The sequence below is a fragment of the Narcine bancroftii genome, chromosome 2 (genome assembly GCF_036971445.1).
Source record: "Narcine bancroftii isolate sNarBan1 chromosome 2, sNarBan1.hap1, whole genome shotgun sequence".
Taxonomy (NCBI): Eukaryota; Metazoa; Chordata; class Chondrichthyes; order Torpediniformes; family Narcinidae; genus Narcine; species Narcine bancroftii.
The window spans coordinates 195,166,884-195,455,241 of NC_091470.1; the positions used below are offsets into that span (position 1 = coordinate 195,166,884).

Below are 288,358 nucleotides of genomic sequence, written 5' to 3' on the forward strand. Positions count from 1 at the left end.
GAAGGATAGATAGATGGATAGATCAATGGATGGATAGATGAATGAATGGATGGATAGAGATAGATAGGTGAATAGATAGATACATACATGGATGGATAGATAGATGGATGGATAGATAGATGGATACTTGGATGGATGGATAGTATAGATATGTATCTCTTTGGCTTGGCTTCGCGGATGAAGATTTATGGAGGGGTAATGTCCACGTCAGCTGCAGGCTCGTTTGTGGCTGACAAGTCCGATGCGGGACAGGCAGACATGGTTGCAGTGGTTGCAAGGGAAAATTGGTTGGTTGGGGTTGGGTTTTTCCTCCTTTGTCTTTTGACAGTGAGGTAGGCTCTGCAGTCTTCTTCAAAGGAGGTTGCTGCCCACCGAACTGTGAGGTGCCAAGATGCATGGTTTGAGGCGATATCAGCCCACTAGCGATGGTCAATGTGGCAAGTACCAAGAGCTTTCTTTAGGCAGTCCTTGTACCTCTTCTTTGGTGCACATCTGTCTCGGTGGCCAGTGGAGAGCTCGCCATATAACACAATCTTGGGAAGGCGATGGTCCTCCATTCTGGAGACGTGACCTACCCAGCGCAGTTGGATCTTCAGCAGCGTGGATTCGATGCTGTCGGCCTCTGCCATCTCGAGTACTTCGATGTTAGGGATGAAGGCGCTCCAATGAATGTTGAGGATGGAGCGGAGACAACGCTGGTGGAAGCGTTCTAGGAGCCGTAGGTGATGCCGGTAAAGGACCCATGATTCGGAGCCGAACAGGAGTGTGGGTATGACAACGGCTCTGTATACGCTAATCTTTGTGAGGTTTTTCAGTTGGTTGTTTTTCCAGACTCTTTTGTGTAGTCTTCCAAAGGCGCTATTTGCCTTGGCGAGTCTGTTGTCTATCTCGTTGTCGATCCTTGCATCCGATGAAATGGTGCAGCCGAGATAGGTAAACTGGTTGACCGTTTTGAGTTTTGTGTGCCCGATGGAGATGTGTGGGGGGCTGGTAGTCATGGTGGGGAGCTGGCTGATGGAGGACCTCAGTTTTCTTCAGGCTGACTTCCAGGCCAAACATTTTGGCAGTTTCCGCAAAACAGGACGTCAAGCGCTGAAGAGCTGGCTCTGAATGGGCAACTAAAGCGGCATCGTCTGCAAAGAGTAGTTCACGGACAAGTTGCTCTTGTGTCTTGGTGTGAGCTTGCAGGTGCCTCAGATATGTGTATATAGATGTATATTAAACACAATATGGAGCCGTACGGCTCCTAGAACGCTTCCACCAGCGTTGTCTCCGCTCCATCCTCAACATCCATTGGAGCGCTCACACCCCTAACGTCGAGGTACTCGAGATGGCAGAGGTCGACAGCATCGAGTCCACGCTGCTGAAGATCCAGCTGCGCTGGATGGGTCACGTCTCCAGAATGGAGGACCATCGCCTTCCCAAGATCGTATTATATGGCGAGCTCTCCACTGGCCACCGTGACAGAGGTGCACCAAAGAAAAGGTACAAGGACTGCCTAAAGAAATCTCTTGGGGCCTGCCACATTGACCACCGCCAGTGGGCTGATAACGCCTCAAACCGTGCATCTTGGCGCCTCACAGTTTGGCAGGCAGCAGCCTCCTTTGAAGAAGACCGCAGAGCCCACCTCACTGACAAAAGGCAAAGGAGGAAAAACCCAACACCCAACCCCAACCAACCAATTTTCCCTTGCAACCGCTGCAATCGTGTCTGCCTGTCCCGCATCGGACTGGTCAGCCACAAACGAGCCTGCAGCTGACGTGGACTTTTTTACCCCCTCCATAAATCTTCGTCCGCGAAGCCAAGCCAAAGAAAGAAAAGAAAAAAAAAAGAAGAAACACAATATAAACATAGACACACTAACTTGGAGACCTTCGCCTGAAATTAAAATTCACCAATAAGCAAGTTACATCCCTCCCTCCTGCGGGCGGCGCTGCTGGCAGGCAGGACGTGCAAGGCTTCCCTCTTGCCTCCTGCCACTCGTTGGTTTGTGTGGCGTGCCCCCTGCCGCCATGTTGATGAGGTCCCAGCGCCTGCGCGGTGGTGGAAACAGGAAGCGCAGGGTAGGCTTCGCTGAGTGAACTCTCTACGCTGGACTCCGGTGAGCGACGGCTTGTCCCACTGTGGGGAGGGGAGGGGGAACGCAGGGAGCCCTCGGGGCACGCTGGAAGCTCCAATGCAGCGGGGGCTCCCGGTTTAAGGATGGGGGGGCGGGGGGTTATTAGGGAGACGAGGTTCCAGGTCCCCTTTAATCAAGCGATGCAGACCAGCGCAGCCATGCAGACCAGTGCAGACATACAGACCAGCGCAGCCATGCAGACCAGGGCAGCCATGCAGGCCAGCGCAGACCAGCACAGCCATGCAGGCCATCACAGACCAGCGCAGCTTTGCAGACCAGTGCAGCCCTGCAATGCAGCCCAGTCCAGCCATGCAGGGTCTCACTCCTTCAAAGCAACACAGAACTGCTCCCACCTCCTCCACACCATGGAACACAGGGCAGCATCAGGCAGTGCAAGAGAAGAGGATCATTCAGGGATCTGATGGTGGAGGGGAAGGAGCTGTCCTTGTGCTGCTTGGGGCTTGTCATCAGGCTCCTGCACCTCCTCCCTGATGGTAGCAGAGAGAAGTGGGTGCTGGGGGGTCTTTCAGGATAGAGGCTGCTTTCTTAAGCCACCCAGTGGCAGATGAACAACCGGGCCCCTAAGCTGAGGTTTGGTCAGGTTCCCCTGGACCCACCCTTCCTTGACATTATGTTAAATGACTTATACTAGTTATTACGCCGGGAGCCTGTGGTTCCTGTTCCTTTCTCTGCCCTCCCCCACCCCCAGGCCCCTAGGCTTAAGCCTACTCACTCTAATGGTTAATCCACCACTGAAGACACTGCCTCACGTAGACGTCCTCGACGGGGTGAAGGCTGGTGCCCGTGATGTAGCTGGCCATTACGGACCTGAGCGTTGGCACCTCCGTACCAGGCAGTGGTGCCACCGGTCAAAATGCTCTCTGCGGTCGACCTGTAGAATTTTAAAGATTCTTTGGTGACCTACCAAAGCTCCTTGCTCTGAGATTGTGTGAGGTCCAGCAGCACAAGGACAGCTTCTTCCCCTCTGCTGAATTGGACCTCGGGGTCGAAATCCATACACCCCCTCAAAGCCACCATGCAGGTTGATAGGATAGTTACGAAGGCCTGTAGAAGCTGGGAGGTCATGTTGTAACTCTACAAATCAAGTGAGGCTGCACTTAGAGTATTGTGTTCAGTTCTGGTCACCTCATTACAGGAAGGATGTGGAAGCTCTGGAGAGGGGGCAGAGGAGATTCACCAGGATGTTGCTTGGATTGGAAAATAAATCTTATGAGGCAAGGTTAGCGGAGCTGGGACTATTCTCTGGAGCGAAGAAGGATGAGAGGAGACTTGATAGAGGTCGACAAGATCATGTGAGACATAGAAAGGGTGGACGGCCAGCCCCTGTTTCCCAGGGCAGGATCAGCAAACACCAGAGGACGTCTGTACAAAGTGAAGGGAGGAAAGTTTAGGGGAGACATCAGGCATAAGTTTGTTTTATGCAGAGATCTGTGGGGGCATGGAATACCTCGCCAGGGGTGGTGGTGGAGGCTGGAACATTAGGGGCATTTAAGAATCTCTTAGACACGTTGATAGAAGAAAAATCGAGGGTTACGGGGTAGGGAGGGTTTAGTATATTTTTTGGTGGGAATAAATAGGTCGGCACAACGTCGATGACCGAAGGGCCTGAATTGTAGATTAAGAATCCTCTCCAATAGTTTGCACAACACTGACACTATAATTCCCAGGATTCTGCCTATTACCTTTTTTAAACAAAATTTTAAATTTAGACATACAGCATGGTAACAGGTCCTTCTGGTCCACGCTGCCCAACTTACACCTATGATCCCCAGTACGTTTTGGCAGGAGGGAGAAATTCAGAGCCCCTGGGGAAACCCTGCAGACACAGGGAGAATGTGCAAACACCTTATAGACAGTGCGAGATTTGAACCCGGGTCGCACTGCTGTAATGGCGTTGCGCTGACCGTGCTGCCCAAAAGGGCGGCTGTTGGTCAGTGTGCGGTGTCAATATGCAGTGACTCTACAACTCTGCTGTGACCTCTCGCTCCATCTCCTTCCTGCAGCCATGGCCGATCGTGCGACGGTGGCTCCGCAACTGGGCTCTCAGCCTGCGTTGGAGGGCGCAGCGGACATGGACCCGGTGGAGTACACCCTCCGCAAGCGGCTGCCCCGCAAGCTGCCCCGCCGCAAGAACGACGTCTACGTCAACATGAAGACCGACTTCAGGGCGCAGCTCGGTCGCTGCCAGAAAATGCTGGAGAGTGGCGGCTTCCGTGAGATCTGCATCCACGGCCTGGGGCTGGCCATCAACCGTGCCATCAACATTGCTCTGCAGCTGCAGGCTGCCGGCTTTGGGGCGCTCCAGCTGGCCGCCAACACGTCCACCGTCGAGCTGGTGGACGATTTAGAACCCGAGCTGGAGGAGGGTGAGTCAGCAACGCGCACAAGGAACAACTCCGCCATTCACATCAGGGTCTTTCTGGTACTCCCCCAAGGTGAAAAAGCAGAGGCAGTGAATCCCTGCAACTGAGGCAAGGGAGGGGTGCGGTCCTTTCTCACCCTCAGTCATCCATTGGATCCGGTTAGACATGGCGCGTGCTAGATGTGACAAGGCTGACTCATGCTTGGCTTTAGTGATGTTTTAGCTTCACGTTATTTTCTGTTTCCAAAATACTGTGCATTGGTGTTGACTGTAAGTCAGTAATTTATATCTCAAGTTTATTGTCATCCAATTGTTCAGATACAACCCAACGAAACAGTGTTCTCCGGTCCTCAGTACAAAACACGCAGACACACTACCAGACATAACACACACACACAGACAAACAGGACAAGTGTTTCACCTATACAAATAAATATTTGTATATGTGAATATGAGAGTCTTGGACAGTCAGTGAGAGCAGATCCTTTGGTCATTCAGCATTCTCGCTGACATGGGAAGAAGCTGTTCCTCAACCTGGTGGTGCTGGCTCTGATCCTCCTGGATCTCTTCCCCAACAGGAGCAGCTGAAAGATGCTGTTTGCAGGGTAGAAGGGGTCCTCAATGATTTTGCGCACCTTCTTCAGACAACGATCTCGGTAGATCACATCAGTGGGGGGAGAGGGAAGGAGGGAGACCCCAGTGATCCTCTCTGCTGCTCTTGTGGTCCTGTGGATTTACCTCTAATCCATTTCTCTGCAGCAACCATACCCCATACTATGATGCAGCCGGCCAGGACACTCTCAATAGAGCCCCTATAGAAGGCTGTCAGGATGGTCGTCCGATTCAGTCTTTTCGGGAAGTGCAGTCACCGTCCTGACAAGGGAGGAGATGTTGAGTGTCTACGATAGGTCACTCGTTCAGTGAACTCCAAAGAACTTGGTGTCTCCCCTCTCTCCTCTTCAGAGTTGTGGAGGGTGGTCATTCGTCATCCTCTTGAAATCTGGAGCCATGCAACTTCATCAGAGCAGCCGGCCAAATGCTGCGCCTGAACAAATCCGTCGGCCATTCTTCCCATGACAGCACTGCCTGGCCCCCATATCCCCCTAAACCTGTCCTATCCATGGATCCATCCACATGTCCCACCCACACTAGTCCCACCTGCCTGTGTTTGGCCCCACACCCCTCAACCCGTTCTATCCAGGGATCCATCCACATGTCCCACCCACACTGGTCCCACCTGCCTGCATTTGGCCCCACACCCCTCTAAACCCATCCTGTCCCTGGATCCATTTAAACATTGTGATAGTCCTTCCCTCATCCAACCTCTCCAGCAGGCTGTTCAACACCCACACCCACCACACTCTGGGTAGAAATGTTACTCATCAGGTTCCTGTTAAATCACCTCCCCCCCCCCCCCCCCCACTGTAAACCTGGGTCCCCTGGTTACTGATTCCCTGACTCTGGATTATAGACCGAGTTCAGTGAAACACAAAAGTCTGCAGATGCTGTGATTGTAGTAAAAACACAGAAATGCCAGAGGAACTTAAATTTTGTTTACAGTCGAGGCCAATTGGAAATCAAGCAGCTTGATTACACCAGATTGACCTGCACCCTCTGTACGTTTCAAATGGTGGGAGGAAACCGGAGGCCACCCCCCACCCCAGGGAAGCCCACGCAGACACAACGAGAACATACAAACTCCTGACACCGTGCCACCAGCAAAGAAATAAGAGCAAATTCGAGACTCTTGTTCGAACCCATTTGTATTGCCCTGTTATTGTTTTACGGCTGTTTTGTTCAGATATTTTGCCCAGTGCATGGTGGAAGGTGTTGGTTAACATCCTCTAATCTCCAGCTTCCACTTCCACGCTGATGCCCTGCTGTGTGGGCAGCTATTAGCCAAAAAGGATGTATCTGGAATTAATTTATTATCATCTGACTGTACAAATAAATTATTGAGTCCAGGAGTTGGGATGTTATGGTAAAATTATACAAGACATTGGTGAGGCCAAATTTGGGGCATTGTGTGCATTTTTGGTCACCGAACTACAGGAAAAATATCAATCAGATAAAAAGAGTGCAGAGATTTACTAGGATGTTGCCCAGAAGTCAGGGATTGAGTTAGAGGGAAAGGTTAAACAGGTTTGGCACTTTATAACCCCTGAAGATTTACTAGAACGTTGCCCGGACGTCAGGGACTGAGTTACAGAGAAAGGTTCGGACTTTATTCCCTGGAGCATAGAAGAATGAGGGGAGATTTGATAGAGGTATTTAAAATTATGAGGGGGACAGGCAGAGTAAATGTAGGCCGGCTTTTCCCACTGAGAGTCGGTGAGATACAAACCAGAGGACATGGGTTAAGGGTGAAAGGGGAAAAGTTTAGGGGGAACTTCTTCACGCAGAGGGGTGGGGAACGAGCTGAAGTGGTGAATTGAACAGGTACGTGGAGGGCTACAGGTTAATGGGATTAGGCATGGATTAGAAGGGCGGAAGAGACCTGCTTCGGTGCTGATACAGAGTTTCTCCGGATCATGGTACACACACATAATGCACACGATCACATTAAGTAATGCAGAATAATTATATAAATATTTTAGGATGATTTCCTCAGATAGTGTTATAAGACGGCGCTGCCGATACGGACCCTCAGAGAGCGGTGAGCGGAGACACAGTGGTTCTCCGCAGGGTCCAATCGCCCTGTTATACTGCAGACCGCCCCGGACGGGCTTTAAACGTCCCGTTAAAGGAGCCGACGGTGTTTATATTGTAAAATTCTTGCGACCGCGGGGTCTGGGCGATCGGGAGCAGGGGATGCAGACACCGGGGGGAGCGGAGGGCCGGGGAGACCCCTCCTCCCCGCCCCAGTTAAAGGAGGAGACGAACCACGGCGGTGGATCAGCGAGGGGCTGCCTGGAGACTACGGCCACCCCCCTCCCGCCATTTACGTGCTGTGGAAGGAGCGTTGCGGCGGGAAATCTGGCCAGGGGCAAACTTACATCCACCTTGGGATCAAGCCCAGTGAGGGGGAGGGGGCGTCTCCCCCCACCTCCCGGGTTGCTTCCGCCAACACGGACACAGACCCTGCCCCTCCGGCTCTCAGAGAAATGTCCCATCTCCCCCAGCAGTGAACCAGTCCGGGCGGGGGGTGGGGGGTGTTAACCTGAGGCCACATCTACCCGTACATTGGGGAAGTGGGGGTGGGGGCGTACAGAGGTGGACACGGGGACACACCGTCACCCCGCCGGGAGGAGGGGAGCAGACGGTACCTGCGGAGGGGTGTCGCGCTCTGCGGGGCCGTCGGGAAACCCATCTCCCAGGCCCGCGACGGTTTTAACAGCGGCCGCGCCTGAACGGATTCGGTGGGGAGGGTCAATATTTTAAAGGGACCGTCCCTTTTACAAGGGCAAGTTCGCGTTCGGAGTCGCACAGACGTGGTTGAGGCAGCTAAATGAGAACCAGTCGCCGTCCCCACTCCTGAAGAGGGAAGGGAGGAAGAAGGTGGAAACACCAAGATACCGTCCAGGCCCTACGCCGTGAGGGCGTCATTGGACCGCCAGCCTCTTCCTTCAACAGTCCCGTCTGAGAAAAGAATGGGACGTGGTGCCTATCTGTAGACCTCAGGCACCTGAACGAGTCTACCCCCCAGCCCCCTGCCCGACAGAGCCACCCGTGTGGAGGACATTGCGCGGGACGCCCAGATAAGCCTTGGTCTGCAGCAGGGGATTCATCTCCATCCCGTCTCCCAGGACCAATTTCCATTTACTCGGGGCAGGAGCCTATCTCAAGGCCACATTCAGCCCCCACTATCTGCATGGTTTAATCTCCCGCGATTTACAAAGTATCTAACTTCTTCTAAAGGTGCCAATTGCTCATTATATCGATGATATCCTCCGACAGGGCCCGTTTAAGACCATTCTCTCAGGGGTCCTTTTAAATTTAGACCTACAGCCCACGAGCCTCCTCCTTTACACCCAATTAACCTACAACCCAGTTACATTTTGAACGGTGGGGAGGAAACTGGAGCCTCCCCCGCCCCAAAAAATACCTACAAACTCCATACAGACAGCGCAGGATTCGAACCCTAGTCCCGATCGTTGACGCTGTAAAGGCGTTGCACTAACCACTACGTCAACCATACGGCCTCATATGTTAATCTCCTTTATTCTCCTGTCAATATGTCTGTCTATGTCCCTGTCTATCAGTGTCCGTCTATGTGTGTCTGTCTGCGTGCGCGCCTTTATCCCTGTAGCCTTCCGTCAGACTGTGTTCCACAATCTTTGCTTGAGACCCTTCGAATCTGTTCCCTCACTCACGACACACACACGCATGCACGAACGATATATGTGCACAGCACTTTGTCTACAAATATAAAAATAAATAGCTATTATTGTTAAATAAATAATTAAGTCACAGATGGTTTGTACGAGTTCATCAGTCTCGCTGTCCACGGCGGACCTGGCTCTGACACTCCTGTATCTTTCCTCACAGTCGTAGCTGAAAGATGCTGCGTGCGGGATGGGAGAGGTCCAAAAATCTGGTTGGACAGCGATCCCGGTAAATCTCTTTGGGGGGTGGGGTGGGGAGGAAATCCCTTTACCGAGCCCCCAATGTCTTCTAAGGCACCACCACCTTGTCTATAAAAAAAATTCAAGCCGAAAAAATTTTACCACTCACACTATGACGTTACTTTATTCGATACTCTCCAATTCAAATGCCTTCTTCAAATCGGTGTCATCCACAGGATATGCTACTTCAAAAAGAATCCCAATTGGTCAGCTTGTCTTGTTATAATCAGAATTTATTGTCATGAACATGTCACAACATTCGTTGTTTTGCGGCAGCGTCACTAGGACGTTGCCTGGACGTCAGGGACTCTGTTACAGGGAAAGGTTCAACACGTTCGGGACTTTATCCCCTGAACATTTACGAGGATGTTGCCCGGACACAGGGACTGAGTTACAGGGAAAGGTTCAACACGTTCGGGACTTTATCCCCTAAAGATTTACTAGGATATTGCCCGGACCCCAGGGACTGAGTTCCAGGGAAAAGTTAAACAGGTTAGGACTTTATTCCCTGGAGTGGAGATGAATGTAGGGAGATTTGAAAGAAGTATTTAAAATTATGAGAGGGGTAGAGAGTCGGCTATTTCCACTGAGGGTAGGTGAGATACAAACGAGAGGACATGGGCTAAGGGTGAAAGGGGAAATGTTTAGGGGGAACTTCTTCACGCAGAGGGGTGGGGAACGAGCTGAAGTGGTGAATGTGGGCTCAATTTTAACATTTAAGAAGAATTTGGACAGGTACATGGCTTGGAGGGGTATGGAGGGCTATGATCGGGTGTAGGTCAATGAGACTAAGTAAAAAAAACTTCAGCAGAGACTAGAAGGGCCAAAGGGAATGTTCCATGGCGAAGAAGCTGCTTTTGTACCATTGGGTGTTCGTCTTCAGACTCCTGTTCCTCCTTCCTGATGATAGCAGTGAGAGGGCATGGCCTGGGTGGCAGGGTCCCTTGATGATAGAGGCTGCCTTCTTAAGACACTGCAGGCTGAGTTCAAGACTCTGGAACCTTTACCGGTCGTGTGCATTGGCACCTCCGCACCAGATTACCTTGTTTTTGTTCGCACTATAATGTCTTCAATTGGAAAGATGCTTTGAACGTGATTAGGTCTCCGTGTAGCACAAGACATCAAAGCCATGATATAAATTATGATTTTGCTGAATTGTACGAATTCAAGTTGCTTTGTCATGTAATACAACAGAAAATTGCACAAAATTCCTTTTTTATCATGCATCCCTTGCAGTAAAGGAAGCAGCAAGAGTCCTTTCCGAGTGTCTGTGGATTCACCTCCAGCGCTCCTCCCACCATACAGATTCCTGTTCCATCCATCGGTAACCAGAGCTCCAGATACAATATGTCTAGGGAGGCCCTTCGTGTCCTCAGCACCCTCTCGAATCCCTGTTCTGAAACCTAGTTCCCACGAACCAGTCTCCAACAGCCTGTGAGGGTCAATGAGCTGCTGAGCCCCTCGCTAGACTGCTGCTGTGCTCATGGTCCTGTTGGGTGGCCTGTGCTGCTTTTTCTCAATAGCCCCCCCCCCCCCATCCAAGGGGATTCAAGTATATGAGCATGATGTCTTGAGTGCTCACTCCTGTTCACATGACTGACCCACGAGCACATCGCCAGGTCCAACTCTGACAGTGCCATCAAATTTTCAGTCGTTGGCCTCATCAGCAATAATGATGAGTCGCACTACAAAGAGGTAGAAACATTTTGTGAAATGGTGAGAGTAACCCCCCTGAGATGAAGATGATGATGGTGGACGTCAGGAGGACCAGGAATGACCACCCTCCACTACACAACGACAACTCTGTAGTGGAGAGAACCAAGTTCCTTGGGGTTCACTGAAGTAGTGAACTCCACATCTCCTCACTTATCAGGAAGGCGCAACAGTGACTGCATTTCCTGAAAAGACTGACACGGGCAAGGTCACCAGCCACCATCACATCGACCTTCTACAGCTCTTTCCAGAGCATCCTGGCCGGCTGTATCAGTTGGGGGTATGGTTGCTGCAGAGAAATGGATCGAGGGTCAATCCACAGGACCGTAAGAGTGGCAGAGGTTCACCTGGATCTTCCACCCTCTCCCCGACCCATCGACATGATCCAGGTGGATTGTTGTCTGAAGAGGGCCCCTTCCACCTGCTCCCATCGAGGAAGAGATCCAGGAGGACCAGAGCCAGCATCACCAGGCTGAGGAACAGCTTCTTCCCACGGGCAGTGAGAATACTGAACGACTAAAGGAACTGGTCGCGCTGACCCTCTGAGACTCTCCTATTCATGAAACAATATTTATTTAATTGTATAAAAAAAATTAAATTTAGACATACAGCACAGTAACAGGTCCTTTTGGCCCACGAGCCCAATTAATCTACAACCCCCATACGTTCTAAAGGGTGGGAGGAAACCGGAAAACCCACAGGCATGGGGAGAACGTACAAACTCCTTACAGACAGGATTCCAACCCAGGTCGCTGGAATATATGAACTACATACATATTTTTTCCCCACTGTAAGGATATTGTCTGGTTGTGTGTCTGCGTGCTTTGTACCAAGGTTCCAGAAAATTCTGTTTCATCGGGTTGACTTACCGTGATTATATAAGACCTTGGAATATGATCTCAAGAGAAGCCACTCCTGCTGTACTGAAAGGGTAGAGATGCTTCTTCATAAACACAGAACGTTGGAGAAACTCAGCAGGGTAATCTTTATGTAACCAAGATATATAACCAACGTTGGTACATAACCAACGATTCAAATACCTCATGACATACAACCCTGTTTAAATCACCTTCTGTAATGTTGAAAGATTAAAAAATGAGAAATATCAACCCAAGTCTATTATAGCTTAACGTCTCCTCTGCGTACCCTCTTCAGATAAGGACCCTCATTGATCATGTGAATGGGGGGAGGGGAAGGAGACCCAGTGATCCTCTTTGCCGTTGGAATGTTCTTGTGGATTGACCTCTGTAGCTGGACTACTTGCTGACCAAACTCCATCTGGGCGCACGTGACAACACATTTCAACTGAACTGAATGTGGCTGCCAAGAATTTTATGAAGAACAGATAATCATTTTTCCCATGACATTGACTGTGGGATACAGCCATGAGTATTAGGTAAATCTCACACGACTTCCTTCAACATGGTTATCTGTGTCAATCCAAGAACATCTCACCCGCAAAGCTGAGAGCTCAAGGATTCCACCCCCCCCCCCCCCCCACCAACAAGTTGGCAAGACCAGTGAAAATAGAGTCCCATTTCATTCCCATGGGCTGCCGGGGTGTCAGCCAGTGGAGTACAATGACTCGTCCAGATTTTCAAGGGGATAATTCATCCTCCTTAATGACTGGGCTATAGACAAAGCTGGAGAAACTCAGCAGTTCAACCAGTGTACTTTATACAGCAAAGATAGATACATAACCAATGTTTCAGATATTGTCAGAGTACATGAGATTACTTATTTCTGCCGACACGGCAGAATTACCACTAGTTGGTCGTGCAAAACAAAACCGTAAACAGAAAACAAATGTAAACAAACTTGACTGTGCAACAGAGAACAAAAACAGCCATCAAGAGTGCACAAGGACCTTAAAACGCGCCCCCATTGTTATTGGGGAATCTGACGATGGAAGGGGAACAGCGGTTCCTGAACCTGGTGTGAGAGTCTTGTGGCCCCCCAACACCTCTTACTTGACGGCAGCAGAGAGAACAGAGCGTGTGCTACGTCCTTGATGATTGCTGCTACTCTCTGATGGCAGCGTTTCCCGTAGATGTTCTCGACTGTGTGTGCGTCGGGGGGGGGGGGGGGGTTGTCTGTGATGTCCTGGTCTACGTCCACTACCTTTTACAGGGCTTTAGGCTCATTGGGATTGGCGTCCCCGCACCAGACCGTGATGCATCTGGGCTTGAGCCCTTCATCCTGGTCAAATCCAATACGTTGCTTATGTATGCTACATTAAGGTCACCCTTTGACCTGAGTTTCTCCAGCAATGTGCTTTTACGTCAACCAGAGTCTGCAGACTTTCGTGTTTTACTGTGAGAGAAGCTGGTCACAAGTAAAAACTGGGCGGAAAAAGTGAGTTAGCACGTGACAATCTCCATGTGAAGCGACCACAAATAAAAAGGCTTTTCAGTTTCAGAAACCCAGTACGAATTTATTCTGTTGTTTTTACATCTCAAACTATTTACATTTGTTTGCTTTTTTCACCTCCTCCTACCCCTCCCCTTATTACATCCACAAAAAGAATGCAAAGCCTGAAAGACTTGTGAAAAGGCAGTATTCACAGGGCTCCCCAACCTAGAAAATAATATCTTGTGTTTAGCAGAGGGAGGTTTAAACTTTAGTCTGCAGTCAGGTTTCCAACCAACAAAAAGTACAAGTTATTTATACAGTAAGCAAAGTATCTACAAAGCTCCGGAGACTATGGACAACAATTTAAAAAAAAAAGTACATTACACCCATACCCCCCCAACAACCCCCTCCCTCCAACAACAAATTTGTAAAATCAAATGAAAGTTGTGCAAACAAGTCAACCCCACTTGCATCAACTCCCCAATGTTGTCCCAAGCCAAAAGAACTTCCTTCATCCACCAACATTCCTGGATGTATTCCAGAAAGCAAAATGTGGCATTGCGCAAAAAGAGAAAAACCCTCGACATGGTTTAAAATATACACACCTGCACTGAGAAGAGTGCAGAATTAATTTAGCTTATGCAATAAGTGGTACTTCAAATCTGGACCAGTCCAGCCTTGGCTGGATAAGCTAGCTCATGGCTTTGTAGTCTTACAATCGTCATTCCTTTCCATAGCAGCCGAACACAGACACAAAATGAGTGAGTCTTGCAGTGAAGCTGACCCCAGATGACTGCCTTGGCCTGGGGGAGTGGGTGGTGGAGAGGGGGCTGGAGTGCAAAACTGGCAGGAGCCGACTCATGTGTCCTATGCTTATCTTTCCTTCGCCCCTCAGCGGGTCTTCCATCCCGCTGATCCCAGTTCCGCCATCAGGATCGCATTGGACCACACGAGATGGCAAAACATTTACAAAGGGGCTGCACTGGCAGAACAAACACATGCGTTTGAAGGGCACCCATACATGTTGCCCTTTCAACTTTGGAATGCAGGTCAAGCAAGGGTGCTGAGCTGCATTCCAGGAGAGTGGTGGTAGATGAAGACCCTGCACGATCAGTGGGAGTGATTTGATTTGAAGGGACCAACTCAGATCACAATTACACGTAAACAAACGTTGGTGGCAGCAGTGAACTCTTCTGTACTTTGGAGAGTGCAAAGAATACCTTCAGTTCACTGAAGGTCACACAGTGATTCTTACTCTCTCTACACCTGGCCCACTTGGAAATAATAAAAAAACAATTGTGCGTTTAATCCCAAATTTGGAAGCACTGGCCTCCTCATAAAACTCAGCTGGATGCAAACCTCAGTAGTGAGTGGGTGTTGGAGGGTGAATAAGCAGAAGGTTACTTGACCAGGTCAACACCACTTACAGGCTTTAAGAGTAGGGAGAGTGTGGGGAGGTGAGTCACAGGGAAAATGCAAATACAGGGTATACTGGTGGTGATGTTCCTGCTGTGTACACATCTCCCCAGCGCAAGTGATCACAGAAGTGCTGACCTTTGAACAAGCACCGAATTAAAAACACAATTATATTTTCACACGAGCAACTCGGATTTAATACACCACATTTCATTCAATTAACCACTGCTAGATTTACCATTAAGGCAAACTGTCTTCACCTATTACTCAGGATAATTTACCTGGTAGGGGTGTCTGAATTAACTTAATATTTTTTCAATGCTTAAATGTTTAAAAACATAAGAGAAGCAGCAATCTCAAACCAGGAACAATGCACTTTTATAAGCTTTTGATCAGAAAAGGGAAGATGCAGCCAGTTTAAAGAAAAACCTGCAATATTCTCCTTGCATCCACTGCAGGAATGAATCAGATGGACTGCAGGTGGATTGGGAGTAGGTACAAAGTCGATGTTAACAGGGGGAATAACAACTGCTGCTCCTTGTGGGGAGAGGAAACACATGCGCAGGGGGACGTTGCACAGTAATACCTTCCTCAAGCCCAATTCCTATTTTCACCAGGCCCTCTGGAGTGCACATATAATGAATCAGCTTGGTGGGGGGGGAGGGGAAGGAGACAGCTTTCAGAGAGTTAAGTTAGCCTTTTCACATCCATAAATTCTGAGATGCATTCACTTAAGTTGGGAAAGTACACTTGAGGTTAGATAATACTGAAATGGTCTTAACATTTACACTCAATTACATTATAACCATCGTTACCACAATGAGTGAATGACATGCAATCACTGCACCTAACCCAGGTTCCCTTGTATAGCAAGCAGACTCTCAACAGGAACAGCCTCACTCCTCCCTCCAGTCCTCCTCATCCCTTCTGCAAGATTAAGATGCCTGACTCAAGGTTTGTGCTCAAGACAACACATGCAATCCTGAAAAGAAATGTGCAGTCCACCCAACAGACAAAAATCACATCCCAGCCTGATTCCAGATCCACTTGGGAGCTATCTACCAGGAGCCCCTTAAGCTAGGATAATGCTAGCAGAACCTGCTGATCTTGGCCTGGGGCGATCTGAAGACCTCCTACCGCCGCATTGGCCAAGAGACACCAGAGTTTGCAAACCAGGGATAATGCTGCAATGCAAGGCTTTGGGCCCAGCTGTCGCATCTTCGAACTTGACCACTGTTCCTCCTCCTGTCGCTCCTCAAATGGTTTCACCACCATTACGGTTAGAAAACTAGTTACTGACTTAGTCCAGACCAGTCACGTTAATTGGACTTAGGTTCCAGTCTTCCAAAAGATCCAGCCCTGTGGTTCACGTTGTGGTCGCTAACCTGTGAGTCATCTCATTTTTTTTTAAAGCTTTAAGACAAGTTGTGGTTTGATCAATAAAGAAAAATAAAACATGTATAATTGGTGGGAGTCATTCCGCCAGAGTCCAAATACAAAGCAGCCAATTTTCAAAGAGATTCAGTTCAGTCCTATCATTCTGGATTTATTCCAAAAGGGAACAGATTTAAATTTGGGGAAAAAATACACACACAAACTTAGACCAGTACAACTATCCTCTTAAAAAAAATAACACACACAAGACTGAAATGGTCCCACGTGAACAGTGGTAATTAGCGTATAGTTCCTGCAGTGCTGTGGAGTCCCCTCTCTTCAGTGGAGCAAGGCAGGGGTTGGAAGAGCGAAACAAGGGCTCCGAGGGGCTTTTCCTCCATCTTGCATCCTTTTGAAGAACAAAAGCAAAATGGCAGGGTCGGGCTCTCTCTCCTTCCCCCTTCTATCCCTTTTCCGATTCTTCTGCCGCCATTTATGGTTCCGTGGCGCTGCCGGTGAGCTTCAACTTCCAGGTTAAGATGACTTAACCGAGGAAGGGGTTGGGGGGGGGGGGAGCGGGTAGGTTTTTTAAAAAAAAAACAAAACCAACAAAAAGCTGTCAACACAGTAGTCCACTTGAACTACTCTGTCCAAGTATGTATTTATTGTCTTTTTTTATACATTCCTTGTATTAAGCACCACGTAAACGCTGAAAATCCACTCTCGCGCAGTGCTGTTCGGGTTAGTCCAATGGAGTTTGGCGCTTCATGTGCAACCAAAGCAAAACTGAGTAAGTGGCCTCCTGATCCTCTCTCTCTCTCTCTCTCTCTCTCTCTCTCTCTCTCTGTGCCTCTTTTTAAATATAAAAAAGGGACCTAAACACTTAAATCACATTGTCCAAACTATAGCACACTGTGAGTTCCAGTTCTGGATTCAGTCCTTAAGTGCATTTCTTCAGGTTCCACGTCCTTTCAAAAAAACTTTTTTTTTTTTAAAAACGGTAACAGTGTTTTGCAGATATATTTCCAAAAAAAAAGGAACTTTATATTCAAGAAAACCTCCAGTTTCAGTCTATGTACAATGTCTGATAAAGTGCATGGTTATTAAGGTGCTTCATCCAATGAAGAGCAGAAGTACCCAGAGGGTTCACAAAAAAAAATTAAGTGAGTTTCACACTTCTTGCTAGCACAGGGAGTGGACATCCTGGATTCATCACCACGGACACCTACCATGAAGCATTTTTCAGGTACGGTCAATCAGGAGTCAAAGGCAGCTTTTGGGGACTTAAAAAAAAAGTTTAAAAGTCATCCATTGTCTCTATTTCTCCCATATTCAGCCGCTCCGATGATGCATTCACAGAGAAGCCTGTTGCGTTTAAAAGAAAGCATACAAATTAAAAGGGACATTTTACAAATCAAAATTCAAGAGCCCCCGAGTTCACAATGATACAGAAAGTTTTGGCCCAGGAGCCCTGTGCTGCCCCAATTACACCCAATTAACCTACAACCCCCGATTTGTTTTTTTGAACGGTGCGAAGAAACCAGAGCCCCTAGAGTAAACCCACACAAGACACAAGAAGAACGTACAAACTCCTTACAGACAGTGCAAGTTGTGAACCCCGGTCCCAATGCTAGCGCCATAACAGCGCAGCGCTAACTGCTACGTCAACCGTGCTGCCCTAATGGTTCATCCCCAGTTTAAAAGCAAAGTAGGATACAGTGGTTATGGTACAATTTAGATGCTGAGATGATAAATTAATATTTTCTTACAACAAATGATCACAAAGGATCTTGTAGGAAACTACTTAACATGCAACTCAAGAACTAGAATGTTGTAAATTCAAAATCAACTATTCTGGGTAGAAAATTTCTTTTTGAAAAGATTTGGAATGCTCTCAAACCAATTCTACATGTAGCATGAAGTCAATGGTCAATGAACAGGGTTATGACAAAACTATGGGTATATTAACATCTATGAGTGGCATAGATAAGGTGGACAGCCACTGCCTGTTTCCCTCAGGCAGAAATGGCAAACACCACCGAGGACATATGCACAAAGTTAGGGGAGTTAAGTTTAGGGGAGATATCAGGGGTGTTTTAAAAAAATATACACGGAGTTGTGGGTGGCTGGAATGCCTTGCCTGGGATGATGGCGGAGGCTGAAACATCAGGGGCATTTAAGAGACACGTGAATGGAGGGAAAACAGAGGGTTATGGGTAGGGTGGGTTTAATACTTTTTTTTAAAAAAAGAGATAGATGGGACGACACAACATCAAGGGCTGATGGGCCAGTAGAGTGCTGTGGTGTTCTATCATTCATCCTCCAACCATCCACCAATCTATCACTATTGCCCTTTCAAAAAGTCAACACGGGAAACATTCAAACATGGTCTTTTGGGAATCTAAATTCAGATTAATAACTGTGCAACTGTTATTAAATCAAGCAGGTAGATGCCAAATTGTTATGAAAACACAATGGGCTCAAAGGCACAATGGGAGAGGGAACATACGGAGTGGCTTATTTAACAAGTCCCCAGGCTAATGAGATTGACTCTCAAAGGACCTTTGATCAAATCGGTTGCAACAAATCTCCAAAGTAATTAACGACATTGCATCTCAGTCTGCAGTTCATGATCACCATCTCTCAGGGAAATTGGAGACTGGCAATCTGTAGAAGGACACACATCCCGAGAATTATGGAAGGGTCGCAGGGTAGAGGAGATGGAGAAGTGGGACAGTTTGTCACAAAGAAAGGAAAGCCTATTAATAACACTGGACATCAATTCCACCCCCCCCCCCCCCCCCAAAAGGTTTGCTTCCTGAAAAATTATTGGGGATTATGATCGACAACTTCAAGCTGAAGATAAAAGATCATTTTAGATTTGCCTCATCACGTCGGAAGTTGGAGAAACATTAAATTAACTTTAATTGCATAATGATGCTGACACATTACGTTCGTTCAACTGACCTAAAAATGTTTTGCCGCTGATTTTCGTTTGTACTCAGCATCTGATGCCTCTCGTGTCAATGTCCAACAATAGTCGGCCAGCAATGATGGGTTCCAGTTGCCCTGATCCCGCTTTTCCACGGACGCAATCTCCTGGTGAAACCTTTCACCATGTTCGTCGCTGACTGCACCAGGATCGGCCGGGAGGACGTCCAAGTGCGAAAGCAGAGAATGAATTTTCAATGACACGCTGCACTTCATGGTTTTGTCTGCTCGAAGCAGGTTAAAATATGACAGGAAATCACAAAGATAGGTTATATCTAAACAACACAGTATGCGATAGGAACCTTCTAATGATAATTCTGGTGATCAGCTGCCCCAAATCCATAAAATACACCAAAAATTGTTCATGGAGCACAATCTTCGTAGTCCAGTGAAATAGGTTTGGGAACTGGAGCCATTTTCTGGTCAAGGGGTCACTTTCCATAAAGCCTAACTTTCCAACTTAATTTTCAACATTGATCAAGCTGTAAATTTGCAGGTGGGGGAAGGAGTGTTCTACGGAATAACAATTCTCGGTTAGCGCAACGCTGTCACAGCGCCAGTGACCCTGGTTCGAATCCGGCACTGTCGATAAGGAGTTTGTATGTTCTACCCCATGTCTGCATGGGTTTCCTACCACCCTTGAAAACGTACTGGGATGTTGTAGGTTAATTGGGCAGCACGAGCTCCTGGGCCCTTGCCGCGTGCTTGTCTAAATTGAATAATTGTCTGAATAAGTCAGTAGAAACTGACAGCAAATGGAATGAGACCAAGGAAACCTCTTGCAGGTTCCAATAATTACACAAGGTAGTGAAGTGAGGAGAATGAAATGCCACTCACCCAGGATACTAGGATCAGCCCTCACCATCTTTTGCTTCTTTTTCTTTTTCCCAGCTTGGGAGCTCTCATAAGATGACTGCTGTACACTGTTGTGATTAGCCTGGAACAGCGACTGCAGGCTGTTTGAATTGATCCCCCAGATGGAGTCCTGACACAAAAGAAGCCATCACACAATTGATTCTCCACAGGGCCTCGACAAGTAATTGGACTCAGATTGGCAAAAGTTGTGTTAGAACTGGCTTCAGCATCCCTGGGCTATGCGCAGCCCAGAAAAGGAAAACGTGTTACGGTCTCAGCCGCCGGCATTTGGAGGGGTGTCATGTCTCCCAATCACAAGCTAATGACCAGATTGCACTGCCTCAGCTTCACGGCACTCCCTTACACTGCGACATCAGAGCATCACTAGCACGAGATTAGCCAGGGCATCAATCAAAGGTAATGGGGAGAAGGCCGGGCAGTGGGAAAATGGATCAACTCATCATTGAATGGCAGGGCAGACTCAGTAGGCTGAATGGCCTTTCTGCTCCTATGCCTTACGGTCTTGTGTATGCAGCTACAATCCAGCAGGTGGGGGAAGGTGTGGGTGTAGGATGAGGGATAAGCAAAACTTCCAATCGAATCCCAGGAGCATTGCTCGCTCATCTTTGCATTGATTTTAACTGTTCTCATCCAATTTCAGCTACTGAAAGAAACTATCACAATGTAACAAAGAGGTAACATCTCCACGAGGCCACTCTCAGGCTTCAAAACCAACTATAAACCCACTTAAACACCTTTGCCCTCACATTCCAATCCACTGAGCAGCTGTCTTTGGAGGAACGGTTTTATCTTCTTGCTTCCAGGAATCAGCCCTGCATTAGTTCTTTCAGAATCCTCCAAGAAGACACTGGTACCCGGAGCCAATATAATGTGAATCCCTCACAACAACAACTTTGGGCGCCAAGGGTGATGGGAAGAGAAAGTGGGAGGAGACAGGAAGGTAGAAAATACTTGGGTTGAGGAAGGAAGGAAAGGTCAAAAGGTGGTAATAGTGTGGTTATGGGACATGCAGTTGCTGCCCTAATAAATTCAGTTCCACCAGTGCCGCAGGAAAAAGAAGCACTTTCCATCCCTTGGTCTTTTTTGACTGTGTGGCACTTTGAATTGCACAATCTTCGTGAAACACCCTAGAAGTGTTAAATAGAGTTTTGGTTTCCTTGACAGTGTATATTTGTTGGATCGGCTCCAGGGATAGTGGGTTGGCTACAAGGAAAGTTTGTAACAGGCTGGGCCTGCACCCGTTGAGAGCAGCCATTCTCCACAGCACATTCAAGATTGCCCACAGACCAAAATCCTCAAATCCTCAATATTTTTTTAATGTAATTGGTAGGAGAAAGACTGCTTCACAGGGAAGGGGACCTATAAACTGAACCTATAAACTGAGCAGAGTCCTTGGGGAGGGGGATTGGGGGAAATGATGACATAGCCCAAAAAAAAGTTGAGAATGTCTTGTCTGGAGCAGCACTTCTCAGTGGGGGTCCTGTATACCCCTTATCCCGGGAGTCAAAGCACACTTAAGTAAAAGCCTGGCTTTCTTTTCACCTCGTGCAACATTTTTTTCTGCAGTCGGAAGAAGTACAGAAGAAACCAACTAAGGTGAAGGTGTCCCAGAAACTTTGAGCAGAGTCCCAAGGGGATCATGGCCAAAAAAAGAGGTTGAAGAGGCTTCCAAGAGTGAAGGGCAATCTCATTAAAATTTAAAAATCCTCAGATGAAAAAGCATGGAGGGGGTTTCTGCTTACAGTCTAGAACCAGGGGTCACAGGTTTAGAATAAGAGACAAGCCATTTAAGAGAGAAACCAAGAAATTTCTTCCATTGGAGGATGGCGAATCTGCAGAATTCTCTACTCGGGGGTAGAGCAGGGAAATGGCATTAAAGTAGGAAATGGACCAATGGGGCTTCTGTTGTTGCAATTTTATTTCTTGAAGGACAAGCAATTCCCACCAATAGAGCAGTAATGAAAGAAACCATAACAGATCTATACTAACCTGTAATCTGTCAGGCTGCAGAGAGAGGTTCCCAGTGAGGCCCAAAAGCTCCTTTGTTAACTAGGAAGGAAAAGGAGAACATCAGATATCTGCAAAAACTGGACCCAAATACAAAATGCAGTGAGATTGAGGTGTACTTTTTGTGGATTAGTCAAGGTGTGGTTCAAAGATTTCCCTTTCCTCATTCCACTGTAGCATTCATCCAAATGGTCATAGGGAAAGGGGATATTTATGACCAATTTCACTGCTCTGTATTGTCATTTAAAGCCTTCAGAGAGCCCTTCAGTATTGCCAGTTAATTACCGAGGTGGAGCAGTAGTGACTTGATCAGGCCGCACATTCTGGCCTTCTCTTCACGGAGGTCATTAGCAATGTTCAACCTGATGGGTCAGGCTATTTTCCTCAGGTCCCTATGCCATCCCACACCAAAGAAGGCAAGCAGATATTTCGGTATTTTAGTGCAGTGTGTTCAACTTGCAGATTGCAGTTCTTGACCTCTGGCGCTGTTGGAACATTCACTCCGGGACCTTGTGGGTTTGCCCTGGGTTATTCTGGTTTTCTGCCATGTCCGGAAGATGTGCCATTTGGTAGTTTAACGGGCCACTGCAAACTACCTTGCTGTGTAGAGAGCTGATAGAACCTGGGGCAATGAGAGGCAAATGCAGTGGTTCTCTCAACCCTTTACCCCTCCCCGACCAATCACATAGTACCTTAAGTAATCCCTTACTAAACACAGAGCATTTGTGGCATAGGAATGGAAAAAATGGTTGCGAATCACTGGTCTAATGGGAACATGGGGAGATTATAGTGGGCTAGGACAGGATGAGTGTAAGAATATATGCTCTTTTGTCTGCTGGGAGTAACTGCTGTATCTCTCTGACACAGTGGTTTTTGACTATAATTTCCAGTAACATCTGTGGGGAAAATCCTTGCAAGGGCACTACACAAGTCAGGAGAAAACATCAAACCATTTAGGACAACACCTTAAATGTAGACTATCTACCATGTTAGATCTTTATTCTTCAGAGCCTTGGAGCACAGAATGAGAAGGAAACTTTTTTTTTAAAAGACATACCACACGGTTATAGGCCTATCTGGCCCATGAGCCTGTGCCACCCAATTAACCAACAACCCTCAATGTTTTTGATGGGTGGGGAGGAAATGGGACACCCAAGGAAACCCACGTAGACAGCAGCGGATTCAAACCCAAGTCGCTGGTGCCGAATAGCATGGCACTAACCGTCACGCTAATTGTGCCACCATTATTTGGCTAATATGTCCAGAATGTTTTGGAGGGTGGGAGGAAACCAGAGGGAACCAAACACAGGGAGAACATACAAACTCCTGACACAGCGCTGGATTTGGGTCGCTGGTGCTAATAAAAGCGTTGTACTAACTGGTTTGTAAACTGTGTTGATCAGTCAGTGCCTTGACCATGGAAATAACAAGACTCCACTCCATTTTAGTTGAAGGTTTAAAAAACAGCAGCCAATATTAAAAAAAACTGACAACCAGGAAAATAAGCAGCAAAATAAAAATATAATTTAAATGTTAAATTTAGACATACAGCATGGTAACAGGCCAATTCGGCCCTACAGGTCCATGCCACCCAATTTACACCCCATTAACTACACGGCACGTTTTTGAAGGGTGGGAGGAAGCCTGAGCACCCGGAGAAAACCCACGTAGACATGGGGAGAGCGTACAATCGCCTTACATACAGCATGGGATTCGAACCCAGGTCTGGTCCCAATCGCTGGTGCTGTAAAGGCGTTGCACTAACCGCTACGCCAACTGTTCCACTAAGAAAGAAAAGCAACAGTCACATCTGTTGGGAGAGAGTAAATGTTACTGGTTGAAGGAAGACCAGAGTAATTCTGCTTGAAAGTGCTCAACCTGAGATATTAACTCTCTTCCTCACTCCAGAGACAGGATGTACACCTGATCGGCTGTACATCTCCAGTATTTTATTTTGCACAGGTTTTATTCAGGCCTGACCGATACAACTAATCTGCAGCCACCCTCAGGCACAAATTTGAACTGTTCTGAGCAAGAAATTGAAAAGTCTTTTGACGAATGCAGATAAAGTGGAAAAGGCTTGTTAATCCCTCATTATCGCCGAAGCAGGATTTTTGAAAGGAAGAGGTCCCAAATAATGCAGACAGGTACTGCACTGAAAACAAATGTGGAATATATATTCAAAAACAATGAGTCTCTCAGCACCAAGAAGCCAGGAGTCAAGGATACATCAAAAATGGGCCATGCTCTTACAATATGCATTAAGGATCCATAGAATGAGGTAATTTCAACAAGGAGCGGGTAGTCAATCAGTGTATTGCATCTATAGTCGAGGCATAGAAGGGGAAGGTAGCTTAATTATGACGAAAGGAATGTTAAACACAATTCTCGTGCCTTGGGATTTTGGAGCCAGTGATTCAGAAGGGAAACAAAGCCCTCGGTACCATTTAGTCTGCACTAATTATCAAACACTAAGAAAAACTAAACCTACTCTTACCCATTTAATTCACCCTGCATTCCCATCACATCTATACACTAGTGGACAACTTACAGCAGCCAGTCAAATTTATTGTCATCTGACTGTACAAATACAACCTGATAAAACCATATTCTCCAGTCCTCTACAAAACACGCAGGCACACAACCAGACATAACACAAAGAGACAGACGATACATATGCAGGACCAATATTTTATCTATTCAAATAAATAAATAGTTTCGTGAATATGAGTCTTCAGAGGGTTAGTGTGAGCAGGTCGTTCAGCTTTCTCACTGCCCGTGGGACCTATTCAGCCTGTGTCTCTTCCCCAATGGGAACAGCTGAAAGATGATGTGAGCAGGGTGGAAAGGGTCCTCAATGATATTGTGCACCCTCTTCACAAAACAATCCTGGGGAAGGGGGGGGGGGTGGAGGGAAAGGGAGACTTCAGTGATCCTCTGCCGTTCTTATGGTCCTGACCTCTGATCCATTTCTCACCTGGTTAAAATATTGACCCGCACATCTTTGGGATGTGGGGGGGAAATTGGATCACCTGGGGAGTGGGGTAACCTGCAGTCACGGGAGAATACACAAACTCCACATGGACATCATTGGATGTCAGGATTAACTGAGTCAAGCAGCTCTTCTAGTTGTATCACTCTGCTGCGCCAAGTCTCTTATTAACGCCAACATCTCTGAGGATCTGTCATGGGACCTCCATATCAATGGAATCATGAAGAAGACTCGCCAGCTGCTATACTTTGTGAGGAGTTTGACGAGATTTGGTGTTTCATCAAACATTCTTGCAAACTTCTACAGGCGTACTGTGGAGATCATTCTGACTGGTTGCATCATTCTCTGGTACGGAGGTGTCAATGCAGAGGACAGGAAAAGGCTACAGAGAGTTGTTAACTCGGCCAGTGCCATCACGGGCACCAGTCCAATCTTCACTCCATCGAGGACATCTACATGAGAAAGCAGCCTCTATCCTCAAGGACCCCGCCCCCATCACCCAGGCCGTGCCCTCTTCACTCTGCTCCCACTAGGAACAGAGGTCCAGGAGCCTGAAGACGAGTACCCAACAGCCCAAAAACAGCTTCTTCCCCACCACCATCAGATTCCTGATTGGACAATGAACCACAGACATTCCCTCACTTTCTCTTCTTTTTGCACCAATTCATTCATTTTTAAATGCAATTTGTAGCACTTGTAACATTGCCACAAAACAATTTTTGTGACATGCTCATGACAGTAAATTTGGATTCTGATATTGCATTGTATATCTAAATATGCACAAAATTCTTGCTTGCTGCAGCTGAACGGGTACTTGGTTTAAAAAAGGTATACATTAAATAAAGATAACAAATACAACAATAATTTACAGGCATGCGTGAAGTGTTTAATAAAGCACCTTACACTACCTGCTGCTGCTGCTGCTGCCTTTGCTGGTTGGCCTTTTGTTTGGCACGGCGTTCCAGGAACTGCTTGGCAAACTCTTTGGCCTCGGGGGTATCACCCAGGTATGCACGAATGTAATCATGCACCTCATATGGCGACTCCACTTCTTTAAGGAAGGACACAAACGTAGGAACTACAACGAGAAAGATGCCCGTGAAAAGCCAGGCAAGAAGGCCGCAACATTCTGGCTTGATGAATTGAAGAAATGCTAAACTAAGGTGTTCCTCCCCCCCACCTCCCCCCAAAGCTGTGAGCCTCTGATACAAGATCACCTTTTAACAGTCTCAGGAATGGCTCAACAGCTCAAGAATGATCAGGACGTTCCCTGGTTTAGGGAGGACGGGAAACAATCGGACAAAATAGGATAATTTTTCTCGGAAGCGCAGGAGGTGGAGGGGACACCTGATAAAAGATGCATAAAATCATGAGAGGGATTTATAGTCAAATCTTTTCACGGACAAAAGCATCACTCACTGGAGGACAAACATTCAAGGCGAGGGAGACGTGTGGGGAAAATGTTTTATTCTGGGATTGGTAGGTGCCTGGAATGGGCTGCCAAGAGTGGTGGTGGAAGCAGATAAGACGGTAACACATGAGGCTTCTGAATAGGTCATTCTTTTGGCTAATGGTCCCCTTGGGACTCTGCTGAATGTTTATGGGCCCCCTTCCTTCCCTGTAGAGCAGTCAAGTTTAGTCCTATACAGCTATCCATTACAAAAAAAACATTTCATGATTTCAGTTTGGAGCCTCCCCTTAAATGTGATGAGGCGCCCAAGGAACCCCCCCTCCCCCACTGCTCCCGAGAATGGCTGTTCTCGATAGATGTGCACAGGATCGTGGGCTGTTCTGGTGCTCTATTGTTCCAAGGCTTCATTGGACATTGAAAATAGTAGAGCTAACTTGGACCAAAGATGACAAAAATCTTGTGTTCTCAATTTTAATGTACACATACAGCACGGTTAACAGCCCACGAGTCCACTCCACCCAATTCACCTACAACCCCCAGTACATTTCGAAAGGCGGGAGAAAACCCACTTAAGTCACAGGGGAGAACAAACAAACTCTTTAGAGTCAGTGTGGGATCGAACCCTGGTCCCTGTAAAAAGGTTGCGCTAACCATACCACCCTCAAGGGATGGGGAACCTACAACTGAAAGGTTAAAATGACAGAGCATCAGTGTCAACATCTTTCAAGGGATATAAAGGAGGATAAAATTAGAGAAATATATTCAAATATCACACCATCCAGGTTGTTGGCTGTATTCAGGACGTGCAGCATTTGTTCACACCACTGTGTGAAGCCATCCGGAGTTTTGTTCATTCCCTGGAATAGCTTCAGTAACTTTTCCTCATCTTCGGTCTTCTTCTTGCTCGGTCTGGTGGGAATTCCGTACGAATCACTGCTCCAAAGGTTAAACAGAAATCTTTGAGGTTGAACATACAGTGTTACAACTGGATTAAGTTCAAAAATGAGGCTTTTCTTGAATAAACTTTTCAATGAATCATGATAACGTGGTAAATTGGATCAGCAAATTTGTTGATGACACAAAGATAGGAGGAGTTGTGGACAGCGAGGAAGATTTTCAAAGCTTGCAGAGGAATCTGAACCAGCTAGGAGAATAGGCCAAAAAAAAAAGGCAGATGGGACTTTAATGGAGATAAGTGTAAGGTGATGCACTTTGGAAGAGCAAACCAAGGTAGGACATACACAGTAAATGATAGGGCACTGATGAGTGCAGAGGAACAGATAGATCTGGGAATTACATTGTTCCCTGAAGATGGCGTCGCAGGTGGACAGGGTTGTAAAGAAAGCTTTTGGCATCTTCGTCTTTATAAATCAAAGTATTGAGTGGAGTTGGGACGTTATGCTGAAGTTGTTCAAGGCATGGGCGAGGCCAAATTTGGAATATTCTGAGGTCTGGTTGCCTAACTACAGGAAGGATATCAGTAAGATTAGAGAGGGCAGAGATTTACTAGGATGTTGCTGGGTCTTCAGGAATTGAGTTACTGGGAAAGGTTAAAGAGGTTAGGACGTTATTCCTGGAATGAAGAAGAATGAGGTGAGGTTTGATAGAGGTTTACCAGATTATGAGAGGTATAGAGAGAGTGAATGCAAGTAGGCTTTTTCCACTTAGATTGGTCATAGTTTTAAGTTGAAAGGTTTGGGGGAGCATTAAGGGAAAGTTTTTCTCCCGAGTGTGGTGGGAGTGTGAACGAGCTGATGTGGTGAATGCAGGCTCGATCTTGTGTTTTAATAATAAATTGGATAGATACATGGATGGAAGAGGTCTGGAGGGGTATGGAATGGGAGCAGAGCAGGTCAGTGGGACTTGGGACAGACTAGATGGGCCAAATGGCCTGTTTCCTGTGCCGTAGGATCCTGTGGTTAACTGAAATTCTGAAAATCTTTTGTAAAATGCAAGATATACGAGGCACACATGAAGAGTTGAAAATTGATAAGTCTGGGAGATTAGAGGCACCAACCTGAGCGAAGGACTGCTTCTGTTGTTCTTCAATCCTGCATTCCTGATCACGGGGCCCGTGCTCTTCACTGCCTCATCTCCCCACAGGCTTATGCTGGAGTTCTTAGTGTCATGCACACTCCACATGTTGCTCATATCAGATCCCCACTGGCCAGGCAATCCCCACACTGAAGAGTTGTTGATAGGTATACTGGAATGCTAATGGGGATAAGGAGGGGAAGAATGGGAGAAAAAATTTCAGAGACAGATTAAAAGAATGCAATATAGGCCAGCTAACCATTAGAACGTATTAACCATCTGGTCAACCCTGTAGATCAGAGCAAGTTAATCTCACAAAGGGGTGAAAATAACAGGGCCCTGGCAAGTGTTGTAGAAGCTATGGAAGCGGGCACAACAACATTTGGATAGATTTACGGTTAAGAAGTGCTTGGAGGATACAGACCAAATAATATTAGCCCAGGATATCATACCGGTCAGATTAACCTAATGGGCTGAAGGGCTCATTTTATGCTGCACAATTCTATGACTCTGCACTGTACCCCAAAGTCTCAGTTAGAGGGTTCCATGAAAATGGCAATGCTGTCAGGGTGGTGAAGTACTTGGCACGCTGCCCTCCAATGATCAGGGCATGAGTTCAGAAGCTGCTACAGTTAACTCAACGCTGTTCCAGTGTCAGCAACTGGGGTTCGAATCTGGCACCGCCTGTCAGGACTCTGTATGTTCTCGCTGCGTCTGCAGGATTTCCTCCAACTCTTCAAAATGTACCAGGGGTGTAGGGGTGTGGGCAGCACAGGCTCGTGGGCCGAAAGGGCCTGTTACTGTGCTGCATTGTCTAAATTTAAAATTAAAGACGTTGGCAAGAAAAGACCAGCAGTGTGTGCAGTTCTGGTCATCCAACTGCCAGAAAGATTTAATTAAGTTGGAAAGAGTGCAGAAAACATTCACAAGAATGTTACCATGATTGGCAGGCTTGAATTAAAAGGAGAGGCTCAATAGGCTAAAACATTTCTCCCTGGAGCACAGAAAGCCGATAGTAGGGGAACAGAGGGGCACAGATAGCAAATAAAGGTATTCCCCAACTGCAACCTATGCTATTTACATCCATCCACACATTTGACCGAAAATTTGTTTAAAAAAATTAAAATATAAAATTTACGCAGTTTATGTTGTATTTGACAAACTATAACAGGGATACAGGGAATGTAAGAGCCAAAATATGCATGCTTACCTTGTTAGTCAGTGTCCTGGGTTCTGTAGGCTGTGCTCAGCCATCTTGATTCCTGAATCCATCTGCAAGTCTTTGGTTGGTGCATGAGTGGTTCGCATATTGGAGTTTGGTTGGCGCATTGCGAGAGTTAAAGGTGCAAATTAAATATTGTTAGGGCACTTAATTCCCGCACATACACCAACCGAACTCCAATATATGAACCCATTATGCCCAGCCTACAGACCCCAGAATGCCAACTAACAAGGTAAGTATGCAATTCTGAATACATCCATTCCGATATAGGACTGATCCTTTGGTCCAAATTATGGTTGTAAGACTGGGAGTACCTGTATAGTCTTTTCCTAGGGTAAGATATTCTAGAACTAGAGAGCAAAAATAAAGGCAGGTACAATTGTAACATTTAGACAGGTACATGGATAGGAAAGGTATAGAGGGACAGGGATGGGACTAGCTTGGGTAGACAACTTGGTCAGTGAGGACAGCTTGGGCCAAAGGTTGTTTCCATACTGTAAAACTGACTCGAGTGAAGATCTGATGGCAAACACCAACCACGAGGCATGAAAACAGAAGTTACTAAAACTCATGGAAAGAAAGAGAAAGACTCAGAAGTCGAATCCTTATCATCCATTCATATCTATTAGTTATTGAAGAATGTTTAGTACAATACTGTAGCATGGTGGTTAGATAACTGGACTGGTAACAGCTTGAACCATTGACCCAAAGAGTTCAAATCCCACCTGGACATGAGGAGAGAGCAAACTGCACAACAGCACAGTATAAGCCCTTCAGTCCATGACGATGTGGCAACCCATGCAAAACTACTGGACATCAATCTGAACCTTCCCTCCCTACAGCCCATAATCCTTCATTTTTCTGATATCTATGTGCCCATTTAATAGTCCTTTAAATTTTCCCATTTCACTATCCACTACCACCAGCTCCAGCAATGTATTCAAGGCATTCATTAAACTAATGTTCTTTGGTATTGGCATGGTTTGAAATTTCTGACCCGCAGTTTTAAATGTGCAAGGTTTAAGTTTTATTGTTGCTATTTAAACCACCCCATAATACTTTGCAAGACTCTAGTTTAAAATATCTGAATTATAGGCGCTGAGCTGTGGAATAGAGAGAGTTAAGTGGCTCCGTTGAAAGTTATTGCTGTCCCCGCTGTGATCAGGCTCCCTGCACTATCCCGTGGTGGTACCAATCTAACTTTGGTGAAAGTCTCATGTGAGTGATTTGACACAAATCTACATTAGACAAATATTTTCTTAAATAAGCGATGTTCACTTATTGTCAATAAAGATCAGTTTTATACATCAATTTTAAAGGATTGGAACGTATTGCATTAAAGTACATTGTAATAATGCTTTGAATAATGCAGAACACTAAACTTGCTTCAAGCGTATTAACCGGGTAAGCCTGTACACCTCTATTAAGTCACTTCGATTTTAATAAGATTTTAAGAAATAAAATAAATTTAACAAAAGTAAATTCTTGGATTTAGAGTGGTAACGGATTGTTGTTAAAACGCATCTGATTTACCAACGTTCTTTACAGAAGAAGAATTGTCACCCTTATTCAGTCAACAAAGCCAACTTGGGACAAGGCAGAAGAAATAGTTTGGCACAGAGTAGCAGGGATTAAGGGCCTGTTTCTCCATTGAAATGTTCTATGGTTCTGTATCTGCCGGTTCAGCTACCAAACATTAATGACGTTCATGTCCCACAACAGAAAAAAAATAGCCAGTGCTGGGGCAGACGTAATTAATCTCAGCCACTTGGGTCAAGATGACATAACTGGGATGGCAGTAGTTTCAAATAAAGAGTGTTTTTGATCGCACATCATTCAGGGATTTGGCTGGATGCAGTTTACAAAGGAAAACTTCTACTAATCACTAACCAGCATCTCAGACCAGGAAACTGTGGGTCCAAGTGTGAACAGTATGGGTTCAACTGCAAAGGTGCTACGAACCTCTCTGCCAAAGTCTCCTGGTAATAGTGCCCCAGCCAGAGTCGATCAGGCAGGAGAAATGATGGGATTGAACTTGGGCAAGCCAAAGAATACTCACCGCTCGTGCCTGTGCCCTCTGTTGTTGTTGTTTCTGCAGTTCCTGCTGCACCTCCAGTAGTGATTTTACAGACATGGATTGCTTGGGAATGCTGTTCCAGCCAGGGCACTTCTGCTGGTGTTGCTGGAGTGCCTTCATTATCTCTTGCTGCTGACGACACTGCTGGATGGAACACATGTAAGCTTTTGTTTTAAATTTACTTTGCCAACCAATCTTACAAGTACATCCATCAAGATACAATGATCATTGGGGGATATCAGAGGTGAGGAGGGTGAGCAGATTTCAATTCTGAGGTGGGGGGGGAGGGGTCACCATCTTTGATGACCTTTCCTGGACCAACCCATAATCGTCGTCTTGAAGAAAGCACACCTGCGCCTCCACTTCCTCAGGAGTTTGCGAGGGTTTGGTATGACATCAGAAACCCTGGCAATCTTCTGCAGATGTGTAGTGGAAAGTGCTGCATCATGGTCTGGGGGCATTAATGTGGGGGCACTAATGCCTCTGAATGGAAAGCCCTGCAAAAAAAGTAGTGGGCCCAGCCCAGGACACCACATGCATTAACTCCCCCTCCCCCCACCCCATTGAGAACCTTGCAGGGAAGGCTGCCGTTGGACAGCAGCAGGAATAACCAAGGATTCACACGACTTAGGACATGCTATGTTCTTGCTGTTGTCATCAGGAAAGCGGACGGAACAAGTGGCACAAGACTCACACCACCAGGTTCAGAAATAGCTGGCATCTTTCATCAGCCTTCTAAACAATAAAGTCCAATTTAAAGATTCTTGTCTTGCACGTTATTTATTATTGAATATTTATTTTCTGTACTGAAGTTTGTTTACATTTCCTTCTTGTCTACATTTTTCTCTTTTGCATACATATCTTTTCTTGAGTACAGTTTACTATTACTATTAAGTAGAAATTATGCCTGGCCTGCAGGAGAAAGAATCTCAGGGGTGTATGCGATGTCATGCATGTAATCTGACTATAAAGCTGAACTTTGAAGACCTCCATCAATGCTCAACACTGATTTCCAAATTTAAAAAAGCAGACCAAAATAGTGCTAGCTTTTGTCCGCAGCTGAGTGCTTGAAGTTCCATTCATCTTCTTCACAGTGCAGCCATTCTGCTGAACAACTTTTTATGCAAGGGGAAACCCATTGATCTATTTTACACCACTCAGCCCAAGGCTGAACCAGGCTTCACCCAGCCTTGGAAGCTGATAAAAGTGGCTCTAGGATCCTGAACCCTTCGAGCTGTGGCTGAATTTGGCTACTCTCGTTTTCGAATCCTCCCCAGCACGATTCCCACCCTTAGCACTTTGTCGCTGCCCTCCTTCAATTCTATTCCCCATGAATTGGATTTTTGTCTATTTCAATGTCAGGTAGCTCTAAACTTTAGAACACTTTGCCTTTACCCCTCCACAAATCAAATGTTTTGTGGCTCAGTATCAGGTTGTCTTGATATGCTCTCAAAAGGCCTCGGACACTGAAAATTTCTTGATCGTATCTGGGGTTTGGATCTGGAGCTCGGATTTATCATGGATTGAACGGGTGTCTTTGTGGCTGCTGAAGCTGCCGGAAAGCTGGAGGTGATTGCACAGATACTCAGTGTCTCTAAAGGGATTCTCATTTGCTTCTCTGATTATTTGGGGGGCTCTGGGCCGTGACGGTTTGCCTTATGGTAGATTTAAAAAAAAATAAAAAATTAAAAAAAAAAAAAATCGGAAGTATACCGTAAATTTTAATTTTTTATTTTACTACATGGCAATAAATAGAACCTTTGGAACCTTTAAATGGACTTGAATTCATTTAAAATTGCACATTAACATTTGTGGAGGCCTTTACAGCAAAACGTAGTGAGGCATTCCACTGAATGGCATGGGTGGTCTATTTTTATTAGGAGTAAGAGCATCCATGTTTTGAAGCTCCAATTTCACATAGCGCAACGCAAATATCTTCTCTGAGACCACAAGGGTATTTGTCCTGTGTTACAGAGAGGACTCAGTAAAGGGGAGGCGGAATTACTCTCCAGTGTAGGGTGAGAATTAAAATCAACAGTGTTCTGAGCGCACGAGACGTTCAGGAAGGAAAAGAACCGATGACATGCCGCAGAATTTATTTGCCAGCATTTCTCAGCTCACAAGAGGCAAACTCAGACAAAGTATCAAGGTGGAATTGTACTGGCAAAGCAACAACCTTATTCTTAACCAATAAACATGTTCTTATCCCACTTGCCTCCTCCCTGCGCTGTCGCTCACGTTCCTCCTCCAGCTTCTGAAGAGGTGGCACTGAGTTGGATTGTTGCCCCCATGTCGTGGAAGAAGGGATCTAATGAAAAAGCAGGAAGTTACTTTTGCTTCGTAACTTCCAGAAATTATCTCAGCTTTTGACACTCCACTTAAAGTCTTTCCTCCTGATCTCCTCCTGTCACCCTCTTCCCTCTCAATTCAACCTTTTAACTCTCAAAGATATTTACAGTATATGCTGACTTACAATGGAGGTGTGGAGCTTTACGAGACGACCCCAAGTCTGGCACTTACCACTGACTAGAGGAGTGAAGCAGTCACAATATTTTAAAAGCAAATTACTCAATCAAGGTTTAAATTTCATTCGCATACTTTTAGCATACTGTACAGGGCTGACGGGGAGTGTTGAGACTTTGCTGTTCATCAAATGGCGGCTCAGGTAGGCTGACAGCTTCGCTTGCTGTGCTGTTATTGTAAGACATGTTGGACAGGTATACAGTACAACTCCAATTATCTGAAACCGGATTCTCCAAAATCCTCAGTTATCCAAAATTTTTTTCAGAGCCGAAATGACTGCGGACCTCAGGCTCCCACCAGCAGCGGACCTCGGTGGGGAGGTGTGGGTGATCGGAGGTGGCCAGCATTTTTTGGGTGAGAATTAAACATTAAAAAAGCCTTCCCTTGCCGTTACAAGTGATTTTCTGTTGATACTGGGCTGATTTTAAAAAAAAACGACCAGTACTTCGAAAATATCATTTATCCGAAATGGGCCCCGGTCCCGACCATTTCAGATAATCTGAGTTGTACTGTATTTTATTGTTTTAATATAACATTCCTATTAATCCAGCTTCCCAAATGCAAGTTTCAATTGAAAATTATTTCGTGGTAGGACCATAGGAGTTATGCGAGTGTTTTATATGGTGCTCTATTGCCATGGAGGACACACTAAACCACAGGGTATTATGGTTTGGATTTTATACTTGGTGTGCAAGACGACCCTGGTTTTGAGGTAACTTTTTTTTTTAAAAGGTTCAAATACCACCTTAGACAGCAATACATATCGTGTAACAGTTCAGAGATTTGAGTTGAATAAATGAGGGTAAGGATGGATTCTGAACAATCTCTTAATCTTAATTAAGGCAGTCCAGGAACCTATGCTTCTGCACCCAAAAGTCAACAGGGAAACAAATGTCAGACAAAGTAAATACTGACACAAGCTCCTTTCAGAATCCAAAGTGGGAACACCCCAGCCTTACCTTTATGTGTGCTGCCAACTGCTGCTGCTGTTGCAAGCGCCTCAGTGCCTCCTGCTGCTGCCTGTGCCTCAGCAATTCCTGCTGCCGCTGAAGCTGCAGGTCCATCTCCTTGCGTTTCCTCTCTTCCTCCTCAGCAAGCCTGCGCCTGGCCTCTTCCTCCAGCTGGCGCCTGCTCTCCTCTTCCTCCATCCACCGCCGATCCTTCTCCTGCAACAAAGTCACGGGATGGATGCAGTCAAGTAGAACACACACAGATCAGTGCCGTTCAGGTACAAAGCTGCTTGTGACAAGCATAAAGAACCGCACAATTCAACAGGACTGATTGTGTGCTGCAGTTAGCGTAAAGATATCCCGGGTCTGAATCAAACACTGTCTGCAAGAAGTTTGTACATTGACCCTGTGTCTGCGTGGGCTTCCTCCAGGTGCTCCAGTTTCCTCCCACTCTTCAAAACGTACCGGAGTTGTAGGTCAATTGGGCAGCACGAGCTCATGGGTTGGAAGGGTCTGTGATTGAGCTGTTAAGTCCAAATTTAAAACTGAAATTTAAAAATTTTAAATTTAATAAATTTATGTGAGAAAATGTTGATCCCCAAGATCTCTGCTCATGTGGTGAAACTAGCAACACACTCTCAACCTCTCACCACCAAACCGTAAAGTAAATTAAAGCAAACTCTACAAAGTCTGCAGATGCTGCGATTGTAGTAAAAACACACAAATGCTGGAGGATCTACGGTCTTGCAGAGCCCAAAATGTCAGTAATATATCTTTTTACAGAAATCATTTTGTGTTGAGTGACATTTACAATGCCGAGGAAGTTGTTCCAACCTCTTGTATTTTATGCCCACGATTCAATGTCTTGGGCATACAAGATAAATATTTATGAGCACAAGAAGACCTTCACAATAAATACCATGTAGTTATTTGTAAAGTTTAGTTAAACTATTGAATCAAAAACAGTAGTTCATTTAGCAGTAAATAAATGAATGTCTCCACTCCATCCTCAACATCCATTGGAGCGCTTTCATCCCTAACGTCGAAGTACTCGAGATGGCAGAGGTCGACAGCATCGAGTCCACGCTGCTGAAGATCCAGCTGCGCTGGGTGGGTCACGTCTCCAGAATGGAGGACCATCGCCTTCCCAAGATCGTGTTCTATGGCGAGCTCTCCACTGGCCACCGTGACAGAGGTGCACCAAAGAAGAGGTACAAGGACTGCCTAAAGAAATCTCTTGGTGCCTGCCACATTGACCACCGCCAGTGGGCTGATATCGCCTCAAACCGTGCATCTTGGCGCCTCACAGTTTGGCGGGCAGCAACCTCCTTTGAAGAAGACCGCAGAGCCCACCTCACTGACAAAAGGCAAAGGAGGAAAAACCCAACACCCAACCCCAACCAACCAATTTTCCCCTGTAGCCGCTGCAACCGTGTCTGCCTGTCCCGCATCGGACTTGTCAGCCACAAACGAGCCTGCAGCTGACGTGGACCTTTACCCCCTCCATAAATCTTCGTCCGCGAAGCCAAGCCAAAGAAGAAGAAATGAATGTTGAACTTTACAGTACAGGATCAGACCCTTAAGCCGACAATGACTGCTTTAGGGGTGAACTAGCAGAGGTTTTGAAAAAAGTGTCCAAATTTTAACGAAGGAACAATTATTTTAATTTTAAATTCACTTTTCAAGACTGATCATCAGTGGTAAGATCAGCACACATGTCCCACCCTTAACCACCAAGAGCCGAGTGACCTACAAAGCCATTTCCGAGGGAATTTAAGAAGGATGGTCTGGAGTCAAATAGGCTAGACTAGGAAAGAAGAGTTACTTGCTGAATGACAATCCAGCTATTTAATACCATATTCCGGATTATTCACTTCTTTGACGCAAAAATCAGAATTATTGTCATGAACATGTTACGAACTCGTTGTTTTGTGGCAGCGCTACAGTGCAAATAACACCATAAATTACATCTTAAAATAAATAAATCAATGCCCAAAGAGCATGCGAGGGAGTGTCTGTAGTTCATTGTCCATTCAGAGGGGAAGAAACTGTCCTTGTGCTCCTCTTCAGGCTCCTGTTCCTTTTTTCCCCAATGGTAGCAGAGGGTGGTGGGGGTCTTTGAGGATAGAGGCTGTTTTCTTAAGACACCACCTCTTGTAAATGTCCTCGATGGAGTGATGACTAAGGACGCAAGGAGTACAACTAGCAGATAGCCGAAACTTTAACATAATGAGACATGGTTGGAAGTTGGGAATGTCATGTAACTCAATATCCCAGGTAGACTTTGCAGGCAAGAGAAAATGGGAGCAGGAATTACACAATTAATCCGAGATGGGCAGCACAGTTGGCGTAGTGGTTAGTGCAATGCCTTTACAGGGCCAGTGATCAGGATTGGACTGGGGTTTGGATCCCGGGCTGTCTGCAAGGAGTTTGCATGTTCTCCCTGTGTCTGCATGGGTTTTCCCTGGGGGCTCCTGTTTCCTCCCACCCTTCAACATGTACCAGGGGTATAAATTGGGCGGCATGGACTTGTGGGCCAAAATGGCCTGTATGTCTAAAATATAAAATAAATAAAATTGATTATATCAATAGGCCACATGTGTTGAGATCAGAAACAAAAAGGATGTCATCAATTTGTTGGTGGTCTATTACACTCCTCAAAAATCAACAGGAGATAAAGCAGCAGGTATCAAGGAGATGCAATAAAAATAGGGGTTGTACCAGGGAATCGGGAACTGCTCTGGAATATTACCCCAATGTGAACAGCTATCAAATTGCTTGCAATAACATATGCAATTTAGTTCAGACTCGTGTCACCTGTGGATAGGTTACCTGTTTTCGAAGGATGTCCTCCATCTGTCGTCTTTCCTCCTCATCCCGTCGCCTCAGGACCTCCTCTTGTCTCCGATCTTCTTCCTCTCTTTGGCGCCGAGCAGCTTCCTCTTGCTGCTCCCTTTGAAATCGGACCACCTCCTCCTGGAAGAAAGCAGGGAGGTTATTTCAGACAAGAGAACACTGCATGAAACAACTTATGGTGGATAAATTAAACAGCAAGATATGGATATATGCCTGTACAGAACTAACCTGCTGCACACTAAAGCTTTGGTACATGAGACCCAAATGTGAGGTAACGTGTTCAGTTCTGGTCACCTCATTATCGGAAGGATGTGGAAACTATGGAGAGGGTGCAGAGGAGATTTACCAGGATGCTGCACGGACTAGAAAATCTAATGAGGCAAGGTTAGCAGAGCTGGGAGATTTCTTTCTAGAGTGAAGAATGATGAGAGATGACTCTATAGAGGTTGACAAGATTCTGAGAGACATTAGATAGGGTGGACAACCAGCACCTTTTTCCACAGGGTGGAAGTAGCAAACACCAGAAGACATCTGTACAAAATGAAGGAGGAAAGTTTACGGGAGATATTGGGTTAAGTTTTTTTAAAATACAGAGTTGTGGGTGCCTGGAATGCCTTGCCAGGGATGGTGCTGGAGGCTGAATAATTAGGGGCATTTAAGACTCTTAGTCAGGCACAGGATGAAAGAAAATAATAGTTATGAGGTAGGAAAGTTTAGTTTTTATTTGGTAGGAATATATAGGTTGGCACAACATTGAGAGCCGAAGGGCCTGTACCATGTTCTATGAGACCCCAATCAGTGGTGACAGACTCAACAAGAAAATGGCAAGTGAGGATGGAGAGTGGTAAAAGTAACTCAAGCGAGCTGTAACAAAGTCAGTAGCAATGCCAATCACAAATGAAAGAAAATGTATTGATTAGATTTTGGGGCTAACATGACTTACATGATGCATCATGGAAACCTTGCATGCTCCCTTCAGCACTGTTTAAACTACATATTCTCTCCTGATGCATAGTGCCAGACTGCCTCAACCAATACAATGGGAACAGTGCCAGGAAGCTTCCCTCCCACTCACAGCAGCCAGACTTGGAACTCCACCGGCAGTCTTCCATCCTGGGCAGTCTTCCATCCTGAACAGTCAGTTGCTTCAAGCCACTGCTCAAGTCTAATAAAGAGGCCATGCAGACTCGTGTCTCCAACACTTTCTTTCAATAATATTTCCGGTCACCATCAGCTTCCAATTTCTCACTCTCACTGCAGACACAGCTCATGGAGGCAAAGCTTCACAGTTCTTTGTAAGGCACTGCAGTTTGTCCTCATGGAATAGGTCGAAACAATGTCCGTGGATCGTATGGTAATTGAAGATGTAGCGGATCCGATCCAACCAGGCACATTCAAGTAAACATCAACGATTAGCACAGACAAGCTCAAGCCCAATCTGAGTGCGCATTTCACCATTGGTCTCAACTACCACAAAATATGGTGACGACACTGCACACAAAACATCAAGGGGGGAGGGGCAGTGAGAAAGTTGCCCTTCAGTTCAGTTGAGTAATTCCTCAATTTACTTAGACCCTTCTCTTATCCTAACCTTAGAATGAAATGGTCTGCAAGACCACACTGCGTAATATGTTGAAGAGTGACTCTACTGACAATTTGTCAGGCAATGAATTGGAAAGGGGACTTGCAGAAGACAGTAGATTGTATAGGGAATAAAACCAGTTTAGTTAGAGGGAAAAAAGCTTCAACAGAATGCTCAACTTTTCTCAATATTTTGCCAACAGAACTTTACATCTCCGTACAAATTTGTTCTTCAATTTGTTCTCACTAATCTGCAGAAATCCAGTCGCTAGTGGAATTACAATTATTTCCATTCCTCAAAATAGTTTTTAATCATTTTCTTGGAAGAACCTGCCAGCAATTGTCCACTTTTAATCACACACACACACGGATCATTGCATTGGCTTTTTTGATGGGTCAGGATCCATGTGAGACAGATTAGGCAAGGATGGCAGGTTTCCTTCCCTGAATCACATTAGCACATCAGATGTGTTTTTACTAACTCTTTATTCCAGATTTACTTCATTGTTTCAACATAAATTTGCAAATGTTAACTTGGTCTTGTATGTAGGGAATACAGGGAATGGATCAGCTCATGAACAGCCTGCTTCTGCTCAGATTGTCTTTCTGTCTAAAGCAGCTATTCTCAACCATTTTTTTGGCTATGGCCCCCTTAGGACTCTGCTCAAAGTTTAGGGGCCCCCTTCCCTGTGAAGTCATGCTTCTGTACTTTTCTCTTACCGTCCACAGGATTTCTACAAAAAAAAAGAATTTGGTCTGTGTCGCTCCCCCCCCCACCCCCAAATCTGCTGGCCCCCGTTGAGAATGGCTGATCTAAACTGTCATGGTGGATTCAAGCCATCTCTTTAACATATTGTGCAGTGTGGTTTTAAAGTCTTGCAGACCAAACTCCACTGATGTGGCCTAATTTTGCGAGCCTTTGAGAAACTCTGCTCTCAGTATTGAAGTAATCAATCTTTGACTAATTATGTAATACCTCCTCCCATTCTTTCTCAATAGCGCAGGCTTCTGGTTTCCAGCCTAGTAGCCTTATGTGATGCCACTGCACATGTACTACACCGTGGAAACTTCCAAATAATGCAATATTACAGATTGAAATTTCTTCACCTTTCCAGGTATCGAAGTAATTTGTAGAAGCTTGGGTAAAACTCACAGACCCGGATATGGGTGATGGTGAGCAATGGACACCTTACCTGTTTCCTCCTCGTCAGCTCATCTTCGTCCCTACGTTTGCGCTCTTCTTCCTGCCACCGGATCTCATCCTGCCGCTTTCGGTCATCCTCTTCCCTTTTGTTCCTCAGCTCCACGTCTCTTCGTTCCTGCTTTAGCTAAACAAACATAGTGTTACCCGAGACTGCTTGGAGAGCAGCTGCATTCATTATATTTGATAGAGGTATTTAAAATTTTGAGGGGATAGACAGAGTGAATGTCAATATGCTTTTCCCACTGAGGGCAAGAAGAATTCAGGGGGAACTTCTTCACCGAGAGAGTGGTGGGAGTGTGGAATGAGCTGGCAGCTAAAGTGATGAATGTGGGCTCAATTTTAATATTTAAGAAGAATTTGGACATGTATATAGATGAGAGGTGAATGGAGGACTATGGACTAAGTAGAAATATGGTTTGGCACAGACTAGAAAGGCCAAAAGGGCCTGTTTCTGTGCTGTAATGTTTTATGGTTCCTGCTTCACCTGGAAGGGACCATGGAAGTATTGCCGTAGGGGTCACCAGACCTAATGCATCCTCTAAACTGAATTTTCCGCTGTACTTGCAATTTTCCACCTCCTGCCTGCATTTAAAAACTTCCAGGTATCAAAAGAAAATGAGGTAGGCAAAGTTACTTTGCTCTATATGGTCTTCTTTGCGTGACATGGAACCACAACTAGATTCACACTACGGGGTGGAGGGAAAGCAAATACTGCAGACACGGGATCTTGAGCAAACAAGGAATTGCTGGAAAAGAAATCCATGCATCAGACAGCATTCATGGAGAGAAATGGTTAGACAACTTTTGAGGACTGGACCTGGTAAAGACCAAAGTGAAAAGGGGCGATATTATGTCATAAAAAGGGAAAGAACCCAGCGAGGGGCTGAGGATAGAGGACAGAAGGACCAAGATTACCACTTATTTAACAATATTGACTTATTTTTATTTATGTATATACGTGCTGCATTGGTATTGTTTGCCTGTAAGTGTTATATAACCATATAACCATTTACGGAGTGGAAACAGGCCATGTCGGCCTTTCGAGTCCGCACCAGTTCATTAGAACAACTCCCTTCTGTGTGTTTGAATAAAGAATCAGTTCTCTGGTATTTGGTACAGCAAAAAATCCATGGCTTCATGTACTGCCAAATTGAGGTCACCTGCAAATTGGAGGAACACCCTACATCAGGGGTGGCTAAACTATGGTCTCCAGGGCAACTAAATGGCACCCCTTAGTTTCAACACTAGATGCCATTGCCATTTTGATGTTTTGTATGTCTACGTGTTTTGCACCGAGGACCGGAGAATACTGTTTCCTCAGGTTGTACGTGTACCGTCAGAGGACAATAAACTTGAATGTTGAGAGACAGACAGGGGGAGAGATCACTAGGAAGATGAAGGTGGGAGTAAAGAAAAATTAAAGATGGGGGGGGGCGCGGGGAGGAAAGCACAGCAAGGTAACAGGCCATTCTGGCCCACAAGACAGTGCCACCCAATTACAACTCATGAACCTACACCCCGGTACGTTTTGAAGAGTGGGAGGAAACCAGAGCCCCTGGGGAAACCCCACACAGACACAGGGAGAACGTACAAACTCATTACAGACAGCACGGGATTCAAATCCCGGTCGCTGATGTTGTAATAGCGTGGCGTTAACCGTTAGACCAACCATGTGGTCTTCCTCAAGTTTACATTTGGCTTCACCCTGAAATCCATGAAGCAGAGGACAGATATATTGCTGCAGCAATGATTGGGGGGGGGGAAAGATGAAATAGTTGACCATAGGAAACTCGAGCTTTGACCCATAAACTGAGCATGCATGTTCAGCAAAGCAATTACCCAATCTGCATTTGGTTTCTGGCGTCGAAGAGTATAAGTTAACAGAAAACATTTACACAGGTTTAGTTCTGATAAACTAAATCGACTGGAAAATGTTTAATGGAGGACTTCTGTGGAGAGGTTAACTGTTAAAGTAGCAATTACCAGACACAACCTCCAAGATCCTAAATACCACCCCACTATTTGATAGCTCTTGGACTGCATTCCTTGGAGTTCAGAAGAATGAGGGAGGAATTCATGGAAGCATTTTGAAAGTTAAAAGACCTGGACAGAGTAGATGTGGCAATTTTGTTTCCCATTGTAAGGGAGTTTAGGACAAGAGGGTATAACTTGGGGATTGAAGGGCCCCCATTTAAAACAGAGATGCAGAGGAATTTCTTATCCAAAGAGTGGTGAACCTCTGGAATTTGCTGCCATGGGCAGCTGTCGAGAATAGGTGTGTTAAAGGCAGACGTTGATAGCTGTATAAATAGTCAGGGTATCAAAGGATATGGAGAAAAGGCAGGGGAGTGGGAGAATGGATCAGCTCATGATGGAATGGCTGAGTGGATTCAACAGGCCAAATGGCCTACTTCTGTTCTTATATTTTGTGGTCTCCAAGCTCAGGCTGTAGTTGTTGATCTCCCAACTTGTTACCACATGGTTAGCTGATCATCACCCAGCGAGTCTTGGCTGTGTTGCCTCTCGAGCACATATGACAACAACCAGAGGTGACAGATTTAAAATCATGAGCGAAAGATCCAAGGGAGATCAGCATTTTTTTTCCACTGGAGCTCATCGAGGTCTGGAACATGCATCCTTTAAAAGGCAATAGAATTTGATTCCTTAAATAATTTATAAGGGTCAGGGACATGTTTGAAGAACTGAAAAGGGTAGGAAAGGCCATCTTTTATGAAACAGAGATACTTGCATATTCCTGGCAGTCCAGGAAAACTCACTCAGAAAATATACCAATTAGTACAAATTATTGTTGCAAAATAATACAAAAAGTGGGTGTATCACATTGTAAGATGGTCAATAAAACAGGATCTTACTTTTGTAGCTTTCTCTCGCTCTAGTTTTTGAATTTGTTCCAGTAGTGTACCCTGAGATGCTGAATCCCACAAACTACCTGCTTCGCAGCCTGTAACATGAAACGCACAAAGGTTAGTGGAGGAAAATAATCAACGGAATTATTTCAAAACTACCATTGTTACATACACAGCACCCATAACTCGAGCATTTAGGGTGATTCATGCAGTGGCAAAGCATTTCTCTTGTTCCATCACTGGGCATGCATTGGGAAGCGGCCGCTGTTATCAGCAGGGTGGGACCTGCAGACCATGTAGAAGTGGCTGACAGCTCTAAAGAGGCAGTGAGTGAGTGGCTGCTTCTCTCATTTAGAGGCAATGATCTTGAAATGAAACAAATAGAGCTACTTCAGATGATAGAAGTTACAAACGAAAAGAAATAAAACAAGGGACACGCAGTCATTATTAGCCCATTTAATGGAGGGGTTGCTTATGCTGGAAGACTGTATCCCAGATGCAGGCATAGCATGAGAGAAAGGTTGGGGAAATGCAAGAGTGTATGAACTTTACAAAGCATCACTACACAATGAATATTAACCTGACAACATGTATCTAATATACACAATAGTCACACTGGCACTCATCCAAACCAGATTATCATCTCACTATCACATCACTCCTTTTCAGTTTAGGTTGCCAAAACCTGGAGCGATGGCTACCTGAAGCACTAAGAATTAAGAGTGGGTCCTCACCTGAGGGTTGTGAAGCAGAGGTTGGAAGGTCCCAGAGGGACCCAGTTTCGGGAACTGACATAGATCTGTTGATAGGAGGAATCAAATTTTGTTCTGCGCACCTGGGGGGACAAAAGTTGGGGGGGGGGGGGGGGGAAAGATTTTTCAGTGATTTCTACTTATCTTTTGAGGGAGGGTTGGTGTCAGAGGAGGGGGAGTCACTGTATAAAGGTAACAAAAAGCAACCAAGTAGAAATAATGTTTATTCTAAACAGTTCTGAAGCTGAAAGCTAAATAATCTGGGCTAATCTAATGCTATGAGGTGCCTGAAAATAACATTAAAAAAAAATCATTTAACAACATCTGAGATCCCATCCCACCATTCCTAAGGCAATCCCCAAATCAGCAACTGAGCAAACCTGCTGGAGAATGTGTACAGAGGCTCCCAGAAAAATACTTTTGGACCCACACATGCCCAATGTCTGAAGTCAAACAAGCAAATCGATTTTAATGTTTTCGCCAACATCATTAACCCCTTGGACTCCAGCCATTTTTAACTTTTCATCGCTGGTTCTATGGGGAAACCTTCACAGTATTGAAGTACAGAACATGGCTGGGATTAAAACCAGTCCTGGAAAACCAAACACGGAATTTCATATTGTTGGTAAAACATTAACCAAGCAAATATCTCCCCCCCTCCCCGTTGCAAAATGCAGCTGGTAGCTAACAATTTGTTTCCCATGTCCCCTTTTACAACTGCTCCCTTTCTCAGTGATTCTTGCCATCTATCACTAGATGCTGCACTAGATGCTCCACGTCTCACAGTGCTGGTGCTCACACATCCAGCCACCCAGGTTCAATCCTGATGTCCAGTGCCTCCTGCGTGGAGTTTGTATGTTTTCTGTGACCATGTGAGTTTCTCCTGGATGCTCTGGCTTAACTTCACGTGTCAGCTGATAGGCATATTGCGCCTGGTGTGTGTCAGTGGTAGAATCCAGGGATACTTTATGGGAATGTGGGAAGAATAAGTCACAGGGGAAAATAAGTTGGGAATAGGATTGCTCTGTGCACTCACTGGGCCAAAATGGGCTCTGATTTCCAATGAAAAAATGGAAGCCAATTATTGGGCCAGCCTTGGCAGAATATTTAAAATTCATTCCTCCTTGGTTTCAAAAGGAAGCATTAATCAAGCTACAAGTACTGTAATAATGATCAATGAAAATCTGGAAGGCGGCACGGTTGACCTAGCAGCTAGCGCAATGCCTTTACAGTGCCAGCTATCGGGACCGGGGTTGAAATCCCGCGCTGTCTGTGTGTATGTTCTCCCTGCATCTTTATGGGTTTTCCCCGGGGGCTCCGGTTTCCTCTCACTGTTCAAAACTTACCGAGGGTTGTAGGTCAATTGGGTGTAAATTGGGAGGCACGGACTTGTGGATCGAAATGGCTTGTCACCGTGCTGGATGTCTATATTTAAAAATCTATATAACTAAAGCTTACCCAATGAATGTACACAAAATTGGTACCTGAAGACAATTTAGTGTTTTTTTTTAAATTGAGACTTTCATTGTTTGCTTTTTTTTTTAAAAAAAAAATCCTAATTTATAAAGGGCTGTGTTACTTGAGTTGGGGAAATTGAATTGGGAATATGGTGGCATAAGAAGCCAACGACACAGGCAGGTCATGATCAAAATGCAATCTTTACCCATTAGACCCTTTCGTACAATGACACAACAGACATGAGGAGAAGAGTGGGCCATTTAGCCCAAGCCCTGTGAACCAATTAGATACATCATGTTTCCACATACTTATGGATGGATATCTTTGGTTGAAAATGTTCAAAAGTTCAGTCAGCATTAATAACAAACATGTCTCTCATAAAATAATAGTGGTGAAAGTGTGTTCCATATTTCTATTCTCCTCCACACTGAAAAATGTTTCAGAGCTTCATTCCTGAAACCCTGTCTAAATGTAGGCCATAGCCCAGTGTCAGCCTCAAAATTTTAGGAGTTTCTCTCCTTATCAAATCCCCTTTGATCAAAATGTGTCCAACTTTATAAATCCCAGGGAGTTTTTAAAAAAAACATAAATAATTCAATAGACCGAAGCAGCAATTTTTTGGCCTCTCCTCAAAAGCATAATCCTATGAAATGATGTTCTGGAAAATGAACATCCTACTTGATTTACTTGGGCGCCACAGTTCGCGCAGAGGTCAGAGCAACGCTACCTGGGTGGGTTTCCTTCTGGTGCTCCAGTTTCCTCCCACCCTTCAAAATGTATAGGGGTTGTAGGTTAATTGAGGTATTTGGGCGGTGTGGGCTCATGGGCCAGAAGGGCCTGTTACTGGGCTGTATGTCTAAATTAACAAAAAATAAAAATTCTTGCCTACAAACCTATTTTCAGCAATACCTGTAGATGAGAAAAGGTATATGATCTTTCAGATTATCAACTTCCACGTCATCTAAAATCAAGTGCTGCCCAATTTACAGATTTGTTAAAGCATTTTTATTCTTTTAATCAGACTTTCAGTTCCAAACAGTGCAAGGTTGACTATTTTCACAAGAAAACTTGGAGAAAATATTAATTGTCCTATTTTCCTGTTTTTTTGAGAGCCTGATGTCTGAACGAGACATGTGCATCAGCGTGAATCACCACACCGTCAACAGCTTCCAGTAAAGTTTCACTAGAATGGTTTCCTCCAGTCAATGATGTGTCAAAACACCTGTTCCATTACTAATTGGTGAATTAAACTACAATACATAACTGAACAGAAACCAAAATGCTGGAAGTACTGGATCAAGCCATATCTGAAGCATTGTCCATAGAAGTTCATCGATCTGAAATGCCATTTGCACAGATGTTGTCTAACCTAATGAGCATGTCCAGCATTTTCTAATTTTAAACATATTCAGGACATCAAGTCTGCCCCCGCCATTCAATCATGAGCCGATCCATTTCCCCACTACTCAGTCTTCTCCCCTTAACTTTCAATGCCCCAGTTAATCAAGAACTTATCAACCTCTCCCTTAAATACACCCAATGACTTGGCTTCCACAATTACCTGTGGCAACAAATTCCAGATTCACCACCCTCTGTTCAAAGCAGACACCCTTTAATCCCAAAGTTTTGCCCTCTTGTCCTAAACCAGTGTTTCTCAACATTTTTTTCTCCCCACTTGCACACCACCTTAAGTCATCCCATACTAATCACAGAGCACCAATGGCATAAGATGCTCTGTGGTTGGTAAGGTGCTATGTGAGTGGGGAAAAAAGGTTGAGAACCACTTTCTTAGACTCTCCCGATGTGGAAAACAACCTTTCCACATCTTCTCTGTCCACGCTTTCAACATTCAAAATGCTTCAATGAGATTCCCCCCCCCACCCCCCCCCTCACCCGCTATTCTCCTAAATTCCAAAGAGTACAGACCATTTTGATTAATTATAGGTACGACACAAGGAATTTTAAATTTAGACATCCAGTATGGTAACAGGCCATTTTGGCCCATGAGTCTGTGCCACCCAATTTACACCCCATTAACTTCCACCCTGGTATGTTTTGAATGGTGGGAGGAAACTGGAGCACCTGGAGGAAACCCATGCGGGCACAAGGAGGGGGGGAGAATTCAAACACCGGTCCGGTTCCAATCACTGGAGCTGTAAAAGCGTTGCGCTAATCGCTACACCAACTGTGCCACTCTTGATTTAAAGTATGACACAAGTTCAAGTTCCTGACACAATCATTCGTCTTCACTGTAATTAACAATTGTCTAAGTGGCAGCAGTTACCACTGGTAGTTATTTCTCAGCAAAGAATAAAGAAAGTAAATTCATCACCTGGATTTGAGGTTCTGGATCTGCTGAAGGAACAGCACGAGTTGCTGCTGCTGCTGGGGGGTCATGTTCGACTTCTGCTGCAGTGCGCACTGCAAAAGCTGCTGCCGACTAAAAACAAACCGGAGAGGCATTACACAATTTTGTCTTCGATTGTTAGTTACTTTTTTTTGTAGAAGAGGGTATTTTTGAATTCCCCGAAGCTGGCTTCCAGTTTTGGATCATCAAATATTATATGGCCTTTTGGTTGACAAGTAGAGCTTCCTGTGCAAGGGGAATTAACCCCAAATTCTGAAGAACATAATTCGTCTCAAATCAAGGGTACAAAATTACTAGGTACAGGATGCAGTTGCAAATAGATGGCCAACAGATGAAACATTATTAAAACCCTGACCTAATAAAGACGGATATCAAATGAGATCAAAGTTGAAAATGTAGGGAATGTGCATCCACTTCAAGCAAAAGCAATAAAATACAAGAGTAGAGATGTGGTGTTGAGGCTTGAAAGGCACTGGGGAGACCTCACCTGGAGTACAGGGTAGTTTTGGACTCCTCACTTAAGAAAGGATGGAGAGGGTTCAGAGGAGGTTCACAAAGAGGATTCGGTGAATGAAAGGGTTATCATATGAGGAGAGTTTGTCTGTTCTTGGCTTGCACTCGCTGGAATTTAGGAGAATGTGGGCAGGATCTCATTGAAACTTTTTGAACGTTGAAAAGGCATGGACAGAGTAGGTGTTGAAAGGTTGCTTCCTCATGGTGAGAGAGTCCAGGACAAGAGGGCACAACTTCAGGATTGAAGCTTAGAACAGAGATGTAGAGGGATTTCTTTGGCCAGAGGGTGGGGAATCTGTGGTCACAGGCAGTTGTGGAGGGCAGGTCACTAGGTGTATTTAAGGCAGAGCCTGATAGGTTCTTGATTAGTCAGGGCATCAAAGTCTATGGGGAGAAGGCCAGACAATGGGGCTGAGTGGGGAAATGATTGAATTGTGGGGAATCTATGGGCTGAATAGCCTATTTCTGCTCCTACATCTTAAGGTCTTAAAGAACCAAAAGTTAAAAGGGTCACTCATCATCTCAAAATAGAAGTGGACAGACCAATCAGCATTGTGTCTTTATTCTTGACAAATAAATCTGGTGTAAACATTGACAAGGAATCACTACAATTTGATGGATAATAATCCAATGATTTTGTTAACCGCTGTTGGAGCCAGGCTGAATTTCTGAGCTTCAAAACACTGATTTAAGTATTCATCTTAGGGAAGACTTGCCCGTTATCGCCATGCAAAATTCTGCCCCTGACATGGACACATCGAAATTTATATAGCCCTTTGACCACACCAATAAACAAGAGACTAGATAGGAAAACAGTGGTGAGAGGTGAGGCAGCGCAGTGGGGCCTTATCGAAGGGTGGGTAGTGTGGGGGGGGGGGGTGGAAAAATCAACGTTTCCTTAATGTTATCACGTTCATAATCAACGAGCATAAAAGAGAAAGTGAGTGAAACACCAAGGTCTGCAGACGGTGTGATTGTCATAAAAACACACTGAAATGTTGGAACAGCAGCTGGTCTTGCAGTGTCCATAGGAATAGATAGATATAGGGGTCGGAATAGATAGATATAGGGGTCATGGGGGGGAAATTAGAGAGAAATGAACAAGAAGAGGTGGAACTAGATAAATGTGGGGTTTTTCTAAAATTAGTGTGGGGGGGAGAGAAGAAAAAAGTATTGATGTTTATGTTACATCTAAAACTGCTGAGAAAATAGTAACGACTCATTATTTTGATATGATTTGTCAGAGATTCGGCTGAAATGAAGAATCCGAAAGCAAGTGAGTAGGTAGAGTTGGCAGGGAAGGAGAAAGAAAGGCAGAGAGATCGAGGGTAATGTCCAAATGTCCGAGTTCAGCACAATTTGGGCCAATTAACACAAACATCTGGTTTACAAAGCTCAAGCATTTGTGCACCCATTGAACATCAGACAGTCACTGCTTTAAATGAGATGGTGTCACAGGTGGACGGGGTTGTAAAGAGAGCTTTTGGCACATTGGCCTTCATAAATCAAAGTATTGAGTACAGGAGTTGGGATGTGATGGTAAAGATGTACAAGACAGTGGTGAGGTCAAATTTGGAGCATTGTTTGCAGTTTTGGTCATCGAACTACAGGAAAGATATCAATAAAATATAAAGAGTACAGAGAAGATTTACTCAGATGCTGCCCGGACTTCAGGAACTGATTTACAGGTTCAGAAGCACAGAAGAATGAGGGGAGATTTGATAGAGGTATTTAAAATTGTGAGGGAGATAGAGTAAATACAGGTTGGCTTTTTCTAGAGGGTAGCTGAGATACACACCAGAGGACATGGGTTGAGGGTGACAGGGGAAAAGTTTAGGGGGATCATGAGGGGGAACAACTTCACACAGAGAGTGTTGGAGTGTGAAACGAGCTGCCAGCTGAAGTGGTGAATGCGGGCTCAATTTTAACATTTAAGAAGAGTTTGGATAGGAGGAATATGGAGGGCAAGGGACTGCATGTAGGACAGTGCAACTATGTTGTACAGGTACACAATCCTTTATCCAGAACCCTTGGGGGACAGTGTGTTCCGAATTTCAGATTTTTCCAGATTTCAGAACAAAAGCCAGTTGCCCCAGATTTAAGCCCACCCGAATTGTGCTGCCGAATCCACCCCCTTCCAGTTGCGCTGGCGTCTCTCCCACCCCCCCACCCCCAGAATCGCGCTGCCATCTCTCTCCCCCGTCTCTCCCCCACCCCCCCACCCAACCTAGTTGCGCTGCTCTCTCTCTCTCTCTCTCTCTCTCTGCTGTATCAGCATCAGGAAAAAAATGCCGGTGTTTGGAGCTTTTTGGATTTTAGATGTCCAGATAAAGGACTGTGTACCTGTATAGTTTGACACAGACTAGAAGGTTCGAAGGGCCTGTTTCTGCACTGTGATGTTCTATGAGTGGAATTTGAAGGAACCATGTTTGTGTGACTGTTTGACATTGCATGCTGATTGAAAGGTCTCTGTGTCCCCTGCAGCTATGGAGTGGGAGGTCTTTACCTGTTAATCAGTTGTAGAAACTGCTGGTACTGAAGCTGATGATACAGGGCGGCTGCCAACTCTCGCTGCTTTTTCAGTCTCCCTTGGTCCATGTCACCCTATCAAGACCAAACAAACTCCACTTGAAAAAAAATAAATCTGAACCCTCTTACTCTCAAATAAACATGTGCAATTCTGCAAATAGACTGCTTGGACACCCCGATGTATATGTTTAACTGCAGGCAAATACTAATACTGGTTAATTTTGTGAGATACCTGTGAAATGCAGATAGGGAAAAAAATAAAATAAAAAACCAAATGATAATACATTTTAAAAAGTCCCTGTTATAAATTATCATCAATTTAACTTTGAGGGAGTAATTAGGTTTCACATTGACCTTATGGAGTGACGTTCTAATGTGGGAGGGAAAGAAAGTGCATTTCTTTTGACTACTAAGTTTGAAAGTGAACTTGGTATAACCCACTGATGCACACACCTCATCCAAGTCAGCAATTATGCAATCAATTCTTTGACTAAAAACAGAGGAGTGTGTCAAATTTTTAATTCTAGTCTCAGGTAATATGGGTAGTCACAAGCTGACCATTTAGTTTACAGCCAGCATGCACCTCCTACCTGCTGACAAGGATGCAGTTTCAGTAGGGGTATGAGAAAATTACAATTCCACTTGTCCACTCCCTCGGCTGCTTGATTACAGAATAAGGAACAAACTGCTCAGTAAGGGTAGATATGGATCCTAAAACAACCAATCCTTCAGCTCCTAGTGGGAAAAATGCATTTGTCAAGCAACAACCTGGAATGACAAATGACTGAAAGCCAATGGTTAAGGAATTAACTATAATTTTGCAGGAATCAAAAACGGGCATTCTTTTCAAGAGGAATAGAATTGAAGAGCAGGTATGTGTTGAGGCTTTATAAGGCTCTCGTGAGACCTCATATGGAGGAATGTGAGCAGTTTTGGGCTCCTCGTTTAAGAAAAGATGTACTGATGTTGGAGAGTGTTCAGAGGAGGTTCACATGGATGATTCTAGGAATGAAGGGGTCATCATACGACGAGCGTTTGTCAGCTCTTGACCTGTACTCGTTGGAATTTAGGAGAACGAGGGGGTATCTCACTGAAACATTTTGAATGTCGAAAGGTGTGTACAGAGTAGATGTAGAAAGGTTGCTTCCCCGCGGTGGGAGAGTCCAGGACAAGAGGGCACAACTTCAGGATCGAAGGGCATCCTCTTAGAACAGAGATGTGGAGGGATTTCTTTAGCCAGAGGGTGGTGAATCTGTTGAATTTGTTGCCACTAGTAGATGTGGAGGCCAGATCATTGGATGTATTTAAGGAAGAGAATGATAGATTCTTGATTAGCCAGGGCATTGAAGGTTATGGGGAGAAGCCAGTGCAGTGGGGGAGAATGGGAAAATGGATAGGTTCATGATTGAATGGCATGGCAGACTCGATGAGCTGAATAGGAGTTAAACATGAAAGTCTGCAGACACCATGAGTGAAGTAAAAACACAATGCTGGAGAAACTCAGCAGGTAAAACAGAGCATTTTATATAGGAAAGATAAAGATACAAACAAACATTTCGGGCCTGAGCCCTTCATCGCGGTTGGCTGAAATTGCCTATTTCTGCCTCGTTTAGTTTTGAGTACACGACAGAAAAAGAGAATGACTATACAATCCTCTGTAGAAGGGGTTGACCACGCTAATCACTCTCTCATTGCAAGGGTACAATGGGAGGACAGCTTGCTTTGCAAGTGCTACCAAGAGCATCAGTGAACAGGTCAAGAAACCGCAGATGATCTGAACTTTCAATAAACTAGGGAAATGTGCATAAAACAAGGAATTAAAAATAGGAACTTTCAAAACATTGATCACACCAACTGTCAACCCTGGAAAGGTCGCAGAAGAGTCTATAAAAATTATCAAAGAGAATATTTGTAACTCTGCGTTCCATTTTATTACTATCTTTTTTTTCTGTATTGCAGAGTTAATATTTCTTTCTTTGTTTGTATATCTCTCTCTTCTCTGGGCATCTTTTTCTTGATTCCAGTTTGCACTACCGGTAAGTAGAAATTCTGCCTGGAGAGCAGGAAAAATAAAGAGCCCCACAGTAAGCAATGAAGGAACTTAGCTGGTCTCGCAGCGGCTATAGGAGGCAAAGATATAGAACCGACAATTTGGGCCTCCTTTGGTACAAGCAAAAAGCAGACAGGCGCCTCAATAAGGTAGAGAAAGGAGGAAGAATGAGAGGCAGAGGAAAGGTGAGAATGATTTTAGTTCTGTGAAAAGAGGAAAAGAGAGGGGGATACTAGTAGCCCCTTTTATATAGCCTCTTCAAGGCAGGAATATTGCGCCTTTATTGTGCCACGTCATTCTGTATAAAAGGTATGAATGCGGAATGGGAGGGGGGGGGGTGTAATTGTGGACCTGCCTTTAAACCGGCATGGAGGTAGCCTCTTTTGCTTCCAGAATGCCAGCATCCTTTGTAATATAACATACTGGGTCAGCATTATGCTGGTGTTGTTTGGTTCAGCGTGAAAAAGCAAAGCCGGCTTAATGATGGGTCTTCTTTCCACCAATCTGGAGAGCAGGAAAAAAAATTTCAGGGTTGTATGTGAGGTCATGTATGTACCTGAAATCTGAAATTTCTAATGCAGTCTGCTTTGTCAGAAAGGCTGGCTGAGACTTGATGTGGTTTGAAGGCCAGTGAGCCAAAGCTCTACAATCAGTAGATACTGTAGTTCATCACAACTTCATAGTAAGGAACTGCTTACTTTGTTTTCATTAAAACTCTGCTGAAAGAGCAATCTTCATCCCAACCTACCCAAGCAAAAGCATCCTTAGATTGACAGCAACTTCTCTACAGCACACCATTGCCTGCTCAAACAGTGCAGGCATCGTAGGCATGTTGGAATCCACCACAGCCAGAAAGTTCATTTAAAAAATCCTCGAATTTCAGGGCACACTGACATCAATCAAGCTAGAGAATATTTAATTTTGCACTCATGTTTCCTTATTTAAGAATTCGAGAGCAGAGCAGCAGAGGAAAAGCAAATGCCTGGTTAATTCCCTACATCTGTCAGGTTTGGGTAGGGTACATATAAAACTCCACATAGTAAAACACAAAAGTCTGCAGACAGTGTGGTTGAGGTAAAACATAAGGCTGGAGAAAATTCAGCAGGTCAAACAGTGTCCTTTATGTAACAAAGGTAAAGATACAGAACCAATGTTTCTGGCTTGAGTCCTTCATCAAGGTATGTCTCAATGAAAGGTTCAAACTAGAAATGTTGGTTATGTATATTTACTATAGAAAGCACACTGTTTGATGTGCTGAGTTTCTCCAACATGGTTTTTATATATAACCCCAAACGTTCAGGTGTGGGGTGGGTTGCGTCGTGCAACAACAGCAACAAACGGGACCAAAACAAATCATGGCAAAGTGTCAGAGTAAGATTTTGCATCCCAGAGACGCACGAAAATGATGAAGCCCAGAGAAAGGTGACAGGGTCACTTACCAGCAATGGTGGTGGGGACGGTCCCGGAGCAAAAGGCACCCGTCCCCACATTTTTATCACGTCTCCCAGAGGCTGGAAACCTTCATCACAACCCCGTTTAACCAGCAGGGACATGGGGAAGTATCCAGCCTGGAACCAGTCAGCCATTTCCTGCGTCGTGAATGGGCCTTGAAAAACAATTAGTATTGAGAAATAATTTTCAGCCTCTGGATCCCTGGTAAAATGCAACTAACTGGAAAAGAAACAAGCAATCCTTCCTCAGCCCTACCCCAAGACTCAGCGTTTAGCTTGTAGACTTTAAGAGCAGGAAACCAGTCCTCATCAAAGGGGTCAGCAATGGAGGGGTTGGAACCAGAATTTATGGACATAAACCCATCGTGAAATTCGTTGTTTTGTGACAGCAACTATAGATGCAAATATTGCTTTAAATTACACATTGTAAAAGTAAGTTAGTGACAGAGAAGAAGAAGTGAGGCCGTTTCTGGGGTTCATTGTCCGTTCAGAAATCTGATGGCGGAGGGGGAAGAAGTCGTTTTTGCGTATCCTTCACAAGAACTTGAAATTCCTGGATGTCAACATCTCCGAAGGTCTGTCCTGGGGCTCCCATGTCGATGCAATCACAAAGGCGGCTTGCTAGCGGCTATACTTCATGAGGAGTTTGAGGAGATTTGATAGGTCACCAAATACTCTTGCAAATTTCTACAAGTGTACCGTGGAGAACGTTCTGACTTGTTACACCACTTGTCTGGTACAGAGATGCCAATGCACAGGACAGGAAAAGGCTACAGAGAGTTGTGAACCCAGCCAATGCCATCGCGGGCACCAGACCACTTCATCGAGGACATCTACAAGAGGCAGTGTCTTTTAAAAAAAAGCAGCCTCGATCCTCAAGAATCCCCAACACCCAGGCCATGTCCTCTTCCCTCTGCTACTATCTGGAAGGAGGTATAGGAGCTTGAAGATAAACTCCCAACTGTAATTAAACAGCTTGTTCCCCTCCACCATCAGATTTCTGAATGGACAATGAACCCCAGACATGGTCATGCTTTCTCTTCATTTGCACTAATTTAATTTGTTTTTTTTTAAAAAATGTAATTTCTAGTAATATTTACATCTGTAATGCTGCTGCTAAAAACAAATTTTGTGACAATAAATTCTGAAATCATTCTGGGATTATTGTTATCCTATGTGTCATGAATGCAAACAAATCCAGAACTTGGGAATGGGGTGGAATGAAAATTGCAGATTTCCATTCCCCAATCTCAAAGGACGAAACTCAAACTTGTTTCATATACTCATCTGCCTTTCTGAGACTGGATAGCAAACAAGTGCATGGATCACACTTGACCTCCTTTATATTTTGTCCCATATACTGATGAATAAGGCTGCGTATCTTGAGCAAGATCATTTCACTCAGCATGAACAAAATTGCATGAGACTTCCTGCATGTCACATGCTACAGTAAGAGGTGGTCAATGGAAATCAGAGGAAGGGGTCTAAACTGAACTGCAGCCGATCCGCAAGCAACAGGCTGATGAATAGGACATCCAGTCTCCTTAAATACCACACTTCAGGTATTCTGTCTAAACTCGTGGTGTGATGTGGATATTTGGAGTTTCGGTTGTTCCTGTGTGAATGGCCACTCAAGGAATGTAGGGAGACACTTCAGAATGAAAAAAATTACACAAGTCCCATCACGCTTTTTTGTTTTCACTAATTAAAGGTCTGGCTCAATTCTCAGACCACATCAATAGTTTCCTATTATCTACCATACTGAACATCAAATAGATTTGTCCTTAATCTCTTAAGTTTTTGGAAATTCAACCTTTATTTCTAGAACTCCCTTTGCTTCCACTTAATTGTAATGTTTGCAATCAGACACCTGACTGCTGGGGGCTCAGCTTACCCTGAATCTCTCCTTGTGGATCTTTGTAGAACCACTTCATGGCTGCCTCGTGTGAGAGTGGCAAGGCAGCAGCAGCAGCTCGACTCCTCTGGTCCTGCATCATTTCTACAAACCGCTCATCGTCTAGCGAGTTGTCATGCAGAGATGCAACCATTTTTTCAGCTTCCTGCAACACAGAAGAAAAATGTGATACTTATGTCGATTTTGGCATAGCATTAACTGGAAGTCTAGAAACCAAAAGCTTGAAAATGGGTATAATCTGAATAACTTTTCATAACCCACAGATTTAAATGAATTTAGGAATGTGGATCGCATTATTTGTGAACTGTCCATTTTAAAATTCAGTCCAAATCTTCATATTTTGGCAAATACACTTCATCCACAAGCAAATGAACTGAACAGAAATGTTAGAAATCTTGTAGTGTCATCTATAATAAAGCTGACAGCAAATGCAACACAAGTTAAACCGCAGAAAGCCACTTTAAAATAAAGTTGGGGGCAAAATAAATTGCAACCATAGCCAGAAGAAGAGGTTGAGATTAAAGTTCAAATTCAAGTGTATTGTCCAAGTACAGATACAAGCACGTGATTCTTTTTCCTGCGGGACAGGTAGATTTTTATGGTTTAGTTAGAATGATCAAAGCCAAGAATTATTCCCACAGAATACACGCCCCCCAACGCTACCTGCTCAAAACGTTTCATTCCTTCGTCGTCATCGTTATCTGCTGGGATGAATTCAGCAGCGGTGCCAGGATATGGAGGAGAAGAGGAAGGGGAAGAGGATGATAAAGTCGAGACCGTGGCTGGACTCAGCTGAGCAGGCTGGCCCAAATTCACAGCTTCTGCATGGAAGCAAACGGAACAGAGAGTTAAGAGTAGCGATAATCACCTTATAAAACAACTATTGAAGTCCTTTATACCAGCCATATCCGCCCCCCACCCCCACACACCCAACCCGCCCTTGGAGTCTGCTCAAAATTTACAGGCACCCTTCCCCGTGAAGCAGCCATGTTTTGGCTTTTACTTAAATGTAGTGAAACAAAAGTCTACAGACGCTGTGACTGGTAAAAACACCAAAGTGCTGGAGGAGCTCAGGGACAAAACGTCGGTTAATAGAACTTTACCCCCTGTAGATGCTGCGAGTCCGGCTGCATTTCCCCAGTATTTGTGTGTGCCTTTACTGAAATGTGCTGTGTCCACCCTCCTCCCCTCAACAAAAACCTCCCTCACTGTTGAGAATGGCTGCTTTATACAAACAATTTCAAGTTTGCTTCAAAGCAGGATCACCTGGACCATATTCTGGGTAGGAACCACACTCCAGTACCCAAGTACAGTAGAATCTCCGTTATCAAGAAATCAATCAAATGGAAACACAAACAACTGGCAAAAAAATGTGAGGAAATAAATTTAAAGTATATAAGAATAAATAAAATTTTAAATAAAAATTTAAAATTGTAAAAGTAAATGTTCTCCAAAGTAACACACAACCCCTTGGTGAAGAAGGGAGCAAATATTCAGCAGTGCAGTGGCCTGGTCGTGCCCCATCTGCAGCAGCTGCTTGAATAAAATGGAAGCGCCCACTGGGGCAACTTTCCCAAAATGTCTCCCTGCCTCATAAGAGTCTTTATTAGTATTAGGTATATTAAAAAGGCTTTATCTGCAAACTTGTGAGAAGCGCAGGTTAATTATGATGGTGACATGGTTAGTGCAATGCTGTCACAGTGCAGAAACCAGGATTCAAATTTAAATTTTGTAAGTTACAGGAAAAGTGAACTTTACAAAATTAAATACTACAACACTGATTTTTTAAAAAATCAAATTACTTTATATTTTGCAGTCTTTTAAACTGTTTATTCTTCATGCAGGTATATTAGCTAGGCATTGTAAGGGTGTGCCTCAGTCAACCAGAAAATTCACACATGTGGTATCGCAATCCCCATAGGAGCTGGATAATGGGGATTCTACTGTATTCTGTAAGAGTGACTGTTCTGCTAAAGTATTTAATTGGATGTAAAGTTCTTTGGGTCATTTTGTTCTGATTGTGTAGTTCTGGCAAGCCTTGCCTTGTTATCAGGACTAGAAGCAGTGGAAAAGTCTGACATTTATAACATTCAATCTGATTGCTTCAAAGCATTTTTCACTCCAAGTACTTCAAGAATTGTTGCGACTGCAACATCGGCAAAATGGGTCAATTTTCTGACACTGCAGTGGAAAGTGGGCCAAGTGAAAATGCAGACTAGTCACACCACACTCCAGGGCAGAACCCCAAATATCTAGATCAATTAAACGTAATGAGTTTCTCAAGAGGAATGAAGTATTACACCACACATTACTTTATATAAACATTCTGTGGGACATTAGAGATTGTTGTGAATAATGTCTGGATTAGTCAAGCAGAAGAATATTGTAGCCCCGCGGGAGGTAAAGGTTTAACACCGATACCAATTTTAAAATCTGCAAGAACACAAACATTTGTTTCCAACGTTATGCCTTTTGTAGTTCTTTCTCCGAATTGGTTAGCAATATTTTTATTAGATGGTTTTATCTATCATAATCAATTAACATACAGGTCCATTCAAAGCATGGGATGACAAATCTAACTGAACTAAATCCTATAGATGAGATAACAAGGGGCGGCACTGTTATTGAAATGTTTTTACAGGGACAGTGACTCAGGTTCGAATCCAGCGCTGTGTGAGAGGAGTTTGTATGTTCTCCCCGTGTCTGCATGGATCTCCTCTGAGTGCTTCGGATTCCTCCCACCTTTCAAAATGTACAGGAGTTAGGTTAATTGGGATATTTGGGTGGCAGAGACTCATAGGTTAAAAGGGTCTGCTGCCATGCTGCATGTCAAAATTAAATAATTTTAAGTGAACTTGGACAGTGCGTACGTATGACTAATGATGAGATTTCCGTACCATCAGCAGGCTTGCTGTGAGCTTGGGTGTCTGACACAGACTCAGTCAGCTCTGTCTCGGCCCGATGTACAACAGCCTCACATTCTTCAGATACCGGAAGGAACACCTCCTGGGGCTGCGAATCTGACGGGGAGGAAGATGAGCATGATGGAGAGATCTTACCGTTGTACGCTTCCGTCGGCAGATCTGTTCTCTCTGCATTGGATAAAAAGGTTACTCAGGTTAAAACAATCAAGAAATGACGTGTTATATTTACATAATGAATGTGCAAAAGCTAATATGGGGAGTTACAGATTATTAAACAATTTAGTATCGCCTATATTCATTTGCATGCTCAAGGACAATGAGGATGCCCCAAATGTTTTGCTAGCTCAAAGTAAAGAATGGGCTCTGGATCACAAATGATTCCTGTGGGAAGAAGCAGGAGTGAGCCAGTACCTCAGGGCTGTGCTCAGCCCACTCCTGTTCGTGTGACTGACCCCCAACTGCATCAACAGATCCAGCTCCAATAGTGTTATCAAGTTTGCAGATGACGCAACAGCAACAACAAAGACCAGGAATGACCACACTTCATTCCACATTCATAGCTCGTAGCTCGGGAGTGGAGAGTAGAGAGCACCAAGTTCCTTGGAGTCCACTTAAGAAGTGACCTATCATGGACACACATCATCTCCTCCCTTGTCGGGAAGACGCAGCACTGACTGTACTTCCTGAAAGACTGAAGTGGGCAAGGCTACCGGCCACCAACTTCCATATGAGTTCTATCAAGAGCGTCTTGGCCGGTTGCATCACAGTGTGGGTACAGTGGCTGTACAGAACTGGATCAGAGGTCAATCCACAGGACCATAAGAGTGGCAGACCAGATCACTGAGGTCTCCCTCCCACCCATCAAAGTGATATCCAGGATCGTTGAGGGTCCCTTCCACCCCAGCTGCTTCAGTTGGGGAAGAGATACAAGAGTATGCATATTGGTCCTGCGCATGTATTATTTGGATTGAGGGTTATGTCAGGTTGTGCATCTGTAGAGTTTGCATCGAGGACCAGAAAACGTTTCTTTGGGTTGTACTTGTGCAAGTAGAGGATAATAAACCTGAACAACATTGTACTGAGTGGCCAAATGGAAAAATAAATGGCCTTCTGGACAAGGAACCTCCCTACCAACTTGCTCTCCAATGGGGCAAAAACACAGAAATGCTGGAGGAACTTTGGTTTTGCAGCATCTATCACAGTGTCTGTAGACTTTCATGCTTCACTCCAATTCATTTTTATTTATTTAGACATACAGCACGGTAACGGGCTTTTTTGGCCCACAGGCCTGTGCCGCCCAATTGACATACAACTCCTGGCATGTTTCGAACAGTGGGAGGAAACCAGAGTCGGGGAGAATGAACAAAATCCTTACAGACAGCATGGAATTTGAACCACTACGCCAGCCGTGCCATCCATAATATGGTAGTCAAAGTGGGCTCAGGAACAAAATTAAAAATGCACAAGTAATGGAGATTTAAAACAAGGCAGCACTGCTAGGAGCAGGAAACCATGCACTGACAATACGTGACATGACGATCCAGCAGATTATCAGAGTGCATGACAAATTGCTCATGTACGCCAAGCAGTCGCTGCTATATATCACTTCAATTCCAGGGAGCCCTATTTTCTATTCCTCATCTTTCTTTCACTTGGAGGCACAAGATCACCCTTAACTGGATGAGCATGATGCCCACAGAAGTACCCCCTTCCCAAAATGTATTTTTGTGTACTCATGCAAAGGTATGGAATTCACCAAGTGCAAAAACTTTTTCTCTTAATAAATCAGATGAACTTTTGGCCACGAGCTGCCCAAACACCCCAATTAATCCACAGCTGCACCATACGTTTTGAAACGTGGGAGGAAATAGCAGGACCTGGAGAAAATCCATGCGCACACTTGGAGAATGTACAAACTCCTCACAGCCAGCGCCAGATTTGAACCCGATTCACTGGCGCTGTAACACCATTGTGCTCACTGCTACGCTAACTGCGCAGTCCCAGTGTTGGAAAATGTTGGAAACACTTCAGCAGTAATTGCAGATGTTTGAAATTCTGGGTCCACAGTCTGATCCAAGTATATTAGCATTTTATGATATATCAAATTTTCAGCATCTCTGCCTTTTTGATGTTCAAAACATTTTTGGTGTTTGCTATACAACCGCTTGGCAATAGCATGGAGGTCAGTTACCTGCATCACCATTTTCCGTCCGATCAGATTCCTTGTAGAATTCCATATCATATTCGTTTTCTGGACGCTCGTCCAATTCATCCACTCCTCTGAACTCCAGCTCCTGCTCTTCAGGAATTGGCTCCTTGGAACCTTTCTGTTTAAAACATCAATTTATGAAACATTAAAGTTTAAAATCTTATTCATAGCACAGTAGGAGCCGATTCTTGCCATTTAAATCTGTACCGCCCAATTACTCCCAATTTAACTTATTTTGAAGGGTGGGAGGATCCCCATGCAGACACAGGGAGTACTTGCAGACAGCGTGGATTCGAACTCCGGTCACCATGACGCTAACCGTTTTGGGAACCAAAAACTACGGAACTGAAGAGGATCACAAAAAGGAGTTTCTTCACATTGAGCATGCAGAGTACTCAACCCAATGAGTCTATGCATCTTCAGAGAAGACCATAAGACATAGGAGCCGAACCCATCGAGTCTTCACCATTAAATCATGAGCTGATACATTTGTCCATTCATCCCCAATGCCTGGCCTTCACCCTATAACCTTTGATGCCCTGGCTAATCAAGAACCCATCAACCTCTGCCTTAAATATACTTAGTGACCCGGCCTCCACATCAACCTGTGGCAACAAATTCCACAGATTTACCACCCTATGGCTGAATAAATTCTTATGCATCTGTTCTAAGTGGATGCCTTTCAATATTGAAGTTGGGCCCTCTTGTCCTAGACCAGGGGTGTCAAACTCAAATTCACGGAGGGCCAAAATTAAAAACTTGGACTAAGTCGAGGGCCGAACTAAATATTTATTGAAAATTTTCAACAACATCTGCATGTTTTCTCTTCTTTCAACATATGTAATGTTAAACTTTAGGATATAACTTTAGGAGGATAATGTTACAGGTCAGGAGTTGGTAGCTCAAGTTCATCCTTTCCTTGACCTGAGGGAAACATATTTGGTCCCTGTGGAGATGTAGTCAGCATTCACAGGCTGTGTCCATTTTGGCCTGCATCAGGACTCAGCATTTCCTGCTCACTCCTCAGGCTCTAGGCCTCTATTCACCCTCGACCCACCATCCCTCTACCTGACCAGTCCTTTACCCAACCTCTACTCACCCCTCACTCCACTCGCTCTGCCTCTACCCACCCCATCCTATACACGCCCCTCTACTGCCTCTCCCCTCAACCTGTTCCTCCCTCTACCCGTCTCTCACCCTCTAATCACCCCTCCCCTACTCGCCCTGCCCCTCCCCTTTTACCTCTTCCCTATCCACCCCTCCTTCTACTCATCCCTCCCTCTAACTGCCCCTCGCACCACCATAACTTCCCCTGCCCATTACTCCTCACCTACACCCTCTGCCCAACCCCCCACTCAGGCCCAGCGCGCTGCCGATCAGCCTTTGCGGACAGCCACCATCTCTCTCTTCACGTGCAGGGCCGAACCAGCCGTCCCTGGGGTCCGCGCGGGTGCAAGCGCTGAAGGCCATGGCGACCGGGAGAAGTGCGCTCGCGCTGTGGAAGGGCCGTCCGGTGCCAGTTGCACGGGGCTTGCGCTGCCCGGGGGTCGTGCGCAGCCTGCCATGCCCATCGTGCCGACAGGAAATCACAGGCGCTCGCCAATCCATCGCACCGCTCGACAGGTGGGAGAAGTGACTGGTTGTGCGGGGAGCCTTCCAACTGGCTTGCCGGCTGATGACATCGACAGACTTCTCGTGTTACAATGGGGAAGGATGTGCAATGAAGGGGGAGGATGGTGGGGGTGACATTACCAAAAAACAGCATCGGCGGGCCACCTCTAATACATTTTTGAAATGATCTTGCGGGCCAAATATAATTATATCGCGGGCCAAATTTGTCCCGCGGGCCAGAGTTTGACTATCCCACCGTGGGAAACAACCTTTCTACATTTACTCTGTCCATGCCTTTCAATATTCAAAATGTTTCAATGAGATTCCGCCCCCCCCACCCCATTCTCCTAAATTCCAACAAGTACAGGTTAAAAGCCGTCAAATGCTCCTCATATCATTACTCTTTCAATCCCCAAATCATCCTTGTGAACCTCCTCTGAATCGGCTCTAACGTCAACATGAGGAGGTCAAAATTAGTCACAATACTCCACGTGAGGTCTCCCATCATAAAGCCTCAACATCACATCCCTGCTCTTATATTCTGTTTCTCATGAAATGAACATCAGCATCGCATTTGCCTTCTTCACTGCTGATTCAACCAGCACGTTTATCTTCAGGTTATCCAGCATGAAAACCCCCAGGCATGAAAGGAAGTAATAATTGGGGAAAAAAAAACAGAATTGCAAAAAAAAGTTCTATTTTCTTGCCCATCTTGCTCTTACCTTTAGTGGCATGAAAGCCCCAGATGAATCAAATGTTCCCATTTCTTCTTCTGCATCCTCCAGGCACCATTCGGGCAAATTATCCTTCTCATCTTCATAGCTGCCACTGCCCGTCCTGCCCCTTCTGTACGAGCGCTCCTCATCTCGCTCCCGGAAGTCAAAGTCAAATCTCCGCCGCCGTTGTTGATCAGTGTGGTCCCTCCAGCCTGCGGAGCGAGGACCATCTGGAATAACAGACTGGAGTTACAACTATCGGGACACACAAAAGAAGCAAGACTTGAACAAAATAAAGTGTTCTTTTCCTCCCTGCTGTCATTGACAAAAATTAGATGCACAAGTATCTTTCTCTTCATAAATGCAGAGACAAGTCGCTCAATATGACAAATATTTCTTTATTAAGAAAAGGCATGCTTAGTCACCTTCCCAGTAGACCCAGAACTTTGTCTTCTGGGGAACTTTACCACGGTTGGTAGATCACTAATTCTCAAATTAAATTTACAAATGTGTGGCTAGGAAGTGCAGAGCAGTAACATGGAAGTCAGACTCCCATCTAGTCATTGGAGACGAATAGTTGTATCCCACTTCAAAAGGTCACATACAATCTCAGGAAGGGACATAACACCTTCCCAAAAATCTGGCAGTTTTATTTAGGTACCTCACTAGTGCCAATATCGGGTTATGATTGTTACTGGCGAGCCAGTAGACCCCTGTAAAGATTTTAACACGGTGGTATTATCGTGTCTCCATGTTTTACTACTACTCACTGACAATTTTGTTTCTCTTTCTTTGTTCTTTCCCTGTTTAATTGGACATATTAAGGAGAGGGGGGGGGGGGTGGAGGAAGGGGGTTCTCTATATGTTTTATATTTGGTATGTTTGTTGATTGATAAATAATTACAAAGAAAACACATGCTTGACTCTGATAAACTGAGCGCCTCCCCATTTGTCAGCATGCAGCTTTAGAGATACCACACATCAACTAAACCACCTGAGCTGCCTCACGAAACACATCCAAGGGTAGCAGAGACATGAGGTTTATGTTTGTAATCAGACCATCCACCATCCAGCTATTTTCAACCTTTTTTTTTGGCTGTGGCACCCTGCTCCAATATTGTGGATCCCTTTCCCTGTGAAGCAGTCAAGTTTTCTGCACTTCTTTCCTAACAACTATATATAAAAAACTTTAGGAACTCAGTCCATACACAACCCTGCCCCCCCCCCCCACCTTAAATGTGCTGTAACGCCCAGGGATGGGGAAAGCACATGGCTCACATTGAGAATGGCTGATTCAGGAAGTGAAATGCCCCAAGTCTCGTTATAGCTTTAATAAACAGTAACAATTACTAAAAGAAAAAAAAAGAAAATCAAAGAGATGGGTCTTGAAAGGAACGGTAAAGGAGACTAGGGAGAAAAATTCCAAGTTTATAGCAGCAGGAGCTTATCAACTGAAAACACAGCACTGAAAACTAAACAACTCTTCGCACAGACTCTCTTGCCATTGTGCCACCAAACAGTTGGACAGATACGGAATGAATTCGAAAGGTTAAACCTTTGGACTCCATGCCTGTTTTCAGGGACTTCCAAAAGCATGTATACTCTGTTTCCCTGTTTTGCAGGACTGTTTTTTTTACCCAACCACCAGCTGGTTTGATACTGGTTTTTAATCTTTCATATTGTAGTTTACCCGTGGACCCAATCCAGTATATTATAAAAAGTTTAAAATGGCCGAAGTCATATGGTTGTTCAAATGTTGAGCATCTTCAAGCCTGAGACACCAGGGGATTAGGGATTCAGTCAGGAAATCATCTTACTGAATGACCGATCAGGCTCAGGAGACCACAAGCTTACTTTGGTTTCTATGTGCCGTGCACAAATGTGCTGGAGTAACCACACATTAGAGGAAATCAGCTGGCTTGCAGTGTCCATGGGAGGTAAAGATACATTACTGGCATATTGTGCCTGAGCCTGTCTTCAAAGTACGAACAAAAAGCAAGCAGGCGTCTCAATAAAGACCGAGAGAAAGGGGGAAGAATGGGAGGGGGAGGAGTCCAGATATGAGTTCATTGGATATGATAAGAGGAAAGGTGAGAATTGATCTTGGCTATGTGAAAAGGAGACAGAGGGAAAAGGGATGAGAGAGAGGACTAGAGGAAAGGAGACAGGGTCAAAGATGGTGGTGGGTTTAACAGAAACTGAAGAGGTCAGTGTAAATGCCATCCAGTTGGAGGGAGTCCAGGCAGAAGATAAGGTGTTACTCCTCCAATTTGCAGCTGGTTTCATTCCATGGACAGACATGTTGGCAAGGGAATGGATGGAGAAACGAAACAGTACAGGGACTCCTTGTCTGGACAAGGTAGGCACAGTAAGAGTGAGGGGAAGTGGGAAGGGAAAACAAGCCACTAAGATCTGGCTCAATGAGTCCAATTTTGGCTAACAAATATGTCAATTACTCATGCTTTGATGTTCAAATCATTCATCTTTCAACATTCCCTTGCATTCTGTTACCATTTCCTGTTGCCTGCTCCCTTCTGTTCACTCCCACTTTCTTTGTATCTCAAACTATTTCAATAGGATAATAAACTCTCCCTAGGTGCATTGAGAACTTATTCCAGATTTCCATGATTCCCATTGCCTTACCTTCAAAGTTATGACCCTTAGAAAATTAACCCAGCCCATCACATCAAATGCTCCTTCAATGGCCCCATGATTGCCTCACAGCCTTGCAATATTTTTTTGCCAAGATACCTGGGCTAGGAGGCCGCCACCGGTCACCTTCTCTTCTTGCTCCAGCTGTTCTCCAGCCCCCCTCCTCATCTTCGCCATTTTGCTCCTCGCGGATGGCTCGCCAATTTTCGCTGTCGGAACGAGCAAAGTCCTGCTTGCGCGAGGTTGGAGTCACTTCCTCAAACCCTACCCGTGCTTAATGGAAAGAGGAGCGAAGGAAGAAGGACGAAGGAGAGAGAAGCAGGGAAACAAGGAAAAGAATGTCAGCTTTTGGACTCGTCCCACCCCCCACCCCCCCAACCACATCCCTTGGGAATTAGCAGCCTAATGTTAGAGCAAGCTACGACCCAATTACTAATTCACTCTCAAAACAGATGAGGAAAAGTTTGCATAAACTTCTAAACACTGTTCTTTTACTACAACAGAATTTGAAAATTTGGATACAAGGTTTTCCTAAAACTTCCAAGTCTTACCTCCATCTCTCCGACCCGGCTTCTCAAACCTTCTGTCACCCCTGAAAGGAGAAAGTATCCACAGGTTAGAGAACTCAAAAGGAGAGGAAGTAGAGGGGGGGGGAGGGTGGGGGGGAGGAAGTAAAGCCTCAAGCTGGTAAACTACATCTCTTGTGCATCTTTTTCTATGTGTCTGCACAAAAAAAAATCTAAATTTATACCATCTCCCAAAATAAAACTGAGCATTATTTTGCCACAATGGTGGCTGACTGTAGTAGGAAATCAGAACACGATCCCATCCTCATCAAGAGTCAGCAGAGAAGAGGGTCAAGAATTTAAAATTTCTGGGTGTCAACATCTCTGGACCTGTCCTGGGTCTCCATGTCGATGCAATCACAAATAAAGCTTGCTAGCGGCTATACTTCATGAGGAGTTTGAGGAAATTTATTGGGTCACAAAATATTCTTGAAAATTTCTGTAGATGTAGCGTGGAGAGCATTCTGCATCACTGGTATGGAGGTGCCAATGAACAAGACAGGAAAATACTTGGCCAGTGTCATTATGGGCACCAGTCTTCACCTCACTGAGGACATCTTGAGTCTTAATGAAGCAGCCTTGATCCTCAAGGACCCTCACCACCCAGGCCATGCCCTCTTCACTCTGCTACCATCTGGAAGGAGGTACAGGAGCCTGAAGGCGAACACCCAACAGTAATAAAACAGCTTCTTCCCCTCCGCCATCAGATTTCTGAATGGTCAATGAAATGAACCCCAGACACTGCCTCCCTTTCTCTTATCTTGCACTAATTTTAGTTTTCTACAAAATGTAATTTCTAGTAATATTTGCATCTGTAATGTTGCCACTGAACAAGAAATGTTCACGACAATAAATTCTATTACAACAGTCACCACTTTCCTTGTGTGAGACATCTGGGGTTGCAAGAACAATTTTGATTAATCGGGGTCCTCATCAAACGGGCTGCAGCAGGTTTTGGGGATCCACCACCTGCTGAAGGGTGCAGAGGGATTGATAATAAATGCTGAACTTGATTGTAATGCTCAGATGACAGAAACTAACAAAAGAGCTTTAACTTCAGAGGCGAATTTTAAACAATTTTTCTAAACAGCTTCAAGACAGTCAAGAATGTGCAAAGCAACAATGTGCCCCAAAGTTATAGATGTGCTAATACAGGTGGTCCCCCATGCAATTTACGATCATGCATACACACGACAGGGGAAAAAATACAGTACAACTCCAATTATCCATAATTCTCAGTTATCTGAAATTTTTTTTGACCCGGACCAAAAAATTTTTTTGGATAATTGAAGATTTCACAAAATTCAGAAATCCTCATTTTGTAGTGACTGCTGACAGCAGTGCAATCAAAATGAGAGGTGTCCACACAGCACGAGGTGAACCAGGAACTAAACTTTATTTTGAATTACTTGTGCTGTTTGAGGAGACTGCCCACTTACTCCGAGGGGTGCACTGGCCTTAGGAAATGACGTCAGCGTGTCACGGCGTCACTCCCTGTCCAGTGGCGCGCAACATGGAAGCGGCGACCTATGTCGCCAACTGAGAGTTTCTATCCGGAAGGGGGGACCCGCACCATCTTGTGTCAGATGAATGAGGTGGCAATTTGGCTTATCTAAATGCATGGTTGCTCAGCCCACTACAGTTTATCCAAAAAATATTGAAGCTGAAATTACATAATGTTGCCTCAAAAAAATTTTGGACAAATGAGGATATCCGAAACGATCAGAACTCCTCAGTTATCTGAAATTTTTTTCAGAGCCGAACTGACGTTACAGGTTGAAAAAAATTTGGAATTTTGAGTTTTTGGTGTTGGATTTATCATTTTGTTCAGGTTGCTTTTTGGTGAGAATTAAACATGATCTAATGCTTAAAAAGCCTTCCCTTGTTGTTTATGTTTAAACACTTAATTTTTTTTTAAAATGACCAGTTCTCCAAAAATATTGTTTATCCAAAATAGGCCCGGTCCCAGTCGATTTGGATAATCGGAGTTGTACTGTAATGTATTATAAATTTAAAAAATAAGAAAAAAGGTAAATATAAAAATTGCGCATCAGGTCCCAGGGACAGTTTATTTTGATGGACCAACATGGTGGCTGCCAGAGGCTAGGAGGGCGCTGAGACACTATTGCTGCTGAATGTATTCTATCTTAGGGACACGAAGGCAGTGTTTGAGGTTGGCGAGGTGAGCAACATGCGTCCATTTCGAGATCTGACCAAACGGTCAGAACTCTGAAGCACATCAAGAACCACCTGTATTCAAACTGTATACATTACTCGCTGAAACTTACCTTTCCTCCCAGCTCTGACTTCTTAACATTTCACGTGCTCCACGGCCAAACCCCCCTTCCCCATCTTCAAAACTTCTTTGGTAATAACCGCTTTCTCCTCTCCCTCGTCCTGAAGAAAAAGCATAAGCAAGGGCAGGTCAAATACCGTGTCCAAACTCATTCACAGATGAAAAACAGATTCAGTGTGGGTCTTAAAATGTTGAGTTTTGCTCCTACACATTTTCTGCATTTAAAACTCTGCTGCCAGTAAAGCAACAACCAGAACATGACACTTCTCAAATTCTGTGGACTAATGAATCAAATGGAAATGTAAGCCCCAGGTTTAAGTGGCAATTAAAACAAAACAGAAAATAATCCAAATTTGACATACCCACATTTGGCACCTCAGAGGTCAATCTCTTTGGTCAACAATAATCTGAGTATCTGATTTAAAGTTAATTGCCACTTGAATTAATTTCTGGTTTTGGAAATGTAACAAGTAATTTGTGCAAATCAGGCCACCCCACTCAATCCCTCAAGCCTGCTTTGCCATTCAACAAGATCGTGACTGCAAGTTCAATGCTCCACTAGGCAGCCTTTCACCCCCCACTTAAAATTTTTGCCTTAAAAACATTTAAACATTCTGTATTCAATGCCCCTTTGAAGAAAGTTCCAAACACTAAATCACCAGCAAATATTCTGCCTAGCTTTAAACAGGTGATCATTTATTTCTAACCAACGATCCCCATTTCTATATTCTCCCATAGTGGAAACATATCAAACCTGTCAAATCCCTTGTATGACTCTCAACTCTAGTGGATTCAAGCCTCACCTGTCCATTCCAGGTATCAGCCAAACAAGCCTTCAGGCCTCCCTTGCCCAAAACGTTGATTATGTATCTTTATCTTTGCTATATAAAGGAACAAGCCATTAAAGATCTCAACAATGAAGACGCTGTTTACATCCGGTACCGCACGGATGGCAGTCTCTTCAATCTGAGGCGCCTGCAAGCTCACACCAAGACACAAGAGAAACTTGTCCGTGAACTACTCTTTGCAGACGATGCCGCTTTAGTTGCCCATTCAGAGCCAGCTCTTCAGCGCTTGACGTCCTGTTTTGCGGAAACTGCCAAAATGTTTGGCCTGGAAGTCAGCCTGAAGAAAACTGAGGTCCTCCATCAGCCAGCTCCCCACCATGACTACCAGCCCCCCCACATCTCCATCGGGCACACAAAACTCAAAACGGTCAACCAGTTTACCTATCTCGGCTGCACCATTTCATCAGATGCAAGGATCGACAACGAGATAGACAACAGACTCGCCAAGGCAAATAGCGCCTTTGGAAGACTACACAAAAGAATCTGGAAAAACAACCAACTGAAAAACCTCACAAAGACAAGCGTATACAGAACCGTTGTCATACCCACACTCCTGTTCGGCTCCGAATCATGGGTCCTCTACCGGCATCACCTACGGCTCCAAGAACGCTTCCACCAGCGTTGTCTCCGCTCCATCCTCAACATTCACTGGAGCGCTTTCATCCCTAACGTCGAAGTACTCGAGATGGCAGAGGTCGACAGCATCGAGTCCACACTGCTGAAGATCCAGTTGCGCTGGGTGGGTCACGTCTCCAGAATGGAGGACCATCGCCTTCCCAAGATCGTGTTATATGGCGAGCTCTCCACTGGCCACCGTGACAGAGGTGCACCAAAGAAAAGGTACAAGGACTGCCTAAAGAAATCTCTTGGTGCCTGCCACATTGACCACCGCCAGTGGGCTGATATCGCCTCAAACTGTGCATCTTAGCGCCTCACAGTTCGGCGGGCAGCAACCTCCTTTGAAGAAGACCGCAGAGCCCACCTCACTGACAAAAGGCAAAGGAGGAAAAACCCAACACCCAACCCCAACCAACCAATTTTCCCCTGCAACCGCTGCAACCGTGTCTGCCTGTCCCGCATCGGACTTGTCAGCCACAAACGAGCCTGCAGCTGACGTGGACTTTTTACCCCCTCCATAAATCTTTGTCCGCGAAGCCAAGCCAAAGATATAAATGCACTGCAAGCAGGTCAGAGAAGGCTTGAAGTAAAGTCTACAGATACTGGTTGAAGTAAAAAGACAATACTGGAGAAACTCAGCAGGTTAAAGAGTGTCCTTTATCAACAGACTCGCCAAGGCAAATAGCGCCTTTGGAAGACTACACAAAAGAGTCTGGAAAAACAACCAACTGAAAAACCTCACAAAGATAAGCGTATACAGAGCCGTTGTCATACCCACACTCCTGTTCGGCTCCGAATCATGGGTCCTCTACCGGGACCACCTACGGCTCCTAGTGCATTTATATATTTGTTAAATAAAGAGACCAATGATGTACACAGTTCTACCTATGTCCTGAGTAACCAAGGAGAATCTCATTTTTGTAGACAGTTCCTTGACTCAATCTTGGCTGCTCTCCTAATCACACGTTATATCTGCACAAGCCTTTTGTAAATTCTGCACCGGAGCATCCAGATTTCACCATTGCAGAGCTCGCCAATCTCTTACATTTTGCCACAGACACACTTAACTGAATGATGGGTCTCGTGGACCATTTCTGAACTTGGGTTCTAAGCAATTTTCCCATTTGCTACATGAGTTGGGAATTAACAATTTGAACAAACTGTGTTTGCTTACTTACCCCGGCCCCTGGCACCACCTCGGCCTCTGACCACCCCTGCTGGTGGGGCTCCTCCTCCCCTCCCCATCAACCTCATCACTGCTGAGCTGTTCACAGACATTGAAAAGTTTCTCTGCATGAGAGTAATAAAAAAGATGGGAAACTCAGTTAAAACGAAATTCACAACTTCATTCAAATGCTTGCAAATGTCACGCTGTGGTGGGATATGGAAATTCTTCGTGTAGATGGCACTAAGATATTTTGTCCAAATACAATAAAATTCCTGCTATCCAGAATTCAAGCAACTGCAGCCTCAAGCAACTGGCAAAAAATAAAATTGCATAAAATAAATCGGTAAAAAGTATGGAAGTTTAAAATTGGCATGCCTCACCATTAGTTCGCCAATCATGCAACATGTAATTTCCAGCGACCAGAAAATTCACTCATCCAGCATTTATCAATCCCCATAGGTGCCAGATAACAGGGGTTTCATCATATTTATCTTTTACTCGTGCATAACACAAACGTGATCCAGCCTGTATTGAAGCATGGACTGCAAAGTGAGAAGTAACATTCACACCATAAAATACCAAACACATCACACTAGAAAGAGGCAAATTGAACCCTGCTCTCCTCGATACTCAACAGCCATTCTGCTGCTGAAGAGAATTACAAAGATGTTGGCTGGATTAAAGGATATGAGCTACAAGGAGAGGTTGGAGAAACTTTTCTCTGGAGTACGGGAGGCTGAGGGGAAACCTAATGGAATTTTGCATAGATCAGCAGAATCTTTTAACCAGGGTAAAAATGTCACATGGGGGTGGAGGGACTATTTTTTTTTCTATTAAGAGTGGTAGATACCTGGACTAGTGATGGGAGCAAATACAATAGAAGCATTTAAGGAAGTTTCTAGGTATGAATATGTAGGGAATAGAGGACTAAATATTATGTGCAGAGATTTAGTATAATTTGGGCTTCATGTTCAGTGTGGTCTATTCCTGTACTGTTTTCTTCCATGTTCCTGTCAAGTGCACCAGTATCCAATTATTCTGCAATGAAATGAATTTCTAGATACTGTATATACTCATGTAAAAATCAAATTTCGTAGCCCATATTTTAATGTTAAATTTATGAGAGCGACCATGACGCGGATACTACTTTTGAGGGGCTGAAATTCACACTAGAATCCAAAATACCGTAACAGAAGCAGAAATCTAAATGATCTCCAAATGAATAAAGAACAAAAACACCATGAATTAAAGTAATATGACTCTGTGCATCAAAATACACATCCTATCACGGGGTGGGGGTTGTGACCGCGGTCAGTATCTGTGTCGAAGGCATTAGGAGTTCAAATTAGCTGGCGGCTGAGGCCACATTGGAGGAGACAGGAGATCTGATGGGTGGGCGGCTGGGGACAAGCAGTTTTGCGCTTACGACCAAGGTGTGTGGAACTCTAGCCTGCGGGCAGCTGGGGCAAAAGCAAGAGACTCGAGTCGACTTTTACACAAGATCTGTGGGAAAACTCCAGATCATATGGCCAAAAATAGGGGGTCAATTTTTTACATGGTAACACCTTTTACACGAGTATATATGGTATCAGACACAGCAATTAAATGCAAATACTATAGCAACTGAAGAGGCTTTGAGCTAGATAGACGAATATCCTAGGAACAGAGGGAGATGTATCATATGCAAGCAGTTTAATTTGGGCACCATATATGGTGCAGACATTTTGGCTAAAGGGCTTGTTCCTGTGCTATAATGTTGCATGTTCCAAATATCAAGGTGGTCTATCCTCCCAACCAACAGTGGGTGGGTGAGGGCAAGTAACTGCAGTGCCTGAACAAGCGTCTCTATTCCATTTTTAAAAAGCTGGAGTTTATCAGCAAATGTACACAAAGGACCTTCAGTAAGACTAGCTGGCACATAATCGTCAGCACCACTCTGGAAATGTAACGTAGTATTTAAGCACGCTCTCCAACAACACTTGCGGTCTTTTACTATATAAAAAAAAAGTGGTATTTCCACCCACCTGCTCTTCCTCTGTAAGAGGTACAAGTGCCAAGGGCAGAAGTGGTTCATCCTGTAAAATAGCTAAGAATTCTTTATCCGCCAACTCTTCAGGAACCTGGCAAGATTAAACAAGAATGTTAGCACGGGGCAACTTCTACTTTTGGTTTCATTTGGAGTAGCCTAATCCACCAATATCGGATACTGCAACTGAAGTGTTTTGCAGAACCTTGGAGGCAACAGGAATGTGCCAGAGGTGACCTGTTAATTGCGTTCCTACGAGACAAGCTGTGCAAGAGCAGTGGTCTTCAAGCTTTTCCTTCCCACTCACATCCCATTTTAAGTAATCCCTATGCCATAGGCACTCTGGGATTATTTAAGGTGGGATGTGAGTGGGAAGGGAAGGTTGAGCACCACTGCTCTAGAACCAATTGCTTGAGAAAAATTGTCATTGGCACATTTCCTTTGGAGTTCTGAAACCGTGCACATAACAAGTCAATGGGGGCCGATTAAAACAGTGATTTTCAAACTTTTCCTTTCCACTCACATATCACCTTGAATAATCACTAATCACAGATTTCCGATGGCATAGGGATGACTTAAAGTGGGATGTGAGTGGAAAGAAAAAGGTTGAGAACCACCGAGCTAGAGGGAGAAGCAGTAGGTGAGAAAAAAAAGAACAGCAGAGTGAATAGTCCAGCATGTGTGCTGCTTCGCTGCAGTCAATCATTTAAAAATCATAAAATATATTCGATAATCTTCAACCTTTTCTCTGGCCTGGAGGTTCAGAACTTGCTGCAGCACTGTAGGACAAAGACATCTGCACTCGTGCTTTATACAGATCACATCCTATGAATGAATTAAATTATTTTTCTCAGATCGATCATAACACCACATAAAGGAGAAAACAACCATGATTCATCTTTAATACAGGGAGTCCCTAGGTTACAAGCGAGTTCTGTTCCCGTTCCTACATCTGCCTTTAAGTTGAATTTGTAGGCAAGTCGAAACAGTTTTTATTTAGCATCAGTTAGTCAAATGTTTATCTTAGTACTATAAAAAAACATTAAACAGTTCTTAAAGCAGTTTAGATAGAGGGAAAAAATCACGATTAAAAGTTAACATTTACTCTTGTTGCATTGATGTCCTGCATACCAGAAGGGGCATTCGTGAGGTAACATTATGCGCCTGCGCGATTTGGGGGCACAATTTGTAAGTATGAGCTGTCTGTAAGTCAGACGTTTATAACATGGGGACTCCCTGTATTTTCCTAGCCGTGTAAACATTTGTACAACCAGTACTGGGAGGGGAATCTATTTAGCCCGTTACTGGCAAATGGATGCAGTCTCTTCTTTCTCATACAGGCATATTCAATAGTGCAGGCCAACCATACTCTTGTGGCTTAATTAGAGTCTTTGAGTTTCCTCTAAACCCGAGCTGCAAATCCTTTAAGATGCAATGGAATGTGCCATCTCATGATGGGGGTCAAACAAGTTGAAAATCACTAACTCTGCCAAGTTCCAATCTAAACCAATCTGCTTTCTTTTCTGACATTCACCTCATCCTGGATTATTGTTGATATACAAGGGCAGAAGTGCTGGTGCAGGTGACAATGAAAGACCCCAATATCACAAGCTTGAAGTATGGGTCCCCATGTTATAAACGTCCGACTTACAGACAGCTTATACTTACAAACAAATTGTGCCCCCAAATCGTGCAGGCACATAATGTTACCTCACGAATGCCCCTTCGGGTATGCAGGACATCAATGCAACAAGAGTAAGTGTTAACTTTTAATCGTGATTTTTTTTTCTCTATCTAAACTGCTTTAAGAACTGTTTAATGTTTTTTTTATAGTACTAAGATAAACATTTGACTAACTGATGCTAAATAAAAACTGTTTCAACTTGCCTACAAATTCAACTTAAAGGCAGATATAGGAACGGGAACAGAACTCACTTGTAACCTAGGGACTCCCTGTATTAAAGATGAATTGAGGTTGCATTCTCCTTTATGTGGTGTGATGATCGATCTGGGAAAAATAATTTAATTCATTCATAGGATGTTATCTGTATAAACCATAAGTGCAGATGTCTTTGTCGTACAGTGCCGCAGCAAGCTCTGAACCTCCAGGCCAGAGAAAAGGTTGAAGATTATCGAATATATTTTATGATTTTTAAATGATTGACTGCGGCGAAGCAGCACACGTGCTGGACCATTCATTGGCTCACAATTGAAAACAGTAGAGGACAGACTGACTTCAATTTCAGTTAATCAGGTGAATGAAGATCATGCCAAAATAAACAGAAGCGCACTAAAGTGAAGCAAATCAAATGATGTCTGGGGCCCTGATAGTCCACAGATCATCATAAACCATTTCCAACCACTTCCTGGATGTCCTCATTCTCACTCAACCTACTAAAAAGTGCAGAGATGAAAACTTGACAACACAGCCATTTAGTTACCTTTATACAAAGAAATAATGCTGGATCCACAAATGACAGAGTTAGTGACACATTACAAATACAAACTTCAGACCTCAAGGATAGAATAATATTTGACATACCTTGTTATCTTTCATATAAAGTGCTAGCATTTCTTCTCTTCCATATCGATAATCTGCTAATTTGTATTTTGGCAATGCAGGTGAAGGTGGTGGGGACGCGACACTTCCACCGCTGGACAATGCACGAAGCCTACAGTAAGAAGTGATCAGATTAGATTTAACTTTAGTGTCATTGTGCCAAGTACATATACAAAGCCAATGAAATGCAATTAGCATACAACCAGAAGTGCAAAGGAACAGCGAATAAAAGCTCGCACTCTAGCAAACAAATAAGTATAAAAATATTGACAGTACATTATAGGTGTGATTTAGCAGGGTCACAGCCTCAGGAAAGAAGCTCTTCCTGAGCCTGCTGGTTCAGGAGTGGAGGCTCCCGTAGCGCCTACCAGATGGAAGGAGAGTAAACAGTCCATAGTTAGGGTGAGATGGATCCTTGATAATGCTCTTCACCCTGCCCAGGCAGCATTTCTGATAGTTGTCCACAATGATGGACAATTGGGTGTCGATAATCCACTGGGCAGTTTTCATGGTCCAATACGGTACAGTTGCCAGACCACATTGAGATGCCATAGGTGAGAATGCTCTCAATGGTACAGCAGTAAAAATCCATCAGTATCCTGGGACAGAGGTGAGCTTTCTTAAAGAAAATAAAGTAGCTGATGCACCTTTTTGGTCAGGATGGAGGAATTCAGGGGCTAGGTGAGATCATTGGAAATGTGTACACAAAGAAATTTGAAGTTGGGAAAATGGCGCTGGCATATGCAGGCCCCGATCCAGCAATTCGACCTGGTGGTGCAGAGATTTCAGCACATCCACGTTGACATCTTAGGCCCCCTGCCGGTGTCCAGAGAAGCGCGCTACCTTCTCACAATAGTTGATCAGACCACGAGATGGCCGGAGACCGTTCCCATCAAAGAGGCTTCCAAAGAGACGTGCGCCAGGAACCTAGTCAGCCATTGGATCGCTAGGTTCGGAGTCCCAGCACACATCACCAGTGGCAGGGCACCTAGTTCACCTCCGCACTCTGGGCTCAGCTGGCAGAACCTCCTGGGGGTTAAACTCCACCACACCACAGCCTACCAACTGCAAGCAAGTGGTTTGGTGGAGAGGTTTTACCATCATATGAAATCTGCCCTCATGGCTCGCCTCACCAACCCAGGCTTGGCAGACGAACTGGGCAGAGGACCTACAGGCGTCTTCTGTGGAACTGGTCTACGGCGCGCCACTCTCGCTGCTCGGTGAGTTCTTTGGCCCAGAGCCCAATGTCATGTCCGAGCACGCGAACCTTTTGGCAGATCTCCGTAAGAAACTATCCTTGTTAGCCCCCCCCCCCCCCTCGCCTCCATTGCATCATGGCGTCCAGCCGACACATCGTTCCAAAGAGCTGGACTCGGCGGAATTCATATTTGTTCAGTGTGGCCAACATACGGCACCTTTACAATGCCTGTACAAAGGTCCATACAAGGTCCTCCAGAACTTTCACTTTGGACATGGGGGTAAAGACGAAATTTTCACCGAGAACCGTTTGAAGACAGCGCACTAAGATAGGTGGAATAGTGGATAATGAAGAAGGTTTTCAAGGATTGCAGAGGGATTTGGGCTGCTTAGAAAAGTGGGCTGAAAAATGGCAGATGGAATTTAATGCTGATAAGTGTGAGGTGCTTCATTTTGGTAAGAAGAATCAGAATAGGACATACGTGGTAAATGGGAGATCATTGATGAATACAGAAGAGCAGAAAGATTTAGGAGTAACGGTACATCGTTCCCTGAAGGTTGAAACTCACGTGAATAGGGTGGTGAAGAAGGCTTTTAGTATGCTGGCCTTTATCAATCATTGCATGGAATATAGGAGTTGGGAGGTGATGTTGAGATTGTATAAGACGTTGGTGCGGCCTAATTTGGAGTTCTGTGTGCAGTTCTGGTCGCCTAATTATAGGAAGGATATAAACAGAGTGGAGAGAGTGCAGAGAAGGTTTACCAGAATGTTACCTGGGTTTAAGCATCTAGAGTATAGGGAGAGATTGGACAGATTAGGTCTTTATTCTTTGGAGCGTAGAAGGTTGAGAGGGGATTTGATAGAAGTATTTAAGATTATGAAAGGGATAGACAGAGTGGATGTGGATAGACTATTTCCGTTAAGAGGAGGAAAGATTAAAACAAGAGGACATGAGTTAAGAATTAAGGGGCAGAGGTTTAGAGATAACATGAGGGGGAACTTCTTTACTCAGAGAGTGGTAGCCGTGTGGAATGAGCTTCCAGGAGAAATAGTGGCGGCGGAGTCAATTGTATTATTTAAGAAAAGGTTGGACAGGTATATGGATGAGAAGAAGATGGAGGGTTATGGGCATTGTGCAGGGAGGTGGGACTAGAAAGGGGTGTTTGGTTCGGTGCGGACTAGAAGGGCCTAATGGCCTGATTCCATGCTGTAATTGTTATGTTATGTTATATTTACTTAGACCTATCACAGCCGGTGCAGACAGCCATGCCCAAACGCTGGAGTCGCCTGCCCAAGAGGCAGGACGTGTAGCCAGTTCTGGGGGTGTTGTGTTGCGGTGCCCTCTCTCATGGCGAACCGGCCCCGCGTGTAACGCCACGTGGAGGGGCAGCCATGGGAAGATGGCGCTGTCAGGGTTTCTCCCTGCCTTTAAGTCTTCTGCCCAGCGTGCGCCAGGGGCAGTGATTATGATGTCACAATGCACGAGGTGACTGTGCTCATGCTGCCCTTAAAGGGGCGCGCGCTGAATTTGAATAAAAACAGTAATTAACGACTTTCAATGTGATGGCTGAGTCTTTCTTAGCCGTGTCCAGCACTACAGAGGCAATTTTTAAATTTACATTTTTCAATTAAATATTTAATTTTTAAGTTTAAACTTAGACATACAGGTCCTTTCGGCCCACGAGCCTGTGCCGCCCAGTTGACCTACAACCCTCTGTACATTTTGAACGGTGGAGGAAACCCATGCAGACACGGGGAGAATGTACAAACTCTTTACAGACCGTGCCAGATTCGAACACCTGTCCTGATCGCTGACGCTGTACCAGCATCGTGCTAACCACTACAATAAACTTGCCACCCACAATGAGGGATACAACTCAGAATTAACATTCATAATTCAGTCCATGTTATTTTCTCTCATTCTTTGCTCACTTTATTTAAAATGAGAAACTGGCAGAACACTTTATCCCCCAAAAATATATTGTTAAAAAATTGCCCATACTTTTATTTTCTACACCAATCCCAATAGCCTCCAGCTTTCTTATTCCAAGGAAAACATCTGGACCCACAAAATATCAATTAAAAAAAAATGAAAAGATTTGCAGTTCGATCAAGAAAGAGCATTGGAATGAGATCAAGTTGGATGGTGTTGGCAAAGGCATAATCAACTGATCAGTCTATTCCGCTTCAAGCACAGCGGTTAGCGTAACACTATTACAGTGCCAGCGTTCCAGGATCGAATCCGGACCTTTCTGTAAGGAGTTTGTACGTTCTTCCCATGTCTGTGTGGGTTTCCTCCCACCCTTCAAAACGTACAGGGTTGCAGATCAATTGGGTTGCACAGGCTTGTGGGCTGGACATGCCAGTTATGTCCAAATTTTAAATTCAAGATTCATAGGTGTGTCAGCATTTGATGAAAGGGCTGCCTGCTGAAACCTGATTCTTAAAACTTTCACAGCTTTTGTTCTTGATTTTAAGTTTGCTTAATTTCTTAAATACCATCGTCTCAAGATAGGGTGAAATTCCTTAGGAGTCAATATCCAACCACCTTCTCCATCAGCAAGTTTTTTTTTTTTATTGAGGGAAGATATTTTAGCATCAAAAAGTAGATTTTTAGTTTTTTTCCCCCTCAATACACACAGTTCATCCCTGTGCCATGATTCACACAAGCTACTTCTTGCCTTACTCCATCTCATTTTATTCACCCACACCTTCAGAAATGGCACAAAATATAATGGAAATGGACAGCGACAGTCAGGAAATTGGAGACCCGTATAGAACAGGCCCTTCAGCCCACACGTCTCCACCAAACGAGATGCCCAATTTAAACTCATTCCAGTATTTATTCATAGAAAGGATTTGGGGGAAAAAAGGAAGAGGGAATTAAAAAAAAATCAAATGTAAACATTTTTAAAAAATATATTCCAAAGTTTGGTTACAATTCTAAAATTGAAAATACATTTAACTCCACGTTAGATTGCATAAAGATAACGAGATGAAAATGTAATTCATTAAGATACCCCACTGACGTTGAAGAAAAGCATATTCAATCCTATATTTCTACTTAATGAAATTATTAATTTTCATCCAAATTAAGCCAAAGTCCATTGCAACTAATGTGCACAAGACATGTCAGACAAGCAAATGGTTACAAAGTCCGAATTACCCTTTTGTTCATGAGTACTCCCAGCTCTAAAAAGACTCCCTCTTACCATTCTGGTCCAAAGTTGAGTGTCTGAGTCTCTGCTGCCATTTCCTTGCCTTTGACGACAGCTCTAGAAAATGAAAAACAAAAATTCCATTCCATTAAGAAATGAAGCAACCTGACAACTTCTAATTACGACATCAGTACCTATTCTACCTGTTGGGATATCAGCATTACTTACATAGCCAGTTTGCACACTGGTCTAAACACCAGCTTATACAAATTGCTCAGGCCTTTGTCCACATCATTTCTGCAGTACCCTTCCTCTGCCTGTATTGTAACTTTTGAGTCAAGAATTTAAGCAATTCCACATGGCACTATCACCATCGGGTTGAAGGGAGCACCCTCTGGTGAGCTGGAAATTGTGGGCTCAAAAACCTCTTGAATTATGCACCAGATGCCAATTACCACCCGCAAAAAATCTCAACTTGAAATAAGTGCCTCTGATAAGGGATGTCTAGGAAATGGGAATATTGGCTTGTTAAAACTCAAGGAATGGTATCATATGCTGCAAAACGGCCAACAGTGCAAATCATGATTTAAAAGATAACAGTGTGCAAATGAGTCCGTCTGTCTGTCTGTCTATCTCTCTCTATCTATCAAGAGCATCCTGGCCAGCTGCATCACAGTGTGGCATGATTGCTGCTGAGAAATGGATCGGAGATCAATCTACTGGACCTAAGAGTGGCAGAGAGGATCACTGGGGTCTCCCTCCTATTCCATCAATGTGATTTTCTGGGATCGCTGCCTGAAGAGGGCACGCAAAATCATTGAGCAGCCCTTCCACCTTGCACACAGCCTCTTTCAGCTCTCATTGGGAAGGAGCTCCAGGAGCATCAGAGCCAGCACCACAAGGCTGTGGAACAGCTACTTATCACAGGCAGTGAGAATACTGAACAACCAAAGTAACTGCTCACACTAGCCCTCCCAAACACTCATATTCACGAAACAATATTTATTTTATAGATATAACACCTGTCCTGCACATGTATTATTTGTCTGTGTGTTACGTCTGGTTGTGTGTCTGCACGTTTTGCGCCAAGAACTAGAGAATGCTGTTTCATCAGGCTGTTCTTGCGCAAACAGAGGACAATAAATGATAAATTATGCAGAAATACTAAGAATGCTTATCAAGGGACAAAGGGAAACTTTGGGCATTTACAAACTGGGGCTACTCAGGACCCATGTATCCTACCTGTGCAGCCCCTTACACACTGGACCCTCAATTGCCCAGTTAAATGGTGACCAGGCAATTTAAGGCTCCTCCTTCCCCTTCGGTGGCATGGTGAGTAATGTGTAATGCACTCATTGCGTTGTCAGAGGCCTTGCAGGAAATCCCCTGGTCCGTGTTGGCCTCCAAAGTTAAGTGGCCAGAGTTGGGAACGGAATTGAGGTGGGGGCGGAAGGGGTGCTGTTGGGGCCTGGGCGAGTGTGGAATCGGAATGCTGTCAGGGCGGGGGGGTGGGGGGGACACAGATGAACACTGTTGGGTCAGCAGGGAGCAGAATTGGGGCAAGAGCAATGGCAGTCCTTCTTACCCATAATCCCCCATGCTGCTGGAACCACTCTGGTGTTCCAGCAGTGTGGGGGCTATGGGTAAGGAAGATAGCCAATGTGTGCAAGCGCTGATGTCATTTTCTCCTAGGCAGCCATTGATCACTTACAAATTGACCACCAGCAGCTACATGATGCATGTACATGGGCTTGCAATCCATCTACAAGGTGGTTTTCCAACATGTGCAGCTTTAAAAAAAAAATTCTACCCACCAATTGGCCTGTACACGGGTAGATAACCTGCCAATTTGGCAGGTTAAACTCTTGTTACAATCCAATTTGTAAACCCCTTTTGGTTCCTATTCATCATGTGGCTTTTTAAAGTATCATACACAAGGATGCCTGATAGCAAAGTATAATCACAGGCTATGATTAAATGCCACACAATGCTCTCCAAAACCACATATTACAACCAACTTGTTAGAATTTGTCTTAGTGGCAAACAAAAAATGCAACATTTCACTTGTGAATCTCCGGGGGTTGGCCTACTGCTTCGGTGATCCCATTGTGATCTCCTCTATGACAGAGAGGCTGGGCGCAGACTGGGAGATTGCTTCATTGAGCACCTCGGCTCTGTCTGCCGCAATCACGGGGATCTCCCAGTGGTCACCCATTCAATTACATCGTTGACAGGTCTGTTCATGGTCTCATGCACTGCCAGACTGAGACCACCCACAAATTGGAGGAACAACACCTCATCTTCTGACTGGGCCCCCTCCAACCAGATGGCATTAACCTTGACTTCTCTTTTTTCCATTAAACACTTCTTCCTCCAGATCTCTCTCTCTCTTTTCCCCATCTTCTTTCACACAAATGAATTCTCACTTCTCCCGTTATCAATCTGCTTATTCCTCAAATAGAGCTCAGGCTTGAAACATCAGCAATATATCTTTGTCTCCTATGGATGCTGCAAGACCGGCTGAGTTCCTTCCTCCAGCACTTCAGTGTGTTTTTAATGGCAAAAGAAATACACCAGCCAATTAAATAATGAACTAGTTGTGGAATTAGGCCTTGGAGTTGAACAAAAAGCACAAAACCACCTCTAAACCACAGCACTTTTGTAAAACTACAATGATCATCAAAACAGCATTTTACCAAAAACAAATTACAATTTTGAGAATTTTGGGGGGGGGGGGGGGGGGGGTGGTGGGGAAGAAGATGAGGTTAAAGGCGTAATTAGATTGAATTACTCAAAACAGATTGAAAGTTGAAGCTGAAAAATTGTGTTTTCCCTCCAGTAATTTAAACCACTCTCCCAACTACAAACTTCTCTACATCACAAATCAATGTTTTAAACTTACAAAACTTGCTTCCAATGTTGACACAGATTTTCTTTCCCACAAAACAAAACAGTGAATTATAAGCCTCAAAATAAACAAGTGTCAGATTATATTTCTTATTCTTTTGAAATTACCAGCAGTGATCTCAAAGCTTCACTTTTGGAGAAGTGCAGGAACTTACAACTGTTCAAAATTAAATAAGCCAGTGATATTTCCCATTTATAAACTCAGGACAACAAAGCATCACCACAGAAAACAGGAGACACGAGTGTAGATGCTGGAATTTGGAGCGGCAAAAAATTTGGAGGAATTCGGAGGTATCAGAAGTTAAATTAACAGCATCGGAGGTAGAAATCAGTGGGAGTTGGATGAAGGGTTTCAAACCAAAATGTCAACTATTCTTTTTCTCACATTGTTGAAGTTCTTCCAAAGTTCTTCCAGCATTGTTTCTTGCCCCTCACAGACACACCAAATGATTCAGCACAGTACCAAAATGAAATTTAAACCTCAGTAACAAGGAATCTGTCCCTTGAGCTAATATCATTTCACTTTGATGACATGTAGCCAAATTGTGATAAATTTGTTACCACCTTTTTGGCAATGAATTTTTTCAATCAATTTTGATTTAGAGCAGATATGATGGAAACAATTCCTCTGATATATTCTAAAATGATTTCTGGTGTGGGACAACATGAGAAATGGGCAACAGCTCTGAAAATTTTAACCCTGTCCACGTGTTAAAAATCAGCAGCCATTTCAACTAATTATAGCTCATTCAATTTGAAGTAACATGTTTAAAAACATTAGGCTTTTTCAGGTGCATTCTGCGCTAAGAATCCGCCTGAAGAAGCAGAAGCAGCCTTTTAAATTGCTGTTCAAGTGGCAGTGTTTAAAGCGCAACGCTGGCCACCTGAAAGGACCGGGATTCCGGCTCCTGTCCCTTGGGCTGTCAATTCAGCCAGCACGGGCTATCAGCGCGGGGACGCCCCCACACTGATCCCTCTGTCAAGCTCTCTCCCCACTCACGGGGCTGGAGCGGCCGGCGGGAGAGAAGGGGGCTGGAGCGGCCGGCGGGAGAGAAGGGGGCTGGAGCGGCCGGCGGGAGAGAAGGGGGCTGGAGCGGCCGGCGGGAGAGAAGGGGGCTGGAGCGGCCGGCGGGAGAGAAGGGGGCTGGAGCGGCCGGCGGGAGAGAAGGGGGCTGGAGCGGCCGGCGGGAGAGAAGGGGGCTGGAGCGGCCGGCGGGAGAGAAGGGGGCTGGAGCGGCCGGCGGGAGAGAAGGGGGCTGGAGCGGCCGGCGGGAGAGAAGGGGGCTGGAGCGGCCGGCGGGAGAGAAGGGGGCTGGAGCGGCCGGCGGGAGAGAAGGGGGCTGGAGCGGCCGGCGGGAGAGAAGGGGGCTGGAGCGGCCGGCGGGAGAGAAGGGGGCTGGAGCGGCCGGCGGGAGAGAAGGGGGCTGGAGCGGCCGGCGGGAGAGAAGGGGGCTGGAGCGGCCGGCGGGAGAGAAGGGGGCTGGAGCGGCCGGCGGGAGAGAAGGGGGCTGGAGCGGCCGGCGGGAGAGAAGGGGGCTGGAGCGGCCGGCGGGAGAGAAGGGGGCTGGAGCGGCCGGCGGGAGAGAAGGGGGCTGGAGCGGCCGGCGGGAGAGAAGGGGGCTGGAGCGGCCGGCGGGAGAGAAGGGGGCTGGAGCGGCCGGCGGGAGAGAAGGGGGCTGGAGCGGCCGGCGGGAGAGAAGGGGGCTGGAGCGGCCGGCGGGAGAGAAGGGGGCTGGAGCGGCCGGCGGGAGAGAAGGGGGCTGGAGCGGCCGGCGGGAGAGAAGGGGGCTGGAGCGGCCGGCGGGAGCGAAGGGGGCTGGAGCGGCCGGCGGGAGCGAAGGGGGCTGGAGCGGCCGGCGGGAGAGAAGGGGGCTGGAGCGGCCGGCGGGAGAGAAGGGGGCTGGAGCGGCTGGCGGGAGAGAAGGGGGCTGGAGCGGCCGGCGGGAGAGAAGGGGGCTGGAGCGGCCGGCGGGAGAGAAGGGGGCTGGAGCGGCCGGCGGGAGAGAAGGGGGCTGGAGCGGCCGGCGGGAGAGAAGGGGGCTGGAGCGGCCGGCGGGAGAGAAGGGGGCTGGAGCGGCCGGTGGGAGAGAAGGGGGCTGGAGCGGCCGGTGGGAGAGAAGGGGGCTGGAGCGGCCGGTGGGAGAGAAGGGGGCTGGAGCGGCCGGTGGGAGAGAAGGGGGCTGGAGCGGCCGGTGGGAGAGAAGGGGGCTGGAGCGGCCGGTGGGAGAGAAGGGGGCTGGAGCGGCCGGTGGGAGAGAAGGGGGCTGGAGCGGCCGGTGGGAGAGAAGGGGGCTGGAGCGGCCGGTGGTAGAGAAGGGGGCTGGAGCGGCCGGTGGGAGAGAAGGGGGCTGGAGCGGCCGGTGGGAGAGAAGGGGGCTGGAGCGGCCGGTGGGAGAGAAGGGGGCTGGAGCGGCCGGTGGGAGAGAAGGGGGCTGGAGCGGCCGGTGGGAGAGAAGGAGGCTGGAGCGGCCGGTGGGAGAGAAGGAAGCTGGAGCGGCCGGCAGGCGAGTACGGCCCTCAAGTTGGGTACTGGTATTGTTTCGGCCAGCCCCCTTCTCCCCCGCCGGCCGCTCTCGCCCCTGCAGACCCCATGCTGACAGCCCTGCCCCTTCTCCCCCGCCGTCCGCTCTAGCCTTGCAGTCCCTACGCTGACAGCCCTGCCCCCATTCTCCCCCACTCCTGCCCCTGTTCTCCCCCACTGGCCGCTCCAGCCCCTGCAGTCCCCACGCTGACAGCCCTGCCCCCATTCTCCCCAGCCCCCCTTCTCCGCCCGCCGGCCGCCCCAGTCCCCTTCTCTCCTGCTCCAGCCCCCCTTCTCCCCCACCGGCCGCTCTAGCCTTGCAGCCCCCACACTGACAGCCCTGCCCCCATTCTCCCCAGCCCCCCTTCTCCGCCAGCCGGCCGCCCCAGTCCCCTTCTCCCCTGCCGGCCGCTCTAGCCCTACATTTCCCGCGCTGACAGCAGCCGGCGATTGGCCACCTGAAAGTGCCTATTATAATAGCACTTTTCACAATCATGACACCCTAACATTTTGCAAAATGCTTTTCAAGTTACAATTATTGTTGTAGAAAAAGACAGTAATCAATTTTTCAATGCAACAATGACTATTTAACGTGCTTTAATTATACAGATTTGGAGATAAATTTATTGTTTGGCCTCGTCCCACTGACCTGCACTCAGCCCATATCCATGTACCTGTCCAAAATTTTCTTTTAATGTCAAAACTGAGCCTGCATTTACCACTTCAGCTGGCAGCTCATTCAAATCTCACCAATCTTTTTGTGAAGAAGTATCCCCAAAATTTTTCCCTTTTCACCCTTAACACTACCTCATGTAGGTGTCCTTGATGGAGTGAAGTCTGGTGCCTGTGATGTCGCAGGCAGAGTTAACAACCCTCTGGAGTTTATTCTTGTCCAGAGACTTGGTGCCTCCATACCAGGTACTAATGCAACTAGCCAGAATGCTCTCCACAGTACACCTGTAGAAGTTTATGAGAGTTTTTGGTAACATACCGAATCTGCTCAGACACATCACAAAATATAGCTGCTAGCGAGCTTTCTTTGTGATTGTATCAACATGGAGGCTCCGGGACAGATCTTCTGAGACGTTGACATCCAGGAATTTGAAGTTCTTCAGCTTTCAATGAAGACTTCCTCCTGAAGTCCACAATCACATCCTTGGTTTTGCTGACGCTGAGTGCAAGGTTGTTGTCACCATTCAACTAGCTTTTTTTTCTTCGAAACTTTATTTAGGGGGGGCGTGGCAAGATGGCGTAAGGATCAGACGTGCCTTCCAGTCCTCTCCTGACTCTATCTTATTGTTTTGTCTAGAAATGTCCGTTAAAATTATTTAAAAGTTTAGATAACTTCAGTGCTGTTAATTTAACTTCTGATGGTACAATTGGTGAAAAAGAGCAAAAAAAAACGACAACAGATCATCAAAAAACTACATTTTCCAAAAGTTCAAGTTTTGGAGCCTACCTGTAGAAAAGACACCGGGACTCAGCGTGAAATGGATCCCAGGAGAGAGGTACAGTGTTCGGATGCAGAGCTCTATGTTACATCGGTAGAGCCCCCTAAAGAGGGCGCCAAACAGCCTTTAGAACAAAGAGTTACTCAGGTTCGCACATGCGCAGTAGCATCTGACGGCAATGTTATGAATGAACCGCTTGTAGTATCATCAGCTGAAGTATTACCAGCTTAAACACTGGCTGGGGAAAGGCATCTGTCAACTGTAGCGGTGGCGCTGCAAACTGCACCTCTTGAGATAGAAGAACCTATACAACTTGATGCACTGGGAGAACTTAATACATTATGGACTGGGGAAAACCCCGGCCAGCGTCCTCCAGTCACTGCTGGAGAGGCTGTGGCTGGGGTTTCCACACACAGTCATACTACAAGGAAGGCAACCAGAATGAAGGAAGGAACAGAAGATCCTTTGGTTATGCAGAAGAAGCAGGAATCTGTTGAGCCAGAATCTCTTCCAACTGAAAAGATTCTTGTGAATCTTGAATCTAAATTATCTTATACAATGCAGGGATTATCCAAGATTATGACTGAACTTGGTACTAGGTTTAATACCCTGGTGAAAATACATTCTCAACAGATGGCTGAGTTTGGAGCTTTTAAGCTTGAAGTGAGAGATAAATTTAATTCGTGTGAAGAAGATATAGACGAAATATGGGATCAAGTTCTTGATGTGACTAAAATGGTTGAAGACTTACAAATTCAAAATAAAAATTTGGTGAAAAAGATTGATTATTTGGAAAACCAATCCAGACGGAACAATATAAAGATTATTGGTTTGCCGGAAGGTATGGAGGAACCAGACCCAAGAAAATTTTTTACTGAATGGATTCCGCAGGTGCTGGGTCAAGAAAATTTCCCGGAAGGTATAATACTGGAACGTGCTCACAGAGCTTTGCGTAGAAGACCTATTTCAGGTCAAAGTCCAAGACCTGTTTTGGTTCGTTGCTTGAATTATTATGACAGAGAAATAATTTTACAAGTGGCTATTAGAAATGCACAACAGAGAAAATCACCCTTGATGATTCAAAATAATCGAGTTTTCTTCTATGCGGATTTGAGTCAAGAGGTTATGTTCCAACGACGGGAATTCAACCCTGCTAAAGAGTTGTTGTGGAAGAAAGATTATAAGGCAACCTTTAGATATCCAGCTGTTTTGAAGGTTTTTCAAGATGGTTACCAACCAAAGTTCTTTGATTCTCCAAAGAAAGCTATAGCATTTGCTCAAGAGCTGCCGATCACTCAGTTTCAACAGAGATATAGTCCGCCGCAATCTCCAAGGAGACAAGAGATGGAAGAAAAGAGCCGTGCTCCAAGAAGGAATGGTCGTAATGGTGACTCGGCAGTTGGAGCTGATTAAAAGAAGAGTTGTCTTTTTTTTCCTAATGCTTTTTTTTAAAAAAAGGGATATTAAATAATGATGATGTTAGTTTAAGATAAAGTGAGAGTTGGGGGAGAGAACTGGATAGGCACTATTTTCTGAAAGTCATCTGCTACATGTGAGTTATCTCACACCCATTTTTTTTTTTTCGGGAGTTACTGCATTGCGCGGTTTAGACGGGAGGGGGTATTTTTAACCTCCTACCCATTTTTTTCTTTTTTTATTATTATTAGATTAAAGAGTGAAGGGTTTTTTTTTGTTTAAATAATAATTTTTTTTTCCCTTTTTTCTCTTTCTTTTTTTTGATCGTATTAAGAGAGCGCAAGGGGGTAAGAGTTGGGTTTTTTTTCTAACTGTTGTAAGACATGTCGAAATTTAAATTTGCTTCTCTTAATGTTCAGGGTTTGAATAATCCTATAAAGCGTAAGAAAGTACTTGCTTATTAAAAATTTTTAAAGTAGATGTGGCCTTTTTACAGGAAACTCATTTGACAGATAAAGAACATTTGAAACTTAAGCGGGACTGGGTTGGACAAGTCTTCTATTCTTCATTTAATTCAAAGGCAAAAGGAGTTGCGGTTTTGGTACATAAGAATTTACCGTTTCAATTGCAAGATGAGGAGAAAAATGGAGGAAGACTACTTAAGTTGAATTGTATGATCTCTAATGAAGCCTGGACTTTGATTGATGTTTATGCTCAAAATGTTGAAGACACTGCTTTTTTTTACAGAAATATCTTTATTATTGGGACAAGCTAATTCCAATGTGATGATTGGGGGGATTTAAATATGGTATTAGAAACGTTATTGGATAAGTATCCAAAGGTAATTAAGAAATCTAAGATGGCGATACATATGGCTAATATGATGAAAGATTTGAATTTAGTTGATATTTGGCGTAGATTTAATCCTACACAGAAAGACTTTTCTTTTTATTCTTCTCGACATAATTCTTTTTCAAGACTTGATTATTTTTTAATTTCGGCACATTTACAGGATAAGGTTATATCTGTGGATTATAAGGCAAGGTTAGTCTCGGACCATTCATTGTTATTACTGGAATATCAAAGTTCTCAAGTTACACAACATACTTTAAGATGGAGATTTAATACTATGTTACTACAAAAGCCAGAATTTATTGTTTATTTGAGAAAACAAATTGAGGATTTCATTGCTAATAATGTTCACTCTGTTTCTGATCAGTTTGTTTTGTGGGACGCAATGAAAGCTTTTTTACGAGGTCAAATTATCAGTTATGCATCCAAACTGAAGAAAGAGAGAGTTAGAGAAACTGAGGATTTGGAGAAGAAAATAAAAATCTGTGAAAAAGAATTTCAAAAGAAAGCTACTGAATTCCAAAAGATCCAATTAACTAATTTAAAGTTGAAATATAATAAGTTACAGTCATATCGATTTGAATGTCTGTTGAATCGTTCAAAAAATAAATTTTATGAATGGGGTGAGAAAGCTCAAAGTATTAGCTTGGCAATTAAAAAAAGAACAGTTATCTAGGATTATACCAGCTATTAGAAATAGATCGGGTATTACTTTTAGTCAAAAAGAAATTAACGATGAATTTTGTAATTTTTACAAAAAACTTTATTTGACTGAATGTAAAGAGATAAAAGAAGATGAAATAGACTCTTTTTTGAAAAATATTAATTTACCACAGTTATCTCAAGAAGACAGACAAGAGTTAGATAAACCTTTTATGGATAGTGAAATTGAAATGGCTATAAAAGATATGCCAAATGGAAAAGCGCCTGGTGGAGATGGTTTTTCTATTGAGTTTTACAAGACTTTTTATGTTGATATATTTTCCTTATTTAAGAATGTAATACAACAACTTTATGATACTTTTCAATTACCTGAGTCCTGTTCTAATGCTATAATTACAGTTATACCAAAAAAAGATAAAGATCCTTTACTGGTAGCTTCTTACCGTCCTATATCTTTGTTAAATGTAGACTATAAAATAGTGGCTAAAGTTATGGCTAATAGGTTGGCTCAGTATTTACCAAAGATAATACATCGTGATCAAACAGGTTTTATAAAAAATAGGTATGCTTCGGATAATATTTTACGATTAATTACTTTGATAAATAGATCTAAATCTCAGAAGAATTATCCAATGGTGGTTTCATTGGATGCTGAAAATGCATTCGATAGAGTAGAATGGAAGTTTTTATTTAAAGTACTTGAAAAGTTTTCGTTTGGTCTCTCATTTATTGGTATGATTAGGGCTCTGTATAATGGTCCGAAAGCTAGAGTTGTTACTAATGGTTTGCTTTCAGAATCCTTTAATTTAACAAGATCTACTAGACAAGGATGTCCATTATTACCCGCCTTGTTTGCTTTAGTTATTGAACCTCTAGCACAATTAATACGTCAGAATGATAGTATCAAAGGTATGAGAGTCTTGAATGAAGATTATAAAAATTTATTTACCATTCAACTAGCTGATTGGTCTCCCTCCTGCACACTTTGTGATTCTGCCAACAATTATGGGGTCATCAGCAAGCTTGTAGATAAGATTGGAATCATGCCTGGCCACACAGTAATGGGTGTATAATGAATAAAGCAGTGGGCTAAGCATGCATCATTGGGGTGTGGTTATGTTGATCAGTGAAGAGGAGACATTGTTTCCAATTCATACTGACTTTGATCTTCTGGTGAGAAAGCCAAGGATCCAGTTGCAGAGGGGAGTAGAGGCCTAGAGTTTGCTCAAAAAGGCAACCAACTTTTTGGTCCTCACCAACACTTTCTGCCAGTCTCTGTGTAAGCTTGTGTCTATAGCATGGAAATTCCAGTATTCCTGTGGGAAAACAACTCTCAAACTCTGACTTACCTTACACCTTAGTCTGACAATTCTATATTGCATTGATTCTGTCAGTCATTTTCCTGGGCTTTAACATGTTTCACAATCAAACTGTGTGAGGTGGACTACACTTCTGTCTCAGGCTTGAATATTGGCTGCTTGAAAATGTGGTCAGAGCATGAATTACTTAAATATTGGTTTATATTTGCTGTTTTATAACATTATTAAAAGTTTAATTAAAATAGGCATTTTTAATGCTCATGTACCACCTGGTTTCATTCCCACCACCATCTCAATTCTTTTCAATTAGAATATTTTTACAATTCTGCCACAACCAATATTTAAAATATCAAATAATTTGCATGGGCCTTCTAAATAGTTTCAGCTGCAATATCTTCTGGTCCTTTGTTGAAAATTCATAATTATTCAGAGAAAACCATGTTGAACCACCAGAATCAACTGGAAACCCAATTGGCAAAAAAAGTTTGAGGAAATCAATAAAATTTACTATACAAAAGAATTAATAAAATATAAATAAAAGTTTAAAAGTGGAAAAGATAATGTTCTCTGAAGCAACAAACACACAAGCCCTTGGTGAAGCTGGGAGCAAACATTCAGCCATGCCCCATCCACAGCAGGTGTTTGAATAAAGTGGCGTTTGAATAAAATGGCGGTGCCCAGGATGAAGAGCCGGCTGATGCAGCTCGCTGCTGGGGCGACTCTTCTCAAGTGTCTCTCTATTCCTGCCCGGTCAGAGTCTTTATTAGTATTAGGTATATTAGAAAGGCTTTATCTATAAACTTGGGGGTTAATTATGACACCGGAATGGTTATCGTTAGCGCAATGCAGGGGTTCGGATTTAAATTTTGTACATTACAGGAATTGCCTTATTAAAGTGAATTTTACATAATACTATTCTGATTTTTTTTCAAGTTGCTTTACATTTTGCACTGTCTTTTGTCTTTTAAACTGTGCATACTTAATGCAGGTGTGTTAGGTGGGCATTGTAACAGTGTCTCAGTTAACCAGAAAATTTGCAAATCCAGCATCTGCAATCCCTTTAGGTGTCAGATAATGGGGATTCTACTGTATTAGGGGCCCATTGGGTAATAAAATAAACATCTCCAAAATGGAAAAGAGCAGATTGCAGTTTCCTTGGAAGTCACTGCTGAATTTAGTCAACAAATACGTAATAGTTAATGTATGAGCTAAGGAACAGCTGCAATGACCTGTATGGTCAAATGGAATTCAGTTTAAAGCGTGTATGCAAATAACTACTACGCTGGCTGTTAATATCAGTGGAACTCAAAACACACTAGGCAAAACCCAGAGGATGGAGGCAAAGTATGAACAAAACGTAGATGTTTTCCCTCCAGAATAGGAGGTGCAATTGCAGTATGCACTTCCATTGCAACAGGTAATTCTAATGGGATTATGGAGACCCAATTTAAATCCTGTGGGAAGTGGCATTTTTCACACCCCAAGGGAAACGTGCAGTGAATTAATTCTGAAATGCAATCAGTGCTGTGTGTGAAAATGCAAAGTCAAATTAATCTGGAGCCACATAAGCAAAGGCAAACAATCACTTCAGACTTTCAGTGATATTTTTGAACAGTTAAGGATTTGTTCTGTTGCTTCAAGTCCTGCCGAGGATCTTTTCCCATCATCAGAATCAGAATTTATTGCCATGAACAAGTCATGAAAGTCGGAGGTTTTGCAGCAGCGTCATAGAGCAAACCTTCATATTATAAATCAGCTTTACAGCATTACTATAAAAATAACAGAGCATAAACAGTAAGACTGTCTTTGGTTATTTGAGGAATCTGATGGCAGAGGGGAAGAAGCTGTCCTTGTGCCACTGAGTATTCGTCTTTAGGCTCCTGAACCTTTTCCCCGATGTTAGCAGAATGAAGAGGGCCTGGCCTGGGTGAAGGGGGTCTTTGAGGATAGAGGGTGCTTTTTTAAGACATCACCTCAATGGAGTGAAGTCTGGTGCCTGTGATGGTGCAGTCGAGTTAACAACCCTCTGGAATTTATTCATACATCAACAACAAGAACCCTTAGACTTCAGCCAAATTTCTACTTTAAACATTAGTTTTGCAGATGTTGTGCTGGTACTAAGCTCCTGCATCAACACACGTTGAAATAAATTTGAATTCAACTGAAGCAATTTTAACCACTCAAGACCCCAGCTCAATTCCACACTCCCCAGCTATTATTATGGATGAGATTTGTCCATAACAATAGAACTATAAAACATTAAAGAACAAAAAAAATAGGCCCTTCAAGTTTGTGACGAACTATTATTGTCTCGTCCCACTGACCTGCACCCAGTCCATATCCCTCCATACCTCTCCCATCCATATACCTGTCCAAATTCTTCTTAAATGTTAAAATTGAGCCCCGATTCGCCACCTCAGCAGGTAGCTCATTACACACTCCCACCACTCTGTGTCAAAAAGTCCCCCTCTTCCTCCCCCTAAACTTTCGCCTTTCCACCTTAACCCATGACCTTTGATTTGTATCTCACTTACCCTCAGTGGAAAAAGCCGACCTACATTTACTCTGTCTATCCCCCTTACAGTTTTAAATACCTCTATCAAATCTTCCCTCATTCTTCTACACTCCAGGGAGTAAAATCCGAACCTGTTTAACCCTGTTACTCAGCTCCTGAAGTCCGGGCAACATCCTAATAAATCTTCTCTGCACCTTTTCTCTCTTACTGATATCTTTCCTGTTAGGTAGCTAAAACTGCACACAATTCTCCAATTTTGGCCTCTTGTGTAATTTTACCATAACATCCTTTTCTCAATACTTTTGATTTATGAAGGCCAATGCGACAAAAGCTCTCTTTGCAACCCTATCTACCCGTGACGCCACTTTCTGGGAATTATGTATCTGTTCCCAGATCCTCAGTTCCCTATCATTTACCATGCATGTCTTACCTTGGTTTGTCCTTCCAAAATGCAACACCTCTCATTTGACTGCATTAAATTTCATCTGCCATTTTTCAACCCATTTTTCCAGCTGGTCCAGATCCCTCTGCAAGCCTTCCTTGCTGTCCACGTCTCCAATCTTTGTGTCATCTGCAAACTTGCTGATCCAATTGATCACATTATCATCCAGATCATTGATATAGATGGAAAATAATGGTGTAATGGAGCATAGAATTAGCTCCACTCTGTTGATAAGAGAAAGGTTCTAGCGCCCCGTTTTAATTGCTGTACATCTACATCCTTAGTTAACAACTTAATGTCATCATTCTCCACATCAATTCAAACCAGCTAAATTCAAGAAGATGAATATGACCCAACAGGACTAACCGGTCAATATCAACAGTTGGGCAAGGCACATCAAAATCTGCAGCCAAAATCATTTTCCCGAGCTCTCCCTTCTAGATCATTGATGTTTAACCGGCTGTTTTAAACTGTTGTGCATTTGGGAGCAGGAAATTTAGTTTTCAATTGGTAATTCTTCAGGAATATACCAAGGCCAACTGTGGTCGCTTGGAATCTGGAGAGGTGATACTGAGTGACCAATTTCTGAGCTGTAAATTTCTTCATCTAATGAGTACACATCACAACTCCTATCAAGTTTCACACATTGGTCTAGGACAGGGGCCCTCCCAAACATTTTAGACCATCAACCCCTTCATGGAATCCTTGATCCCTCATCAAACCCCAGGCATAATCGAAACTTTGTTTGTCTGGAGCAGGGGGTGGGGGGTTTGGCAGCTCTGTCTGGTGGGATGCGGGGGGTAAGAGGGGTGGCGGCAGCACTGTCCGTCCACCCTTCTTCATTCTCCTGGTCGAACCCAAATACAACATGGCAGCCGCTAATGCCACCTCTCACGAGAAGTTGGCGGGCCCTACCATAGGCGCACTTTTCTGTAGATATGCCCCTGCTTTCGACCCTAAAAGTTCAATTGGTACTTATCGCCTTTATCAACCCCCAGGTAGTTATCGACCCACGGGGTTGATGTCAACCTCTTTGGAAACCCCTGGTCTATGACCACAGCTGCAATCAAAGGTGGGCATCTCGTTATTGGCCTTTATGTACATAACACTCATATTGACGTAACATGAGGTACTGTTATGTCACGTTTGAGTGGGGTCAGATGCTACAAATGCACTCTAAGCTACATCTCATCTGCCCCTCAGTATCAATCTGTTTGAAGATTTCCCCTATGAAAATATTTCTAAACAAATTGAGCTGGGAATTTTGAATCGCAGGCAAAGCATTTGATAATTTCAAACTTTCTTGATGAGCAACTTAAAGGAAATCTCATCAGACAAAATTTGCTGAGCAGTGATAGAAAATTACCTTTTGCAACATAGGACAGAGTCTCCAGGGAGGAGGGTCAGAGGCTATTCAAACCTCCAGGAACCCGCAAGAACCACTAGGCCCGCATAAAAGACCAGCTAGAAATCAAGGTTCCAAATCCAACTAGAATACCTACATAGCGTAGGCATTGGAAGGTGAGTAACAAATGAAATAAATCTTCCTCAACATAATTATGTCAAGCCAAGCCATACCAAGTTCTACAGACAAGTGTACCTTTATCTAAAAAGACCCCGACTGAAATGTTGGAGGAACTCAGCTGGTCTTGCAGCATTCATCGGGGGCAGATATATTACCGACGTTTCGGGCCTGAGCCCTTCTTCAAGGAATAAGCAAAAAACCCAGGAAATCTCAGAATAGAGACACCACTGGCTGGGGGAGGAGACCAGACCAACAAACAGTGTTAATTGAATATGATAAGAGGAGAGGTGAGAATTGCTATTTGCTTTGTGAAAGGAGAAAGAGGCAAGAGAGAGCTGGTTGGGGGGGGGAAAGAGAGAAGAATTGGGGGCTTTAATGAAAGTAAGATGTCTATGTTGGAGGGTGCCCATACGGAAGAAGATGAGGTGTTGTTCCTCCAATTTGTGGGTGGTCTCAGTCTGGCAGTGCATGAGACCATAGACATATATCAGCAAGGGTATGGGATGGGAAATTGAAAAAGGTGGCCACTGGGAGATTCATGCTATTGCAGAGGTGCTCAACAATGCAATCTCATAGTCTGCATCCAGTCTCTCCAATGTAAGAGACCACAACGCGAGCATGGAATGCAGTAGTCAACCTCTGCAGATTCACAAAGGAAGTGCTGCTTCATTTGGTAGAACTGTTTGGAGCCCCAAATGGTGGACAGGGAGGTGGTGTGAGTGCATGTGACCACCTCCTGCGGTCACAGGGGTAGGTACCAGGGGGACGATTGGTGGGGAGAGAGGAGTAGTCAAGGGAATTACAGAGGGAGTGGTCCTCTGTAGGAGATGGGAATGTGTTTAGTGGTGGGATCACCTAGCATGTGGTGGAAGGAGATGTGTTGGATATGGAAGGTGGTTGGTGAGGTCAAGAGGAACACTCCTTGCAGCGCATTGGGCGGGGGGGGGGGGGGGGGGGGGGTGAGGAGGGGGGGGAGGCGGGACGGAGGGCCAGGGAAGATGCGTCAATAATGGATGGTATGTGGGTGAGGACAAGTTGATGGTGGTAGAGGAAAAGCCTTGTTGTTTGAAGGAGAAGGACATATCTGATGATCTGGCATGGAAGTCCTCATCTTGGGTGCAGATGTGACGGAGACAGAGGAATTGTTAGAATGGAATGGAATCCATTCTCTCAATGGAATGAGAATCCTTCCAGTATATCTATCTACCTTGATTTCCTGTGGATTTAATTACATCCTGCACTTCAAACAATAAATGTTAAGACTATCCTTCAGTTTATATTAACTGTTACAAGATTTATCAATTGTAAAAAAAAAATTGTTTTGTGGTGGGGGAGAGATTGGGAAGAAACAAAGTGGAAGCTGTCATGAATGAACACAAGCGAATCACAGAGAAACTTGTGCAATCTGGCAAAAATCATCTGACCTTTTCTCTTTTTAACACCAACCACAAATGCACACGCAAACACAACTTTCTGACAGTACCTTGTGCTGCGTCATTCTGTGTTAAATCCTACACGGACGTCAGTGACCAGGCAGAGGGCCCTGCCCTTACACCGGTATCATAACCAGTTAAAACAAGTGTAAACAACCTATTTAACTTGGACAGCAGCTAGAGGAAACAAGTACAAACATCACAAGGTTAAAGATACGAAATAACCTCTCAGCCGTGCATCAGACAGATGGTAGAGCAAACTGGAAAACACGAGGAAACAATGAGAAGCTGGAGGATCTTAATGTGTCAGGCAGGACCCATGGGCAGATATGATCAAAGTTTCAGGTCAGGACCATTTATTGACTGTGGAGTAAAAAGCAGTGATATTACATATATGAAAGGAGAAGATACTGGGGATGGGATATTGGACAGAAGGTGGGAAAGGTAGATAGACCATGTTCAGGTGTTAAGCAAGGAAATTGGGGAGGGGATGATGTGGTTAAAATATGAAAGCCAACTGAAAATTTTTGATAAGGTATCAACACTGAGAATTATCCTCTTTGATTTCTACCCTTCACCCACAAGGAATGGCTTTATCCAAGTTGTTGCTGGGGAAATGAACTATGGAAGAGTGTGTTTATTTTGAAAGAACAAACAAGGTGAGATCTATACAGCACATAGTGCATTAATTATCCACTGATATTACTGTCTTGATGATGGATCAGTGATATCATTCTAATACACTGGCACTCCCCATTTTATCCTTCAGAATTCCACTTCCAAGTACTTACTACAGGTCTCCACTTCTCCACAGCTGCTCTTTGTACCGAGTGAAACACTGAAGTCTGCAGACACTGTAGTTAAAATAAAAATGCAATGCTGGAGAAACTCAGCCAGTTCCTTGATGGGATCAAGCCCAAAATGTTGGTGAGGTACCTTTATCTTTGCTGTATAACCTGCTGAGTTTCTCCAGCTTTGTGTTTTTGCTCTTTGTACCAACTCCCATGTCCGTCCTAATCCAACAGACTGGAAAAGGACACCACCCACCCTCAAATGCTTTTTACTTTCACTGCTCCTCCCTCCAACTTGGAGCTCACCTTCCATATCCAATGCCAAGTATTGGGCGACTGTGGCAACCTGCTGGGTTTACAGTCAACCTACTCACACATATGCAATACAAATCACTCACTGGTCTCTTTCTGCTGAACAGTCCCCCAACAGCACAGGGCATACTGGTGAAAATTTTAAATGTCCATTTCAGCCCATGAACCCAGCCACCCAATTCACCTACAACCCCCAGTACGTATTGAAGGGTGGGAAGAGGAACCCCTGGAGGAAACGCACGCAGACACAGGAAGAATAGACAAACTCCTTATATCCAGCATGGGATTTGAACCAGGATCCTGATTGCTGGCATTGCAACGGCATCACACTAACTGCTATACTAACCATGTGCACAAATGTCTTTGCTTCAAACTTAACCAGGTATAAAATAATTATGCAGTATAGTTTCTTATAGCAGTGCCAAAAGATAAACCAGGTCTCTTGTAATAAAAATATCATCTGTCCAAGTCTGTGCCCACAGCTGTTTGCTCCTCTGCAAATTCAGCACAAAAAGTGCAGCCAACAATTAGGTCGGTCCTAGTACAGGAATGTTCCTCAGAGAGGAAAACCTGCCAATCTTACTCACACTACAAGATGCAACTTCATGCCCGTCAAATGCGGCTAGTTCTAAAATACTCTGAAAGGATTTACTTCCGTGAGCACGGAAATGACAAAATAAATGACAAAATATTCAAATCCCAGGAACAAATAAAGAAAGCCAGCACAGTTAGCACAATGCTGTTACAGCACCAGCAATTGGAACTGGGGCTTGAATCCCATGCTCTCTGTAAGGAGTCTGCATGGGTTTTCCCCAGGGGCACATTTTCTCCTATGATTCAAAATGCACTGGGGGTTGCAGGTAATTTGGGTGCAATTGGAAAGTTTGTGGGCCAAAAGGGGCTGTTACCGTGTTGTGTGTCGAAATTTAAAAAAAATGCCACAAGCATCAACTGGAATATGGGAAAATTCTGAACCTATCAAATCCAGGATGATTTAAAAAAAAATATTTGTAGCATCTGAGAATTTGTGTTAAAAATCCCTTGATTTTAAACACAAATTATGCATGTGAACCAATGTGCTTCTCCCAGAATATCTTTAACATCCAACTGGATAAGAATTCAGAATATGAAGCAACACTTTTGAATGAAATATTTGCAACTCATGTTTTTGCCATATGAATTTCATTTTTAAGCACAGATGGAAGGAAGAAAAAAAAACTAACCGACACACACCACAAATACTTAAAACAGCCATTTTCACCAGAGGCCCAACTCCACCCCCCCCCCCTTCCCAGGGGACACAGCACATTCAAGAAAAAGCCTGTTTTTTTTTCACCTTGCATAAACATAATTTTTTTTAATGCAGTTGGTAGGAGAGAAGGAAGGAAGGAACCAAAAATTGACTGCTTCACAGGGAAGGGGGTCCATAAACTCTAACCAGAGTCCCAAGGGGGCCACAGCTGAAAATAAGATTGAGACATACTGATTGATAGAAGTTGATCAGGAATAAAACATTCCACAAGTGCTCCTGAGCAGCAAAATAGGTTGCCTTAAATACACACAAGTGCTGAAGAAACTCAGCAGGTCCCACAATGTCCAGAGGAGGCAATGTTCCAGGCCACGTTTCAGGCCTGAGCCTTTTGTCAAGGTAATGTACCTTTGCCTCCTCTGGACACTGCTGGCCCTTTCTGTGTATTTATTTCCATCACAGCACCTGTCGACTTTCTTGTCTCACAACACAAGTCACCTGGTTGCATTCTACAATCAAATTGAAATGCTGATCTCAACTCAAGTCCATTATTACCACTTCTGCTGATATTTAATTCAGCATTGTCAAGAAAAGCAACACTTCCAGGATTGGCTTTGGCAGTTCTCAGAAAAATTAGTGGGAGAATGGAAATTGGCCTGGGCATCACAAAATCTGAAATAGCACTCAATTCACAAGGAAATAGAAAGTAAATGAAGTATTCCTCTATCATCACTGCCAGAAATCAGGATTCTTTGTCAAACACAACGAAGTACCAAAAGCAAAGCACCATGGATAGTGGAAATCTGAAATTAAAAAAGATGCTAGATATAATACAATCAGAGTGAACCTCTGAAGAGAAATATTTCAAGTCCACGAACCTTCAGAGATCATCACCCCAAAATAATTTTTTGAATATTTTATTTACAAAAATCCATAATAATCTATAATAATAAAACACACTACATTTTCCAATTATATACAAGCTTAACCGTCGAGTCTAATTCCCCCCCCCCCCACCTTATCCCAATTAATATAACCAGAGACAAAATTAAATAGACAATTACCCTGAAAAGAGAGACAGCAACAATAAGTTAGTCCTCGTCCCCTATTCCTTTTAGCATTTCTAGACACATTAGGGACACAAGGACCAAAAAAAACAAGAACAAACTCAACAAAAAGACAGAAATTGTAGGATTTGTTGGGATTCCACCAACCCCTCCCCCCCAGCCTCCAAGTCTTCAAATTTTTGTGACTCAACCTAATTAAGATGGATGGACCCCCACACAAGGAGGGGGTAGACAGGAACGGACAGAGTGATGAAGCACAAGGAACCACACTATATCTTTGCACCTATATAGCGCAGGTACAGTTGGCAAATTTTAAGGAAGGTGAGGTATTTCCTCCTTAAGTTGTAGGCAATTTTCTCCAGGGGAACACAGCTTTGCATTTCCGCATTCCAGCGTGCAATGTCTAGATGAGAGTCTGACTTCCAAGTAACCGCTATGTACTTCCTGGCCACCACCAAAGCAATCAACAAAAATTGGATTGAAATTTGGACAGCTTCATCATAAGCCTCATGTCCATGATATTTTCCAACAGGAAAAACTCTGGGTCCTGTGGAAATTCTTTACCTATGATTTTTTTTCCTAGACTTGGCCTAGCTCTACCCAAAAGGGCCTCACCTTGGAGCATGACCAGTTGAGTGCACAAAGGTTCCCCTCTCTATGCTGCACCTAAAACATCGATCTGAAATTTCTGATTTAGCCTTGTTCAATTTCTGCAGCGTATAGTACAACTAGTGTAGAAAATTACACTGCACCAGCCTGTATCGAGTGTTAATAATTGTGATCATGCTGTCATGACATTGGTCTGACCATCACCTTTCAATTGTTACACGCAAATCCGACTCCCACCGAGATTTATGATGACCCAGCTTCAGACTTTCCGCTTGGAGTAAGAAATACATTGACACAATAAACATGCGTATTCTCTTTTCAAATCAAGGCATCTATGCCACTGGACTCCAGCAGGACCATAGATGGACTTAATTGGTCCCTTAAAAAAGACCTTACTGAAGATAGCAAAAGAATGTCCTATTTGACAAATCATATTTATTTTTTTTAGCTGTTCAAATGACCAAAGCTGCCCCTGCTCTTAACAGTCCTTGATACACCTGATCCCTTTCTGGCACCAGGTATCCAGGACTTCGTTATTTATTGTCCATGGTATTAAGTCATTCTGAGTCAGGGTGCTTTTGAAGACAGCCCCACTTTGTCCAAAGCACTGATTAATCTTGTTCCTTACATAAAGAATATGTTTTAATATGGGGGTGCCTTTGTCGCCAGATAATAATTTAGAGTCACATTTATTAATAAAGTCTTCTGCTATCTTTTCACCTATCATGTGCAGACAAATTGTGCCCAAGCCCAAAAGATTAATGCTATTTTTTCTTTACCAGAGGTGCTTGATTTGGTGGCTGTTTTCAGTATTCAAAATGTATTCCAAGGAGGTTCGGTGCATTCAGATGAAGAGGGCCCTTATCAGACAACACAGTAAACCCAGGGCCAATGTTTTTCTCCAAAAAACACAAGATCAATACAAAGTTCTGGACTGCATATAACAAACCAGTAAAAAATTCAGTTCACCAAAGATAACACAGGCGATCAGTACTAGGGAATACTGTCTTGAAATCAGTCATGTATGGAGGATATCATGTACAAGGTAAAAGTGAGGTGGGTCATGAAAAGTGATATTGTCAAATACAACTTAAACCTTGACATAATCTACAAGAGTAGATGAAATGAGTGCTATCTAAAAGGACATTAATCAACAATTTATTCGTTTTATGTTATCATTAAGTTATGGTCATCATTAACCATTATGTTTTCATCCTAGATTAAATAAATTAACTTAAATTCCCCAGATGTGTGGAGTCCTAAAGGTTTCATTGTCAAAAATACATGCCTCTGGTTTCTAGTCAGTAAGATAACCACCACGTTATTCTGGCCCATGCTTAAATTTTAATCATACATGATAGATATTCTGCCTAAAAATTACAAATAACACATATTTGCAGGGGAATGGAGAAATAAGAAAAAATAAAATCATTTATGGGAGTGGGTTTTCTCTGCAAGTGAGCTGGGCAAGGTGGGCACATCTGCACAAAATACATTTATACAATGCAATGTAGAGTCACATACCTTGACCCAAGGTCAGGTCCCCAACCTACGAGCAGTGTTGGAGACTCCCACGATGTGTTGTTTGGAGTAGCCAACAATAGATTAATTGGTCTGGTGATTATCCCTCTCACACCTCAAAAACACTCTTACTTCACTGAAAAATGGATAAAGTTCCCAATTAGAATCATGACCCATTTCATTTTACATTTCAAAAAGAATCAAAATTAATTGCATTGAACGAGTCATGAAATTCAGTGTTTTGTGGCAGCATCACAGTGCAAACATTCATATTATAACCATCTTACAACACTATAAAAAAAAATTAAAAAGTAATCATGTTCGAAAAGTAAGACAGTGTCTTTGGTTCATTAATCATTCAGGAATCTGATAGCGGAAGGGAAGAAGCTGTCCTTGTGCTGTTGAGTGCTCGTCTTTAGGCTCCTGGACCTTTTCCCAGATGGTAGCAGAGTGAAGAGGGCCTGGCCTGGGTGGTGGGGGTTTTTGAGGATAGAGGCTGATTTTTTAAGACACTGCCTCCTGGATGTCCTCAATGGAGTGTAGTCTGGTGCCAGTGATGTCTCAGGCCACGTTAACAACCCTCTGGAGTTTTTACTCGTCCTGAGAGTTGGCACCTCTGTACCAGGCAGTGATGCAACCAGCCAGAACGCTCTCCATGGTACACCTATAGAAGTTTTTGAGAATCTTCAATGACACACCAAATTTCCTCAAGCACTTCACAACGTATAGCCGTTGTCAGGCCATCTTTGTGATTGCATCAACATGGAAGCTCCAGGACATATCCTCTGAAATGCTGACACCCAACAATTTGAAGTTCTTGACCTACTGAGCCCTCAATGAGGACTGTGTCATGTTCCCCTGACTCCATCCTGAAGTCCCCAATCATCTCCTTGGTTTTGCAGATGTTGAGTGCAAAGTTGTTGTCATTACACCATTCAATGAGGTAATCTATCTCCCTCCTGCACACTTTGCAATTCTACTGACAACTGTGGTGTCATTGGCATACTTCAAGGAATATTTTCAACATTACACTTCATTTCAAGTAACCTTCTACTGCACATCAACAACTGTAGTAGCAACAATGGAAATCACCAAGTTCCTTGGAGTTCACTTAACTGATGATCTATCTTGGACACTGAATACCGCCTCATTTGTCAGGAAGGTCCAACAGCGACTGCACTTCCTGAGAAGACTGAAACGGGCAAGGCGACTGGCCACCGTCATGTCAACCTTCTACAGGAGCTCTATCAAGAGTGTCCTGGCCAGCTGTATCACAGTGTGATATGGTTGCTGCAGAGAAATGGATCGGAGGTCAATCCACAAGTCAGTAAGAGTGGCAGAGAGGATCATTGGACCCTTCCATACTGTACACAGCATCTTTCAGCTGCTCCCGACAGGGAAGAGACACAGGAGGATCAATGCCAGCAGCACCAGGCTGAGAAACAGCTTCTTCCTACAGGCAGTGGGAACGCTGAACGACCAAACAATATTAATTTATTGATAAAATACTTATCCTGTATATATGTAATATTTGTCTGCATGTATGTTATGTCTAGTTGTGTGTATGCATGTTTTGCACCAAGGACTGGAGAACTCTGTTTCGTCAGGTTGCACCTGTACAATCAGATGACAATAAACTGGACTTTTGGACTGTGGAAATAAGAAAACTACCACTTAAAAAAAAAATCAATTTTAATCACCACTCTGCCCTGATGGGATGGAAAGCATTCATATGTAAAAAATAATAATATTCAAACTGCAATAATTGTTCAACACCACTGGAAAGAACAGAATCTATGGGAGATGAAATGGGAAACCTAATCAGAGGTATGGTGCAGGTAGATATATGTCCATTTAAAACCAATAAGTATGAATTCTTACTCAACCCACCAAATAGCAGGATAAAATGCATGAGGAAAGAATGAACTAGTTCGGTTGCAATTATGCAGAATTGCCAAAGGCTGTTTATGGTGCAACAGTTAGGAGTCCAGGAAGGAAAAAAAAACAGGAATTAAAGTGAATTACACTGTAAAAGCTTTATTCAAAATCAGCACAATGAGTGGCACTTAATGCTACTTAAAAAGGCCTGCCATTTTACCCCAGAATCTGATCTACTTCTACATTATAATCAATACAAAACGGTTCTATATAAACAATGCAACTTTTTTTTGCAAACTATATTTTTTTAAAGCCTTGGCTACTGTAGAAAAGTAATGCTCTAGGCTGAAGCTCCACTCCAGCACAATGCGCTAAGCAGGAAGGCTGGGACAAGCCTAATTTGGAAATATTGTTCATTTACTTGACTTGCTTGGGAGCAAATGTGCATTCATGTGCCTATGTGGAAAAGAGGCGAAGGGAAGGACTGGAGAGTAAGGGACAAGGCATGCTTAAATGATCAAAAGTAGAGTCAAGCACTAATGAGCATTTCACACATGGGAGTGGCATGTCTAAAGCAAAATTATGCAAAATTGCATAACAGTTTAGAAACAGCCCCAAAAGCCCTGACTAAAATAGCAGTATTAGATTTTGAGATGACATCAGCAGATTGGGCAATCTGCAGCAGTGTGAAATTATTCAAGTCTGGCAGAAAGCCACAGTTTCTTCATTTAGTAAGAGCGTTAGCAAAGGGCACAACTGGCTAAGTAACAGCACAGTTCATATAACCACTTACAGCACAGAACAGGCCAGTTCGGCCCTACTAGTCCATGCTGTAACAAATTCCCACCCTTCTAGTCCCACTGACCAGCACCCAGTCCATACCCCTCCAGTCTTCTCCTCTCCATGTAACTATCCCGTCTATCCTTAAATGTAACCAATGATCCCGCCTCAACCACGTCTGTCAGAAGCTCATTCCACATCCCCACCACCCTTTGCGTAAAGAAATTTCCCCTCATGTTCCCCTTATAATTTTCCCCCTTCTTAAACCATGCCCTCTAGTTTGAATCTCCCCCACTCTTAATTGAAAAAGCCTATCCACGTTTACTCTGTCTGTCCCTTTTAAAATCTTAAACACCTCTATCAAGTCCCCACTCAATCTTCTACGCTCCAGAGAAAAAAGCCCTAGTCTGCACAACCTTTCACTGTAACTCAAACCTTGAAATCCTGTCAACATTCTCGTGAACCTTCTCTGCACTCTCTCTATTTTGTTTATATCTTTCCTATAATTTGGTGACCAAAACTGTACACAGTACTTCAAATTTGGCCTCACCAATGCCTTGTACAATTTCATCATAACCTCCCTACTCTTGAATTCAATACTCCGATTGATAAAGGCCAACATTCCAAATGCCTTCTTCACCACACCATCTACCTGAGTATCAGCCTTGAGGGTACTATTTACCACAACTCTTAAATCCCTTTGTTGCTCAGCACATCTCAATAGCCTACCATTTAATGCATATGACCCATTTAGATTTGCCTTTCCAAAATGTAACACCTCACACTTATCTGTATTAAATTCCATCAGCCATTTTTCAGCCCACACCTCCAGACTTCCTAAATCACCTTTTAATCTACGGTAATCTTCCTCACTGTCCACAACACCACCAATCTTTGTATCATCCGCAAACTTACTTATCCAATTCTCCACCGCTACTTCCAGATAGTTAATATATATAACAAACAATAGTGGACCCAGGACCGATCCCATGCAACTTTCTACGATAGAGAAATTACTGCATACAGCCCGCCGAACTTCTTCACAAAGGATTGAAATTTGGCCACTCAAACAGATCTACAGCACACGCACATTAATTATATCACCATTCTCAGCCCTACAAGGTAGTCGCAGAGTGAAACAGGGAAGTCTGATTGTATTAAAAACACACCGAAATGCTAGGGAAACTCAGCCAGTGAGCCCTTCAAGGAAAATTTTGTCTCCTAAGGACGATGAAAGACCGACTGAGTTCCTCCAGCATTTCTGTGTGTTTTTCAACGCAGATGCAGAGAGGAAGTTGTATTTAAACCGATTCCACCTCTTATGTCCCCTCATCAAGTGCTTAACAGACAGGTAGCAAATCTATGGCAACGTAAACATGAATGTCCATTTCCTGCTGGATCAGTGGGACTCAATGGGCCACTGTTGAGAGGAGAGGGACAGAAAAATTAAAGAAAAAAAAATCACTGTAATTTGTTGAGTGATAATGGATGAAGTAGGTAAGGACTTTGTGGGGTAGAAAACTGTCAGGTATCTTACTCTGACTTTAAAAATGCAAAATGTCACATCTCTCGAACAGAAGGCCCTTATCATGCAGTGAAAAAGCCTGACAGTAAAGGCAGAGATTCTCTGTCCTTACATCGGGAAACTTACCTCTATGAATGTGCCAAAGTTGGCTCCAAGGAGCCGACTGCAATCCCTCTCGGGGAGGGATCATCAGTGGAGCACTGCACTCAGCTGCCTCTCATGAATGTACTGCCGCCACAAGCAGCTGGCCAGGGCAGGCTGATGACATCACGATGATGCCATCCATCTCCCCCTCCCTCTATGATCCCCTCAGGACAGGGGGGCCAGTGGAGCGGTCAGGTCGGAGTGGGAGCAGTCGGGGCAGAGGGCTGCTCGTCAGCGGTTCAAAACATGGCAGAGCAATGGTCACCTTCCCTATCCATAATTCCTGCACGCACCTGAAACTGCTGTTTTCCAAAACAGATCCAGCTGCATGGGGGAATTATGGGTAGGGAAGACAGCCATTGCTCTGGCGTGTATTTATTACGGGCGGCGCCATGGTCCCAGTCATCCCACCTCTATCAGCTCTGGAGGGCGATACTCAACATAAATGTGACACAAGAGCAGCCTTTTAGGCCTGTTCCACAAAAAGCAAATTTATATTTTTCCCTCCGCACATATAATTGGCCTCCAGGCAGAGGTTGGCATGAAAGGGCCGAGTGATAGCCTTTGAACATGCTGAAGTTTCACACTTAGAATTGGTAACAAGCCATGATAAACAGCAATCAAATCCTTCAGGTAGAGGGCAAATGTTGTATGAGCAGCGCACAAGTTAGCGCATCACTATTACAGCACCAGTGACCTGGGTTTGAATCCAGAACTGTCTGTAAAGAATTTGTACGTTTTCCCCTGTCTGCATGGGTTTTTCACTGGGTGCTCTAGTTTCCCCCGCAGGTTAATTAGGTGACGTTGGCTTGAGGGGTGAATCTATGTCTCAACTTAAAATTTAAATTTAAATACACTGTATCCCCGCTCACCAATTTTATCAAGGTGCGCAAGGTAAAAGGTTTGTGTGAAGTAAATTGCATTCTTTCTTCTTTGGCTTGGCTTCGCGGACAAAGATTTATGGAGGGGGTAAATGTCCACGTCAGCTGCAGGCTCGTTTGTGGCTGACAAGTCCGATGCGGGACAGGCAGACATGGTTGCAGTGGAAAATTGGTTGGTTGGGGTTGGGTTTTTCCTCCTTTGTCTTTTGTCAGCGAGGTGGGCTCTGCAGTCTTCTTCAAAGGAGGTTGCTGCCCGCCGAACTGAGAGGCGCCAAGATGCACGGTTTGAGGCAATGTCAGCCCACTGGCGGTGGTCAATGTGGCAGGCACCAAGAGATTTCTTTAGGCAGTCCTTGTACCTCTTTGGTGCACCTCTGTCACGGTGGCCAGTGGAGAGCTCGCCATATAACACGATCTTGGGAAGGCGATGGTCCTCCATTCTGGAGACGTGACCCACCCAGCGCAGCTGGATCTTCAGCAGCGTGTACTCGATGCTGTCGGCCTCTGCTATCTCGAGTACTTCGATGTTAGGGATGAAGTCGCTCCAATGAATGTTGAGGATGGAGCGGAGACAACGCTGGTGGAAGCATTCTAGGAGCCGTAGGTGATGCCGGTAGAGGACCCATGATTCGGAGCCGAACAGGAGTGTGGGTATAACAACGGCTCTGTATACGCTTATCTTTGTGAGGTTTTTCAGTTGGTTGTTTTTCCAGACTCTTTTGTGTAGTCTTCCAAAGGCGCTATTTGCCTTGGCGAGTCTGTTGTCTATCTCGTTGTCGATCCTTGCATCTGATGAAATGGTGCAGCCGAGATAGGTAATCTGGTTGACCGTTTTGAGTTTTGTGTGCCCGATGGAGATGTGTGGGGGGCTGGTAATCATGGTGGGGAGCTGGCTGATGGAGGACCTCAGTTTTCTTCAGGCTGACTTCCAGGCCAAACATTTTGGCAGTTTCCGCAAAGCAGGACGTCAAGCGCTGAAGAGCTGGCTCTGAATGGGCAACTAAAGCGGCATCGTCTGCAAAGAGTAGTTCACGGACAAGTTTCTCTTGTGTCTTGGTGTGAGCTTGCAGGCGCCTCAGATTGAAGAGACTGCCATCCGTGCGGTACCGGATGTAAACAGCGTCTTCATTGTTTAGGTCTTTCATGGCTTGGTTCAGCATCATGCTGAAGAAGATTGCCATTAGTTTTGGCTAAATCAACAGAATCCCATTACAATTGTAATTATATTTTCACTAAAACATGATGAACGGTGAGAGGTCAAGAATACATTTTGATATTCTCTTTTAAAACCCGAAATTTGGAGGGGGGCATGGCAAGATGGCGTAGAGTCTGGACGTGCAATCTCGACCTCTCTGGCCAGACTTTTAAATACCTGTTTTTTAACCCTTTGTTTTCAAGTTTAAACTTTTTAAATTTTAGTTTAAAGTATTAAGGAATTATTATGGCCACTAATGGTAAAAAGACTAAACCTCAAGTTCATAAGAAGTTACATGTTCGAAGTGCTGAAGATTTGGGGCCTAGACGACTTGATTCCGCCCCAGGCTTAATCTCTTCATTGTCTAAACCACAAAGATTGCCTGTGGGAGCTGAAAAAAAAGCCCTATTACTCACCAAATGAAGGATGGCACTGGAATTACCCGTTCTCTGGAAGAAGGTGCTTGTTCCCAAGAAGTGGACCCCAATTTGGAAAGCCTTTCTATTTCAATGGAGGGAGCACATAGGAATCAGGTAGCATTTCAATCTAAAGAAATTGTTTTTCTTTGTGAATTGATGAAAAAACAATGAGACACGGGGGGGGGGGAGACCAGCGGCGACCCCCTGAGGAAGTCAGGCTGCCGTCACTGGGAGTCCAGACCCGCAGTAAAACTTTTAAAATGCCTTCTGTTGAGTTGCAGCAGGAGCTGCAGTTACCTTGTTCTGCCACTATGTCAGAGAGAGCAGAGCTGAGCTTTACTGAATCACAGTGTATGCAATTAAATGAAGTTATTCAAGCTGTTATAAAACCTTTGTTGACATCTCAAATGAATGAAATGGCTCAAATGAATGCTGGTACAAGTTCAGAATTAAATATGGTTAAGACACCTGTGGATGCATCTTATGAAGAATTTAAAAAATTTCAGACTGATTTTTTGGACTGTAAACAACAAGTGACTTCTAACACAAAAAAAGTGTTGAAGGTGGAAAAATCAGTCATAGAATTAGGAGAACGTGAGAAGGAGTGAGAAAGAAAAATAGATTATTTGGAGAATCAAAGCAGAAGGAATAATGTGAAAATTGTTGGTTTGCCAGAAGGTATAGAAGGACAAGATCCTCTTTGTTTCTTTAAAGACTGGATTCTGCAAATATTAGGGCAAGAATTTTTCTCTGAGGGATTGGCACCAGAAAGAGCCCATAGAGCTTTAAGAAGAATACCCTCAGCCAGTCAACCATCGAGACCGGTAATAATTCGATGTTTGAGTTATTTGGATAGAGAAGCAATACTTCGACTTCCAGTACAAAATGCGAGATGACAAACCCCATTATTGATTCAGAATAGCAGAGTCTTTTTTTAATCCTGATCTGAGTCAAGAGGTCATTCAACATCAACGTCGATTCAATCCAGTTAAAGAAGTTTTGTGGCATAAAGGTTATAAGTCTACTTTTCGTTATCCTGCAGTTTGAAGGTGTTTTATGGAGACTATCAATTTTGGTTTTTGAAACTGATTGTGAAGCAATGGTTTTTGCTGATTCATTGCCAGATATAAGAGGACAAAGACGTGGTCCACCATTATCTCCTAAAGAAAAATCTGGTTGCTCTGGAAATGGAAGAAATGGGAAAAATGGGAATGGAAAGAGTCTACCTCCTTCTGAAATGGGATCTTCGAGATTGGAATCTTCTGGATGAAAAGAAGAACATTCTTATTCTATTTTTTTCTTTTGTTATTATGATTTTTTTGATGTTATTGACTGTCTGGGGAGGGAGAGATTTGCACTAAGTTCTTTACTAGTCATCAGCCACTGGTGGGTGACCCACACCCAATTTTTGTTTAGGGGATTACTACCTTTTGGTAGTTTTTTTTTGGGGGGGGGGGCAATTTTCTTTTTTTTTTCTTTAATTTTTTTTAAGTTTTGAATTTGTGATTTTTTTATTGGAGGGCCTATATACATTGATTTGAGTTTCTATATAAAGATATTATTGGTATTTAGTAATAACAGTAGATATGTTAAAATTGAGGTTTGCTACTTTTAATGTTTGAGGATTAAATAGTTGGTTAAACGTAAGCGAGTCTTGGCATATATTAAGAAAATGAAAATTTATATTGCCTTTTTGCAAGAAACACATTTGAATGTGAAGGAAAGCGTGAAATTAAAAAGGGACTGGGTTGGGCATGTATATTCTTCTTCATTTAATTCTGGAGCTAAAGGTGAGGTAATATTGATACATAAAAAATTTATCTTTTGAATTATAATCATTGGAGGAAAAGGCAGGATGTATTCTTAAATTGAATTGTAAGATTTTTAGTGAATTTTGGACTTTACTTAATATTTATGCTCCAAATGCACAGATGATGAAATATTTATTTCGGATCCATTTTTATGTTTGGGTCAGGCTAATGATAATATTTTAGTTGGTGGTGATTTTAATTGTGTTTTGGAACCTTTATTAGATAAATCTCCGAAGAAAGTTAAGAAATCTAAGATGGCAGTTCAGGATCAAGCGTTGATGAAAGATCTTAATTTAGTAGATATTTGGAGACGTCTTAATCCGAAAGAGAAAGATTTTTCCTTTTATTCATCTAGACATGAATCGTTTTCAAGGATTGACTTCTTTTTAGTATCGGCACATCTACAAGGGAAAATACAACAAGCATTATAAAAGTAGGGTGATTTCAGATCATTCTCTGTTATATTTTACATATGAAACTTCTGAGAAAATTCAAATAGCTTATCGTTGGAGATTTAATACAATGTTGTTAAAAAATATGGTATTTATTGATTTTTTGAAAAAACAAATTAATTTTTTTTTGAAAGAAAATTCTAATTCTAATTCTGTTCAAAGTAAGTTTGTATTATGGGATGCTATGAAAGCCTATTTGAGAGGACATATATACTTCTAAAATAAAAAAGAATCGATTAAATCAGAGTCTTGAATTAGAGAAACAGATCGATGAGTTAGAAAAGGAATTTCAGAAAGATGCTACAGAAGATCAGAAAATAGAATTATCTAGGCTGAAATTGAAATATAATACTTGCAATCTTATCAATTTGAATGTGTGATTAATAGGTCTAAACAACGGTATTACGAATGGGGAGAGAAAGCACATAAGGTATTGGCGTGGCAATTGAAGAAAGAACAGATATCGAGGACTATTAATGCTGTTAGATGGAATACATAAACCTCGTGAGATTAATGATGAATTCTATAAAAAGTTATATACATCTGAAGGAAAACAGGAAACTGGATCGATTGATCTTTTTTTAAAATCACAGTTGAATTTACCAATATTCTTTCTTTGGCTTGGTTTTGCGGACCAAGATTTATGGAGGGGTATGTCCAAGTCTGCTGCAGGCTCGTTGGTGACTGACAAGTCCGATACAGGACAGGCAGGCACGGTTGCAGCGGTTGCAAGGGAAAATTGGCTGGTTGGGGTAGGGTGTTGGGTTTTTTCTCCTTTGTCTTTTGTCAGTGAGGTGGGCTCTGCGGTCTTCTTCAAAGGACGTTGCTGCCCACCGAACTGTGAGGCGCCAAGATGCACGGTTGGTGGCGATATCAGCCCACTGGCGGTGGTCAATGTGGCAGGCACCAAAAGATTTCTTTAAGCAGTCGTTGTACCTCTTCTTTGGTGCACCTCTGTCTCGGTGGCCAGTGGAGAGTTTGCCATAGAACATGATCTTGGGAAGGCGATGGTCCTCCATTCTGGAGACGTGACCCACCCAGCGCAGTTGGGTCTTCAGCAGCGTGGATTCGATGCTTGCGGACTCTTCCAGCTCGAGTACTTCAATGTTGGTGATGAAGTCATCCAATGAATGTTGAGGATGGAGCGGAGACAGTGCTGATGGAAGCGTTCTAGGAGCCGTAGGTTCGGAGCCCATGATTCGGAGCCGAACAGGAGCGTGGGTATGACATAGCTGATCTTTGTGTGTTTCTTCAGGTGGTTGTTTTTCCAGACTCTTTTGTGTAGCCTTCCAAACGCGCTATTTGCCTTGGCGAGTCTGTTGTCTATCTCTGTCGATCCTTGCATCAGATGAAATGGTGCAGCCCAAGAAAAGGAGAATGAGGAAACAAATGGTAAAACTAAACAAAAATGGGAACAAGATTTAAATATAAAGATAAAAAAGGAAACATGGGAGAAATTATGTTCTGGAACGATGAGAAATACAATAAATACGAGGCTGCGTATGATACAATATAATTGGTTACACAGGCTATACATTACACCGCAAAAGTTAAATAAATGGGACCCAACAGTATCTGATAGATGTTTTCGATGTAAAAAAGAAAGGGGAACAACAATTCATGCAATCTGGACATGTTAGAGAGTAGAAAAATTTTGGGATGATCTCAATCAGATATTAAATAAAATAACAGAAAACAATATACCAAAGAATCCAGAGATCTTTCTCCTAAGTAACATAAAAAATAAAGAATTTGGAATTGACTTGGAAGATGCACAAAAAAGATTTGTTAAGATAGCCCTAGCCGTAGCAAAAAAATGTATTATGTCAACCTGGAAATTGGAAGATAATTTGAAAATACAGCAATGGTATATAGAAATGAATAAATGTATTCCATTAGAAAAAATAACATATAGTTTAAGAAATAATATTGAAATATTCGAACAAGTATGGGAGCCTTACATTAAATACAATAGCGAAAACCTACCGGGGACAAACATTACCTAAGTTGATGGAAGGAGAAGGAAAGAAAAGAATGGACTCTGTAGAATTTCTGGTGTATTTTTGTTGAATGACAACATTGTCTGACTGAATTAATGCAACCTAGATTGTATACCTAAAATGGATGAGAGGGGGGGGGGTGGCTTGGGAGGAGGGAGGGGGGGGGAAGAAAAAGTCACTGTAAATGTGTGAAAAAGAAAAAGTGTATATCATGGCTATTGTGATTTATGGTTTGAAAAATAAAAAAAAAAATGAAATGGTGCAGCCGAGGTAGGTAAACTGGTTGACCGTTTTGAGTTCAGTGTGCCCAATGGAGATGTGGGGGGGCTGGCAGTCATGGTGGGGAGCTGGCTGATGGAGAACCTCAGTTTTCTTCAGGCTGACTTCCAGGCCAAACATTTTGGCAGTTTCCGCAAAACAGGACATCATGCGCTGGAGAGCTAGCTCTGAATGGGCAACTAAAGCGGCATCGCTTTAGTTCACGGACAAGTTGCTCTTGTGTCTTGGTGTGAGCTTGCAGGCGCCTCAGATTGAAGAGACTGCCATCCGTGCGGATATTATAGGATGGAGATATACAGGAGTTAGAAGAACCATTTACTGATTCGGAAATTAAAATGGCTATGCTGGAAATGCCGAACGGTAAATCATCTGGTGATGATGGATTTTGGGTTGAATTTTATAAAATTTTTTATGATGATTTATCTACAGTGTTTGGGGATGTATCACGTCAAGTTGGAGAACATTATGAATTACCTGAGTCTTGTACTAGTGCTTTAATTACAGTAATTTCTAAAAAAGATAGAGATCCTTTGAAAGTATCTTCATATAGACCAATTTCATTGTTAAACGTAGATTATAAAATAATAGCTAAAATATTAGCGAATAGATTGGCTAAATTTTTACCAAAGTTGATTCATATTGACCAACCAGCTTTTATAAAGAATAGATATGCTTCAGATAACATTTTGCGCGTGATTAGTTTGATTAATAGATTTCGACAATCTTTAGATCACCCGATGGTGATATCCTTAGATGCAGAAAAAACATTTGATAAAGTTGAATGGAAATTTTTGTTTAAAGCTTTGGAGAAATTTAAGTTTGGTCCTTTTATTGGTTGGATTAGGGCTCTATATAGTAAACCGGTAGCTAGAGTATTAACGAATGGTTTGATTTCAGAATCTTTTAAGTTAACTAGATCAACTCGTCAAGGTTGTCCTTTATCACCAGCTTTGTTTGCGTTAGTGATTGAACCTTTAGCACAGTTGTTAAGACAAAACACACAGATACAAGATAGGAAAGTTTTAGATGAGGAGTGTAAAATTAATTTATTTGCTGATGATGTATTGGTGTATTTAATAAACCCAGCTCAGTCACTTTTGCATTTGATGGAATGTTTAATACAATATGGATGTCTTTCTGGATATAAAGTTAATTGTGATAAAAGTGAATTATAGATTATTCAGTTTATAAGAATATTATTAATTTGAAGTGGACTGATCGAATTAAATATCTGGGTATAATTTTGAATGTTAATTATCAATCTTTATATAAATTAAATTATGCTCCATTAATGAAAAAAATTAAAGCTGATTTGATTAAATGGAAAGATCTACGTATTAATTTAATGGGAAGGATAAATACAATTAAGATGAATATCTTTCCACGTATACAATTTTTGTTTTAATCTATTCCGTATTTATTTGATAAATTTTTTTTTCGAGATTTAAATAAAATGGTTAGGGAGTTTTTATGGAGAGGTAAATTTTCGAGAGTAGCTTTGAATAAATTAACTTGGAAATATGAGTTAGGGGGACTACGTTTATCACATTTTCAAAATTATGAGGCAGCCCAACTTAAATTTATTAGTTTATTGATGGATTTGGTACAGTCTCCTTGTTGGGCTAAAATTGAGATGGCAAGTATTTCTGAATTTGAAATACATCAATTTTTGTTTAGATGGAATATAAATTTGTTACAACAATATAATGTGCCTAAATTAAAACATTTAATGAAGTTATGGATAAAGAAAAATAAAATGATAGGCTCTAGGGGTAAATTATCGGCTTTGACTCCGTTGTATAATAATCAACTTATTTCTTTTTCAATACATATTCAAAGTTTATTGCATTGGAGATTTAAAGGTGTGAAAAATTTGGGAGATTGTTTTAAAGAGGGTAAGTTTTTATCTTTTAATCAGATGAGGGAAGATTTTGGCATTGATAAGAATTCTTTAGTTCTTTATTATTAAATTCGATCTTTGGTAAAATGTATGTTTGGTAGAGATATGATTTTACCTAAAATGACTAAATTTGAGACTTTTCTCATGAAGGTACCAGAGAAGGGTTATATTTCATTTATGTATCAAATATTTCAGGATGGTATGGATAAAAAGGGTTGGGATAAATCTAAAATTAAATGGGAAGCAGATATTGGTTTTATTTTTTCTGAAGATGATTGGTTAGATATCTGTTATGATAGTGTAACTAGATTGATAAATGCACATTATGCAATGATTAATTACAATTTTTTTTACATCAATTATATTTGACACCTAAAAAAATATGGTTTTAATGAATCAGATTTGTGTTTTAGATGTGGTGATACATGTTGTTTGGTTATGTATACATATACAATCTTTTTGGAAGAAAATTCAATCGTTTTTAGAATACCTGTATAAGATTAAAATAGTTTTAGATCCAACAGTATTTTTATTGGGTAGTTTGCAACCTCTGAAAGGTTTAGGATTAGATAAATTCCAGCTTGCTTTTGTATATTTAGTTTTATCCGTAGTGAAAAAATATATTGCTAGTACGTGGAAACATGTACAAATATGAATGATATTAATAGATGGCATAATGAGATGAAATATTGTTTAATAATGGAAAGAAATACGCATGTTTTGCATGATAATTATAATTTTTTAATTAATAAGTGGCTGTTATACTCAGAATATTTACATTTCAATTTATATTGATTAGATTTTAATATGTATATTTAACTTTTTTAATATTCTTTCTTTTTTTATGGCTCTCCTTATGAGAGTTGGCTGAAAGGAGGGGGGTTCTTTTCTTTATATATATATATATATATATAAACATTCATGTTCATGCTTAATTGCTTAATAATATGTCATATTATTTGTTTTTTGAACGAATAAATAAAGTTTAAAAAAAACCCAAAATTTGTACCAAACACACCACTTTAAAGATGAAGACTGTGTTCAGTCTCAGGAAAGTCTAACCAGATTTATCTCTACCACAGTTACAACTTCCAAATCAATAATAATTGGCTGCTGATAACAGGTAGCCTCCATTGAATCTCACTGGATTACCAATGGATTTGAGAGACAAAATAATGCACCAACAAAGTTGAGTAACTGCCACCTCCACCTTTTTAACTGGTAAATAAACATTGAAACTTTAAAAAAATTACTCTATCTACAGATGACCCCTACATAACAGGGGACTCTCTGTATTGTGATTTTCAATAATGCCAAGTCATGATGCTTGTGCATCTAAAAACTATTTACCATCCCACCTGTTCCAAGTCCTCAGTTGGAGATATGGCACTTCACGTACACATCCAGGTACTTTTTAAAACATCATTACCCATTGGGAGAAAGCAAATACTCAACGTCCCTGGAGTCATGACATTGGTGCAATCTTCAGAAAACTAAACTGACCCATTTCCTTCTTTGCTGCAGAAACATAAACCTTCAGCTTGAAGAATGCCTGCAGCTTGAAGAACACAAGAACTAGGAGCAGGAGTAGGCCAACCAGTCTATCGAATCTGCTCTGCCTTTCAATCAGATCTGATCTGATGATAGACTCAACTCCACCTACCTGTCTTTTCAACTAAAAGGGAGAACTGAAAACTGAAGGGCATCATGACAGCAAACTCCCTCAGTATTGTCTCTGTATATCTGATTACTAAATCAACTTACCAATAACACTGGACAACAAAGATTTGGCTTCCTGAACACTTTTGTGTGTATTTTATGCATTTTGAGCTGCTGCTCACTAAAAAACACGTACCTTTTTTAAAAAAGCAACCTGAATGCATCAACGCTCGCTGACTATTGTTGGACACCGACATGAGAGGCATCAGATGCCGAGTATAAACGAAAATCAACAGCAAAACATTTTTATGTCAGCTGAAATGATGCATTGTGCCAGCATGCTAAATTCAATAGAAGTTCATTTAATGTTCCTCCAACTTCCTATGTGAAACAGCAAATCTGAAATTATCTTTGTGTTCAGTTTGAAGTTGTCTATCATAATCTACAATTGTTGTACAGGAAGCAAACCTTTTGGGAAAATAATTGTTGTCCAGTGTAATTTAATGAAAAAGAATGGGGACGGCGGGGGGGTGCAGTGGTTAAGAGACAAAAAATAATCACAATAATTTAAAAAAGAAAACAGAGACAGTCTCGCTATCCAGCAGGTTTTTTGTGTCACCTGGGATGGAAATGGGGATATTATAACTGGTCTCACTATCACTGGGTACAAAAAATTTAGCAAATCCGAGCAAGTACAGTAGACTGGACATGAAACGTGGCATGGAGAAGTCCGGCAATAAATGGGAACAGAAGGCTAACTCAATTATATTTTGGGTAAATCAATAAAGTGAGGAAACATGTGAATACTTGAATAATCTGATGGACATACTCACCAGGACCTTCAAAGTTGAAAACATAATAGGACCATAAAAAATGTTTGCTTTGGAATGAGTGAAGAATTTTTTTAGTTGAAAATCTATTGAAATCATTATTAGGAATGTTGCAACACTTCCATTACTTTATATAGTATCTTGAGAACATGGGCTAAAGAAATTTACTCAACCAATAACAATGCAACAAAGTGTATAAAAATTAATAGACAAAGGTAGACTGCCTTATGATGGGTGTTGGGGCTTGCATCGCAAGTTAAAATTATTGAACGTCAAAACAATACCGCGCTCTACCGTTTATCAATTTAAATTTTATTTAAATACAGAAAAGCTTTATTGCAACACAATTTAAATGGAGAAAAAAATACATTATTGTAATGCACACAACTGAAAACACTGTGCCCAAAGAATGAAGCATTACACTGAAGTTCCCTATTGCTCAATATAAATGTCTGCGTACAGGTAGGATCATCAGCGCATTCCTTAAGCAAATCAAAATACGTCCGGCCTTAGATTGTAGGCTAAACAGTATCTGCTTTTGTATTTGATGCTCCATCCACGTGACGAGTAATCTTTATATATCAATTGGCCCAGCTCTTTTCTTCATGATGACGGTGGATTTCACCACTTCACTGATTCTACTCTTTTAAGATGGTTGAGATGGTCCATCTCGAGAGCCCAAAATCACATGCTATAACCATTACCTGCATGCCATCTTCATACTCAACAAGTATCTTGAGTTTAGTCTCAAGAGTAATTGCTTTCCTCTTTTTTTCCCTACAGGAGCAGGAGAGTCACATTGACGTTGAGCGGACATGTTAAGGTTTGTTTAAGCATCGGACGCAGGAGAGTTGCATGGTCGTTTTGCAGACATGATGGCTTATTTAATGTAAAGTACAGTGCACTCGTGCTAACGTATGCTGAACACTACTCTCACACTATGCTGTGATCGCCCAGCATCTCTAGAGAGTAGCACCATTGTCTCAGTGTGCCACATATCGCAATTGGGGGGAAACATCGTAACTTGAAAACATAAGTACAGGATCCTGACCATCGTTAACTTCAAAATATTGTAGGTCGAACATCGTACGTTGGGGTCTATCGGACCATCTCTGCTAGAGAATTCATAGTGGGCATTTTGGAAACTAAAAGGAACAAATTGAATCATTAGAAAATGCTTGTCTAACCCTCCCCCACAGATAAGCAAGACAGAACAATGTGGAAAAGGTAGCAAACTGCTTAAAGTGGACAGTTCTTCCAGAAATACAGCATGGATGAGAAATGCTGAATTAAAAATTATGGACAAGCCCTCAGCTAGCCAACAATGTGCCAATTTCAGGATCAAAACAAGGGATCTGGTAACATGCACATTTGGTGAGCAGTCAATCACACAATGCAATTCACACTTGTGGAATTGCAAAGATAAAAGAAGTTGTTGACTGGTTAGGAAAAAGCAGTAAAAACGATAGCATGTTGCCACCTGTCTGAAACAGACTCTGCTAGAGGTCATACAATTTCACTGCTGGCACGAGCACCAACCCTAATAGTTGGTCTGATGATAAAAATACACATGTACCATGTCATTTCCTGATCTGATGACCGTTAGTCTCGAGAAAGAATCTCCCAGCCCTTTGGTTGATGAATTTGCGACAAACCTCCTGCTCATTTCCTAATTTAGCAACAAGAGCAAAAACTAAGTGGCAGTTCCAATTCCCACCTCATCTCCACCATTCAACAGTAGCTGATCCTGTGCAACAACAACCCTGCTGCTCCTCTTATGGAGCATCTGCAATGACAACTTTTAAAATACCATCTTCGTGATCACTTGGCCACCCTAATGTCTATAGGTCAAATTGACTTAATTCCTTCATGTAGCTCAACATGCTCAGACCATATATACCTGCAATTAAGTGATTTCTACCTTTGTTTAGTGGCTGCACATTAAAATCTGTCAGAAGAATCTGCATGATGTTTTTGCTATTACAGCATTTCCAAGAATCTACTGTTCATGAGCACCACTGTGTAGCTAGCAACAAAACCTTGGAGCACTTAAGTGAATCCAGCAGCAACTGTCCTGAGCCTTACAACTACAACATAGACACCCATCACCGTACAATCAATGTTCAAGCACAAGGATGGACTTAATGGCTATAACACATAGCTTGAGTGATGTTAGGTCATCTATACAGATACTCGCTTCATTCCCTCTACACTGAAAATTGTAAAAGCCTCTTTTAAACAGCCGCTCTAAGACAGGAATTAACTGCTTTTTAACCGCTTCAGCTACGTGCATAAACACAAAGGTGGAATGGGAAGGGGGGGGGCGGGGGGGCATTTTCATCCCATTTCTGATACTACCAACTAGGTACTACCTACTTACTATCAAGTAGGTACTATCTACTATCTACAAAATGTGTTTCACAACGGCTTCTATCTAAAAGGGTTAGGGCTTGCCGGGTCCAGGATAGTCAAAGGCTGTGACACATTGATACGTTAAAGCTTCAGGTCCTGCCTCCTTTTGCTCTGGGATGTGGGCTGGCTTATGTCAGTCGTACTGACTGGTATTTCTTGATTCAGTGTGAACGACTGCTCACCTACATGCCAATTAAGTGGGATATCTGCATAAAAAGACCTTATACAGTCAAATTCAGCTTCAACATAATCTATAAATTTGCTGACAGCACCACCATTGTTGGCCAAATCACAGGTAAATGATGAGTCTAAATTTAGGATAGAGATCAAGGATCTGGTTGTGTGGTGCCAGAAGACCAAGGAAGGAAAGGTAGAAGCGCCAACCACTGTCTTCATTGTCAAAATGGCAGGAGAGGGGATCAGTTCCTGTGAGTCCACATAATCAGAGTACTCTCCGAAAGCCACAAAGAGGCATCCACGAAGGCGGCATGCCCAACACATCTACTTTCTAGGAAGTCTGAGATTTGGTGTGGACCTGGCTTGGAAACTAGAGTGTTCAGGAACAATGGAAGTACAAAAGGTGATAAATGCAGCAAAGTCCATTACAGGAATTAACCTCTGCACCACGATGCAAAACGCTGCTTCAAGAAGGCAGCTGAGAAGCAGGCCGAGGTTACCAGAAGGACACAATGATAATTAAAAGATTATAACAAACATGTACATCAAACTGCAAAAGAAAGAGAATGAGGAAATAAGCTGTAAACCCAAACAAAAGTGGGAACAAGATCGAAACATAAAGATAAAGAATGAAACATGGAAAAAGCTATGCTCCAGAACTATGAGAAATACAATAAACACGAGGTTACGTATGATACAATATAATTGGTTACACAGGCTATACACCATGCCCCAAAAGTTAAATAAATGGGACCCAACAGAATCAGATAGATGTTTTCACTGTAAGGAGGAAACGGGAACAACAGTACATGCAATTTGGGCATGTGAGAAAGTGGAAAAGTTTTGGGAAGATCTAAATCAGGTATTAAATAAAATCACAAAAAGCAACATACCAAAAAATCCAGAGATCTTTCTTCTAAGTAATATAAGTAAAGAACTCGGCCTCGATTTGGATGGAGCACAAAAAATATTTATTATGATAGCCTTAGCTGTAGCAAAAAAATGTATTATGTCAACCTGGAAATCAGAAGATAGCCTGAGAATTCAGCAATGGTACATAGAAATTAATAAACGTATTCCATTGGAAAAAAAATAACATAATTTAAGAAATAACACAGTATTTGAACAAATTTTGGAACCGTACATGGAACACAACAGAGAAGTCCTACCGCGGACCTCCACCACCTAAAATGACAGAATGAAGTAGATGACACAATTTTCTTGTTTATTTTCATTGTGTGATGACATTGTTTAATGGGTTTAATGTATCATACATGTTAAACGTTGAGTGGGTGGGGAGGGTGGGGACACTATATATTCAAGAGGGAAAGGTTTATGTGTATTTTGGTCAATATGGTTCAGGGCAACTTGAATGCATCAACGCTAGCTGACTATTGAAAAATCAAAAAAATTTTTTATAAAAAGAAGGCAGCGGAGGATCCCCCATCACCTTGGTCAGTCTCCTCTCACTTCTACCTTCAGGCAGAAGATACAGAAGCCTGAAGTCCAGAACCTCTTGTTTCAAAAAGACTCTTGAATGTTCCTGCAATCCAGGACCACCAAATGATACATCCAGCCTATTGAAATATCATTTTTTCTTGCAATAACTGAAACCGTGAATATTCATCATCTTATATTATCTTGACCTCACCAAAGCCTTCGACACCGTGAGCAGGAAAGGGCTTTGGCAAATACTAGAGCGCATCGGATGCCCCCCAAAGTTCCTCAACATGATTATCCAACTGCACGAAAACCAACAAGGTCGGGTCAGATACAGCAATGAGCTCTCTGAACCCTTCTCCATTAACAATGGCGTGAAGCAAGGCTGTGTTCTTGCACCAACCCTCTTTTCAATCTTCTTCAGCATGATGCTGAACCAAGCCATGAAAGACCTCAACAATGAAGACGCTGTTTACATCCGGTACCGCATGGATGGCAGTCTCTTCAATCTGAGGCGCCTGCAAGCTCACACCAAGACACAAGAGAAACTTGTCCGTGAACTACTCTTTGCAGACGATGCCGCTTTAGTTGCCCATTCAGAGCCAGCTCTTCTGCGCTTGACGTTATGTTTTGCGGAAACTGCCAAAATGTTTGGCCTGGAAGTCAGCCTGAAGAAAACTGAGGTCCTCCATCAGCCAGCTCCCCACCATGACTACCAGCCCCCCCACATCTCCATCGGGCACACAAAACTCAAAACGGTCAACCAGTTTACCTATCTCGGCTGCACCATTTCATCAGATGCAAGGATCGACAACGAGATAGACAACAGACTCGCCAAGGCAAATAGCGCCTTTGGAAGACTACACAAAAGAGTCTGGAAAAACAACCAACTGAAAAACCTCACAAAGATAAGCGTATTCAGAGCCGTTGTCATACCCACACTCCTGTTCGGCTCCGAATCATGGGTCCTCTACCGGCATCACCGACGGCTCCTAGAATGCTTCCACCAGCATTGTCTCCGCTCCATCCTCAACATTCATTGGAGCGCTTTCATCCCTAACGTCGAAGTACTCGAGATGGCAGAGGTCGACAGCATCGAGTCCACGCTGCTGAAGATCCAGTTGCGCTGGGTGGGTCACGTCTCCAGAATGGAGGACCATCGCCTTCCCAAGATCGTGTTATATGGCGAGCTCTCCACTGGCCACCGTGACAGAGGTGCACCAAAGAAAAGGTACAAGGACTGCCTAAAGAAATCTCTTGGTGCCTGCCACATTGACCACCACCAGTGGGCTGATATCGCCTCAAACTGTGCATCTTGGCGCCTCAGTTTGGCGGGTAGCAACCTCCTTTGAAGAAGACCGCAGAGCCCACCTCATTGACAAAAGGCAAAGGAGGAAAAACCCAACACCCAACCCCAACCAACCAATTTTCCCCTGCAACCGTGTCTGCCTGTCCCGCATCGGTCTTGTCAGCCACAAACGAGCCTGCAGCTGACGTGGACATTTACCCCCTCCATAAATCTTCGTCCGCGAAGCCAAGCCAAAGAAGATATTATCTCTTTCCATCTTAGAATATTGATTTAATTTATACTGTTGTAATTGGTGCTTCTTATGTAGCTGTTTAGATGCTGCAAGAAACTTTGATGTATCTGTGTTGATATAATACAAGTTCTCATCATTGTGTACATCATGTACCTATTCATATTTGCTTTTTTTATTCTGCAAGATGGAAACTGATATGTTCCTTAAAACATCTTCATTTTCCTGCATTAACCCTGTGGCCCTCAATTACTCTAATATCTCAAACTCTATCTCCATAGCTTTCGTTAGCCCTCATCTAAGGAATCACTCCTGACTGGATGGAGAAAATAAAACATGCTTTCTCATCTCTCCCCTGAATGGAGAACCCTTATTTTGAGACTGTTATCCTCTGATTGTATATAATAGTTAAGGAAAGCATCAACTCTACATTTCTCATGCTAAACCTTGCAAGAATTTTGCAAATGTCAATTAGAAAACCACTCACACTTCTAACACTGCTCACACAAACCATCCGAAACACTGATATTTACAAAACTATATATATATATAAATAAATAAATATGCATACCTGTCCTGCATGTGTTATGTTTGTCTGTATGTCTGCGTGTTTTGCACAGAGGACTGGAGAACGCGGTTTCATTGGGGCTGCTCTTATGCAATCAGGTGACAGCAAAAGCTTGACTCAAGAGTCATACATTTTCTCACATGGCAAAAGGAATCTGGTGAACTCAGCTGCATCCCCTCTATTACGTTAGGAAGTAGGAAGAACAAGTAGGAAGAACAGACATGTACCCAACATCCCAGAGCTTGTTATGCAGCAAGACATCACCACATTTATACCCAAATCCATTCACCTCTTCTCTTCACAGGATCCAACTAGCTACACTGTTAGTAAGTTGTTCAACAAGTTTCAAGTGAATAACTGTGGGAGCACATTGCAACCTGAATAACTACTTGGTGGGCCTGGCTGATTGACTTTAAATGTTTAAATTTAAAAATACAGTAGCACAGTAGCAGGCCCTTTCGGCCTAGGAGCCAGAGCCACCCATTACCCACGCAGACATGGGGAGAATGTACAACCTCTTTACAGATAGCGTGGGATTCGAACATCAGTCCTGATCACTGACTCTGCAACAGTGTTGCGCAAACAACTATGTCAACTGTGCTACCCTAATGACTAAAAATCCTAATTTTTTCGGCCAGGGTGGATAACAGGAAACTTTGGATGCCGTGAATTTCAAGACGTATACCCAAAAGGCTGCCGCACACTAGAAGTGCACTATAAGGTAATACATCAGCAAGAACAAATTATTAACATTGAATAGAATTGAAATGAATGGGTACTGAAAATAGCACCTTTGGCAGTGGTGGCAAACCTCTCGCGAGAGCGGACCTTGATGGCCGCCATGTTGTATTTGGCTTCGGACTTTGAATAAGTTCAGGGTGAATGGGAGGATGGACTGAGTGTAGAAGAAAGATGTATGTGTTCTTTGTACCTTTGGTAAGGCACACCCCCCCCCCCCCCCCAACGTAGTCCAGCGCCTCCACTGCCACCCCAACCTCGTCTAGCACCCCCACCACCACTACCCTACCCTGTCCTGCACCCCAACCCTTTCATGGTGTGGTGGGGGGGGCATCGATGGTCTAAAAGGTTTGAGAACCCAGGGCCAAATTTACTAATCGTGCAAAATACAGATGTGAAATCAAATTGTGTGAACAAATGTAGTAACAAAAAAATGTGGCAGATCAAATCCAAATCCAAATCTAATACAGGGAATTGCAGCTCTGTTCATTTTCATAGGATGAAAAAGCAAAATGTTATTTAAATGCACACACTCCAGAATGCTGGAGTGTAGATCCTTGGATAGGAAACAAATTTTAGGAAACAGATATAACATATAATTAGAAAGGCAAATTAGAATGCTAAGAAACAAGAGAACTGCAGATGATGGAACCTTAACAAAACGATAGAAATCAGCATGTTAAAAACTATTAATGGAAAGAAATTGTCAAAGTTTCAGGTCAAAACACTTCTGAGACATTTTTAAAAAAATGTTGGCCTTTATTGCAAAATGAATGGAATGTGGAAATGAGGAAATCTTCCAGTTACAAGTTGTTAGCAAGGCTACATGTAAAGAACTGTGTAATTGTTAAAGAACAATTTAAAAAAAGGATATGTTTGCATTGAAGGTGGATCAGAACAGATTCACCTTGTTCATTACTGGGATGATGGGCCTGTCTGAGGAGAAACTTCAAGTCTACTTACATCAGACTTCAGTAAAATGAGGTGATCTTACTGCAACACAAAGCTCTGAGAGAGAATGACCATTCAGGATGAAGGATTTTTTTTTCTTGCTCAGAATCGTGCATTTCTGGACATTGCAAAACAATGCTCACTTCAACAAGGCTGCCACTCAGCCTCATGCTAAAGAGTCAAAGTGGCCCAATAAAAAGTATCAGTAAATCAAATGTATTAACAATTAGGATATTTTTCAAGTTCCTCTTTTCTACAGGTTATTTCAATTTTAGGGCTCTGATGTAATGTCACAAACCTCTCTAGGGGTACTGATTCACATGCTGGCCCATGTTTTCTGAGCTTAGATCTCCAGCAACTGTAATTTTTTCCTCCCTTTTATTTTGTTAAAAAAGTCAACTAAATCCTGCAGTTTAGGAATGCTACATTTTGGGTTGAGTCATCACAATATTTAGCTACACAACAGTACACAGGCTCAATGCCCTCCATGTTTGGGATAAAGACATTTTTTCCTCCATTTATTTGACCCTGTGCTCTACAGTTTTAAATTTGTAATCAAGCAATTAACGTGTAATTAAAGTGCACATTGAAGATTTTATTCATTTGTATACATTTTGGTTTGACCATGCTTTTTTTAAAAAAAAATGCATAGTTCCCTCATTTCAGGGCACCATAACATTTGGGACATAGCAATGGTATATATGTAAATATATTAAAACAGTCAAGTTTAGTACTTTGTTGTACATCCCTTGCATGCAATGATTGCTTGGAATCTGTAATTCAAAAACATCACCAGTTGCTGAGCACCTTCTCTGGTGATGTCCTGCCAGGCCTCAACTGCAGCCATCTTCAGCTCCTGCTTGTTATTGGGGCTTGTCCCCTTAAGGTTTATTTATCTTCAGCATATGGAAGGCACGCTCAATTGGATTTAGATCCAGTTTTTAGCTTTGAAAAACTCCTTTGCTGCTTTAGTAGCATGCTTGAGATCATTATCTTGCTGTAGGATGAAATGCCATCCAATGAGTTGAGGCATTTGCTCAAACTTGAGCAGATGTTTGTATATACCTCAGAATTCATTTTGCTACTGTTATTAACATGATCAGTGCGCCAGTATCTGTGGCAGCCATATATCTTTCTTTGGCTTGGCTTCGCGGACGAAGATTTATGGAGGGGGTAAAAAGTCCACGTCAGCTGCAGGCTCGTTTGTGGCTGACCAGTCCGATGCGGGACAGGCAGACACGATTGCAGCGGTTGCAAGGGAAAATTGGTTGGTTGGGGTTGGGTGTTGGGTTTTTCCTCCTTTGCCTTTTGTCAGTGAGGTGGGCTCTGCGGTCTTCTTCAAAGGAGGCTGCTGCCCGCCAAACTGTGAGGCGCCAAGATGCACGGTTTGAGGCGTTATCAGCCCACTGGCAGTGGTCAATGTGGCAGGCACCAAGAGATTTCTTTAGGCAGTCCTTGTACCTTTTCTTTGGTGCACCTCTGTCACGGTGGCCAGTGGAGAGCTCGCCATATAATACGATCTTGGGAAGGCGATGGTCCTCCATTCTGGAGACGTGACCCATCCAGCGCAGCTGGATCTTCAGCAGCGTGGACTCGATGCTGTCGACCTCTGCCATCTCGAGTACCTCGACGTTAGGGGTGTGAGCGCTCCAATGGATGTTGAGGATGGAGCGGAGACAACGCTGGTGGAAGCGTTCTAGGAGCCGTAGGTGGTGCCGGTAGAGGACCCATGATTCGGAGCCGAACAGGAGTGTGGGTATGACAACGGCTCTGTATACGCTTATCTTTGTGAGGTTTTTCAGTTGGTTGTTTTTCCAGACTCTTTTGTGTAGTCTTCCAAAGGCGCTATTTGCCTTGGCGAGTCTGTTGTCTATCTCATTGTCGATCCTTGCATCTGATGAAATGGTGCAGCCGAGATAGGTAAACTGGTTGACCGTTTTGAGTTTTGTGTGCCCGATGGAGATGTGGGGGGGCTGGTATATACCCAGGCCATAACACCCCCACCACCATGTTTCAGATGAGGTGGCATAGTTTGGATGTTGGGCAGTTCATTTACGTCTCGACACATTACTCTTGTCATCACTCTGTTCCACAAGACCTTTTTCCAGAATTCTGCAGGCTCTTAAATGCATCTTGGCAAACTGATCTGACCACCCTGTTTCTGTGGCTAACTAATAGTTTGCATCTTGCAGTGTAGCCTCTGTATTTCTGTTCATGAAGTCTTCTGCAGAGTAGTCACAGACGGTCGTCACAGACGGTCGTCACAGACGGTCGTCACAGACGGTCGTCACAGACGGTCGTCACAGACGGTCGTCACAGACGGTCGTCACAGACGGTCGTCACAGACGGTCGTCACAGACGGTCGTCACAGACGGTCGTCACAGACGGTCGTCACAGACGGTCGTCACAGACGGTCGTCACAGACGGTCGTCACAGACGGTCGTCACAGACGGTCGTCACAGACGGTCGTCACAGACGGTCGTCACAGACGGTCGTCACAGACGGTCGTCACAGACGGTCGTCACAGACGGTCGTCACAGACGGTCGTCACAGACGGTCGTCACAGACGGTCGTCACAGACGGTCGTCACAGACGGTCGTCACAGACGGTCGTCACAGACGGTCGTCACAGACGGTCGTCACAGACGGTCGTCACAGACGGTCGTCACAGACGGTCGTCACAGACGGTCGTCACAGACGGTCGTCACAGACGGTCGTCACAGACGGTCGTCACAGACGGTCGTCACAGACGGTCGTCACAGACGGTCGTCACAGACGGTCGTCACAGACGGTCGTCACAGACGGTCGTCACAGACGGTCGTCACAGACGGTCGTCACAGACGGTCGTCACAGACGGTCGTCACAGACGGTCGTCACAGACGGTCGTCACAGACGGTCGTCACAGACGGTCGTCACAGACGGTCGTCACAGACGGTCGTCACAGACGGTCGTCACAGACGGTCGTCACAGACGGTCGTCACAGACGGTCGTCACAGACGGTCGTCACAGACGGTCGTCACAGACGGTCGTCACAGACGGTCGTCACAGACGGTCGTCATTTGCCTCCGAAAGAGTGTTTCTGATCTGTCAAAGATGTTTGGGGATTTTTCTTCATTATGATGAGAATTCTTCTGTCACCAGCAGAGGTGGGGGATCTTCCTCCATCTACCAGTCCCCTCATGATTACTGAACTCACCTGCTCACTCTTCCTTCTTAATGATGTACCAAACTGTTGATTTTGGTCATCCTAAGGTTTGGGCGATGACTCTTACTGTTTTATTCTTGCTCTTCAGCCTCATAGTGACTTTCAATGGTGAAACTCTGGTCATCGTTTTGAAAAATGACACCCACAGATGCCAAAGGTGATCAAAAGCTAAGAAGCAAGCTGAGCTCTCTTACACTTGCACCAATGAAGCAATTAAACATACCTGAGTACTCACAAACACTTCTGAAGCCAAATGTTCCAAGCATTATGGTGTCCCTGAAACCGGGGTGGGGGAAACTATGTATACAAAGCTACATGGTCAAACTAAAATCTGGAATGTGCACTTTAATTACACGTGAATTGTTTCATTACAAATTTAAAACTGTGGATCACAGGGGCAAATGAAAGGAAAAAAATGTTTGTTCCAAACATGACTCTTGGACAGTTTTTTCTTTAAAACATCAGTTTTAGTGTCAGACTTCAGAGGTCAAATTACAATAAAAACAAATGAAGAGTCCTAAAAATGGGCTAACTGGGCTTTGATGCAATCTTCTGATGAGGTCACATTTTGTGGCAAAAATCATTCTCAGCTCCCAATCAGCAAAATGTACAATACTCAGATACTCTATTTCCTGTTAATTTGGTTTAGGAATGCACAAGGTTAATATCCCAGTTGCTTTTCACACGTCACTAAGCAGATCTGCCAACAATGTGACTACATCCTTCCAATAGTTTCTCCAGGCACTAGATATTGCACCCCTACAAATAGAAGTGGCCTCAGCTCAATGGTAGGAATATTGCTTAGTCTCATGAATGAGGCAAAAGAAAATGGCAAACCTTTGGTAACTCTGGTTAATAGCTGTGAGAGTCGATCATAGAGACATTATGGGCATTCAGAGAATGCTTTCAGCTGAAGAGAAAATAAAAATTAAAGGCCACAGAAAATTAAAAAGTTTAGAACTTTCCTCCGGGTGAGTCAAAAATTTGGATGCTTGCATCATGCCAGAGAGCAGTTGAACACAATTGTGCATTTAAGAAGGATCTGGGTAAACAAAAGAGAAAAGGAATATGCTGAAGAGGAAAGCTCAGCAGGAGAAATTGACCTGTATGGAGCAAACCAGACATCCCTATAATAGCCGTTTTCAGGTGGGCAGAATACACGAATGTAAAGCCACCTAAAGTACCCCAATGTGGCTGTAGGGAGGCCACCTGAAAGTGGAAAACTTGTCACCTCGGAGCACTTACTCAACCCACCTTGGGGAGGTATATTCTCCACTTCCGAGCGTTCCCCCAGGCACCTAAAAGCAGCAAGGCAAAGCAGCTAGCAGCTTTCAGGTGCCGAGAAGGGGGCAGGCTGATGACAGTCAGCCAGCGACCCAACTCCACGCTGCCGACAGCCCCCTTCCCTGCTATGGAGCTGTCGGCAGTGGGGGGGGGGGGGTTTGGGGTGCACTGCCCTGCCCTGACTCAGGAGCTGGTGTTTGCTCTGCGGCACCTCTCCCTGCTGCGGACCTTTCAGGTGGTAGACACCCGCAGCCGGCTCTGGAGCCGCATTCACCCGGCGATTCTACCCAAAAGCAGCTAATGATTTACCTGGCCTAACATTTTGATGGACATAATCTTTGGTCTTTAATTTTAACCCTCACTTTGAATTACTCTGATTTGACAATGTAATTCAATTGGAAAATGGTTTTTACATGGACTGAAAATAAAATCCAAAAACATAGCTGAAAAGAATTTGAGTAATAACAAATCTTAAATGAATCATATATGCAGCAACTGTAGCACGGCTACAGACCCTTTCGGCCCATAAGCCCGAGCCACCCAATTGACCTATAACATTTTGAACAGTGGGAAGAAATCCAAGAAGACATGGGGAGAACAGACAAACTCCTTATATACAGCGTAGGATTTGAACCCCAGACAAAAATCGCTGGAGCTATTACAACGTTGCGCTAACTGCTATGCTAATCATGCCACCCATTCAAGCCCAATTTCATGCAAGTCACCTAACTTGTTCAGTCAATTAAACTTTTCAATTTCTAACAATAATCCTACATTCAACAGAAGCCAGTAATCAGTTCTAGTCCATCAAGGATCATAGATAACACTACAAAAACTTAATGGAAAATACAATAATTTTCTGGCCCCATTTCTACTGTACTCCCCAGTTCACTCATTTCTCACTGTCAGAATAATTTTGTACCTTTCTTAAATCAATAAAATAACCCCTCCCAACCGCCCGCCCCCCCTCCAACAACTCTCCAAACTCCAATACAAAGTTGCCAATTTTTATACAAGTTCTGAATGATATTGCACCCATACCAGTGCAACATGTATATTCAAAGAAATTGGGAAGACAATGGGGCAGAATTCTAGGCAGCTTTCACATACTGATCTGGCTTTGGACCACTCAAACAGATGGTTCTTTCAATTTCCTCATTTTCTACCACTCCTTAGACATTCCTGTAATACCAAGGTTGCTTCCACTCTGGATCAGGAGTGAAGGAATTTTAAACGATTGGGGCTGGAGGCTAGGAGCTTGTGATACCACATGCTGGGGGCTTCTACGTGCCTCCAATTCATGCCCTCATGGTTCACGATACAATCCCAAATGTTCCTGCTCCATAGCTCAGAGGTTTCCAAAGCTTACTGGGTTTATGGCATTTCCTCAAGGGTTTTGCGCATATTCTTGAATCTTTTCTCTGACAGGTAACTTAATTATATGAGTCTGCGATTCATTGAGGTTATAGCTAATGTTTAGTTTAACTCCATATACTCATGCTTTCTTTAGACCTCTCAATGACAAATCTTTGATAACAACCTATAATCTTAAATTTTAATTTAGTAACTGACCCAACATTAATTCAGATAAACCAGGCAACTACAGGCTAGAGAGCCTTACCATCAGGAGGATACTAGGGGGGGGGGGGGAAGAGAGAAATCAATTAGCTTGACTTTTGAGCATGGAAAATCTAATTTAACTGAGTTTTTTTTTGAAGAGGTGATCAAGGGGATTTGCGAGACCAGGGTGCCATGTACATAGATAGTGTTGACATGGACTTTAGCAAGGCTTTAGATAAGGACTGAAGACTGGTAGACTGAAGGTTAGATCACATAGGATCCAGGGCGAGGTGGTCATATGGAGAACTGGCTTGTGAAGGGAATCACAGAATGGCAAGTGGAATAGTTGTTTGCTGCAGGCATCGCTGTGGATCCCATTGTCTGTCATGACTATTAATGATTTAGATGAGAATGTAGGTGGCATAACTACAGGTTTGCAGATGAGACTAAAATTGGTAGTACAGTGAAGGTTACCAAAAGTCTGTCTCAACTGAGAAAGTGGGCAAAGGAACAATAAGTAGAATTTAACTCAGACACGAAGTGACATATTATACAAAGTTAAATCAGGGTAGGCCAAACACAGTGCATGTCAGCACCCGAGAATATTGTAAAGCAGATAGACCCAGGAGAAGTACTTAATTCCCAAGAAGTGGCCAAACAGGTAGACGAGGTGGCGAAGAGACATACAGCACAGCTGGGCCATGGAGTCATTTTATAGCTGTAGATGGACTACAACTGGAACCCTGTGTGCCGTGTTGCAGGTGAAGGTGCAGAAAGAAAATTGATAAGGATGTTGCAGGGACAGGGGGTGGGGGGAAACCAGAGTTATAGAGACTGGATAGGCTGGGACTGCTTTCCCTTGTGGGGGGCGGGGGGGGGGGGGGAGGGAGAGAATTAAAGGGTGACCTCAGTGATCAATAAAATCAGGACATAGATAGGGTGAATAATCAGTCATTTTTAAGCAGGGTATTAGAGTCAAAAACTAGAGAAAACAGTTTAACGAGGGAAAGGAATTTTAAAGTTCCTTTTATTGTCATGTGAATGACAGGATATACTTCATATTTTTACTGCCATAAAGCAAAGAGTCACCATGAGCATTGCACAACAGGAGAATGAGAAGCAAAAGAGAGTCCCTTCGGAGTGTACCATGATAATGGGCTGTATAAAAGGGGGCAATGAGTCAATATACAGGAAAGATTGAAAACCTGACTGAATGGTGCCCTAACAACTTCAATCTCAATGTCACCAACACCAAGGAAGGGAAAACCAGGTATGTATGATCCAGTGATCATTGGGAGAAACCAGAGGTGGAGAGGGTGAGCAAATTTAAGTTCTTGGAAGTCACCATCTCAGAGCATCTTATCTGAACCCAACACACCAATGGCATTGTTAAGAAAGCACATCAGCACCTCTACTTTCTCAGGAGTTTGGGGAGGTTTGGTATATCAGAAACTCTAGCAAACTTCGATCCAGGATGAAGGGCTCAAGCCCAGCTACATCACCATCTGGTATGGGGACACCAATACCTTGAAGTGTAAAGCCCTGCAAAAGGTAGTGGACACAGCCCAGGACATCACAAGCAAAACCCTCCCCACCATTGAGAACATTTACAGGAAACACCACTTCTGGAGAACAGCAGTAGTTATCAAGGATCCACATCACCCAGGACATGCTCTGTTCTCACTACTGCCATCAGGAAAGAGGTATAAGTGCCACAAGATTTGCACCACCAGGTTCAGGAACAGCTGCTACCCCTACACCATCAGACTCCTCAACAACACTCATTCAGGGAATCATTTAAGAACTCATTTTTTTTGCACTACCATTAAGTGGTAAATTCTGCCTTGTCCACAGGAAAAAGGATCTCATGGTTGTACGTGATGCCATGTATGTACTCTGGCAATAAATCTGAATTCTGAGGATTCGTCGCCAGTACTCCTGCAGACTCTAATCAGAGGAGGTTGTGGACAAGGATTTAATTACATTTAAAGGACATATAGACAGGTACACGAATAAAGCCTCGTTTTGTGCTGTATAATTATGACAATTGCCATTTTCACAAGTTTTACTGGAGTTACACACAGAAACATGGTCTAACTTCATCTCTGAAAGGCCTGGTTCTTAATTTCTCAACTCTGCCTCCAGTTTCAGACTCCAAACCAGAGGAAATTCAGGAACTTTCATTTAATCTTCTGTAGTTTCTGTGATTGCTCCTTGTATTTTAAGAGTTTAAGTATTATTCTGATAAATACATGTTGTATCAAATGACCAACAGATATGGTATCCAAAAATTACTTGTCATATTCACAGTCTGGTCACACAACTCAAATATTAACTGTATTGATTTTGATTTTGGGAAAGAAGAACATTAAAAAAATAAAACAAGGGAAACAGAATAGGCTTGAATGAAGACTGCCATTTCTTTGTTTGACAACGTTATTCTGCACTTTACGTACTTTTCTTACAACCCAACTAAAAGATTGACTGGCATAATCTTTGCAAAGCAGGTCAGCCACTGATTGAAGTTTCATAAAATGAAAGACAAGGCATGACAAATCTCTCATGCTCAACAGCAATTTTAATACGTTAAGGAGAGGTCTCAAAATCAGAAACAAGTTATTTGATAATGGACATCAATGAAGTTGCTGCCAATCCAGAACTTGGTTCTGTGACTATTACAGGAAAATGTAGCCATCATGTCTACTTACGTGTTTTTGAAGTTTATATTTTAGTTCAGATATTGGTGGGGACAGCGTCTGACACGAAGTCTAGCGCTGGCAGCCATAGAGACTAGTGCATCAGAAGGTTTTGTGGATATCAACTCTGCAACCCCTTTTGTGTTATGCTTGGAGTGTATTCCAAGTGTTAATGAAACCTTAAAAAGAAAGGCATACACTGCATGAGAGGTGCTTATAACATGTTAAAGTACATGAACATTATGCATTGTACCTATGTAGTTTATCTGCATGGGGAGGAAGAATTGTATCCCTTAACCTGCCTCATGCAACTAACCATCATAGTGTTGAAAAGCATTTCCTGCTGCAACACAAACTTGGAAAGACTATAACTTGCATATTCAATTCATGTGGATGAATATTCCACAAAATTCCATTGTACCTCACTGTATTCCATTGATCACATACAATGTAAAAGGTTTTGCTGCCATAACACAAACAGAATTGAAAACTGCTACTTACTGCACTACAGCCAGGAATAGGTTTGCAGAGTATTATTCTGATGACTTGATGTCTCACCACCACCTAAAAGAAATAAATCTGTAAAGGATAAAAAAAAATTAGAATTACTCCTATTGATAAACCAAAATAATTGAATTAGGGAATGCAAGCCTCAATAGAAGTTTTATCAACAGGATACCACCTTGATTAAATTTGTGCTCTGCTGAAAGGACTCAAATCACCTCAGGGAACCACTGAAATGTCTGCCCATTCTTCAACTGCAAGCTGAAGCACTGAATTTCAATTCAATCACAGCAGGGTACTAAAGCCAAACTGATGGTTGGTCAGTTTGCAAGGGGGAGCTGTCACTAGATGACAGTCAAGAAGGGCAAAATAAATTGAGGTTGACCTCAGGCCTGCTAATACAGTACAGATTGGGAATCGGTCTCAAGATTATCCTAATTTGAATGGACGAGCCAACTACTCTGGGACCTTCCAGCTCACATTCATAAGAAATTTAGATAAAGCACGGCATTTGTGCAACTGTATCCCACAAGGAATAAGCACTCACATCACAAAAAAAAAATGCTAGAATGGGAAAATAGAAGGGATTGTTGCTGATGGGTTTCATGTTAGTAAACCCTATTGGTTCAATTATTCCAAATGAGAGTGCACTTAATAGAGCTCTCCTAACAACTGTAAAACTCTGCTGCCAGTGTCCCAAAACCAATCAAATCACATTCACCATCATATCCCTTTGCTTGCTGAAGAGTTATTTTGCAGGAAAATAATTATCCTAATTCCAAAATTACCATCAGCCCATTCCTCACCATCTCTGTCCAAGGCTTTATCTAAACTTCCAACCACATTACCCTTCAAGATAGTCCAGATCAGGTTCTGGTCACCTAAATGTTGTGCAACATACCTCCTGGCACAAAGGCCCTCAATGAAGGAAATTGTCCTGTTCTTTTCATTTAGTTGCTCATTAAATCCGACTATTATATCCAGGCTTTTTGTCATCTATCTTAATAACTCTCTATTTAACAGTGTTCTGGGAAAGTTTACTTTATTAGGTGCCCTGTAAATACTAATATCTGATGGTAAAGCAAATGGAAAAGATCAATGGCTATCTTGACTGCTAGTAAAGAGTCTATAACAACCATTACCAGGATTCCCACAAGAGAGCAACAGCTTTTCTCTTTAGAGCAACAGAGAGTGAGAGGCGACTTAACAGAGATGTACAAGGCTATGAGGGGGAGAGAGAAGACACCACCCTTTTCTCAGAACCGCAATGGCCAATACTGGAGGACATCTGTTTGAGGTGATTGGAACAAAGTTTAGGGAGAGGAAGGTTTTTCTTTGCACAAAGCGTGGTGGATGCTGACAGAGGCAGCGATTGAGACTGATACAATAGGAACATTTAAGAGACTTGGATGGGCACATGGAAGCAAGAAAAACGGGGGGGGGGGGGGGGAGGAGGTGGGGGTTATAGACTGAGAAAGGAAAGAGTTAGATTGATTGTGAAGTAGGTTTATATAGGTCAGTACAGCATAAAGGGCCTGTTCTGATCTTACAGCATCATCTTTCAGTGACACTGGCGAGGTAGTTGTGGGATGTTTCAAGCCTCTCCCAGTCACATAGGATCATAAGGAAATATGACATTTTGTATCTACACCTCATTCTAAAATACAAGGTTTAATTTTGGAATATTGTTTCAAATTTAAAACTGCAAAATGCAATGACTGTCAGAAAATTAAACTATAGTATCTAAACATAGAAACCTTACAGCACAATACAGGCCCACAAAGTTGTGTCAAATATGTCCCTACCATAGAAATTACTAGGCTTTCCCATAACCCTCTTTTGCTAAACTCCATGCACCCATCCAAAATCCTCTTAAAGGACCCTCACATATCCACCTCAACTACCGTTGCCAGCAGTCATTCTACACACCCACCACTTTCTGTGTAAAGAAACTTGCCCCTGACATCTCCTCTGTACCTACTCCCCAGCACCTTAAACCCGTGTCTTCTTGTGGCAACCATTTCATCCCTGGGAAAAAGCACTGGACTATCCACAAGATCAGTGCCTCACATCATCTTAAACACCTCCATCAGGTCACCTCTCTTCTCCTTGGAGTGGAGGAAGACAAGACCGAGATCACTCAATTTTTTTTCATAAGCCATGCTCCCTAATCCAGGCAACATCCTTGTAAATTTCCTCTCTACCTTTTCTATGGCTTCCTCCACATCCTTCGAATAGTGAAGTGACCAGAACTGCACACATCTGACCAAGGTCCTATATAACTACAACCTCTCAGCTCCTAAATACAATTCCACGATTAAAGTCAATATATCATAAGCCTTCTTAACCACTGCATCAACCTGCGCAGGTGTTATAGACTCGAACCCCAAGATCCCTCTGATCCTCCACTCTGCCAATAATCTTACCATTAATACTATATTCTGCCATCATAATTGACCTACCGAAATGAACCACTTACCTACTAAGGAAGAAAATACAGAGATGGGGTTGGGACAGGAGAAAGAAGAGAAAAAGAATGGGAGGGCTGGAAAAGGAAAGGCACACCAGAAAGTGGAAGTTAAAAGTCGAGAAGTGAGGGGAGAGAACACCATAAAAGGAGATAGGGAGAAAGCTGGTTAAAGGGACATAGTAAGGAATGGGATCAAGGATTTCTAATCATCTCCACTGATACCAACACACGCACACTTTAATTTAGTTGCTTCTCTAAATCAACTTGGTGTGTGCATGCACACACAAAAAGAAAATTAGAGATTCAAATAAATGATAGGATAATTTGACTTCTCATTTCGGATAAAAGTCATTTTGAGAAAAAAAATCAACAGTTCATAAAACTGCAACTACAATCAAGGCACTAAAAACTGGAATTTACCAAAACTTCTCACTCAAACAGGCAGCATCTTTGAAGGAGAACCACAGCAAGTATTTTACATCAATGATACTGCATCAGAACTAGTTCTGCAAAGCATTTCCAACATGTGTTTAATTTAGACAACTAGTCCATTTGAATAGCAAATTCACCGGTTCAACTGGAATTAGAGCCACAATTTCTAAACTCTAGTATAGTACATTACAAATGTACTCACACAGAAAAATATTACTGATCCATCACTTATCAAACAAGCAAAGAAACCATTTAGCTTGGATAGCTATTTTGCTACCTCACAACCACAAAATCATTGCACGCCCACATAAACACTAAGTTCACACAGCAACAGAACATTTCCAGAGTTCACAACAATTATATTACAAAAACAAAACACTTAAATATACAAGCATTCCCTGGCATTGGAAATTGAAAAATTAAAATTTTATACTAACATCTCCAGTTTTACTTGTTAAAATGCATTACAATTAAGCTAACATTCTTATTTTTAAGTTTACCGTGACCCGCAAGACAGTAATGCAAGACATGAGTAAAACACGAAAGTCAGTAGACACCAATGCTGGAGAAACTCAGCTGGTCAATAGTGCACTTAATACAGCGAAGATAAAGCTACAAAACGCCTGAAACGTTGGTTATGTATCTTTGCTGCATGCAAGGTTACACCCTTTGACCTGCTGAGTTTCTCCAGCAGTGCTTTTACAGATGCAAGACATTTTTGATTGCAAATCTTCAAAAAGGCCTTGTGAACAGCCACAATCCTTCAAAACATTGGACAAGACTGAAATTGGAAAAACGTTTAAATTCCATAAAGGTTAAATTCCCCCCTCCCCACCCCCAAAAGCAGTCTTCCCCAATGTTATGGGGGGGGGGGGAATGCAAAGATCCCTAGCCATCGTTTGAAGTCACCACTTGAACATGGCTTAAATAGGAAAGGAATAGGTTGGGAACAACTTCAAGTTACAGGGGAAGTTAAACACCGCGGCTGAAGTAAAAACACAACGCTGGAGAGGCTCAGCAGGTCAAACAAGCAACTTTTCGGGCTTGAGAGACCTTCATCAAAGCATGAGCAAAAAAACAATTATAGATAGGTGTCTTGATGAAGGGCTCTCAAGCCCAGAACATTGCAGCTTGATCTCTGCTGTCCAAAGTACACCGTCTGACCTGCTGAGTTCCTCCAGCCTTGCGTCCTTCCAAGTCCGGGGGTGGGGTGGGGGGGAAAAGAAAAGGTCACAAATTCACAATGCAAATGGTCCTTTCAAAAACAGGACCGTCTTATATTAAATGCCCACTAAAAACTTGCAAGAGCAAAACAAACCGCCATCTGCTTGGATTGGGGGGGCGTTTTCTGGGAGTATTGTTGATTAATTATGAATGAAATATTAATACAAAAGGGCTGACATTTAACACTACAAGCCTCTGGGATAATAAAGAGTCCGGCCACAGAGCTGCCACGTCTGTTTTCCATTCAGCCCTCTCCGAGTTTATGATCCTTTTTTTAAATATAAAAATATAATTTAATAAGGAAGGAAAATGGAGGTCGGCTGCAGGAGAAGGGGGAGTTGTTTTACCTGCCTCCCCCGCCACCAACCCCCCCCCCCCCCCACTTCTCTCCTGACAGCCTCGTCCCTCCCCTTCAGTCAGGAGGCCCCAGGCTCTCCCGCGGACCACTCGAGGCCGGGGAGGAGAGATGCGTCGGGGCCTACACAACCCTGAGGGCAGGGGGACGCGGGGCCTAGGGGAAACGTCGCTCTCTCCCCCCCCCACCGGAGGGTGAGAGGGGGTGGGGTGAAGCCCCGCACGATGCCGGCTTACCCTGGAAAGGGGGGGATGGGGATGGGGAAGGTGTGTGCGTGTGTGTGTGTGTGTGTGTCTGATCCGCCCGCCCGCGCCTCTCTCTCCCCCTCTCTCTCTCTCTCTCACTCTCTCTCGCGTCTTCGCCTCTCGCTCCGTCGTCGCCGCCGCGGCTTCTCCGCAGAGTTCTCCGATTCTAAGATGGCCGCCGCGCACCCGCTCACGTGACCACCGCCGCCGCCGCCGGCCGCCAGGACCCGGATGTCGCTCGTGCCCGCGCGGGAGGCGCGCTACTATCGCCGCCGCCGAGCTGACGGGAGGAGGGAAGGCGGCAAGATGGCCGTCCTCTGCTCGACGCCTGCTCCCTCACCACAGCAAAGGCAGGGCAAGCTCCCGCACATACACTAACGTGAAGGCCATCGTTAACATGAAGATCTAGGTCAGTGGTTCTCATCCTTTTATTTTTATTCAGATTTATTGTCAGACCACATTCTGGGATAAGCTTATCCCTGGGATAAGCTGGCACCCCATTTAATTGGCCGTGCAGTGCCCTGCTGTTCCCACTGGGCCCCTCTTAACCAGGACACTAACTGCAGGCCTTTTCAAATTGCCTTGTAAAATGTTGCTAGTTACTAAGTTGAAGACCCATGTACAGGGTTATTACCCGGGGGAAGCCAGTCAAAACTACCCCAGAGAGCTCAGGCCCGGTCAAAATCTATCCCGGGTCCCAGACCTACCTTGAAGGTGGTCAGGCCTGGTCAAAATCTACCCTGAGTCCTAGACCTACCTTGGAGGTGGTCAGGCCCAGTCAAAATCAACCCTGAGTCCTAGATCTACCTCGGAGGTGGTCAGGCGGGTCAAAATCTACTCTGGGTCCCAGACCTACATCACAGGTGGTCAGGCCCAGTCAAAATCTACCCAAAGTCCTAGACCTACCTTGAAGGCCGTCAGGCCTGGTCAAAATCTACCCTGGGTCCCAGACCTACCTCGGAGGTGATCAATAAAATCTACCCAGGCATCCTCTTCCACTGATTATGAAAGGAGAAATGGCTCACCAGCTTACTCTGGAACTTAAACACTCACTCACCACGTTATTGAGGGATTCCCTCTTAAGGGGGAGACACACAGATGGATTAAGGAGGAGACACACAGGACCCAGTAATCTCACACAGGTCCCACGAGAGCCACCCAGGGGGCTGCAATTTGAAAGTGCCCACTGACCACGTCATCCCTAGTGATAGGAGAATCTACCTTCAACCAGGAACATTACGTGTGACGTCCTTTTCACACTGGGTTAATCGGCGTGCCGGCGTCAGCTGATGCCAGGGATTGATGGCCTCCATACCTACCCACATCCCCACTGCCAGCTTGGTGAAGGATTCGCTTTCCCACTGGACCCTTAACCAGTAAATTGCCCATCAATTCCTGGGACAAGGTGCCGGTGAAAAAGGGGCCTCTTTTTTCCTGCCAGTAAGGCAGGTAATGCAAAAAAAACCCCACAAAAACAAATAAAGAAAAGTAAACAAACTGATTGTGCATTAGAGAGCGAAAAAAAAAATCAAAATTGGTACTTCTGTTAAATTTGAAGAGACTTGGCGACCTTCATAAGTTATTTCCACGTGACTTAGTTAGTATAATTTATTTTCCCTTCCAGACTGATGAAGACCAGATGATTAATTTTTATTAATAAATTCTCAGAATCGGCTGCCCAATCTTTCTTTTTTAGATTAGGTGGAGTTTTATATAATAAAATATTTATTTTTTGAAAATTTCAGTTTGAGGAGATGAGAACATATTCGTCAATTGTGGTGTCATGCTCTAGGTTATATGATGTCATTTAGTGAAATTTTCTCCCTTTTTAATTATGTACTCCTCCTCATGTATTGTTTACCTATAATATGATTAATAAAAAGATTGTAAAAGAAAGATTCAATTTATTATCGTAGTAATAAAACAGGGTCATACTACATGAAATTTCTTTTTGCATGCTGCGAGGCAGACAGATTCGCCAACGGCAGGAATTGCCTAAGTGCCTCTACAGTCAGACTTACAGTCAGAAAGAAGCAAAGAGGATCCTCCAGAGTCACTGAATGTCCATGGATTCACCTCCAGTGCTTCCGCAGCCATCCAGAGTCCATTGGCAACCCGAGCTCCAGATCTGAACATCCAACACGGTCAGGAACCCTTCAGCGCCCCCGGCACCTCCTCGTACCCTGGTTCCAATACCTGGTACCCTTCCAGCCAGTTACGAGCCAGTCTCCTGCATTCTGCAGTGAGTCTCCTGACAGCAATCTCCAGTAGCCCACAGCATCCACAGGTTCCTCACCTTGAGTCAGCAGTAGCCCGCCGCATGCACTGGTCCCTCAACTGCAGAACACCCACCCCCTCCACTGATCCGCCGCTATGATGACCGTCCCTGGGGGGGGGGGGGTCAATCAATAATGTCAATATCAAATCAATAATGTACAAAATAAGTCCTTAAATGGGCCCTGTTTGAGTTTGTTGTTGAGGAGTCTGATGGTGGAGGGGTAGCAGCTTTTCTTGAACCTAGTGGGGCAAGTCCTGATGGGAACAGCGAGTGTGTGCTGGGTGGTGTGGGTTCTCGATGATTGCTGCTGTTCTCCAACAGCAGCGCTCCCCGTAGATGTTCTCAGTGGTGGGGAGGGTTGCCTGTGATGTCCCAGGCCGTGTCCACTACCTTTTGCAGGACTTTATGCTCAGGGGGGTATTGGTGTCCCCATATCAGACTGTGAAGCTGCTGGTCAGCACAATTTCCACCATGCCTCTGTAGAAATTTGCTAGGGTGTCTGATGTTGTACCAAACCTCCACTAACTCCTGAGAAAGAAGAGGCACAATGCCATTAGAGCGTTGGGTCCATGAATGATTCTCTGAGATAGTGTGGGACAGCTCTCACACATTAAAAAGTTAAGGCTATAAGATGTGGGACAGTGATTCTCAACCTTTTTCTTTCCCTGCACCTAACACTTAAGTAATCCTTTACTAACCCCAAAGTATCTATGCACTTATGGCATAGGATGGTCAGCAAGCATAGGCTGATGGACAGCAAGTGTCGGCTGATGGATGGCATAGGTGCTCTATGGTTGGTAAGGGATTACTTAAGGTGTATGTGAGTGGAAAGAAAAAGGTTGAGAACGATTGATGTAGGAGCAGAAATAGGCTATTCAGCCCACTGAGTCTCCCCCATCATTTAATCATGAGCTGATCCATTTTCCCACTGCCCCGCCTTCTCCCCATAACCTTTGATGCCCTGGATAACCAAGAACCTATCAATCTCTGCCTTAAATTAACCCAATGATCTGGCCTCCACAGCCACCACCACTCTATGGCTAAAGAAATTCCTCTGCATCTAAATGGATGAACGCCCTTCACTCCTGAAGTTGTGCCCTCTTGTCCGAGACCAGTGGTTCGTAACATATTTTCCACTCACAAACCACCTTAAGTAATCCTTTACTAACCATACAGCATCTATGACATCCTGTACCATGGATACTCTTGTGGTTAGTAAGGAATTACTTAAGGTGGTATGTAAATAGGAAAAAAAAGTTAAGAACCACTGTCCTAGACTCTCCTAGCATTGAAAACAACATTGCCACATCTAGGGCTTTCAACATCACTCCGCATTCTTCTGAACTCCAAGGAGTACAGTCCAAGAGCTATCAAATGTTCCTTATATGCTAATCCCTTTATTCCTGGAATAATTCTTGGGAATCTTCCCTGAACTCTCTCCAATGCCAGCACATCCTTTCTTAAAAAAGCAACACATAACTAACTGTACCCTGTATTCCAAATGTGGCCTCACTGGTGCCTTATAAAGCCTCAATATCACATCCCTATTCCTCTTGAAATGAATGCCAACATTGCATTCGTCTTCTTCACCACCAACTCATTTTGGAGTGGCCAAACTTAAAATTTTTAATTTAGACATATAGCACAATAACAGGCCATTTCAGCCCACGAGTGTAGGTTAATTGGGCAGCATGGATTCATGGGCCGAAATGGCCTGTTAGTGTGCTGTATGTCTAAATTAAAAAGTTGCCCACTCCTGCTTTAGTGTATCCTCCACGAGGAATTCCAAGTCCCCTTGCATCTCAGAATTTTGAATTTTCTCTATCCAATAGTCTGCCTTTGCATTCCTTCTACCAGAGTGCATGACATTATGTTTCATTTGCCATTTCTTTGCTCATTCTGCTAATCTATCTAAGTTTCTCTTCATCCTTTCCATTTCCACATCATTACCTGCGCCTTCAACTACCTTTGTATCATCTGCAAATTCAACCTCAAAGGCATTTTTTTCTGCAATCGGGAAACACACCAGCAAGGAAGTGGTGGTAGTGGTGAAGGAAAGTCAACAAGCCCACTGCTCCCTGCCACAATTCAACACCATAACAAGGGAGAGCTCCCATATGTTAAAATTAAGATAGCCACCATCATCCCAGTACCCAAGAGGGCAACAATAACAGACCTCAATTACTACCGCCCTGTTGCACTGACCTCCACCATTATTATATGCTTCGAGTGTCTGGTGAAAGTACACTCCCAGAGACACTGGACCCATTTCAATTTGCCTGTCAAAGAAACCATCCCACAGAGAATGATTCACTCTGTGCTGGCTCACCTGGAGAATGACACATCATACGCCAGGCTGCTGTTCTTTGACTTCAGCTCAATGTTTAATATGATCATTACCCAGATGGAGAACTGTCCTCACTGGGTCTCAACACCCCCTCTCTGTAACTGGATCCTGGACTTTCTAACAGAGAGACCATGGTCCATCCAGGTCAGTAGCAGAATGTGCTCAGTCCACTCCTGTTCACGTTACTGACCCATGACTGCATTGCTAGATCTAGTTCCAACAGTATCATCAAGTTTGCAGGTGAAATATTTTAAATTTTAAAAAAACACAGACATACAGCATAGTAACAGGCCATCGAGTTTGTGCCGCCCAATTAGCCAACATCCCTGGTACATTTTGAATGGTGGAAGGAATTTGGAGCCCCTAGGGAAACCCACACAGACACAGGGAGAATGTACAAACTCCTTACAGACTGTAAAGATTCAACTTTAAAATCTTCCTACCATGTATCGTTGTTTAGATATGACCTATTTTTGTGAAAATGCGGAACCATGAAGCGCAACGTGTCGTTGAAAATTCATTCTCTGCATTCGCACTTGGACGACTTCTCTGCTGATCTCAGTGCCGTCAGTGACAAACACGGTGAAAGATATCACCAGGACATTGCGACCATGGAAAAGCAATATCAGGGCAACTGCAATCCATCAATGCTGGCCGACTATTGTTAGATGCCGACATGAGAGGCATCAGATGCTGAGTGCAAATGAAAATCAGCGGCAAAACATTTTTACGTCAGTTGAACTAACACAGTGTCAGCATCATTATGTGATTAAACATGCTGAATTCAATAAAAGTTAATTTAATGTTTCTCCCACTTCCTACATGTTCAGCTTGAAGTTGTCTATCATAATCTCAAAATGTTTTTCAGGAAGCAAACCTTTTGAAAATATTAGTTCTCCAGTGTTATCGTGCTGTATATCTAAATTAAGAATTAAATTTTAAAAATAATGGACGGTAGGAGTAGAGGAATCAGGATGACAGTGGTAGAAATGGCAGAATGGAATGGAACGCAAGTTGGCAGGGTGTGATTGTAGTAAAAAACACAGAGATGCTGGAGTTTGCGACAGAGACAAGGGATTGAGGGAAAAGAATGGAATTCTTACAGGGGACAGGGCATGAGGAGGCATAGTCGAGGCGGCTGTGGGAGTTGGTGGGTTTGCAGAAGATGTGTGTCAAGTCTTACGAGGGTGTCAGAGGGACTGAGAAAAGAATGAAATCCTTATCGGAGACAGGATGTTTCTTGCGATGGAGATGGAAGAATTGAGAGAAAGGTTCTTCTGATGGAGACAGAGGAATTGAGAGAAAGGTTGTTGGGTACAACTAGCAGGTCATCAAATAGAAAGCTAAGATCATAAGGGGAGACCACAAGGGCTGGAGGAGAACTACCACAATGCATTAGCAACTTCCGGATGATAAACTAATTGGCACCACAGCACCATCTGCTGTGCTGACAGATCACAAAAGAACAGAAAATTCATCCACACTGTATGCTTCCACAAATCAATCTGCGCACTCTCCACAATGAGTGCCTCCAGTGAGGGTTTAGTTTGTGTAATAAATGTTTATCTGTTCACTGAGTGTACCAGTGTTGAGTTAGACCCTGCAATATTTGCCTCTCAAGTTCAAGGTTCATTTCATTGTCATGTACTCAAGCAAAAAAATGTAATAACCACGAGATATACAGACTGGCAGGTTAGCGGTTAGCGCAAAGCTGTTACAGCGCCAGTGATCAGGACAGGGGTTCGAATCCTGTGTTGTCTGTAAGGAGTTTGTATGCTCTCCCATACTAAATCACAAAATTCTGTAGACACCATGGTTGAAATAAAAAAGCTCATAATGCTGGAGAAGTTCAGGTCAAACAGTGTCCTTTATGTAGCAAAGGTAAAAATACATAATTGACGTTTTTTGTATGATCTCCCAGTGTCTGCGTGGGTTTTCCCCGGGGACTGCAGTTTCCTCCCACTTCAAAATGTTCTGGAGGGTGTAAGCTAATAGGGTGTAATTGGGCACACGGGTTCATTACCGTGCTGTATGTTCAGTACTTTTACATTATGACAAAGGTCAACTTTTGCCTGCCGTAATTTAGACAGATACATGAATGGGAGAGGTATGGAGGGCTATGGACTGGGTGCAGGGGAGTGGGACTAGGCAAAAAAAATGCTTTGGCACAGACTAGAAGGGCCAAGGGGCCTGTTTCTGTGCTGTAGTATTCTATGGTTCTAAATTCAAGATTTAAAATATAAATAGCTTATGCAAAAAAAAAAGAGAATAAGTGAAGTAGTGTCTGTGGTTCGACATCTGTTCAGAAATCTGATCAGGGGAAGAAGCATTTTTGTACCATTGGATGTTCGTCTTCAGGCTCCTGCACCTCTTTCCTGATGGGAGCAGTGAGAAGAGGGCATGGCCTAGGTGGCAGGGTCCCTTGAGGATAGAGGCTGGTTTCTTGAGGCTCCCTCTCTTGTCTTAAATGGAGTGATGCCTGTGATCGTGCTGGCCAAGTTCACAACTCTCTCTGTAGCCTGTTCCTGTCTCTTGACACCTCCATACCAGATAGTGATGCAATCGGTCAGAATGTTCTCCACAAAACCAGTTTGTGGTTTCAAACTTCCCTTCCCCCACCTCTCATCCTGTCTTCCTAAAGATTGGTCAATTTTAAGATTTGTCCCTCATTCAATATTTAGCTGTGACTACAATGGAGGGGGAAGGGATTTTTCAATCAGAAGCAGCCCATTGGAAGCCACCTCCCTGAGACAATGAGACCATTAGCACCTCATTTGGCTCCTGTTCCTTGCTCCAGTTGCTCAGCTGGTTTTGCAAAAGGAAGCCTCTGATTGTGTGATCTGGGCCAATCCCTGGCTTTCAACCTGATTGCAAACTAGACTAGAGGCCAGACAGGAGTGATCTCTGTGGTCAGTCTTCAACAAGGCATTGCCAGTTACTAACCAACAGCAAGCAGGATGCCCAAAGTGTAAGTTCAAGTCCAGCAAAACCACATTAACGTGGAGACAGTTGCTTCAATGCCCGGGGATTCAGGTAAGGGTAAATTCTATCAATTGTAAACTACGTTAGTTATTGAAAGATCTCAAGGGCCTTTCAGACTGTTGTTCTTTGAATGAGTCATAGGCAGAACCTCTTAGTGATTGAAAGAGAAAATAGGGAGCATTTGTTTAGGAGTTCTGCGACTCCCTTACAATGTCTGAGCACTTCATAAGCAGGGAATTTCTGAGCTTTTGGGTAGCTTATTACAAAGAAAAGTTGGGCATTTATGGGATGATTCTAAATCACTTTTAGGATGCTATTGAGTGCTTTACAGCCACCTCTTTTGGCTGAGGTATAACTGAAAGAGCTGGTGCTCATCTTGAGTGTCTCAAGATTCAGAAAATGTAATATTACCTACAATAGCCTACCATAAGGCAGACAAAGATGCCATCAGCACAAATTGCCTGGCACCCCTTGAAGTCAGAGAAAGAGAAGCCAAAGCCACCCCCACCCCCCCGCCCCCTCACCGAGTCACTGAGTGTTCGTGGATTCATTTCTAGCGCTCCCACAGCCACACAGTCTTCGGCCCAAACCATTGGCAAACCGAGCTCCAGATCTGAACCTCTGCCACGATCACGAAGCCTTCAGTGCCTGAGGCATCTTCGGGAGCCCTTCTTGCCCTTGACACCCTCTCGAATTCAGTCTCCCACAGCCTGGCATGAGTCCCTTGGCCATAAAGCATCAGCAGCCTGCAGCCTGTGTGTCTCTTTGCTGATCCACTTTCATCATGCTATGAGCAAAAGACCTTGAATATCTTGCCAAAGGGCTCAGGCCAAAAATGTTGGTTACCCTTTACTTCCTATGGAGGACCTGCTGAGTTTCTCCAGCGCATTTGTGTACTGCACTCAACCTCAGTGTCTGCAGACTTTCTTAATTTGATTTAATATTTGGGGTTAGTTGTTGGAAGTATAATTTCAAGATTCAAGATATTGTCATGTGATAAAACAGGTGTAGTATTACATGAAATTGCATTTCAGATTTACTGTCAGAGTACATAAAGTACATATATGACATCACATTCAACCCTGAGATTCTTTTTCCTGCAGGCAGGGCAGAATGACCACTTATTGGTAGTGCAGAGAAACTACACAGTGCAAGCGTCAACTGTAAACAGATAACGAATGTAAACAAACTGCAATACAGAGAGAACAAAAGGAAACTCAATAAAGTGCACAAGTAAGAGTCCTTAAATGAGTCTCTGATTGAGTTTGTTGTTGAGGGGGAGCAGCTGTCCCTGAACCTGGTGGTGTGAGTGTGACATCTCTTTCCTTATGGCAGCAGCGAGAACAGAGCGTGTGCTGGGTGGTGTGGATCCTTGATGAGCATTGCAGTGTCCCCTGTAGATGTTCTTGATGTGATGTCCTGGGCTGTGTCCATTACCTTTTGGAGGGCTTTGCATTCAGGGTCATTGGGGTCCCAATACCAGACCATGATGCAGGTGGTCAGCCCACTTTCCACCACACCTCTGTAAAAGTTTGCCAGGGTTTCTGATATCATAACAAACTTCTGCAAACTCCTAAGGAAGTAGAGGCATTAAGTCTGCCATGAGATCAGCAGAAATTGTCTGGGACTCCTTACGATAAAGAGAAGCAAAGGTAGTCCCTTCAGAGTCGCTGCATGTCTGGATTCGCCTCCAGTGCTCCCGTGACCGCATAGACATCTGTCCAAACCATTGGCAACCTGGGCTCTAGATCCAAACTTTCAACATGACGAGGAAGCCTTCAGTGCCTGAGGTCCCTCGGAAACCCTTCCCGCATCCCAGTTCTGATGCCTGATCCTTGTCGGTGGTTCAGGTCACAAATGAACCGTATGGTTGGCAGTTAAGAATGAGATTAGTGTTTGTTTGTATTTGGAGTTTGTGGTTAAGATTAGAGGTTATTATGAAATAGAAGATATAATTTTTCAATTATGTATAGTTTTCTCTCCATAGTATAATTCTGGTGCCTGCGAGTTTATTAGTGTGAGAAGTTAATGGTTAACAGAAGAAAAATTATGCTCTGGAAGGGTTTGTCGCAAGGACTTATAGCTTTCAAAACCTCAAAGGGATAGAATTCCTTTCAAATATCTCTGTTCATCGTTTCTCTTTTTTAAACCATACTCCTATCTACCTAAACAAGCTTTTGATGACCTGGCTTGATGTAGGTTTTTGTTTGAGATATTTTGTTGTTGAAGGCACCATGTATTTAAATTTAGACTCACAGCACTGTAACAGGTACAACCGGTCCATGACCCTGTGCTGCCCAAATACAGTAAAACCCCAAGTATCCGGCACTTACTGGGATTGGTGGGTACTGGATAAGTGTACTCTTTGCGGTTGCTTGATATTGCATGTGATGTGATTGGAGAACTAATGACGAGACACGCCAATTTAAAACTTAATATATTTTACCCATTTATTTTCCTTGATTTTTTTTTGCCGGTAGATTGAGGGTGCTGGTTGCCAAAATTCCAGAAAATAGGGGTTTCTGCCCCCAATGAACCTACAAATATGTAAGACCAATACAGGAATTGATGCAAAATCATTTATTTGACTGCGAGTTTTCTGTGGTAAAACAAATGTCTATGGGGCTTTATACATTGATAAGCGTAGGAGCTTGCATGGGTAGACCCACGTTGTTTATCTTGCAGCAGACTTCTATATCACGTATATTACATTTTTTTGTATTTTATTGCATGACAAGGAAATGAACTATTGAACATTACCGCAAAGAAAGCAGGCCCTTTGGCATTTCTAATCTGTGTCGAGATATTTTTCTGCCTAGTTCCACTGACTTGCACCCAGCCCTCCATCCCTCTCCCATCCACATACCTGTCCAAATTCTTCTTAAATGGTAAAATTGAGTACATTCACCACTTTTAACTCATTCCACATTAGCACCACTCTCTGCATGAAGAACTTCCCTGTAAACTTTTCACCCTTAACCCTGGTTTGTATCTCACCTAATCTCAGTAGAAAAAGCCTATACCCACCACAATTTTAAATACTACTATCAAATCTCCCCTCATTCTTCTACACTCCAGGGAATAAATCCAATGGTTCTCAACCTTTTTCTTTTCACTTCCATACCACATTAGAATAATCCTTGATTAACCATAGAACACCTGTGGCATGCTCCATGGTTAGTAAGGGATTACAAAATGTGGTATGCGAGTGAAAAGAAAAAGGTTGAGAACATCTCTGGAAACTTGCTTTTCATAAACATGTTGTGACAAATTGGCACCAGAGGGAACTTCCCATGGGCAAAACTTTTTTGTGGGATCTTGCCGCCCATCAGACTCTGCTGCCTGGCTCAAATTGGAACATTTCCCACTGACAAAATGTTTTATTTCATGGGATCATCTTGTGCACTCCCATCACACTGGTGGGATCATGCTGTGCACAAATCCTGCACTGGTGGGGTATTGCTGTGCACATACCCTGCACTTATGGGATCTTGCTGTGCACCACACGCCAGTTGTATCTTGCTGTGCACCCCCTGAGAAGGCTAGGGGATCTTGCTGTGTTCTCCCACTGGTGGGATCTTGCTGTGCAAACCACACACACACACACACACACACACACACACACACACACACACACACACACACACACACACACACACAACCTGCAGGTTAGATCTTGCTGTGTCCCCCTCCCATGTGAATGCGATCTTGCTGTGCACCCTGCATGGGTAGGGTCTTGCAGAGGGAACAATGTGCTTGTGCCCTAGCGTTATTTTTTCAACCGGACCATCCACTGCAAGAGCTGCGCACCCACAGTGTATGGTCTGCATTCTTCCTCTCTATAAGGGGTGTGCTGCTCACTATGCACATGCGCTGCCTCGCATCCAGCACCGTGTGAAGGGGTCTAGACATGCCACTGGTTGGGTGTGCATGGCAGTCCCAACCAACCACTCTCCCCCCCCCCCCCCCCACCCTTCCTTCCCTACATCTCCCTCCATTTTTCCACCCTCTATCCATTTTGTCTCTGTCCCTTCCCTTTCCTTCTCTCCCAGTCTCATCATGGCTCAGCTCTTCCCCAAATAGCCCTACCCAACCACATGGCCTTGTCCCAGGGTCATTGGCTTTGTCCCCCTCTTCTCAATCTAAAATGGTTTGTTTTCTACAATAGATTATTCTGAAACATTTAGAAATGTTTAGAAATATACCTCATTCAAACCCTGTTGTATAGTAAGATGCAACGTGAATATTTAAAAGATGTTCTGTAGTCAGTGGGAGAGAAATATGGTAGAAGTTGACCTTCACAATGAGGGGGCCTGTAGACTTTGAACAGAGTCCTCGGGGTGGGGTTGGGGTTATCTTGTGGTCTTAGGAGCAGAAATAGGCTATTCAGCCCATTGAATATGCCCTGCCATTCAATCATGAGCTGATCCATTCTTCCACTCAGCCTTCTCCCCATAATCTTTGATCCCCTGGCTAATCAAGAATCTATCCATCTCTGCCTTAAATGGCCTGGCCTCCATAACTGCCTGTGACAACAAATTCCACAGATTCACCACCCTCTAGATGCATTTAGAATCAACTGTGTGATAATCTGGGTTTGTGCCAAACTGAGTAGCCATTCAAATAATATCAGATCTCTTTAACATGAAGGAAAATGGGCTAGCATAGAAAGAATCTTGAGAGTTGATCCAGTGCCAGTGTCAATTCAGCTGCTCCCTACCTCCAACTCACTGTACCATGCATTTCTTGGCAAAGGGATTGAGGATGTGGGTGGAGATTGGTAACCTGCCATTAGACTCCTGCTTCTGGGTCCTCCTTTCATGATGCAACTTTTCAATTTGTTAGCATTTTGAAGGAGGGATGGAAGTCGGCGATTACGAACCATCAACCCCAGGAGTGAGACGAGGGCCAGCGGCCATGAGCTCCACGAACCGAGGCAGTGAGCCCACTTCCGGTCAGGAAATCAGCTGGGGTGGATGCAAGTATTTCCATCCTCTGACACCCCAAGAAGCCTGGTGCAGCTCGCTCCAACATTCAACGGCCAGAAAGATGCGCATTTTAATTTCACCATGTTTTCCTTTTCTCTGAGTTAGAACCATAGAACATTACAGCACAAAAACAGGCCCTTCTAGTCTGTGCTGAGCTATTTTTTTTCTGCCTAGTCCCACTGCCCTGCACCCAGTCCATAGCCATCCACACCCATTTCATCCATGTACCTGTCCAAATTCTTCTTAAATGTCAAAATTGAACCTGCATTTACCACTTAAGCTGGCAGCTTGTTCCACATTCCCACCACTCTCAGTATGAAGAAGTTTCCCCTAAACCTATACACTTTCAACCTTAACCCATGTCTTCTCATGTGAATCTTCAGCGGAAAAAGCCTACCTACATTTACTCTGTCTGCACCCCTCATAATTTTAAATACCTCAATCAAATCTCCACTCATTCTTCTACTCTCTAGGCCTAGAGGAATAAAGTCCTGACCTGTTTAGCCAATCCCAGTTCCTGAAGTCCAGCCAACATCCTAGTAAATCTTTTTTATATCTTTCCTGCAGTTAGGTGACCAAAACTGCACACAATACTCCAAATTTGGCAGTGCCAATGTCTCTCAACTTGACCATAACATCCCAACTCTTACACTCAATACTTTGGTTTATGAAGGCCATTTGATTTATAAAAGTTGTTAATCTTCTCCATAATAGCCATGTAGTAAAAACACACTAAGTGCTGGAGAAACTCATAGGAGATAAAGATATATTGCTGACATTTTGGACCTGCGCTCTTCTTCAAGGAATAAGTTTTAAAAAAAACCCCAGAAAATCTCAGAAGACAGAGAGTACTCTGTGCTCTGGGCCAGGATTCAAAACAACGAAAGATGTTAATTGGATAATAATGAGGGGAGAGGTGAGATTTTGTTTGTATGAAAGGAGAGAGAGAGAGACAGCTAGGGGAAGGCGACTGGGGGGAGAAGTGGAGGGGGTGGGGCAGCTAAGAAACTGGAGAAGTCGACGTTAATGCCATCTGGTTGGAGGGTTCCAGACAGAAGACGAGGTGCTGTTCCTCCAATTTGTGGATGGTCTTAGGCTGGCAGGAATAAGACCATGGACAGGCATGTCAGCAAGGGAATGAAATGGGTGGCCATGGGAGATCTACCCTATTGCGTTGGACAGAGCTGATGTGCTCAGCAAAGCAGAGTGTTTCACACAACGATGTTTCAACAAAAAATGAGTGTTTCACATTTCCATGCACACCGGTCGCTGTCCACCCTTCAAGAAAGAGTTTAAAAGAGTGTTGCCAACTATTCTGCCTGGGAAGACACGATACCTGCTATTCCACTGGATAGCGAATGGATGTAAACTCTCATTTCAAACCTCCAACAGCACAAGAAGTGAAACAAGAAAGTCTGCAGACAACGTGGTTGAAGATGCATAACCAACATTTTGGGCCTGAGCCTTTGTCATAATGTGGTCTGGCACCCGAACAAAATGGTGAGGGAGGGGGAGGAGCACAGTCCCACAGGCAGGAGGTAATAGGTGGATAAGGGAGGGAGGGCACACCAGCAAACAACAGAAGGAGGGATGGCTCAGGATGGAGAGAGAAGGTGGTGGAGGGCTGGAGGAAAGAAGATAGAGGGAGAACGGTCAGCAGAAACTGTCAGTTAATGCCATCCTTTTGGAGAGTGCTCAGTGGAAAATCAAGTGTTGTTCCTCCAATTTACAGGTGGTCTTGGTGGGATAGAACATGAAGCCATGGGCAGATATGTCAGCATGGGAGTGGGGCACAGAATTGAAACGGTTGGAAACTGGGAGATACCTATCACTGACGTGGACAGAGAGAAGGTAGCTCAGCAAAGCGATCTTCCAGTCTCCGATGTAGGAAATGCCACAAATGGGAGCACTGGATGCAGGAGATCAATCCCGCAGAAACATGTGAAGTGTTGGTTCACTTGGAAGGACTATTTGGGGCCCCGAATGGTGGTGGACGAGGTGTGGGTGCAAGCACGGCACTTCCTGCTGACACGAGAAGGTGGGGGGGGGGCGTTTGGTGGGAAGGGATGAATGGACGAGGGAATCACAGAGGAAGCAGTCCAAATGGAAGGCAGAGAGTGAAAGATGTGTTGGATCATGTCGTAGGTGGCGGAAATTATGGAGGATAATGTGTTGGATGTGGAGGCTGGTAGGTCAGGACAAGAGGAATCCTGTGTTTGTTGCATCTGGGGGTAAAGGGAGTCAGGGTAGATAAGCGAGAAATGGATCTAAAAGCACCACCTGGTGCACTTAATCCAGGAAACTACTGGTTCTGAAGTTCATAAGCTCCACAATGGGTGTTCTGCCCCATAGTGTTGTAGTATAAACTAACGCACAATCTTTTGTATATCGTGTTACAGGACATAGTTAAATGTTTGTTATTTTGCTTGTATGAGTGGTCCACCTCTTTCAAATTATTTTAAATCCAAGGGCATAGAATTAAAATAATTGCAGGGGAGCGGAAACGAGAACTTTTTGTCATAAAATGTAAAATATCTGACAGAATTGGGTTCATTGTAACAATAAATTAAGAACACAACTTTCGAAGACCAGTTTTCAATTTTATGGGGTGTACAATGCTATCATTGAGTCGGCACACATATGAAAGGCTGAACAGCCTCAGCTGATTTGTGAGATTCAATCCCTCTACAGAACCTGGGAAATAGCCAATATATTAATTTTGTGCAGAGATTTTAATGACCAGAAGTTATGAAATTCATCATTTCTAATTAAACATTCGTGGTACAGGTACAAAATGTCCCTGCCACTGCCCTTGCCTTACAATGAATGGGAGCTAATTAAACTTTATTTCACTTGCTGAGTGATGACAGCTGAGAGCTCACTGCCTGAAAGCAATTGGGTGTACAGCCTCCTCCAAGAATTGTGAAATACCATTAACCCAACGCCCGGATCAGATGCCATTTATGGTCAAGTTGTGTGGGAAGGGAAGGGTTCGGTGGGTTCAAAGAGCAACGAGTTACTTCATTACCTAATTCTCTCACGCCATGTAAAACTTTGACAGAGTTCTGATTCTCAGAGACTTCTCAGTATTCATGTTTGTTGCCCATCTAAAACCTTGGTAGGTGAGTTTATGCACTTACTGGAATCCTTCGACTTAGATCTGCTGCCTGCTGGACCCACCCACAACCTAGGCCACACACTTGATCTAGTCCTTCAGCTGACCTAACCATCATCAACCCAACATTAATTGACACAGGTGTATTGGACCACACTGCCGCCACTTTTGATCTTTCTCTGCCCCCTAACAAATCCCCCGCCCCCCATCACCACTCCCGATGTCAGAAGAGCCCTCATTGCTGCTCTAGGTACTCCCACCACTGAAGCGCCTCCTCCCCATCTCAACACTGAGGAGCTCACTTCCCTATTCAATGCAACCTGCTCTTCAATCCTGGACACTGTGGCTCAACTCAAATTAGAAAAAATCCAAGCCCAAGATGGTCCCTTGGCTTAACAATGTGACCAGAGCCCTAAGGAGAGAATGCAGGAAGGCCAAACAGTGATGGAAGTGAGATAAACCTTGAGATCCTAAAACGCATATCAGGATGCGGTGGAGGCTGAGAGAACAAGATACCTTGGCAACCTAATTGCCAATAACTCCCATAACTCCAAAATTCTCTTTACCACCATTAACTTGGTTGTAGGCCCTCCACATCTCCTGCCAAATGTGAAGAATTTAAAAAATTCTTCATCAACAAAGTTGAGGACATTAGGAAAAGCATCTTTCCCCCACCACCATCCTTAACATAACTGGATCACAGCTCTGTCCACATAACCTGGATGGCTTTGGTCCCATTACACTACCCACCCTCAGAAAGATCGTGTTTACCATGAAACCTACACCCTGCCCCCTTGACGCTATCCCTCCTGAAGGATGGTCCGAGCGTCCTCTCCATCACCAACAGCTCCCGAGCCACTGGCTCTGTCCCAACCTGCTCCAAACGTGCAGTGGTTCAGCCCCTCCTGAAAAAACCTAAACTTGACCCCCAACTAATCCCCAAAATTACAGCCCCCTGTTTCAAAACTTCCTCTCCAAAGTCCTTTCAAAAATAATACAACCAACTATCTCTCCACCTTCACCAAAATAAAATAACAGAGTCAGCTTTTTTGAGGGTATACAAAGACCTACACCTTACCATGGACTCTAGCAGCACTGCTGTTTTAATGCTCCTAGACCCCAGCGATCACACTATTCTAATAGACTGGGATCAATGGCATGGCAATGAGCTGGTTCAAATCTTACCTCAATGACTGGGTTTTCACAGTCAACTTGGGCAACTACACATCTGCCTCAGTCACCCTTTCCTGCAAGGATCCATCCTTGGCCCCATTCTTTTCTCACTGTACATGCTCCCCCTCGGCCATATCGTGCAGAAACATGGCATCTCCTTCCAATGACACCCAGCTCTACCTCTATCTAAAACCAGATCTCCAGTCAAAAATCACCAACCTCACCAACTGTCTGGAAGACATAAAATGCTGGGGATGGCCTGCAACTTTCTCCAACTTAATGAGACAAAATCTGAGATCATCCTTCCCACCCCCCCCTAATTTCACCAAAAAGTTATATGACTCCCAAGGTAATCTATCCACTCTTATTAAACCCCACATTAAATCCCTTGGGGTCCTATTCGACCCTGCCTTCAAATTTGACAAAATGGTCAATGTTGTGGTGAAGCCTTTTTTTTTGCAGCTCCGCTCCATTGTTAAAACTGTACCTCTCACTCAAGGACTTCAAAAAGGTTATTCATGCCCTTAACATCTCGCGTCTGGACGACACTAACTCTCTATACACTGGGATTAGCCAGTCTTTCCTAACCCACCTCCAATTGGTTCAGAATGATGCCGCTAGGGTCCTGTCAGGTGCCAAGGAGGGACCATATCACTCCAGTGACGACCTTGCCCACCACCACCACCACACCCCCATATCTCCGATCTGCTTTTGCCCTACTCTGGTCCCAATCAGGTCAGGTCAGCTAACAGGACACCTGGCTGTTCCATGATCTAAGTGCACACAAAGGAGAGACTGGGCCTTCATCATTGCGGCCCCAAAACTGGACATTAAACAACCCGCCTCCCTCAACTGCCTTAAATCCAGGTTAAAAACGTAGCTTCTGTCGATTGTCTTGGTTTGTACACAGCACATTGGTCAATGCAAGTTGAAAAAAAATGTGCTATATCAATAAAAAACTTGAACAGGCTGAACACGGGATGAGAAGAAAGTTAATAGAAGTCTACAAGATTCTGAAAGACATAGATAAGATGGACGGCTAGCACCTGTTTCCGAGGGTGGGAAACACCAGAGGAGGGAAGTTTAGAGGAGACATCAGGGGTAAGTTCCCGTTTTTTTTTTTTTTTTTAAATAAACGCAGAGAGTTGTGGGTGCCTGGAATGCCTTGCCGGGGTTGGTGGTGGAGGCTGGAACATTAGGGGCATTTAATACACTTTTAGACAAGCACATGATGGATGAAAAATAGAGGCTTCGAGGTAGGGAGGGCTTAATGCTTTGTAAAGGAATATATGGGTTGGCACAATATCGAGGGCTGAAAGGCCTATACTGTGCTGTAATGTTCGATGTTAGAACTATAGAACATTACAGCAGCAGAAAACAGGCCATTTGGCCCATCATACCACTAGTCACACTGACATGCACCCAGTCCATAACCCTCCAGACTTCTCCTATCCATGTATCTATCCAGTTTATTTTTAAAATTTAAGAGTGAGCCCGCATTTGGATGGCAACTCGTTCCACACTCCCACCACTCTCGGAGTGAAAAAGTTCCCCCTAAACCTTTCCCTTTTCACTCTAAGTTCATGTCCTCTTGTATTGAAAACACACATAAGGAGATTGCAACAGGGATAACATACTAGTACTCTCAATCACACATCGTGTATTGCACAGTCAGTTTGTTTGCATTTGTTATCTGTTTATATTTCTTTGTTTGTTTACGCTGTGTAGTTTATTTTTTGCATTACTAATAAGTGGTAATTCTGCTGTGCCAACAGGACAAAGGAATCTCGGTTGCATGTACTCTGATTATGAATCTGAACACAGTATAATCAGTCACATTGGACTTAACACTACTGATACTAGCAACTGCTAATGCTCTTACAAACACAGTACCACTCAGTCACATCGTCGAACATAACACTACTGATACCAGCAACTGTGTGCAGACTTGTAACAACCAAGGATTACAATGCGCGACCTGCTGTTCCTTGTCCAGCGTGGGCACGGCTCCAATGCTATCAAACAGCCCTGATCCCTGTGTAGTGCACACCTTACCAACGACTCCTCCAGCGATGTTCGCAGTTCGTGACCTGGAATGGAGCAGGGTTTGTCTCTGGGCCAAGAGCAAAAGAGGAAGAGCTGCTAAACGTGGTGGACTTTATGGTGCAGTGAGCTGGAGGATCTGGCCCAGGTAATCATGAGGTGATTAAAGGGGCCAGTGGTCAGGTGTGCACCAATGGGTGGGTGGAGTCCAACCATGATTGGCAGGTGTTGTGACTTCTGACTGGGTTCCAGACATAGAGGTCACGTGACCCTCCACAGTCCACACTACACGTGAACATTTTTTAACCAAAAATAGACTTTATTTGTAAAAAATTATTTACTAAAGGAAAACTGTTCAAAATCTAGATCCATACATTTGCATCACTGTACATGGTTATATTCACATACCATTGCCACCACTTTGGCACTTTGTTGCTTCTCTCCCCTCTGTTATTTGAGGGGCTTTCCCCTCTGGTCTCAGCCCCTCAATGCCCGGTAATGGGAGGACTCCAGACCGAGGTCCATCCACACATAAGACAGAAATGTAATATTACATGAAAGTGTCTTTGATCTACCATACGGTAGGCAAAGACTCAATGTCAGCATTGCCTGGCACCCCTTGCAGTTGGAGAAAGACAATTCCCCCCACCCAGATTCACTGAGTCTGGATTCGCCTGGATTCACTGGATTCGCCTCCAGCGCTCCCACAGCCACCCGTTCAGTTCACACGCCAGCAAGTTGAGGAAGTGAATTTCCACAATTCAGTGTAACTGAGTCAGACTTTCCACTTGCTTTACAGTATTCAGGGCAACTTGACTTAGCCACGGTTTCTTTTGACAGAGAAGGAATATTCCTGGAATTGTGAGTCACCGATGGAAGAGGAACGTCGGAATCGTGCAGGAATTTGGGAGAATCAAAGCTGGGATTGGTCTTCTGAGTCGGAGGCCTATACTTCTGACTTGGACAGCACTGTGTCTGATGCAGGAGAGGAGGGGCTTACTGAAGAATGTGACTATCTCAGGTATTCCCCACAATTTGCTGCTGGGTTTTATGAACCTTCCTGAACTCCATCTACAATCTTTTTCTTCCTCATTGAAACATTTCAAATGTTGAAAGCCAATGGCAGAGTAGATGGTAGAAAGTTTGTTTCCCGTGGTAGGAGAGTCTAGGACAGTGATTCTTAACCACATTTTTTCCACTCACATACCACTTTAAATAATCCCTTACTAACCACAGAGCATCTATGGCATAGTAAGGGATTACTTAAGGTGGTATGTGAGTTGGGGGGCGGGGGGGGTTGAAAAAAGATCCACTGGTCTAAATTGTTAAAAAAATAGATTTATTAAAAATTAAGACATATAGCACGGTAACAGGCCCTTCAGGCCCATGAGTCCATGTTGCCTAATTACACCTAATTAACCTGCAACCCTTGGTACGTCTTGAACAGTGGGAGGAAACTGGAGGTCTCGGACATGCAAGCACGAGGGGAACGTACAAATTCCTTACAGACAGCGCGGAATTCAAACCCTGGACCCGAATGCTGATGCAGTAACAGTGTTGCGCTAATCACTACACTGACTGTGCTGTCTAGAACAAGTGGGCACAGCTTCAGGGTTGAAGGGTGTCGCTTAGAACAGAGATGTGGAGGAATTCCTTCAGCCAGAGGGTGGTGAATCAGTGGAATTTGTTACCACAGGCGGTTGTAGAGGCTGGGTCATTGCGTGTATTTAAAGTAGAGATTGATAGGTTCTTGATTAGCCAGGTTATGGGAAGAAGGGCGGGCAGTGGGGCTGAATGGGAGAATGGATCAGCTCATGATTAAATAGCGGACAGACTTGATGGGCTGAATGACTTTTCTGCTCTTATATCTCTGATGTACTTTAAACGGGTAAAAGTGGCAATTACCTATGCGGATTAGAGGCTCTACTATTTATTTAACAATATTTATTTATTTTTATATATCTTTGGCTTGGCTTCGCGGACGAAGATTTATGGAGGGGGTAAATGTCCACGTCAGCTGCAGGCTCGTTTGTGGCTGACAAGTCCGATGCGGGACAGGCAGACACGGTTGCAGCGGTTGCAGGGGAAAATTGGTGGGTTGGGGTTGGGTGTTGTGTTTTTCCTCCTTTGCCTTTTGTCAGTGAGGTGGGCTCTGCGGTCTTAACATCATAACATAACAATTACAGCATGGAAACAGGCCATTAGGCCCTTCTAGTCCGCACCGAACCAAACACCCCTTTCTAGTCCCACCTCCCTGCACAATGCCCATAACCCTCCATCTTCTTCTCATCCATATACCTGTCCAACCTTTTCTTCAAAGGAGGTTGCTGCCCGCCAAACTGTGAGGCGCCAAGATGCATGGTTTGAGGCGATATCAGCCCACTGGTGGCAGGCACCAAGAGATTTCTTTAGGCAGTCCTTGTACCTTTTATATATATACTACATACAAATCACTAGTAAATATGTGTGCCCTGTCTGTATATGTGTTTGCATGTTTGACTCCGAGGACTGAAGAATGCCGTTTCATCCAGTTGTACTTGTGCAATTGGATGATAACAATAAACTTGAACTTGATTCGCCCCAGAATGCACTTGTGGTTGAACATCAGATGGGTAAAATGCATCTTGAGCCCAGTTTGAACTGGATTAGGAACAAGAATCGGCAGTCAGGCAGTGTCCATGAGGAGAGAAATGCTGTGAAGTTCTGAGTAGGTGACCTTTCATGACATTAGGGGAAAGGTAAGAAAATTGTAAGGGGATGACAACGAGGTGAATGGTACCGGTCTGGTGGGTTACTGAGGGTTGTAAAATCTCAAGGGGCAGAGATGGGGTGAATAGTCATCTTTTCATTCTTCTCCCTCCAAGGTAGGAGAGTCTAAAATGAGGGAAGGAAAAGTGAACAATCCAGTTGTGCAGACAGATCTTTTAGTGGAGTTAAACCAGAAAGCCTGGGGTCAAGTGCAATGAGAAACTCAGCAGGCCACACAGTATCTACAGGAAGCAAAGGGTCACCAATATTTTGGACTCGGCCTCCCCTCAAATTCTCTGGCAACACTCTCCCCTTTCTCGCTCTGCCTCCATCTTGTGGGACAAATTCTCTATAGACCCACTAACTTCCACAATTTCCTTGATGGCACCTCTTCCCGCCCTGTCTATTCCTTCCTTTGACGTCCTCCATCTCTGTCGCATCTGCTCCCTGGTGTCCCGAGGTAGATTAGCGTGGTGGGGAGGGGGTAGTGTTTAAGAGCTAGATAGCTTTGGTTAAGAACTGCCCTTGAACTTAAGGCTTCTGTACCTTCTACCTGAAGGAAGCAGTTGTTATGTGGGAGTTGTTGAAGTATTTTATGTTTTAAATATGTTGTCATACATTGAGTTTAAAAAGGGAAAACTGAGAGATGAAAAGGGGGATGGTGGTGGTGAGGAAGCAGAAATGAGGTGTAAATAATTTCTTTATTAGTGGCTGATAATTTAATTTGTACAAGTGGCTTAAATTATTATCTAACCTAATACCTAGATATCAGATTGCTTGTGTTTGCCATTTACATGGTGATTCTTTTTAAAATTCTGTATAATCCGCATTACTCATTGGCATCACTTCACTTTTATTTGTGTTGATCTTGTACCTTGATATTTCTCCATATTCCTTCAATTTCTTATGTAGTTCTTTTATTGATATTTCTAGTTCTTTTACGTATACTATGATGTCATCTGCAGGTGTAAATGAGATGGCCATGTTGAATTATATGACTATAAATATGACTATAAATATTAATGGAATACATAACCAAATTAAACGAAAGAGGCTAATTAAATTTCCTGAAAAAAGAAAAAATAGACATAGCATTTTGTGCAGGAAACGCATCTAACTGAAGTGGAACATAATAAGTTAAAGAGAGACTGGGTAGGGCTTGTAGCGGCAGCATCATATAATTGAAAAGTTGGAGGTGTAGCTATATTAATTAATAAAAATGTACCAATCAAAATAGAGGAGGAAATAATAGATCCAGCAGGGAGGTATGTAATGATAAAGTGTCATATATTCAGAATTTTGGCAGGGATGTCCATTATTTCCCTCACTGTTCGCTTTAGTAATAGAACCATTGGCAGAACTGATAAGAACAGAAAATAAAATAAAAGGGATAAAAATAAAGGAGAAGGAGTATAAAATCAGTTTATTTGCAGATGACATCATAGTATACTTAACAGAACTAGAAATATCAATAAAAGAACTACATAAGAAATTGAAGGAATATGGAGAAATACTGGGGTACAAGATCAACGCAAATAAAAGTGAAGTGATGCCAATGAGTAATGCGGATTATACAGAATTTAAAAAAGAATCACCATTTAAATGGCAAACACAAGCAATCTGATACCTAGGTATTAGGTTAGATAATAATTTACGCCACTTGTACAAATTAAATTATCAGCCACTAATAAAGAAATTGCAGGAAGACTTAGAACATTGGAAAGAATTACTGCTAACGTTGATAGGGAGGGTAAGTTGCATTAAAATGAATCTTCCCAAGGATACAATACTTATTTCAATCGTTACCAATTCCCTTAACAGAGAAATTCTTTAATGAACTAAAGAGAATAATAAGGAAATTTTTATGGAAAGGGGGGAAACCGAGGATAGTGTTAGATAAATTAACAGAGAGGTACAACCAAGGTGGTTTGCAGTTACCAAACTTTAAAAATTATTATAGAGCAGCACAATTAAGGTATTTATCAGATTTTTATCAGACAAGGGAAAAACCAGATTGGACTAAAATAGAGCTAGATAAAATAGGGGAGAAGGTACCGGAACATATACTTTATAAGTGGGATGAAAAGCTGGAACGATATAAAAGCTCATGATATAAAAGCTCATTATTTACTTAATAATATGGAAGAAGATTCACTTAGAAAGGAAAAAAACAAATTACCAACTACCAAAATTATTATTGATGCAAAATCAGATAATTCCTTTTACAACAGATAACCTTTCCTTTAGAGAATGGGAGAGAAAAGGAATTAAAAGAATAGAAAATTGTTTTTTGGGAATTAATTTATAAACATTTTAACAAATGAAGTACAAATATGGAATAACTCATGGTACAATGTTTGCATATCATCAACTGAAAGCCTGCTTAAAGGATAAATTGGGAAACAGACTGAGATTACCAGAAGGAAGCAGCTTTGAATATGTGATTACAGACACAATGATAATTAAAAGATTTATAACAAACATGTACAGCAAGCTGCAAGAGAAGGAAAATGATGAAATAAACTATAAACCCAAACAAAAGTGGGAAAAAGATTTAAACATAAAGATAAAAAAATGAAACATGGGGAAAGTTATGTTCTGGAACTATGAAGAATATAATAAACACGAGGTTACGCATGATACAGTATAATTGGTTACACAGGTTATATATCACACCCCAAAAGTAAAAAAAAAAGTGGGATCCAACATTATCAGATAGATGTTTTCGCTGTAAGAAGGAAACAGGAACAACAGTACATGCAATTTGGGCATGTGAGAAAATGGAAAAGTTTTGAGATGATTAAATCAGGTATTAAATAAAATCACAAAAAACAACATACCAAAAAATCTAGAGATCTTTCCTCTAAGTAATATAATACCTCAAACTGGATGAAGCTCAAAAAAGATTTATTATGATAGCCTTAGCTGTAGCAAAAAAATGTATAATGTATAATGTCAGAAGAGAGCCTGATAATACAGCAATGGTACATGGAAATGAATAAATGTATTCCATTGGAAAAAAATAACATTTAATTTAAAAAAATAAAGTCACATTATTTGAACAAGTTTGGGAGCCGTACATGGAACATAACAGAGAGGGCTTGCCTCAGATCTCCACCCCCAAAAATGGTAAGAAGACAAAATGACTTGACCCAGTGTGTAAAAGTAGATGATAAATTTTTCTTGTTTATTTTCATTGTGTGATGACATTGTTTAATGGGTTTATTGTATCGTATATGTTGAATGTTTATTGGTTTTGGAGGGGGGTGGGAAGGGAGGTAGGGGGAAAAAAGGGGAGAAAATGCCACTGTGTATATTTAAGAGGGAAATGTTTATATATTTTGGTTGATATGGTTCACAATGTGAAAAATAAAAAATTATAAAAAAAGGAAGCAGTTGTTTGCTAAATGGCTGGTGTGACCTGAAGACAGGATTTTCATGAGATTCAAGGAATTTGTTTGATTAATTAAATCAGATTGATTCAGTAATGGTAACCATGAAACTACTGAACTTATCTGTTAGAACTTTGAACATTACAGGCCCTTCAGTTGACTTCCATAAACATACTTAAAAAAAAGCCTTCCCTATCCCATAACCATTTCATCCATGTGCCTATCTAAGAGTCTCTTAAATGCCCCTATAGTTCCAGCCTCCTACCACCACCTTTGCCAATACATTCCAGGTACCCACAACTCTGGGGGTGGGGGGGGGTGGTGAGAAGAACGTATCCTGTTGTCTGTCCTAAACTTTCCTCCTTTCACTTTGTACAGATGTCCCTCTGTTGTTTGGTACTCCTGCGCCGAGCTCGGGGACAAAAAAAAGCTGCTAGCTGTCCACCCTCGTAATAAATCATCTCTCATCCTTCTTCACTCCAAGAAGAAAAGCCCTAGTTCTGCTAACCTTGCCTCATAAGACAAGTCTTGTGGCACCGAGACCTCTTTCCTGATGGCAGCGCTGGGTGGTGTGGGTCCTTGATGATCGCTGCTGCTGCTGCTCTCCGACGGCAGTGTTCCCTGCAGGTGCTCTCGACACTGGGGAGGGTTTAGCCTGGGCTGTGTCCACTACCTTTTTCAGAGGCTTTCCCCTCAGGGGCATTGGTGCCCCCGTACCAGACCGTGAAGCAGCACCCTTTCCATTATGCCTCCGTAGAAATTTGCCAAGGTTTCAGATGTCAATCCGAACTGTTGCAAATCCCCGAGGAAGTCAAGACTCTGATGTACTTTCTTCAGAATGACTGATTAAACAACAAATACACTTGCTGGATCTGAAAGGGTTGCAATGGTGTGCGGGAGGCTTGAGATTAAATAAGCCTCATGAGCATATGATTGGTCTCTATCCCTTCTCATTGCAGGCCCCTGCTGCAAATCATTGGAAAACCTCCCCCGTTTCAGTATTACACCGAGTTTGAGAATGCTTTGAACAACCCAAGAACAGAGAGTTCTTTCTCTTTTCTTCATGCTGGAGGTAAGATAATGGGCCCGATTATAGGGAAAGTGTTTTCAGAGACGTACCTGGTGACATCAGGAGGAAATGGATTTAACTCTGATCTCTTTCATCCCTGCCTTGCCCTCAACCCTCACTTGGTTTGAGAGACTGGGAAGGCCCATCTCTTGTTGCCCTGACAATAATGGCAAATATCACATTCCAGCCCTGTCAAATTAATTAATTTGCCTCCTGCATGTTATCAGAAACACAATTTAAATACTCCATATTGTAGTAACTAATAGGAGGCATTGGATGGCGGTAATCACACAATTTATGTATCGTAGCCATACTGGTTCAAGATTCCTTTATTGTCATGTAATAGGACAGAGATTGCCTTCTGCCGTGAGGCAGACAGACCCGCCATTAGTGTCGCCCGGCGCTCCTTACAGATCGAGGGAAAGAGCAAATAAGAGTACCTTCAGAGACAGTGAGTGTCCGTAGATTTGCTCCCAGTGCTCCCGCTGCCTCTGCAGCTGCACAGACTCGTGTGCAATCCATCAGCAGCCCGAGCGACAGATCTGACATGATCAGGAAGCTGTCGGCGCCCTTTGGGAGGCCTTCTTGCCCTCCGTGCCTTCTTGAATCCCGGCTCTGGTACCTGGTTCCCATGCGGCTCCTGATCGCATGTTGCCCGCAGCCTGTGCGGCTCCCTCAGCCGTAGAGCCCCTCACTGGTAATGCCCGTACCGTAAGGATCAGGCGGTTGAACCCTTCAGGGTGGCACCGTGTCTCTGCTCTCCAGTCTCATGGGTCCGCACCAGTGGCAGTGTTTCGGCAGCACTGCCATTTTTATTCTGGCTCTTCTCATGTTCATCTAGAGTTGCTGAGTGTGGGGATGACATCAATCTACAATACTCTTTCGGATCCTGAGTTTTGCTGTGAGTTAGGTGTATTTTCTGTACACAGTAAAACCCCTGGTATCCGGAATTCAAGCAACCAGCAGCCTGAAGCAACAGGCAAAAGAGAATGAGGGGGGGAAAAAAATCAAAATAAATAAGAATAAAATGTAGGTAAAGAATATATAAGTTTAAAATTGTAAAAGTACATGTTTTCTGAAGTAACACGTAAACCTTTGGTGAAGATGGGAGCAAATATTCAGCCAATACCTTGGTCGGGCTTTGCTTGTAGCAACTGTTTGAATAATGTGTAAAACAGCAATGGTGTTGCCCAGGATGAAGAGCTGGTTGATGCCGCTCGCCGTTGGGGTGACCCTCTTAAAGTGTCTCCTTATCCCTGCTGAGTAAGAGTCGCCCCGGTCAGAGGCTTATCTGTAAACTTGGGTGGGGGGGTGGGGTTAATTATCTATAATGTGATTGTTCATCTTTCGACGGCTCTGTGGAGGGGGAGGAACCTGCAGATGCAGCGACAGTTAGATGTCTTCAAAGAGCGTGACTGAAAATAAAGCAAAATGGTTTAAGGTTTATATATTCATGCAAGTGAAGTTTGATCAGTGGAAGTACAGTGTAGTATTTTTGTGTTTTAAGCTATTTCTTCTTAATGCAGGTGTATTAGTTAAGCTTTATAAGAGTAAGTCTCAAGCAACCAGAAAATACACTTATCCAGTATCTACTAATCCTCATAGGTGCCAGATACCAGAGGTTTTACTGTAGTATAGGTCATATTTATACCAACTAGACAAGAGCATACAGAACCTATACACTTTGTGTCAGAAAGCATGTGTTGAGAGACCGACTTGTTTCTTTTGTGAGTTCGGTGCATAGAGATTCCGGCTTTTTTGGGATGTGAGGGTTGACGGAACTTTTCACCCAGTCTGTTCCATCAAAGATCACGAAAGAGGAAGCAGGTCCCCAAATGGTCTGGATGTTGGATGGTCATTGGACAGAGATGTATCCTCACCGGTCAGCAGTGCTGATGAAGGAGAGTCACCCAGCTTGGAAAGTGCTTCCCAGTGCAAAAAGGTCCGTTCATACTTTATTATCTGTTACCTCTTACTCAGCTTGACCTTTCTTTGTTTGTGTTGGGTTTTTAATTTTTTTCCAGTTAAGCCTACTTTAGATTTAATAGTCTTTTATTACCATGTGATAAAACAGATGTAGTATTACATGAAATTCCATTTAGTCTGGCATAAGGCAGACAAAGGCAAAGCAAAAGAGAGTCCCTGCAGAGACTCTGAGTGACTGTGGATTCGCCTCCAGCGCTTCCGCAGTCTCTGCAGCTGCACAGACTCGTGATCGATCCATCGGAAACCCAAGCACCCCTCGCAATACATTCCAGGCACCCACAACTCTGCGGAGGGAGAAGAACGTATCCCTGTTGTCTGCTAAACCTCCGATGCAATCAGGAAGCCTTCAGCACCTGAGGCACCTTGGAAGCTCCTCATGCCTTCTCCACCCTCTCTCATCCCGTTTCCTCTGATAACTGATACCCCTTCAGACAGTTTCCTGCAGTCCACAGCCTAGTGCGAGTCCCTTGACCTCAGGTGCCTGGAGGCTGCGTGGGTTCCTCGCCTATGGGTTCTTCAGCCACAGGGCCCCTCGCTAGTCTGCTGCTATGGTTGGCTACTCTGCTTCTCCTTCTCACATCAGTTGATGTGAGACTGATGCCCTGCACCAGTCTTCTGCTTCCTCTCAAGGCCGCTGTCAGCACCTGCCTGCAGAGGTAGGATGTGCACGCTGGATGTGTGCCCTCCTGCCCTGCTGGTGCCAAACTCTCACCCCCAACACAGTGATTTACCAGACCTGTCCAAACACCGGTGATGCAGGCCCTGTGCTGTGTTTTGGAGAAGCTTGTTCAGGTAACAATTCCCAAATTGTGTTGGTCGACGCCAGGACGGAGGATGGTCTGACACATCAACTTTGCGGCAGGCATTTGACCCACTGTATTTCCCTTCCGGCGTTCACTGAACTTTTGCATCCAATTGCGTTCCATTTTGGCTTGCTCCGGACTCACCTCAACTCCCCACCATCAATCATGTTTTTTTTAATCCCCACCCTGCTCTCCAAGTCCATAGATTCTTGAATTTATTTCTAAATTTTGAATGTAGACGTACAGCGTGGTAACAGGCCCTTCCAGCCCATGCTTCCCAATTCACCTACAACTCCTGGAATGTTTTGAAGGATGGGAGGAAACTGGAGCACCCCCCCCCCCCAGGGAAAATCCACGCAGACACGGGGAGAACGTACAAATTCCTTGCAGACCGCAGGATTTGAATCCCAGTCCCAATCACTGGCAATGTTACAGCGCTGTGCTAACTATGCCGGGATTCCCCCCCCAACCCCTCCCCTGACCTGACACCTTTTGATAAGAGACCAGACTGCGGGTGGGGCTGCCCGTCCCTCCTTTAAAATCTGTGTGGCTTTGTAGTAGTTTTTTTTTAAAAAAGCACGAGAATTGCTTTAAATATTTAAAAATAATAAATTGAAAATTTTAAAATAATAAATTTTATTTGTTAAAAAGCAATAAAATCAATACATAATAAAAACAGGAGAACACATCTGTAAGGAGTTTGTACATTCTCCCCGTGTCTGCGTGGGTTTTCCCTGGGTGCTCTGGTTTCCACCCTTCAAAACGAACCAGGGATTGTAGGTCAATTGGGTGTAATTGGCCGACATGGGTTCATGTGCTGGAAAGGTGTTTTACCATGCTCTATGTCTAAATTTAAAATTTAAATATACTGCATTAAGTGAAATGTAAAAAGAACAAAATTAAGTGGAGACATGAGGGACTGCTGGTTATGGCCCAACTCTGAGGTGCAAGGCCTTGACCCGAAACATCAATAATTCCTTCCCTCTCCACCCCACCTGTTGCTGTTTGACCTGCTGACTTCCTCCAGAGTTTGCTAGTTGCTTTGAAACCAACACTTGCCTCTTTCTTCCTCATCCCCAGGGTGTAAATTCCTGGTCAAGTAAATGCTGCCTGCGATCCTGCACCAGGTCTGCCTGGCATAGCTTTCCAGAGGCAGATTCTCGAGCAGAATTGAGAGCAACATCAGGCAATGCCACACAGATGAGTGCGTTGATAGATGTGCAGAGAGCCATGACTGTGCATTCTGGATTTACCCCTTCCTCCCACCTCTCCACCTTTTATTCAAGTGCCTGCTTGCTCTTTGCTTCTACCTCGACGAAGGGCTCAGCCCCGAACGCTTGTTTCTCTACTTCCCACAGATGCTGCGCAACCTGCTGGGTTTCTCCGGCCATTTTGCGCTTGGGATTACAATCAGCAGTGTCTGCAGACTTTCCTCTTAGTTCTTTTGCAAATTATCCCGAGAAATGAATGGTAGAATTTGGGAGGGGTTGAAGGAAATCTGGGAAAAATAAAATGGGGGAGTAATCCAAGTTTGTCTTGCTTGTTTGCAGCTTCCGGTTATTACAGCACAGTAGAGGCTGTTCGGCCCACAATGTTATGCCGACCTATAGAAACATCAACAAAAAACTCAAACCCCTCCCTACTTCGTTATCCTCTATTTTTCTATTATCCTGCCTAAGAGTCTTTTAAATTCCCCCAATATTCTAGCCTCTTTCACCACCATCCCTGGCAAGCCATTTCAGGCCCCGACAACTCTATTTTAAAAAAAACTTACCTCTGATATCTCGTCTAAACTTTCCTCTCTTCACTGGTGTTTGCTACTCCTGCCCCAAGAAAAACAACTGGCTGTCCACGCTCTAATCTTGTCGACCTCTCATCCAAGGAGACAAGCTGCTATCCTCACCTCAATAAGGCTTATTTCCCAATCTAGGCAAGAGCCTGGTGAATCTCCCCTGCACCCCTTTCCGTGGCTTCCACGTCCTTCCTGCAATGAGATGACCAGAACTGAACACAATACTGAACGTGTGGTCTCACTGGAGATTTGTAGAGTTGGAACATGACCTCCCGACTCATGAACTCAATCCCACCATTAATGAAGGCCAGCGTCCCATAGGCCTTCTTAACTATCCTATCAACCTGCACGGCAGCCTTGAGAGATGTATGGATTTGGACCCCAAGTTCCTCTACACTGTTAAGTATCTGCCCATTAACCCTGTACTTAGCCTTTAAGTTTGACGTACCAAAATGCATCACCTCACACTTACCTGATTGAATTCCACTTTTCTGCCTAACTCTGCCTCCTGTTGTTACCTACAACAGCCTTCAACCCTGCACACAAAGCACCTCCAACCATTGTATCAGCTGTAAACTTACTGAACCATCCCTCTTCTTCATCCAGGAAATCATACAAGCACAAAATAATTATAATTGAGATGCTATGAAGAGAAGACAAAGATAATAAATACAAAAAGAAGAGAAAATAAATAAATTTTCCCAGTTGCCTGAGAATGCAAAAATTGGATTCTATCAGCAGTATAGAGAGACCTTTGGTGGAAAGACTGTCCTATGTTTAATATTGGTCATGGCAGCTATAAATTGATTCCTCATTTTAGAAACCTCGATCTCACCGGGCTCTTGGTCGCAAAAAAAATAAAATAATTTGGACTGAGAAATTGACTCGAGACAAAAGTAAACCACTAAGTTCCAGCACACATCTCTTTCTCTCTTCTTCCGTCCAGGTGAAGTATTCGGGTGTCATTTCCCCGTTTTCCATGCGAACGCTGGCGCATCCATCCTTCCAGTCCTTCTACACCGCTGTCGCGTCTCAGCAGAGGCGAGCTGCAGAACTTGACAGGGGCACCTTCGAGAACCACGGCTCCGTCGCTTCGTGCTCATCCGCCGACCCTGGGCCAAGATCTCAAGCCACAGCCCTCTGTTCTCAGGAAATTAACAGTAAGAGGAACATTTTAAGGTGTTGCCATAGCGATGAAAGCAGGCCCACTCAGTCCATCCAACCCAAACCAATTTTATTTCTCCCCTGACCTCCCCATATTCCCTTCAACCCCCCCAATTTACCAAGAAAGTACAAACGAAAGGGAATTTACATTATCAATTAAATCTGACCACTCTGCCTGCAGTTTCTTTGGGAACTGGGAGGAAACCAGAGGTCTGGACGAGTTGTACACCAGGATTGGTCCCATGCCGTTGGAGGCAGCGGCAGAAGCAGCTACCCTTCATTTACACTCCATTGTAATTTTACAGGAGCTGTCAATTGCTCATCTTGTATTAGGTTGTCATGGAGAGGGGATTAAATAAAGGCTGTCTAACTCATCTCCTGACCTTTCCGTTTCAGTGCCAGCTCTCCATCAGTGTGATTTTTTCTACACCGACCCAATGCTGCCGTCTGGTTATCGAGTTTACAACCATCTTTCGCTTCCCACACACCAGGTAATTAATTATAAACAGTGGGACTGGGCGTGGCCTTCAGCCACCCTCCATTTGCATGACTGTGTCATTGACAACCACGACCACAGTCCCACAGCTCTGGACCCCTGTCCCCTAACCCACTGCACCACTCTTTACTCCTTCCTTTGAACCTCCCTCACTGACCGGGTTCCAAGCACAATCTGCCAGGGGAACTTGGTGGCTCAAGTAGCATCAGTGGGAGAAAAAGAACGATTCATCACGACTGAGGCAAGTTAGTAAGTTCAAGTTTATTTTCATCTGATTGTACATATACAACCTGACGAAACAGCATATCTCCGGACCCCTACACATAAATGACATGTCTGCAGAGCGATCCAAAATAAATATATACAAAAATAATTTATGGGTGCCAGGTGTTCAACAGTCTCACCGCCAGTGGGAAGAAGGTGGTTTCCAGTCAGCTAGTCCTGGTTTTTATGCTCCTGCACCTCTTCCCTTAAGGTAGCATCAAAGATGCTGCGGGCTGGATGCTAAGGGTCCTTGATGCTTCTCTGACCCCTCTTTAAGCACTGCTCCCTGTTGATGTCATTGATAGAGGGAGGGGAGATCCCAGTGATCTTCTCAGCAGTTTTAATCACCCTCTGTACTGACCACCAATTTGATGCTTTGCAGCTATCGTAACACATTATGAGACACTCTGAAAGGTGCTCTAGTGGATGGAGCGTTGTTAGGATGGGTCCGGCCGGTAGCCTTGCCCTCCTCATCCTCCTTAGGAAGTGTAGGGCCTGCTGTGCCTTCCTGACTAACGAGGTGTTGTGGGTCCAGGATAGGTCATCTTTTAAATGGACTCCAAGGAATTCGGTGCTCCCCACTCTCTCTCTCTATGATGGGGCCATTAATATGTACTGGGAGAGGTCCTTTGTCCTCCTGAAGTCCACAGTCATCTTTGTCATGTCCATGTTGAGACTCAGGCTGCTGCTCCTGCACCACTATACAAACCTTTCAACCTTTTTTGTTCACACCTGTTCAACCTCCACTGCTCACACTTAACTATCCAAGACTCTTGTATTCAGGAAACAGTATCTATTTATTTATTTGTATAGATGAAATACTTGTCCTGCGAATGCCTTGTTTGTCTGGTCGTGTGTCTGCATGTTTTGTACAGCAGACCGGAGAACGCTGTTTCGGAGGGTTGCACTGGCTCATTCAGATGACTGTGTTGGCAGGCTCATCATTGTTGCCGGTGAGGCCAACTATAGTAAACGATGATGCTGTTGGGGCTGAACCTGGCAGTGCAGTCATGTGTCACCAGCGTGAACTGTAGCGGGCTGAGCACGCAGCCCTGAGGTGTGCCAGTGCTCAGTGTGATGGGGCTTTAGGGTTTGCTGGCCACCCAGACAGATTGTGGTCTTTCAATCAACAAGTCCAGGATCCAGTTGCAGAGAGGGGTACTGAGGACAGGGGCAGTGTAAAGAGGACGGGGGGGGGGGGGGTGGGGGGAAAGCGACCCTTTGCACAGTTCCTGCATGGAGTCCTGGTGAAGGCTTCGGCTGGAAACGGTGACTATTCTATTTCTCCCACTAATGCTGCTCAACCCACTGAGTTCCAGCAGATTCCAGCTGTCCATGGTCTCATGCACTGCCAGACTGAGTCTCTCTCTCCATAAAGGATGAGATAGCAATAGAGAGAGTGCAGGAAATATTCACCAGCATGTTGATGGAATGGAGGTTTATACAGATGAGATGTCCTAGGTTTATTGGTGGCTGGACCTTGTTGAAGATTGTAAAATGATTAACGTCAGATAGCATGACTATTGCAAACATTACAGCATTGGCGACACTGGTTCGATTCTGGTGCTGTCTGTAAATATTTTGTATCTTCTCCCCTTGTCTCTGTGGATTTTTAAAATTAAATTCAGGCATACAGCATGGTAACAGGCCATTTCACCCCACAACCCCGTGGCATTCAATTTACACCCAGTTAACCTACACCCCCGATGCGTTTTGAAGGAAACCGGGGAAAACCCACGCAGACAAGGGGAGAACATACAAACTCCTTAAAGACAGCGCAGAATTTGAACTCCAGCCCCGATTGTTGGTGCTGTAACAGCGTTGCGCCAACTTGTTTTCCCCAGCGGCTCCAGTTTCCTCCCACACTCCAAAAATATGCAGGGTTGTAGGTCAGTGGGGCGTAATTTGGCAGCACGGGTTTAAATGGCTGGAATCGGATTCTACCAGGCTGTAAATAATTTTTTAAAAATTCTACAAAGGCAGAGGAATCTAGAACTAGATGCTGTAGGTTTAAGGTGAGTGGGGAAGAAGTTAAAGGAGATCTGAGGGGTATGTTCATGCATACAGAGGATCGTGGTTGTCTGAGATGAGCTGCCAGAGGTTGTAGAGATGGTTACAATGTTTAATAGGTATATAGACATGTACTCAGATAGGCGTAGAGTTCTAATTTAATTTAATTTTTAATTTGGACATAGCATGGTAACAGGCCCTTCAAGGCAACAAGCCCTTACCGACCAAATACCCCAATTAACCTACAATCCCAGCATGTTTTTTTGAAATGTAGATGGGCATCATGGTCAGCATGGACAAGATGGGCCGAAAGGTCTGGTTTTTTGAAGAATTTTGTGATTTATTTTTAATTTGGGAAAGGTTTGACCGTGTCATTAACCACGATTATCCAACTTCCTTTTCAGATGATTCGGGGATTACAACTTAATACCCCTCCTCCAATCATGTCTGTGTGCGTGGCCCCAACGAGCGTTCAGACAACAGTGCTGAGCCCAGTCCTTCCTCTTTTAAATGAGGGTCAGGGACAGAGCAGGCCCATATCTGACGCAGAGCACGATGCCATCAGCACCTTGCTTGAACTGAAACAACACACTCGCTCGGACAGCGCAAAGGCAGATGCATCAGAGTGTCCTCTGAAGAGAAAGGGCTCTTCAGACGAGGATGAAATTAATGGTTTATCAGCCAATTCGGGAGCCTCTGGAATAACGGATGGTACTAAAGAGCCCCTCTTATTTCTTAATGACTGTAATCCCCCCGCATTAAAGTCTCATCACGACACAGGGCTTCATAAACCTCATCACCTACCTGAATGTGAATGCTTCACTCCACCTCATAAATCCACTGATTGTTCTCAAGCATCAGGACCGCACAACACGTCCACGGGGGAATGATATTAAAACATTTGACCCAGTGAGGTCATGGACGGTTTACCCGCGGTGGCTAAGGAGATTGAAATAGGCAGCTGTGATTTCTGCCCTTAATCAAGCCACTCTGAAAGATGCAATCTAATCAGAAGAAAAAGAAGCTTTAGGTGAAGAAAGAGTTACAGTTTATCAGGCAATTAATCTTTTTTTTTAACTCAGCTCTGGAACCTCAAGGCAAAATGCAAGAATTCATTCCACAAGTTGATTCTCCACGTGCAAAGCATTTGTAAAGGAATGGTACACCAACACTTAACACAGTGAATCTCGGTCTTTTTTTCCCCATTTATATACCACCTTAAGTAATCCCTTACGAACCACAGAGCATCTGTTGTATAGGGGCTCTGGTTCGTAAGGGATTACTTAAAGTGGTACGTGAGTGGGAAATAAAAAATGTTGAGAACCGGTGATTTAACATATAACTGTGTTGATAACATGGATGATTCAAAAAAAATGTGCAAATGTTCCTTCTTTGCAGTTGGAAGCCATCTAATAATTCTACCAAAATGGATTCTTTAACATCCAAAAATATCGCCCAGTTTCTCTGAATATTCAGACAAAATTATGGCAATAATTAACAGCCTTGCTTTGGTCCCAAAGGAAATATAAAGTAGTTTTCCCCCCCCCCCCCCCCCCCTCCATTTACTTATCTGTGATAAGGGAGCTGGGTTTAATGAAATAACTGAGAAATGGTGTGACTGGGGTAGAGTGTCACATAGCTGAAGAGTCAGCTTCTGTGGAGTGGTACACAGCTAAACAGTGAGCATACTCACTAGGCATGCAAGAGCCAACAATGAGGGAACTTCATGGAAGTCCCATTCACTTCCACGATGTATTGAGCAGGCGATACTAGGTCTCAACATGTTCTCGGTGACTTCACAAATCACTTTGCATTCATGAAATTTAAGGTGTTTATTTTGCTGGCAAGGCCATTCCTATTTGCCTTGAAGGTAAGGAAAGAGCTGTCACCTTGAACCACTGCAGTCCTGTAGTGCTGTTGGCAGGGCATTCCAGTATTTAGATACAACAATGTGCACATATGGTAGATGCCAGTGAAGTGTATTTTCCATTTGCTCGAGATTGTGTGATTGGCGAAGGAATTCCAGATAACAAGGGTTTTGCTCTTCCCAATCAGGAATGTATAACCAGTAGTCTCTTGTAGAATGGGAAATTTGATCTTAAATTTGGGCAGTTTTGTGCCTGATACACTCTCAGTAAGATCACTGACCAGCAAAACACCTGAGGTTGTGGGCAAGGGAGTGTACATTTCATGCAAAATTAGTTGAACTATTCTCTCTGATCTAATCCCAGAAAGGAAAATGAATCTCATTTGATAAATAGGTTGTTTATACCTCAATTATTTTTTTAAACCATGTGTAAATAGTTTATTATCAGCGTGTATAAGCTCGTGCCCAACATGCATCCAATCTGAACTAGTGCTGAAGAGACTTTATCTAATCCATTGCAAATGATGAGAAGCCAGAGGCACTCAGTGAGTTGATAAAGGGACCCAACCCGAAATGTTGAGGGACATTTCTCTCCTGACCTGTTGGCTCATCAGCTTTTGCTTGCTTAAGGTTCCTGCAGCTGAAGTCGTTGTATTTCACCTCCCAGTTGCGCCCCAGTTCACATTTGCCAGTTAACACTACAGCTTCTGAAGTGGAGGTGGTTTTTGTGATTTGTTTTGAATGGAGACACAGACACCAATGATTATTTTTGTCTTGTGCTGTTACTTTATTTACAAGGGAATTGCAAACCCTCTTTCACTGAACAGTGTTTATAAGCTTAAAAAGAAAAGGTTCTGTTAAATGTATGAGGAATTGATGGTGTCCAGCAGTAAAGTGAATCAATAGTGTGGCTTGTAGAAATGGGGCCCACAATTGATAATGTTTCATTCTTAAATGTAGTTTTTATTTTGTTCATTAAAGGGTAGAAGTTTGTATCTCTTATTCATTGTTACGAGTTATGTAAGAAATGCTTTTCGCTTCTGACAAGTTGTATTGATCAGCCACTAGGCTTCAAGGTTATTTTTAAAATTTAGACATACAGCACGTTAACAGGCCCTTTCGGCCCACCAGTCTATACTGCTCACTTGCACCCTATTGACCTACACGTTTTGAATGGTGCGAGGAAACCGGAGCCCTAGGGAAAACCCATGCAGATATGGGGAGAACAGGGCAGGATTTGAACCCAGGACCTGATCACTGGCACTGTAACAGCATTACGCTAACTGCGCCACCCCGTATTATAATTAGAACAGCAATGGAAAGGGCCCTTCAGCTGCCAATTCAAACTGCATATGGTCCCTCATTCTCTCCTTGCTTGTCTGCCTCTGAAGGATTGGTGTTTCTGCTTTCACCATGTTCCTTATCCACCTTTTGCCCATTGGTCTGTACTCCCCATACCCTTTCTTCCCAACCTTCTAATTCCGACACCTGCCTGCTTTTAACTCATACCTTGAGGAAGGGCTCAGGCCCGAAACATCAGTTACACATCTTTACCTCCTGTGGTCGATGCGAGGCCCAAGTTCCTCCAGCATTTCTGTTTCAACACATTCTTTGCACCAACCACTCTTTGTAGAAAAATCAGGTCTTGCAAATTTCCCTTAAACTTTTCCCTTCTTAAGTATTTGGTATTTCCACCCTGGGAAGCTTTTATATTCTATTTGCCTTTCTATAAATGTTTACCGTCTCCAGATTTTTTGCACTAAGGTATCTTTCCCTTTATCTGTCAGGTAACTAATTTGACAGCTGTATCTCCTCTGCACCTATGGCCCTGGATTCACATACACTCCTGCATATTACCACTGGGAAGTACAATGGCTCATTTCTCTCAATATCCAAGACCAGCAGTAGCTCCTCTCAAAACAAATTCCCCACTTCATTGCAATAAATTAACTCAAATCCTGGGGGGGGGGGGGGGGGGTGTTGCTTCCAATATATAGTAAAACCCCTGGTATCTGGCACCTCTGGATTGGTATATGCTTGATAAGTGAATTTTCCGGTTGCTTGTGATTTTCTGTTGCGTGGATTAGAGGACAGCAAGTTGTGCTAATTTTAAATGTACATTTTGTTTTAAACCTATTTGTTCTTTTGCCAGTTGCTCCAATTCCACATAATGGGCTTAACTGTATTTGGACGTTTTACGATTCCTATTGTCCCCCTGGCAGAATTTGTCTCTTAAAGCTGTATGGTTGAATACGTGTGAGTAGGCTGGGACTCCCTCCTCTCCCCTCTCCCCCCCCCCCCACCCCCACCCCCACCCCGAGAGGAAGAGGCTAAAGGGTGACTTGTAGGTATATTAAATCTTGAGGGAAATTTGTTTCCTCAGGAGGAAAGCATAGATATAGAAGGGATCTGAGGGGCACTTCGCTCTTCTCCATTTCCCCCCTTCACCCACAGAGATATGATTATTTTTTAAAAAGACTTAGTCAATTCATGGGTAAAACTTTGTTGGGCAATGTGAGAGAAAACAATTTGATGGGTCCCAAAAGCAAGGACTCTGAACACCGTCTGGTACTAAATGATTTTATTTACGAAAGATGAATGTTGGGAAATGGTAATCACACACACACATGCAGTTAATAGCAAGCAAGTGAAAATGGCAATGGGAATAAACTGCAGACATGCACAATTTATAAACAAGCATTGGAGAGAGAAAAAAATTGTACCAGAGATAAAATACACACACAAGCACAATGAACTGGGTACATACTACAATCAATTAAGATTGATTGTAGCTGGCACCTCCATGCTATTAAGGACACTAACTAAAACGCTCCCAATCCTTTTAATAGTGCATGCCTTACCAACAATTTATTCAGCACTGTTCCATAGTACTTGGACTGGTGAAGCAGGGTGGTCCCTCGAAGATAACAAAAAGGATGAACCAAGCACACGCAGTGCCCTTTATAGTGTATTTACAGGGTCCAATGGGCAAGGTTAAGTGGATTACAAAGGCCAATGGCCCAAGGCCAAGTATAAAGGTATTTAAATTAGCCAAAGGCAAGATGTGCACTAATGGGTGGGGCCAAAGCTTGATTGGCAGGTGGTATGTCTCCAACTAGGTAGCAGGCAGTGCTCTCACATGACCATCACGACCCTTCACAATACAGATGGACAGAAAAATGGGACTAATCTTAGGTAGAGAAGCAGGGTCAAAGGGCCTTGTTTCCGTGCTGTACAACTCTCGAACTCTAAACACCAGCACTTTCCCATCTTGGCTGGGGGCAGTTAAGTTTCCATATGGCCCATAAGTTTGCCAGATCTCAGGATCCACATCACCCCCACACCTCAATTTCCATCAAACCTATTCTCTCGCACATCCATCAACCTTTCCTAAAACAAAAAATAATTCATGAGCTGGACCAGCCCAGTTGGCAAGTCAATGATTAACGAAGACAGCATGCAACATCAGATTAGGTAACAACATCGGTTTGTCTGCAGATAAATTAATTTATGGCAATTGACTGACATTGGGTCAAGCACCATTCACAATGGTCCAGCAGGCCAACGAGTCTGGTTCCTTCAAATGCTTGCTGACCTTCGGAGAACTGGAAGGACTGATACCTCCCGCTTAGCTGTTCTGAAAATAAATCAATGTCCCTATTTCTCGCCTTTTGGGAGTAATCTATAAATAGTCCAAAACCAATGACAAATACAGAACGGCAGTTGCTATGCAACACAAATCTCCAAGACGTGGCTTTAAACTCCAACCACAATGCAGATGTAAAAAGCATGATTCAATGCAGCTGGGAAATTTGATTTGAATAATTCTGGCTAGATGGAAATTGTTTAATAGTCAATGGCCTGAATGGTTTTTAAATTTAGATGTACAGCACGGTAACAGTCCCTTCTTCCCACAAGCCCATGCCACCCAATTGACCTACAAACCTCCATATGTTTTGAAGGGTGGGAGGAAACCCACTCAGATACTGGGAGATGGTACAAACTCCTTACGGACAGCGTGGGATGTGAACAAGGTGGGTCGAAGGGCCTGAACTGTGCTGTAATGTTTTATGGGTCACTGGTGCTGTAATAGTGTTAACCGCGCTCCAATCTGCAGGTTTGCTCAACTGCAACATGATTTGGAAAAAACCCACAAATGAACCAATACAAATAAGCAATGAGAGCAGAAAAAAAATAATTTAAGCAGGAAAACATTTCCATGAACAGAAGACAAATCTGGAGTGGACCTATCAGTTACTATGCAAGTGTTTTCTGGAAGTACATTGGCATCCCATCTGGCAATGTCATTTGCATTGAAATTTATATCAGCCTCTATTAGCATCCAACACTGGTTTAAAAATAACTGAAGATACCATGTGACGTGTGTATCAGCTCTTTTCATAAAATGTAATAAATTAAGTTGTGGTTGCAATAAAAACAAAATTCTGGAATAACAGGCTTCACGGTTAGTTTAATGGTTAGCGCAGTGCTGTCACAGGCCCAGCAACCGGGGCTCGAATCCTAGGCTGTCTGTAAGGAGCTTGTACGTTCTCCCCGTGCGTTTTTCCCAGGGGCTTCAGTTTCCTCCCACCGTTCAAAATGTATCGGGAGTTGTAGGTCAATTGGGCAGCACTGTTGGGCTGGAAGGGCCTGTTAATGTGCTGCAGGTCTAATTTTAAAAAAATTATATTAAACATTTATGGAGACATCATAATGATGGGTGTTGATAGAATTGGTGGGTTCATTTCTATTTGTCACATTCAAAATTGCAGTCAATAGATCCAAATGGGAGATGATTTTTTTTGGTCCCCAATTTCCCACAAGATGGTGGAGATTGATTCTGTTGAACATTTCCAAGAGAGTTGGACAAATATAGGAAAACAACAAGTCCAAGGACCCAAGCAATCTCCCTTTCAAACAGCCAGCCATGGTGAGATAGGCCAATTGCTTCCTGCACTGAGAGTTAGTGAGATTTATTCTGCAAGTCAAGGCAGTATCCGTGGCAAGAATAAAAGGCAGCAAATCCCTGAAATGTTAACAGGTTTCCTCTACACAAAATACTGCCTGAGCGGCTGAATATTTCCAGCATTTTACAATATTCAGTTTTCACTTTATATTTGGTGGATGACTTGGATCTGGAATGTGTGTGGTATCTGCCCTTATGCCAACTCAGCTACAAATGGAGAAATTGTGTTGCTAACATATCTTTTACAACAGTGTACTCTCACATACAGGCAACTTGGTGAGAGTCTCACCAGTGCTACTTGCTGATTTATTCCCCTCACCCATGTCAGTTTGGGCAGTCAATTCTGAAGCTGGTGGTCCAATTTAAATGAAAGCACCTTCATCGGCTAATACCTTTTGTTGGAAACAATGGTGAGGATTGTACAAAATCCAGAGTCCAGCACTAGATTACCTAATATAGCGCAGGAAACTACTTTGCAGTGAGGAATGATACACTTTGTGAAGGCAGAAGCAATGGATGATCCTGCATGATAATTAGATTCCATTATTTGGATAAGTTAATAACCACTCACATTGGTGGTCTATCATCTAAACTCTACTTCATGAAGTTGCTCTGTCAATACATATCTTCACAGGGGCAGAAGGGGAACACTGAGGTCAACAGCTTCCAGTTACACACCTTTGCATTGAGGAAGGCAGAAGTTATAGAAGGAGTTTTGATCAAACAAGTCAAGTTTCTTCCAGGCAACCCAGCCTTTCCTTTGAGCATACTCCTTGTCCAGGTTTTTTCCAGAATAATGAGGGTCCAGAATGAGGAGGTAGTGGTTCTCTGATCCTGTGCAAACTCCTAATATTCCCTTTGAAGCACTGTCACTGTCTCCACCCATCATGACAGGCGAGCCCAATGTGTCAAAGTGCGAGTAAAGCTCTTCCACCTTCTGCAGCAGTTCACCTCCTTGCCGCACGTGGATGAGTTTGCAGGGAATGTTGTAGAATTTGTCGATGCACAAGGCAATTTCAAAAGAGCCGATCCAAGTCTTGGAGTTGATGAAACTGGAGGGCTTGTCTTCCATTTCCACAAGCGCCTCTTGCACCTCTCTCAAGGTAGGCACCCTGTGGTTCTTTCTGTTTGTCTGTTGCAAAAGGATCCAGGAGGAGAGGGTCTGCATGGTCCGGTACCCACAGCCCCAGCCACAGTCATCCGTGCCATCACAGCCATAATGATAATAGAGGTAATCCCCTCGGATCAAGGAAAGACGATGGATGTCAGTCTCCGACTCGGGAAGGGGGAGACCAGAATGAATATTCTTCACCAATTCCATGATTAATTCACAACCCTCTGGTAACCTGGCAAAAGACATATCTTGTGTTAACAATTGGAAACAGTCACACTACAATAGCATGCTATATAACATGAACTAGTCCTCATCAAGGGTCAGCAGTGGAGAGGGTCAAGAACTTTATATACCTGGGCGTCAACATCTCTGAGGATGTGTCCTGGGGCCTCCATGTCGATGCAATCTTGAAGAATGCTGGCTAGCTGCCATACTTAGCAAGGAGTTTGAGGAGACTTGGTATGTCACCAAAGACTCGAAAATTTCTAAAGGTGTACTGTGGAGAGCATTGTGACTGATTGCATCACTGTCTGATACAGAGATGCCAATGAAAAAGACAGGAAATAAACTCCAGATTTGTTAACTTGGCCAGCGACATCACAGGCACCAGACTTCACTCCATCGAGGACATCTCAAGAAAGCAGCCTTTATCCATAAAGACCCTCACCACCCAAGCCATGCCCTTTTCATTCTGCTACCATCAGGAAGGAGGTACAGGAGCCTGAAGATGAATACTCAAGGACTGCTCCTTTCCCTCCGCCATGAGATTTCTGAATAGACAGTGAACCACAGAAAATACCACACATTCCCCTACTTTTTTTGCACTATTTATTGTGAAATGTAACTTATAGCAAATTTGGACTGTGATATTGCTGCAAAGCAATGAATTTCATAACATGTTTGTGACAATAAATTGATTCTGATATGCAATGTCAGCACGGTAGTATAGCAAGTGGAGCCACTGCCTCACAGAATTAGTGACCCAGATTCAATCCGACCTGCGGAGTTTGCCCGTTCCTTCTGTGACTGCACGCTTTTCTGCTGGGTGCTCGTTTTCTCCTATATCGCAAAGATGTGCTTGTGGTGTGTTAATTGGCCATTATGGATTATTCTCTGAGAGTGTGGGTGAGCAGTAGAATCTTGGGAATAAATGTTGGTGATTAGGCTTTGTTTAAATTGGTTGGCTTGGACTCTGGGGCAGCAGGGACAGTTTGAGTTCTGCTTCTAGCCCCTTTTACACTTGCATCCCACTAAAATTGGCTGTTCAGTGTCCCAGGATAGGAATAGCGCTTTTGCTGTTCGTACTTGACCAATCCTAACTGGGTCACTGCACATGTTCACACTTGCAAGGAGCTATTGCCAGGATTAGAACTGTTCTGCCTTCTAGCGGTGACATCATGACACATTGAGCAATAGTGGACCCGCCCAAATCTTGATCAATGTATTATGATCTTATATTTGAACAAAATGAATTATAACATAATTAAGCTTTATGTACAGCACAGTACGAGTCCTTCAGCCCCTGTTGTGTTTTTTTGAATATTTTAATTTTGTGGTTAAACAAGTATCAAAAATTGATAATTACAAATACATAAAGTGAAAAAAAACGCATGATTCGAAATAACCTCATCCCTCCTTTCCCCTTCCCCCAATTAAAACCCCATGATAGAAGAAGGAAAATAGCAAAAAGAGAAAGAAAAAGTGAATGAAGAAAAAGAAATAAAGAAAAAAGGAAAAAAGGAGCGGTCAGGATCTTGTGTCCACTCCAAAAAGTCTCTTTCTTTTTCTTGCCTGGATCTTGAATATGGAATGAACAGGGATGTAAAAACCAGTTGAAGTATCTTAAGTATTCAACCCTGCATTGTGCAAATATGGCTGCCACACCTTCAAAAACATATTATACTTCTTCCTTAAATTGTAAGTAATTTTCTCCAGGGGAACACAAATATGCATTTCTGCATTTCATCAGCCTATATCCCGATGGGAATCAGACTTCTAAGTGACTGCAATACATCTCCGAGCCACTGCAACACAATGCAATTTTAAGAAATTCTCATTAGTACTTCGCCCCATTCTAGGTCTTATGTCCATAAAATTTCCTCGGAGAAACAATTATAGACGTTGTGGCAATTGTTTCCCAATAATCTGGTTTAATAAAATTCTTATATTTTCTCAAAAGGGTTTTATTTTAGACTAGAGCAGGGGTGGCCAATCTTTTAATTTTTTAGCACGGTAACAGGCCATTTTGGCCCACGAGTCTATGCCGGGGGTGAAGGTTAATTGGGTGGCATGGACTCATGGGCTGAAATGGCCTGTTACCGTGCTGTATCTCAAAATTAAAAACTTTAAATAAAAAGGTTAGCCACCCCTGGACTACAGCATGACTAGGTAGAATGTAAAAAGGTACCTGCTTCTTTCCCGCATCTAAAACATATATCTAATATATTAGAATTTAATTTATGCAACTTCTGCAGGGTAAGATAGAGCTGATGGAAAAAAATTATATTGCACCCGCCTATATCTTACATTAATTTTACAAGTCATGCAATCCTGACATGTCAGACCAATTCTTTGTTTTGACTTGTATAACTCCCGTTTTAGAATGCCTGATTGAAGTAAAAAATACATTACTGATGCGATCCCCATATGAATCAATATCTCAATTTCACTGCACTCTGGTAGAATCATAGTCCAAATTCATCTTTAAAAAAACTCTTAATTGAATATAACGGAAGATTGTATTATTGTGAATACTGTATTTATTTTTTAATTGTTCAAATGAAATTAATTATCCTTGTACATAACAATCTTCTACATATCTGATCCCTTTACAGGACCACGCATGTAGAATTTTATTATCCATTGTTAAAAGAAATTAATCTATTTTGAATCAAGGGTATTTTTGGAGTTATTTTTCTTTTTCATCCAATTAAATTGTTTAATTTGTGCCAAATGTTCAAAATAGACTTTATTAATGGTGCTTCCTTTCCACAAGAAATAAATTTAGTGTTGTGGCGGCTCACCACAAGGCCTGCTTGCAGCCGGCCAAAATTGCACCTTCGGGGGGGGGGTTTCTCTTCCTTCCAGCACGGGGCTCAGAAACCCGCGCTGGGGAAACCACGTGATACCCGGGTGATGTCAGCGGCCTCCACCGCGGTTCTCAGCCAAGTCTGGGCTGGGAGTATAAGTGCAGCCCAGCAGCCTGCAATAAACTAGTCTGCTCACTGAGCTCAACCCATCTGGTTGTGTGTTATTGCAGGAGCAGTGTGGCCGCTGCTACAATTGGTGACCCTGACTGGTTCAAACTTCTTTGAACCCATCACAAGCGAGCCTGGGATCAGCGCCATAGCCGTAAAACTGCTTGAATTCTGGATTCAGAAGGCGGAGACCTGGTTCGGCCACGCAGAGGCCCAGTTTCACCTCGACCAGATTTCGTCAGACATGACCAAATTCTACCATGTGGTCACTGCCCTGGACCAGGCCATCGCAAGATGTGTGCTGCAGCTTGTTCAGCACCAACCTGCTGAGGACAAATACAAGACCATTAAGCGTGTGCTTACTGGGTCCCTCGGATCCAGCATGCCCCTCGGATGCAACACCTCGATGCCCTGGGGGAGAGGTCCCCGATGGAGCTAATGGACGAGATGGTCGCGCTCATGGTGAGCACACCAACTGCCCACTCTTCAAGCACATCTTTCTCGACCATATGTCTGGGGACATCCGGCCACTGCTGGTCCAGGAGAGGTTCACCGACCCGAGGAAGGTCGCCCAGAAGGCCCAAGAGCTATGGCTCGCACGATTCCCGGAGGGCTCAGTGGTCCAGCAGGTCACGAGGCATGGGCACGACCACACCCAGCCCGCCTCTAGCACTGCTATAGAGCACCCAGCCCCTGCAGGGGGACCCAAGAGCATAATCAAGGCCACAGCATCCGCTTCAGGCCTCTGCTTCTACCACCAGCGCTGGGGAGCCAAAGCTCGGAAGTGTCGTCAGCCCTGCTTATTTCAGGGAAACAACCAGGCTGGCCACTGTTAATGGCTGCATTCGAGGCCACCAAGATCACCCTCGCAAAGATCACCATGCTCGCCCACCTACATATGGCACTCTCTATTGATGCCTCTGCCACAGCCGTCAGTGCCATCCTGGAGCAGCAGGTGAATGGTCATTGGAAGCTGCTGGTATTCTTCAGCTGCCTGCTCCGCCCGCCGGAACACAAGTATAGTGCCTTCGACCGTGAGTTACTGGGCATGTACCTGGCGGTGCGGCATTTCCGCTATATTTTGGAGGGAAGGACTTTTACCATTTTCACCGACCATAAACCCCTCACCCAGGAGCTTGCGATGGCAAACGATCCCTGGTCGGCCCACTAGCAGCGTCACCTCTCCTTCGTGCCGGACATTCAGCATAAAGCGGGGAAGGAGAATATGGTTGCCGATAGGCTCTCGCGACCGGCCATCCGCGCGCTGACGCCTGGCCTAGACTTCGACCAGCTCGCCTGGGACCAGGAATATGAGGAAACGAGGGCTTTCAAGACCGCCATTACGGGCCTGCGGTTCCGAGGTCTCCCGACTCCGAGCGGTGAAGGCACCATCCTGTGCGATATCTCCTTGGGCACCCAGCCAGTGGTTCCCCAGCAGTGGCGCGGGCAGGTCTAACATCACATCCACGACCTTTCACATCCGTCCATCAGGTCCACAGTCCGGATGGTGGCAGAACCGTTTGTATGGCATGGGCTGCGGAAGCAGATCACAGGCTGGGACAGAACATGCACCCATTGCGCAATTTTGGATTGTACTCACTGGAGTTTAGAAGATTGAGAGGGGATCTCATAGAGACATATAAAATTCTGGCAGGACTGGACAGAATGGATGCAGAAGGGATGTTTTCAATGGTGGGGGAGTCCAGAACCCGGGGCCATGATTCAAGGATAATAGGCAAACCATTTAGAACCGAGATGAGGAGGAATTTCTTTAACCAGAGAGTGGTGAATCTGTGGAATTCATTGCCACAGAAAGTAGAGGCAGGTTCATTTAATATATATTTAAGAGGGAATTAGATATATTTCTTCAGTATAAGGGAATTAGGGGTTACGGAGAAAAAGCGGGGACGGGGTACTGAACTTTAAGATCAGCCATGATCTCATTGAATGGCGGAGCAGGCTCGAAGGGTGCACAGGCACACCCCGACTGGGCGGACAAACTGCCTTGGGTGTTCCTGGGCATCCGCTCCACTCCCAAGATCTACAGGCGTCATCAGCTGAGCTGGTCTACGGTGTGCCTCTGGCAATACCTCGTGAGTTCGTCAACGCACCTCACAATCCCCAGCGGTTGCCACACGAACTACTTCCTCACCTCAGGGCATGCTTGGACTTGTTTGAACCCCCATTGCCACCCAGGTATGGCATCCGCCCGTCTCACGTTCCCGGTGAACTGCTTTCTGCGGAGTATGTTTTCGTTCGGTGGGGCCTGACTGCAGCACCTCTGCAGCGACTGTACGAGGGGCCGTACAAGGTTGAGTAGTGTTCCGGCTCGACGTTCATGCTGGACATTGGCGGCAGGCAGGAGCTGTTTACCATGGACAGGCTGAAGCCAGCATACCTTGATCCCACCGAGCCCGTGGTCATTGCGCAGCCCAAGAAGCGACGCCACCCGGCGAAATTGAAAAAGGACATTGGTGCCTTACAAGCAGGGCCGGTTCGCCTGCCTTGTGGTGAGCCGCCACACACCCACCCCCCCACCCCAGAACTGGCACCAATGTCCTTATTTGCCAGGTGGCCTCGCTTCTTGGGCTGAGCAATGACCACTGGCTCGGTGGGATCAAGGTGTGTTGGCTTCAGCCTGTCCATGGTAAACAGCTCCCATCTGCCTCAATGTCCAGCATGAATGTCGAGCCGGAACACTACAGAACCCTGTATGACCCCTCGTACAGTCGCAGATTTCTGAGCCCTGTGCTGGAAGGAAGGCGCCGTCGGGGGGGGGGGGGGGGGGTTCCCTTCCTTTCAACACAGGGCTCAGAAACCCGTGCTGGGGGACCACGTGACGCCCGGGTGATGTCAGCGGCCTCCAGCGCGGTTCTCAGCCAGGTCTGGGCTGGGAGTATAAGTGCAGGCCAACAGCCTGCAATAAACTATTCTGCTCACTGAGCTCAACCCGTCTGGTTATGTGTGTTATTGCAGGAGCAGTATAGCTGCCACTCGTGTCCCATTTATATACAAAATCTTCTGCTATTCTCTCTCTGACTTTGTGCAGTTCAATTTCTACCCATGAAGGCTTGTCTCTTCCATCAAAGAGGGAAGTGACAAATTTCATCTGGGCCACCCACTAGTAATATTTAGAATTTGGGAGTTATAACCTTCCCGTATGATATTTCCAAGTTAATTTTTCCATGAGATACTGGCTGGCTTACCTTTCCAGAGAAAAAGCAATTTTTATTCATCTTGTATAAATTGTATAAATTCTTTAAATAATTATCCATTTTAATCCCCAAGTACTTGATCCTGTTTCTTAGGTCATCTAAATAGGGGGAGCTGTGGATAGTGAAGGATTACAGAAGGATTTGGACTATTTGGAAAAGTGGGCAATGTAGATAAGTGTGAGGTGCTTCATTTTGGGAAGAATAACCAAAATATGAGATATGCAGTGAATGGGAGGGCACTGAGGAATGCTGAGGAACAGAAGGATCTTGGAATAATGGTTCACCATTCCTTGAAGATGGATTCCCATGTAGATAGGGTGGTGAAGAAGGCTTTTGGTATACCGGCCTTTATAAATCATAGCATAGAATATAGGAGCTGGGAGGTGATGTTGAGACTACTTAAGGCTTTGGTGAGGCCAAGTTTGGAGTACTGTGTGCAGTTCTGGTCTCCAAATTATAGGAAGGATATAAATAAGGTATAAATAAAGAAGATTTACAAAAATGTTGCCTGGATTGCAGTATCTTGAATATGGAGTAAGATTAAGTAGACTGGGTCTTTATTCGTTGGAGTGTAGAAGGTTGAGAGGGGATTTGATAGAGGTATCTAAAATTATGAAGGGAATAGATAGAGTAGATGTGAATAGGCTCTTTCCCCTGAGAGTAGGGGAGATTGGGAGGGGTCATGTTAAGGGTTGGGGGCAAAACTTTAGGAGTAATATAAGAGTAATATTCTTTACTCAGAGAGTGGTGGCTGAATGGAATGATCTTCCGGAAGTAGTAGTTGTGGCAGGGTCAATTTTGTCACTTAAAAGGTGGGTGGATGAGTACATGGATATGAGGGGTTTGGAGGGTTATGGGCATGGGAGTGGGTAGGTGGAACTAGTGGAGTTTCACGTAAATCGGTGCGTACTAGAAGGGCTGATATGGTCTGTTTCTGTACTGTAAATTGTTATATGGTAAATTGTGTATTCCTTTGGCAGTTTGTATAATCCCCATCAGTTAGTGATATGATCTCACTCTTGTCCCAGTTTATTTTGTACCTAGAGACCCTCCCATAATCCAGTTGTAAGTGAAACCTTTGTAGAGAGGTTTCAGGCTCTGTCAGATAATATTAATATGTCATCTGCAAGAAGACAAATCTTATGTTCATCTTAGTCAACTCTGAACTCTTGTTTGGATCCTGTCAAATAATTTCTGCCAGAGGTTTTATGGCCAATACGAAGAGAGCCGGAGATAGTAGACATCCTTGGCTGCTGGATCTGGATAGTGGGAATATTGGAGATACTTGACCATTCATCACAACTCTATTCATTATATAGGGCTTGAATCCAGTTTATAAAATTTTGACCTAATCCAAATTTCACCAATACTTTAAATAAAAAGTCCCACTCTAAACTATCAAGTCCCTGTTGTTGTGTCGACCTATATAAACTTTTGTAAGGGACCGTGGGAAAGTGCCAGCAATAAATAGCAATAGCAGATAATTTTTAAATAATGTGGGAAAGTTGGTAGCCCTATCGTGCACAATTTATACAGTGTGGGAAAATACAGCATGGGAAAGTTGGTAGCTCTATCACATACAATTTATATATACTGTGGAAAAATATGATGGCAGACCTGCCCTATCAGGATGCTGTGTGGCAGAGAAAGGGCTGTATACACAGCACACTCAGGGGGGGGGGGGGGGGTTCACTGCTGCACAGCATTCTGGGAAGGCAGGCCAGCCACTGCTTTTTTCCCCACTGTCATTTTGAATTGTGTGCTAAAGCTGTTAGTTAATTCATGGGACCACTTGCAAGTGTAAAAGGGTCTCCAATACTGACATGATTCCAAAGCTAATGGGATAAGATTGCTCCAAATGGGAAGACTTGATGGCCTCCTAGTAAATCTTCTCTCGATGGAGATGTGGGGGGGCTGGTAGTCATGGTGGGGAGCTGGCTGATGGAGGACCTCAGTTTTCTTCAGGCTGACTTCCAGGCCAAACATTTTGGCAGTTTCCGCAAAGCAGGACGTCAAGCGCTGAAGAGCTGGCTCTGAATGGGCAACTAAAGCGGCATCATCTGCAAAGGGCACACAAAACTCAAAACGGTCAACCAGTTTACCTATCTCGGCTGCACCATTTCATCAGATGCAAGGATCGACAATGAGATAGACAACAGACTCGCCAAGGCAAATAGCGCCTTTGGAAGACTTCACAAAAGAGTCTGGAAAAACAACCAACTGAAAAACCTCACAAAGATAAGCGTATACAGAGCCGTTGTCATACCCACACTCCTGTTCGGCTCCGAATCATGGGTCCTCTACCGGCACCACCTACGGCTCCTAGAACGCTTCCACCTGCGTTGTCTCCGCTCCATCCTCAACATCCATTGGAGCGCTCACACCCCTAACGTCGAGGTACTCGAGATGGCAGAGGTCGACAGCATCGAGTCCACGCTGCTGAAGATCCAGCTGCGCTGGATGGGTCACGTCTCCAGAATGGAGGACCATCGCCTTCCCAAGATCGTATTATATGGCGAGCTCTCCACTAGCCACCATGACAGAGGTGCACCAAAGAAGAGGTACAAGGACTGCCTAAAGAAATCTCTTGGTGCCTGCCACATTGACCACCGCCAGTGGGCTGATAACGCCTCAAACCGTGCATCTTGGCGCCTCACAGTTTGGCGGGCAGCAGCCTCCTTTGAAGAAGACCGCAGAGCCCACCTCACTGACAAAAGGCAAAGGAGGAAAAACCCAACACCCAACCCCAACCAACCAATTTTCCCTTGCAACCGCTGCAATCGTGTCTGCCTGTCCCGCATCGGACTGGTCAGCCACAAACGAGCCTGCAGCTGACGTGGACTTTTTACCCCCTCCATAAATCTTCGTCCGCGAAGCCAAGCCAAAGAAAGAAAGAAAAAAGAAATCTTCTCTGCACTCTTCCAATCTTATTGATATCTTTCCTGTAGTTAGGTGACCAAAATGCATACTATACTCCAAATTTGGTCTCACCAATGTCTTGTATGACTTTACCATTATGTTTTTTTTTACATAGAACTGACAGATTTTTTTTGGTCAGTAATTATTACACCTATCTTCCAGAGTGGCCGTTCACACTGCAACGACCTGTGGCTGGACATAGGTCGACGGTGACGTATGCCCTAAGTACAGCATCACAACGTTAATGTCATCCTATTCACTAGCCCATTGCTGCAGACCGACAATGGACAGTCTGCAATAATGCATAGGGGCGCCACAGATTAAATTTCGGAATGGGAATGAGTCACTCATTGCTGTTCTGATCTTTTTACAGACTGTATTCCAGGAAGTTAGGAATAATTTCCTGGAACACATTGTAATCACTGACATCTAGAACGATAGAATATTTAAAATAAATAAAAAATACATATTAAAAGAGTAAAAATACAAAGCTGGAGAAAATCAGGTCGAACAGCATACTTTATGAAAAGTCCTAACCTCTTTAACCTTTCCCTTGATGAAAGTCTCAAGCCCAAAACATTGGTGATTATACCTTTACCTTTGCTAAATAAAATATATTGTTCACCTGCTGAGTTTCTCCAGCACCCAGCGTTGACTTTATTGACCAGAGCCCAACCTCCTCCCCTCACCCCGACCCCCCTGCACCGTCCTCCCTGTATCCTGACCCACCACATTCTCCTCCCTGTATCCCGACCCCCCCGCACCCCCACATTCTCCTCCCTGTATCCCGACCCCCCCACACCCCAACCCCCCACATTCTCCTCCCAGTATCCCGACCCCCCCCAACACCCCAACCCCCCACATTCTCCTCCCTGGATCCCGACCCCCCCGCACCCCAAACCCCGCATTCTCCTCCCTGAATCCCGACCCCCACGCACCCCAAACCATCCTCCCTGTATCCCAAGCCCCCGCATTCTCCTCCCTATACCCCGACCCTCCTCTCAGAGAGCCGGTCGCCAATGGTGAGGACCAGCCAGGATAACCAGAGAAAGACGCCACTCCTCACCTGCGCTCAAGCCGGCCGGCATCACCCTACCGCCGCATTCCTCCCCCCCTCAAAATGGCCGTTCAGCGCCGTCCAATCAGAGGAAGAAGAAAGCGCGCAGGCTGGTGCCGACCAATCAGGGCGAGATGAGAGCGCGCAGTCCCTGGCCGCCCAATCAGAATGCGAAGAGTGCGCGCAGTCCCTGCCCGGCGCCCGGTTCCGTCCAATCAGACCGAGAAGAGAGCGAGAGAGCGCGCAGTACTCTCCTCTGGCCACACGCCAGCAGCCAAAGCAGTGTTGCCGGGAGCCAACCAATGCGGGCAAGGTTTTGACACCACGTGACTATCTCCCTGCGTGAACAACCTTTCCGCGGAAACCAACAGCAAAGTGCCTTCGTCGCCCTTGGAGCTGCGGTGACGTCACCGTTTGTCTCGTTCCCGCCCGAAACGAGGTTTTACTTCCTCAGGTGCTGCCCGACCAGGTGGGTATTTCGAGTATTGTATGTTGTTTTAAAATTGTAAACATCATCTCTGCCTCTCACCATTTCTATTGGTTTTTAGTTTAGAAATTCCAGAGTTTAAAGACCTGACCCACTAGTCATATATAATTTTTATATGAAATACAGGGCCTTCCAACCACAAGTCTGTGCTGCTCAATTATACCTGATTAACCTACACCCTGCATATGTTTTGAAATGTGGGAGGAAACTGGAGCCCCCCCCCCCCTGGATAATCCACGCTGATATAGGGAGAATGTACAAACTCCTTAAAGACAGAGCCAGATTTGAATCGTAATTGCTGGCACTGTAAATGCATTGCGCTAACTGTGCTGCCAATATGAATGCTTCCTATGAAAGCTGCAAGTCCTGAGTTTTTTCTTGCATTAAGAAAAGAGAATTATGGTCCAATATGCCCCTTTATAGCTTTCAACCGAACACCCACAAGTCTCTATTTCAAAATTCCCTCTCCTTCACCTGGCTCCATCTCACCTGGCATCGTCTATTAGCTGATCTCACACCTCTTGTTCTGAAGACTGGCATCTCTAGGTCCCAGATGTGTTACAGCACCAGCAATCGGGACCAGGGTTCGAATCCGACGCTGTCTGTAAGGAGTTTGCACATTCCCCTTGGGTCTGCATGGGTTTCCACCAGGTGCCCTGGTTTCCTCCAACCCTTCAAAACATAATGGGGTTGTAGGTTAATTGGATGTAATTGGGTGGCATGGGCCCATTGTCCAAAAGTACCTGTTACTGTGCTACATATTTACATTTAAATTTTTATGTTTTTTTATATTTAAAATTTCTTGAACTTTCCCATGCTATCCCAACCATAGACTACACCGGGACCACCACTGAAATGTGCACTATTGAAACATGGCTTATTTTTTGCAGATTTCAGGTTTATGGTCAGAGTACATACGTGACATCACATACAACCCTGAGATTTTTTTTCCTCTGGGCAAGACAGAATTTCCGCTTAATGGTAGTGTCAAAAAAACTACACAATGTACACGTAAACAAGAAATTTAAACAAACTGACTGCAATACAGAGAGAATTAAAAAATCAATCAACTGCAAAAGTCCTGAAATGAGTCTCCCATTGAGTTTGTTGTTGAAGAATCTGATAGTGGAGGGGCAGCAGCTGTTTCTGAACCTGGTGGTGTGAGTCTTGAGGCACCTATACTTCTTTCCAGAAGGCAGCAGTGAGTACACAGCATGCACTAAGAAATGTGAGTCCTTGATGATTACTGCTGCTCTCCCACGGTAGTGCTCCCTGTCGATGTTCTTGATGGTGGGGAGGGTTTTACCTGTGATGTCCTGGGCTGTGTCCTCTACCTTTTGCAGGGCTTTACACTCGGGGATATTGGTGTCCCCATACCAGATGATGGTGCAACCTGTCAGCACCCTTTCATCCACACTTCTGTAGAAATTTATCAGGGTTTCTGATGTCATACCAAACCAGTCAAGCCAAGTTTATTATCATCTGATTGCATAAGTATAACCCAATGAAACAGCTTCTCCAGCCATCAGTGCAAAAACATGCAGACACACAAGTCATAACACACATACAGACAAACAATACATATGCAGAACAAGTATTCATTAATACAAATAAATATCGTTTTGTGAATATGAGTGTCTCGGAGGGTGAGTGTGAGCAGTTCCTTTGGTCATTCAGCATTCTCACTGTCTGTGGGAAGAAGCTGTTCCTGAGCCTGGTGTTTCTGGCTCTGATATTCTTGTATCGCTTCCCCGACGGGTGCAGTTGAATGCAGAGTGGTAGGAGTCCTCAGTGATTCTGAAAGCCCTCTTAGAATATGATCCTGGTAGATCACATCAATGGGGGGGAGGTGGTGACTTAACCCTACTGTTTTGTTCAGATGCCTGCTTACATTTTGCTCAAACCTTGGTGAAAGCCTTAAGCCTTTGGGTATGCACCTTTATCTTTGCTATATTAAGTACACTGTTTGACCCACTGAGTTTCTCCAGCATTGTGTTTTTACTTTAATCACAGTGTTTGTGGACTTTTATGTTTTAAAGGCCTTGAGAGTCTTGAACATAGGACACTGCAGCACAGTACAAGCCCTTCAGCCCACACATTGTACTGATCCATTTATACCTAGCAAAAAATCCAAAACCCTCCCTACTTCCACTATGTGTCTAAAAGCCTCTTAAATGCCCCCACTGTTTCAGCTTTCACCATTATCCCTGGCGATGAATTCCAGACACCCACAATTCTCTGTGTAAAAAAAAAAAAAAAATGTACGCCTGACGTCTCCCCTAAATCTCCCTCCCTTTACTTTGTACTGACGTCCTCTGCTGTTTGCTACTCACACCCTGGGGAAAAAGGTACTGGCTGTCCACTTTATCTCTGCCTCTCAGAATCTTGTAGACCTCTATTACGTCTCCTCTCATCCTTCTTCACTCCAAAAAGTTCTAGCTCTGCTAACCTTGCTTCATAAGACTGATTCTGCAATCCAGGCAACATCCTGGTAAATCTCCTCTGCACCCTCTCCATAGCTTCCACATCCTTCCTATAATGAGGTGACCAGAACTGATTTATTGGAACTGCACTCATCCAGACAAGCGGAGAGTGTTCCATCACAGTCCTAACTTGTGCCTTGATTATCCTCCAAAAATATTCAATTGACTGTGAAATTTACAATAAAGTCCCCATTATCTAGAATGCAAGAGAGGGTGCAGAGGAGATGATTTTTGAAGGTGAGGACAAGGGGAATCTTGTCCTTGTGCAAGGGGGCCAGGGTACATGTGTGGGTAATGGAGGATATGTGGGTGAGAGCCGAGTTGATGGTGGTAGAGGGAAAGCCACGTTGTTTGAAGAAGGAGGACATCTCTGATGATCTGGTGTACATCCTGTTGCACCCCTCTGTAAAATAGCAGCTGAAGTGTAACCCCAACCTCAGTAACCTTTCACCCTCTTGCTTTTCAAGTAATTATTTTTTAATCAACAATTAAACAAAAACACCCATCACACTTATAAGACAGTATATTTTCAAATATTTTATTAACATCTAGATTTTGTACAAGTGGTTAAAATGATAGAAGATGATTATTTCTGTGTAATTTGCAAGTATGTCTTCCTTTAATTTTTTTACATTTTAATTTATTATAAATTTAGACATTCAGCACGGTAACAGGCTTTTCAGGTGCACGACCCCATGCCACCCAAATATCCAAATGACCTACAACCCCCCCCGCACCAATTGAACGGTGGGAGGAAACCGGAGCCCCTGGAGGAAAATCACGCAGACAAGAGGTGAACATGCAAACTCCTCACAGAGTGCTGGATTTGAACCCATCACTGTAACTGGGTTGTGTGAACTGCTACGGTAACTGTGCTGGCCCCTTTAAGTCATTCCTCTTTAAGATGAGAGGAAGAAAGTCTCAAAGGGGCACGTGAAGCAATTAAAAAAAAAATTCACAGAGTGGTAGATGGTGGGAAGACTTTGCCGGGGTTGGGAAGGTAGGTGGCGGAGCAGATTTGTTAGTGATGTTAAAGAGGCATTTAAACAGGGACATAGGATGCTGGAATGGAGGGATATGCAGGCAGATGAGATGAGTTTAAATTGGCATCATATTTCCTGTGGACCTCTTCCCTGCTGTATGACTCTATGGCAGTAGCACATTATTGTAGGTCCCATTTTCCAGATGACATTTGAGTGGGACAAAAAACTCAACGAGTCCCTGATTAGTGGAGTGGGCGGCAGCTATTCCTGAACCTGGTGGTGCAAGTAGAACAGAGATGTGGAGGAATTTCTTCAGCCAGAGGGTGGTAAATCTTTGGAATTTGTTGCCACAGGCAGTTGTGGACACCAGGTCAGTGGGTGTATTTAAGGCAAGATTCTTGATTAGCCAGGGCATCAAAGGTTATGGGGAGTGGGGCTTAGTGGGAGAATGGATCAACTCATTGAATGGTGGGGCAGACTCGATGGGCTATTTCTGCTCCGATGTTTTTGAAAGCCTTGAGATGAGCATTAAAAATTCAGCAGCTAATCATGAAAGAGGAACGCCAAATCAAGTCAGCGATGGAAAAGCAGAGGGATTGGAGAGGGAACTCAGGTGCAACATTTCCACTCAGAGGGTGGTGCATATCTGCCAGAGGAAGCTATCAAAGTGAGTGTAATTGCAATGTTTGGACAGATAAATGCTGCCGTAATGGCAGCACTGCTGCTGCTGCAGACCCAGGGAGAGCAAGGAGCAGAGATACAGTGCTCTCACACCGGGTCGTACCGCCCAATCCACTGCCAATGGCTCTGTACAGGCTTTAAACAGTCTGTTAAAAGAGCCAACGGAGTTTTATATAAAGTTCTGCAACTGCGGGGTCTGAGCCTGCATTTGGCAGTGGCCACGAGGGGTTGCAGACTCTGAGGAAGCAGCGGGCTGGTGCAGGGGAGCAGTAATGGGGAGAATACCTCCCACAGAGGAGACGATTCTAAGGACGGTGCCCATGGGGGCAGAGCAGCGAGGGGCTTGCTTTGCGACTGAAGGACACGTGCAGACAGTGAGTCTGTGGGCAAGGAACCCACAGAGGCTGCAGAAGCGCTGGAGATGAATCCACGGATGCTCAGTAACTCTGGGAGAGCTTTCTTTTGCTTCTCTTTCTCTGAGTGTCAGGGGCACCGGTCAATGCTAATGGTGAAATCTTTGTCTGCCTCATGGCATACAAAAGGCAACTTTGTGTAATATTACATTTCGGTTTTATTTCATGACATTGTATCTGACCTGATCTGGGCTTAGATGGGATGACTGGCCTGTTCTGTGCATATTGGATCTGTGACTCACTGCCTGTGAGTGGGATCTTGCTATGCTAAACTTCCTGCAGGAGCAACAGCCCTTTAGTGGAGCAGAGAAGAAAGAGGGGAGATTTGATCGAGGTATTTAAAATTATGAGGGGGAGACAGAGTAAATGTAAGTTGGCTTTTACCACTGAGGGTAGGTGAGATACAAACCAGAGGACATGGGTTAACGGTAAAAGGGGAAAGGTTTAAGGGGAATCATGAGGAGGAACTACTTCATACACAGATTGGTGGGAGTCTGGAACATTTGAGAAGAATTTGGACAGGTACATGTACAGGTACAGGGGCCTGTTTCTGGGCTGTAAATGTTCTATTTTGCTTTGCGCTGTACGGAAAGGTGTGTGTCTTCAGGCTGAAGCAAGAGAGGGATTGAAGCTACTTGAAACCAGCTGACAAATCCACCGCAGCCTGCAGGCCAGTGGAGGTGCAAGGGTGGGTTTTCCTGGGGTCTGTGAATCGCCGAAGCCCTTCAGCTCTCAGTTGTCTCAGGCGTTCTCATTCTGGATCAGGGTGACCTTCTGGGGCGGCCCCCCCTCATTGGACAGGCTCTCACTGGCCGGCATCCCCTTCACGCATCTTTCAACCGCTGCCTTCAGCTGCAGAGGAACCAGGAAGAGAATGACAGCGTGGAATAGAATCAGAAATTAGGAGCAGCAGGTGGCCATTCAGCCTTTAGGGATCTGCTTCACCAGCAAAGCTGATCATTGAAATTCATCGAGGCAATGCAGCAAGGAAACAGTCCCTTTGGCCTTCTGCACCCAACGTCAACTACCCATTCACCCCAACTGGACAGCACTGGAAGAGGCCTATGGTCCATGTGTCTGTGCCAAACATGTCCAAATCAAACTTGTTGGTGACTTGCAAACTAAAACTGCTGTTTCAACTTGATAGATATCCCTCTATCAAGAGGCATATCAGTCTGGAGCCTCTACCACTATATCCTCTTCCACCCCGGGAGGGGAGGGTTCTTTTTTCTTTTCTTTTTTTTATATATAAAGACATATTTTTATCGTTCATAATATGTATTTTTCTTATTGTATGTAATAACTTTGAACGAATAAATAAAGTTATGAAAAAAAAAATGAAAAAAAGAAATTGGTCCAAAAAATTTGATGATTACACGAATATATGCGATATATTGTGAACAGTTGAAGGCCTACTGATTGCCCACCAGAAAAATACTCCAGTGTCCCACCCAACTCATTGAACTTGATGCTGTGATTCCTTTGCAAAGTTTTACAATAATTTAGTTGGCTACTATAACATGGCATGGATAAGAAATTGAAAATAAGTTGCAGGGATTCAGGGAGGGAAAAAAAGAGGGGGGATGCAACGTAAAAGTGATTGCTCTTTAGGCAGTATCATGGACCTGAAAGGCTGAATGGATTCCCTCTGGGTTGCAAGTTAGACATCTCTATTGGAGAGTAGAAGAGTGAGAGGTGACCTGAGTGAAACTCAAGGGATATGGATTGGGCATATGTGAAGAGGAGTTTCTTCTTGTAGAAGAATCTAAAACTAGAGGTTAAAAATAAGACTGTCATCCACTTAAAACAGAGAAAAGTCTTTGGAACCCATAAAGGGAAGGAGAATCTATGAATACTTTAAAGGCAAAGGTAGAATCTTGATGAGCAAGGGGGTAAAATATTCCAACCCGGAATATTTATTGTTTTTTTTTCTCTCTACCTTATCACACTGGACAACAATTTTTTTCCAAAGGTTTGCTTCCTTAAAAAGAAATTGGGGGTTATGATTGACAACTTCAAGCTAAACACAAAGATAATTTCAGATTTTCTGTATCATGTAGGAAGTTGGAGAAATATTAAATTAACCTTTATAGAATTTAGCATGTTTAATCACATAATGATGTGACACTTTGTGTTAGTTCAACTGACCTAAAAATGTTTTGCCACTGATTTTCATTTGTACTCAGCATCTGATGCCTCTTGGGTCAGTGTCCAACAATAGTCGGCCGGTATTGATGTATTTCAGTTGCCCTGATACCACTTTCCCATGGTCACAATGTCCTGGTGAAACCTTTCACCGTGTTCATCACTGACTGCACCAAGATCAGCCGGGAAGGCGTCCGTGTGCGAATGCAGAATTTTCAATAACATATTGCCCTTCATGGTTTTGTATGCTTGAAGTAAACTTAAAATATGAGAGGAGATCACAAAAATAGGTTATATCTAAAAAACAGTATGTGATAATAAAATTATAATGTGATTTTCATGTTCTGCAGCCCAAAATCCATAAAATACACCCTAAAGTGTTCAGGAAGCAAAATCTTCATTGTCCAGTGTAATCTTTATTTATTTTTATATTATTGTCATGTGTTTTATGTACCTGGGGAACTGCAGCAAGTAAGATTTTCAGTCCAAAGAACATAGAACATTACAGCACAGTTTACAGGCCCTTTGGCCCTCGACATTGTGCTGACCTATATATTCCTATCAAAAAAGCTTAAAATGTCCTACCTCGTAACCCTCTGTTTTCCTTTCATCTATGTGCCTGTTTAAGAGTCTCTTAAATGGCCCTAATGTTTCAGCCTCCACCACCATCTCCGACAAGGCCCCCACAACACTCTGTGTAAAAAAAAAAAAAAAAAAAAAAAAAAAAAGCGTACCCCTGACGTCCCCCGAAACTTCCCTCCCACCACTTTGTACAGATGTTCTCTGATGTTTGCTACTCCCACCCTGGGGAAAAGGCACTGGCCATCTACATAGAACTTATGTATATGACAACAAACCATTATTTGGAGGAGTCACGTGATGGAGTAGTGGCCGGACGGGGAACTCCAGCCCTCTCCAGAAAAGTCGGGAAAAACAAGAGAAAATACAAAGGCACAGAAATACAAGTTAAAGAAAAGTGAGTATAAAGGTGGAAAGAAGATGGAGACAAAAGGAGAAAAATCAAAATCAACGGAAAGAAGAGAGGAAGAGAAGACAACGGAGGAAAAAGGTGAAGGCCTTACCTGTCCGAAGAGGCCTGCTGTGGAGAGAAGACCCCGCTACCTCAGGTCGGTAGAAAGAGAACTACAACAATGGCTCACAGAGCCGAGTAAAAGTGCGCAACCGCGCATGCGCGACTCCTCGCGCATGCGCGATGCGCATGAAAAAAAACACACCGACGGGAGGGGGGACCAGCTGGGGAGTCGATCTCCACAGCCGGCAACGACAGCTGCAGAACACCTGCAGCAAGAAGAGACCACAGAAGACAATGGAAACAAGAAAGAAGAGGAGGAAAGGGCAGCAAAGAAACAACAGATGGTCAACCTAGAGGAAGAAGAAGAAGAAGAGGAAGAGTACAGGGAAATAGAAGAAGAAAAGAAAGGCAAGGTAAAGGAGGTACTTGCTCTTGTTAGAGGATACATGGAGTCATTTAAAGAATGGCAAACACAGGAATTCAATGATTTAAGAAGAAGAATAAACAACACAGAAAAGAAAATAAATAAAATGGATATGACCTTAACAGAAATGGGGAAAAAAATGGACAAGATGGAAGAACGGGCAATAGCAGCAGAAATGGAGGTAGAAGACTTAAAAAAGAAATTGGAGGAATCTAATAAAAAAACTAAAGAGACACAAGAATTACTAGCCCAAAAAATAGATATAATGGAAAATTATAACAGAAGAAATAACATAAAGATAGTGGGCCTTAAGGAAGATGTAGAAGGCAAGAATATGAGGGAGTTTATAAAAGAATGGATCCCTAAGGCCCTAGGATGTCCAGAACTACAGCAAGAAATGGAAATAGAAAGGGCACATAGAGCATTGGCCCCTAAACCACAACCACAACAAAAACCAAGATCTATTGTAGTAAAATTCCTAAGATATACTACAAGAGAAAAGGTACTGGAGAAGACAATGGAAAAAGTAAGAGAGGGCAACAAACCACTGGAGTATAAAGGGCAAAAAATCTTCATTTATCCAGATATAAGCTTTGAACTCCTAAAGAAGAGAAAAGAGTTCAATGCAGCAAAAGCGATTTTATGGAAGAAAGGATATAAATTTACACTGAAGCATCCTGCGGTATTGAAAATATTTATTCCAGGACAACAAAACAGACTATTCTCGGATCCAGAAGAAGCACGAAAATTTGCAGAACAATTACAAAAATAGACTGAGGGATGAAGACGGGTAATGAGAGCAAAAATTATCACGATTGATATGTATGTGGGTAAAGACAAAAATAGACTGAGGGATGAAGACGGGTAAGGAGGGTAAAAATGACCACGATTGATATGTATGCGGGTAAAGAGGTATAAGAGTGAATAGAGACAATGGGCATATGTGAAAGTATCTGTAATTAGAGGAAAACATAGAGAGTATAGACAAGAATTAATAAGGGAAGGTAATGGAATAGAGAGAATAAGGAGGGAACTAAAAGAGTGACCTTTGTGACATATAAAAAGCGAAATCTTTTCTGGGGGGGGCTGGGTGGGGGAAAAGAGCGGTCACTGCAAAATCAGTTGACGCTTGCGAGTGGATTCGCAAATCCAAATGGAGAGGGGAGATGTGGTTGTCCGACAAGGGATAAAGGGCAACTCAGGAGGGGAAGGGGAGATTGGGGATAAAGAAGATAGAAATAGGAGAATAAGGAAAATGTTGGATGTTGTAGGAATGTTGTCTGGTAAAGAGTTGAAAATAAGAAAACAGAAATGGAAAAGGAGGAAAGGTAATGATGGAAAAACGGAAAGAGAAGATAAACAAAATATAAAATGGCTACGCTGAACTATATGACTCTAAATATTAATGGAATACATAACCAAATTAAAAGGAAGAAACTACTAAATTTACTGAAAAAGGAAAAAATAGATATAGCATTTGTCCAAGAAACACACTTAACTGAATTGGAGCACAAGAAATTAAAGAGAGATTGGGTAGGACATGTAACAGCAGCATCGTATAATTCAAAAGCAAGAGGAGTGGCTATATTAATTAGCAAAAATGTGCCATTTAAAATAGAAGAGGAAATAATAGATCCAGCAGGGAGATATGTTATGATAAAATGTCAGATATATTCAGAGCTTTGGAATCTACTTAATATATATTCACCTAACGAAGAAGATCAAAAGTTTATGCAAGATATCTTTTTGAAGGTAGCTAATACGCAAGGGAACATACTAATAGGAGGGGATTTCAATCTGAATTTGGATCCAAATATGGATAAAACGGGAAAAAAATTAACAGGAAGAACAAAGTAACCAAATTTATAATTAAATCAATGCAAGAAATGAAACTTGTGGACATATGGAGGAAACAAAACCCAAAAGAAAAGGAATACTCATACTACTCGACTAGACATAAAACATACTCAAGGATAGACCTATTCCTGATATCAGCCCACATACAAGGGAGAGTTAGGAAAACGGAATATAAAGCTAGACTATTATCGGACCACTCACCCCTGTTATTGGCAATAGAGCTAGAAGACATCCCTCCAAGAATGTATAGATGGAGATTAAACCCCATGCTACTTAAAAGACAGGATTTTAGAGAATTTATTGAAAAACAATTAAAAATGTACTTTGAAGTAAATACGGAATCAGTGGAAGATAAGTTTATACTATGGGACGCAATGAAAGCATTCATTAGAGGGCAAATAATAAGTTATGCAACCAAGATGAAGAAGGACTATAATCAGGAAACAGAGCAGTTGGAAAGGGAAATAATAAACATAGAAAAAAAATTAGCAATAAAGGAAGATACAACCAAAAGAAGAGAATTGGCGGATAAAAAAATAAAATATGAAACATTACAAACATATAAGGTGGAGAAGAATATAATGAAGACAAAACAGAAATATTATGAACTAGGGGAAAAAACACACAAAATCCTAGCATGGCAGCTTAAGACAGAGCAAACTAAGAAAATGGTATTGGCAACAAGGAAAAAAGACAAACAAATTACATATAATCCAAAAGAAATTAAGGAAAACTTCAGAGAATTCTATGAACAATTATACCGAACCGAAAACGAAGGGAAAGAAGGGAAAATAGATGAATTTTTGACTAAAATTGAACTACCAAAACTACAAATAGAGGAACAAAATAAATTAACAGAACCATTTGGAACAGTAGAAATACAAGAGATAATAAAAAATTTACCAAATAATAAGACACCAGGAGAGGATGGACTCCCAATAGAATTCTACAAAACATTTAAAGACCTAATAATACCGCCCCTCCTGGATGTAATCAACCAGATTGATGAGACACAAAACTTACCAGATTCATGTAAAACAGCAATAATTACAGTGATACTAAAACAAGGGAAAGATCCACTCTCACCAGCGTCATATAGACCAATATCTCTGCTAAACACAGATTATAAGATAATAGCTAAACTACTAGCGAACAGATTAGCAGAACAGGTACCGAAAATGGTAAATTTAGACCAAACTGGATTTATCAAAAAAAGACGCACAACAGGCAATATTTGTAAATTTATTAACTTAATTCATGCAGTAGAAGGAAATAAAGCACCGGCAGTAGCAGTTGCTTTAGACGCAGAGAAGGCCTTCGACAGAGTAGAATGGAATTACTTGTTCAAAGTATTGCAAAAATTCAGTTTACCGGAGAAGTATATTAATTGGATTAAAGCATTATATAAGGGACCGTTAGCGAAAGTGACAGTAAATGGACATGTATCAAAGCAATTTAACTTAAGCAGGTCAACGCGGCAGGGATGCCCACTATCACCATTATTGTTTGCGCTAGCTATAGAACCACTAGCAGAATCGATAAGAAGAGATAATAATATAAAAGGAATAAAAATAAAAGACAGGGAATATAAAATCAGTCTGTTTGCGGATGATGTGATAGTGTACTTAACAGAACCAGAACTATCAATAAAAGAACTATATAAGAAATTGAAGGAATATGGAGAAGTGTCGGGATACAAGATAAACGTAAATAAAAGTGAAGCAATGCCTATGAATAACGCGGATTTCTCAAAATTTAAGGAGGAATCCCCATTCAGATGGCAAACGCAGGCAATAAGATACCTAGGTGTGCAAATAAACAAAAATCTAGGCCAATTATATAAACTCAATTACAATCCACTAATGAAAAAATTACAGGACGATTTAGAGCATTGGAAAGAGCTACCACTAACACTGATAGGAAGGATAAACTGTATTAAAATGAACATTTTTCCAAGGATACTATACTTATTTCAGGCATTGCCAATACAACTGACAGAAAAATTCTTCAAAGAGTTAAAGAAAATAATAAGGAGATTTTTATGGAGAGGGGGGAAACCGAGGATAGCACTAGACAAATTAACAGAATGGTATAAACAAGGAGGCTTACAATTGCCAAACTTCAAAAATTATTATAGAGCCGCACAATTAAGGTACCTATCAGATTTTTATCAAACAAGGGAAAAACCAGACTGGACGAGACTAGAATTAGATAAAATAGGGGAAAAGATACCTGAACACATATTATATAAATGGGACGAAAAATTGGTACAACATAGAACTTCTCCAGTATTACACCATCTCCTCAATATATGGAAGAAGATTCATGTAGAAAGAAATAAAATAAATTACCAAATACCAAAACTAATATTGACGCAAAATAAGCTACTCCCTTTTACAATAGACAACCTTGCCTTTAGAAAATGGGAAAAAAAAGGGATTAAAAGAATAGAAAATTGTTTTTCAGGAAGTAGATTCTTATCCTTTGAACAAATGAGAGATAAGTACAATATAACGGGAGATACAGCACTGGCATATTACCAACTGAGATCCTACTTGAAAGATAAATTAGGAAGCAACTTGAGTTTACCAGAGGGAAGTAACCTTGAATATGTGATTACAGATACAATGTTAATCAAAAGATTTATAAAAAATATGTATATTAAACTGCAAGAAAAGGAAAATGAGGAAACAAATGGTAAAACTAAACAAAAATGGGAACAAGATTTAAATATAAAGATAAAAAAGGAAACATGGGAGAAGTTATGCTCTGGAACGATGAGAAATACAATAAATACGAGGCTGCGTATGATACAATATAATTGGTTACACAGACTATACATTACACCGCAAAAGTTAAATAAATGGGACCCAACAGTATCTGATAGATGTTTTCGATGTAAAAAAGAAAGGGGAACAACAATTCATGCAATCTGGACATGTGAGAGAGTAGAAAAATTTTGGGATGATCTCAATCAGATATTAAATAAAATAACAGAAAACAATATACCAAAGAATCCAGAGATCTTTCTCCTAAGTAACATAAAAAATAAAGAATTTGGAATTGACTTGGAGGATGCACAAAAAAGATTTGTTAAGATAGCCCTAGCCGTAGCAAAAAAATGTATTATGTCAACCTGGAAATTGGAAGATAATTTGAAAATACAACAATGGTATATAGAAATGAATAAATGTATTCCATTAGAAAAAATAACATATAGTTTAAGAAATAATATTGAAATATTCGAACAAGTATGGGAGCCTTACATTAAATACAATAGCGAAAACCTACCGGGAACAAACATTACCTAAGTTGATGGAAGGAGAAGAAAAGAAAAGAATGGACTCAGTAGAATTTCTGGTGTATTTTTGTTGAATGACAACATTGTCTAACTGAATTAATGCAACCTAGATTGTATAACTAAAATGGATGAGGGGGGGGGGGGGGATGGGGGGGTGGCTTGGGAGGAGGGAGGGGGGAGGGAGAAAAAGTCATTGTAAATGTGTGGAAAAGAAAAAGTGTATATCATGGCTATTGTGATTTATGGTGTGAAAAATAAAAAATTTAAAAAAAAAAACCATTATTTCATTTAAGGATACTGGGGTTCGACAGGAATGCGGGGTTAAGGTTAGAATACCTCTATAGTCTGACGGAGTAGACCGGAGAGAACAAATGCTTCTAATTTTATTAATCCATGGATAATTTCTTTTCACCCTTCCGATTTAAAGCCCTGACAACATCATGGAGAGGTGCCCCATTTCCCCATCAATACCTCTTTCAGTGCCACCACGCCAACGAGTCTCCCAGTGGAAGTGACGTAAGCAATCCTGAGGCCGAGGAGGTTGAAGAGGTCATAGCACTGGAATTAAAGGAGGGGATTTATTTTCATTATTTTAAATCTGTGAGTTGTGCAGCAGTATCTTTCGTTGTTTCTCCATCACTCTCTGCGTAGATGCTTCCCTTTATATCTGCAGCATAAACCTTAGCTTCTCTCTTGCACTCAAGTTCCCTTTACTCCACTGAGCTCTACTTGCTCCCAGTTAACCATTTAAAAATTGACATCCTTGCTTTCAAACCCTCCCCATCTTTGCAATTTCCTCCAGTCTCCTAATCACGTATTTAACATCCCTTTCGTTTAGCCACCCCAGGGTGGTAGGATTAGCGTAGTGGTCAGCGATCGGGACTGGGCTTTGAATCTGGCGCTGTCTGTAAGGAGTTTGTACTTTATCCTTGTGTCTGCATAGGTTTTCCCGGGGCTTCGGTTTCCTCCCATCCTTCAAAACGTAGCGGGGGTTGTAGGTCATTTGGATATAATTATTGGCATGGGCTCGTGGGCCAAAAGGGCTTGTTACCATGCTGTATGACTAAATTTAAAATTCAAATTTAAATTTAAAATGTCCCTCCTCTACCTAATTTTCTGTCTTGGCACTCTCCAGCCGGATAACATTAACATCGACTTCTCCAGTCTCTGCTAGCCCACCCCCCCCGTTCTCCCTCCCTCCCCCATCCCTCTGTTTCCTTTCCTCCAGCTCTCCACCTCCTTCCCTCTCCATTCACAGAGCCATCCCCCCTCCCCCTGCTCGCTGGTGTGGCCTCCCTCCCTTATCCACCGTGCTCCTCCCCCCCCCCCCACTATTTTATTTAAGTGCCTGTCCGCATTTTACTCATACTTTGATAACGGGTTCAAGCCCAAAACATTGGTTATTTATTTTTGCTGACACTGTTTGACCTGCTGAGTTTCTCCAGCATCGTGTTTTTACTTCAACCACAGTGTCTACAGACTTTCGTGTTTTACTTCCCTTCTCTAGATTCGGCCCCTTTAAATCCTTCTGTTTTATCACTACACTTTTGGTGACCATACCTCCATCTGGATCCCAAGCTCTAGAATTCACTTTGTAAATGTCTCTTCCCACCTTCAAGACCTTCCTTACCTCTTTAACCGGTTCTAATGATCTAGGTTTGAACCTGGTCTTGGGGGCTGTCTGTGTGGAGTTTGCAGGTGACCCTGTGGGCCCAAGTTTCCTCCCACATCCCAAAGATGTGCAGGTTGGCAGATTAATTAGCATTATTTAAATTGCTCTTAAGAGTGAGGGTGAGTGGGCTACATAGACTATGTGTTACACCTCAGAGGTTATAAGAGTGGGACCCAACAATATTAGGTAGTTGCTTCTACTGTAAACAAGAGACTGGAACAATATTACATGCAATTTGGACATGTTCAAAGCTGAAAACTTTCTGGGAGGATTTAAGTTTAATATTAAACAAAATTACAAAAAATAACATACCAAAAGATCCAGAAATTTTTCTGTTAAATAACATAAAAGACAAAAAACTAGGCCAAAAATTAGACAGAACCCAAAAAAAGATTTATTATGACAGCGCGGGCAGCAGCAAAAAAGTGTATTATGATAAGTTGGAAAATGGAGGCAAGCTTAAAAATACAACAATAGTATATAGAAATGAACGAGTGTATTCCATTAGATAAAATTACCTACAATCTAAAAGACAAGTATACTTTGTTTGAACAAATTTTGGAACCATACATAGGATATGTTAGAAACCGTCAACTTCGGACCCCCATCTCTTAAAGTGATAAGACAAATATGGAAATATGGACGACACAACATTTTTTTTCTACTTTTCTTTTTTGTGTGTTTTTATTGTTTGTTTTTGTTTTTGATTCTTATTTTAAGTTATGGGGAGGGTGGGAGGAAAGGGGAGAAAAAAGAAAATGAAATGTCACTGTATATTTTAATGATGAACATATGTATATATTGCTATTGATATGGTTCACAGTGCAATAAACAAAAAATTACAAAACAAAAAATTACAAAACAAAAAAGAGTGTGGATGAGTGGTAGGCTCTAGTGGGTTGGGGTGGGGGTTGAGGAAAATGAGATGAGGGTAAAGAGGGATCAATATAAATGTGTGTGTGTGTGATGAACATTTACTAAAGTTGGAATGATATGGAGAAGATTAGCAGGGATGACACGCAAATTCGTGAAGCATTCCATATTTTTGCAGACCATCTAGGCCATCTGGTGGAATGCCCCATCGCCGGTGATCACGAACGAGCACCAGCACTTGGCCTGGCTGGTGGGAAGAGGAGCCCTCTCGGTCATGCCCTCCCAGTACGACCAGAACATCACCCACAACGCACATTGCCCCCGAGATGTCTGCGGTGGGGTGGAGATATTGCCCACCTCCTTACTGAATGCAGATTTGCTAAGGATGTGCAGAGAAGGATGTAAGCGTTCTTGTCATTCCCAGCAGTGTGAAATCCTCCCCACATTCCCACCGACTCCCTCAGATTTTACCGCTCACCTATGAACCAAACTGCATGTCTCTGGGACATGGGTGAAAACCCGAGCACCCAGGGGAATTCCATGTCACAAGGAAAATATGCAAACTCCATATAGATGGCACCAGAGGTCAGGATCGATGGGGCAGGGGGTGTTTTCCCCTTTGTGGGATATTTATATCACTGGGTAAGCTGGAAAAACAAAATGATTTGGAGGAACAACACTTCGTTTTCCAGCCGGCACCCTCCAACTGGATTGCATTGATATCAACTTCTCTGGCTTTCATTAACCCCCACCACCAACTTCTCCCAGCTCTTTCTCTCTTTCTTTTCCCTGACTCCTTTTGCATATGCAAAATCAATTCTCACCTCACCCCTTATCATATCCAGTTAATGCCTTTTGTTGGTCTGGACTCCTCCCCGAGCCAGCACTGTCTGGAATCTGAGATTTCCTGTTTTTTCACTTATTCCTTGAAGAAGGGCTGGGGCCCGAAATGTCGGTATTATATCTTTGTCTCCTATGGTCGCTGCAAGACCAGCTGAGTTCTTCCAGCATTTCGGGGTGTTATTAAAACAAAATGACGTGTAGGTCCCGAGAGACTAGAACAAAGAACACTCCAGCGCAGTACAGTCCCTTCGGCCCATGATATTGTGTTGACCCGTATATACCTACCTTATAACCCTCTATTTTTCTTTCATTCATATACCTTCACAAGAGTCTTAAATGCCCCCAATGTTTCAGCCTCCACTACCACCCATGGCAATGCATTCCAGGCCCCCACAACCCTCTGTGTAAAAAAGCGTTTCCTCTGATGTCTCCCCTGAACTTCCATCCCTTCATTTTGTACACATGTCCTCTGGTGGTTGCTATTCCTACCATGGTATTACTCCAAGCCTGAGGTCTGCTAATCTTGCTTCATAAGACTTATTTTCCAACCCAGGCATCGCCCTGGCAAATCTACTCTGCACCCTCTCCATAGCTTCCACAATGAGGTTGTGATAGTACAGATTCTATCACCAATGTGTATATGTACAGATTGTAGTGTAGGATAACTGTGATTGACTGAGGGCGTAGCCACACCTACTGGCAGGTCTTAAAGGATTGCTCCTAGCCAGACCAGGTAATTCTGGACTGGTCGACCTACTTGTGATATGTTCCAGTCTTTTAGTTAATAAAAGCCTTGGTTTGGATCAACAAGTCTTTGGTTCTTTCGACGCGTTCTACAATTTTATTAACTAAAATGTTTTGAAGGGATGAGCGTATGCTATGGCTGGAATGCCTCGACGAGTCCATTCTGTTCCAAGTTGAGAGTGGTGTCCGACTTTGCACTGGCAGCCACTTTGAACCAGGCCATCCGGCCGGTAGCCTTCTTCTCCAGAACCCTCCAGGGTCCTGAAAGTCGACACTCCTCTGTCGAGAAGGAGGCCCAGGCCATAGTCGAAGCAATACGTCATTGGAGACACTAATTCACTGGCAGGTGCTTTACATTGCTGACCGACCAACGCGTGGTCTCCTTCATGTTTAGCAATACCCAGCGAGGTAAGATCAAGAATGACAAAATCGCCAGGTGCAGAATTGAGCTCTCCACCTTTAATTATGACATACTGTATAGGTCTGGTAAACTCAACAATCTGCCAGATGCGCTCTCCAGGGGGACGTGCCAACATACAACTGGACAGGCTGCAGAGACTCCACGAGGAGCTCCGTCATCCAGGGGTCACTAGGTTCGCTCATTTTGTCAAAGCTTGCAATCTGCCCTACGCAGTCGAGGAGATTCGCTCCATGACCTGAGCCTGCCCGGTGTGCACTGAGTGCAAGCCCCACTTCTTCTGTCCGGAGAACACCCACGTCATCAAAGCCACCCGCTCCTTTGAGCGTCTCAGCGTAGACTTCAAGGAGACCCTACCGTCAACCAATCGTAACACTTACATCCTTACGGCCATCAACGAGTACTCCTGCTTCCCGTTCGCTGTGCCCTGCACGGACATGACTGCCTCCTCAGTCATAGAGGCCCTGCACAGCATCTTCGCCATCTTCGGGTACCCCAATAACATCCACAGTGACAGGGGGTCCTAGTTTATGAGCGCAGAGCTGCGGCAGTAACTTTTGGAGCATGGTATTGCTTCAAGCAGGATCACCAGCTATAACCCATGTAGTAATGGGCAAGTCGAAAGAGAGAATGCCACCGTCTGGAAAGAGGTTACGCTTGCCCTCCGGTCCAAAGGTCTCCCCTCTTGCTGGCAGGACGTGCTCACTAGTGCTCTACACTCCATCCGCTCCCTCCTATGCACCGTGACCAATGCCACCCCCCATGAAAGGATGTTCTCTTTCCCAAGGAAATCTGAATCGGGAACGACCATACCGGAGTGGCTCACGGTTCCCGGTCCGGTCCTCTTATGACGCCACATCCGGTACTCAAAGAACAACCCCTTGGTTGACCGAGTGACTGCTCCATGGGAACCCACATTATACCTATGTTAAGTACCCGGACAGGTGGGAGGACACAGTCTCGGTAAGGGACCTAGCCCAAGCTGGATCAGGCGCAGCAGTGCCTTTAACCCAACTTCCCCCGATTCCTTCTACCCCAGGTCATGTGCTTGAACAGAGGGACCAGCACCACTCCACCAGCTCAGGCCAGACTGTCGATAATGCCGTTGGGGAATTGAGCCGAGGTAGTGGCCGCCCCCTACAGGCCTGCTGGTGACACGACTCCGGCGACCCCAATCCTGGCACCACGGCAGTCACGCCGGATGGTCAGGCCCCCTGACCAGTACAGCCCCTGGGGTTGGTGTAACAGTCTTTTAGTTAATAAAAGTCTTTGTTTGGATCAACGTCTTTGGTTCTTTTGACACACTCTGCAGAGGTTACATGTAATGAGGTGGCCAGAACTGAACACAATATTCCAAGTGTGGCCTCACCAGAAATTTATAGAGCCTTTACCTCATGGAGTGTTTCCTTCTTGACAAGCCTAAAGGGGGCAGGATCAATGACACACTCGTCCAATCGAAGGACTTCCTGAAACTGATGGTATTCCCACTCCTCCACCTGCAATAGAACACAGAGAAGCAGTTGTGTGGGTAGGGGTCCCAGCTTTGAATCTGTGCTTGAATGAATTGACCTAATGCATAATGCAGTACAGTCACAGGGCAATGATTAAAATCCATCAGTGATGAAGAACTACAGCTTATATTTCTAGCAGACAAGGGTTAAACAACACAAAGCAGTCCTGTCACATGGGTTAAATACAGAGTGAAGCTCCCCCTACACTGTCCCATCACATAGTCCCAGGGCAGGGACAATGAGGGTTAGATATAGAGTGAAGTTCCCTCTACATTGACCCACATACACTCCCAGGGCAGGGTCATGGGTTGGATAGAGTGAAACTCCCTCTACAACTCTACATTCCTAGGGCAGGGATAGCATGGGTTAGGTACAGAGTGAAGCTCCTTCTATGCTGTCTCATCACCCACTCCCAGGGCAGGGATGTGGGTAAGATACAGAATGAAACTCTCTCTGCACTGACCCATCATACTCTTCCAGGTCAGGGATGAGGGCTAGATATAGAAAGAAGCTCTCTCTATACTGTCCCATCACACACTTCCGGGGGAGAGACAATCCCAATCCGCAATAAATTTCCCTGTAACCCATTCTCCCTACAACTCGCACAATTTCCCCAGAATCTACCCTCACCAACACACTAGCGGGTAATTTACAGAGGCTAATGCTATCACAGCACCAGTGACCTGGGTTCAAATCCAGCTCTGTCTATAAGGAGTTCGTATGTTCATGTCTTTGTGGTGTTCCAGTTTCATCCCATCCTCCAACAATGTAGGGGGGTTATTTGGGTGTGATTGGGCAGCAGGGCCTTATAGGCCCGAAGGGCCTGTTGCAGTACTGTATGTCTAAATTTTAAAGAACCCTACCGACCAACATGTCCTTGGGATGTGGGAGGAAAAAGGAACATGAGGTGGGGGTGAGGGGGTGGGATTGGGGAACCCACACAGTCACAGGAAGAAAATATGAATGCTCTATACACCGAGAGGACTTTGAAAGTTGGGATGGAACCTGATGGGAGGGGAAGAATAAACTGGAGGTTGTTCTAAATGGATAGTTGATGAGGCGATGGCTTCTGTGACTATCAGAATGGCAAATTTCCTTTCCTGAAGGTTATTCGTGAAGCAGCCAGGTTTTTGTTGATCAACCACAAAATCGGGGGAATGGGCAACAGGGTGAGCGTAGCAGCGAGCACAATGCCATTACAGCACCAGCAACCTGCGTTTGAATCTGGCGCTGTCTGTAAGGAATTTGTATGTTCTCCCTGAGTCTGTGTGGGTTTCCTCTGGGGTGCTCTGGTTTCTTCCCACACTCTAAAACGTATGGGGATTGTAGGTCAACTTGGTGTAATTGGTTGGCAGAGGCTCATGGGCAGAAAGGGCTTGTTTACGTGCTGTATGTCTAAATCAAAATGAAAATTAAATCCAGTCGTTTAGGGATCATTGTGATTGAAATTAGCTCCATAACTTGTTTAATTAAATTTACAATCCCCAGTTTCCATGACAGGATTTCAAATTCATGCCTCTGTATGAAAAGGCCAGAACTCTTGATGATTGTGGAATCTTGCTGAATGCAAAATTTAGGGGAAACAGCCCTCCACCAATTGCGACTCCACCACGGTGCGGTCCCAGGATAGTTCAAGAGCCGGCAAAGGATCAGGGGGGTGAGCGCCATTACCTCACTCGTTGTCATCGTGTCAACGACTTCCTCTCCGTCCTGGAATACAAGTCAAAGCCAAGAGTTGTTCACTGGGACGAGGCAATGGGTCATGCTTCTCCAGTACACTACCTGCCTTGGGTTATGTGGCTGGTGGGATGATTGATCCTACCACACCAAAAGCCCAATGCCTTCCACTGCTAATTTACGTGGCCTGGGGCATCACTAGGGTTAGTGTCACCTGTTGTGCTAACTCATGGTGTCACCAACCTCCGGCCCATGGACCTCCTCCCGTACCAGACCATACAGAATTTAGTAATATTTTTTGTACTAATGTAACTCATAAATCACAAATACTAATGACCACAATATTGTAGTTAAAACACCAGAAGATTTGACAAAAGCAGCCACTGGCAGCAACAAAAACAACAGCATTTGCTGATGGGCGCTTGCGGATGCAACCACGTGATTCGATGCCTCGTTGTCATTGGGTCATAACGACAGCTCTGACCTGGAGTGCATTAGAAGGTACAAAAAGTAAATGAGCATGGAGTTTTAGCCTCGTAGGTGTATTGATACATGTAAGCTGGGCTGATGAAAGACGTTTTTGTGGTTAGAATGAACTGCAGGGATATTTTTATTTAAAAAAAATACATTTCTGCTGAATCACTGCACAAAAGTTTTATAGGCAGTCTGGTGGTAACTGACGGCAGTCCGCATCCCCCTAGTGACGCCAGTGCACATGGCTGCACCACCCCTCCTTTGATTGGTTCCTGCTGAGCCCCACTGTAACTCTTGTACTGCATACCAAGCCAATGTCCAGACTGCAGCAGGTAGTGAAGATGCCCGCTTCTCTCTCCAGCCACTCTCTCTATCAATAACAATGTGTGCTCTGCCTCATAATCCCCATCTCGGTCACATTTCCAACCATCTTACAACATAGGAGGGCAAAAGGGGAGAAGTTTAGGGGGAACATTAGAAGAAATTTCTTCACACAGAAGGTGGTGGGGTATGGAATGAGCTGAAGTGGTGAATGCGGGCTCAATTTTAAAACAAGAAAAATTTGGATTGGTACGTGGATGGATGGATATGGAATGGATGCAGGTCAGTGGGACCAGGCAGAATAATATTTTGGCACAGACTAGAAAGGCCTATTTTCTGTGTTGTAATAATGTGTGGTATTTCATCCCATTTAATGCATGTTGGTTCAAAGAGCAATTCCTTTCACCGCAAATTCTCCACGTAACCCTTTCTTCCCAAATTCCCATTAGCTCCCTCAACATTCCACCCCTCACCCACACACTGATGGGAAAACTTAAAGTGGCTCACCCTGCCCCCCACATGTCTCTGGGATGAGTGAGGAAACAGGAAACCCTGGGGGCAGGGGGCGGGGAATACCCTCGCAGTGACAAGGTGAACTCCACACAGAAAGCACCTGAGGCAGCAGCTTTACCCATGCCACTACTTTGCTGCAATACTAAACCCTCCTTCCCTGTGGGAACCAGGATGTTTAATCACCACAGTGTAACAGCGAAACCGCTTCTTCCCGCCTGCTTTGCTCAGCCAACTTTCTTGCTCCATTTTGGTCTGTCAGTGAAGGAAACAGAAACATAAAGTAGAGACTACTATGAAGTAGATTTTATGATTAATTTCGCCTTCCCTCAACACCACTCTATTTTAAATTTAGACATACAGCACAGAAACAGGTCCTATGAGTCCGTGCCACCAAATTTACACCCCATTAACCTACATCCCGGTATGTTTTTGAAGGGTGGGAGGAAACTGGAGCTCCTGGAGAAAACCCACGCAGACCCGAGGAAAACGTACAAACTCCTTACAGACACGGCCAGATTCAAACCCAAATCTGGTTCTGATCGCTGGCGCTGTTAAGGCGTTGCGCTAGCTGCTATGCCGTCCATGCCACCCTTTATTTATGCTGTTTTGTCCATTTTAGTCCATTCCAACATTTTCTCTCCAACTGTATGAAATAAACCTCACCCCTTCCGTCTCTGCCTTTATGTTGCTGGAGCACAAGAGAAGATGGATAAGGGGGCCCTTTGCCATCAGTCAGATAGAGTTGAAAGCCCCAACTGCTGTGATTCACCTCACTGTTGGTAAAAAGTGAAGTAGGGTGGGAGGGGTGACAGTCAAGCAAACTGTCATCAAGCGTGGGTTAAGACGCTGGGCGCCTCTACTTTCTCAGGAGTTTGCGGGGGTTTGGCATGACATCAGAAACCCTGGCAAATTTCTACGGATGCATGGTGGTAAGTGTTCAGATGGGCTCCATCACGGCCAGGTACGGGGAACACCAATACCCCTGAGTGTAAAGCCTTGCAAAAGGTAGTGGACTCAGCCGAGGACATCACAGGCAAAACCCTCCCCACCGTTGAGAACATCTGCGGGGAATGCTGCCGTCGGAGAGCAGCAGCGATCATCAAGGATCCACTTCACCCAGCTCAAGCTCTGTTCTCGCTGCTACCATCAGGAAAGAGGTCCGGGGGCATAAGACTTGCACCACCAGGTTCAGGAACAGCTGCTATCCCTCCACCATCAGACTCCTCAACAACATTGCACCCCCCCCCCCCCCTCACCACTCCAGACCTTCTCACGGGGCATTTAGGAGAGGTCAATAAATATTGCCCTTGCCAGTGGTGGCCAGAGCGCAGGGGAATAATCAGAACATCAGAAAGGCAGTCACAAAAGTACCTCTTCATTTTCAAAGTATCTATTATCATCTCTGTTAGATGGCTGGGTTTCCGAAGTTTGGGCACCTGAAAATAACAGGCAGGGTGAATAGGCCTTGTCATCATTTCTCAGTATGTATGGCAAAACACTAAAAAATATTTGGGCATTGAAGTACATACATGTAGAGACACACAGGCCCATTTTACACATCAAAGACACATGCCACACATACAAATGAACACTGAATAGATATACGCACGCGCGCACGCCCACACAGACAGACAGATACACACGCCATGTGCGTACACACATGCACATTGCATGCATCCAAGACATTCACAGATGCAAATCTACACTAGAATATACACCTAAAACACTTTCATAGACTCAATGTGCATAAAAATAAATATAGTCTTCTTTGGCTTGGCTTCGCAGACGAAGATTTATGGAGGGGGTAAAAGTCCACGTCAGCTGCAGGCTCGTTTGTGGCTGACAAGTCCGATGCGGGACAGGCAGACACAGTTGCAGCGGCTGCAGGGGAAAATTGGTTGGTTGGGGTTGGGTGTTGGGTTTTTCCTCCTTTGCCTTTTGTCAGTGAGGTGGTATAGTAACACACAAATATATGCACAAACATGCAAATAATTTGAATAAAATGCATAGTAGCACACATAAATATGCATATCCATGCTCCATTTATATAACATGCACAAACACACAAATATACAATATCTTTATGTATATGTAAACAGTAAAAGCGATACACTCTATAAACAAGCAGCTTTTAAGGTACACACACTCACAAACGAGAAAAGTACATTTAGCCACACAGAACCTAAAGTGTAAACATTTGGGCAAGGCACAGTCACGCACAAAGGCAGGCGCAGTCATGAGACAGTCATACGTGCACGCAAATATTTATCACATTGGTTCACACAAAGACACTGGTCTCACCATCAGAGGTATTTGATTTCGAACCGGGAGTAACCTGAAATAAAAGATGAACCAATAAATGTTAGACAGTGCACCTCTTTAAATGGCGCGTCTTCCCGTGTGAAGGCTGCAGATCTGCTTGTAATATATTTGTCCCTGCAAGGCCACTGGTTTCAGGGATTGGATTAAATAAATCTGAGATCCCTGCAGATCATGTAGTCATAGGATAATGTTCTTTTAAAAATGGCAGTGCTGCTGCTGGGGGAGCAGAGAGTGAAGTCACAGCACTGTTCTGAAGGGTTCAACAGGCCAGCCCTAATACTGGCAGCTCCTTACAGGCTTTAAGCCGGCTGATCGAGGAGCTGATGGTGTTGTTAAACTACAAGCTTCCAAACAGGGGTCTGTGCCCAAGATGGCGGCACCTGCACTCGGTAGCAAACCAAGAGGGATTGCAGATTCCGGGGAACAGCCAAATGGTGCAGGCTATGGGCTGTAGGCAGTTGGAGACTGGCTCATGGGAACCAGGTATCGGAGCCGAGATTGGTTTTCGAGAGGGTGCTGAGGGCAAGAAGGGCTCCTGAAAGGCCTCGGGGGGCTGAAGGCTTCCTGATTGTGTTGGAGGTTTGGATCTGGAGCTCAGGGAGGCTGATGGATCGAACAGGAGTCTGTGTGGCTGAGGGAGCACTGGAGGCGAATCCACGGACACTCAGTGACGCTGTTTCATCCAGTTGTATTTTACAGCTGTTTGACAATAATAAACTTGAACTTCCTCACCACAGGGTCCCTCAACATGTGGATGGGATAGACCCACGGGAAGGATGGGGCACTGCTCATTGGAGTTGAGCAAGCTGCTTCCTCTCCCTCTCACCATGCCCCTTCCCCTCTCCTCACCTCACCCTCTGCCAAAGTCTCCTTGGCATGCCGTTGCTGCTCCTGGCGGAATTGTAGTCTCCTCTCCGGGTTCAGCTGCCTGGCAAGGAGCTTGGCCAGATTTTTTCGATTAATCGACCCCAGGAGCACCTTGGATTCTGGGAAACCAAAAGGATCATTTGAAACGAAGTTCCTGACTGACCCAGTTAAGAGATGTGAGATTATCAACAAAAGATTAATATTACTTTTGCCCACATTTAAACATTCTAATTTTCGCTCTCATAACAAATAGAATCTGGCCTGTCGTGCCTGCTCCCCTATTCACTGAGATAGAACCATATAAAATTACAGCACAGAAACAGGCCCCTCCTGCCCTTCTAGCCTGTGCCGAATAATTTTTTGCCTAGCCCCACTGACATCACCCTCCATACCTCTCCCATCCATGTACCTGATCTGATGATCCACCTACCTACCTTTTCCCCATATTCCATAATTCCCCTCCTATGTAAAAATTTATCCAACTTCGTCTAAAATATATTTGCTGAGGTCACCTCAATGGGCAGTGACCTCTACAGATTCACTGCCCTCTGGGTAAAGCAGATCCTTCTCACCTCTGTTTTAAATCTACTGTCCTGAATCTTAAGCCTATGTCCCCGAGTTCTGGTCTTCCCCACCAGTGGAAACCACTTACTTACTTCTATTTTATCTATGCCTTTCATAATTTATTTATATAGCACATTTAAAACAACTCACGTTGACCAAAGTGCTGTACAAATCATAAATTACATCTCTGTGGTGCACTGAGATAGCAGCAAGCAAGCACAAAATTTGAAAGACTTTATTCAGATAAAAATCTGAACACCAGTTCATGCTTTGCTGGCTCCTGTGTGACTGACTCAGGAGGGGCCGGCTCAGGTCTATATTCGGGTCGGCTGATTGACAGTTGGCCAGGTGGAGTCAGCCCCTTAGGTGATCATCCTGCAGGTACAGAGGTCGCCTTGCTTCACGCCATTGTTAATGGAGAAGGGTTCAGAGAGCTCATTGCTGTATCTGACCCGACCTTGTTGGTTTTCGTGCAGTTGGATAATCATGTTGAGGAACTTTGGGGGACATCCGATGCGCTCTAGTATTTGCCAAAGCCCTTTCCTGCTCACGGTGTCGAAGGCTTTGGTGAGGTCAACAAAGGTGATGTAGAGTCCTTTGTTTTGTTCTCTGCACTTTTCTTGGAGCTGTCTGAGGGCAAAGACCATGTCAGTAGTTCCTCTGTTTGCGCGAAAGCCGCACTGTGATTCTGGGAGAATATTCTCGGCGACACTAGGTATTATTCTATTTAGTAGAATCCTAGCGAAGATTTTGCCTGCAATGGAGAGCAACGTGATTCCCCTGTAGTTTGAGCAGTCTGATTTCTTGCCTTTGTTTTTGTACAGGGTGATGATGGTGGCATCACGAAGATCCTGAGGCAGTTTACCTTGGTCCCAACAAAGCTTGAAAAACTCATGCAGTTTGGCATGCAGAGTTTTGCCGCCAGCCTTCCAGACTTCTGGGGGGATTCCATCCATACCTGCTGCTTTGCCACTTTTCAGTTGTTCGATTGCCTTATATGTCTCATCCAGGGTGGGAACCTCATCCAGCTCTAGCCTTAGGGGCTGTTGAGGGAGCTGGAGCAGGGCGGAATCTTGGACTGAGCGGTTGGCACTGAAAAGAGATTGGAAGTGTTCTGACCATCGGTTGAGGATGGAGATCTTGTCGCTGAGGAGGACTTTGCCGTCTGAGCTGCGCAGCGGGCTTTGGACTTGGGGTGAGGGGCCGTACACAGCCTTTAGAGCCTCGTAGAAACCCCTGAAGTTGTGTTCTCGCACCAACCTGTGTTCTCGCACCAACCCTCTTTTCAATCTTCTTCAGCATGATGCTGAACCAGGCCATGAAAGACCCCAACAATGAAGACGCTGTTTACATCCGGTACCGCACAGATGGCAGTCTCTTCAATCTGAGGCGCCTGCAAGCTCACAACAAGACACAAGAGAAACTTGTCCGTGAACTACTCTTTGCAGACGATGCCGCTTTAGTTGCCCATTCAGAGCCAGCTCTTCAGCGCTTGACGTCCTGCTTTGCGGAAACTGCCAAAATGTTTGGCCTGGAAGTCAGCCTGAAGAAAACTGAGGTCCTCCATCAGCCAGCTCCCCACCATGATTACCAGCCCCCCCACATCTCCATCGGGCACACAAAACTCAAAACGGTCAACCAGTTTACCTATCTCGGCTGCACCATTTCATCAGATGCAAGGATCGACAATGAGATAGACAACAGACTCGCCAAGGCAAATAGCGCCTTTGGAAGACTACACAAAAGAGTCTGGAAAAACAACCAACTGAAAAACCTCACAAAGATAAGCGTATACAGAGCCGTTGTCATACCCACACTCCTGTTCGGCTCCGAATCATGGGTCCTCTACCGGCACCACCTACGGCTCCTAGAACGCTTCCACCAGCGTTGTCTCCGCTCCATCCTCAACATCCATTGGAGCGCTTACATCCCTAACGTCGAAGTACTCGAGATGGCAGAGGTCGACAGCATCGAGTCCACGCTGCTGAAGATCCAGCTGCGATGGATGGGTCACGTCTCCAGAATGGAGGACCATCGCCTTCCCAAGATCGTGTTATATGGCGAGCTCTCCACTGGCCACCGTGACAGAGGTGCACCAAAGAAAAGGTACAAGGACTGCCTAAAGAAATCTCTTGGTGCCTGCCACATTGACCACCGCCAGTGGGCTGATAACGCCTCAAACCGTGCATCTTGGCGCCTCACAGTTTGGCGGGCAGCAACCTCCTTTGAAGAAGACCGCAGAGCCCACCTCACTGACAAAAGGCTAAGGAGGAAAAACCCAACACCCAACCCCAACCAACCAATTTTCCCCTGCAACCGCTGCAATCGTGTCTGCCTGTCCCGCATCGGACTTGTCAGCCACAAACGAGCCTGCAGCTGACGTGGACTTTTTACCCCCTCCATAAATCTTCGTCCGCGAAGCCAAGCCAAAGACAGAGGTCGCCCCCTGCAGTCAGCTGGTGGTCATATCACCACAATCTTAAGCAACAATTTAAAGTGCAGTATTAAACAGGTACTTGAGGTTTAGAATTGTACATACAACATGGTATCAATTAACAATCAACTTGTGAGTAAAAATAGAACTTCAGCCTGGATTTAAAAGAGTTTAGTAATTTTATACGTTCCTATAAGATCCCCGCAGCTGCACTGGATGGGTCACGTCTCCAGAATGGAGGACCATCGCCTTCCCAAGATCGTGTTATATGGCGAGCTCTCCACTGGCCACCGTGACAGAGTTGCACCAAAGAAAAGGTACAAGGACTGCCTAAAGAAATCTCTTGGTGCCTGCCACATTGACCACCGCCAGTGGGCTGATAACGCCTCAAACCGTGCATCTTGGCGCCTCACAGTTTGGCGGGCAGCAACCTCCTTTGAAGAAGACCGCAGAGCCCACCTCACTGACTAAAGGCAAAGGAGGAAAAACCCAACACCCAACCCCAACCAACCAATTTTCCCCTGCAACCGCTGCAACCGTGTCTGCCTGTCCCGCATCGGACTTGTCAGCCACAAACGAGCCTGCAGCTGACGTGGACTTTTTACCCCCTCCATAAATCTTCGTCCGCGAAGCCAAGCCAAAGAAAGAAAGATAAGATCCCCTCTCATTCTCCTAAATTCCACGGAGTAAAGTCCCAGACGACTCAATCTCTTCCTCTGTTGTTTCTCTGTTTTCCTTAAATTTTCTCTTTCTCCTCCTTTGCTCCATTCCCAATCCTCCTCTCCCCCTCCCACTTCTAATTTTAAAAGACCTCTTTCGGTTCATCCCCAGTCTCGGAGAAACATTCTCCGCTCTGTCCCAAAACCTTGTAGTGCCTGATAAACGGTGCTCCCTCCTCTCCGCCTCCACCTGATCTTAGCCTTCCCAGCTGCTCCCAGCAAGTAAAGACTCAGGGATCCTGGGGACAGGAGGAGGTAATTTGGCCCACAAGTTAAATCCAGTATCTATTTCCAGAGCTATCCCAAATTTTGCATTGTTCATTTCTGAGTACCTCTCTGGTTGGGACGTCCAGAACAAGAGGCCTTGCCTCCAGTGTAAGGGGCCAGACAGAGCTGAGGAGAAGGTCTCCATCCAGATGATGATGATTCTTTGAAATTCCTCACCCAGGAATTTCATAGATTGGGTTCATTCAAAATGGAGGTGGATGGATCAAGGTCCTCGGTGCAAAACACGCAGACACTCAACCAGACATAACGCACAAACAGACAAACAATACATACACAGGACAAGAAGTCATATATACAAATAATTAAATAAATGTTGTTTTGTAAATATGTTTTGACTGTCACGGACAGTCAGTGCGAGCAGTTCCTTTGGCCGTTCAGTGTTCTCGCTGCCCATGGGAAGAAGCTGCTCCTCAGCCTGGTGCTGCAGGCTCTGATCCTCCTGCATCTCCTTCCCTGATGGAAAGATGTTGTGTGCGGGGCGGAAGGGAGTCCTCAATGATTTTGCGTGCCCTCTTCAGACAACGATCCCGGTAGATCACGTTGATGGGGGTGAGGGAGACTCCAGTAACCCTCTCTGCCTCTCATGGCCATGTAGATTGACATGTACCTAGTATGTGGGGCTGAGTAGGCCTCCTCCAAGATTCAAGATTCCTCTATTGTCATCTAATAGTACAGAACAAATAATACTACACAAAATCGTCTTCCGCCTTCCGTAAGGCAGACAAAGAGTCGCCGTCCGTGTCACTCGGCACCCCTTACAGTACGAGAGAAAAAGAAGCAGAAGAGAGTCACCTCAGAGTCACTGAGTGTCTGTGGATTTGCTGCCAGCCCCCCTGCAGCCTCTGCAGCTGCACAGACTCCTCTTCGATCTACCGGTCGCCTGAGCTCCAGATCCAAACCCCCGACATGATCAGGAAGCCTTCAGCGCCCCGAGGCCTTTCAGGCACTTTCTCACATCCCGGCTCTGATACCTGGCCACATTTTGCTCACACCTTTTTTTTAAAATTTTTTATTTTTCACACCATAAATCACATTAGCCATGATATACACTATTTCTTTTTCACACATATACAGTGACTTTTTCTCCCCCCCCCCTCCTCCCAAGCCACCCCCCCACCCCCCCACCCTCATCCATTTTAGGTATACAATCTAGGTTGCATTAAGCCAGTCAGACAATGTTGTCATTCAACAAAAATACACCAGAAATTCTACTGAGTCCATTCTTTTCTTTCCTTCTCCTTCCATCAACTTAGGTAATGTTTGTCCCCGGTAGGTTTTTGCTATTGTATTTAATGTAAGGCTCCTATATTTTTTCGAATATTTCAATATTATTTCTTAACCTATATGTTATTTTTTCTAATGGAATACATTTATTCATTTAAATTTAGTAGTTTCTTCCTTTTAATTTGGTTATGTATTCCATTAATATTTAAAGTCATATAGTTCAGCGTAGCCCTTTTATATTTTGTTTATCTTCTCTTTCCGTTTTTCCATCATTACCTTTCCTCCTTTTCCATTTCTGTTTTCTTATTTTCAACTCTTTATAAGACAACATTCCTACAACATCCAACATTTTCCTTATTCTCCTATTTCTATCTTATTTATCCCCAATCTCCCCTTCCCCTCCTGAGTTGTCCTTTATCCCTTGTCGGACAACCACATCTCCCCTCTCCATTTGGATTTGCGAATCCACTCGCAAGCGTCAACTGATTTTGCAGTGACCGCTATTTCCCCTCACCCCGCCCCCCCCAGAAAAGATTTCACTTTTCATATGTCACAAAGGTCACTCTTTTAGTTCCCTCCTTATTCTCTCTATTCCATTACCTTCCCTTATTAATTCTTGTCTATACTATCTATATTTTCCTCTAAGTACAGATACATTCACGTATGCACATTGTCTCTATTCACTCTTATACCTCTTTACCCGCATACATATCAATCGTGATCATTTTAACTCTCATTACCCGTCTTCCTCCCTCAGTCTATTTTTGTAATTGTTCTGCAAATTTTCGTGCTTCTTCTGGATCCGAGAATAGTCTGTTTTGTTGTCCTGGAATAAATATTTTCAATACCGCTGGATGCTTTAGTATAAATTTATACCCTTTCTTCCATAAAATCGCCTTTGCTGTATTGAACTCTTTTCTCTTCTTTAGGAGTTCAAAACTTATATCTGGATAAATGAAGATTTTTTGCCCTTTATACTCCAGTGGTTTGTTGCCCTCTCTTACTTTTTCCATTGTCTTCTCCAGTACCTTTTCTCTTGTAGTATATCTTAGGAATTTTACTACAATAGATCTTGGTTTTTGTTGTGGTTGTGGTTTAGAGGCCAATACTCTATGTGCCCTTTCTATTTCCATTTCTTGCTGTAGTTCTGGACATCCTAGGGTCTTAGGGATCCACTCTTTTATAAACTCCCTCATATTCTTGCCTTCTTCATCTTCCTTAAGGCCCACTATCTTTATGTTATTTCTTCTGTTATAATTTTCCATTGTATCTATTTTTTGAGCTAGTAGTTCTTGTGTCTCTTTAGTTTTTTTATTAGATTCCTCCAATTTCTTTTTTAAGTCTTCTACCTCCATTTCTGCTGCTACTGCCCGCTCTTCCATCTTGTCCATTTTCTTTCCCATTTCTGTTAAGGTCATCTCTATTTTATTCATTTTCTCTTCTGTGTTGTTTATTCTTTTTCTTAAATCCTTAAATTCCTGTGTTTGCCATTCTTTAAATGACTCCATGTATCCTTTAATAAGAGAAAGTATATCCTTTATCTTGCCTTTCTTTTCTTCTTCTATTTCACTGTACTCTTCCTCTTCCTCTTCTTCTTCCTCTGGGTTGGCCATCTGTTGTTTCTTTGGTGCCCTTTCCTTCTCTTCTTTCTTGTTTCTATTGTCTTCTGTGGTCTCTTCTTGCTGCAGGTGTTCTGCAGCTGTCGTTGCCGGCTGTGGAGATCGACTCCCCAGCTGGTCCCCCCTCCCGTCGGTGTGTTTTTTTTCATTCGCATCGCGCATGCGCGATTCCTCGCGCATGCGCGGTTGCGCACTTTTACTCGGCTCAGCGAGCCATTTTTGTAGTCCATTATTTACCGACCTGAGGGAGCGGGTTTCTCTCTCCGCAGCGGGCCTCTTCGGACAGGTAAGGCCTTCACCTTTTTCCTCCTTTGTCTTCTCTTCCTCTCTTCTTACCGTTGCTTTCGATTTTTCTTTTTTTGTCGCCATCTTCTTTCCACCTTTATACTCACTTTTCTGTAACTTTTATTTCTGTGCCTTTGTGTTTTCCTTTGTTTTTCCCGACTTTTCTGGAGAGGGCTGGAGTTCACCGTCCGGCCACTACTCCATCACGTGACTCCCCCCATTTTGCTCACACCTTGATGAAGGACTCGGGCCCGAAACGTTGGTGATGTATCTTTATCTTTACTACATAAAGCAGGTTTGAACTGCTGAGTTTCTTCCAGCCTTGTGTTTTTACTTTAATCATGACATCTGCAGACATTTGTGTTTTACTTAGATATCTGGTTCCCATGAGCCGGTCTCCTTCTACTCCACCCCAGTTTCTGCCCTTCATCTGTGCATTAGGGGGCGATCTGTACAGCAGCCAATAAGCCCACTGCTTTTTCCCTTAGGTCTGTAAGAGAAAACTGGAGGATTGGGGAAGGTGGGGGTAGGGGGGAAGAGAGACCATGTGGCAGACAGAAAAACACCCACAAACACATACACACATACATACATGCACTCACAATGTTGCACACACAGCACACGTACAGTTACAGTTAGACACACATATGCACAAAGACTATTACACACACATGCACAGTTACACACACACATGCACACACAAAACATACAGTTAGTTACACACACACATGCACAGATAGTGATACACACACATGCACAAAGACCATTACACACACATGCACAGACAGTTGCACACACACAACACACACACAGTTACAGTTACACACACACATGCACAGATAGTTACACACATGCACACACAACAGTTACAGTTACACACACATGCACAAAGACCATTACACACACATGCACAGACAGTTACACACATGTGCACACACAACACACACGCAGTTAGTTACACACACACACACATGCACAGATAGTTACACAAATGCACACACAACAGTTACAGTTACACACACATGTGCACACACCACACACACACACACACACAGTTACAGTTACACACATAAAGACAGTTACACACACAGACAGTTACAGTTACACACACACGTGTGCACACAGAGCTCAGGCTTGAGCTTGGGTCTCTGGCATAGTGTGGCAGTGTCCCTACCCTCTGCGCCACTGTGCTGACTCTCAGTGACTCACCCTCTGTTCTACCTGATTAATCCCAGCCAGGAGCCATATTAACGTGAGGCTGTGCCCACATCTCCCCAGCGGCAGGAAGGAGAGGTTTACACTGTGAGCACCTGTAGAGTCGACCAGGGGAAATTGCTTCTGCTTGCTGTTCTTCAGCAGGTTCCGGACGTCCTTGTACTTCTGGTCCTTTGCCACATACCTGAGGTCCGTCTCCATGAAATCCTCCACATAGATGTTGTGAGCTCTGCAAGAAACATCTTCAGCATGAAGGGCAGGGTTACTTTGGCCCTGCCACATCCCATACTCTCTCCCCAACATGACATTCTCAGGGGACTTTGGATGAAGGGATAGAAATGAACACACACACACACACACACACACACACACACACTAAAATCTGTTTTCACCCATAGTAGCAAAAAGATTTTCCATTCACGGAAACCTTTCATGACCTCAGCCAGCCAGTAGGTGTACAGTAAAAGCCCACAAATAGGAAATACCCAATCATTGCAATCATTGCTCATGTGGGTTGATTGGGGAGATAAATATTATCCAAGGTTCCACTGAAATAGTGTTGATTCGATCGGAGCCATGACAGAGACCATGGGCTGCCATCTCACCTGAGAATGCAATAAAAACACAATGCTGGAGAAACTCAGCTGGTCAAACAGGTAAAAATACATAACCGACATTTCGGGCTTGAGGCCTTGATCAAGGTGTGGGAAAATGTCGACAGGCGCCCGAATAAAAGGGCAAGGGGGGGGGGAGTGTGGTTGGAAAGTCAGGAGGTCACAGGTAGAGGAAGGAGGGAAGGAGGGAACAGTAGTGATCAAGGGGAGGAAGGATGGCTGGGTGGATAGAGTGGGAAGGGGGTGGAGAACTAACAGGGGGAAGGGAAGGGAGGGAGAAAAGAGAGTAGGTTAGCAGAAACCGGAGAAGTCGATGTTAATGCCACCCTGAAACGTCGTTTCTGTATCTTTATCTTTGCTCTCTAAAGGAACTGTTTGACCTGCTGAGTTTCTCCAGCGTCGTGTTTTTACTTCAACCACCTTGTCGCCATGTGTTTTACATCTAATCTGAGAGTTGGCCCCTCTGGCATTCCCTCAGTACTACCAATAGTTTGGGTTTATGCTGACATTACCTCTAAATTCACATTTTTAAAATTTTAACTTTAAATTTTTTTTAGACATACAGCATGGTAACAGACCCTTTCAGCCCACGAGTCTGTCCCATCCAATTAACCTACAGCCCCTGGTACATTTCGAATGGTGGGAGGAAACCGGTGCCCACAGGGAAAACCCACGCAGACATGGGGAGAGCGTACAATCTCCATACAGGCTGCACAAGACTCGAACCCCGGAGCCGATCACTGCCGCTGTAACAACGTTGCTCTAACTGCTACGCTAACCTGTCACCTTAGGGTTTGGGGTGGAGGGCTCACCCACTGAGCCATGGGTGGGACATCCCAGCGTCTTCCTGCCTTACCCGCTCTTGCCCACGGTCAGCTTGGGTAGGTAAGGGAGCTTCTTCACGATGACAATCCCGTCGAAGAAGGAAGGCTGGGAACGCTGGCTGATGGCATTGGCAACCAAAACGGCAAAGAGCACCGGCAGGATGTGGGACATCTGTCCCGTCAGCTCAAAGACCAGCAAGGCAGTGGAGATGGTGTGGGTGACGGCTCCGGAGTAAGCAGCGGCTCCTGAGGAGGGGAGGTGGTATAGGGGTGAAGGGGGGAATGAGTGAGAGAGAGAATGTGTGCGAGACAGAGAGGGAGAGTGAAACATAGGGAGAGAGAGAGAGAGAGAGTAGGGGAATATATGATAAGGGAGGTAAGAGAGATGGAAATGGGAGGGGGTGAGTAAGAGGCAGGAAGGGGAGGGGGGTGTGAGAGGAAAAAGGGAGGGGGAGTGAGCAAGAGAGGGGGAAGGTGAGAGGGAAAAAAGTTGATAGTGCGGAAGAGTGAACGTGGTGAGAGGGAATTGGGGAGAAGAAGGGAGGTAAGGGGAAGCAGGAGAGGAGGGAGCAAGAGGGGAAGATTGATGTGGGAGAGGAGGGAAGGGGTTGTGAGTGAGAGAGGGGGTGTGAGAGGGAAAGAGGGAGAAGAAGGAAGATAAGGGGGAGCAAGAGAGAAGAGAGGGAGAAAGGAAGGGGAGGGATACAGATAGAGATCGAAGAGGGGGAGGAAGATAAAAAAGGGAGGGGCGAAGGAGATAAGGAGAGGGAGGGAAGAAAGGGGTGGGAGTAGAGGGAGAGACAAAACAGCACAGGAGGGAGAAAGAGGGAGGTAGGAGATAGGATTAGAGGGAGAAGGGGAAGGGAAAGAGAGAAAGCAGGACGAATGGAGGCAGTGTGAGATTAGTTTAACCCCAGGCTGCAGATCAAACTAAATTCTCTGTGATTTTCCCTCCCTCACCCACTGACCTCTCCCGCCTCCTCATTGTGAATCAAACTCCACTGAAAAACCGTTGTGAGTTCTTTTATTTATTAAGAATTTTGGCAGTTTTATCTTCAGTGGCTTCTTGCTGAATCTCAGCCACCCTTAAATTTAGACATACAGCACAGTAACAGGCCCTTCTGTCCCATGAGCCCGTGCCCCCCAACTACACCCGATTCACCCACAGCCCCCAGTCTATTTAAAACGGTGGGAGGAAACCGGAGTCCCTGGGGAAAACCCACACGGGAAGAACTACAGGCAGCACAGGATTCAATCCCCGGACCCGATCACAGGTGCTGTAACGGCGTTGTGCAAACCGCTACACTAACTGTGCCTGCCCCTTGTGGGAAAAATCCTTGCCAATCACCTTCCACCTGTCCCGACCATTACTTTTCAAGAGTCACAATTCTTATATTGTCATGTAATAAAACAGAAAATGCAATATTACACAAAATTTCCTTTTACCGTAAGGCAGACAAAGGTTCACCATCAGTAGAAATTGCCCACCACCACTTAAAGCCAGAGAAAGAGAAGCAAAAGAAAGTCCCCCCAAGTGTCCGTGGCCTCGCCTCCAGCGCTCCCACAGTCACGCAGAGTCCAGTCCAAACCATTGGCATGATCAGGAAGCCCTCACGCAAACTGGTTCCAATATCTGGTGCCCCTTCAGCCAGTCCCGAGCAGCTCGCAGCCCAGTGCAAGAACCACGACAGCAGTCGCCAACAGCCCACAGCCTGTGTGAGTTCTCTGCCTGGTCGCCAACAGTTCCGCTGCCTGTGAACCACCTCCCCGCTGGTCCACCACTGTGGTTACCGTCCCGTGAGCCATCTCCTTCCCAGATGGGGTATGGTCTCCCTGTTTTCTGCACCAGACCCCTGCTTCCCCAGAATCTACAAACCCTCTTGGCTGTTGCCAATCCCAGATCCCGCCATCTTGAAATTATTTTAGAAATACATAAATTTGTTCCCTATTGTTCCAAAAAGGACATCAGTGATTTACCATGATGTAGATGTTGGAGAAGCAAATCCCATAAAACAACACCCATATAGAATAAACATTCAGAGGAGTAAAATCATGGATCAGGAGGTGGAATATATGTTGAGTAATGACATTATTAGACCTTCAAACTCAGATTGGAGTTCTCCTTATATTCTGGTACCAAAACCAGATGGAACTGTTAGGTTCTGTACAGATTATAGAAAGGTTAATTTAGTAACTAAAACAGATGCTTATCCCATTCCGAGAATAGATGACTGTATTGATAAAATTGGAAAAGCTAAATTTCTTACTAAGTTGGATTTGTTGAAGGGTTACTGGTGTGTGCCTTTAACTGAGAGAAGAAAGAATATTTCAGCTTTTGTAACTCCATGCAGTTTATACAAGTATAATGTGTTACCTTTTGGCATGAAAAATGCCCCTGCAACATTCCAGAGGATGATTAATTTGGTAATCCAGATGCTTATATTGATGACTTGGTCATAAAAAGTGACACATGGGAAGAACATCTAAGTCAATTGGACAAATTGTTTACAAGATTATCCAAAGCAAACTCAACTGTTAATTTAGCAAAGAGTTAATTTGCAAATGCCACGGTAACATACTTGGGTCATATAGTTGGTCATGGCTAAGTTGCACCTATTCAAGCTAAGGTGAATGCAATTTCTGAGTTTCCAATGGCAAGAAAGCAGTGAGAAGGTTTTTAGGAATGGCAGGATATTACAGGAAATTTTGCAGAAATTTTGCCCAGGTTGCTCTTCCTTTAACCAATCTTTTGAAGAAAGGGAAAAACTTTGTGTTGACTACAGATTGTCAGGCAGCTTTAGAAAATTTAAAGGAGATGCTATGCCATTGCCCTATGTTAAAATCTCCTGATTTTGACAGACCATTTTCTGTAGCAGTGGATGCCAGTGAGGGAGCAGCAGGTGAAGTTTTATTGCAAAAACAATGTAATTGACCATCCAGTTGCCCACTTTTCAAAAAAATTCAATGTTCATCAAAAGAACTATTCCATTATTGAAAAAGAACTATTAGCTATGATATTTGCTCTGCAGAATTTTGACGTGTATCTTGGTACCTCTCATGAACCAATTGTTATATTCACTAACCACAATCCTCTGGTGTTTTTTAATAAAATGAAAAATAAAAACAGAAGATTGTTAAACTGGAGTTTGATATTACAAGAATGTGATCTGTAAATTAATCATATCAGAGGTGTAATTAATGTGATTGCTGATTGTTTGTCAAACTGAATTTTAACTCAAGAGTTAAAATTCCCTTTAAAGGGGGAAGGTGTGACAGAGTATTTAGAGGTGGTTTGGGAGGAATTGTTAGAGCAGCTTGCACATACACATTTTAAAACACAGAATATTTGCAGGACTTTTGCAGAATGCTTTTTGCAGGAGGCAACAAAATATTGACAGCAGCTTGCCTGGGAGAGCATGTGATCTTTTCAGGCAGAGGAGAAGAGTTTTGCTCTTAGAGACGCAGGGTGTGAAACAGAGAGAGGAGAGACAGAAATCAGTTCCAGAAGGACAAGCTGGCAAACTTTGGAAGGCTACCTGGTCAAAGGAGAAGACTGGTGGTGTGAAAGGTGACCTGAAAGAAAGAGGATTATTTGGAGAACCCTGAGGAGGACAAGTTTAAGTCAGCAAGACTGATTGGAAAGGAATCAGTTGCAGATGTCCTAGAAAAGGAATCTCTCTCTGAAAACCAGCAAGAACCCTCCTGAGTGATAATCATTTGCCTGTTAAGCACCAAAGCTTGGTGAACTTTTTTAATGCTAACTTCTGTGCCCAGTACAAGGATTGCCTGCAACCAGTGAGATTGGACTGTGATCCAAATAACTTTTCTAATCTTAAATATATATTACACACACCTGTGCTTAGTACTAGGGGGGGGGGGGGGGGGGAATTAAGTAGGTTAGGTAGGTTAAGTAAGTAGGTTAAGTAATAAGTTTAATTCTATTTTCTTGTTCAAATATAATTAAAAAGTACTTTTGTTTAAGTGACCCTGTGTTGTGGTGCATATCTATTGCTGCTGGTTTGTGGGGTCCTCTGGACTCCGTAACACTAATGTAAACGGTGGTCTGCTCACCTGCCAATGCATACCCGGAAGGAGTAATTTTGATGCGAATTCCTTCTGAAATTATCCCTTCCGGAAAGATCTTTGCCATTATTTCTCCGTACAGGCGTCCAAGTCCTGCACCTGTAAAAAGATAGAGGACTTTGTTGATGAGTTTAGTGGAAACTGCCAATGTCAGGACAGGGTCAGCGTAGGGGTGGTCATCTCCTGGGAAATATTAGTGCCTGGCTTCCCTCCCTTGCCAGATCTGTCCACCCATTAAATGAGAAAGTCTGCAGACACTGGGAGCGAGGGCAGTACACAGAAGCACTGGAGCAACTCAGCAGGTCACAGGGAGCAAAGATTCAACGTTTCAAGCCTGGGCCCATCATCAGGGCGATGAGCAGAAAGGCAGGCAGGTGCCAGAATAAAATGGTGGGAGGATGATGAAAGGAAGGGGACTAACGGGTAAGAGAGGTGAGAGGGTAGAAGAAAAAAAGCTGAGAACTGACCATCCCATCACACACTCCCAGGGTCAGACACAGAGTGAAGCTTCCTCCGCACCATCCCATCACACACTCCCGGGGCCAGACACAGAGTGAAGCTCCCTCCGCACCGACCCGTCACATACTCCTGGGGTCAGACACAGAGTGAAGCACTGTCTAGGCAAAGTAAGCAGAACGACAATGTTGAATCCTACAAATGTTACCGTTTTAACCTAAACGCAAATTGCAATTGCAGCTTATTGGTTCCTGGCTGACAGGCTGATGGTGTTGCTGTCTACCCAGTGTTAACCCCTGAATCTGCCTGAGGTCAGAAGTGTTTACGTTTGCTGCTGGGAGATGGATCTAACCAGCAAAGCAGGCATCACAAGAAGACATGTCCTCATCACTGAACATAAAATGACCTCAGCAGAACTCACCGTAAACAAACACAGGCAGGAAATAACCAGCAGGAACCACCATCGTCGTGGCCAATAACAGCATGAAGAACTAGACCAAGAAAAGAGAAATATATCAAATTCCATGCCATTTCTGTGCCTCCACCGTCTTGATACGTTAGGAAGTGCAGACCTACAGAGAGATTAGTGGTTACGGAGCAAAGACAATTTAATGTTCCTATTCTGGGGTTGATTTAAGAGTATGATAATGGCAGAACAAAAACTGTCCTTGAATCTGGTGGTCCGTGATCTCACACTCATGAATCTTCTTCCTGTCAGGAAGAGGGGGGAGGGAGTGGTGGGTGAAGAGAGTGTCGCCAGGGAGGGATGGGTCTTTTAAGGCAGCATGATAGGGTTGCTGGAGAGGATGGGGTTTGCCGAGGAGGTTCACCGGGTTGATTCCAGAGATGAGGGGGTTGGCCTATGAGGAGAGTTTGAGTCTTCTGGGACTGCACTCGCTAGAATTTAGAAGAATGAGAGGGGATCCTGTAGAAATGTATAAAATTATGAAAGACGTAGATAAGATAGGGGTAAATTGTTTCCATTAGAGGGGGAGATACTGACAGACCAGTTTGCATCTATACTGTTGTGTATGGTTACAGATTTGTCCCCACCATTACAGTACCCCAGTGTTATATAGAACAGGGGTCATAGCCTGAAGATTTAGGGTAGTAGATTTAGGATGGAGATGAGGAGGAACTGTTTTTCCCAGAGAGTGGTGAATCTGTGGAATTCACTGCCCATTGAAGCAGTGGAGGCGACCTCAGTAAATACATTTAAAGACAAGGTTGGGTAGATTTTTACATCACAGTTGAATTAAGGGCTCTGGGAAAAAGGCAGGTTGGTGGAAATGAGCCCATCATTAGATCAGCCACGATCTCATTGAATGGTGGGTCAGGCTCGACGGGCTGAATGGCCGACTCCTGCTCCTATTTATGCATGATTGCCTGAGCTGCTCTCGGAACCCTCCACAGTTTCTTGTAGTCTTGGACAGAGAAATCCCTGTATCATAAAGTAATGGACCCTGATCGGACACTTTCAGTAATGGATACAGGTAACATACACATTTGCTCAGGTTTCTGAGGTAGGATTGATGTGGTTTTGTGGCCATTGCATGTAGACCAGGCCATACTCACATCCACAACCTTAAAGCTGTATACCTTCTCCCCATTAATACATCTCAATAATGACAAGATGTGGTACACAAAGGAGATCGAGAATCTATTTGCCTGGTACCAAGAGAAAAGCCTTTCCCTTAGTGGCAGCAAGAGAAGAGTTGATAGTAGACCAGAGGGAAGGGAGTAGAGGCCAGTCCCTGTCCACATCTATCGCGCTGAAGGGGAGACTGAAGATAAACCCAGGTTCGTGGGAGTGAACACTTCCTCAAAATATATTTATTCAACATTAGAAGCAACTTTGTGCACATTATACAGATGTACATTGTGCTCCTGTTCTCTCTTGTTAAACAGAAAAGCCAACACACATGTATGTAAAGGTTCACATCCACCCTCAGACACACACCCACACCTCTCCTCCGTGTTATTTTTGCTGACAGTATTAACATATATTACCGATCGTACTGGTACTCCCCCCCCCCCCCCCGTCTCACGGTTAGTCTTTATCTCTGTTAGCAGGTGTAGGAGTGCAATTTAAATATTTTATCCAAAATTAAAGCAAACCCTCCTATCTTCTTCCCAGCAGGCTCCTCACACCACCTCCCCTTTCATACCTATTGTCTCATCCACACATGCACCCATCGCAACCCCCTCATTCCGTCTGCGCATGTGCATCCCCAACGGCGGCCGGTGTGTGCGTTTGGCTTGCGTTCGTGTGCGCACCTCTCCTGTGCGCACCCTCCCCTGTGCGCACCCTCTCCTGTGCGCGTCACGCTGAGCAAACAGCTCGCAGCACCAGGCCCAGGGAGTTACACGAACATGACACACTTGTGATTCAGAGAAACAAAAAATGCAGAAAGGGTCGCTGTTTGTGGAAAGATTTTCTGGCGGACCTGTTTAATGTGAATATGATTTTCTCCGGTTTATTAAAGAAACTAATATCCTTGATCTATTCTGTAGCATAAAATCAGTAGCCCCTGTTTCTACAAAACCTTACTTGCCACCATGGTATAGCTACCATTTCTGTCAGCTCTCATGTTAGATCAGGATATCCCAAACGTTTTAGACCACTGACTCCTTTATGGAATCCTTGATCCTTCGTCGGCACCCAGGCATAGAATTCTCGGAGTGGTGGCAGTGCTGGACAGAGTGGTGGGGTGGTGGCAGCACTGGACACGGTGGGGGGGTTGGGCACATACCTCTCCGCTCTGTCAGTCCTTCGCTCTCTTCTTATTAAGGGGCCGAAGCCAAATACAACATGGCAGCCACCAAGACCTTAGGCATGCCCCTGCTTTCGATCACAAAAGTTCAGTGGACCCCCCTCCCCCCTCCATTTATCGACCCCCTGGCATTTATCAAACACTTGGATTGTCCCATCGACCACTTTGGAGACCCCTGCATTAGATGGTACAAATTGGTTATTTTATAGCTACCCCTCGTGATTTGGAGTTGAAATTGGAATGAAAAACCTGGCTTACCTTGGGACCTCGTAGCCTAAAGTAGTCTTCTGCAAAAATAATATCAGGGTTTTAACTGGTTCAGATGGGTGAAAACTTTTGATCATTTGATAGGACTTTTCAGGGAGTGAATGATCTGATGTAAAACACGAAAGTCTGCAGATACCGAGGTTGAAGTAAAAACTCAATGCTGGAGAAACCTAGCAGGTTAAACAGTGTATTTTATACAGATAGTCCTCAACTTATGATGGGATTACATTCTGGCACTCCCATTGTAAGTCAAAAATACCGTTGTCAAAAATGGGCAATGGGGAGTGAGTGGATCACTGTGGGGACTGCTAGAGGGCTGTGGGGAGACACTGAACATCATAGCTGTGAGAGATGGGAAAATTGATCTAAAATTATGAACATGGAAGAAACTAAAGTTCATCAGTAAAATGGCTGAAACCAGTTCAAACAGGATAAGTTTGGGGCTTAGGATGCAGGAAAGCAGAGTCAGCACGATTAACATAAGAATCTTCTATCCTTTGTGACAAGACCATAGGACTAAGATAAGGAATGGTAAGGTACAATAGAATGTAGGAAGTTGAGGTAGTCTGGATCAGATAAGGGTCTCCTAGCCCTGGACAGAAGTACCAAGTCATACATTTCTAATTAGCTAACCATACACAGATTTATACATATGAAATTAGCCAACCCTAGATAGAATGAGTCAACTCTGCATATTAAGAGACTGTAGCCCAGAGAATCAGGAAGGTGTGAATAAGGACAATGACATGATGGGGCACCCACAGGATACCCCCTGGTCCTCCAAGTGTACTGAAACTGCACGTAGGCAGGAAGGATTACCTATGCCAAACCCATCCAGGGGGCAGAAGAATGTAAGGGGGAGGGCATTCTGATACTGAAATTGACTGTATAAAAGTTGGGTGAGCCCCAGTATGTGTGTGTATTCCCAGGGTAAGGGGAAGCACCCAACTTTGCATTGTTGTAGTAATAAATGTTCTTTGTTCTCAATTTTTGTCTCGAGCAATTTCTTTAAAGGTACTTTAATTTCTAACATAGCTTAACCAAAATTCGAAGTACAGTATGGATTCTACCATTGTTACTTTGAAAAACTGTGTCGGGGGCTATCTGTGCAGCAAAGATAATACATAACCAACATTTCAGGCTTGAAAGTGCTATATAAAGTACACTGTTTGACCTGCTGAGTTTCTCCAGCATCGTGTTTTTAATTACCAATGACCTGACCTGAACCATGAAGGTCCATGCAATAGTCAAGAAAGCACACCAATACCTTAGAATGCCGAGGAAGTTTGGCATAACCTCCTCGTCCCTCAACAACCTCCACAGGCATGTAGCTGAGTGCATTGTGGCAAGGTTGGAAGAAGCTGTGGAAAATGCTAACCTTGCCTCATAAAGACTTGTTTCCCAATCCAGGCAACATCCTGGTGAATCTCCTCTGCCCCCTCTCCACAGCTTCCACATATAACCATATAACCGTTTACAGCACTGCATCCTTCCTATAATGAGGCAATCAGAACTGAGCACAATTGTGTGGTCTCACCAGAGAGTTGCAACACAATCTCCTGACTCTTGACCTCAGTTTCCCTCTTAGTGAAGCTCAGCATTCCATAGGCCTTCTTAACCTGCCCGGCATCCTTGAGGGATGCATGGATTTGGACCCCAAGGTCCCTCTGTTCACCCACACTCTTAAGTATCCAACCATTAACCCTGTACTCAGCCTTCTGGTTTGTCCTTCCAAAATGCATCACCTTCTTCAAGGCTAGGATGGGATGCGGAAATATCAAGCATGAAAAGTGGGGGCAAGGGAGGGCCCAATTGGATATTGGACAAAAGAGTGATAGAGGTAAAGGTAAAAGTAAAAACACAATGCTGGAGAAACTCAGCAGGTCGAACAGTGAACTTCATCATGGCTTGGCTTTGCGAAGTGCTTTGCGAACAAAGATTTAGAAAGGGAGCTGACAATGACTGCTGCAGGCTGGGTGGTGGCTGACGAGGCCAATGGGGGACGGATATGCCTGGCCGCAACGGCTGCGAGGGAAATTCTGTTCTGGGTTTGGTGCTGTTGTGTCACGGTTCTTCCTCCATCTCCTTTTGCCCTCTCGGCCAGCCCTATGTGCATTCTCGAAGGAGGAGACAGACTGGTGTGTCACCAGGCCATGTGATTGGAGGCTAGGGCAGACAGCGGGCAATGGTCAACGTGACAGGCAGCAAGGGGTTTCTTCATAGAGTCCTTGTCCCTCTTTTTCAGAGCCCTTCTGTCACAGTGGCTAATGGAGAGTTCGCCAGCCAGCACAATCTTGGGCTGGCCATGATCCTACATCCTAGAGATGCACCCTGCTCAGCATAGCTGCATCTTCAACAGACATCGTAGATTGTACTTCATATAGCAACGGTAAAGATACATCACCAACGTTTCAGGCTTGAGCACTTCATTAAGGTGTGAGGAAAATGTCGGCAGGCACCCGAACAAAATAGTGACAGGGAGGGGCAAGGGGAGGAACACGGTCCCACAGGCAGGAGGTTAAAGGTGGAGAAGGGAGGGAGGACATACCAGTAAGTGGGGGAAGGGGGGATGGCTCTGTGAATGGAAAGGGGGGGTGGAGAGCTGGAGGAAAGGAGACAAGGGAAAAGGGAGAGAGAACAGAGAAGACAGGTAGGCAAAGAGAGGACTAAGGTGTGCTTCTACATCCATAGGCCAGTCCCTGGCCTAATGCTGAGTAACAGGGCTAAGCACCAATAAGGTTGGCCAAAAGGGACACGATGGGTCAAATGGCCTCATTCGGCGCTATGATTTCAGAGACTTCCTGATGGAGAGAAAGGGAATTGATTACCTTGACTATGATGAAAAAGGCCAGCATTTCCAAAGAGGAAAGTCTAGGATGAGTCCATTGAAGCCACTTCTCGTCGTAAGTCGGGAAGGGAGGTTGGCAGGTGCTGTTCCTCAACACCTGCTCATCAGAACCCCATGTCCGGTTGTCGAAGAATGTTTCCAGATGTTCCTTCATGGAGAGCTGAAGCCAAAAGGAGTTTAGGCTTAAAAATGACATTACCTCGGCTGGGGCCCTCTCTAAAATTTTAAATGTAAACACACAGCTTGGTGACAGGACTTTCTGGCCCATGAGTCTGTGCTGCCCAATTGACCTGCAACCACTGATACATCTTGAACAGTGGGAGGGAACCGGAGCATCCAGAGGAAACCCACGCAGACACGTGGAGATTGTACAAACTTCTTACAGACAGTGCTGGATTTGAACCCAGTCGCAGGCGCTGTAACAGTATTGCACTAACTGCTACTCTCACCGTGTCACCATTAATAAGGCAGAGAGTACACAATGATTATTCCAAGGGAATGAAAATCCATACATAGAAAATTGGCTTTTCAGGGCCAGAGAGGTCTTTCAACAGTAATTTTAGCACAGGACTGTTAAACTCTCAGATGTTCTCACTTCATGGTGCTTCAAGGATGAATAAGCAAGCAAATTTTTAAAGTTTGCTTTAAATTACTGGTTCTGCATTGATTGATTTCACCAAGGATAGAAGAGGGAAATATGGTTGGTTGCATCTGCTGGTTCTCAGTGAGGGTTAGGGCCGCACAGTTGGTGTAGCAGTTAGCGCCATGCTGTTACAGTGCCAGTGATCAGGACCGGGGTTTGAATCCCGTGCTGTCTGTAAGGAGTCTGCACATTCTCCCCGTGTCTGCAAAGGCTTTGCTCCGGGGGGGTCCAGTTTCCTCCCACTGTTCGAAATGTACAGGGGTTCTAAGTCAATTGGGTGTTAATTGGGTGGCACGAACTCATGGGCTGAAATGGCATGTTACTGTGCTGTATGTCAAAATATTTTTTAAGTAAGTGAGGAAAATGTTCTACTAATTTTAATAGTAACATCACAAAGAAACATCACCAGCAGCTATACTTTGTGAGGAGTTTGAGGAGATGTGATACATCACTGAAGACTCTTGAAAACTTCTACAGGTGGACTGTGGAGAGCATTCTGGCCAGTTGCACCACTGTCTGGTACAGAGGCGCCAACGCTCAGGACAAGAAAAAACTCCAGAGAGTTGTTAACTCGGCCTGCGACATCATGGGCACCAGACTTCACCAAGGACATCTATAAGAGGTGGTGCCTTAAGAAAGCAGCCTCTCTCCTCAAGGACCCTCACCACCCAGGTCACGCCCTCTTCACTCTGCTACCATTGGGAAGGAAGTCCAGGAGCCTGAAGACAAGCACCCAGCGGCACAAGGACAGCTTCTTCCCCCCCCTCCCCACCCCCCCACCACTGCCATCAGATTCCTGATCGGACAATGAACCACAGACACCGTCTCACTTTGTCATTTCATGCACTATTTTTAAGGTGGTTTATATGAATGTTTTGCACTTTGACGCTGCTGCAAAACAACGAATTTCGTGACTTCTTCACGACAATAAATTCTGATTCTGATTAAATGTTAAACATTTTACCATCATTATGACACCATTGCCCCAGTCTATTTAATTTCTTGAGGCAACATGATAATCTGAGGGGATTAAAAGCCTCAAGGAAGCCAGCCAGGGCCAAGGATTGTATGGATGCAGGGTTGGAAGTGAGCTCGTGACTCACCCTCGAACCAATGTACTGCCCCACTCCGTGTGGGTATGTCACGCTTGCCAACACGAGAGCCACGAAGCCTGCGAAGAGAATCTTGCTGCGGGAACAGAGATACAAATCACAAAAAGTGCCAGAGTAACTCAGCAGGTCACGCAGCGTCTATCGGAAGCAAAGGAATGTAATGGACGATTCGGGCCTGAACCCTTCTTCAAGGTGAGAGCATAAAGCAGGCAGGCACCTGAATTAAAGAAGGTGGTGGGGTAGGGGGAGGAGAGGACAGACGGGAAGAAGGGGCAAGGGTAGGTGCACAGGGCAAGAGGTCACAAGTGGACATGGGAGGGAGGGCAGAGGAGAAAACAGCTGAGTAGTGATAGGGGAGGGAAGGGAGAGGGGAGCTGGAAGGAAGGAGATGGGAAGAGAGAGAGGGGGGAGAAGGGAGAGGGAAGGGGCCTAACTGAAATTGTAGAAGTTGATGTTAATGCCATCAGATTGGAGGGAGCCTGGGTAGAATATTAGGTGACCCTCCAATTTGCGGGTGGTTTCACGGGCAGACGTGCCGGTGTGGGAATTGAAATGGGCAGCCAGTGAGAGATCCCTGTTATTGCGGCAGTCGGAGCCGAGGTGCCCAATGAAGTGATCTCCCAGTCTGCGCCCAGTCTCTACGATGTAGAGATGGGCCACCACAGGAGAACCAGATGCAGTAGACGACCCCTGCAGATTCACAAGGGAAGTGTTGCTTCACTTGGAAGGGCTGTTCGGGGCCCCGAATGGTGGTGAGGGAGGAAGTGTGGATATGATTTCCAGCTATCTCAGAGATAGGCAATCAGTAGGAATGATGGAGAGGATGAGGGAGTCCCGCAAGAAGCAGTCCCTGTGGAAGGCAGAGTGGGAAGGAGAGGGGAAGGTGTGTGTGGAGTGGATCCATGTTCTACATGGAACAGAGATGACTGCTTTAAGGTCAACATTTTACTTCGAAGTCTGGGTTAAAAGTTGGTTAACCAAAAGTCAGGAGTGGACGCATCTGAGGAGGAGCTTGTGAAGAACATTAACAGGAAATCTTTCCTGTCCTTGAAGTTATTAGGACAAGAGAGAGGGAAATGAGGAAGAGGTTGTTATGGGTCGCTCTGGCAAAGGGAGGAGCTGTTCTTCTTCCTAACTACTCCATAGAACCATATACAGTACGGAAACAGGCCATATCGGCCCTTCTAGTCCGCCCTCATTTAAGTGAAACTCCACTAGTCCCACCTACCTGCTCCCTGCCCATAACCCTCCAACCCCCTCACATCCATGTACTCATCCAACCTCCTCTTAAATGACAAAATTGACCCTGCTGCAACCACCTCTTCCGGTAGATCATTCCACTCAGCTACCACTCTCTGAATGAAGAAGCATCCTCTTATATTACTCCTAAAGTTTTTCTCCCAACCCTTAACTTATGACCCCTTATATCAATCTCCCCTATTCACATATACGCTATCTATTTCCTTCATAATTTTAAATACCTCTATCAAATCCCCTCTCAACCTTCTACGCTCCAACGAATAAAGACCCAGTCTACTCAATCTTTCTCCATATTCAAGATATTGCAATCCAGGCAACATTTTAGTAAATCTTCTCTGCACCCTCTCAACCTTATTGATATCGTTCCTATAATTTGGAGACTAGAACTGCACACAATACTCTAAACTTGGCCTCACCAAAGCCTTAAACAGTCTCAACATCACCTCCCAGCTCCTATATTCTATGCTATGATTTATAAAGGCCAGTATACCACAAGCCTTCTTCACCACCCTATCTACATGGGAATCCACCTTCAAGGAACACTGAACTGTTATTCCAAGATCCCTCTGTTCCTCAGAATTCCTCAATACCTTCCCCTTCACTGCATACATCCTATTTTGGTTATTCTTCCAAAAATGAAGCATCTCACGCTTATCTACATTAAACTCCATCTGCCACCTTTCAGCTCACTTTTCCAAACAGTCCAAATCCTTCTGTAGTCCATGAAAACCCTCTTCACTATCCACAACTCCCCCTATTTTTGTATCATCCGCATATTTACTTACCCAATTTACCACCCTGTCATTCAAATCATTAATATAAATGATGAACAACAAAGGACCCAACACCAAACCATAGAATATTACAGCTCTGAAATAGGGCCTTCGGCCATCTAGTCTGTGCTGAACTGCTATTCAAACTAATCCCATTGACCTGTATCTGGACCATAATCTGCCATACCCCTCCCATCCATGTACCTGCCTTAATTTTCTTTAAATATAAAACTGAGCTTGTATTCACCACTTCATTGGCAGCCCGTTCCACACTCCCACTGCATGAAGAAATGTTCCCTTCAAAAATTTAGATGTACAGTGCATTTACAGGCCATTTCGGCCCATGAGTCCACCCAATTAACCTACAACCCCCGGTACATTTCGAACAGAGGGAGGAAACTGAAGCCCCTGGGGAAAACTCACACAGACACGGGGAAAAGGTACAAACTCCTTGCAGACAGCGCAAATTTGAACCCCATTTCCAATTGCTGGCACTATAATGACGTGGCACCAACCACTACGCCCTAGTTCTTGTCTCACATAACCTCAGCAGGAACAAAATCCTGCTTGCATTTACCCTCTCGATTTTACCCGTAGATACTCACTTATTGGCCATGAATTTGGAGATCTTCCCGTGGTTGGTCAAGAACATTGTGAGATTCCTGTGGCAGAAGAGATAGAGACAACAGAGGCAGCCACAGATGACCCTGGAACAGTGTAAGTTATGAGTTAAGTTGGCAGGCCCACACAGGGTTCTATATCCAGTAAAACCAGTAAATCCAGTATCTGGCACCTGTGGGAACTGGTAGATTTTTGTGTATTTTCTGGTTGTTTGAGACAATGCCTAACTAATACAACTGCATTAAGAATATCAGTTTAAAAGACAAAAATACTACACTGTACTTACACAGAACTAACTTTACTTACTTGAATATATAAGTATATCAAACCATTTTACTTTATTTTCAGCCACGTTTTTTGAAAACATTTAATTGTCGCTCCATCTGCAGGTTCCTGCCCCTCCATGAACCTCTCCAAAAGGCGACAATAACATTATAGGTAATTACTCCAAGGTAAAACCTCTGACCGGGGGTGACTCTTACTAAAGCAGAGATAAGGAGACACTTTCAGAGAGTCACCCAAACGATGAGCGGCATTGACCAGCTCTTCATCCTGGGCGATCGCTGTTTCACACAACTTTATTCAAACAGCTGCTATGAGCAAAGCCCGACCGAGGCCATCCCTCTGCTGGCTGAATATCTGCTCCCATCTTCACAAAAGGTTTATGTAACTTCAGGGAACCTTTATTTCTACAACTTTAAACTTACATTTTTCTTTACCTCTTATTTTATACTTATGTGGCGGCCTGCAATTGCGGATATCGGGCCAGCACATCGCGCAGCAGCAGACGCGGACAGAGATTGCTAAAGCGACTCCCAGGACAACGAACCAGCGGGAGTAGAAGCTGGGGCAGCATCAGACCAACAGCCCTAAAATGGCGTTGGTCAAGCTGCCCAGCTAACTCAGGAGAAACAGGCTGGGAAAGAAGGGCACTCATGTGCATGGACGTTCCCATCCGCTATTGTTATTCATATGGCTGACTCTGTCAATCAGCAAAAACAGCGGGAACTTGAACAGTATAAAAGTAACCTTTCCAGCCCTAATAAAGGCATGAGCTTAACCTGCCACACTGTGTGTGTGTGTTTCTTTGTAGCGGTCGGCTACACTTACTTACTTTAATTTTTAAAATTTATATTCCTTGATTTTTCCTTGCCTGTTGCTTGAATTCCAGATACTAGGGGTTTTGCTGTAATTCCAAAAAGTCATTTCTAATACTTAAATCCTCTTGCAATAAGTACCAAAGTACCATTTGCCTTCCTCATTTCTTGCTGTATATTAGTTTTTAGTTGTTTATGCAAAGACATCCCTCTGAAAACTTTTGACTTCTCACCATTTGAATGAAATTTTTTTAATCAACTGAGATTGACCTCATCTTTTTGTGTTATGTTTCACCAACCACGTGCTCGCCCATTCCTCTAGCCTACCTATATTAAGGAGCCCAGCATCCCATAAGCCTTCTTTACTGTCCAATCAATTTGGGTGGCCATCATGAAAGGTATATGGATGAGAAGAAGATGGAGGGTTATGGGCATTGTGCAGGGAGGTGGGACTAGAGAGTGGTGTTTGGTTCAGTGCGGACTAGAAGGGCCTAATGGCCTGTTTCCGTGCTGTAAATTGTTATGTTATGTTATGTTACAAGATGAAGAAAGCAAGTCAGTTCCTCTACTTTGTGGAGGTTTGGCATGACACCCTGGCAAATTTCTACAGAGGTGTGACGGAAAGGGTGCTGACCGGCTGTGTCACGGTCTGGTACAGGGACATCAATACCCCCAAGTAGAAACCCCTCCAAAAGGTAGTGGACGCAGCCCAGGATGCCACAGGCAAAACCCTCTCACGTTATTGAGTACATCTATGGGGGGGGACACTGCCGTGGGAGAGCAGCAGCGATCATCAGGGATTCCACACCACCCAGCACATGCTCTGTCCTCACTGCTGCCATCAGGAATGAGGCATTGGGGCCACAAGACTCGCACCCCCAGGCTCAGGGACAGTGGCTCCCCCTCCACTGTCAGACTTCTCAATGACAAACTCAGAGACTCATTTAAGGATTCTTACTTGTGCACTTTATTGATTTTCTTTGTTCTCTCTGTATTGCACAGTCAGTTTGTTTACATTCATTATCTGTTTACAGTTCTTTGTTTACATTTACCTTCTGTACAGCTTTATTTTGCACTTCCAATGAGTCGTAATTCTTGCGCACCCGTAAGAAAAAGAATCTCAGGGTTGTATGTGATGTCATTGATGTACTCTGACAATTTATCTGAAATCTGAAAATGCATCACCTCACACTTAATCTGGATTGAATTCCATCTGCCCTTTCTCCACACACCTCCGCATCCTACCTATATCCTTTTGCAACCTATGACAACCTTCAGCACCATCCACGGCTCCTCCAACCCCCAAATCATCCGCAAACTTACTGACCCATCCTTCTGGTTCGGTCAATTATTAAAAACAAAATCACAAAGGGAGGGGGGGGGGAGGTCCCAGAACAGATCCCCACGGAACTCCACTGGCTGGTGGCCTGCCACTACCTCTCCAGCCAGACGGCAGTCTCTGTGCCCAAACCTGTGCCGTTAAGCCTTTCGGGACCCTCCAGTTTTGCTCTACCTTCATGAATGCACTGCCACCTTACCCAAGGAGGGCGAACGAGAGGAACTCGGGCAGGTCAAAGGGGAACTCCACCCTCCAGTTGGTGCTGAAAAGGACAGCGACGGTCTCTGTGGGGAGCAGCAGAGTCAAAGAGATCAAGGTTATTATCACATTTATCAAAGTACAGGGAAAAAGTTTGTTTTGCGAGCATTGCTGCTAGGTATCCTATACATAGTACAGCAGGTAAGAAGAGTTACAGACGGAGATCACTTCACTTAGATCAAAGGCAGCATTATTTTACCCATTTGAGGGTCCAACAGCTGTGGGGAAGAAACTTTCCTTGAATCTGGGAGTGCATGATCTCACACACTTTGTGATGGGATGGAGGGGGGAGTGGTTGAAGAGTGTGTGGCCAGGGTGGGATAAGTCTTTCAAGATATTGGCTGCTTTTCCAAGGTGGGTGGGAAGTGAGGATGGGGTTCATGGTGGGGGGGTGTGGGGTGAGCGATTGTCTGAGCAATGTTCATGACCCTCAGTGGTTTCATGAGGTCTTGGGTGGAGCAGTTCCCGTCTCATGCAGCGATCCACTCACGTGCGTGTCCACGCGCACGAGCTCACACTCACACACATACACCCCGAAGCCAGGTATGGAGGCAGAGAACAGGGTAATGGATGGTGTTACTGTGGTGCTGCCACACCTGTGGTGGCTCTACCCCATATCTAAGGTGATGGTACCATGCTCGTTGTTCACCACGGCTAGGAGTCGGAACATCAAAGCAGCACAAGTCGCAGCGAAGAACCCTCTCCAGTAATTCCGCACGGCAAAGTGGGTAGCAGTTGTCTCCACACTGAACAGGACACCTGGGGACAGGGGGTGGGGGAAAATGACAGAGCGATCAAACAACTCTGAGCATGGCACAGAGAGACAATTCGAAAGGAAGCATGAGCAGCAGCAAGCTATTTGGCCCCTCTAGCCTGTCCCACCATTCCATAGCGACTGTAAGCCCCAGTGTAAACCAGAAGGTTCAAGATTATTTTATTGTCATGTAACAAAATGAAAATGTGACATTACACAAAATTTCCTTTAGTCTACCATTAGGGCAGACAGATTCGCCATCCGCAGAAATTGCCCGGTGTCCCTTACGGTCAGAGAAAGAGAAACAAAAGAGAGATCCCCCAGAGTCTACCGACTGTCCGCGGATTTGCCTCCAGCGCTCCCCCAGCCAGAGTCAGATCCATCAGCAACCCAAGCTCCAGATCTGAACCTCAGCATGATCAGGAAGCCTTCAGCGCCCTCTCATGTCCCAGTTCTGAGACCTGATATCCCAGCAGTCTGTAGCCAGTATGGGTTCCTCGCCTTGAGTCACCAACAGCCTGCGTGTCCCTCAGCCGCAGAGTCCTTTGCTGGTCCGCCGCCGTGGTCACTGTCCTGTAGGGTTGTCTCCTCTGCCTCTCCTTCTCAAATGGTGGGGGGAGGGGGAAGGGGAAGTTCTCCTATTTTCCTGGTGCCCTGCGACATTCCACTGCTTCTTCAGAGACTGCCACCCCTCAAGGCTGCTGCCAATCACAGGCACCGTCATCTTGGCCGCTGACTCCGCGGTTGTGGGATTTTAAAATTTTGTTCATCCTTCGTGGTCGAAGATGACCATGACTTCAAAGTGAAATGGAAGGTTAGTGGCTGTGGGTCTGGAGGTGACTGGTGAGGCCAATCCGGGCCCTGAAGGCTTGTCCACATGTAAAATAAACCACCGTCAGCTCATTTAATGTGCCATTTAAAGCCTGGTCAGCAGTCGGACTGGGAAGATGGACCCTGCGGAGCAGCGCTGTGTCTGCACCCCCGTAAGGTGTGTACCAACAGCATTATTTATTTTTCCCTTAGGACACTTGGCAATGTTATGGAATGAACAGTGAATTTTCCAATTTGTGGCAATCTTTTCTGATTGCTCTGGACTACGATTTTGCCTCCTGAACACTTTTGGGTGTACTTTATGGATTTTGGACTGCTGATCACAAAAATCACATTCAAATTTTCCTATCACGTACCGTTGTTTAGCTATAACCCATTTTTTGTGATTTCCTGTCATATTTTAAGTCTATTTCAAGCAAACAAAACCATGAAGTGCAACATGTCTTTGAAAATTAATTTTCTGCATTCACACTTGGACGTCCTCCCGGCTGTTCTCGGTGCCGACAGTGAAGAACACTGTGAAAGGTTTCCACCAGGACATTGCAACCGTGGAAATCCATTGATGAGGGCTGGAATGCATTGATGCCGGCCGACTATTGTTGGACACTGACATGAGAGGCATCAGGTGCCAAGTACAAACAAAAATCAACGGCAAAATATTTTTAGGTCAGTTGATCTAACGCAAAGTGTCAGTGTCATTATGCGATTTAACATGCTAAATTCAATCAAAGTTAATTTAATGTTTCTCCAACTTCCTACGTGATGCAGCAAATCTAAAGTTACCTTTGTGTTCAGCTTGAAGTTGTCTATCTGTTTAACTGATCTAAAAATGTTTTGTCACTGAGTTCATTTGTACTCAGCATCTGATACCCCTCGCTCTCCTAAACTCCAACGAGTACAGGCCTGTTAAACCTCCTCATATGATAACCCTTTCATTCCCGGAATCATCCATGTGAACCTCCTCTGAACCATCGCTAATATCAGCACATTTTTTCTTAAACGAGGAGCCCAAATCTGCTCACAATCCTCCACATGAGGCCTCTCCAGGGCCTTATAAAGCCTCAACATCACAACCCTGCTGTTGTATTCTATTCCTCTTGAAATGAATGCCAGCGTCGCATTCGCCTTCTTCACTACCAACTCAACCTACAAGTTCACCTTCAGGCCGTCCTGTACGAGGACTCCCAGGACTATTTGCATCTGGGTATTTTCAATTTTCTCCCCATTTGGAAAATAATCTGCCTGTTTATTTTTTTTTTCTAGAGACCATGACCCACATTATAGTTCATTTGCCACTTCTCTGCCCAATCTCCTCATTGATCTAAATCCTTCCAAAGCCTCCAGGTTTTGTCAACATCACCTGCTTTTCCATTAATGGCCACCAGGGACCTGGTGGGTGAAGGGCCTCTTTCTAACCTGTACGACTCTGAGATTTTTAGCAAGTAATGTGTTCAGCTTTGTGTGTGTGTGTGTGTGTGTGTGTGTGTGTGTGTGTGTGTGTGTGTGTGTGTGTGTGTGTTTGCATGTGATTATGCATGTGTCTGTGTGCGCATGTGTCTACACACATCACCATAATTCCAAAATAACTTCATCTCGATTCTCACTTCCCAGAAGAGGAATACAGTAAAATCCAATGGGGATTGGCATATGCCTGATAAGTGAATTTTCTGGTTGCTTGAGATTGTGTGTTGCATGGATTGGTGAACTGACCGCCAGGAGGCACCAGTTTTCTACCTGTTTATTTTCTGTATTTGTTTTGTAAGTTGTTTGAATTTCAGATACCAGCGGTTTCACTGTTTATACATTTTTTTAAAATACAAGATGGATACATTTTGGTTTGGGCAGGTCGGAATGATCTCACCTCCAACAGGTGCCACAAAGCAGCAAGCAACGCCGACCGCCGCGCCCGCAATCAACATTTCGTATTTGCGTCCTTTATTCTGCAAGAAGGCAGAGGGTGGGAATATCATGAGAGAGCCGCCACTTCAGCCAGTAAGCAATGTTTACTGAATGCACTCGGAGTACTGGGCAAGGATGTGGGGACCGTGGAAAGGGCACAGAAAAGGTTTAACAGGATGCGGCCTGGGTTAAGTTCAAGTTTATTTATCATCTGATTGTACAAGTACAACCCGAGGAAACAGTGTTCTCTGGTCCTTGGTGCAAAACACACAGACACACAACCAGACATACAGTAAAATTATACATCTATATAGGGGTGTGTGTGTGTGTGTGTGTGTGTGTGTGTGTGTGTGTGTGTGTGTGTGTGTGTGTGTGTGTGTGTGTGTGTGTGTGTGTGTGTGTGTGTGTGTGTGTGTGGTGTGTGTGTGTGTGTGTGTTGTACAGAGTATATGGAAATGTTTTGGGGAGATAAATTGGGAAAGGTTTGTTTGAGTATGTCACATGCAAACACTTTAAAACAGATCTTATTTGAAATACTGGAGATATATTGGCTTCTCACTCCTTTTTGCAAGAGTTTTGAAGAGTGCTCAAAAGACGCCACTAATGGATTCTTGTTTATCAAAGCAACAAATGAAAGAGCAGGCTGGAGCCACTATTGTCTGCAGGAGAGTTTTGCTGTTGTAAGAGGGTCATGTGGTTTTGTAAGCAGAGAGAGTCAAACAGGCTTTCTCTCAGGCTCAGTGTGTATGTGTGAGAGAGACACACACACAGAGAGCACTTCACAGTGTTACAACCAGAAAGAAGTTGCTGGGACTGAAACAGGATGAGTTGGCAAACTTTTTGAAGACAGCCTGGTCAAAGCCCTTGTGGTTCATGCAAGAGGAGAGGATTGGCTGTCTAATGTTTCACTTGGAATATCATCTGGAGAACCCTGAGGGGGAAAGTTTCTTCAGCAAGACACTGGAGTGGGGGGCATGGCAAGATGGTGTAGAGTCTAGACGTGTAATCTCGACCTCTCTGGCCAGACTTTTAAGTACCTGTTTTGTAACCCTTTGTTTTCAAGTTTAAACCTTTTAAAATTTAGTTTAAAGTATTAAGGAATTATTATGGCCACTAATGGCAAAAAGACTAAACCTCAAGTGCACAAGAAGTTACATTTTTGAAGTGCTGAAGATTTGGGGCCTAGACGACTTGATACAGCCCCAGGCTCAATCTCTTCACTGTCTAAACCTCAAAGACTGCCTGTGGGAGCTGAAAAAAAAGGTCTATTGCTCACCGTGAAGGATGGCGCTGGAATTACCCGTTCTCCAGAAGAAGGTGCGTGTTCCCAAGAAGTGGATCCTGATTTGGAAAGCCTTTCGATTTCACCGGAGGGAGCACACAGGAAGACGACTCCATTGTTGGAAATGCATCAGGTAGCATTTCAACCTGAAGAAATAGCTTTTCTTCGTGATTTGATGAAAAAAACAACGAGATGCGGGAGAAGACCAGCGGGGACCACCTGAGGAAGTCGAGGTGCTGTCGCTGGGAGTCCAGACCCGCAGTGAAACTTTTAAAATGCCTTCTGTTGAGTTGCAGCAGGAGCTGCAGTTACCTTGTTCTGCCACTTTGTCAGAGAGAGCAGAGCTGAGCTTTACCGAATCACAATGTATGCAATTAAATGCTATTGTTCAAGCTGTTATAAAACCTTTGTTGACATCTCAAATGAATGAAATGGTTCCAATGAATGCTGGTATAAGTTCAGAATTAAATATGGTTAAGACACATGTGGATGCATCTTATGAAGAATTTAAAAAAATTTCAGATTGCTTTTTTGGACTGTAAACAACAAGTAACTTCTAACACGGGAAAAGTGTTGAAGGTGGAAAAATCAGTCATAGAACTAGGAGAACGTGAGAAGGAGTTAGAAAGAAAAATAGATTACTTGGAGAATCAAAGCAGAAGGAATAATGTGAAAATTGTTGGTTTGCCAGAAGGCATAGAAGGACAAGATCCTCTTCATTTCTTTAAAGACTGGATCCCGCAAATTTTAGGGCAAGAATTTTTCTGTGGGGGACCGGTACTGGAAAGAGCCCATAGAGCTTTAAGAAGAACACCCTCAGCTGGTCAACCACCGAGTTGATAATTCGATGTTTGAGTTATTTGGACAGAGAAGCAATGCTTCGACTTGCAGTGCAAAATGCGAGACAATGACAAACCCCATTATTGATTCAGAATAGCAGAGTCTTTTTGTATCCTGATTTGAGTCAAGAGGTTATTCAACGTCGACGTCGATTCAATCCAGTTAAAGAAGTTTTGTGGTGTAAAGGTTATAAGTCTACTTTTCGCTACCCTGCAGTGTTGAAGGTGTTTTATAGAGACTATCAATTTTGGTTTTTTGAAACTGATCATGAAGCAATGATTTTTGCTGATTCATTGCCAGATGTAAGAGGACAAAGACATAGTCCACCATTATCTCCTAAAGAAAAATCTGGTTGTTCTGGAAACAGAAGAAATGGCAGAAATGGGAAAAATGGGAATGGAAAGAGTTTACCTCCTTCTGAAATGGGATCTCCAAGATTGGAATCTTTTGGATGTAAAGAAGAATTTTCTTATTCTATTTTGTTTTGTTATTATGATATTTTGATATTATTGATTGTTTGGCTGGGGAGAGAGAGATTTGCACTAAGTTCTTTACTAGTTATCAGCCACTGGTGTGTGACCCACACCCAATTTTTGTTTAGGGGATTACTACCTTTTGGTAGTATTTTTTTGGAGGGGGATTTTTTTTCTTTCTTTTTCTTTTTATTTTAGTTAGTTTTTAATTTGTGATTCTTTTTCTATTGGAGGTCCTATATACATTGATTTGAGTTTTTATATAAAGATATTATTGATGTTTAGTAATAATAGTAGATATGTCAAAATTGAGGTTTGCTACTTTTAATGTTCAAGGATTAAATAGTCTGATTAAGTGTAAGCGAGTCTTGGCATATATTAAGAAAATGAAAATTGATATTGCTTTTTTACAAGAAACACATTTGAATGTGAAGGAAAGCATGAAATTAAAAAGGGACTGGGTTGGGCATGTATATTCTTTATTTAATTCTGGAGCTAAAGGTGAGGCAATTTTGATACATAAAAATTTATCTTTTGAATTACAATCAATGGAGGAAAAGGCAGGATGTATTCTTAAATTGAATTGTAAGATTTTTAGTGAATTTTTGACTTTACTTAATATTTATACCCCAAATGCAAATGATGAAATATTTATTTCAGATTCATTTTTATGTTTGGGTCAAGCTAATGATAATATTTTAGTTGGTGGTGATTTTAATTGTGTTTTGGAACCTTTATTAGATAAATCTCCGAAGAAAGTTAAAAAATCCAAGATGGCAATTCAGGTCCAAGCATTGATGAAAGATTTTAATTTAGTAGATATATGGAGATATCTTAATCCGAAAGAGAAAGATTTTTCCTTTTATTCATCTAGACATGAATCATTTTTAAGGATTGACTTCTTTTTAGTATTGGCACATTTACAAGGGAAAATACAACAAGCAGAATATAAAAGTGGGGTGATTTCAGAACACTCCTTGTTATATTTTACATATGCAACTTCTGAGAAAATTCAAATGGCTTATCATTGGAGATTTAATACAATGTTGTTAAAAATATGGAATTTATTGAATTTTTTTTGAAAGAAAATTCTAATTCTATTCAAAGTAAGTTTGTATTATGGGATGCTATGAAAGCCTATTTGAGAGGACAAATAATTAGTTATACATCTAAAATAAAAAAGAATCGATTAAATCAGAGTCTTGAATTAGAGAAACAGATCGATGAGTTAGAAAAGGAATTTCAGAAAGATGCTACAGAAGATCAGAAAATAGAATTATCTAGGTTGAAACTGGAATATAATACTTTGCAATCTTATCAATTTGAATGTGTGATTAATAGGACTAAACAACGGTATTATGAATGGGGAGAGAAAGCACATAAGGTATTGGAGTGGCAATTAAAGAAAGAACAGATATCAAGGACTATTAATGCTGTTAGATGGAATTCTCTTATTACATAAACCTCATGAGATTAATGAGAATTTTATAAAAAGTTATATACATCTGAAACTGGATCGATTGATCTTTTTTTAAATCACAGTTGAATTTACCAATATTAGTGGATGCAGATATACAGGAGTTAGAAGAACCATTTACTGATTTGGAAATTAAAATGGCTATGCTGGAAATGCCGAATGGTAATTTGCCTGGTGATGATGGATTTTCGGTAGAATTTAAAAAATTTTTTAATGATGATTTATCTACAGTGTTTGGGTATGTATTACGTCAAGTTGGAGAACATTATGAATTACCTGAGTCTTGTTCTAGTGCTTTAATTACAGTAATTCCTAAAAAAGATAGAGATCCTTTGAAAGTATCTTCATATAGACTGATTTCGTTGTTAAATGTAGATTATAAAATAATAGCTAAAATATTAGCGAATAGATTGGCTAAATTTTTACCAAAGTTGATTCATATTGATCAACCAGGTTTTATAAAGAATAGATATGCTTCAGATAACATTTTGCGTGTGATTAGTTTGATTAATAGATTTCGACAATCTTTAGATCACCCGATGGTGATATCCTTAGATGCAGAAAAAGCATTTGATAGAGTTGAATGGAATTTTTTGTTCAAAGTTTTGGAGAAATTTAAATTTGTTCCTTCTTTTATTGGTTTGATTAGGGCTCTAAATAGTAAACCGGTAGCTAGAGTATTGATGAATGGCTTGATTTTGGAATCTTTTAAATTGACTTGATCAACTCGTCAAGGTTGTCCTTTATCACTGGCTTTGTTTGCGTTAATGATTGAACCTTTAGCACAATTGATAAGACAAAATACAAAGATACAAGATATGAAAGTTTTAGATGAGGAGTATAAAATTAATTTATTTGCTGATGATGTATTGGTGTATTTAATAAATCCAGCTCAGTCACTTTTGAACTTGAAGGAATGTTTAACACAATATGGATGTCTTTCTGGATATAAAGTTAATTGGGAAAAAATTGAAATATTACCAGTAAGTGAAGGAGATTATTTAGTTTATAAGAATATTATTAATTTGAAGTGGACTGATCGAATTAAATATCTGGGTATAATTTTGAATGTTAATTATCAATCTTTATATAAATTAAATTATGCTCCGTTAATAAAAAAAATTAAAACTGATTTGATTAAATGGAAAGATTTACCTATTAATTTAATGGGTAGGATAAATACAGTTAAGATGAATATCTTTCGCGTATACAATATTTGTTTCAATCTATTCCGTATTTACTTGATAAAATTTTTTTTCAAGATTTGAATAAAGTGGTTAGGGAGTTTTTATGGAGGGGTAAATTTTCGAGAGTAGCTTTGAATAAATTAACTTGGAAATATGAGTTATGGGGACTATGTTTACCACATTTTCAAAATTATTATGAAGCAGCCCAACTTAAATTTATTAGTTCATTGATGGATTTGGTACGGCCTCCTAGTTGGGCTAAAATTGAGATGGCAAGTATTTCTGAATTTGAAATACATCAATTTTTGTTTAGATGGAATATAAATTTGTTACAACAATATAATGTGCCTATATTAAAACATTTAATGAAGTTATGGATAAAGAAAAATAAAATGACAGGCTCTAGGGGTAAATTATCGGCTTTGACTCCGTTGTATAATAATCAACTTATTTCTTTTTCAATACATATTCAAAGTTTATTGCATTGGAGATTTAAAGGTGTGAAAAATTTGGGAGATTGTTTTAAAGAGGGTAAGTTTTTATCTTTTAATCAGATGAGGGAAGGTTTTGGTATTGATAAGAACTCTTTATTTCTTTATTATCAAATTCGATCTTTGGTAAAATGTATGTTTGGTAGAGATATGATTTTACCTAAAATGACTAAATTTGAGACTTATGAAGGTTCCAGGGAAAGGTTATATTTCATCTATGTATCAAATATTTCAGGATGGTATGGATAAAAAGGGTTGGGATAGATCTAAAATTAAATGGGAAGTGGATATTGTTTTTATTTTTTCTGAAGATGATTGGTTAGATATCTGTTATGATAGTGTAACTAGATTGATAAATGCACGTTATGCAATGATTAATTACAATTTTTTACATCAATTATATTTGACACCTGAAAAATTAAATAAATATGGTTTTCATGAATCAGATTTATGTTTTAGATGTGGTGATACGGTTGGAACTTTTTTTCATGCTGTTTGGTTATTCCAATCTTTTTGGAAGAAAATTCAATCATTTTTAGAATATCTGTATAAGATTAAAATAGTTTTAGATCCAACAGTATTTTTATTGGGTAGTTTGCAACCTCTGAAAGGCTTGGGATTAGATAAGTTCCAGCTTGCTTTTGTATATTTAGCTTTATCCGTAGCGAAAAAATGTATTGCTAGTACATGGAAAGATACAAATATGATTGATATTAATAGATGGCATAATGAGATGAAATACTGTTTAATAATGGAAAAAATTACATATGTTTCACATGATAATTATAAATTTTTTATTAATAAGTGGCTGTTACACTCAGAATATTTACATTTCAATTTATATTATTAGATTTTAATATGTATATTTAAAATTTTCTTTAATATTCTTTCTTTTTTCTTTCTTTTTATGCCTCTCCTTAGGAGAGTTGGCTGAAGGGGAGGGGGGGGTTTCTTTCTTTTTCTTCTATATATATAAAAAAATGTTCATGTAAATGTTTAATTGGCACATATCTCATATATTATTTGTTTTTTGAACGAATAAATAAAGTTTAAAAAAAAGCAAGACACTGGAGTGGAGTTGTGGATGTCCTGGAACAATAAATCTCTCTCTGAAAATCAACAAGAACCTTCCTGAGCAGGTAACCATTTACCTTTTGAGCACCAAAGCCTGGTGAACTTTATACATGTTAAATTCTGTGCACAGTATTAAAAATTGTCTGCAACCAGTAAACTTGGAGGAGTGAGAAGTGAGATTGGAGTGTGAACCAAAGAACTTTTCAGAACTTACACACACATTTCACACTTGTGCGCTTAGAATTAGAAGGGGGTCAAGTTAGGTTAAGTAAGTCAATAGTAATAAATTAAAATTTGATTCTATTTTCATGTTTAAAGATAATTAAAGCCACTTTTGTTTAAGTGACCATTTGTCTTGGTGAATATCTATTGCTGCTGGGTTTTGGGGTCCTCTGGGTCCATAACTGTATCCCGTGGGAAGAAGCTGTTCCTCAGCCTGGTGGTGCTGGCTCTGATCCTCCTGTATCTCTTCCCCAATGGGAGCAGCTCTGTGCGGAGTGGAGGGGGTCCTCAACGATTTTGTGCGCCCTCTTCTGACAACGATACCCCTCCCCCAGATCACGTCGATTGGAGGGCGCGAGTTAGCGGGAGAGGTCGGACAGATTTGTCTTGTTTTCTCTGGAGTGTTGGAGGCTGAGGGGAGACCTGATGGGAGTTGGTGAAATCACAAGTGGCATCGATAGAGTGGACAGTCAGAATCTTTTCCCCACGATAGAAGCGTCACACAGGTGACATGCTTTAGATTGGGGGGGGGGGAGATATTTCGATAAGAACACAGAAAGCTGGATGAACTCAGCCGGTCTCGCAGCGACTGTAGGAGGTAAAGTGATATATTAGCGACATTTTGGGCCTGAGCCCTTCTTCAAGGTATAATTAAAAAGAAGAATGGAAAGAGGAAAAGAACAGATCAACAGACAAAAGGTGTTAATTGGATCTGATAAGAGGACAGGAGAGAGAAAAGGTGGGGGGGTGGTGTGTGGTTGTATTTGGCTCTGTGAAAGGAGACAGAAGAGAAAGGGAATAGAGAGAGAACTATGAGAAGGGATAGATGGGGTGGGGGCTAACGTAAACTGGAGAAGTCGATATTAATGCCAACCAGTCTGAAGGTGAGGTGTTGTTCCTCCAATTTGCAGGCCGTGCATGAGACCACGGACAGACATCCCAGCAAGAGAGCGGGATGGGGAATTGGAACGGGCGGTCACTGGGAGATCCACGCTATTGCAGTGGGCAGAGCCGAGGTGCCCAGTAAAGTGATCTCCCGGTCTGCGCCCAGTCCCTCAGGTGACGAGACCCTAGTGGGAGTGATTTGTTTGCACAGAGACTGGGGTGTGCCAGGAGTAGGGGCATCAAAGAGGCTTCCGGATAGACCTTGGAATATAAAGGGGATGGAAGGAAGCCAGGTACGAGCGACAGTTTAGTTTGGCACAGACACGTGGGCTGAAAGATCTGATCCTGTGTGGGACTGATCTTAGCAGCACAAGAATGTGGTTACCCTTTTCCTGATCTTCTGGGCTTCCTGAGATCAAAAGTCCAGAGGTCTCTAGTAAGACTACATTTGTTCTGAGTCTTGGTCACCTCATTGTAGGAAGGATGTGGAAGCTTTGGAGAGGGTGCAGAGGAGATTCACCAGGATGTTGCCTGAATTGGAAAGTAAGTCTTACGAGGTGAGGTTAGCAGAGTGGGGACTTTTCTCTTTGGAACCAGGGAATAGAGGTCCACAAGATTATGGGAGGCATAGATTAGGTGGATGGCCAGTGCCTTTCTCCCGGGGGGGGGGGGGTGGGGGAGGAGTAGCAAACACCAGAGGACATCTGTACAGGGTGAGGGAAGGGAAGTTGAAACATGGTAACAGGCCCTTCTGGCCCACAAGCCCATGCTGCCCAATTACACCCAATTACTTACAACCCTGGTACATTCTGAACGATGGGCAGAAACCGGAGCCCGGGGGAAAATACATGCAGACAAAGAAAGAACGTACAAACTCCTTACAGACAGCGTGGGATTCAATTCCTGGACTTGATCGCTGGTGCTGTAATGCCGTTGCACTAACCGCCATGTCAACTGGGGTTAAGGGTTTTTTTTACTCACAGAGAGTTGTGGGGGCCTGGAATACATTGCCAGGGATGGTGGTGGAGGCTGGAACATTAGGGGCATTTAAAAGAGGCACAAGGATTTAAGAGGGGTTACAAGGTAGAAAGGGTTTCTATTTTTTGGTAGATATATATGGGTTGGCAAAACATCATGGGCCGAAGGGCCTGTTCTGTAGTACTTGATGATTCTATGATCTCACGGGCAAGGAGGGATGGGTGATAAATGCTGGCATTGCTGGTGGCAGAGAAGAGATACATAGAATAATTTGGGCTCTGCCTCCACCGTGGTAAATGAGAGATGGTGTCCTGAGTGAGGTCAAAACACAGAGATGCTGGAGGAACTCAGTGGTCTTGCAGTGTCCACAGAAGGAAAAGATGTATTACCAACATTTTGGGCCCGAGGAACCTCGTACCATGACAGAGGGGTCTGGCCTGACTTTAGCTGGATAGGAGATGAGGAGGGATGAGCATTAAATCGGTCTCATGCCAGACTGAGACCACCTGCGAATTGGAGGAACAACACCTCATCCTCCAACCGGTTGGCGTTAACATTGATGTCTCCTGCTTCTGTTAGAATCCACCCCCATCTTCATCCCCACCCCCGTCTCCTTCCCCTAATTCTCTCCCCTCCTTTCCCTCTACCACAGAGCCAAAATCAATTCTCACCTCGTAACATATCCAATAACACCTTTTGTCTGTTGGCCTGGACTCCTCCCTCCCCATTCTCACCCCAGCCTTTAATTCTGACTATTTGTACCTTGAGGAAGGGCTCAGACCCTAAATGTCGGTAATATCTTTACCTCCTATGGACGCTGCGAGATCGGCTAGTTCCTCCAGCATTCGACTACAGTCACTGTGTCTGCAGGCTTTCATGTTTCACAACCAGGGAAGGTTAATGACCCAAATGCCTCTGCATTAATCCAACATCACACCAATCCTCAGTTACCTCTTTACCACCTGAAAATTTCACCATGACTTTCCCCAGTAACGTGGCCAGGATGGTTGCCATGTGAACAAAAGGCCCCTGCAATTGAGGAGGGGAAAGTCCGTCAGGGTGACGTTGCCAGTGATGGATTCAGCTTTGTTGCGGAGAGGGGAGAGGTCCGAGGTGGGAAGGGAGGGGCGGTAGTGGTGGGGGTTTAGTACGCGTGGGGAGAGGGGAGGGCAGGGTCCAGAGAAGGGGAGAATGGGGGCGGGAGAGGGAGGGGCAGGAGTGGGTGCAAGGGCAGAGAGGAGAGAGAGGAGTGGAAACAAGAAGGGGAAGGAGAGAGAGAGAGAGAGAGAGAGAGAGAGAGAGAGAGAGAGAGAGAGAGAGAGAGAGAGAGAGTGTGAGAGAGTGAGGGACCAGGAGGGGTGGGAGAGAGGTGGTGGGAGAGACCAAGTAGGGAAGGGAATGGGGAGAGAGGGAGGGGAGAGAATGGGAGGGAGGGAGAACATAGGAAACAGGAGCAGGAGTCAGCCATTCGGCCCATCGACCCTGCTCTGCCATTCAACAAGATCTTGGCTGATTCGATGATGGGCTCAACTCCACCTACCTGCCTTTTCCCCACATCCCTTAATTCCCAAACGATGTAAAAATCTACCTAACCTTGTCTTAAATAGATTTACTGAGGTTGCCTCCACTGCTTCAACGGGCAGCGAATTCCACAGATTCCCCACCCTCTGGGAAAAGCAGTTCATGGAACATAGAACTGCAGCACAGTACAGGCCCTTTGGCCCTCAATGTTCCTGAAAGGGAATTCTACACCCTCCCTACCCCGTAACCCTCTATTTTTCTTCCATCCAAGTGTCAAAGAGTCTCTTAAATTCCCCCAATGTTCCAGCTTCCACCAACACTCCTGGCCAGGCATTCCAGGCCCCCACAACTCTGTGTTAAATAATTTGCCCCTGACATCTCCCCTAAACTACCCTCCCTTCACTTTGTACAGACGTCCTCTGGTGTTTGCTTCTCCAGCCCTGGATAAAAGACGCTGGCCGTCCACCTTATCTCTGCCTCTCGTCATCTTCTAGACCTCTATTAAGTCTCCTCTCATTCTTCTACGCTCCAAAGAGGTGCCCGAGTTGTATTGCCTCTCCCACAGCGAGGAGCTCCCTTGCCGCTCCCCTCCACAGTGCGGAGCTCCCTCACCACCCCCTTCTCGGATGTTAGCTCTCCAGAGTACGGAGTATCTCCCGCATCACTCCTGCTCGGGCACAGGGTGGGATCCAGTCCCGAGGAGGAAGACCTTCTGTTCCCTGCTCACCACCTACCACTTTCCCCAGGAAGATGGTGCTCCCGGCCGCCAGGGTGCAGGTGACGCCGATCAGCTTGGCCAGGAAGGTGCGGAAGGTGAAGAATTCATCCAGCGTTACCCCCCGGAGGGTGACCTTCAACTCGGGAATGCCGGATCCTGAGGGACAGACCAGTGGAGGTCAGCGTGGCACCGTTATCCGTGCACGCTACGGGGGGGGGGGGGAATGCAACCATCCTTAATCCCTCCATCCCATGCTCACTAGCCCAGAGAGAGGGGCATCGGACAATAGACTGGTGAGGCACTGGTGTGCTGCACTGTGGGAGGGGTAGAGAGGGAGCTCCTCACTGTGGGAGGGGTGGAGAGGGAGCTCAGTGCTGTGGGAGGGGTGGAGTGGGAGCTCTGTGCAGATGGAGGGGCAGCACTGTGGGAGGAGTGGAGAGGGAGCTCCATACTGAGGGAGGGGTGGTGAGGGAACTCCACTCTGAGGGAAGGGTTTCAAACCCCCCCACGCTAATTGGGAAAAAATAATCTGGAATTGAAGAGTGGATTTAGCATTCCATATCTTTATACATGGCCTGGAAATGGATAGTGGTGGTGGGGAGGGGAGAGGAGAACGAGGGCAGGGAGGGATATTGGACATACCTGCAGCCTGAGGAGAGAGGTATTTGGCGACTCCAGCAGACACCATGGTGAGGAAGACGTGGTACAGGGCCCAAGAGAAGTACTGGAGATAGCGATATCTATCCAGAGAGTCGTAGACCCAGAGGTTGGCTGGCAGGTGGGAAACCAGAGAAAAAAGCAAAAAAGTTAATATCAGCCAGCCAAGCTGGGAAAACATCAGGCAGCGTCTGCTGAGAGAGAAACAGTTAATGTAGAACATTCCGGCCTAAACAGCCCGTTCGATGTTGTGCCAACCTATATAAACCTCGTCAACAATTCACTCTTCCCTCCCTCACACCCAGAACGTGCCGGCCTAAGCATCTTCCACCACCACCCCCTGCGGAGGCATTCCAGGCCCCCTCAACTCTCATGTGTTAAAAAAAAATGTACCCCTGACGCCTCCCCTAAACTTTCCTCCCCTCAACGTGTCTGGTGTTTGCTTCTCCCGCCCTGGCAAACAGCCGCTGGCCATCCACCCTGTCTGTGCCTCTCAGAATCTTCGATCAAGTCTCCTCTCATTCTTCTACACTCCAAAGAGAAAATCCCCAGCTCTGCTCATCTTGCCTCACCTGACCTGTTCACCAATCCAGGCAACGTCCCGGGAAATCTCTGCATCGTCTCCGAAGCATCTACATCCTTCCTGTAATGAGGTGGCCAGAGCTGAATGTAATACTCCAAGTGTGGTCGCACCAGAGATTTATAGATCCTCACGGCTCTTAAACTCAATCCCCTGACTAATGAAGGCCCAACTCTTAACCACCCGTTATGCTTCCACGACAACCTTGAGGGATGTATAGACCTGGACCTCAAGGCCCCTCTGTTAAGAATCTTGCCTTCAGGTTTGACCTTCCTACGGGCAGTGCTTCACACTTATCCGCATTGAACTCCATCTGCCACTTCTCCGCCCAACTCTGCATCCTGCCTGTATCCTGTGGTATCCTATCTCCAGGTCAGCGACCTTGCATTGGAAGAGTTGCGGGGAAGCACTGATGCCGGAACCCAAAGCAAAATATGGAGGATCTCAGCAGGTCAGGGAGAAACAGCCAGCCAATGTCTCGGTTCAGGGCCCTTCATCGAGACTGAAGGAGAAAGGAGTGAAATGAAAAACAGTGTTCTCTGGTCCTCGGTGCAAAACACGCAGATGCACAACCAGACATGACACACATACAGACAAACAATACACATGCAGGACAAGTTTTCATATATACAAATAAATAAATAATGTCTCATGAATATGAGTGACTCAGAGGGTCAGTGGGAGCGGTTCCTTTGATTGTTCACCCCATGGTCAGAAGCTGTTCCTCAGCCTGGTGGTGCTGGCTCTGATCCTCCTGTATCTCTTCCCCGACAGGAGCAGCTGAAAGATGCTGTGTGCGGGGTGGAAGGGGTCCTTAACGATTTAGCGCGCCCTCTTCAGGCAACGATCCTGGAAGATTACATCAAAGGGGGGGGGGCGTAGAGGGGAGGAGGGAGACTCCAGTGATCCTCTCTACCGCTCTTATGGTCCTGTGGAATGACCTCCAATCCATTTCTCTGCAGCCACTGTACCCCACACTGTGATGCAGCCGGACAGGACGCTCTCGATAGAGCTCCTGAAGAAGGTGGACGTGACGGTAGCTGGTGGCCTTGTCCAATTCAGTCTTCACAGGAAGCGCAGTCGCTGTTGTGCCTTCCTGACAAGTGAGGAGATGTCAAATGTCCACAATGTGGACTCCAAGAAACTGGTGCTCTCCACTACAGAGTTGATGACGTGTAGCAGAGGGAGGTCGTTCCTGGTCCTCCTGAAGCCCACTATCATCTCCTTCATCTTGTCCATATTGAGGCTCAGGTTGTTAATCTCGCGCCACATCATGAGATTTTCTACCCCTTCTCTGCATTGAGACTCTTCTTTGTTGCTGATGCGTCATCTACAAACTTGATACAGTCGTGGGTCAGTAGCATGTCGAGCACGCAGCCCTGAGGTGTGTGAACATAAGAAATAGGAGCAGGAGTTGGCCATCCGTCCCATCGAGCCCTGCTCCACCATTCAATGAGATCATGGCTGATCTGATGATCGGCTCATCTCCACCCACCTGCCTTTTCCCCATGTCCCTTAATTCCATGACTATGTAAAAATCTACCCAACCTTGTCTTAAATATATTTACTGAGGTCACCTCCACTGCTTCAACAGGCAGTGAATTCCGCAGATTCACCCCCCTCTGGGAAAAGCAGTTTCTCCTCATCTCCATCCTAAATCTACTCCCCTGCATCGTAAGGTTATGTTCCCCTAGTTCTGGTCTCCCCCACTAATGGAAACAGCTTATCTCCCTCTATCTTATCAATGCCTTTCATAACTTTACATATTTCTATAAGATCCCCTCTCCTTCTTCTCCATTACCTCGTTGGAACTTGGAGATGATGACATCGAGGCTGAAACTGATGGTGGCCATGGACATGCCCAGCAGGAAGAGGAAAATCCAGTCCTCGCCCACCTTCAGGACTTGCCGCCATATGGCCAGACCCAACGCTGCAATGAAACGGCAGCTCTCAATGGTGAACAGAGATCAGGTCATCACACAACTCCCTGCCCTCCTCTCCATCCATGCCTCCATCCCAAGGTCACTGCCAATGTATCCCACCCCAGTTGCACTCTCCTACCTTCTGTCACAGTGGAAGAGGCCCACAATGTGGAGATAGGATCTTGGGCCCAACCTGCCCACGTCAACCAATACGTCCCACCCACACTGGTCCCACCTGCCTGTGTTTGGCCCCTCATCCCTCTAAACCCGTCCTATCCATGGATCCGTCCACATGTCCCAACCACACTGGTCTCACCTGCATGCATTTGGCCCCACATTCCTCTAAATCTGTCCTGTCCATGGATCTGTCCAAATGTCCTACCTGCCTGCATTTGGCCCCTCATCCCTCTAAATCTTTCCTATCCGTGGATCTGTCCCAATTTTTCTTAAATATTCCACACGCCCACCACCTTTTGTGTAAAAACATTACCCCTCAGGTTCCTGTTAAATGTCTCCCCCCTCCACCTTCAACCTTTGTCCACTGGTTATCGATCTCCCCTACTCTGTGCGTTCACCCAATCTATTCCTCCCACAATTTTGTCCTCCCCTACGAGATCACCCCTCATCCTGTGCTCCAAGAAATAAAACCCTAACCTGCTCAACCTCTCTCTGTAGCTCAGGCACATTCCCTCCTCCCCGCCCCCTGCCCAAATTCCCTGGCAACGTCCTCATAAACCTACTCTCCACCCTCTGCAGTTTGACGACATATTTCCCCCAACACAGTGAACAGAACCCTCCAAATGGAGCCTCTTCAGTGTCTTATACAATGGCATAGTGACCTCCCAACTCTACATTCAATGCTCTGACTGCACCAAAATAACTTTTGACCCTTTTTGGATATTACCGAACTTTCCCACTTCATATCAACCTAATGTAGTGGATGCTCTTTTTCATTTGAATCCTTCCCATAAGGGTTTAACTCAGTGGTTCTCAACCTTTCTCTTCCCACTCACATCCCACTTTAAGTAACCCCCTGCAATCGGGGCTTTGTGGTTAGTAAGGAATTGCTTAAGGTGGGATGTGAGCGGGAAGGGAAGGTTGAGAACCACTGCTCTAGACCCAATTGGTACTGAAATATTTTGCTGGAGAAAAATTGTCATTGGCCCATTTCCTTTGGAGTTCTGAAACCATACACATAACGAGTCAATGAGGGATGATTAAAACAGTGGTTTTCAAACTTTTTCTTTCCACCCACCTCCCACCATAAGCAATCCCTTACTAATCACAGAGCACTGATGGCAAAGGGATTACTTATAAGTGAGTGGAATGAAAAAGGTTGAGAACCATTGGGTTAAAACCTCTTCATTATGTGCCCAACATGGATTGATTCAATTTAAAGTGGTGCATCGGGTTCATATGTCAAAAGGTAAACTGGCCCCTATCTTTCCTAATGTTAGTCCTACGTGTGACTGATGTAAATCACATGTGGCCACTGTAACGCACATGTTTTGGTGTTGCTCTGGATTGGACAGATATTTTCAAGACTTTGTCCATTCTACTGGGTATGAGATTGCAACCTAATCCATTGACTGCTGTTATTGGAATTATAGTTCCAGACGTGGGTAAAATTCCCACCTTCTGCACATCGGGTTGTTGCCTTTACGAGACCATTGGCCAAAAGAACCATTTTATTTAAATGGGAAGATCCTAATTCACTGACTTTGATGCAAGGCTCTCTCATATTATGTCATGTATAAGTCTAGAAAAAAAATTAGAAGTTGCACTTTCAATACCTCCGTTAAGTTTGAAGAGACTTGGCGTCTTTTTATAAACTATTTTTGCCTGAGTTAATCTGTATTTTGACTTTACCTTCCAGATGGTTCTGGATTTCTGTTGTTTTTTTTTATTGGCAAAGACCAGATAAAATGTTTGTACTGAACCGTACATAGTGAACTCTCAGTTTCGGCTGCCCAGCCTTTTATTTTGGTAGGTTCCAGGACAAGAGGGCACAGTCTTATAATTAAAAAGTACCAATTTACAACAGAGATTAGAAGACATTTCTTCAGCCGGAGGGTCGTGGGTTTGTGGGATTTGTTGCCACATGCAGCTACGGAGGCCAGATCATTGTGGGAGGGGGGGGTGGAGGGTTTAAGGGGAAGATTGATAGTGTAAGGTAAAACATCATGAGATGGGAATGTGTAGGGAGTTACCCTGTACAGGGCTGTAACAAGAAGGGGAGGTGTCCTTGTACTCCTGTTAGGTAAAACATCATGAGATGGGAATGTACAGGGCTGTAACAAGATGTGAATGCATCCTTGTTCTTACAAGATAAGAGAGACATTGATGGATTGAGAGGCAGGAAGCTAGCAGGGAAAGGATAGCAACAGTTTTAGTCATTGGACAAGTAATGATATGATGATGTTCTAAGCACATATCCAAGGGTATAAAAAATCACCATTTTGCTGATAACGGCAGAATGCATTCTCCGACTAACATGGTTAGTCGCAAGTGTTACAATCCGGTAATAAAGAACAAAGAACCCTGATTTCGACTCAGCCTGGTGTTTGTCTCACTCATTCATGAACAAAGCAGACCTAACAATTGGTATCTAATTAGTCAGGGTATCAAGGGATATGGGGACAAGGCCAGGACTTGGAACTATATGCAAGAACAGTTTAGCTCAGGGAGGTTTCACAGAGCAGACTTGATGGACCAAATGGCCTGCTTCTGTTCCTTTTTCTTCTAATGTGAATACTTTTTTTTCACTCTCTTTGAATATTCAAAATGGAGGAGAAAGGGATAATATTATTCAATATCTACAATGTTATTCGTTGTATTAAATATTTGCAATATAGCGATGTTTCTGTTTTCACTGTTCGATTCTGGATTCTATTCTCCTCATGTAACATTTACTAAAATATGTTTAATCAAAAGATTGAAAAAGGAAGAATTTTTGACCAACTTTTCTACCTGTGATACCAGTTATCTTTCTTCTTTTTAAAAAAAATAGTTTTATTAATTTTGATTATAAAGCATAAAAAAATGTATAAGTACAAAAAATAACAGGTTTGTTATGTAGGACTCTAACCGTGCATCTTGGCACCTCACAGTTTGGCGGGCAGCAACCTCCTTTGAAGAAGACCGCAGAGCCCACCTCACTGACAAAAGGCAAAGGAGGAAAAACCCAACACCCAACCCCAACCAACCAATTTTCCCCTGCAGCCGCTGCAACCGTGTCTGCCTGTCCCGCATCGGACTTGTCAGCCACAAACGAGCCTGCAGCTGACGTGGACATTTACCCCCTCCATAAATCTTCGTCCGCGAAGCCAACCCAAAGATAGATAGAAAGAAGAAAGATATGTAGGACTAGATGTTAATATTACATTCCTGAGACTTGCTGCCTAAACTCTGTGGGGTGGCCAAGTGAGCAGTGGCATCTTCTGGGTTATCAAGTGGGTGCCCTCCCTCCTCAGGGAGGGTTCAGCAGTGAATCCTGGCATCCAGGGCTCACCCCCTCAATGCCATTGGCTCAACTGGGGGCCCAGGTGGAATCCTTTCTCATCACCCAGAGCCACTGACCGCCCTTCTTCAGCAGCTCCGCTGAGATTTTCGACTGCTTGTTGGTGTGTCTTTCCTCATGCTTCCCAACTTCCTTGACATCGATGTGGCTGCAAATCCTCTGCGGCCAACTTCAACCGGCCAGACCTTTGCCTTCCAGCCATGTTGCTGCAAGCTCAGCGTCCCCTCAGCCCCTGGAGGGGAGTCCTTCTCCCCTCCATCCTCCCAGGGGTACTGTAAACCTGATTCTATAAACTAGATGGAGTGAGGCCGACCACAGCACAAGGTCTGGTCTGAGGTTGGTTTCCGCCATTTCATTCAGGAAGCAGGGCCTCTGGCTCAAGTCTGCCGCCACCTTCCAGTCATGTGCCTCACCTAGCTGCCCAGAGTCCGATTCCGCCTTGACCCTCGCCTTCCTGGTCATATGCTGTTAAAGGGAATGAAGGGGGAGGTAGAGCATTAATACTCATCCGCTGATTTTTCCAGCACTGCTGTCAAGACACCATTACACCTAGGTGTGACGCCAGGTGTATCGGCCTTGACTGAGGCTGGTCTTGCAGCTGACGTTGGGAAGAAGGAACACGTGTGGGAAAAAAAAGACAAAAATCAAAAGACAGGTCCAAAATTCATAAACATATTAATAATTTTATCCTGATTAAAGAGAAATCTAAACTCCCTCCTGACTATTATCCATGTTGTATGATAACAGGCATACTTAATACTTAAAATTAAAACAGAGAAAAAAAAGGCCAAGTGTTTTATGTATTAAGAAAATGACTCATAAACACCCCGCCCCCACCACCACAGCATTTGAAATCTTATACCCGAATCATTAATTGAATAATGAATCTTTTCTAAGTTTAAACAGGACATAATATCACTCAGCACGAGTGGGCAGGACAGCATCCTTCCGTCTAAGTCAAGCTAAAAGAGAAGCGAAGGATGGAGTTTGGATTTGGTTCTAAATTTACGTTACGAATTAATGATGAGGATGGAAGACATCTCTCTGGTATTTTTCCAGACTAGGGCAAGTCCAGAACATATGAATTAAAGAAGTCTTTCCTCTCTTTCATCTATCACAGCAAGAATTTATTTCTGGGGGAAAAAAAAATGAGATAATTTAGCTTTGGACATGTGTGGCCTATGTACAACTTTAAATTGTAGTTAGCAATGACAAGCACATAATGATGGGTTATTGACCAACTTAAAACTCAAATTAAATCCCAAACTTCATCTGATATTGAAAGGTTTAAATCCTGTTCCCAGGTATTTTTAGTTTTAAATAACTGGGCCTGTCTTAAACCTAGGTAACTCAACTTTTACAAGTACTATATTCCTACTTCCCTCGTCTCTAATCCTCACCATTCATTGTGTAGGTCCTACCCATTTTATAGCTCCCAAAATTAAACACATCACATTGCTCTATATTAAATACCATCAGGCAAAAGAAACTTTAACACATAAATGTCCAGATTCAAGGACAGATTCTTCCCTGTGGTTATCAGATGTTATCACCGGCTCCGTATGGGCTTTAAACGGCCCACTAAAGGAGCAGAAGGGGGTTTTATTTAAAATCCTCTGACCATGAAGCCTGTGCCCAAGATGATGGCGCACGAGGGGCTGCAGAGGAGTGGTGCGGGGCGCCAGAAAATGGGAAGACCACACCCCCCCACTGTTGAGAGGAGATGACCCATGGGACGGTGACCACAGCGGCGGGCCAGCGCAGGGGTCTGTGGATGAAGAATGCACAGACAGTGGGGGTATTGGCGGCTCGAGGTGATGAACCTGCGCAGGCTGTGGGCTGTTGGAGACTGGCTGAAGGGGCGCCAGGTATCAGAACTGGGGTGTGAAAGGGCGCTGAAGGGCTTCCTGTTCGTGTCGGAAGTTCGGATCTGAAGCTCATGCGGCCGATAGTTTGGACTGGACTTTGTCTGTCTGCGGAGGCTGGAGACAAATCCACAGACTCTCAACGACTCAGAGGGGATTGGGGGGGGGGGGCGGTTACTTACTCTCTTTTGCGTCTCTTTCTCTGACTGTTAAAGGCACCAGGCAATTTCTGCTGATGGTGAATTTGTCTCCCTTACAGTAGACTAAAGGAAATGTAATATTACATTTTTCCATTTTATCACACAACAATCTTGAAAAGATGACTGAGCACTGTCTAATATTACTACCGTAAATATGTGTGTATAATGCATTTTGAGTATAATGCGACCCACCCATTTTTGAGGGGGAAAAAGGGAGAAAGGTTTTACCCCCATGTATGATATGACCCCCCCCTCCTCTCACCCGCCTGATTTGCACAGCCGTCTCTCTCCCCCTCGCCCGCCCAATCTGCACTGCCATCTCTCTTCCCCCTCGCCCGCCCGATCAACGTTGCCGTCTCTCTCCCCCCTCACCCACCAGATCCGTGCTGCCGTCTCTCTCTCCCCTCACCCGCCCGATTCGCACTGCTGTCTCTCTCCTCCCTTGTCTGCCCGATTCGTGCTGATGTAAATATGCGTGTATAATGTGACCCCCTACTTTGAACTTGAATTTTGGTACAAAATTTTTCGCATTTTTCACGCATATTTACGTATGTTCTTTGCTCTGTCAGCAATACCCTACACCATTTGACTACAGTATTTCTGTTATTATTACATTACCAAGTGAATGAGTTGGCTGACCTGGAGAGCCAGCAAAACAGTTTTTTTTTTAAAACTGAATCTCGTTGCACGTGACAACAAACAATTTATGGCAATTCAGACATAAGCAAGCACAGACCCTTGTTAACCAACAGACTGGTCTTTTCTACCCACAACCTCAAATCTATCAGCTGGTCAGTGACTCAACAGAGTTGTGAAAGCCTTTGCATTTGAGTAAAAATTCCGCTCATCACCAAGATAAGACTACACAGAATTAACAACTCGGCCAACAGGGTTGCTAAATAACGGGACGAGAAGAGGGCTGTGGGGAGAGAATGGGGCAGTGGGTCTAATTGGGGACTGATATAAGGATGTTGGGAGAGAGGGACAGTGGGATCAGTGTGGGGACTGATACAGGGCTGTGAAGAGAATGGGGCAGTGGGTCTAATTGGGGACTGATATAGGGATGTTGGGAGAGAGGGACAGTGGGATCAGTGTGGGGACTGATACAGGCCTGTGGGGAGAGAATGGGGCAGTGGGATCAGTGTGGGGAGAGAGTGGGGCAGTGGGATCAGTGTGGGGACTGATATAGGGTTGTGGGGAGAGGGGGCAGTGGGATCAGTGTGGGGACTGATACAGGGCTGTGGAGAGAGAGAGGGGCAGTGGGATCAGTGTGGGGACTGATACAAGGCTGTGGGGAGAGGGGGCAGTGGGATCAGTGTGGGGACTGATACAGGGCTGTGGGGAGAGAGAGGGGCAGTTGGATTAGTTTGGGGACTGAAACAAGGCTGTGGGGAGAGGGGGCAGTGGGATCAGTGTGGGGACTCATACAGGGCTGTGGGAAGAGAGCAAGACTGTGGGATGAATTCAAGATTGCTTTTGGAACAACAGCAGGAATGCAGTGGGTTGAGTGGCCTGCTGTGGTCCCACCCCCCACACCACCCCACTCATCCAGATGCACACTTACGCTTGAAGAGCCGGAGGAGCCTGTGCCTCACTGGGCTCTGCCATTCAACATCAAAGTAGCCCTTGCTGGAACTCTTCCTTCCTTCCCCTCTGCCCTGGACCACCCGCCTATTTCGTCTCCCTGCCACGATGCCCTGACTCTCTCCACCGATCGCCCTGGTCTTCAAATCCTCCTCCTCTGAATGAAGAGGCATCTCCCAGCATTGAACAGCACAACCCAATCTGGGTGATATTGGACTGCATTCACCTGGTTTACTGGCTACTCTTTATATTTGCCTGGGCCTTGTTTGTCAGACTCCAGAGTAAACCAGTCGGGACTGTCCGTTCTTCCCTCCTCTAATACTTTTTATCTTGTTGTGAGAACTTTGTGTTTTTTATCTCAACAGAGTGTGGTTCTTACCTCTCTCAGCCGGAGTTCACATAAACCGACACCTTGTGGCTGGGATGGAAGGGTGGGGTCTGGGGATACCACTGCTCTTCCTGGGGTGTCAGGTAGCACCTCCCCCCCTATCCCTGGTGCAGTCCTGCCTGCCAATCCCAGCCGAGAGATTTTGCCTCCTGTCCCACCCTCAATGACCCATAAACCTCCTAGCCACAGGGCTCCCATATCCCCCCTTGGGATGGCTTGGAGCACTACAGACCCCCCCCCCCCCCCAGGAGTCCTGGTCAGGAGTTCTGCAGGGTTGGGGGATTTGGGGTGTAGGGTCGGGCCAAGATGCGATTGTGACCATGTGTGTATCTGGCTGCTAGCTGAGTATCATCTCCTGATGCCCTGAAGCATGTCCACACACACCCACACACCCTCACACCCACACACCCGCACTTTCATACACATAAATACACACACCCCCGCTCTCACACATACACTTTCATACACACACCCTCCCCGCTCTCACGCACACACCCTCCCCGCTCTCACGCACACACCCTCTCAGACACACCCCCCTCTCACACACACCCCCCTCTCACACACACCCCCCTCTCACACACACCCCCCTCTCACACACACCCCCCTCACACACACACCCCCCTCTCACACACACCCCCCTCTCACACACACCCCCCTCTCACATCCCCCCCACACACCCCCGCTTTCACATACACACACACACCCACACACAAGTGCCCACTCACACACACAGACACACCCTCGTCCACATAAAAGTATCCCTTTTTTTGCACTAGGGATCACTGTGAATGTTTATGATCCATTTTATGTATTTATTGTGTTTTAATTTATTTCAATTAATTTACTGTGATAACTTTTTTCTTTACAAATACCTGCCCACCTGCAGCCAGTGAGAATTTCAGTTCTTGCGTGTCATTGTACCACATGTACAACAAACTCAATATCATTACCTGCCTGAAATTCTATTAAACGTCATGATGTTCCCCACTTCCTTCCCGGACCCTGGCATCTCTCCCACCTCCTACCTACCTGTCCCTCCCAACTATCAAATCCCCTATCACTGGGCCCAGGCTCGGTGCCAGAGATGTGATAACAGCAACTTGCCCCTATTATTGATGGGTACGGCCACAGGGGTGCTCTGCTGCTTCTGCCTCTTCCCCTCGCCTCCCCTGACCCTTAGGACTGATTCCTCCCTAAAATTCCTCCCTATCACTGCCTCCTAAATGATTCAAAGTTTATCCGGCTGCAGCTCCAGTTCCCTAACTCAGTTTATCAGGAGCTGCAGCTGGATGCACCTCCTGCTGGTGTGGATCATCTGCAACAAATGTGTTGTCCCTGACTTCCCTCATCCTGCAGTCAAAACACTGGACAGCCCTAACAACTGGCTCCATTATCCAGTTCATTAACTAGCTTAATTAAAGAAACTTACCACTCTTCCCTTACTGGGAGCAAACTCCTCCTCAGCCCCTACTCAACAAAGCCACTAGAGACAATGTCCCACTCCATCACTGGTCACTTTAACAGCTGCCCCTCTTTTGATACATTCCTATCTATTATCTCAATTGCTCCCTGGCCCTACTCAATTAACTCAATTGCAACCTCCTGGCTCCAACTCAAGGTAAGAGTTCCTTACTTTTTCAAACCTCCCTCTCAGCTGTGCTATTGGTTTTCACTTCAGCCTTCCATCATCTGCAGTATTTTGCTGTGCTGTCGCTTTTCACCAGCCTTCCATCATCTGCAGTATTTTGCTGTGCCGTCACTTTTCATTTCAGCCTTCCAGCATCTGCAGTATTTTACTATGCCATCATTCTTGTTTCAGATTTGCAGCATCTGCAGCATTTTATTTTGCCGTTATTTTTCATTTCAGCCCGACCCACTAAACATTTCGGATATGCAGACCTTTCACAGCATCTTTCAGCTGCTCCCATTGGGGAAGAGATACGGGAGGATCAGAGCCAGCACCACCAGGCTGAGGAGCAGCTTCTTCCCATGGCAGTGAGAATGTTGAACAACCTAAGGAACTGCTCACACTGACCCTCCGAGACGCTCATTTGTACAGTTTGTACGAGTGTTACATCTGGTTGTGTGTCTACACGTTTAGAACCGAAGACCGGAGAACGCTGTTTCATCGGGTTGTACTTGTGCAATCAGATGACAATAAATTTGGGGCGGGATGGTTGGCGTAGCGGTCAGCGCAATGCCATTACAGTGCCATCAATTGGGACCGGGGTTCGAATCCTGTGCTGTCTGTAAAGAGTTTGTATGTTCTCCCCATGCCTGAGTGGGTTTCCCTGGGGGCTTTGGTTCCCTCCAGTTGTTCAAAACATAGGCTGTAGGTCAATTGGTTGTAAACTGGGGACTCGTGGGTCGAAAGGGCCTGTTACCGTGCTGTATGTCTAAATTTAAAATTAGAATTTAATTTAAATTTGACTTGATTTAAGAGACTGCTTCTTTGTAGATGTGTTATGGTGATCAATTAGGGGAGAGATGAAGGACAGATTCAACCAGATAGAACAGAAGGGACAGAGGGGATCCAGTTGGTGAAAGGTGGGTTGAAGGTGGAACCAGACAGGGAGGAAAGGGGTAGAATGGACGTCATGCCTTTACCTGCAGTGAGTTCCGCTGCCTGCTGACCTGCTCTGTCACCTGCAGGTGGAGGTGTCGCTCCACCTTCGCATTCACTGTCCAAAGATAATGTACCTGCCTGTGTTTGGCCCCACATCTCTCTGATATAGTCCCTGCCTTGTCCACCTTCTCTGGCATCCTGCTCCACACACCATCGAACCATAGAACAATACAGCACAGCAACAGGCCCTTCGGACTTTGATTTATGAAGGCCAAGATGCCAAAAGTTCTCTTTACGACCCTGTCCACCTGTGACATCACTTTCAGGGAATTCTGTATCTGTGCCCTTCCAAAATGCTGGGCAGGGGGAGAAGGGAGGGAGGGCGCAGCAGCCCCTCTCCCCAAAATGGCACACACCCGTGGTTACCCCAGGGCAGACCCTGCTGCCTCCATAGTTGGCAGGATTTGAACCTGCGCAGGGAGACCCCAATGGATTTTTAGTCCATCACCTTAACCATTCAGCCACAATTACTGTGGGGAAGTTAGAGAATGAGGGGCAAAGATATCACGTGGAGGAGACACTGATTTGGGACATTCAGATGGGATTTTGGGCGGGGACTTTATATTAGCCAAACAGTGAGTTCCTGAAATGGACTGAATGGTGCAAGAAGGTTCACTGATTGCCTTTGATGTGGAGTTTTTCAGCCCAGATTAGGAGAATCAGTTGCCAGAGGACATGGGTTTAAGGAGAAAGAGGGCAGACATTTAATAGGAACCTAAGAGTTAATGGAAGAGGTTCTGACAGCTCAGTGGTTACAGCATTGGTTTTATAAACCAAGGGTTATAAGTTCATCCCTTGCTGGGGCCTCCTTTCTATGGCAAAGTGGTGACTTTATGTTTTCCTTATGGTCGACAAAGAATCTCATGTATGTTACATTTTAAATGTAGAATTACATGATAATATTGGAACCTTTGCCTTTTAAAAGATAACTTTACGGGGAATTTCTTCACACAGAGAACGGTAGGGGGTGTGGAACGAGCTTCCAGCTGAAGTGGTAAATGTGGGCTCAATTTTAACATGTAAGAAAAGTTTGAACAGGTATGTGGCCAGGACGGGGGTTTCCTCCAAGTGATATCTTCGCCCCTCATACCCTAACCTCTCATAGTAGTCGTGGCCGAGTGGTTAAGGCGATGGACTAGAAATCCATTGGGGTCTCCCTGCGCAGGTTCGAATCCTGCCGACTACGGAAGCAGCAGAGTCTGCCCCAGGGTAACTGGGGTTATGTCTCATTTTGGGGAGGGGGGGCTGCATGGTTAGCACAATGGTGTTATGCGGTTGTGTTACGGTATCGAATCTAGCGCTGTCTGTAAGGAAGTCTACAGAAATCAAGGCAGAATAGGTCGGTAGTAAATTTATCCCAGCAAGGTAAATCTATTCCACCAACACCACCCATAAATTGGAGGAACAACACTTGATTTTCCCTCTGGCCCCTCTCCAACCGGACGGCTGCGGATCCTGCTGGACCCCGTTCTCCCTCCCTTTCCTTTCCCCTTGTCTTCTCTCCACCCCCTCCCTCTTCATTCACAGAGCCATCCTTCCTCCCCCTGTTTGCTGCTGCACCCTCCCTCCCTTCTCCACCTATTACCTATGGAACTGCACTTCTCCCCCTGCCCCTCCCCCCACCAGTTTGTTTGGATGCTGACATTTTGCTCACACCTTGATGAAGGGCTCAGGCCCGAAACGTCGATTCTGTATAAAGGACACTGCTAGACCTGCTGAGTTTCTCCAGCATTGTGTTTTTGCTGACTGTGAAGAGTCTGTACGTTCTCCCCATGTCTGCATGGGTTTTCCCTGGGGGGGGATCTTCAGTTTCCTCCCATCCTTCAAATCGTACCGGGGTTGTAGGTTAAGTTACACCCAATTGACCTACAAACTCCCGGTACCTTTAGAAGGGTGGGAGGAAACCAGAGCCCCCCCCCCTCAGGGAAAACCCACACAGACATGGGGAGAACGTACAAACTCCTTACGGTCATCGCCACATTCGAACCCAGGTCGCCGGCGCTGAAACGGCGCCGCACTAACTGAGGTTTACTGGCTGACGATAACTAGCACCTGCTGATTCTCTGACAGTTGACTGTGTAAACCTTACCCGCTCTCCCTGCCAGGGACAAAAAGCACGAACTTGGTGAGGTGTGGATGCTGTCAGACAGGACAGGGTTGGACTCAGGACAGTTCTGTCCCCGAGGCAAATATTTACTGGCTGACAAACCGCTGGAAGTGAGCATCATTGGGCCCAGAAGGTGGAGGGATGGGGCACCAGTGGAAGGACTGCAGAGATAAATTCAGACATTTGGAACAATCATGTTGATGGCAGTAGGGGAATGGGGGGGGGGGGGGGAGGAGACCCCAGTGATCCTCTCTGCCACTCTTATGGTCCTGAGCATTGACCTCCTGTCCGATGCTCTGCAGCGATGCAGTCGGCCAACAGGCCACTGTGAATCACCCCCAAACGCTAGGCCCCAAGGGGAGTGGGGGATGAGGGGAATGCGGGGAGAATAAAATGAAATTTGCAGAAATGGGTTGGTGGGTGTAGATTCAATGGGCTGAAATCCGTCTTCTTCAACATTTATATGGAGTAGGGTGGCCATTGGCGAATTTCCAAAGAGGAGGACGTGCAGGGTCACAGCGGTGGGGGGGAGGGTGCAGGTTTCTTACCTCCCATGGACCTCCGTCACACTTCTTCCTCCTGCCTACACCACACGCCAATGCCTGTATCGCGTGCTGACACTAGTGGCCCCGGTACTCCAATCCCTTGCGCGCAAGAAGAAACATGGTCGCACACGGGGCTACGGACCCCAGGATGCTGCATATCACACGATAAGCGCCCCCTTTCTGTCCTAACATCCCCGCACCCCCCAAATTAACATCGGGCTCACGTTAGCACCGGGTGGAGGGCAGGTTGCTTAAAAGCTGGACGAAAACTGGGCATCTGGCCATCCGAATAAGGGGGTTCTTTGAGAGTCATGGAGAGGTGTCGCTGACAGCGGACCCTAGAAAATCCCCCACTTCCATTGCTAAATGTTCTCGGACTGACCTCTCTTTAAACTCTACACACATCAATGTTTACTGGTTCATGTAGCGTGGCGAGCAAACTCAGTGAGGGCGTCAGACAAGGCGGCAACGGGAGATTCTTTCCAGAGGCAAATATTTAACAGACTCACGAGTCGGTGTGCACAAAGGGCTCACAGCTTGAGGGGTGGAGAGTGAGGCAGGGGGAAGAGTGTGACCAAAATGTAGCAAGGAAAAAAGGAAGGGGGGGAGTTCAAGTTTATAGTCACGAGCGATAGATTCTTTTTGCGGGCAGGCCAGTAGACATCACGGACATAGTACCACAAGTAAGACACAGTTACTGAGAGATCAGCCGGTGGAGATCATTCAGGAGTCTGATTACAGCAAGAATGAAAGTGTCCTCGAGTCCGGCTGGGCGCAATCTCATCCTCTTCCTGGTGAGGCAGGAGGTGATGAGAAGTGGGGTGAATCTTTGACATTTGTTGGCTGCCTTTTACGGGGGCAGCGGGAGTTGTAGAGAGCACCCGAGCATGAATCGCAGGTGCAGCAGGCCGTCCAGGAGGGACTGGATTTAGGAGCAGGGAGGTTCTGCAAGGTCCCGGTGAGGCCGCATCTGGGGCACTGCGTGCAGTTCTGGTCTCCTTCCTTGAGGAAGGGCAGACTGGCCTTGGAGGTGGTGCAGACGAGGTTCACCAGGTTGATTCCAGGGATGAGGGGGTTGGCCTATGAGGAGAGATTGAGTTGGCTGGGACCATACTTGCTGGAATTTAGAGAGAGGGAAAGAGAGAGATGGTGAGAGACAGAGAGGGAGAGAGAGGGCGTGAGATACAGAGGGAGAGAGACACAGTGGAGGAGAGAGAGAGGGAGAGACAGAGAGAGAGGGCGACAGACAGAGAGGGAGAGAGACAGAGATGGAGAGAGAGAGTTAGAGGGAGAGAGACAGAGAGAGGGGGAGAGACAGAGGGAAAGAGAGAGATAGAGGGAGAGAGGCAGAGAGGGAAAGAGAGAGGGAGAGAGACAGAGAGGGAGGGAGAGAAAGGGAAGATGGGGGTGAGGCATTTGTCAGGGAAGTCGATGTTAATGCTATCCAGTTGGAGGGGGCCCAAACACAAGGTGAGGTGTTGTTCCTCCAATTTGCAGGTGGTCTCAGTCTCACTGTGCAACTCCTCCAATCTTTGTATTATCTGCCCACGACAGACACGTCACTAAGGGAACGGGACGGGGAATTGAAATGGGTAGCCGATTTCCATGCCTTATGAGACTCAGCCACAAATTTCCTGTAATTCAAACATGGTTGAGGGCCAAATGGCTTCTACTGTTTGAACCTTGACCAGGACAGAACAGTACAGGCTCTTCGGCCCTCAATGTTGTCCCACTTAATTCCTTAAAATTAACCTACTAAATCCTCCCTACCCTGTAACCCTCTATTTTGCTTTTATCCACATGACTGTCTAAGAGTCTCTTAAACGTCCCCAATGTTCCAACCTCCACCACCATCCCCCTGGCGAGGCATTTCAGGCCCCCACAACTCTCTGTGTAAAAAAAACCTTCCATCACCTCACTTTGTACAGACATCCTCTGGTGTTTGCCATTCCTGGCCGTCCACATCATAATCTTGTCGACCTCTATCAAATCTCCTCTCATCCTTCTTTGCTCCAAAGAGTAAAGTCCCAGCTCTGCTAACCTTACCTTGTAAGATACATTCTCCAATCCAGGCAACCTCCTGGTGAATCTCCTCTGTCCCCTCTCCACAGCTTCCACATCCTTCCTGTGTCCTCTGGTGTTTACTACTGCCGCCCTGTCTACCTCACCTGTTGTAACTGATGTCAGCCTTCTCCGCAACTCCTCCAACCTTCGTATTGTCTGCAAACTCACGGACCCACGACTTCTTTGTCTGGGTCATTTATGAAACTTGCAAAGAGCAGGGGGGTCCCAGATCAGATCCCCCACAGAACTTGCAGAAGTTGTGCCACAGTTAGCCCGCTGTCGTCCTGTCCCCCCTGGACACCCTGCATGCGGGCTGACAGTGAACCAGGTCTTTGTGTCTCCTTCTAGATCAACTGGAGGCATGTAAGGGGGTTGGCGGGAGGTGCTGAATGATAGCCTGCACCGAGAATGAGAACTATATCGCTGGTAAATGTTTACTGTTTTACAAGTGCTGCAAGAAGGCATAGCTAAAATGAAGGAAGAGCGCCAGGAGACCCTGCAACATTTTTAAATTCTCTTGAGCCAAAGTCCAAAGTTTTTCCAACCGATCTTTCAATTTAGAAACCTAATCCAGCAAATCACAATTGCACGTCCTCATGAACCCCCTGTTCTTTTAATGACCTTTAAGGTCCTCTCACGTGATGTCCAAACACAATTTCAAAAAGGGCTGAAACCTATTGATTCCTGAACAGACCCTCTAACTGCAAATAACAATAAGTGAATACCCTTATCGCAAACTTTTCTGTTCCCCAGACAATAAATCCTCATCATATTTTTCAAAGTAGAATGAAATCTTTCCAAAACTCCCTGAGTTTGAAAATGAAGTGATCTGTTAAATTCCTCGTTCAGACACCAACTGCTGAAACATTCCAGAAATGGAATTGCTTCTTGATCACTTTACGTGACCAAAAAAGTGAGAAAAATGTTATGCAAAGCATTTACCACAATTTAGGCTTGGCTATTCCTCTACGGTATAGCCTCTGGGAACCTTGACGCCGCACCAATAAATGTTAACAAGTACTGATTTCCAGCTCCAATTTTAGGCAGGGGACCTACACAATCCAGGATAACTCCAGTGAAAGGTTCCACAACCACAGGATTAGGTTGCAAAGGAGCTACCGGCAAATGTGGCATGGCCAGCAAACATTCACAACATCCTTTCTCAAACCAGGCCAGAAAAAACTGTTTCAAAATTTTATCCATGGTCTTCTTCACACCTAAATGACCTCCCAAAGGCATACTATGGGCCAAATTTTATTCCAATAGACTTTAGGAATGACCAACTGATGAACCACAGCCCATTCCCCATTTGCAGCCACGTCACATGGCTTCCATTTCCTCACTAACAGTTCACCCTTCCAGTAATATCCACAGGGCATTTCCTCACTTTCCTCCTCATTTACACCCTTCTCCCTCAAGTCAGCAAGATCCACATCGATCTTTTGCTGCACAATCAAATACTGACGATCAAATTTAACCTGTTCTTCCTGTTTCTCCTATTTCTGAAGTACTGGGCATGTCTCTGTCAACTGGACGGACCTTCCTTTGCTTTGATCCTTTAGACCACACATATCAAACTCAGGCCCGCGGGCCAAATTTGGCCCGTGATATAATTGTATTTGGCCCGCAAGATCATATCAAATATGTATTAGAGCTGACCCACTGGCCGCCGTGCCAGTATAGCGCATGCACAGCTAATACTACAAATCCCAGAATGCTTTGCAAATGCATTGGTGCCGGCCCGTCAGCCCGCTAATCGCCCCCACCTCCTCTCTTTACTTTCATTAGCATCTGCGACCTGTCGCCCAACTCACATGTAATAAACCCCTTATGAAAAATGGCCAAATGAAAGACAGAAAACAGGACCTTTCAAGACAGGTGGGAGGCAAACTCTGACCCCAGAGTTTGATGAACTTGCATCTAAGAAGAGATACCAAGTATCTGGTTTAGACCCAGGTGCATCAGAGTAAATCACAGTGTAGCAAGCTAAGCTTGGATTAATATTTTCTTTGGTTAACTTTGGACTGTTCATTGTTGAAAGATTGGATTTTCATTGAAGCAAGTTATTTTTTTGACTTGTTGGCTTGTGAAAAAAAATATATTTAAAAGGAGCTTAAAGGCTCTCAAGAAATATTATTTATTGAATATTTTATTTCTCATTTGTTAATGCTTCATCTGGAAAGAGTTTAACCAAAACTATTATTAAACATTTACTTTAATAAGAAAAAGTTTAACATTACATATGTTGAAAGAAGAGAAAACATGCAGATGCTGTTGAAAATTTTCAATAAATATTTAGTTTGGCCCACGACTTAGACCAAGTTTTTTATTTTGGCCCTCTGTGAATTTGAGTTTGACATCCCTGCTTTAGACCAAGATCTTGTCACACCATATGCAGGATATATCTCACAATCTTTATCAACTGCAGTTTTACTTGGAATATTTGTTTATCTCAAGAGGGATAAAAATGGGGAGAGTCACGTGATGGAGTAGTGGCCGGACGGTGAACTCTAGCCCCCTCCAGAAAAGTCGGAAAAAACAAAGGAAAACACAAAGGCACAGAAATAAAAGTTAAAGAAAAGTGAGTATAAAGGTGGAAAGAAGATGGCGACAAAAAAAGAAAAATCGAAATCAACGGTAAGAAGAGAGGAAGAGAAGACAACGGAGGAAGAAGGAGAAGGCCTTACCTGTTCGAAGAGGCCCGCGGTGGAGAGAGAAACCCGCTCCCTCAGGTCGGTAGAAATAGGACTACAAAAATGGCTCGCTGAGCCGAGTAAAAGTGCGCAACCGCGCATGAAAAAAAACACACCGACGGGAGGGGTGACCAGCTGGGGAGCTGATCTCCACAGCCGGCAACGACAGCTGCAGAACACCTGCAGCAAGAAGAGAACACAGAAGACAATGAAAACAAGAAAGAAGAGAAGAAAAGGGCAACAAAGAAACAACAGATGGCCAACCCAGAGGAAGAAGAAGAGGAAGAGGAAGAGTACAGTGAAATAGAAGAAGAAGGGAAAGGCAAGATAAAGGATATACTTTCTCTTATTAAAAAATACATGCAGTCATTTAAAGAATGGCAAACACAGGAATTTAATGATTTGAGAAGAAGAATAAACAACACAGAAGAGAAAATGAATAAAATAGATATGACCTTAACAGAAATGGGAAAGAAAATGGACAAGATGGAAGAGCGGGAAGCAGCAGTAGAAATGGAGGTAGAGGACTTAAAAAAGAAATTAGAGGAATCTAATAAAAAAGTTATAGAGACACAAGAACTGTTAGCTCAGAAAATAGATATAATGGAAAATTATAACAGAAGAAATAACATAAAGATAGTGGGCCTTAAGGAAGATGAAGAAGGCAAGAATATGAGAGAGTTTATAAAAGATTGGATCCCTAGGATCCTAGGATGTCCAGAACTACAGCAAGAAATGGAAATAGAAAGGGCACATAGAGCATTGGCCTTTAAACCACAACCACAACAAAAACCAAGATCTATTTTAGTAAAATTCCTAAGATATACTACAAGAGAAAAGGTACTGGAGAAGACAATGGAAAAAGTAAGAGAGGGCAACAAGCCACTGGAGTACAAAGGGCAAAAAATCTTCATTTATCCAGATATAAGTTTTGAACTTCTAAAGAAGAGAAAGGAGTTCAATACAGCAAAGGCGATTTTATGGAAGAAAGGGTATAAATTTATACTAAAGCATCCTTCTTCTTCTTCTTTGGCTTGGCTTCGCGGACGAAGATTTATGGAGGGGGTAAAAAGTCCACGTCAGCTGCAGGCTCGTTTGTGGCTGACAAGTCCGATGCGGGACAGGCAGACACGATTGCAGCGGTTGCAAGGGAAAATTGGTTGGTTGGGGTTGGGTGTTGGGTTTTTCCTCCTTTGCCTTTTGTCAGTGAGGTGTTCTGCATCCAGCGGTATTGAAAATATTTATTCCAGGACAACAAAACAGACTATTCTCGGATCCAGAAGAAGCACGAAAATTTGCAGAACAATTACAAAATAGACTGAGGGATGAAGACGTGTAATGAGAGTAAAAATGACCACGATTTATATGTATGTGGGTAAAGAGGTATAAGTGTGTATATGTATAATGTGCATACGTGAATGTATCCGTATTTAGAGGAAAATATAGATAGTATAGACAAGAATTAATAAGGGAAGGAAATGGAATAGAGGGAATAAGGAGGGAACTAAAAGAGTGACCTTTGTTACATATGAAAAGTGAAATCTTTTCTGGGGGGGGCTGGGTGGGGAGGAGTTGCGGTCACTGCAAAATCAGCTGACGCTTGCGAGTGAATTCGCAAATCCAAATGGAGAGGGGAGATGTGGTTGTCCGACAAGGGATAAAGGACAACTCAGGAGGGGAAGGGGAGATTGGGGCTAAAGAAGTTTTAAATAGGAGAATAAGGAAAATGTTTGATGTTGTAGGAATGTTGTCTTATAAAGGGTTCAAAACAAGAAAACAGAAATGGATAAGAAGGAAAGGTAATGATGGAGAAACGGAAAGGGAAGATAAACAAAGTATAAAATGGCTATGTTGAACTATATGACTTTAAATATTAATGGAATACATAACCAAATTAAAAGGAAGAAACTGCTAAATTTACTGAAAAAAGAAAAAATTGATATAGCATTTGTGCAAGAAACACATTTAACTGAATTGGAGCACAAGAAATTAAAGAGAGATTGGGTAGGACACGTAACAGCAGCATCGTATAATTCAAAAGCAAGTGGAGTAGCTATATTAATTAGTAAAAATGTGCCATTTAAAATAGAAGAGGAAATAATAGATCCTGCAGGGAGATATGTAATGATAAAATGTCAGATATATTCGGAGTTTTGGAATCTACTCAATGTATATTCACCTAACGAAGAAGATCAAAAGTTTATGCAAGATATCTTTTTGAAGGTAGCAGATACGCAAGGGAACATATTAATAGGGGGGGATTTCAACCTGAATTTGGATTCAAATATGGACAAAACTGGGAAAAAAATTAACAGAAAGAACAAAGTAACCAAATTTATAATTAAATCGATGGAAGAAATGCAACTTTTGGATATATGGAGGAAACAACACCAAAAAGAAAAGGAATATTCATATTACTCGGCTAGACATAAAACATACTCAAGAATAGACCTATTTTTGTTATCAGCTAGTATGCAAAATAGAGTAAGAAAAACAGAATATAAAGCTAGAATACTATCGGACCATTCACCCTTAATATTGACAGTAAAGCTAGAGGATATCCCTCCAAGAATGTATAGATGGAGATTAAACCCCATGTTACTTAAAAGGCAGGATTTTAGAGAATTTATTGAAAAACAAATAAAAATGTATTTTGAAATAAATACGGAATCAGTGGAAGATAAGTTTATACTATGGGATGCAATGAAAGCATTCATTAGAGGGCAAATAATAAGTTATGTAACCAAGATGAAGAAGGACTATAATCAGGAAACAGAGCAGTTGGAAAGGGAAATAGTAAATATAGAAAAAAAATTAGCAATGAAGGAAGATACAATTAAAAGCAGAGAATTGGCGGATAAAAAAATAAAATATGAAACACTACAAACATATAAGGTGGAGAAGAATATAATGAAGACAAAACAGAAATGTTATGAACTGGGTGAAAAAACGCACAAAATCCTAGCATGGCAGCTTAAGACAGAACAAGCTAAGAAAATGGTATTGGCATCAAGGAAAAAAGACAACCAAATTACATATAATCCAAAAGAAATTAAGGAAAACTTTAGAGAATTTTATGAACAATTATACCGAACTGAAAACGAAGGGAAAGAAGGGAAAATAGATGAATTTCTGACTAAAATTGAACTACCAAAACTACAAATAGAGGAACAAAATAAATTAACAGAACCATTTGGAATAGTAGAAATACAAGAGATTATAAAAAAAATACCAAATAATAAGACACCAGGAGAGGACGGATTTCCAATAGAATTCTACAAAACATTTAAAGACTTATTAATTCCGCCCCTCCTGGATGTAATCAACCAGTTTGATGAAACACAAAGCTTACCAGATTCATGTAAAACAGCAATAATTACAGTAATACTAAAGCAAGGGAAAGATCCACTCTTACCAGCGTCATATAGACCAATATCTTTACTAAACACAGATTATAAGATAATAGCTAAACGATTAGCAAACAGATTAGCAGAGCATGTACCGAAAATGGTAAATTTAGACCAAACTGGATTTATCAAAAAAAGACGCACAACAGACAATATTTGTAAATTTATTAACTTAATTCATGCAGTAGAAGGAAATAAAGCACCTACAGTAGCAGTTGCTTTAGACGCAGAGAAGGCCTTTGACAGAGTAGAATGGAATTATTTGTTCAAAGTATTGCAAAAATTCAGTTTACCGGAGAAGTATATTAATTGGATTAAAGCATTATATAAGGGACCGTTAGCGAAAGTGACAGTAAATGGACATGTATCAAAGCAATTTAACTTAAGCAGATCAACGCGGCAGGGATGCCCACTATCACCTTTATTGTTTGCGTTAGCTATAGAACCACTAGCAAAATTGATAAGAATAGATAATAATATAAAAGGAATAAAAATAAAAGACAAGGAATATAAAATCAGTCTATTTGCGGATGATGTTATAGTGTACTTAACAGAACCAGAACTATCAATAAAAGAATTATATAAGAAATTGAAGGAATATGGAGAAGTGTCGGGTTACAAGATGAACGTAAATAAAAGTGAAGCAATGCCTATGAATAATGCGGATTTCTCAAAATTTAGGAAGGAATCTCCATTTAGATGGCAAATGCAGGCAATAAGATACCTAGGTGTACAAATAAACAAAAATCTCGGCCAACTATATAAACTCAATTATTATCCACTAATGAAAAAATTACAGGACGATTTAGAGCATTGGAAAGATTTACCACTAACACTAATAGGAAGGATAAACTGTATTAAAATGAACATTTTTCCAAGGATATTATACTTATTTCAGGCATTGCCAATACAACTGACAGAAAAATTCTTCAAGGAGTTAAAGAAAATAATAAGGAAATTTTTATGGAGAGGGGGGAAACCGAGGATAGCACTAGATAAATTAACAGAATGGTATAAACAAGGAGGCTTACAATTGCCAAACTTTAAAAATTATTATAGAGCCGCACAATTAAGATTCCTATCAGATTTTTATCAAACAAGGGAAAAACCAGACTGGACGAGATTAGAATTAGATAAAATAGGGGAAAAGATACCTGAACACATATTATATAAATGGGATGAAAAATTGGTACAACATAGAACTTCTCCAGTATTACATCATCTCTTCAATATTTGGAAGAAGATTCATGTAGAAAGAAATAAAACAAATTATCAATTACCAAAACTAATATTGACGCAAAACAAGTTACTCCCTTTTACAATAGATAACCTTTCCTTTAGAGAATGGGGAAAAAAAGGGATTAAAAGAATAGAAAATTGTTTTTCAGGAAATAGATTCTTATCCTTTGAACAAATGAAAGATAAGTACAATATAACTGGAGATACAGCGCTGGCATATTACCAATTGAGATCCTACTTGAAGGATAAATTAGGAAGCAGTTTGAGTTTGCCAGAGGCAAGTAACCTTGAATATGTGATTACAGATACAATGATAATCAAAAGATTTATAACAAATATGTATATTAAACTGCAAGAAAAGGAGAATGAGGAAACAAATGGTAAAACTAAGCAAAAATGGGAACAAGATTTAAATATAAAGATAAAAAAAGGAAACATGGGAGAAATTATGTTCTGGAACGATGAGAAATACAATAAATACGAGGCTACGTATGATACAATATAACTGGATACACAGACTATACATTACACCTCAAAAGTTAAATAAATGGGACCCAACAGTATCTGATAGATGTTTTCGATGTAAAAAAGAAATGGGAACAACAATTCATGCAATCTGGACATGTGAGAAAGTAGAAAAATTTTGGGAGGATCTCAACCAGATATTAAATAAAATAACAGAAAACAATATACCAAAGAATCCAGAGATCTTTCTCCTAAGTAACGTAAAAAACAAAGAATT

At 44.0% G+C, this 288,358-nt stretch overlaps 5 protein-coding genes, 2 non-coding genes and 1 pseudogene across 27 annotated transcripts; 4 read left to right on the forward strand and 4 right to left on the reverse strand.

Annotated features, from left to right (window-relative positions):
• The first annotated feature begins 2,038 nt into the window (after positions 1 to 2,038).
• Positions 2,039 to 6,469, forward strand: pop7 (POP7 homolog, ribonuclease P/MRP subunit). Its single transcript, XM_069915361.1, has 2 exons — positions 2,039 to 2,101; positions 4,144 to 6,469. The coding sequence occupies exon 2, from the start codon at positions 4,146 to 4,148 to the stop codon at positions 4,608 to 4,610; it is 465 nt and encodes a 154-aa protein (XP_069771462.1). The 5' UTR covers positions 2,039 to 2,101; positions 4,144 to 4,145; the 3' UTR covers positions 4,611 to 6,469.
• A 6,724-nt stretch (positions 6,470 to 13,193) lies between these two features.
• LOC138754900 (GRB10-interacting GYF protein 2-like) lies at positions 13,194 to 141,457 on the reverse strand. 10 transcript variants are annotated; one of them, XM_069919871.1, is made up of 34 exons: positions 141,343 to 141,456; positions 136,515 to 136,592; positions 136,026 to 136,192; positions 103,696 to 103,828; positions 102,951 to 103,031; positions 81,154 to 81,216; positions 76,726 to 76,855; positions 74,182 to 74,277; positions 72,168 to 72,279; positions 69,516 to 69,624; positions 67,213 to 67,253; positions 66,761 to 66,934; positions 64,016 to 64,239; positions 61,665 to 61,800; positions 59,447 to 59,641; positions 57,213 to 57,370; positions 56,529 to 56,694; positions 54,623 to 54,789; positions 51,111 to 51,208; positions 48,056 to 48,163; positions 44,248 to 44,348; positions 43,520 to 43,608; positions 40,636 to 40,770; positions 37,838 to 37,981; positions 35,015 to 35,221; positions 33,748 to 33,840; positions 31,515 to 31,676; positions 28,217 to 28,413; positions 26,975 to 27,132; positions 25,697 to 25,866; positions 21,779 to 21,838; positions 19,751 to 19,898; positions 18,890 to 19,137; positions 17,202 to 17,287 (listed from the first exon to the last, which is right to left on the reverse strand). In XM_069919871.1, the coding sequence occupies exons 6-33, from the start codon at positions 81,192 to 81,194 to the stop codon at positions 18,890 to 18,892; spliced, it is 3,867 nt and encodes a 1,288-aa protein (XP_069775972.1). In that variant the 5' UTR covers positions 81,195 to 81,216; positions 102,951 to 103,031; positions 103,696 to 103,828; positions 136,026 to 136,192; positions 136,515 to 136,592; positions 141,343 to 141,456; the 3' UTR covers positions 17,202 to 17,287. The 10 variants fall into 10 exon arrangements, with proteins under 10 accessions (XP_069775979.1, XP_069775972.1, XP_069775974.1 ...); XM_069919873.1 differs by lacking the exon at positions 102,951 to 103,031 and having other exon boundaries at positions 66,761 to 66,925; XM_069919872.1 differs by lacking the exon at positions 102,951 to 103,031 and having other exon boundaries at positions 31,515 to 31,673.
• Positions 141,458 to 141,477: 20 nt separating this feature from the next.
• Positions 141,478 to 178,760, forward strand: LOC138754901 (uncharacterized). 4 transcript variants are annotated; one of them, XM_069919881.1, is made up of 8 exons: positions 141,478 to 141,652; positions 143,213 to 143,387; positions 161,010 to 161,190; positions 167,269 to 167,381; positions 169,172 to 169,320; positions 172,906 to 173,119; positions 173,520 to 173,614; positions 176,298 to 178,760. In XM_069919881.1, the coding sequence occupies exons 3-8, from the start codon at positions 161,042 to 161,044 to the stop codon at positions 176,781 to 176,783; spliced, it is 1,206 nt and encodes a 401-aa protein (XP_069775982.1). In that variant the 5' UTR covers positions 141,478 to 141,652; positions 143,213 to 143,387; positions 161,010 to 161,041; the 3' UTR covers positions 176,784 to 178,760. The 4 variants fall into 4 exon arrangements, with proteins under 4 accessions (XP_069775982.1, XP_069775983.1, XP_069775981.1 ...); XM_069919882.1 differs by lacking the exon at positions 143,213 to 143,387 and adding an exon at positions 159,902 to 160,317; XM_069919880.1 differs by lacking the exon at positions 143,213 to 143,387 and having other exon boundaries at positions 141,479 to 141,652.
• A 3,453-nt stretch (positions 178,761 to 182,213) lies between these two features.
• On the reverse strand, positions 182,214 to 194,321 carry ufsp1 (UFM1-specific peptidase 1). Of its 2 annotated transcripts, none has more exons than XM_069919885.1 (2): positions 194,238 to 194,321; positions 182,214 to 184,072 (listed from the first exon to the last, which is right to left on the reverse strand). In XM_069919885.1, exon 2 carries the CDS (start codon positions 184,045 to 184,047, stop codon positions 183,397 to 183,399), a length of 651 nt encoding a protein of 216 aa, XP_069775986.1. In that variant the 5' UTR covers positions 184,048 to 184,072; positions 194,238 to 194,321; the 3' UTR covers positions 182,214 to 183,396. The 2 variants fall into 2 exon arrangements, with proteins under 2 accessions (XP_069775986.1, XP_069775985.1); XM_069919884.1 differs by lacking the exon at positions 194,238 to 194,321 and adding an exon at positions 192,076 to 192,241.
• A 3,401-nt stretch (positions 194,322 to 197,722) lies between these two features.
• LOC138754903 (chloride channel protein ClC-Kb-like) lies at positions 197,723 to 272,754 on the reverse strand. 8 transcript variants are annotated; one of them, XM_069919886.1, is made up of 24 exons: positions 272,528 to 272,754; positions 270,946 to 271,026; positions 265,258 to 265,386; positions 262,862 to 262,990; positions 262,236 to 262,375; positions 260,932 to 261,009; positions 251,034 to 251,112; positions 248,221 to 248,346; positions 247,529 to 247,613; positions 244,878 to 244,979; positions 242,231 to 242,315; positions 240,465 to 240,644; positions 235,017 to 235,086; positions 234,128 to 234,238; positions 230,089 to 230,302; positions 228,714 to 228,847; positions 220,253 to 220,389; positions 219,383 to 219,416; positions 218,453 to 218,517; positions 217,265 to 217,333; positions 215,768 to 215,806; positions 213,977 to 214,081; positions 208,507 to 208,593; positions 197,723 to 200,127 (listed from the first exon to the last, which is right to left on the reverse strand). In XM_069919886.1, exons 1-24 carry the CDS (start codon positions 272,718 to 272,720, stop codon positions 200,017 to 200,019), a joined length of 2,583 nt encoding a protein of 860 aa, XP_069775987.1. In that variant the 5' UTR covers positions 272,721 to 272,754; the 3' UTR covers positions 197,723 to 200,016. The 8 variants fall into 8 exon arrangements, with proteins under 8 accessions (XP_069775987.1, XP_069775990.1, XP_069775989.1 ...); XM_069919889.1 differs by lacking the exon at positions 270,946 to 271,026; XM_069919888.1 differs by lacking the exon at positions 260,932 to 261,009.
• LOC138755998 (U6 spliceosomal RNA) lies at positions 210,665 to 210,754 on the forward strand (annotated as a pseudogene).
• A 3,196-nt stretch (positions 272,755 to 275,950) lies between the features above and the next one.
• Positions 275,951 to 276,032, reverse strand: trnaf-aaa (transfer RNA phenylalanine (anticodon AAA)). The gene has a single exon. It is a non-coding gene; the product is annotated as a tRNA-Phe (tRNA).
• Positions 276,033 to 276,665: 633 nt separating this feature from the next.
• trnas-aga (transfer RNA serine (anticodon AGA)) lies at positions 276,666 to 276,747 on the forward strand. Its single transcript has one exon. It is a non-coding gene; the product is annotated as a tRNA-Ser (tRNA).
• Positions 276,748 to 288,358: the final 11,611 nt, after the last annotated feature.

Bases quoted from the DNA above. Each gene is read 5' to 3' on its own strand.
- LOC138754903 (XM_069919886.1), bottom strand. From the start codon at position 272,720: ATGCCTCTTCATTCAGAGGAGGAGGATTTGAAGACCAGGGCGATCGGT. The intron at 262,376-262,861 runs GTATGTCCAATA...TCTGTCCCTCAG, and splicing joins CCTCTCTCCTCAGGCTGCAG to GATCCGGCATTCCCGAGTTG. The intron at 200,128-208,506 runs GTATTGATGGGG...GTTCCTCTGCAG, and splicing joins GCGTGGTGGCACTGAAAGAG to CTGAAGGCAGCGGTTGAAAG.
- pop7 (XM_069915361.1), top strand. From the start codon at position 4,146: ATGGCCGATCGTGCGACGGTGGCTCCGCAACTGGGCTCTCAGCCTGCG.
- LOC138754901 (XM_069919881.1), top strand. From the start codon at position 161,042: ATGGAAGAGGAACGTCGGAATCGTGCAGGAATTTGGGAGAATCAAAGC. The intron at 173,120-173,519 runs GTAAGAGGAACA...TTTCCGTTTCAG, and splicing joins CTGTTCTCAGGAAATTAACA to TGCCAGCTCTCCATCAGTGT. The intron at 173,615-176,297 runs GTAATTAATTAT...CTTCCTTTTCAG, and splicing joins TTTCGCTTCCCACACACCAG to ATGATTCGGGGATTACAACT.
- LOC138754900 (XM_069919868.1), bottom strand. From the start codon at position 81,194: ATGGCAGCAGAGACTCAGACACTCAACTTTGGACCAGAATG. The intron at 37,982-40,635 runs GTAAGGTGTCCA...GCTTTCTTCCAG, and splicing joins AGCTGACGAGGAGGAAACAG to GAGGAGGTGGTCCGATTTCA. The intron at 33,841-35,014 runs GTAAGGCTGGGG...CTTTTTCATTAG, and splicing joins AGTTGGCAGCACACATAAAG to ATCCCTTCTTCCACGACATG.